This window comes from Serinus canaria, chromosome 8 (genome assembly GCF_022539315.1).
Source record: "Serinus canaria isolate serCan28SL12 chromosome 8, serCan2020, whole genome shotgun sequence".
Classification (NCBI taxonomy): domain Eukaryota; kingdom Metazoa; phylum Chordata; class Aves; order Passeriformes; family Fringillidae; genus Serinus; species Serinus canaria.
The window spans coordinates 18,739,568-19,027,925 of record NC_066322.1 but is presented as its reverse complement, the minus strand read 5'-3'; the positions used below and the strand labels follow the sequence as shown (position 1 = coordinate 19,027,925).

Genomic DNA, 288,358 nt, shown 5'->3' with positions numbered 1-288,358 from the left:
TCCTCCTAAAGCTGTGGCATTTCTCTATTCTGACCTTTATCTGGCATGTATGATGGATAGACACTGCATTGGCTGTACAACCATACATAAATTTGAACTGCCACAGCAGGAAGAAAAAACAATGTGTTAAGTCAAAAAAGACTGCTAAGTACTGTATCTATTCTTTTCCCTTCTTTGAAGTAGAAGAGCCTGTAGCTGAATACACTTAAAATACCTATTTTTCTTTAAAAGATGACATGGAAAATATCTGGAAAATCAAAGCATCATACATTTTTTTCACATTTGGAAAAACAAAAGGGAAATTTACAGTATCTGTATGAGTAGATACAGACACAAACTACTCTTCTTTCTTCCTCCAAGAAAAACTGAATATGATTGAAAAATGCATTATTTTGCTACATATTATATGGCAATAGACAACATCGATTGTTGAAATTGCAAAGAGAATTATTTAGCAGCGTTTCTATTAATTCCTTTTTATTTATCCAGTAGTTAGTGTTGTATGTCAAACAAAAAAAAGAAAGAAAAAAACCCCAGTAGAATAAATCCAGAACCAATTTTTCGTGTAACAAAACCCATTTCTAATTATTGAGACTTTCCTGCACTCTAGACTGCCAGAACTAATTTGGCTTTTTGCACCCTGCAGAGTGCCTTCCCTGCATTTCTGTGCTTTGATACAGAGTGGCAACAGAGTCTCAGGCAGTTCAAAATTCACGTCTGGAAAACAGCCAAGAGAAGAATGAATGTCTAGTTCAGCTGTGGAAGAAGGAGTGCTTTGCCATCGTGTCCTCACTCAGCAAAGGACATAGGAGACTTGCCCATTCTCTCCTCGTGGCCCTCAGGCCACTCCAGTGCTGTTGTTTTCCCCACAGCTGTGGTTAACCTCCCCAGAACAGGACTCCTCACACACACTGAGAGCAGAGTACACGTGTGGTGAGCATTGCACCCTGCAATTCCCATTGCAGAGAAACAAGGGATAAGAGGATGAAAAAAGGGAAAATAAATGCTGCCTTCAATTCCCATTTATACACAGAAGCTGAGGGGCAGAAAAGGCATCCCAGATTAGCTAAATGAATGAAAACCAGACACCACATACCTGTGCCCCACCATCCCTCCTCCCAGTGACGCTGCCTCTTGCTCCTTCAGTCCTGTGAGCACAGCAGGCCATACTCAGCTTCGTCTCACTAGCTCTCCACTTATTTCAGCAGATCAATAAAGCCACTAAAAGACTCTTTGTTCACTACTTCCCTGCAGCCAAACATCAGTTTACAGTCACTAGAGAAGTTCTGTCAGCCTCTGTGCATGTCTCTGGTTCTACATGATAAGAGCACTTTTTATAGATAGTGAAAGATTTAGTTATGCCTCATCTAACACCGTGGAGTTGCTGGTAGTCTCTGAAACACAGCACACTGTTAAGCACAGATTAAAAATTAACAAGTGGCAAAATTGGGAAATGCCTACCTGTTTTCCAGAGATTTTAACTGTATTTACATTTTATAGCTGTGCCTGTAGAGGATGTTTGTGATTGGTAACTTTTGGGATATACTGTAGAGATTATCTTTTGTCCACAGAAGCAGATCTGTGGAAATAGTCAGAGCTTAATGTAATTGTATATCACTAACATAAGTTTTCTTGCAGCAGATAGAAATTATTAAAGTTATATCTCACAGGTCAATGAAAATGTTGCCCCTGAGCAGACAGTGGCAAGAAAATTGCACTGTTATTTCTCTAATAAAATAAAAAACGAAACACATGATTTTCTGATTTCCTTATTGAGAAAGGAGAATAGATTTAATTCTTACTATCAATTTACCTGCCACATTTCACAAATTAACGTTTCATCTCACAGCATCCCAAATGCACATTTCAAATATGTAGGCACATGCTTATTGAGGCATAGACTGAAATTAATATGTAGGTTTTAAAAAAAAGTAATTAGGCATTACAAAAGCTTAATATTCACCCAGTCTATGTCTGAAAGACAACACAAAAGCAGTGCATGCCAAATTTACAGAAAATTCAATTCTGTCCCATCCCCATCAGCATTTAGGAAAAAAGGGAGTTCGAAATACTCTTTGGATATTCTTGCCTGATATCTATTGTCTACTTCCCAAGGCATTTGAAAATTTAAAGCCATTAACATCTGCAAGCCTGTTGGCAGACTGAGGCTGGATATTTGATGAAAGACCTGCACCACAGCAGCTCCCTGAACTCCTGCTTTGCCCTTTCAGCTAGCACTGCAGGCGTGTGCTGCAAAACCTGCATGCCAGCTCCAGCACAGCTCCAAGGGAAACAAGCCTTCTGCTATGCATCTGCAGGTGACCAAGGGGTGCTCTAATTAGACCATAAACTTCATCCTCAGGTGTGTCTGCTCAAGCTACAGCCTTTTAAGCAGTGCTAACAGTTCCACTGGTCAAAAGCTGCCCCATCTTGGAAGAGCAGAGATGCCCGAAGAAAAGTACTCCATGTCAAATCTCTTAAACCCCTGAAGTAAGAATCAGAGTTTTTTCTAATTGGCAAACCTTATTTCTGAAAATCAAATGCTATTAGAAGCCACAGTAAATTATGACTTCATAAAACAATTTTCAGATATGTATAGAAATAGTAGAGAACCCACTCCCTAAGGTGGGGTGGTTACCCTGAAAAGACATCTGAGCCATGAAAAACAGGTATAAAAAAACCCACTGCTTTGGTGTCTCTGGAAAAGTCCCTCTGCTGCTGCACACACCTGCACATATTCACCCTAATCTTCTCATTGTACAAATTAAAATCATGTGAAGCAACAACATTAATATTCCTACATTTAACATAAGAATTTTTGTAGAAGAAAAAATGCCATACATATAGACTTTTAAATAACACCAAGACATACCATTTTAGCAAGTAGCTCACAAGCTTACAATCCTTCAAGAATATCTCTCAAATAATATTTCAATAGAGTAAATACAAGGATCTAAGGAAAATGCCAAAGTGTTTTATAACAATAACACAGCTACTTGAAGAAACAAAACAGCCTAATTAATGTAAATAGTTTGATAGCTTTTCCATAGGGAGAAAAAAATCTCTTAGGACTAGGAATGTAAAGAACACTTAAGGGTAAGGGATGTCTGCCATCACACGGTTAGCAAACAGCTGAAACCTCTATTTAGGGCTTTCTCAATTTTCCCCATTTGTGCCTCAGCTATGCATGTATGCCAACAGCAATTATTCCAGCAACACACAGCGTCTCCTGTGTGCCTGATATAACACAAAATACCCATTCTCATTCTTAATCAATGTTTATTCATTTCCTCTCATTTGCATGGTTGAATGAATTGTTAGTTCTAAGCATAACAAGAACTTCCCCAAACCTCCAGACAAAAATCTTGCTGTAAGTACAAAGTAAAGGAGAAGCTTTAACAAGGTATTTCAGAGACATCTCATCTCCAGTGTATTGCCCAGAAAACTTCTGCCTCTCAGATCTGCTCATTTACCACATACAGAGGCACCTGTATTTTATTTCCCTGTTCCTGTTCTTTGTTCATCACACGGGTACTGAGCTTTAAAGAGACCAAACTGATTCTGAGCTCTTACACAGCTTTCCATCCACCCAAGCCCAGAAAGGAGTTTAGGCACACAGTACCTATGCCTATTGTGCCCAAGGAACAAAACCTCCCTAATGAAGACAAGGCTGTTTAGACGCCTCAGCTCTAACCTTATTTGCATTAAAAAATGCTTCTTCTATTCATGGAGGGGGAAGTATGGAATATAAGCAATATAGTGCAATAAATTTGAGGATTAAGAATTTTCAGTCTACTAGGAAAATGCAGGCTAGTGATGGCAGTTCTGAAAGAAGAAAGTCTAAAGCGTTATTCTACAAATGAAAAAGAAATATTAAAAAGCTCCCCTGCTGTGAAAAAAAATTAATCAACTGCACTAATGTGCATGTTGATACAAGTAGAGGTGTTAAACACATGAACCAAATCTTACCAACTCTGAGAACTCAGCACAAGGGCTCTATTGCTGAATCTAATTTGCAGCATCCTGTTCAAGGAAGATGAGAAATAACAGGGCAAAGTCCAGATCATCACATCATCTGAAATCTGGAAAATCTGACCTCTTCTTGAAAGAGTTTGGTTTCTTTGCTGTGTGGGAGAATAAAAACTTGAGGAATCAGATGGTGATAGGTGATTATGAGACTGCAGTGAAGAAGACAGAAGTAAACTCTGCTCCATGTTCATTGTGGGAAGAACAAGTAACAAGCTTAAATTGCAAAGGAAGAGTCAGGCTATGGAAAATATTCTCACTAAGCAGACCAGCTTCTTTAACTCCCAATCCTCATCCATCCTTATGTGATTTGAAGTAACTAAATATGGGTTCAACTTTCACATGTTTTTAAGTGAATGAGTTAATTAATTAATAGGCATGAAAAAGTTACATAGTTTACTAAAGGCAGCAGCAAAAAATTCCATCAACTTTCCCCTTAAGAAGATTCCATGCTGATATAGCTGCTTCCCATTTGATAATGTGCAAAAAGAGATAGAATAAAAAAATATTTTAGTGGGTTCATAATCTCCACAGCAGAAATAAATGTTTCTAAAAGTAGCTGCAGAATATATATATTTCCTTTTTTTATTATTTTTTGCCAATAGTATATCAAAAGTGATTCTGCTGTGCTTGGAACAAATATATTCATTTTTTGCTAAAATTAGAGCCACATGTGTGTTTTGAAACATATAAAAGGCAATTACTACACTGTTTAATAAGTTTCTCATTGATTATGCTACTTTTTCATATACCTCTTTTTCCTGATACTATAAAAAATTCAAATAGCAGAACCTTCATGAGACAGCAAGTGTTAAGCTGACAATTTATGGTTTTGAAGGCCGATAACCCTGTGCTGGTGGAGTGGTTTTTCTCTTTATGGTTCATCTTACATAAAATCCAATTTTATTCAGTTTTCTTAAGTGCCCAAAAAGCAATATCCTGGTAAAAACATTGTTGAAAGCAGTAATTGAGTGAAACAGCTATAAATCCTAGCCCTCCATTCATCTAGAAAATACAGGGCATTACAGAATAATTGTCTTCACTTTTCAGATACTCCAAAAGCAATATTTTAAAGATAAATACAAAAAACAGGGGGAAAAATACCTTTATTTTTCAACATTACTTGGACAAGAGCTCAAACAATGGTCTGTGAGCTTATTAAAATTTTGCTCCCAGTTTTATACATTTGCTTTCAGTTTCAAATCAAATCAGGCTGAAGGTTGGTACCTGGGCTATCAGCTCTAAAGTGGCAGGATTTTTGTTACAAAAGGTTTTCAATTACTTATCTTTCTGAATTTATAAGGAGAAAAGCTCCTCCATCTTGGGAGCAGATTTAGATGTGCGTTGCCAACAGTACTTTGATTTGATTTTTTTATAGATATGTATTTTATTTTGAAAGTATAAAGAATATTTGGATAATAAATTGACTAACACTCAGATGGGAGGATCTCAAAAAGCCAGTGACAAAAGGCAGGTAAAGATGAACATTAACAATTTATTATAGAATATGTCACAGCTAAATGTTTGATAAAGCACTCAAAAAGATCAGCAACATGCTGAAACATTGTGACTGTGTAAAGCAACTTGATAAGTGAAGCAATGGTTTCCATTTGCACCTACTTTATTATATTTGGGCTGAATTCAAATAGATTGAACTGACTGTATTTCTGCATTTAATCCACTGTTGTTATTCAAAAAGCAGACATATGGGTAAAATCAAGGCAGAATTGGACTCTGACCCATCCTTTCCTCCTAAAAGTTCCTAAGGCCACAGTGCTGTGGCAGCTGCTGAGGCAGTGGCCAATTCTGAAGGGGTGAATGGAGACAACATCCAGGAGTGTCCCTGGGTCTGCACTCAGAGCAAGTGCAGATTTCAGAGTTCAGGCACTTCTACAAGCCTCTGCAACACTGGGGTTGCAGTTTTAAGCTTGCCCCTCCACCCCAGTTATGATGTTCTTACACCACCTCCAGGTTATGCTGCTCTGTACTGGTATTGGACTGGTCAGTGCTGATTCTGGGTTATGTACAGGGATTACACAGAGCACATTCAAATGCTAAAAAAAGCACAAGAGAATGTTGCTTGCAGATGTTCTAAAAGCATACCAAACACATCTTAGATTCAATTTTAGATCTTCTGGATATCTTGACAATCACTGCTGAGAACTAGGCTTAATCAAATTTCAGATTAACATATGCTTCTGTCTGCTTCTATATAACAAAGCCTCCTGGATAAAAAGTGGTTTTAATTGAAAGTTAGATATTAAAATTCTTGTGGGTATTTTGTTCCCTCTGCCACCACTCTTTGTCTGTGAAATAGGACAATGCTCATTAGCACTTCCACTCTTTTGTAAAGCTTAGACTCTGCCTGTCTGAAATTATCTGAGTTTACAGAGTTTTACTGGACAGGCTTCTTAATTTTGAGAATGTAAACACTGCATCTTCAACATTTCTTCAGGAAACATCACCTCTCAATAATTTCAATATCGTATGCTGTACACTGATTACACTTGTTGATATATTCTGGCAAAGACAGGACCAAAGTTTTTCATTTAGAAGAGATATCCTCCTGAGAAAAACATTTTAATGAATGTTGCTAAAATATCCTAACCAGTCCCTTGAACTCAGGCAATAAAAATTGTTTACTATACTAAGCATTTCATTAGGTCTTCAGTGTAGATTGCCTGCTTCTTTAATCAATAAATTGCAGACACATGGGGCCAAGCTATTCAATTCATTTAAATTTAAGATCCTTTTGATTCAAATTTGTTTGAATTTCTATAGTTAAATATCATTTATCCAGTTTATATATATAGTCCGTAGACTATCTCCTTACTGAGGTGCAATTTTATTACTGTGGATTAGAAATAATTAGTGCTGCAATGATATTACAGCAACACACACATACTTGACACCAATAGATTTGTTTTCACTGCTCTTGGGTATCTCTCTACATGATGACAGTTTTATTCTTCAACTGAATCCAGACTAAGAATCAGTTCTAGTAGCAAGTACACAATTCACTTCTTTCTAATGAGGTGTTTAATCAAAATATATTTGATATCTTAGCTGTGGAAAGGAGTACTGAATATAATGCAAGCACAGAATCAATGAGCCAGAAAATATCCTTGCTCTTCCTCCTGAACTGTTTAGGAAGCAATAATTTCAGAGCATGAAAAGACATCTCTGACTCGCAATCCCAACCCTAGAACCTTAAAATAGCATTTAAATAAATAATAAATGAAATTATACCACAAATAAACTGAAGTACCAGTCAGGTTGTATTACACACCCAAACAATTTTGAGTCCTAAAATTGGAGGTTGTTGTAAGAATTTCAGAACTGCAGTAGCAACACAATATCCAAGACATTAGAGCTGTGTTTGTTATTCAAGAATATATTTTCTGACTTAGTATTATACTGGCACAATATTCTGCATGCTTATCTCCAGGGTCAAAGAGGACTCCATAAAGAGAAAGGTTATCTGTTTCTAAGGCAACAATGCCTCCCTCTGCAATGAAGTGGCCTGACAGGAGAGCACGAGGCTGTACCAGACCTGTGTGCACACCAGCTGTGAGCAGGGGATGGGCAGGAGCTGGATCAGGATGAGAAGCCTTAGAGTCATCTGGGCTCCCATTTGCATATTCCCTTGCAGGCAGGATGAGAATTGGCAGATAACTAGTAGGAGGGTACAATGCTGCTGTCTGGCTCCTCTCTGTTTTAATTTTGGACAAGTTGAAAGGGAGAAAGTTTGAAGGAAACACAAAACTTCCACCGCAGCCTACAGGGTTTATTTCAGTTCACCTTCACTGCACAAGCATGAAAGGAAAGGATTTTTACAAAGACAGATCTCAGACAAGAAACAGAGTAAGAAGGATGAGAAACTCCTAATTCTGCACTCAATTAAGTGGACAACACCATATCTACACATTTACTAAGAGAAGTTACAGATCTACACTAGGGGTAGGGGCTCCTTGGCCTTTTAGGTTCCTCCCAGCACAGCAGCTAGAGATATGAGTAGGTGTAAGAGACAGGTTCTGTGTGTTCTCCAGACCCTGGCTGCTGCAGCTGCCTTTAGCTTCAGCAACATTTGGCTGTTAACAATATTTCTCAATCAAATGTTGCAAAATGACACTAAAGTTTGATTTTAAATGCTCTACAATATACCCTCCAATTTCTTGACTTACGGTCCTTTTTAACACGATTGGTACAGCTGATCAAATAATGAGTTTACTTATAAAATGGTGTAAAAATATCATAAAAGTAGATGGTACATCAGACCTTGTTATAGCATATGTCAAAGAAAAGTTGATTCTGTTCTTCAGCATAACATATTGTGAATATTGTTTCCATTATACCATTATTTCCATTATAAAAAGCTGCCTGAGAGAGGTAGCCCAAAGTCACCCTAGACAGAGGAAGATGAGAGTATCTCTCATCTCTTCAACACACAAGTTTTTACAAGTTCTGCTGCTTTTTCTTTCTCCGGATGCCCTGCACAAGTGGAGTGAATGAAGACACCCCAGACTAATTGCTTGTTCAATAGTTAATTTTCCATGAATACTGCAGGCACAGAAATGGATGGAAAGGCAGGGGCAACTCGACATGACTAACAGCAGCCTAATGTTGATAAAAATACTTGTTTACAAGCAAATTAAAGAAGCTGGAAAACACTTTCACACAACATCAGCAGAAACATGTAAATAATGGGTTTCTAATGTGGTGTTTGACATTCTTCAGAATGATACAAAAATTACAGAATTTTAAAATGTGCTAAAAATATTATGCTGGCAAAAAGAGAAACCACTTGGCATGAAAACTCTGTAGATGTTTTCAGCTACAATGTTTCACAAGCAGATGAAAATAGGGATAGCAGATATGATCAGATATGTTGTCTGTTGGCTTTTTCTCCTTTCAGTAGTTCTCTTTGCTGAAACACAAAATCACCCAGCAGTCCATGTGCTTTATGGCATAATTTGTCCAATATTAATGGGGCTATAACCATCACTCAGACAGCTCTCCTTTGTTACTAAATCTTATCCAAGTATCTCAGCTGCTGAAGTCACAGGCACAACTAAAGCCATACTTTACCACAAATACATCTATGGTATAAGATGTCTTAGAGGTTAGAAAATCTTTAGCAATCCCATCTAGTCCAATATGGATGCTCAAAGTAAAAGAAATTCTGATGTGCTGAGTTCATTCAAAGACATTCCAAAAACTCACAGGGTATTGAAAACCAAAGTCTTTCCTTGGTATTATGGACACCATCAGAAAGCAAAAATGAACTGCCATTTGCACAGCAAAGGAAAACAATTTCAGGGACAGTCTCATCCCCGGTCATGCTTGCAGTGTGCACACAACCTGCAGAATGGAGGTCAGAGTCTCATCACCTCTCTGATGTGTTTGAAGGTACAAGCACAGAACCTGAAATGCAAACACAAAAACTGGGTTGGTCCCATCTGGCTCTTAAAGTAAGGGGGACCATGGTAATAAATCCATTTTCCAACTCTCCAACATACTCCATTCATGCAGAGACCTTGAAGTATTTGAATTGGAAAAAAAGGAAGTGAAAGAACAATATTTGAGGATGATGATTTTGGTTTTTGTAAAGAATTTTACCTTGCCTGGAATAGATTCATTATGATCAAGCCAAAAAGATTCAAATTATTGTGTTTTTAAAAAGGTTTTGCTCAGAGGTTGGGAAAAGAGGATTTTTTTTTTTACCTAACAAAAAGCTTGCAGGGACACACTGAACATACTAATTCTCTGTTGTAAATTAGAATAGCTTCAAAGCTATTCTAAATTCCACTTTTTCTGCAAAAGCTAGGGAAATTATCCCTGCCAAAGGCTGTTACAATCCAGTATACTCCAAGAAGGAAGAACAGTGCAGACAGCTAACCTACCTTTGCTCTGCGTAGGGATTTATTCTACCAACAGGCAACCTTACCTGTCCAATTAGACCAGTTGCTAGACTCTTGTTTTTAACACACCATATGGGTATAATTTAGCAGTCCTGGACATGCAGATTTGGTTTTGAAAAACAGCATGATAAAGGTTTAGATGGTTAGTGCTTTCTTACACTGATCTCTAGAACACACATGTGTTGTTTAAAATTGGCAGATCACAGTGAAAAGGCAGCACTTCACCCCAGAGCCAGCTGCTGCAATTTCTTTATGAAAACTCCAGCTGGGATTTGTGATTACGTGCAATGGCCCACAGTTTGTTGCAGACTCTAGAAGAGACACTGAAATAAACCAGAAGGAATGTTTCAAAAACATTCCCAGGTGGAAAAGCACCTGCACAGAGATTACCACTAGCATTTAGTTATACAGGTTTAGACCACTTCCACAGTGTTTAATAGCAGCTCCAGAAATTAGGGTTTCTCTTGGCAATCCTTTGTAGAGGATTGGATAATATTTTATGAAGACTGCAGCCTATGCTAGGTTACCCCTGGTTTACCAATTCAAAAGTAGTGACTGAGTAATGAATAGAGCACAGCCTCTGCTGGGCTGAATTCCCACAGCAGAGATTAGATTTCAAAGCTATGAAGAAGGATCTGGGAGCTTCATCTTTCTCATACATCCCAGTACAGCTTCAAGGAAGCTCAGGGGGGTGAGCCTCCAAGAGAGATGAAATGTGAGCACTATTAGGCCTATTGTTCCTTCTTAACTCAGGTGGGAAATATTCTTTTCCACACCCAGTCCAGTTCCCTTCATCATGCCTACCAGAGAACTGCAGTATTTCTAATCATGGTCAATAGAGAAAAAGCTGGAATTCATAAAAACATGCCAAGCCTGAGAACTTTTACAGAAAATTGGTTTTCTTTTCAAAATGCAATTTCTGAAGTGTCCAAACAGCACTTTTTACAGAATATTTCCAAGTGTTGTTTGCCACATCTCAGATGCCTAATTCTAAATTACACATGCTGAGCAGTATCTTACCCCTCATATTACTGTACTGAAATTGACATATTTGTGCAGTTTATATCCCCACCTACCTGTTACTTCACCTGGGCCATAAGTTGCTGCTAGGAAATTATAATTATAATTTCGGCCAAGCTTTTTTGCCATTAAAAAATACAATTTATCATATTGTCACGTTCTGACATCAGACTATGATAAGATGCCTAACTGCTGAGGGAGGGCTGTGCTGCAGCTGCTACTACTGGATATGACTGTCCAGATGTATTTCCTTTTGGCAAATTAAAGCCTTCAAAGTTTTCAAAGTTATTACCATTGTTTTGGAAGTTTGCTGAATTTCTAAGCACTAGATGTCACAAAACCCCTGCTGGTTATTTTCAAACTACACTCAGTGGCAAACCAGACTACTGTCCACCTTCAGCCCAGGTTTTCCTTGGGAAGGAAGAGGGAAAGCCCAGTGGCTGTCTCTGCCTTCAGAACAATGGCAGGAGCTCAGCTCAGTGGTCTGCTGTACATACCAAGAAATGTCATCTGCTGCTGCCATCACATCCTCCCATCCCCCCACTGCACAGGATTGCATTATCTCCTGCATGCTCTTTGACTTTTATTTCTCCTGGTGATTATCCCCTGGTATTTCTAACTTCCTTTTGCAATAACAATGAAGAAATAATGTAGTTGCCTTGGGGAAGACAGCATGGCAATCAGAGAGAGCAAGATGCTCAAGCACCCCATAACTTCCTCATTTTTATCTGCATTGTGCTATTACCTCGTGTTATTGACAGCTTCCCATGATGCAAAGCAATGGAGAAGGCACACACATAATTACTTCTAATGGATTATATTTACATTATTTCTGTCTCCAATAAATTAGGAAAGGTTTTGTGGAGGCCACCTTGTTAATGCAGTGACACGGGACAAGCTGCCACCCCCATTAATGCAGAGTGGAACCACAGCTAATGAAATTTGCAGTTCCTGGGTGAAGGGCTCACCCAGCAAGCTCTCATATTTCAGTGCATGTGTTTCTGCCAACAGCACCAACTGATACCTCATCAAGGATCAACTCAAGCCTCTAAGGAAGAGATTTGGCAAAGAACAAAAAATCACAAGTGTCTCTTCAAAAAAGCTTCTTTTTAAAAACGGTCTCTAAAAATTCTGATGGAAATTCCCACATGATGGCATTTCATTTTTCATATGATAACCATTAAGAAGTATCCAGATTTAATCTGGAAAATTTGGCCAAAGTTGTGGGTAAACAGAATTTAGGAAACAGGTTCTACTTTAAGAATCTGACCTTCAATCCTTAATGAAAAGCTCAGAAACTAAAAATTGAAAATACTTATCTTTACTTTCAGGAAAAACCACTTGAGAAAAATTTCCTCTTAATTGTTTTTAAAGCATATTTCTTAGTTGCTTTACACAGAGAAAATGGTTCATTTTCCCTGAAGTCTTTAAAATAACAGCTTAAGCTGCTCTGCAAGAAGTACCAAGTCAGTCAATTCTTAGAAGTTAACACTCATTATAAAAATAAATTAAAAATCAATTTTACAAAAAGAAATTTAAAACAATAAACAAAAAATGAATATAAAAGTGTCAGTGGAATTTTTTGCTTCCAGGTAGATCAACTGTTAATGCATACAACTGTGTGCTAATAAGAATTATTGCAGAGGATGTTATTTTATGTTGAATAATGTCTCTGATAATTTTAACATCTTCGGGGACACAATTTAAAGAGCTGTTATTCAAAATAGTATATTGATACACTACTGAGACAGAAATTTCAATCCACAGAACTCAGGGAACTTCCAAACCCAAGGCTTGTTCCCATGGCAACTGCAATTACACAGCTTCACTTATACATGATTGCCTTTTCTTATGAGCTGCCAGAGCAGAGCCTGACTGCTAAAACTCTTCCAGGACACTGCTTTCACTACATTTGCAACTCTAATCCAGAAGTGCTACTATACTCCAAAGTCTTATAGTTATTTTTGCACACTATTCTGAGTTACATTTGAACTTGAAAGTCAGGAATATTAGGACAAACCCAGACTGAAACAGCAAAACAGCAGCACTTCAAATCTCACTGAAACACAACCCAGAGAAGCACATAAAACTTGTCACATATGTTTTTTATGACAGTAAGCTGTTGCTACCCCGTGATGGACAACAGCCCCCCTTTCTTTGTTAATTCCTACTATTTCAAGAGTTCTTATTCTAGAAATATTAAATTTCTCAGAATCAATCTACACAAGGAAAACAGTATACTTCTGTTGGTAAAGGAAATTCTTAATAACAAGATAAACCAAACACTAAATGAATAAAAATATTTGACTTCAAGCTTTCAAAAACCTCTGCACTCCAGATTATAACAGAAACCAATGCTAAATATGTTGGAATTATTTTTTTTCTTTAAATTTATTCTGAAAGAGTATATTTCCCTTTGAATTAAGAATGGTTGAATTATGTGAGGATTTATTTCACTCATTCTCCTTTCAGTTTGGTTAGGCAATGTAAAATTGAGCCAATAGTTTAGTTCAGGACAAAGAGCAGTTGCAGCTGCTGCGATCTTGTTCAACTATAGCATAAAAACACACCAATAAAGGAAAATTAAGAAAATATATTAGGAGCCACCTAACATTCTGATAAATACCATTTAAGACATTTAAGCATAGCTGTTATGCCAAAATTTATATTTTGGCTTACTGAGTTAAAAAACAAATGTAGCACACTCATACAACATGAGCTTTCAGGGCATGTGAAGGTTCACAGCTCCCACTGGAACAGAACACACCAGAAATCGGAAAGCCTCTGAAAATCTGGGTTTGTTGATATCTATAAGGAAAATAATTGTAATGAATAATCTAGCAGGGTACTGTGTACATGAGCCCAGTGGTGTATAGAGCTCTCAGGCAGGATGCTCAGAGCTCTGGGTGATTCAGCTGCTGCTGACTGCTCTGTGGCCAACACTATCCTCACGTGCCCTGCAGTGCAGCTCTGAGAGCCTCCCCTCTGCACTGGGCACTCAGGACAGCCTCAGGGCAACCCTCACACCTCTGAGAAGGCTTTTCCAAACCTCAGCTAACCTCCAGTGAGGTCAAACACTCCCCAAAACAAGCAGGTAGGAAAGAGTCCCAGGTAGGCTTAGTTTTTCAGGAGGGAAAAGGGGAGGGAAGGATTGAGGGTTTGCCTTTTTGTTGTTACTGGTTTGGCTTAAGGAGAGATTTTGGGGTTTTTGTCTGGTTGGTTGGGATCTGGGGTTTTTTGGACAATTCCTTTTATTTAATAGTGTTTTTTAAAGAATTTGATGTATAGTAGGTTACCTTTTCAACGAAAAGAGTGAAAAAATATCAAGTTATCAGTAAGCTGTATGAAATAGCCTGCTGTCTTGCAGTTTCCTAGCTACTTGCTGATCACAGAACTACCCACTCTCCCATTCTCAGTTCCTTTCTTTGTGCATATGTCAAATGCTGGCATGCAGGCTGCCCAAAGGGAATAGAATATCATCTCCAGAAAGCTGTTAACATAAGGCTGTGCATGTACCGTGCCATTATTATGACAGTTTGCTTTAAAGCAAAAGAGACAAGCAGAACAGGGGAAAAGTGAACAGCTCCTCTTTCTAACTCATGTCTCCTGTTCATTCATTCCTTAATATTAACCTTACTGGGGTCTCACATGCAGGCAACTGCAAAGCACAGAGCACTTCACAAGCTCAGTTTGCTGTAGATGGATTTGCCCATTTTCCTTACTGACAATTAAGAACAATGTTCTCCAAAGGCTCCTTAATTGTTAACTTCCGACAAAACACACCTTAGGAGCACCTTGTGTGACAAGAATCACACAGCTCTTCCCTTCTCTGGACAGTGGGATGATCTGGGTATGAGCTGCAGGGATTTCCCAAGCTGCAACAAGCACTAACCTACAGCAAGAACCCGTTCATTTGATATGGCTTGAAGTGGCCAATCTGGATCAAACTCAATTAGCAAACTTGCTTCAGATATGTTATTGCTCCTCAATTCTTCTGCCTCATTATATTCCCATCTCATTGAAGTAGCCTGGAAATACTTAAAAAACCACATGACTTGCATAAATATCTTAAATAAAATATTAATGAATTACTGTTTCCATTAGCTTCTTGAGTATTTTCCCCAGAGTGAGCACTGCAGCCTTGAAATATTCAAGAACTGTTTCTGCTCTCATATTGCCAGTTGCTCTCAGAGCTATCCTCTGTTCCTTTCCCAACACTACAGCAATCTCATTAGCCTCTGGTATTCCCTGCCCTCTTTCTTTAATAGGCCCCAAAGAGATTGTTTTTAATTTCCATTCTACCTCTTGCATAATTAACCTGGAGAACCCTATCTTCCATTCTGTGATTTAAGGAAATCAAGAATGGTAAAAGCACAGTATTTCTCACCTCTCAATACTCAGAATTGCCTCCTCCATTTTTGTACCAATAGTGTTTTTAAAACTCAGTTGTGTGTACATAAATTTGAGCTGGTTGAGTCACTGAGGTCTTCTCCACCATTTGGCAATTTGCTAAAAAATAGCATTTTGTATCTTTTATAAATAACATCAAAGCAAGGATTCCTCTGTTTTGGCCAGGAAGGCAACGGCCAGAGAAAAATGGAGGATTTCAGTAATCAGCCAGTCACATTAGATACGGGAAAAACTGGTATATGATACAGCATTATTAGTAACAAGACTTCCTTTGGGGGATTAGAGATTGACTAATTATCTTCCCTGAGGATCAAGGAATTTACTTCACCTTACCTGAGTTTGCTGGTCCAAGATATCCTTATCTGTTTTTTCCCAAGCCCTCAGGAAATACAAATGTCACAGGTTTTTACTTCAATATTCACAAGCCATGCTGGTACAAACAGCAGTCCCTATTGTCTCCAAAAGCAAAGCTTTGTAAATATGAAGAGGTTTAAAGATTTCATGATCTGTATCTGGCAAAATTTAAATTTTTGTTATCAGGCATGTATCAATGACTTCTAAATATGTGGTGCAGCTCAAGTATCCCTTTACCCCCTGGCAAGGGACAGACAAAACAAAATTCTTCATTAAAATGCCTGCATGCAGAATGCCTAATCCAAAATCTGCTGCAGCAAATAGAAAGCTTCCCGATACCATCATTGACTTTTCCAGACTCTGTCTTGTGGAAAAACTTGAACTCCTTTCATGAACAGCTGAGTAAATAATGTTCAGTGAGTTCAACTGGAATTGGTTCTACAAGATGTTATTTTAGACCTTTGGCTAAAGTGACAAACTTTCTTGATATGCAATTAGAAAACATCAAGACTCACAACACACAGCCCTGAAAAGCACACAGAGAAATCTGTAGAAATTACAGGGGACACATTCTGAAGAAAATAATTGTTTTTTAACCCTGTATAACAATATTCTTTGTATTGATTTATCTGAGCAGCAGTGACTCATCATAACTGGGCTAATTAGAGGATGAGGGGCAGCTCTAGCTGGAGCCTAACCTTAAGTCATCAAATTTGAAGCTGCTCAATTTCTATAAATTTCTTATTTCTGGATGATTATACAAGAGAAATAGACCTAATACTAAGTGAAACACATTAGGGAAAGGTATTGCTATGAAAATTTGGGTATTCCTTACGCCAGTATTTCCTCAGCTGATCCATCTCCCCATCAGCCCAAGCGCTCTGTTGCAAAAATCCCCCAAAATTCAACTGAAAAATCACAGTGGGGAAGAGCAGCAGAAATTTATACTTTCAAGCTTCGAAAAGTTTGGAGGCATGAAGCAAGTCTGATATTTTTGTTAACTAAAAAATGCTACGCCATTCTCTTGTCTTCTCCAGGTGATTACAGGTAATTAACTTGCCTTTTCTCCTGTTGGCTCCTCAGGACTGATGCCTTTCTGGCACCTTGGTTTTTCCTGAAGAGGCACCTGACAAACACTAGAGAGTCACAGCCTGAGCACCTTTCTTACCACTGCTGCAGTTGTCAGCTTGGAGGGGATTATTTAAGCAATTTTGTGTCCATAGAAAAGAAACCAAAGAAATAATATAATTCTGCAATTTGGGGCAGTAGCTGCTTGCCTCGTGCTAATTGAAATCAGATGCTATGGGGAAGAAGCTGAAGGCAATAGCTGTTTAGCCACCATTTCTTCAATTTGATTTGTACAGTCTGCCATACAGAACACACACAACGGGGCTTTATGACATTTATGGACAAACTAATTACAGCAACAAGTTTTGTAAAACTGCTTCAAGCTTCTCTGCTTCATGATACAATAATCTCATTGTTTTCTTCATTTTATCACTGCAATCTTCTTGAGAATCTCTGACAGAAAGAAGTTCAGTCTCTTTCTGCTGATAAACAGGTGTCAAACCAAACTCATACCTTTTAATCTGAAGCTATTCAGATGCAACAGCCTAATTTGAAGTTTATATCAAACAACTTCCCAGGCAGCCTGGAATTCTCACCAGCTACATCCATGTTCTCTCTGTGAGTAAATAGAAAAGGGGCAGAAGCAACAATGACAATGAATTAGAAATAAACTATGGCAACTTATTTCTAAGGTAATTTTGAACATGTCCTGAAAGAATTTTCACCAGAATCCTGCCTTTTATGAGGCAAACTCCCATTCCACAGATGTTGCTGGTATGAAACATATTTTTAGCAAGTCTAAGAACACTGCATCCTTGTCTGCAGATTAAAAACTATTTTGAAAACAATTAAAAGAACAAATGAATTAATGTCTTTATGGGTAATTTTTAGGCTTAAAAGAGGAAAAATAAGCAGAATACATAGTGCCCCCTATGAAACACAACTGTCTCTACTTGTCAAATAATTCATAACCAGCAATAAAAAGGAATTTATCATTTTAACATCAACTCAAGTGTAACCTCCTCTTCCTGCAAAAAAAGCTAAGACAAAGAATTGCTATTCAACAAAAGAGAAAATATCAAAAGACAGCAAAACAAGTTTAATAAGACAGCTAGGTACCAGAATTTCTAGAGTCTACTATTTAATGTATGCAGCAATTCCTTCTGCAGATGTGTAAATAGCTTTTCTCCTCATTAGGACAAATTAAATTATGTTTTCATACTTATGAAAACACAGAACCAGCTTCAAAGGAAAACAAGGACTTCATACATTTCAAGTTTGTGAAACCGATAAGACTTCAGATTTCTAGAAAACTAATTAGAAGAGAATAACTTTTGGCAAATAAATGATAGGATGTGAAATTTATGAAACATGAAGGAAACCAAATGTTCAAATGTTTGTTCTGCTTCAACTGAATTATTCATTGCAAATCCTATTCTTGTGACTTTAGTCCCCTCTCTTATCACAAATTCTCTGGGAAATGACCATCATTTTATTCAAACACTCATTACCTGCAAGCATTTGCTGAATATTTTATGTCAACAATTTTGAGTCCTTGGGATGTTTGGAAAATCTTTACCTCAGTACCATACTACTCTTTTATATGTGTGGAATGTTTGGCCAACTTAATTAAAAAACAATGTTTCTAGCTCTCTTATTGAATGACTAAAATGGTTTAAACAAGACAAAAACAAACTATGAACACTGAATAGCAAATAATGAAGTACCAAAAAAAAGTTCAAGCAAATATTTAAGGCATAGGTATAAGAGTAGAACACTGATATGATTAATCACTGCCTTACTTGAAAGCAATTTTTTTTTCATGTCTGTTCACTTTCTCTACAAGTTCTTAATTGTCTCAAAGCTGCGTTTTAAATTTTCTTAATTGTAAGACTAATTCTACATGGAAATAGCATTTATGGTGTCTGTTTCTCCAATCCCATGACAGCTGGTCTAATAGGTATTTTTTCCAAATGAGGAATATATGCAAAATTAACATAAAATCCAGTACAAACATTTCAAGTTTACCCAAGACTTCACAACAACCTCTGCATTAACACATGTTCACATTTCTCTGAAGTTCTCTGAGCAGCAATTCCCTATGAACTCAACATTTTGCTTCATCTTGTTCAATATAGGTGATCTCTCTAATATTATATAAAGCCATTTGGAAGCCTCACTCACAAGCTCCCGAAAACCAGGCACAACGTCAAACTAACAGAATAAACACTTAAATCACAAACACATTTCTGGCCTTATACTGTAACATTCCATTATGAATCTCATAAACAACCATTACATTTTCCAGAAATATTTACATGCTGTAATTTCATTTTGGTTTGAATTAGAACTGGAAGTTTTTAAAATACACACTTTAATAATAATCAGTTTTGTCTAACATTGGGGCATTATACATCAATGACACTGAAAAACCTACTGAATTTCATATATTGAATATATCTACAATATCACACCCGTGGAAGGTGTAATGCATAGTGTATTAATGAAAGTTTTGGAATAGAAACAAAAGCAAAAAAAGGGATCGAGATGGACAAAAAAAAGATATTTCAGTGACATCAAAATTAAACCATTTTCAGCAGCTATTTTGACTTTTTTTACATAATCCTATAATTAGAGTTTAGTAAAACTGCATTTTCAGATGATTCTTCTTCAACCAGCACAGAATGCAAAATTTAGAATCAAACATTATTGAAACCTCCCTGCTGCCTTCTGTCAGACACCAATTCTAAGGAAATGCAGTACCAGTGTCTGTACTGCAGCCCAGTGCAGTTGGAGAATATCAGCATTTTGCAAGGATGGAAAAGGAACATCTGGAACTGAATTCTGGGAATATTTCCAATCCAAATACATCATTGCATTCAGGCAGTACATTGATGAGGTATTCTACAAAGAGTTCACAGAAGTAGCACACAAGACACAGACAGCAATTACAGTGGTACTTGGGAATAACCAGTAGCACCAGTGTAATGTAACTTCTGCTGACACTGACTTTCCAAATGAAATCAGTGTCACAAATTCAGAGAATCCAAATAATTTTGAACTAACATCTTATTGGAAACCAATAAAAGATCAACACAAAGGCACTTCTGATCATTAAAAGTATTCCTGTGTACCAGAGCTCAAAATTAAAAGGATCTGCTAGGGCAATACGAAACAACCACGATGGAAAGACATCAGTGGGATACAATGGTAAGGAAGAAAAAAATTCTATATTTTCTGTTATTGATCAAAGCTAAGGTAAGATACTTACATAATTAAAAAATCTGTTGACATATGAGTTAAAGAATAGAAATTAAGAGAACTGTCACCCAAGTGAGTAATGTGAAGAACATGGAGAATTTATGAGAAGATGCAGAAGGAAATAAACATGAACATCGTACAGATTGTAGAGAATAAACCAGCCTCAAAACACTGGGAAGAAAAAAAAGAAGAAACCTCTTCATTGTGATGAAAAACCATAACAAAGACCAACTTTTACACCAGAAAAATCACCACCACCAACTGAGAGTGCTAACTAGAGTAATCAGTGTTGGTTCAAATATATGTGCAAGAAACTGCAATGAATCAGACATTCCTTCTGCTTCCAGAACAGGCTGAACATGTCATTTCATTGCTTTTGAATGTTGTATTCTCTACAAACAAAAGGGGCTGCTTTTCCTTCTCTTCACAATGCACCACCCCTGCAGTTCCTGGGGTTACACAAATCACACACAGTACAAGTGATGGATGGATGGATACAGATCGATACAAGCTGACTGCACGACTTGTATGCTGTGTCCAGGGTTGTGTTGTTTACCTCAGCAGAGTTTGACCACAGGATCTTTTAAACAAGGAGAAGAAGAAATTCTAAATGTGCCATTTTCAATAGTGCCTGTATTTTTTTCCTCAGACATATTACAGGACCCTGTATATTTAGAGAAAAAGGAACCAGTAAAAAAACCATACAAAACTGTTGAAGAAATAAGGATATTACTAAAAACAAGACAATGGATTTTCCTTATTATACTTTCTTCTTTGTTTGCAGGATCCTGTAATAAATGGCTGTAAAAAGAATAGGACTTTTACATGCACACAGACAGAAGCAGCATTGGGAAGGAGAGCTAAGACCACTGTAAATATTATCCACTGTGGCTTCCTAAGAGCCATGTCATCCTGTCTGACTTTAGATAATTTTATTTTCAAAGTTGTGTGCTGCCATTTTTATCTAACAATTATTTCTTATAAGTTACTATCAGACAGATTGCACCTCCAGTGCTTAAGGGCATTTGATGCCAATTGACTCCACTTGTCTGAAAAAGGCAATCATGCTCTCCTATTTCTGCTTTGCATCAGTGTCTGGCTTAATGTATCACACGTTTCAAATTACTGTTCTTACTGCAATCTACTGGACTTAATCACAATATGCAGCAGGATTTATTCCTAACCTTTGGGTAAAAGTATCCATTTTCCCTTCCAGCATAACCGACTGTGCTCATCACACTGGTCCAAGCCCTCACTGGACAGTGTAAGGACAAACGCTGCCTTCTACTGTTCATTTTGTTATTCTCTCAGATACACCTCATTTTTGTACAGGCTAATCACTGAATAATGGAAATATTTATTTGCAAAGAAATTATTTGGTTTACAAAAGAAAATAATATTAACACTATCTGTAAAACATTACCCCTCACTCTACAATAGTAATTGCCTTTAAACATCAGATTCAGTCTAAATATTCTTGCAGACCTTTGTAACATCACAACTGCATCAACTATAGATAAGTTACTCATACTTACAAATTAGGATTTCAGCTAAACAAAACAGCATCAACACTTTTGTAAGGGGATTTTCTTGGGATAAAGAAAGGAGAATTATCCTTGACTGACACAGGGTGTTCAGCTTCATTATGGCATCAGAAGGAAGGTCCAGATGACTCCCCTTGATTAGATGCCTAATTTTGCAAAAGTGGGATAAACCCATTCTAAAACCTGCACTTATTAGCAGAAACTTCCATTTGTGGCCACCAAAATAATTGCCTTCTTTCAATATGTTATTACAGTTTCTTATTAAATTGCCTAAAAAACTTTTTTTTTTCAGGCATTGTTTTGTCCCAGGTGATCCTCATTAAACTCAGTAACAGATTTACTATTGACTCAAATGGGAGCAAACTGAGACCTATGCAGCATGGATATTATTTTCTTTGTCTAAAACTTCTTTACAGAATACACTAGAGAAAGGAAGGGAGTCTTCCCTTTCAGACAATGAAAATACATGGCTTTAATTCCTACTTGAAGTATATCCAGCACTATCCCCATGATATTCAGTAAGTTCCATAAACATGACTTAAGAATAAATATGGCCTCATACATCTGCAAAAAGCAATCCATTGAGACAAAAATCCGTACAGTTCACAGTTTCTACATTTTTATATTTTAATCCATTGACCTCAGTTATAACACTAGCACAAAGCAGATGGGACAAAGCTGGCATTAAAACTTGTTACCTATCAGAAGCCCAGACTAACACTGAGCTGTTAGACTTTTTCTTCACAAACTTCATCAGTTGCTTAAGCCAATGAACAGAATATTGCCTGAAATAAATCACTTAGCAGCAATTAATTCCTATAAACAAGTCCATTACTGATCACTCATATTAACATTAGGGTATTATTTTAAAAATATTAGCTAAAAGTAAACAGAAACTGTATTTTTCTAAATTTACATATAATTAATTGTTAGAACAAGCAAACAGATAAACAATACTCCCACTGCAACTTCACTCTGCCAGCATCCATCCAAATATAGGGATGACTCTGAAGTAACTCATTAACCAGTAGGAAAGATTTTGTTTCATTCTAATATTTCTTCCTCAGACTACTACACAGAGATATAAAAACTTGGTGCTAGTGTGGCCGGCCTGAGATAACAGAACAGACTTGAAAAACAAAAGGTAATAAACATATCTTTTTCAAATGCTATTTAAAGAAAAAGTCTTTAAACAGTCCCTAAGGATTTTTGAAGGTAAACATGCAATTTTAGAGATTATTGAATTCTGTTTCTCTGAAAAATATTTTAATGTGCTTTAATTTTAGACAGAATTAAACAAGGAAAATCTAACATTCACTAAGCTACACTCAGTCCAGTAATTTCAGTCATTAAGAGCTCAACAATTTATGAAACAAGTATATGAGGAATATTGAAACACAAAACTGATACAAACACACACATTAAGCATTTCACATGCCCCATCTCACCATACATATGGGGGAAGCAATTGCTCAGGTACCTTTTCAAGTTTTACACATATAAGAAACTTTATTCATTTCCTCTGCTGTTAGTTGTTCTTGAGCCTGGGTTTATTCACAGAAACATTGAGGCCAAAATTTTTCAAAGATGGCCCTCAAGGTTCACATGAAAACATGCTCTGTGTACATATTATAAACTTTCTGCTATTTACTCTCCTGCTTTTTAAAAGCCTGCTGCTGAAAAATGGAATAGAAGCAATAATGCATGAGTTAGGTCACTAGTCACACACCATGAAAATTCAAAATGAGCAGCTCCCAAACAACCTAATCAAGCAAATGTATTGGCTGAGCTGTCTGGCAAGTACTTCTAAATTACAAATAGATCCCTAGAAAACAACAGCTATTTCCAGACAAAAATATTTAAACTGAATTCATACTTAACATGAGAATTATTTATTCTGAGAAGATCAACTATTTCTAATAGTAAGAATAGAAATTAAAAATAAATACAAATCCTATGCAAAAAAATATCAAACCAGTAATGCCAACTTACACCTAAGTTTGGTTCTAATGCAAGAAGTGATCTGTCTCCTTTGATGTCATCTATTCTGCTGTAAGTTAACTTAACCCAAGACTTGAAAGTAGCAGTATGAAAAGATAAGTTTTTTTCTCATATATATTTGTTTCAGAATCTTTTTCTTTAGGTGCAAGGAATTATTAGCATGCTTTACTAGCAACATCCATAAACTCCAGATATATAGAACAAAGCACTTTAGGCAAAGAAGCCAGCTCCAGGTAGCCCAACGTTTCTGCTACCACAGGTGAACAGACTGCAGAGCATTACACAGGCAGCTGGGGAGGACAGAGCAGGGCTGCACGTGGTGCCTGGAGGATATGGCAGTCAACTGCATCATCACTGCAGCACCATAAAACAAGGAGCTGGAAAGGCTCTCTTGCTTATCTTGCTCAAATTTTTAAGACATTTGAGAAGTTATTTCTACTTGCTTTTCTTCTTCAATATGAGACTTCTTTTCCCCCTCATCTTTAGTAGCTTGTCCATTCTCACATAGAAGGAAAGAGAACCTCACTTGGGCTCTGCACCATCCTAAGGGAGATGACTCAAGCACAGCCATCACATTATCCAACACCACAATGTGCTCATATTATACAACAGAAAGTTAGATGTTCTTTTCTTCACAATTCTCTTTAAAAAACTCCTCACACTTCAGCAGTACCATGAAAAAGCATTTTAAGAGATATATCACAATTAGGTATAGTTTTCAGTAGAAGCCAAAACACAAGTGAAGGCCTTCAAAAAACTTTATTCCCAGATTCCATTTTTTGAGAGCCACAGACAGCCTTTAGTGTCCCCACAGAATTCAGTTTTCCTTTTACAAGTGTATTCAGCTATCCATCTTTGTGAGAAATAAATCTTTCACCTAAGAAATAGCTTTACAAAAAACCTGACATCTCATTTTCTTCCACTGTATTTGTAGGTACCTACTGCAGTAAAATACAAAAAAGCTCCACACAAATCACACTTCCTAAAAGCAAATATTATGATGCTTGGGAACTTTATTTGGACATTGTTACAAAGCAGAATTTATCAAAAGAGCTATGCCTGGGAAAAAAGAAAAATTACTCTAGAAACACAACAAACAAAAAGGAGAAATGTCACTTGCTGTGAAGGGAAAGCCAGTGGGTAAAGGGGGAGGCAGCAAGAAACAACCAGGACTCACACTAAGTCGCAGGGGAAAATCTGGGAAGAGATCCAGTGCAAGACCTGGTCCTTTGGTCTACAAATGACTCTGGAAGCCTCATGCTCAGACTATATAATCTACTATCTTGGTCTGTCCTGAGGATAAGCACTCATACGTGGTGACTTCCCTTTCTTCTGTTTTACTATTTTGCCTTTCACCTCAGAGGCTGATGTTGCACGCTGTTTCTATGTCTTCCCTAACAGATAATTGTTCATAAAAACTCCCCTGGGACACCAGGACCCTTGGCTAAGTGAAGTGTCAGACTAAGAGCTTCTCATTTCTATGCTTCAGTCTCAATTATCTGCAGAACATAATGACAGCATTTTCCTCCACACTCTTAAATTTGTTACTGGTGGGAAAAGGAGAAACTGCTATTCCCCAAGAGGAAGTTTGAAGCTTGATGGTGTTAAAGCAGCTGCCAAATACAGAGATATTATTTCTTCTCAGCATTTTCCTGCCCTGATAGCCTATGGCTGAGCTGAAGCAGAATCATCCAAGGATGATTTGGTTTTCCCCAGAAGATCATGGCATCACATAGTAAAGCTCCTCATTCTTTTATTTCCCACAGTGCCAGTGTTTGAATATGGGTCTGCATTACATTTATGTAATCTTAACAGGCTGCCAATAACACTCTGTACTGCAAACACTACTTTTCAGGCAGAATAGTAATTTTTTACAGGTACACCATTCTCCTCCTCAAAGTCACCTGCTGATACATTAAGTGCCAGTCACACATCATCAGCATAAGCATCATTAGGAGTGCTCTAGCTTAGGCTGATTTCATGTCCTTTACAATTTATTCTTATTCTATTATTTCCAATTTTTAAACTCTTTTTAATCAGTTTCTGTGATAGACAGTATACTTTGGGAATTAAATACTAAAAAACCCCACAAATCTAGACAAGAAAAAGGGAAAGATGTCATACTAATTTTTTTCCCATCTCAGTCACTACTTAATACTGACATAGTTTTACATGAAAAAAACCTGGGTGCTGAAGTCAGACAACACAGAACTTTTAAAGAAAATCATAATCTTAATTAAAATATTGAAGAAAGGATGTGATATCCTTCTTAAGACTTGGAAAATGAACACAGTAAAGAATTAGAACACAGAAAAGTTTAGGTTGCTAGGAACCCTAAAAATCTTCTACTTCTAAGTTGATCTAGCTTGGAAGACTTTTCCAACACAGACAAGCATAGCAGTTTGCTTCTTATATCATCTCTGTGGTTTCATTTCAAGATGCCCGAGATCACTGCCAAATACTTCTGAATTCTATAGAACCTTCAATCAAATCAAATTTACATTACAAAAAAGGCCTTGTGCCACATTCTAGGGAACTGAACATATTCGCTTCAAAAATAAATGCAATTGAACAGTAATAACTCAAGCTGAACAAGTAATTGTTTTATAGCTAGAACTTTGCCATTCTTCTCCAGTTCTCATACAATTAGGGATTGATTTTCACAACCCTAAGATTAAACTAAATTCATACACACAAAACCAAAAAGGTTTTTCTGTGAAAAGACTCCAAAACATTAAGAATTTCTGTCATTAGTCATCCCTAGAAGTATCATCTATTACAAAGTTTCCTGAATGAGCTATAAGAGACTTCACTAGACAAATAAAGGGAGGAAAGTCCCATGTAAACAATGACACCTGCAATTTACTATTTTTGCATGCACAAGAAACACTTCAAGATCTTGAGTTTATGATTTGTAGCTACAGTCCACCAGAATATTTAAACAGTTGCATAACACCACATATATGAGTAAGGCTGTCAACTTCAAAGGTGCTTCTTAGGCTTAATTCAAAGCAGGTCTTGAAGAACATGATTTTATACCAATTTTTTATTACTACAATTTAGAGATCATAAGAACAGAAGTCAACTGTTTAAGATTACCTAATGAATTTAATCATACATAGCATTCATAATCTACTTTACTTACCATCTCCTGAGATGACTTATGATTTGAAATTATTGACAGAGTTGATTATTTTTCCACTTCTCAGACTTTATTCTTTATTTTAACTGTCCTAAGTAATGCTATCATCAGGCATCTCATCAGCAATGAGTTGAAATCTCAGCACTGTTAATAGGAATATTACAGACATTACCTAATACTATTTTAAGCATAACTGATATGCTGAAAGAATAAGTATTAAACTTCTTAGTTTAGTGTAAAAAGACACATGTTTCTCTACTTTTTTGTTAACTTATAAACATAAATTTCCTGTCTGAGCAGTGCAGTGAACATGAAGAAAACCCCAGTGTTGCTCGGTAGAACTTCTAAGGAAATTTGCTTCTCAGCTTGCTGGAGATGGTAACCTTGTTCTCATTGTGTCTTAAAGCAAAGTAAACTCCACACTTATACAAGTGCCCCACACAACTTTCAGAGAGCGAGCATCAGGCATCCTGGTACTGTGGTTTTTCCCCTTATGACTGAGAATATATCCTAACTTCACAAGATTACTGCAGTCAGAGAAGAATGTACAAAAATGCATCCCTCTCTTGAGAATGAAGTCAGGGATAGCTGTGAAGTCTCTGGAGACGAGAAAAATCAACACAGCAGGAAATACTGCAGAATCTAACAAAATACCCTGGTTTGGCTCCCCTCATTTCCTGTAAGCTAAATGCTACTGAAAATGTTTAAAAAGATCAATCAACCCAGGTAATGAGCATATCCATGTGCACTGGTACAACTCCAAACAAATATGATGCAGTATAATTCAGCGCATGCATGTTAGACACAGGGTTTTTTTCATTCCACTATTCTAGCTTATATGTCTCAGCCCTCAGGAAGAGAGGCAGATAACCCATGTTTGGGTTAACACCTGAAAAGACACTTGGAGATTTTTACTAGAATGTGTGTGGAGGAGAAAAAAAACAGCCCCACTGAACCAGAAAAGAGGCTGTGGATTAGCCCTAACAGTCGAGCCTTAGAGAGGCTTCCCATCTTCTCCCCACACCACCTCAGATGGGAGCTTGCCAAACTCTCAGGATTAATACTCAGACTGTCCTGTGGAAAAGCCTAACTTGTCCCACTGCAAAAGCCCATCTCAGGTAAGAGCCACTGGGGAGAAACAAAGGTGCTGGACTGTAGGGTGCTAATTGGGTCATTAGGGATTGCAGCACAAGCAGGAGGTTGTTCCTTTGTCATGAATGTGGAGGTATATTTGTCTCATTTTTTCCACCTGTGTTTAATTAAAAATGTAAGACTCAAGAGGCCTAGAAAGCCACAAGCAAATCTCACCAAGGGCATATGTGTTTCCTTGTAGATAAAGCTCACCCTTGTGATAGCTGACTTCAGGGAATTCTGTTACTTCAGGGGGGAGGAAAAGCTGCTGAAAAGCAACAACAAACAAGATTTTACAGCAGGAACAACTTGGGATGAACACTGTGATTTGCAAAAAAACTCCCAAGATATTCCATAATGTATTAAAATTCTGTAGAAAAGAAAACAGACAGCAACATCTGTGCTATGGTGATGCCGGTGTTGGAGCCCACGAGAGGGATTTACAGCTCGTAATGTACTAAGAAGAGATTTTGTGAATCCATTTGTGTACACACACCATACTGAAGTCCTAGTGTTTTGTGTACTGAACATGCAACAGAGTTAAAAAACCTTTATTTCCAGCTAGCACTTGAAAAATTTAGACTGTCATTTGGTTAATACTCATTTGAAGTTACAAAACTACTGCCAGCAAAAGCAATTTATCAGAATACTTGCCAAGCTATGTTGCTGATTGTTTTTGGCACAGGGCTGTTGCAGCCTGAGTCATTCACATCAGTTAAAATGAAGACTCTCATTCACAAAACATTGCTCTATTGAAGCAAAGGAGTGTTCTGCTTTCTTTTTCATACTGTATTTCTGTGACATCTAGAATAACTGAAATTAGAGCCTTAGATCACAAACCTCCAGACATCTACGATTAGAGTGATGCAGCACAAATATTTCCAGAGTATACCTGATACTTATCCTTTCCATTCAATTCTGAAAGATGTGGCCTGATAATCTCAAGAGCATTAATGAAAAAATCAGAAGACGCATATAGCCAGAATCTCTGTATCATTCTGTTAGAAAAGAAGCTGCTCTGAATCTGAGACTGAACATTAAGTGACCTCCACATTCTCAGACAGTTCCATCAGATAAAGGAGGGGTTCTGTCAGCTTCAATTTGCATCAAACCCTCCCTCAGCAAAACTTTCTGTACTGACAAGAAAAGCAGAGCTCCTTAGGAACTTTAGGATCTCCAGAAAAATCTTACTTGGCTCACAGCGCTGTTGAAAGCATCCTTAGGTGTACAAATACAGATTTCATTAACAGAACGTGCTTATCAGATATGAAGGAAAGTGATTATGCCAGGTCATGAGCTATCCTGCACTCAGCTTCACTTCACTGCATTTTCCATAACAACTTTCTTGTATACTTGCAGCCATCTCAAATGTTCATGCAATTTTTGGTGGCTTTCATTTGAACATAAGATGCTTGATTCACTGCAGCTTAGGTCTTATAACCACTGAGATTATGAAAGTAACTTCTTGAATAGATGCTAGACTAAAATCCCAAAGTTTTAAGATTTAAAAAGCAAGTCTTGGCCTCTGTCCATTATGCCAGATTCTCCAGGAATACATAACACCAAGAGGTACTAGTTTAAGTCCACGCTCTCAGGGCTAATAGATTTTTCATATTGGACTTCACTGTCAATTCACTGCAAATTTTTGTGCTCTGGCACATGGTGACTCCCCCAGTTTTGCTCCATCTATCAAAGGTTAAGCATTGTCCACTGACTCCGCAGACTGATCCCCTTAAAGGTACAGCAGTTCTTGCCATGTAAATCCAGACTCTTTCACCTCTCTCAAGCCACAGCAAAGTCAGTTTGCCGATTTGAACGGCAGCCAGCAGGGGCCAGTAGTCATTTTCATCACGCTACAGCTCCACCAGCTACACAAAGACTGAGGCAGCATATCATCTAGTCTAAGACAGCAGAAAGGAGTTCAACTACCTAGTTGCTATTTGAAGGCTTAGAACTGAGAGGGATGATGGTTAGTCAGTTTTATGAAAGTGAGAAAAGTTTATCCACACAGCTTGTGCTATTCTAGCTAATGTCTTTTGAGATGTGTCTTCTGGTACTGACCCTAACCCAAAGGCTGTTGTACACGAAGGTGTTTGAGGCTCAGCTCACAGCTAACCTTGTGCTGTGTCACGTGTATATTTTGGTCAGGGCTAGGCTGACTGCAGGAGGAGCTCAGCCAGATAACTGTAGGAACAGGAGCCTGTAGGCAGCTCCCATTCAGCACTAGCAATTCCACCACTGCATGGCCTTGCATTTATCCAAAACTCCATTAACAACTTCATCTGAACATCAGTTTTCTTTGACAGTAGAAATAATTTCTTACATCACAGCCATTTTGAAAATTAGTTATTTCAATCATCTCAAGGAAAGCTAAAAAAATTTAGAAAACTTTATTTTTACCATACATATGAAGAATCTTGTCAGCTAATAGTATAGAATTTTTTTCTGTAAGTGAAAGCACAACATATTTCATGTGCAGCTCATTGGTTAGATGAGCTAAGAGCACAATCTTGGATTGGAGCCTTAAGAGCACCATCACCCATTTACTTCCTTTCTGAAAAGTCTTCAGATTTTGTCCTTTCAATAAAAGGAAAAGAGTTCTGCTATCCCAGAGCCTGCAGAAAGCCCTATTAACCCACACTCAGCACACAATGCAGAGGCACTTTCTACTCTTCATTCTGTTCAATAATGGCCAACGGAGGAGAACTGGTTTCACAATAAGCTTTCTGCCAAAGAACACAATTTTAAAATGCAGAATTTGATGTAAGAGCTGCTTGGAGGAAATATTAGTCATACAGCACCACTACAAATTTATTCTGTATGTATTTCCACAGAAATGATAAAGCTCTCTTGAAGCTTTGAATTTTATTCCAGTGTAATATTAGACTGTTTAAGATGGCACTACATAATTCAAAAGTAAAAGTGAATGTGCTGTAGAAAAGAAATTGTATAATAGAGGCTTAATAAATGAGAAGTCAGCATTATCTGGATCTTTCTAATCATAATTTCAGTTGTTGAAGCACCAGGGACTCCATCAGTCTAGACACTATATTCTGATTCAATTACATTATGCATTAAAAAGTGGTGGTTTACAGCATCCATTAGACTTGTTATTACCCTTGTGCCATACTCAATTGACCACAGGAAAAAAGCTTCCTCCTATGGGAGGTGAGACTAAAAAAGCATATTCAGTGAAATGCATTAATAAATACCCCCAAAAGAAGTTTCAGTTCATTTCTTTCAGAGATGAGTATTCCTGCAAAATGCAGAGTAAACATCATGCCTCATTAAACCTTTGTATTGTTCAGGCCCAACATACATATAGGTGTAACCCTGATTAATGGAAATAAACTACAATATTCTGTGACTCAGAATAAATGACTCCAAACCTTAGCAGGACTAATAGCAACAACAACTTGAATAAAGCACATTAGCAGAAGACTAACCAAAGCCTCATTCATAATATCTAGCATCTCATTTCTCTCTTTATCTTGAGCCTCAAAAATCATAAAAACACAGCACCTCTATTCTGAGCATTCCAGTTGATGACAAAAGCCATAAGAAAATGCTTAACTCTGGTCAGACTGATGAGAAACTTTGCTGTTATACTAAACATGAGACCCATTTTACAGCTCACAATTTAGCTGTCAATTTAACTTAGATCTACAATAAAATACTTTTCCATTTTCAAAAAGTGTCACCCAAGCTTGTTCTCAGGATCTGTATAGAATTTTCAGACATCTGCAATCTTTATTTACCAGTAACTGCAGTGTTAAAGTCCCTCTACTTATTATTCAGAGAATGATTGATCTCCAAATTTGATGTTTAAGAACTTCTACAGTAACTCAGTCACAGGGTTAATTTTTTTTTAGACAAAGGTCGGTCATGACTTTTCACATAAGTATATCTATTGCTAAATTAACACATTTATCAAGTAATTGCATTATTCTGGGTTTCAGATATAACTAAGAATGAGGAACAGTAAATTTCCCCATTCTTCCAAGAATTTGACATGTCAAATTCTCATTTGAAGACTAAAAAAATACTTTGTATATTAGTAAAAAAGAGATGTATTTGAATTTGAAAATCTTGTTAATGAGTAGGAAGAAATCATTAAATTATATCACAGAAGAATGTTTTATTTGAAAACTTACCTGAAGAAAAAGAAATTGCATTTCTGCTAAAAACTCATTCTCACTAACATAGCACCTTTTCGTGCCGCTTCCTTTTGGGTAATGAAATCTTTTCAGCCAATAATTCCCACTATTCTATGAATGCACAATAAATTTACTCACAATTCATGCCAATGGCATAATGCTTTTTACTCTTTTGCAGCAGCTGTGGATGCTTCAATTCCTTTACATTCCTATGCTTTAGAGCATAATTTCCTACAAAAGCCATTCTTGTTCATGAAATATGAGCAGTTTAATCCAGGAGCTGCACATGCTCCAGCTCCAATTGCTTGTCACTCCAAGGCAGCCAGGGCTTGCTGTCTCCCAGCTCTGTCCCATCCATCCCACTGGCGCTCCTGAGCTCCAGCCATCTGCTTCCCTGCTGCACTCAGTCCCCCTCATGCTTGTCAGGCAGCACATGAGATTTCCTCTCCAGTTTGCTCAAAAAAGAAAATGTCTGGCTAATAAATGCTGCCTGTTTGACAACACTGAACACTATTTACAAACTGTGGCTCCCTTTAATCAACTCATTTGTCCCCGATTCCAAGACGCTATCGTGGCTCATTTTAATCCTGAGACAAAATTCTTGTTGAGACAGATGGAACTGAGGGAAAGTGAGGGCCCCACTGTCACAGCAAGCTCCACTCAAAACAGGGTCCTCTGCCCATGACAGATCCCCACCATCACAGCTCTGTGCAAGTTTTTGGGGTATCTGGTATGATGCTCACACCAGAAACAGGACATCAGTGAATAATTCCTCAAAACTGACAGATAAGCTGAATCCCAGACAAACACATCTTTCTCTCTGCAGCTTATAGCAAGGCAAATACCTGCCAGATCATATGAAGAGGGAGTAAAGCAGCTATCCTCTTCTAGTGTCAGTGATGCTATGCTGGTTTGCAGTAACCATCTGATTGCTTACCTGCTAAGTTCATTTCCTCTATGAAATCTGATGAGGCACTCTATTTATCTGGTGATATAAATATTAAAAATATATTACTTTCAAGCACGGAGTTTGTGGGAGGGAGGTTTTCCTGGTTTTGGTGAGGCTGCTGGGGTGAAATGGTTGGTTTTCAAAGGTGGGGACAGGAGAGAGTTGAGTGAGGTACAACTTTGAAAAAGTAGTTTTCCCACAACATCCTTTAAGGATTCCGCATTGGCACTAGTCAGCAAAGGTTTGAGTTTTGTAACAAGTCACTGTTTGCCACCAACCTTTTCCTTTCCCAAATTTGCGTGACTTCCAACAGCCAATGCCAACTCACTAAGCTTTTATGTCATTAGTTAATTGCTAGAATAAAAAAGCCCAGAATCAAATTACAAGCAAAACAAGACTTGAAACAGGAAATCTGAAAATGACAAAGTAACCAAGCATTTATTTATTTCATCCTCACTGACACTAAAAGCATTTATTTATTTCATCCTCACCTGAGGATGGCACAGAGCCAATGGCTCAATAAAGGAATAATGAAGCATCAGGAACAATGCTAAAGGAATTCACTAAGGGCCGTGAACTCGCTGCCAGTGACCCAGAGCATCAAGTGACCACAACAAGACCAAGGTTTGGCAGCCCTTGGGTGTTTTTTCTCATTATGTGATTTATCAGTTTTTAAACACCATAGCCTCTGCCTTGCAATGTCAAGTAGCCAATCACAGGGTTTCCTGCTGGCTTTTAAAGCTATTATTCCCACAGTGTTGTGGTATCCTGCAGCAAAAAATCAAAAGCAACAAGCCCTTATTGCTCATTATCCTGATGGTATGTGCCAAATCTGCAGCTGGAATCATGGCTCTGCAGAGCCGGAACATGACCATGACAGCTCCTCTGACACTCCAAGTGCTCTCACTCAGGTACCTTAGACATCAAAAGTCATAAGCAGAGCAGATACATGTAAACCAAAGTCAATAGCAAAATTTAATTTCTCTTCAGACAAAAACACAAATAAAATGAGAAAGTTTACATTGACTGCAATACCAGATACATCTTCAGGCATTTGGGCTGTCCCATGCAAAGTAAATGAAATAAGATGAGATCACTAGAAAAGAGCACGTATAAAATTTCAGTTGCCTGTAGCATTTCTATTTTTTATCTTTCCCATTGGAAAGTTCTAAGTTCTAGTAACTTTGCTATTATTTCATGGCTCTAACATTGCATTTATTAGTCAGAACTTCAACATTACACCTTACTCAGAACGGATGCTGTTCTCCAGCAATATCCCTTTTTGTGGCAATGTCCAGTTGTGTGGGTGGAGGAGTGACTCCCTGGTGTGATGGATAAAGTTTTTTAGTTCTTTCAAACTCACCGGGATTCATGGAAATATGCAAACACATGGGGTACAATCCCAGTCCTAAATCTCTTGGCCTGAAAACAATCTTAGGTCAAACTGCCCCAGCACCTGAACAGGAAGCATGTGATCTGTATGAGTAGTGAAAACATGATTGATAAGACAAAAATAGAAAAACCAAACCTGTGAAACAAGAGAAAAGTAGACAGAGTCTGTGTTTTTTAAGATTTCATAGAACTTGAGATTTCTCTTTCATTCTCATTGTAGACTTGTGTTTATGTTAAAGATTTTTGGTAATTGGTATCCATATTGTCTTCCGAAAACAGTTCCCCATTTAAAATGCATTGGCCTGCACTGCTTTCACTTCCAGCAGTATATTGATTTAAAATCCAGGCCTTAGAAACTTGTGATAAGGAACTCTTATCTAATTGGAATTATACCACTTCATTATTCCACAATATGGAAATTGTGCTCAGCTTTCCATGCTCAGACTTAACTGTTCTAATGGAGAGAGCACTTATCTGTGAAATGGAGCTGGTCAGCAGAGGACCAAGAGCCTATAAAAGCCTTGTCACCACTTCAAAAAGGTATATGTTTATGACCTTCAAAATCCACCTTGCTGATTTGTTCAAATGCTTACTCAATTGTTCTCTGAAGCTACTGGATACCTTTGCATCCCCTTTAACAGGAATTCAATTGAGCCCATATACACAAAACCTAGACAAGACCAGGAATTCGACAGTAAAACATTTGCCTAGAAAATGTTGTTTACTGGAAAGTAAAGGACTTTTTATAATATATTTAAATGTTGGTGAAAAATCCACAGAAAAGCATTCTCCTGTCAAGAGATGGACTCTGTAATTGCTAAGAACTGTAGGAGATAAAAAATCCTATTATTCCTAAACTGTAAATTTTACTGTCTTAAATTCTCAGTTCATGCCAAAGCAGTGATGATGTTAGCATTCCTTCTACAAGGTTTGTTTCTGACCAGTCACAATAAAAAAATTACAGAATACTAGAAATGAAGCCCAGAAGGACAGTTAAAATTTATTGCTAAAATCAGTTTGATTCTTACGGCTTACTTTTCATAAGGCATAATAAAGATGGCTGACAGAGCAAAATCATCCATATGCCCTTCAATAAATTCCACAGATGCACATCGTCAGACATGACTTTTCATCTTTTATATCCTCCTTCCCAAGCATACATCACACTAATATATTCAAATAATAATTCTTACTGCCCAGCCACTACAATTTTATATGATAATTTATTGCTGCAGTTTCTATAACACAGCAATGATATTGGCATAACTAGAAGATCATTTGTAGCAAGGAGCTACCACAGCATTGTGTCTCTGTGCCTCTATTTATGTGTGTCTTCTAGTGGATCTCTTATTTTTAGAGTGAACTCTCAGTGACCCCAAGAACTGAAACACAAGATTTGCTTGTGCTCTCAGAACATCAGTTAACCTCAGCCTAAGAAAAACAGATGTGGTATCAGCCCAAAAATAGAGGGGGAAAATTAGAACAGAGACTTTGAAACAGCAACCACAGAACAACAACAGAGCCCACAGAACTACAAAAACAAATCACAGAAGATTGATTTACAGTCACTATACGCATGACAGTTTAGGAGCTGGGTAAAACCTGTTTTGGAGGACCAGAGAACAAACAGCCATCACGTGTAAAACATAACACATGTAACAGATCTTCAATACAGCATTACTTACATTCACTGGAGGAAAAGCAAGTGAGCAGAAAAGAACACAAAAAGAAGCTGAAGAAGGTGCAAAAATCACAGGGAAGAAACCATAATTGCATTTCCCTCAGCAAAGAGCTCATTGTGCTGACAATTCATTGTAAAACCCCCTTCTCTTCCTTTCAAGGGAAATTAACTCATGCAACCTAGGAGATAAAGCAGCATGGGAACAAAGGGCAATGCCAAAAATGGAGATGATAAATTTTGCACATATCTATTTATACCATCATCACAAGTAAGCTGTAATAACAAACTAATTTGGATATTGCTAGCACTGCGACTGGACTAGTAATAATCCTTTGACCAGATGGGTCAGCATCATACCTGAGAATAAATTCTTGCTTCAAGTACATTTCTTCACTCTGCACAGAGAGGGCATTTCACCTGGCATCCTGCCTTTGAAGGCTGGCTGTTAAATCAGGAGGTGACTTTATTGTCGCACTACTACAACTTAACTTTGTTAGCACTGATTTTGCTCATAATGAAGTGAAACAACTGAAGCATTCCACCTCAGTAAAAGTTGCATACTTATTTTACTTTCCTGGAGAAAATTTCTGCTTTTCTGAATGACAAAGCTTCTCCTCACTCCAGCCCTCCTTATTGCACACACATGCAAAATGCAACTCATTTGTATCAAGTTTCTCACAACAAATTTTTCCCTTAACATCTTCTGACAAGATAAAGCATCTGTTTGTGATCGACAAGCAGACCAACACATTTTCAAGTCTACAACATTTAGAGGATAGGAAAGCTATTTTCTCACCTTGTGCTATGAAAATAATCAAGAAATGCCATATTCCTCCAATGCAATACTCCAGTTAAATTGCTCTGCTGCCTTGGAGAGGAAACAAATTCAGCATAAGCATTTCAGCTAGATTACACTATTTTTGATGCTAGACAACAGTCAATTTTCATTTGAAGCATCTCAGCTGGAGCTGTTGCAACAGATCTTTAAAGAATACAAAGAACAATTTAAAGAAAATACCTCTACTATTTTCATTTCTTACCACTGTAATTTAACCTAAGAATGACACAGCATATCTACTTTAACAGTATTTTGAAGGGAACTGCACCCCAGGTGGCCCAAACTGAAATTAAACTACAAGGAAGGACTGACTCAGCAGGGGAGGGAAGGAAAATTGGGAGGGTGAACAAAGTAAAAATCATTCTTTTCCTCCTCCTGTTTCTAATATCATTTGTAGTTGCACTGTCTACAAAGAAATCCTACCTCCTTGCCACATCTTGTCTTTTTAAAATACACAATATATTATAGAAAAAACAGGTCTTGTACAAACCAACCATAAGCATCCTATGTGACTTCCTATGCTACTAGTGCTGCACAATACTCTGAACGCATGCACCAGCAGTTCAGGAACACAAATTCTTTTGTGGCTTATCACTTAATTGGCAATTATAATCCCATAATTAACTACAGAAAAAAGCCTCTGGCAAAAAAGCAGCTGAGTAATTCAAACATGAGTTACTTTATAACTCCTAAAACTAGTCAGCAGCAGCTTATCTGCAAATGCAGAAATACACCCCACTAGAGAGTTAGTACCATCAATTCCTGTGCCCACTCAATCCCCCAGCCACCCAGGGGCCACATCAGTTTAGAAGTGACAGGAAATGGTTTCAATGCAGCCATCAATCTGATTCTGGCTGGGACTGACTGTCAGTCTTCCTCATAAAAAGGGAGAAGGCTAAAAAAATCCTGACTCACCTTGCTGCTGTAAACAGCCTGATATATTCTCCTAGTTGACAATCACTTATAGAAGTAGTGGTGCAATAAATGAGCTAATGAAAGTGTCACTTACAATAAGATGCCAGCAAGCCAAAAAAGCCAAGCCTGACTGGCACCCGTCCTGCTGCACTTGACTGAATTCTTCAGATCACACTGCACTGTTAATTACAGCAACACAAGCATCTGCAGCAGCCAACCTATTCTTTTTATGAGAGCAGCAGATGGGCCACAACTGTGAGCAACAAAAAATAAAATCCAGTTGGATTCACCCCACCTTCCTTCTTGATACTCAGTGCTTCTTTCCCCTACCTGCTCATCATCTGAACCAATCACTAAAATACCACTCCAGCCAGATGATAGCACAGTGGATTTCACCATGTAAGACAGGTGCCTTCACACAACCTGAGCCCAACCAGCCTAGCAGACCATTCAGAATGCATTGAACATGAGATTCTTCAATCAAATTCTTACATGTTCATTTCACAATATCTGCAGTTCTAAGGATTGAGCAGCAAGTTCAGCAGGCCCTCAAGGAGACTCCAGCTACTGCAGCTAACTCCAGAAAGACATCAATACTTCTATACTAATTCCCACCTTCTTCAAAGATAAATTAAGCAAGCCACACAGCTCCTTCTCTGAATACTAGTTTGTGTTATTTGCTACCTTGTGTCTCTCTTTTTAAGTTAAGGACTGCACACAAAGAAACAACTCAAAGGAGTTCAGAGCTGCTCAGGGAGCAATTCAAACCCTTTGTGGTATGGCTTGGGAGCCCATACTGTAAAATTCTGACATAATTGCCAGATGCATAAGTCATTTTTCTCTGGACTGGAATGCAAGCACCTCTTTAATTAGAGCCCATGCTAAGAGCTCCAGGGTCATTCCTATGCCATCATTCTATTTCTCAAATATTAGAAAAAGCAGAAGCATCTCCAAATCCATTCTGGTGCTTCGAGCTCTTATATAGAATAAACAGTTTTAAACACTTGAACAATTAAAGCATCTGTGTCTTCCTGATCAGAGCAGCTGCTCACAGAAGTGCAGTGACAGGCTTGCAACACCTCCAACCAGCCCTTGGCTTCCTCCTTGAGTGTGTCTAAAATTAATCACATAATTTATCTCCACTTACAAACAGCCTCAATATTAAATAAATCAAAACATGCAGTTTCTGTATCACAGCCGAAAAAATACTTTGTTGAGTATTATTTGTCTCCTTTATTTTTCAAACACTAATTCAGGAAGGTGCTAAAGTAAGATTTGTTGCACTCAAAGAAACAAATTTATAATATGCTGAAAATATCGGTTTTTGATGATTAAGAGTTTGCTGAACTATACTGTTGGAATTCACTGCTAATGTTGTGTAGGATTCTGCCCACTCAGTTTCATACTGCTGGATGCATAAAGTTCAGTGAAAGACACAACAGGGAGCTCGACAGAACTGGAAAACAGACAAACAAAAATATCCCATGTACACAGCTCCAAAGAAAACTAATAGATGTGCTCCATCCACACCAAAATGAAGTCCTGTTCCTAAGACCAAGCCTGCAATTACAGTGAAAAATCTTTGAAAGCATGGGAGATTTGGATAAGATGAGAGGCTTTCAGATTCTGTCAGTGCAAAACTAACATGCTGGGAAGACTCAAAAGACAAGTGAGTTACTGCAACAGACAGCTGCAGTTGGGACAGGTTATTAAAAGTTTCTATCAAATCAGAGACTGAACAAAGTGGACCCAACTTTATGAGCCTCTGCCCTACAGAAAGATGATAGGTGTCCATTTATTGGCTACTGTGAGTCAAACATCTAGCTAAATTAGACAGAAGTGAGACAATTAGTCATAAATCAAAGTATCTCCTCATAACATTTTTCTTAATTCTCGAAGAAAATTAAAATTTTTCAACAGTGTTAGGCACCACTTAGAACCTGCTTGTGTAAAATTTGCCATATAAAAAGCACATTCTTAAGCTTACAAAGAAATAATTGTCTGATTTTTCTGAAAATTCAAGCTTTGAATCCATCTGAGAGATGCTTAAAACTTTTAAAACTTTTTTAATTACACATTTTAATTAAATGTGTTGTTTTCTTTTGAGATATACAACATGTCAAAAATACTCTCTACTTCCAACACAGCTCTATTATTTTCCCTGTGTTTAGGATGCATCACCTCACAGTCTCCTCACATGCCACTTCACTGATCAGCTAGGTTAGAGTGGACTCTCACTTTTTCAGAAGTCCAAAATACCACCTGTATAATCTCACCAGCTCCCAAAAGACAATTGTATGAAACTGCCAGTAAATTCATGAAAAAAAATCTAGTTCCCTGCAGTGGAAACACATGCATGGGAGCTCACACCTAACAAAATGTTGGGGTGTGTGCTTGAAAGTGGATTTTTTAATCCATAGCAACTTGGTGATAACCCTAACCCATCTCCACATCCAAAAGCTTGAATCCAATAAAAATTTTAAACACAGATCACCTAGATGTATTTGAAGCTCCCATAAATCAGTTCCTCCCAGTATAACTCTGTCAAGATTCTGTTTTGCACTGAATTAGCACATACATAGTGATACATTCATTTCACCAGTGCCCTGCCAGAATCACACAGGTATGACACAGGAGATGAGCTCTTCGTTGCCCTTCTTACAGCATTCCATTTTATGAAAAGAACATTCAGCTCTGTTCACCATGATGACCTTTGTGGCAGAAGTCATCTCTTATACTTCACTTTTCTCTTTACATTCAGACTGGTTGCTGTATTCAAAGACTGGAACTGCTTCATTTGTTTTGACATGTGGAGCTGCAAAGTGCACCTTTCAATCCATCACTCAGGAAGGATGCACTGGTAATGGCAGGAGAGGTCACTGAGCAGCCACCTCTCCAGCAACTGAAAAAGCAGCATCTGGAGTTAGAGCTAAGACACTTTTATTTCTCATACCATGATATGAAACTTAATCCATCTCAAATGCAGGGATTCTCATGGCTCACTCCAGGGGAATGAAGGGTTCTCACTGCTCTCAGTGCATAGGCAGAATTTTAAGAGGAGCTGAAAACAGAGGATTTTTCTCCAGGGCACTAGCACTCAGTCATGGCAGGAAAGGTGTGTATAGCTATAGAAAGACTGAGAACTTCTGATCCCACTGGACTACTACTTAGTTCCAAAGAGTAGGGACTTTTGGTATATAAGTCCTCCAACACCTGTCCAGCTCTGGTTACACACTTAGGACCAACTGCTTGATTTACATTTGGAAGCAGCAGGGTTGCCCTTCCCTGAAGTTTATAACAAGCTCCTTAGGATGCCAATAAATACATTACATATATTGATACACTGCATGGGAGTGATGCCTTTCTCAATAACAAATTAAGCTGAAAATCCCACCTCCTTTTTCTGGAGGACAAGTTAATCCAACTGCAATTAGGCAAGAGGGCCACAGCTCTCTACACCTGCAAGACAGTTTGTCCCACCTTGCCATCTCTTGCAACGTAAGACTCAGGGAGTTTGTGTGGATCCTTAAAAATCAGTGACCTTTCAGGACACCTCGAAAACAAAAATACCCCTCAGTGGAAGACCAGATGCCCAGTTGGAGAAGAGCAGAAGCAGAAAATGAACCTCCACACTCACAGACATCATTATTTGTCAGTAGCACCCAAGACCTATATTTTTTTATTTAGACTGGTAAGCAAATTAACAAAATCAGTCACTAAATCTGGCTTTCAGTTCTGTTTTGGTCATTAAAGAAAGTATTTATTTCCTTCCTAAAGAGCAAGGTAAACTATACCAGAGAACAATAGGATGCTTTTAGGTCTTGATTGAACCACTAATGTCATATAATTAAACAAAGGCTCAATGTATACCTCAGTACAAAAGGGCCTAACCAGAACCTTTTTTTCTCCTAGTGCTTTCTTCACAGCTATAGAAAAGCAAGCTCTGCTCCCTTCCTGCCCAGTAACCTTTTCCTTTATAGTTTCCCCCACCTGAGTAGTTCACAAAATGAAGTGTAATGACAACCACCTCGGCAGCAACCTGCAAGAGGCACCAAAACAAATCAAGTGTAGCTGTGCTCACTGGCTGACAGCTGTAATAAATTAAATTGCCTATCCCAATCCAATTCATTATGCCTTCCATGAAAAAAGGCCTAGATGTAAAATGAGCTATTCAAAACACATTCTGCATTTCTATTAATCTAACAGAGTGAATTGTTTTCTATGCAATAAAGCCAACAATGCTTGCCTCCACAGCACTGCATCGCAGCATAAAGCTGTAGCACCCACCCAGGGAGAAAATAGAGGTGATGCAGGGAGCAGGAAAATGTCACCTTCGAGGGCTGCCTTAGAAGCTACCAGTCGGTGAAAAATATGTTTCATTTGTTTAGATGTTTGCAGATATACCTGCCACATCTGTGTCATTTAGTTCCCAAATGAATCCAGTATCTTTTAAATTTCAGTGGTGGAAATTATTCTTCATTTTTGCAGCACTCTAATTTCTGACTGTTGCTCACTGCCACCTGCTGGAGTTCAGGGAATTTTATAGCTGGGAGAAAAGCTGTGGGCACAGCAGTGGGGTTTTATGCATGCTTTTATTTACCAGATCCACCAACATTATATTTTGCTACTGTTTCAAAAGTAGGACTATTTCCAGGCATGTTTTACCATTCACTTTAATGTGAAAGTTTTGAACTCTCTTGTCCCTGCAGAAGCTGGTTGAACATAGTAGAAGGCAGAATGTGGTAACCTTACCCATACTATAGCTGTGACCAGGTGCTCATAGATATGAAGGGAGAAGCAAATATCAAAAGTTAATTTCACACAATTTCTATTTTCTGAGATAAGCAGAAAAATCTAACACTACTTTTAATACAGCTGCCTATTTAGACAATCTAAGGATAGCTGCCCTTCAATACTGTGTCTGTTTAAGCCCAGTTTGCAGAGAGCAGTATGTTAGAAACTCAGTCCCCAAGCCTAAGCTCATTTACAGAAGTTAAATGGTTAATTAACACAGAAACTGCAGAGAGAAAAATATCCAGAAGTTTCATGATCAGCACATTCAACACAACATTACTTACCTGGTATCATCAAAACACAAGTAGGATAGTACATTATACCAAGAAAAAGCAGACCTCATGTTAGAAGCAGTATAGTTACCTGAGTGTGGACTCAGAGGTTTTTTAACCCTCTTGCCAACTCTGGAATCCAAAAAACACTTATAGCAGACCAAAGGGTCATGAAATTCATAATATTTAAAAGTGCATTGCTGCTTTCTTGGGAGACTTGAGGAACTGCTTCAGCTTCTCTTTTCCTTTGCTGAATAAAGTGTTATTTGGAGGTATCTGTTAAGATTTTTCCAGCACTTTGAGCATAGTTTCAAGGTATTATGGAAACATTCCTACTATGCACAATAGGGGATTGTGTCAGACTCAAGTTACAAATAGATGCTGAGCACTGCAGAGTTGCTGCAGAAGTGAAGTGCAAATGTTCCTGCATTACCTGCTTAGACATGTGTGCCTCAGTACACAATGGATGTTGAACGTTGTGGATGCTCACAATGGCCTGAAGGAAATGTACAAGATCTGAGAGCCAAAAACTCATCCAGAGAGAAAGTTCTATCTGCTTATGGAGAAGGCCAAGGCCTGAATCCATGGGGGATTTGGACTGTGAATGGATGAATCCTTATTGACTTCACAGCCAGATCCTGCTGCCAGGAGGCAGCTGAGCCAGTGAAAGGGCCTTTACTGCCTGCCAGCACAACAAAGCCTCAACCACAGTCTTGCAAGTCAGGTCAGCTTAATGCACAGCTATTTTAGCACATAGCCCAAGAACACACCAAGCATTCGGAGTCTGACCTCTTGCTTCCAGAGCAGTCTGTAAGTTTATGCATATTAAACTGTTGGAGGTCATGCCTTACATGCTTCCTTTTCTTCGATTTTCAACCTTCTCTCCCTATCTTACTGCACAGCATAACAGACACTGATCTTCTCTACTGCCCATCTCTCTTCTAAATTTTTAGCACACAACTATTAGCCAAGTGAGTACCACAACTGAAATGAGAGATGATAAATAATGAATGAGACATTTAATATATATTTTAAGGTAACTGCACAGTGCTGTGTCAGTGCCCAGAGATCAATGAAGAATGGTCTCGTGGTGCCTGAAACTGTACAAATATAAAATAAAGTGACAGCTACAGGCCTGACAAGCTCATAGGCTAAATAAAAAGCTTACAAGGTTAAAGAGATTCTTTCCATCGACTTCAGTAAGCTTTTAAGAGGGCTCTAGGGCATCTCTGATGAGACAGCCACAACAATCTCCCTGAGAACACACTCCAGTGGTTTCCTGTTCTTCCGCACTTCAAGATGGGAGCGGAACAGAGCTAAGTGGGCATTTAAAATTCTGTTTGTAAAGGCATTCAAAAACTTAAACCTGGATCATAGTTTTTAAAAGCTATTTGGGTGCACAAACACCACTGATAGAAATCAGTCCCATAGAAGCTCCTATATTCAAATAAATTATAAAAAAAACTCAGTTCAAAATAATAAAAAAAACCTTAAAATAAAAAAGACCAACCAAAACAACTACAAACTCCACGTTGAACAGTAATTGATGAAGCTGACGGCACTGCAAAATAAAGGTTCTTTCTTAGCTGCTTAAGAATGACAAGGGGTACAGTCCTCATAATAACTCACTTTGCTTTTGAAAGCATTCAGAATAAACACCTATCATCACACTACAGCTCTTCACACAGAAATGCAGACCATCCTATGCCAAGGTTAGCAACATTTTCCAAATACTTGTCAAAGATCTTTAAAAGAAAGCAGGAATTCTTGGTGCCCTATTAGACCAGTGGGCCACAAACACACACTGAAGAAGACTTTTACTTCTGGGATTTCAAACTATAGAAGGCAAAGTTGGGAAATCAATTCTTGCTGAATAAAGTTGTTGAATGCTGATTTTTTTGTCCTCTCGATGAATTAATAGTACTACTTTCAAAAGATGATTTGAGGGGATGGAGGGTTCCCTCCAAATAAGCACATATAATAATAGGCACAGCTTATAATTTCTTCCATTTTGGACTATAAATCAGGCAGTCTGCAGGTCATATGAATGTAAACAAGCATTTCCAGGTTATTGTCTTCAGAGTAGAAACTTACAAAGAAACTGCAGCACTGCATTCAATTTGAATAACATCAAGCATAAAGAGGGATTGAGTGACAGTTTCTGTGAGAAAAGAACTCTTCCAGAAGATATTATGCTTACGTATTTCCAGCACATGAGATTCCCAAAGTCACTGTTTGCATACACCATGTATGTGTAGAAGGTTAACCAGAACTAGAAGCAGATATTTAAATTTATGAAGCTTGACAGCTTCTTCCACATTAGTAATCTGCCTCTGTCTTCACATCACACTCTTCTCCTCCCACCCTCAGAACTACATACCACTTCTTTAAGCAGCAGTGCTGCTGGGAGAGTTAGCTGGGAAAACTGAAGTAAGAAATGTCTTCCAGCTGAGATTCTCAATTTCATTTTCCCAGTTGCTTTCCTTATTTATTTTGCACATCAGAAACCCAGCTCGGCTAAGACCCTGTTCACTGCTCTCTCCAACAATACCTCAGAACCAAAACTCCCTTGACTGCAGCTTTTTTCTCCTGTCATGTCCCCAGCCAGGTTTTCCAACAGCCCGGTGCCCCAGTAATTCCTCTGCAGCATCCCCAGCTGCAATAGAACATCTGAGTATGGTGTAGGTACTGACTGGAATATAAATATCATATACCACTGAAAATGCATTATAAAATGCATCCACACAGAATAAAAGTGATAAGAATACATAATGAAACCCTGAAGAAAATCTCTAAAGGAATAACATGATTTTTGTCTTATTTTATGGACAAGGGGCTGGTACAACCCAGACATGCTCCGTAAGTTCTGACTGTTATAAAATAAAAACTAAGAACTTCTCAGTAATTTCAACATGGTAGCAATCTGCTTCAGCTGTTACTCTCGCTAAAAGTAATTTAATGTCATGTCAGATACCAGTATATCCAATTGTGTGCAAAACTGCAAATACATTTAAAGCCCTGGCACTGGGTGGAGTGGGAATTCAGTTTTCTACGTGCCAATATAAATGTACACAGGTAAGCAAAGAGAGAATACAAAAGCCTCTCCCACACAGACTGAAAGTGTGTCTAAATGTTTGCTTAAAAAGGTTTACCAGCTCTTTATTTCCTTCCTTTTGCTGTTAGACTCAAAAAAAGCAGCCACTCACACTTCATTGCCTGGTGTCTGCGAGCATTTGAGTCTGGCTAAACAGAAGAGATTGTGCAGTGGCTGTTAGCATATGTTTAATAAGCTGCACCAAAGATTTAAATCTAAAGTTTGAATCATTAGAACAAATGCAGAAATACAGGATTGAAACTACTGCTTCATTTCATCTACTGAGTCTGACAACTTTTGCCTGAAGGTTCTAATCCTGCAACCTGTGATTACACCAATAACTTCTTTCTTGGAAAATGTCCCCTTAGACTTAGTGCTGAAGTTATTATTCAGATAAAATTCCCATTGAGCTGACCTGAATACATAGATTTTCTCCCAGGAATAAAACAATATTTAGTATTAGAATTATAGCATGTAGTTCAATATTTGTAAAAATATCTTAAAACATGCCCTTAGACTTCTCAATTTAACATAGATTATGTTGTATGCCCTAAACAGCAGGTGAAGTACTGTGCTTTAATATAAGCAGTTACAATGCAATGTGAGCTTTGAGGCTCCACCTGAAGTTATGGCTAATAACACTAGCTGTGTGTCCAAGTTCTCAATAAACAAACAAAGTGAGGACAGAAAGATGATGCACATTTTACAGACAAGAAACTGAGGCTTGGAATAATAAGTCTCCAAAGATAACATAGAGCTCACCCCTAATATCAGATCCCTTGGGATCAAAGTCTCTCTCTAAGGCTCAAAGATCCTTAATTTCCTGTTTTCCCTCATTTAATAACTTAATTAGTAATTAGATATGGCAAAATGTTACTGTTTAGTGAAGTGACAGAGTAACTCTAATATTGTCAAATTAAAATATTACAGGAGAGTTTTCATCTCTCTATTCCCATAGAACTTCAAATTATACTTCTGCTGCCATCAGTGTACACTGAGTAAGAACACAGCCTTGGTGGTCAGAACAGAAGCTCATTTAGTCTTATCTCCCCTACAACAGTAGCCAACAACAGCAAAAACATTAAAATGGAGTAAATGTGGAATGATGCCTCCCCTGAATAACCTCCCTTAACTCTCAAAAATCCATAGTTCTGAGACTGTAATACTGAATATCTTGCAATAGGCAGCTTTAACTGTTGAATGGTGACACTGATTATACTACATGGAAAAAACTGTAAACTCATTGCAGCTTAAAAAAGGCATCAAAGCCAACTCCAAAGAAGTAGCAGAATATTTCCCCTTTTTTGCCTCTTACAGCTTTCTTTTTACCGATTTTTCATCTGTTACTAGGAAAATCCAAAGCTAAAAGGTCCTGTAAACACTGAAAGGCATTATCAGCAAACTGTGCAGCTGTTTTAGAAAGCATATGTTTATGTGCTATTAAAAGTGTGTCACAAATACTGACGAGATGGAATAAACAACTTTCTAGCTATAAGAGAAAATAGATTCTGTGAATACTCTAATAACTGAGTAAAAAAAAACTATGGTATGGCCACAGTTTACAGGGCAACTGAATTCATTTCAGCAAGGGATGGAAAGGAGGTCTAATGTCAGGAGAAAGAAGTGTAACATGACAGAAAAGAGGACATTCAGAAAATGAGTCAAAGAACTTCAGCATTAACTGTATGTAATAATAATTAATTAATCATATATTTTGGCCACAATAACAGAATAACTGATCATGATGTTATAGTCTTTAATCCCATTATGTATTGACCAGATTTTGTATATTAACTCAGAAACACAAGCTTTGCATGACACACGATAAGGTATGACCACAGAGTTCAGAAAGACAAAACAAACAGCTGCAGGTAAGAATTCCAAATTATGTCATTATTAGAAGCATACTGCAATCTTATCTAAATGATTACTACATTGAGACACTGACGGTTAATCTTCTGGGTCATTCCATAAAGCTCTACCTCAAATCACCAAAGAGATCGAACCAAACCTGTGTTTGAATTCTGCTTTGAATTGCTAATAAGGTTTTTGCAGCATAAGTAACCAGTAAATTAGAATTCCCCAGAACAACCCTTTACACTTTTCCAAATCTTCCCAATCAGCAATTCACCAGAATGGCATCTAAACCTGAACAACCCAGAGTCAGTGCTGATCCTGCCAGTGCTGACCCCTCTCTACTCATTGTTCTGGTGTTACACATCTGCTGCACCCACCTGCTGCCTGTTTGTACACAGATTATAAAGTCTCTGGGACAGGGATCCTGCCTTTGTTCTGCGTTTTTACAACATCTGCCACCTAGTAGCTGACTACAAACTGATTACTTCTCACTGAAGAGAAAAAAATAGACATTATTGTCCAAAGAGAAGCAAGGCTTATTTCCTACTTTCTCTTTCATGGTCGGACATATTCTATGAAGTGTTTTTCAAGTAGATACATTATTCATTTCATTTTCCCAGCCACCACGAGGCAATTCAGAAAGCCATTGTTTCACATACTAAGACTCCACAAATTACTATAATTATTTTGCACTGCAACTCTTAGGATTCAAAGAGCTTATAATGAAAAATAGCATGAACAGGAGTACCATTTTAACACGAAAATGGTTCTTGCAGCAAAATGAGATTAATATTGACTGGTGTTTCAAAATCCAAATCCATCATACATTGCAAATTACAAAAATAAAAATATTTATATCTGCACTTGGCACCCCTGAAAATAAAAGCAATTTCATGTGTGTGATAATGGACAGTCAGAAGTCAAATCATCCATGCTTTTGAATCTCAGTCTTTGACACTAACTTCTTATAAAATTACCTACACTTACAGGGAAAATAATACCGAATTATTTTATTGTCAGTGTGTTATACTCCATCCATTCTGTTCAAGAACACACCATCCAGAAAAGCAGGGCAAATTTGGGTTAGAGCATAGAAATCTCAGGCAAATTATGCCTGCCTCTGCAAGAGTCCTTCATATTCACAGACTTCTGTTCCACTTTGTATTTTTACTTTGGTATAAGATGTTCCAGGAAGTCCCTAATAGGAGGATGTGAGTACTGCTTAGGAGTACATTACATTCCATACACCCTAAAGGTCTTTGCCTTTGGTGTGTGCAGGAAACACACCCTCTGGTAACAAATTTGTTGGACTCTACTTCAGACTGGAAAAGACAGATGGACTTCCTTGTACAGAACACATTGCCAGACATTTCCTTGCTTTCATATTTCAGGGAACCCAGACTCTGGAGATCTCAGCTGAGGTAGAATGAGGTCAGAGGAAAGAGATGTTTTCTTCAGTGGGCTTCTTTTGGGTTTAAGGCACACTGGTATGGGAAAAATGCTTTTTCTAACCTTGTTTAGATCTTCTAACAGGCACTACTAAATCAGATTTACCAAGTCCATTCTTTGTCTTAAAGATGTCTATAAGGATGCCTTTGAAGATATTTATTCCTTAAAGCACAAAATGGACCTGGCTCCCATGAGAGGCAATAATACCCTTCCATCAAAAGACAGGAATATAGCCATCCTATATTCCCCAAACTGCATCTCATCTACCTCACATTAAGGTGTATCTATACTTGGAGAAAAAGTCTCTCAGCAGCTAGATCAATTTCTTTATAGCAAAGAGTAAAGCTGAAGTGATTTCATATTTGATAGAGACTGAATGACACAGTACTATGGGGAATGCATTTTTTGTGGGGGGGTTTCATAGGAACACATATCTCCACATCCATAAGTCTGGTAGGTAATGCCTTGGCTGTGATGGATCCCAGCACTTTACACCCCACAGGTTTGCAGTGACCCTATAAAATTACTTTCCATCTTACTGAAGTTCCAGTGGCAAGAAATATTTCTGACAAATAACCAGGACCTGGCAGCAGGTCTAATAATGTAGTGCCAGGTTTAAAATGCTGCAGTTATCAGTCAGTCACACCACAGAGCAGGTCATGCATAGCAAAGAGCTCCTTTATTAGCTTGAAGGAATATGCAGCATGTAGAAAATGATAGAATGCAACTACTGAGCAGAAGCCAGAGCTGAAGCAAAATCCCCATCATGGCCCAGATAAAGCGTGCCATTCACAATCTTACTGGAGATCCATCCTAACTAGCACAGGTTAGTTAACAGCACAAGCTTGAGACAAAAATTAGGAAGCCATCCAGGCTCAAACCTGAATTTTGTGTTCTGTATCGAGGCGAAAAGAGTAAATAGACAAGGAGGAAATTGATACGCTTCCCTGAAACTGCAAATCATAAAAAACATAATATAAATAAAGAACTCTGAGGCAATTTTTCACACTAAGACAGTGACCCTTGTACTTTTACAAAATAGACCAAAGCACTTCTCCTGAAGTCCTAAAAGACATTTTATGCCTTTTATTATTCAAAAAGCAAAAAATGGTTATTAAGAAAGGAATGCAACCTTCAGGGATATACAAAGGAATAACTAGAGGTCAGAGGCCTCCTTTACTAACAAGCAAGGAACAACTGCAATTCACTATTGTTGGGCTACTTTGTGCAAACCAGATATTTTATTAAAATGCATTGTATATGGTGCTAAGCATTTATGAGGTGACCTGCCTCTATGGACAGTCCTGGGCCTTACTATGTCTCCCTAGCACTTTGTTATAAGATTCAGTAATTCTTTTAAAAGAATTGCTGAGCTGATGGCAAATGCTAGATATTAGGAGGGCTTTGTTACAATCTCTCATTTGTTGCAAGGAAAACAGTTTTCAAATAGCTGCGCAAGAAAAAACCAAAAAATTTGTTCTGTCTCACTTGATATAGCAATGGATACAGGAATGTCAAATTTGTCAGTCTTTATCTGTGACCCAAATGTTGGACAACAGCTATAAATATCAAGGTATTGATAGATATCAAAGAAATATTAAAAACTCATGACTTTCTACTTTCAGGATACACTACAGCCAAAGGTACTCACTTTCTTTTTCTGAGTTTGTTTATGCCACAAATTCACTTTCTTTCTGCTTAATTTAAAAATACTATTTCAAGTTCCAATATGATTGAGAAATCTTTTCACCAGAGGCAATACAAAGTGGTAATTTTTGTCCCCTGCTCCTCCCTTAATCAGCACTCCTGAATCCCAGGGCAGTGTGAATGTGGAACTAATACCACTGCAGCAGTACAGAGACTGGGAGAAATCTTCCAAGCCAAAACCAGACTCATCACAGAAGGGATGTTAACAGTAAATGGGAAATACATCAGAACCAAGGGTGGAACATTAGAACATTACCCAGAGCATCTGAGGAATTCTTTCTTTGTTGGCAGAAAAATATAGCTACATAATAGATCTGATTGCCTTGAAATTGATTGCAGCTACTACCCCACTCCTTGTTTCCCTCATCAGTCATTCCAGCACCCTGACACCTGCCTTGCTCAGTCTTTCCCACCACCTCTTGCTGTTCTCTCAGAGGTGCCAGCCTCAGTCTCACTGATACCCTGCTCTACCTCAGTGACACCAGCTGATGAGTGCCATACAAGTGACTCCACCAGAGCACTCAAGAGAGCTCTCACTGCTGAAGGCTTGTTCAACAGCTGTGTCACTTGTAATGCTGGCTGAGGAACATACCCACCCTCATGGGAAACAATGCCAGAGTAACAGCACAGAGCTGTAAAAAGGGTCTGTACTGACACTCATGCAGAAAGGTAATTTAGACCTTTTGTGGGCCATATTCTGCAAATAGATTAAAAATGGTATTTAAAGGGCAAGATCAGTATTCTCAAGTGTAGGCTATAAAGCTAGTAATCTCCATTTGACTGAGGACTTGAAGGAAGCAGCCTAAACTTCTGAAGTGCTGAGAACCATCTGCTCTTATTTATCTCAGTAGTTATGAAAAATAAACAGTTTAATTAGATTCTTTGGCATGGACCTGATTGGCTAACTTCTGACTGCATAAGTTAAAAAAAAAAAAGTGTCTGAAGTAGAATGATCTCATATTCAAAGAAAATATTGCTTCCACTCACCATTTGTCCTTCTCCATGTCCTTCACTCAGGTCCAGAGTAACTATAAAAAAAACACAGTCTTTTTTCCCCATCTAATTCTATAATATCAGTAAAAGTTTACATATTAAAATGACAGAAGTTTTTTCCCTCCAGGAAGAAGCAACACCAAAACACAAAATTTTACAGTGCTCATCGCTAGAACTATCTGTATCATGGACTGAAATATATGCAATCAAAATAATAGCTCAGACTATCATATTTTTCCAGGCATGCCTTTATCACAAAATGAAGGGCCATGTGGAGATATGTAAACTAGCAGAAGCACTAGTGGGACATAGATAATGTGCAGTGAAGCATCATAAAACCTTATATCACACTAGTGCACCCAGGCTGAGCTCTGCCATCAATCCAGGTTTCCTGGCTCTGATACTGTCTCGTTCTGCTGTGGCCACACCAATTATATTCTGCTTTATTGCTGTGAATACATGCCTTTGGTTCTTCAGGAGAGGACTAGCTCAGACTTGCAAAGAAACTAGTAAATTAAGAATAAAACTCTAAATGTAAGAAAGAGGACAGTTTTAAGCATGCAATACTGCTCTTAATACCTTGTGTAGAATTATACTTTTTAAGTGCACACAAGCACACACGACTAAGAAATAGGGTGGTTTTGGAGGGGGTGAGTTTTTTAACGCTACTAACAGTTCTGAAGGATCTTGAGCTTAGATTTGAAGCTGCTGCCTGGAAAGGTCAGTCTGAACCACTGACCATATATACCACCTTTAAAATTGTATTTCTTAAATATTTGAAGCCCTAATCCCCACCAACACATCTACAAGCTGCTTCAGCACTAACAGCTTATAGGGTGACAAAGATGTTTGAGAACCTACAAGGGTAATAAAATGCATTGACATGGTCTCAAGTGATAAGCTGTTTTTATTTCAGAAACCAGTAAAATTTGAGGTACGTCTGTCATTTCCCATCAACTTTTGGCTCAAATGCTTGGGTTCTTTTCCAAAGGAGAGGAGCCCTGGCTGGGAAACATGACACAGTCTGACAGGAATCAGGAGGGAACATCAGAAACAAGACAGAGCAGGGCACAGGAGTGAACAGCTGCCTCCAACAAGTCAGCCATTCCATTGATTGGCTGTGAATAAGTTAAAATCTCCCCCAGCTGGCAGATTTCAGTCAAGAAATTAGATTAGTACCTATGCCAATTAAGATAAAGATGATGAATATTTTAAAGAAGTTCTGATAATGTCAAAAGGTAGTAATTTTTACTCAAAATAATGTCAGTTACTCATGGATTCTTAGAAAGAAAGCATAGCATACAATAGCATAGCTTTGTGCTTGAATAAATTGTTAATTTAATGAGTCATACCAGCATACCTAGCTTTTAAACAGCATCATTTTCCAGTGAATCACAAAGTGATTAACAAGTCTTTATTGCTTGTTTTGCCCTTGAGAATACAGGCTCTCAAAGAGGCATAATGCATTATTACCTTTGGGTACTCTTTAGGCATGTGACAGCTCAGAATGAGACACGTTTTCCATAGATTTTCCATGTCCATATCCAGAGCTCTTAAAACAGACCTATCCTTCAGATAAATAGCAGCACTAACAGGAATATTTGCTTCTATAGTCTATATTAAAAAGCTGCCAAGTCAGAAGTAGAAACACTTAGTTGCACTGAAGCAGAGTATTCTGAGAACAGATACAAGAAAATAATTTCCTTTTTACTAAGTAAATGTACTTCAAAATTAATAAATAATTGCTATTTCAACTCAATACGTTGTTTAACTTGAACAAAATATGCAATCATACTCCACTGCAAACACTGAATACATTTTCTTCCTCAAAAAAATCCTATCTTTTTGTGGTAGTGCATCCTTTCCCCCCTTCCATGCTGCTCTGTGATCTCAGAAATACAAAATACCTACTTCTTCCAAAGTCTCATGTTTAGTGAAGTATAAGATTACAGACAAACAGGTTCCAAATCTCTACTCGCTAAACCTGCAGCAAGAAGTACACTCTGGACTGGAAAACACCTCACAGATATCGTTGCCATGGCAAAGCTTAATATGAGTTTAGAGACTGGGCATGCAGCCAAAAAGAAAATGAGGAGAGCTGACACATGACATTTCCCCCTTTTTTTTTTTCAGATAATTTGCTTTCTGCAGCTCATCTCAAAGAGCACAAGAAATGTTTCAGCTTCAATTATCTCCACAGGAGCTTCATTTCCCCCACCTTTTCTTTTCTCTAAGAAAACAATCAGAGCAATTGTGACTTTTTTGGATTTTTTTTCCCTTAAATTCCCAAAGAATTACATATGTTCATTGCAAATAATTCCTAAAAATATTGTTAGCATATGTTCTGTTGATTTCCTCTTTATTAAAATAAATTCAAATTTGAAGATGGGAACACAAACCTAATGGCTTCTCTTCAACTACAGTTTAATTTGAAAGTCAATAAGGACAACATTTTTGGGGAAAAAAACATACCAGTGTATTGTAAAATATATTTTTTTTAAATATCATTCTAAACTGAGCTTACAAACCCTGACACTTATTGTATCACTGTTTAAGTCCCATCATTTTTAGCCAGTGTTGGGCAAGGCTGATATAACCTGATTCAGCAATTGCATCCAGCTGACTTTAACATACACTGTAAAGTAAAATTCAAGTACCTTTAAATATGGAAACTCCAAGCCCTCTGATCCATTATGTTGTGAACTTGGCCAAGGCCATCACTTTACAGGGGGTTCTGGCTGGCCCAAGAAGTTGGTGGCCACTGCCAGCACAGTCCTGGAGCAGCCCTGGCCCAGGTGGGGCTGCCTTCCCTCAGTGCTGCTGAATGCCTGACACAGCCCTGCTCTGCTCTCTGCTGTGCTCTCCAGCTGAGGCCAGCTTCCTCTTCCCCTTTCTAGCCCCAAGGCGCCTCAGCAGAGCTTTTAGGAGTCACATGAGCACAGCCTACAGAATTTTGCACCTTCTGCAAGTCTGAGCCCTGTTAGCATTCTGCCACAATTCCAAAAACTTCTCTCCTTTGCATAGTAATCATGCTCAAGGTTGAACACATCTGAAATCAAAGCCCTGGTCCCCTACAACAGAGAGCAAATTGAACTTAGCATCTGGTACCTATAACCTGGCCATACAGGTTGTTGTTGTAAAACAAAAATATTGTTTTATTATTCCAAAACAAGCAATTCCAGAAAACTTTACCTTTCAAATATCTTGAGGTTTTAATTTTATTCAAATTCCAAACTAAAATTTAGAGTGTCTTTTACAGGAATGAAACTTCTTCTCCCAATTGATTTTAAGAAATCCATTGCAAAGCAAATAACTTCATGGCAAAAAGGAAAGGTTTGAACTGTTCCACTGTATTAAGATCAGATCTCTTTAATACTGAGCTGTATTCTGTACATCACAGTAATTAGTTGGAGATTTCTAAATTCTTTCATAAGATGTAGGCTGTCAGACATGCCTCTTAGCAGGATTGTAGCAAACAAGTAAACCCTTGGTGAAGCATTCTAAAACTCAGAAACACTTTAAACTCGCACCCTCAATGAAATCAAATTGTGAGGCAGGAAAGTAATCAGTAGGCTAGCACCTAGAATAAACTTGTACAGCAGGTGTAAGGTGCACAATCCTTTGAAATGCTGAAGCTCTCAGTGGCAATATTAAATTAGAAGTAAATAAAGTAGAAACATGAGGCATTTATTCATGATCTTGAACTTATACACAAGGGCTGGCAGTCACAATCCTTACAAGTACAGCCATTCTCCTGTCACATGGAAGCAATCACTTATTGGCAAAAGCACCTGTAGGGATGCTACAAAGCATAACTGCCACAGGCAGGCATTTCCAGCTACATCTGGAATTGTTTCATATGAATGGTGACAGTGTTCAGCTGAAATGACTGAACAAGGACTAGGTTGAAAAAGAGCACCCTATAACCTGATGGCTTTATGAACATAATGTAAAGACTGCCTGGCAGTACAGGAGGGTTCACAACTGCTGCAATCTATTTAGCCATCTGTCCAGCAAAAGGTCAGTGTAATTAACAGTTTAAAGACATACTGACATGGAAAAGTAGAGACCAGACTTCACATAAAAAGAGAATCTAAACCAAGAAAATAAATGCTTTCATTCCAGCAATAACACCAGTAATTTCTTCCAGAACACATATCCATTCCCATATAAAGTGCTGTAGAAAAAACTAAACTCAGTCCTTCACAAAAAGGCTTTAGCAACCCCATGAGGCAAGTAGAAATATGTGAAATTCTTATTGAGTGAGAAATACATGGGTATTTCCATGGGTATATCCATAACCTACAGATGTTAGTGATAATGAAATATCTGGCAGCTGCCATAATCAAAGACGTAGTAACTCAACTAGTTTAAATAGCACAGTTAAAGAATGACCACCTGCCAAAGCACATTTAACTTCAGGTAGCATCTCTGCAATTGACAAAATAGACACTCATTCCAAAGATAATCCTAAAATTATCATTTTCTCACTTAGTGGATTTATGTGATTTAACATGCAGTCATTTTCTCATTAAGACCTAAATATAAAGTACTTGAACAAGTGATTGCTGTATTCAAACCATTACAGAGCATTTCTTTAATGGTGTTCCTGCCTGTGGTACCCAGAACATGCAATGATTTGCTGTTAAAAGCCAACATGCTGTAGGTGTCAGGCATCCTCAAGCAGCTTCCCACATCCAACTGCTGTAGGAAGCAGCTGCCCACTGGGGAATGGATAGGTTCAAGATTAAAGCCAGTCAGCTTTTCTGCAGCCTCCTCCCCTGCAAGCAAGGTCACCCCACTGCAGAGACTCCATCTAAGCCTTTGAAAACCTTGACCTTCAATCCTTTGGACCTTCTCTTGTTCTCTTAGAGTTCTGGTTTATCAGATGACCCTGGAGCAATGACAACTACCCCCACAACTGCACACATCCTGAGCCAAGGACACAGTCACCGCCAGTGGCTTTGCAGCCTTTCCCAGGGCAGCTGGAAACAGCTGTATGGGCAATATACACATTTCCACAGCTGAAGAAAGGGAGCAGTGATTGCCAAAGCCTGATGATTAACTAACACCAGAAAAGTAACAAGTGATATCATTTACTGCAAAATAAATTTTAAAAAAAAATCTATTTTAAGAGCAAAGTGCTTTTCTTTACAGAAATGGTGATGCATTAAAAAACTGGATTTTCAGAGGTAGTAGATTCTCTCATGTAAATGGATCCTAAGTGCATCTGAGATATTAAAATAGAAATCAGAGACAGTCAAGATTTTTTAATTCATAGTTCATAGGCTGCATGATTTACTTGCTAAGGTATCAAACTGCCACAGGAATAACCATCTCTAAACACCACCTTCCCAACCTCAAAACAGCCCTTCTCAAAAGTCCCAAAACAGTGTAGCTGTCAATGAAAACTAGCAGAAAGATAATAGCCAGATCTCCTTAAATATAAGTGGATTCTTAATTTCCATTTGCTATAGTAAAGCATGACAGAGACAAGCTGGATGGTGAGGCTTGTGAAAATCAGAACACTCCCTGAATTCTTAAAGAGCTTTCAGGTGTGCCCAGATATTTCTGGCACACTGTGAACAAAGTTAGAGATATGACACAAACCTCATGTTGAAAGGCTTTCTTCCTCTCATTCACAGCAACATGAGATACGGTATTTCAGTGCTGTTCTCAATAGGCAGCCATAATAAATATGTACCAAATAAATGACATACTCTTCCACATACAGAGAAACGCCATTAGTGAACCAAACATTGAGGCACCTCTGGACACCAGTAACTAAGAATACAGCCATATTCTACAGCTTTCCATTTCTTTTTGACCTGTTTAATATTTGGGAAAAAGCCCTAAAATTTTCAATAAGAGTTTCTAAATGGACCAATGATTTAGGATTACACAGAGTAGAATGCTATATTATTCAGATATTTGTATCCCTTTAAGTAAAAGCTATGACTTCATAGCACAAGAAAAGTTTGTCCTTGAAGTAAGGTCACAGATACAACCTAGAAAACAAAGGCATATGCAGGTTATGTGAAATGCCAGGAACATTTTGAAGAGCATGCAATGGATGTTAGAAATAAAGCTGCTTGGGGTTTTCCTCTTCCCCCATAAAATTATTTCAATTACAAAAAAAATCCTGCTGTTGAGAATGAAAAACTAAGACATCAATAGTCACACAGTCAAAGCAACAAAAATCCTCAGGTTTAGAGAATTAGTATGGCCTTGGAAAGAGTCTACCCACAGCTGAGAACAGCTACCCACTGACTCAGCTGTGAACAAATCATTAAGTTGCGCTTATTGGTTTTCCCTGAATTTACTTAAGGCACTGCTGATTTTTTGTCTTTGCTTTAGACAACAAGAACTCCCTACACAAGGGACTGTTTCTTCTCAGAAATCACTCTCTACATAGAGGTTCCACAGAACTTTTTTTGAGCCACTTCACAAATAAGGTCTCCATACAAAATGCTTACTTTACCTTATGTGAACAATCCAAGCAAGCATAATATCCTCTGTGAGAAAGGCAGAAGAAATCTGCATGCTTTTCCTCCTCTGCAAATTATGCAAGCATCAGCACAATCCCCCTGGGACTGCTCCAACAGCAACAGTTACATTGAAGCAGCATCAAAAGCTAGAATAGATCTCTTTAAATCAGGCAGCACACACTCTATATGCTGTGCCCAGTTGCAGAAATACAGAAAAACAACGGGGCACTTTCTAGAGTCACAGCTGACTTAAGTATAATTCAAAGAGCTCACAGAGGTCAAAGGGGGGAAAGGGCTGGCATAAATCTCAATGTAATTCCACTGAGTTATGTGTGAACACAGCTCTTGAGGCAGATTATCTGCCACAACATGGCCTCAAGCTCCTCTTGGAGTACACAAAATTCCCTGCTTATAAAATTGCCATGACCTATCAGCTGTGATGGTTTAGACCCACATCTGCTCCCACCACAAGTGACTCAGAGTGCAGGTACCTCTAGGCTGGCTGCTGCTCCACAGCCACAGAGACCCAGGCAGGGGAAATCCATTTGCAATTGTTTATAGCCACAGTCCCAGCACTCCCACATTCAGCTGGAGTCAGGCTAAAGTAGTCTTCTTTATCCTGTGGGGTTGGAAAAAAGCAACCTTTCACAAAAATAACACAACAGGAGCCCATACCAGCTACTGCTGATTGGGTGGCTGAAAGGGTCACAAAAAAGTCCTCCAGATCAAAGAGCAGAATGACACTTCCAAGAGAGCCAAGAACAAATCAAAGCAAGACAAGGAGACTTCTGGCAACAATGAAGCTGCTGGTCAATATTAGAGAGCACAGATAGAACCCTCTCTCAGATGAGAGCCACAATACACAGGTCAACGAGGATAGGGACTCACAAACTGATGGGGGTGGGGAGGAAGGCTTCAACTTCTACTCTGGTTCTCAGATGAACACAAGAGCCAGAGGCAGCCTAAAACCTAGGAAGCATTGGTTTGTGCATCCTGGGACAGGTTCCACTGCACACTGGGGCTGGGGAGAACCATTTCATAGCACTGCACCCTTCCACAATATGAAACACATATCACAGCACCTTAATAAGTGTATTTCCTAGCATTCTAACAGGGTATTTCATGTTGCACAACACATTAATAGACAGAAGAGATTATTTTGGGAGAATATGATATAACAGTGATTTGCCTTCATATGAGAATTCACAAAAATAGAGAGATATGTGATAGGAACAAAAGGCAGACACTTAGTCCCTTCTGTTCAAACCATTTCTTATAAAACTGTATTTTACCATATTACCCCAAGACATAAAATTGAATTTTAAGAAGTAGTGTTATATAATGGTGATGAATTGCAAAGCAGAGCTGCCCTGCCACTTGCTCTAGACTAGACCACTGTGCTTTTTTTATGTACCTCAGGGGAAGTAGTCTGGTAAACTAGTTTATTCTGTGCTCTTTTTTACTTCTACACAACCAATCCTCTGATTTCCTTAGTACACAAAAAAAAAAAAATAATTCTTCAAAATAGATACCTGCATTGTTGCCAACCTCATTAATGCAAACTGAGCCCTTCCTAACTTCCCCTCACACTCAGCAAGCTCCCCCCCAGCCCTGCTGCCCTTCTTAGTGCTAAACTCTCCTGAACAGGCACACACAAGCATATGAATGCACCATATAAAGACAAAAGGAGTAAATTTTCTTTCAAATACAAGCTGTAAGAGAAGAGGTATTAAAAACAAAAATCTTTAGTCTCAATACTGGAAAAAGTCCAAAGGGGTGGTAGTTCAAATAAAAGATTTTTTCCTTAATCTGTGCTGGAAATTGGAAAGAATAACAACCATCTGCTACTTTCAGTTCTCTTGTGGACACTGTATTGAATGATGCAGTGCTTTAAAAACAGTGCAAGGATCTGCAGGGGAAGCTGAGAGGAGAGGAAAAATGAGACTAAAGATGGCCCCAATGTCTGAGGTCCAGACAGCTCAGCAAGGGAGCTCAGAGCTGCCAGGAAGGCAGTGAAGCAAAGCAGCAGGACCCACCAGAGCCACAGAGCCAACAGCCTGAGCGCTCAACAGCTCACTGCAGAGAGCCTTCCTCTGAGCCAGGGCTCGGTGGAAAATAACAGCAAGAAGGAGCTCTGGAGCAAAAAGAGCACTTGGCTTGAGACCATGCTGCAGGCAGAGGGACTGTGCTTCTCCAAGAGCAGCTTGCAGCAGCCCCTCAGTGCTGGAAGCAGCTGGCCCCAGCCAGTTCCTGTCCCCACCAGCCCCTGGCACTGCCCAGAGCCCTCCAGTGCCTCCAGCTATGCACTTGGTGCCCCTGCCACAGCTGGCCCACATTCCTGCAACAGGCCAAGCTGAAGGCAACTTGCACAGCAGAAATCTTTTTCTGCACCTTCTTTTTTCCAAGCACTGGCATATTCCTCTACTGACCACCTTAATGTGTACTCCCCTACTATTTATTTCCAACTTCCAGCATTTTCATTGCTGTTAAAACATTTGGGCATGTGCCCCAAAACAACTACAAAAGTTGCAATAATTCCATTCAATAAAACTAAACAAATACTAATAACTTTAGTGTACTTGTACAGGTACATATACATATGTATCTGTATTTGTGAAGAGGTGCCAGTATTTCATTCAAGCTCTACAACAGCCAGACCTACCAAAACCAGCTGAAATTATCAAACACAAAAAACCCCATGTAAGCTTATTAAACAATATTTATAAACTCCAAAGCATTATTCTTGACACTTCATAAACTAGTTCCAATAGTCTGTGGAAACACTGAAGAAATACGCCCAAATAAATATTAAAATTCACTTTTAAATACTACTAAACAAAGAAGTCTGTTTTATTTTAAAATTTCATTAGTTTTGCAAAAAATGTCCATTAAGAACTCACCAGACTACATTCCCATTATCTTTTCAACTTCAGTTATATTTTATTACAATATAAATGGAGCATAGAGTCAAAGGCAAAATTCTAGTAAACACACACAGAAGCTTGTCATAAAGAAGATGTTGTAGAAAATAGCTCACATACCAAACACAAAAATACAAATCTTAATCTGCAACAAAAGCAATTATGGTTTCATAAAAATACTCAAGAAATGTTACTCCAAAATGCTTTCATGAAACATTCCTGTTTACATCAGACAGCTTCATAAAGCACTAAAAATCACATACCATAGCCACAACTCCAGAAGTCACTAAAACCAGCTCCATACTCGTGGCAAGTGTCCTCAAGGCTTTCTCAACATCTTATAGAACCCCCACCTCTCCAGCACTTAAATCTTCTCACCAGTCAAAACCATCCCACACCCATCACACTACTCTTCTGCAGCTGTTCATATACCCACCCAGTTTATGTCTGTGATTAAAATCAGCTGCAAGCAATTAAGACTAATGATGATCAGAGTCTTCCAGAATAACAAGGGCCATGACAGACACTCTCACCCATGGCAACTGGGGCAAACAAACAAAAAAACCCCAAGACCATGCTGGACCCCAGCATCATGAGCCTTTCTTCACAAAGGACCCAGCTTTTGATCCTTGAGAACTTTACTTTTATTGCTCAGAAGTTGGAGCTTCACTGACTTTCAGAGGGCAGCATAGACTAGCTCACTGAACCGCAAAGAGTTGCCAACATTCCCCAGCCTGAAGCTGCATGAGACAGCAGGGCTCCTGCAGGACACTGACCCCAGGGGCAGCCAGCCGTGGGCTGGGCAGGTCCTGTGCTCCAGGGTGCCCTGTCAGACAAGGTGGATCACTGCTGGGCACGGGCAGTGGGGATGGCACTGTGAGTGGAGGCCGGGGCTGATTCCATCTGGCTCCACAACAGCCCCACAGCTGGGCACTGCAGAGCTCCCAGAGAAGCTGGTGATGCCTCTCTGAGGGTGAGGAAGCAGGGAAGGGAAGAAAAAAAATATTAAGAAAGGGTAAAACTCTGCCAGGCAGCAAGCAAAATGTGTAAGAAAAAGCCCTGCAACCACCAAGATCAGAGGAGGAGTGAAAGACCAGAAGGTTCTCCAGGCATCTGAAGGGCACAGAGCTCAGAGAGTAGCCCACACTGGAGAAGGTGGAGGTGCCCTGAAGGAAAGCACAGCCTGTAGAGAGCTCATGCAGGAGCAGGGAGGAGTGAGGAGGAAGAAGCAGCAGGTAGGAGCTGTTGTGAAATGACCACAACCCCCTATCTCCTCTACATCGCTCACTGTGTTATTTCCTGTTATTTAATTTCATTCATTTTTGTGACCATCCAAATTTAATTTAATTGGCAATAGATTAATTTCCCCCCACCTGAATCTATTTTTCCCCTTGATAGAAGTTGGTAGGTGATCTGTTTTTCATCTCAACCAACAAAATTTTCATTTTGCCCTCTCACCCTACCCTATTGACAAGGAGAGCTAGCGGACAGCTTGGTGGGCATTGGCTGCAATACACAATCAACCCACCACACATCTCCAGCCAGCAATCTTCATGCCCTGACCTTCCACAGCCACCACCAGCTCACAGTAGTTCTGCAGAGCTGAACATTTGCTGAAAATCCCTCTAATACCATGTGATGGCTATTTCATGGATCCAGGTGCAACACCATGGCAAGGAGGACAGATGGATTACACTGTCTCTTCCCCCCCGCCATCTGAACGTCCTGTGGGGGTGGTAGGGCACCTAGCAGGATTGCTGTCAAAACGTTTGTGTAGTGCTGTCAAAATGCGTGCCTTACAAAATCCTGGCCATCTCCCAGTGGAGTTTCAAGTACACATCCACGAGCCTCTGTATGTGCCTGCATTTGCCTCAGCCAGTCTTGCATCACATTGTTTCAGTCATGCAGAAAGCAGGACTGGTCAGTCAATAAAAATCCCAGAGCCAGCGTTCAAGGCATAACAAAGGAGAAGTAACATGAATTTGTGAGATTCCAGCATATGCAATGACAACAGCTTGCAGACGGTTTGGTGGTTTCTAGTGGATATGAGGAGGAGTAATATAATCCACAAATATCAGAAGAGTATGACACCAATTAAGAATACCAAACACTTACTATGGGAAGCCTTACAGTCTAAACAGAAATATTGACTCTAGTACGGCTGGGGTTTGTTTGTTTCTGTCCATACATATTGTCATCTGTCTCCACAAGCCACAGGAATTCAGCCCACAACAGACTGCCAATTTCCAGGAGTTCTGGAAACCCCCACGTCTCTTTCCTTTTGCATGGACAATGCATAGAGCTGTACTCAGGATGCTGAGCCAAATTCAGTGTGGCCGGGGGGCAACTGGTTGAAATGACTACTCAAATTCAAATGTTACTAAAGCTATCAAAACAAGGATTCTAAGGAAGTTATGTTGTCTTAGATAGCATGAGTTCTAACATCATTATAGTGCAAAGATTTCATATCACCAGAGCTTCATACCTCCCTGACTTTTCTTGCAGGCAGCCCCTCTAAGCGCTGACTGTTCCTGGTCCTTGCAGCAGCCATCTGACTCCCAATCCCACCAATCCACTCTTTTATACCACTTGATCTTATTGGCTACAGGTATGGCCTGTTAAGATCAGGCCTGCTTTTAATCTTTAGTATCTGGTCCAGCTGCAACTCATTGGGGGATAAGATTACCTTCTATACCACCTTCATTTACCCATACTGTATCCCCCTACAAAGTTATATATTTAATTTAAAAACATATCCATAACTCTAACTTCAAATGTATCTAGAATCAAAGTGGACATAAAGAAATACTCAACTATACATAAGTCATTCCTCACAAATACCTGTGTAATCCTAAAAATACTTTCAAGAAAGAAGTTACACCATCTTTTCCTGGGTGATAAGTTTCCTCTGTGCTTAGAAAGTAATGGTGTTCTGGATAGAAGTGTGAGTCAATTAGAAAATGATAAAAGACAAACAGTGAACACTGACACTCATTGTACAAGAAAATTATAATGGAGTGTTCACTGAAAACCCTACACAGGGGAAATCATCCTGACACAAAGATGCTTTACTACTTAGTTCAACTATGCCTTGAACCCAAATGATACTTACCCTTGCTCCTGTGGTATTTATTAATATTCTGCACACTGACCCTTTCCTGAACTTTAACCTTTCCTTGAAAGTACTAGTAGCTCTTATTCAACCCAGTTATCTCCATCTCAGCATGGGCAAAGACAGTTTGCTTCACTTGATGTCATCCTCATTTATCTTTGCATTCCCATCAGCCCTCAGAAAGGCTCATGGGGCAACCCCTGGCAAATTGCTCAATCCTTCCTCTTCCTTATGCCAGCATTTTAAAGGTTCCCTTTGATCTTAGCTGCAAGTCTAGGATGAATAAACCTCACCAGACCAGCAGAGGCTACAAAAACAAATCACAAGTTTTATCATTGCTCCATTGTCCTCAAGGACCCTTGACATTTTGTGGAGTCTACCTTCTCACAAGCACTATAAGCTCCAGTTGGTTTATATTTCTAACCTTGTTCAGTATAACCCTGAATTCTGGCAGAAAGTCACATAAAAGTAAGTACACTTGTTAAAAAATATATATATATATATTTATGCACACACAACTTGCTTTCATTCTTTAGTTATAAATAACATGTCATGTCTTCCCTGACTAAAGTAATACACCTTTCAGTATCTTTAAAACAAGCCAAATTACAGCCCTGACCCAAATACCCTCTTTTTTTATAGCTAAATTGCATTTCTGTTGTGAATGTTTTACTTAGGTGAAATTACCTTCAATTTAGCTTGCACTATACTTACAAAGTCATGCAGTGGTATTTTTGCCTTATGCTTCTCCAGATATTGAAGCAAGGAGATTAGATGGATAAAGGCATATTTCAGCCTCTAGTGATCTGATTTATACTTGGATACATTATTATTTTTAGCTATACAGACTCATAAGTATTCTGAAAAATCAAATTAGAAATAGATACTAGGGTTAGGAGAAACTAGAAGAAACTTAGTGCACCAATATGAGAAATAAAATACCGTAAATCCAGCAGAGCTACCAAAGGAGCATAGGCATTAAAGCTATTGGATATATAGAACTTCTTACTGCTAACATTTTACAGTTTCAAAATGTAAAAAAAAATCTTTTATCTTTGTCATCAATATTCTGCAACTGTCTTCTTCAATTTATACATGCTAAATTCTTGTGTTCCTAAGTTTAAAAGAGCTTAAGAACAATTTTTCTGAGATCTTGATTTCCAATAAATGTGGGGTTATATATAACAAAGCAGAAGAAGATACAAGGTCTGAATATAGAGGTGTGAGCCCAGACAAGGTGAAGAGGGGAGCTGGGGCGGCAGCAGGGCCCATCCCACAGCACCTGACACAGAGCAGGGCAGCTCTGCAGCTGGCAGCCAGCTTTAACCAGGACCTCCATCCATCAGGTGGGTTCAAGGTGATGGGGCAAGTCTGAGGCCAGGCTTGGGTCAGACACAGCCTGGAGATTTCCAGACAGACCTACAGGGACAGGACAGCTCCAGCACCAAGCCAGGAACCCCATGTGTGGGCCAGAGTCCACGGGCAAGGACAAGCTGTGCCTAAGGTGGAGAGCAGCTGGAAGCACTGCTTAAATCGACATTGGCAGCTCAGGGTTGAGTTTAAATCCTGCTCCTGGGGTGGGAGGCCCTGGTAAGGCTGGTCAGGGCTGTTGTCAGTGACCCAGGACACCTGACAGAAGCTTCTTTGAGATCAGTGAGATGCTGTCCTGTTGAAGCTCGCTGATGGCAGAAACATGTCACTCGCCCCAAAGAACTACAGCTGGTGATGAACTAATTTTAAGGTGTTGTCAGTGCTCTATTCATCATGGTATCATTACAGGGAAAGCAGAAAATTAATCTTTAGTGAACAATGAGCAAATTAAGTTGCTATATCTCTTAGTCTGTCTAAATCCTTTTTCCATGACAATTAAGTAGCTCCATTAGTATTTAGGATTCTCACCCACTCCCTCACCTATCACTGCCCCCCCTCCTAGTGCTTGTGTGGAAAGAATTTTGCTCAAAGGATAGCACAGCTCTCAGTAAAAAGTGAAAATGAAAGGACTTGGCTCTTTCTAATAGGACAAGTTTCCATTAAGCTCATTCTACACCACTAGTCAATGTGTCTTACAAATCAGGTGATTTTTTTTATATACAAGACTTTTGGAATGCAGCCTAGACTGTGCTCATATATAAATGGAAAAAAGAAGAAAACCCACAAGTCGTATCAGCCCAAGGAGAATCAACCCCCTCCAGAATCAATGAGGTCTCTATAAAGGCACTTGTATCACAGCAACCAGAGAACCAATAAAATTCTGAGAAAGTTCCTTCTGGCAGATGTGTCTAATAAACACATATGTTTAAATGGCTGAGGTTGTTTACATGACCTTCCACCTGACCAATTTCTCCATTACTGTTTTATCTTTTAGTTGTTTGGTTTGGCTGTCAGCAGGGCTTATTTTCAATTGGTTTAAATTTAAAAAAAATTTCAAATTCCAGAACAAAAAGACAAATGTAACACAGTCACTATTCAATCCATAGTAATTCCAGCAGAGTTTCTAGCAAAGCATGCATTTATAAGTGATCTAAGCTAACTCACTGGGAGCAGAGGAGAAAGGTCATCTTCTTATTGAGAGAGTTGCATATTTTCTGTATCATGATGTTGGAGCATTTTGAGAGACTGCAGATGGTGAGTTACAACAGCAAAGAAGAGAGGAATAATTCCAAAACCTATTTTAAAACTCTTTCAGCACAAAAAGCCTATTCCTCAATCCCTTGCATTGTTTGGCTTAATTTCATCATAACATGGTCTGACCTTTCAAATACATTTTTAAATTAATTTTCTTCCCATTTTCAACAGTTTAATTTCCGCAGTGCACAAACTTAGAGGGAGCAGTCCAATCAATACAAGAATTAGCATCAGCCAGCATTTTTAATCTGTGAAGTCTGGAACAATCAACTCAGTGTATCAGTTTGTTTTGCAGTAGTTTGGAAATGACACAGTGTGCAGAAAGTTTCACAGCTCATCAGTTTTAGAACATTTTCTAAACAAGTTCTTGTAATTTAAGATCAATTTTAATCTAACATGCATTTTCTAATGAAGTCAAATAGTGACATAATAATTTAAAATATATTATTAATTCCCAGTTAGGAAACCAGCAATATATTTCCAACAGTTCTTTCTTTAGTGCATTTGGCTTAACACCAAAGGTAGATTTTTATTTATCTTCAAACACGGTTGTGTCTGAAAGTGATGTGCCACAAATGGAAAAACTATAATTTTAGTTGGATATGTAAATCAGTTTGTTTTCTGCAAATTTATAGCCTTTGTAGAATATATTTGGAAGTCATGCATAGCACTTTTTAATAGACTTTATTTATTAGCAGCACACTTCTGAGTGAAATGGCATTTATTCTTGTTCCAATTTCAAACTTCTTTTTTGCCAGTTGTATTTTAGCCTGTCCATACTCATATCTTGAGTTAGCATGATACAAACAAATTGTCTGCATGCAAATTTCAGTGCAATGTTGTCCTAGTTTTAACACAGTTGGAGGACAGATATAACAAATTACTCAGAGATATTCTGAGTAGTGGAAAACAGAAGATAACTGCTAGTGCATGAACAAAGCCATTGTTCTCCAATAACTTAAAAATTTTAATTGGATAATTACTACATGAGTCTTTTGTCAATGTCATGAGACATGGTGTTAAAACAATAGCAGGTATTTCTCAAAAACCATGCTAAGACTATTTTTTTCTTGTCAGTTTATGTTCAAAACAACTATATGCTTGAGTTCTCAGTTGTGGAGTTTGTGAATGTCTATGGAATAGTGCTTGTTTCCATGGGTAAAGGGGCCACAAAGCCCATACCTCTGTCTTTTAGAGCATTCCCTGCAAAGTACTTATCCCATTTAACATCCACGAAGAGATATTGAGGGTTGGTGAACAATGCAGACCTGTGATATGCCTTAAACAGCCACATCTTTTGAAGGGATTAAAATCACCCTGCAGCAGCAGTCACACAATATTTAGCTGTGAAATGCTGAATAGTATCCTGAGAAAGTTTCTGAGATGTTGAAAAATGAAGTAGTGGTACTTGTGAGACACTGGGGTTGAGTTGCTGTGAGTGTTGCCCAGCCCTAAATAAGGAGCTGATACAACTTTCAAAAAGGAGTTATGGCCATATTCTCCTTTTATTCCCCAAGGCAAGGGTTCTGTTGGAACATTTAACTTGTGTATTGTCATAGCTCTGTGTCTGATATTCTAGCATGTCAAGTTGAGGAACAGATTCAAAAAAAAATAGGAAAACACTAAAAAGCAATTGTTAAATGATATAAGTTTAAAAAAATCTTACTGACCTGGATAAAAATGCAGTCTTTGCCCATTAGGCTTGTGCCTTCAGACTAACCTAACAGAGCTAGGGAAGCAAAGTTACAAGGGAGAGATGTGCTAATTGGCATGGCCCTACAAGAGTTTTGATGGATTAAATCCAGCAGGTCATTTTCCTGGTTTCAAGTTACCATGCAAATCCCAAGTGTGGAGGATTTCCCTGGGATATTATCTTGGGCTCACAAACTTTTCAAGAGGCTAGAGGCTCTGTTGCCATGGACTGTTACTTCAGCCCCCCAGAATTAACTAGCTGTGTGTAATTCTTCCTTTCAAACTGGGAATTACCTCTGCTATTTGGCTCTTTGCTGCTGCCAGAGCCCTAAAAAGCAAGAGTTGGCAACATGGAAGAGAAGAGCAGGTTTGGTACCTTTGTTTTCATCACTTTTTTTCTCTTGGTTGCTATGTTAGTGTGTAAGCATAACAGATTTTGACATGCAATCTCATGGAAAGAGAAGCTTAAAATTCAATTGTATTTAAAGTCTAGCTTGCATTCAGAACCCCTGAAATTTACATCAGTCTTAATCAATACTTGGAAAAGCACCTGATGAAGAAACGATGACATGTGTCCATTCTCATCAAAACTTAGAGATAAGGCAGGGAGAAGAAAGACTTTCCTACAAAACTCTACAAAGTAAAAGAGCATCTAAAATTTTATACAAGTCTTTTGTTTTTTCTGTAGCTAGTACTAACGCAAAATTATTCTGAGTCCTAGGAATGACCCAGATTGGCAATGTGATGTAGTCAGAAAGAGACCAGTCCACCAATCAAAAGAGAAAGCAGAGGTTTGCACAACTACTGAAACTTTCACTTTGTGGCAAATTCTTCCTACGTCTAAAGAATCGGTGCTCTGTTTATCTTCATCATAGCACATATTACAGGCCTTTACATTGGACAGAAGGCCCCCATCACTCATTCTTGCTGTGGCTGCAATTCTGTTTCAAAAGGCTCATTCCTTGACAGGGAGTTCATCTCAGGCTTACAGTGCAACCAAGGCTTGCTTTACTCTGTGTCATATCACAGCAGGCTCTGAGGGATCACTCCCCCAGCAACAGGCTGAATGAGTGGGATGCAGACTTCTCCATGCCTTTCCTCTTCTCTGATCAGAAGCTGAACTGCAAACTCCAAAGGTATTCCCAGAATACGGTGGTGACTTTGACAAACTGGCTCAAATCCTAAGAGGCCAGTGCAGATGTGAGTGGGTCATTATTAATTCATAGAGAATATGTCAAAAGTGTTGGTGGGTGCTGAAGCAGGGCTCTATGTCCTGCCGTTACTGTTGACACGCCGCCAGCAGTGAAACTCTGGCAGAAATTAGCAGCATTTGCCCTGTCCCCATTAGCCTGTTGAGTATTTGTGTCATGCATTACCATTAGGCATTAGCAGGAAATATTTTTAAAAGGAGAGTTAGATTACTTACATATTAAACAAGAACAACTCACATTTTCTCTAGTTGCTAGCAATTTTGATTAGGAAAAATAGCTGACCCTCTTACTCCTTGCATAATTAAAGAATCATGCTGTTCTTCCTGTGGTTTCTCTTGCTTATGATTTTCCATGGCAATTCATTAAGTGGTACAGTATTAACAGGACCTAAACCACCAAATTTAATCAACATTACTTCTCACATATGAACACTTGTGCTCAGCAAAGTGTACATTAAATGGTGGCTTTACTGAATTATCTGACCTTTCCCTCTCAAGTCTGCACTTCCTAATGGCAACTTTCCTTCTTTTGGTATAGAATATTGGCAAGGTCAAACCCTGCCATATCACCTGCAAATTTTCTCAAATGGCTTACAGAACTGGCCCATCTACTTGTAAAACCATGACTGCAAATGTGTTTGGACTATCTATATATCTGGTATTCATGAGGTTTACAGTTCTAGCTTGTAGATAAGAAAATTGCTTTGTTTTTGGTAAGTCTCAGAGCAGAAAGGAAATAAAAAATAAACTATGTTTACTACCACACACAGTTCATTAAACTCCTGCTACAATTCCCCTGACAATTCCTTTTCCATCAATCTTCCTGCTCCTGGATATCTCCCTGACATTTTCCGCCATGGCAGCAAAGGACATCTTCTGGTTGACATAATTTAAAATTCCACTAAAGAACCTTTTATTTCTTCTCTTACACTTAGAAGCAACTGGACTTTGTTCCTGAGTCTGAGAGAAACAGACAGCATTAATAAATCATCCTCATATTCAACACATAATTATTTTGTGGCACAATGGGTAGATGTGTCTAACTGGAATACCTCCAAGTGCCCATCCCATTCTGCAGTAATTAGAGAATATATATATAAGGTCTGTAAGATTGCTGGATTGCTCCTGGAATTTGAGCATAACTGAAGTCTTTGGAAACAATACCAGCCCTGCCAAGGGATCTGACCAGTCTTTGAGAGTGTAAACAACCACTGGCATCCTCAGCATGTATAAATGCTCTTTGTCTCCTTCTCTAAAAATTGTCTGAGAGGCAGAGTTAAAAAGCAAACTGCAGTCTCACTGACTGGTGCTGTACTCACTGCACCTGACATCTGTGTCATAGCCTGTCTTCATCTGCCTTGTGCATTCCCAGCCCATGGGGACACTTCTCTCCAGGAAAATAGCAAAATCTCACTGGAGGTTTTTCACGTTTTCCTTCTTACACTGCATTACGGGTTCTCATCTCATTTCCAGGTAGTTTGGTTTTGGCTGGACAATGGTTTTTCAAATATAAAGTCTACCACAGAAGCCTGGAATACTCTTTTTCTTCCTAAAAAAACCCCTGCATAGACTGTTTCATGTAGGGGAAGATTCATTTACTTTGATTAGGAATATTGAAATACCACTTTTTTTCCTCTCCTTCGTTTTCTGCCTTCATACCATATTTTAAATACCTGACTTGAATTTCAGTAGGATGCTGGCGTGACTCTGGGGCTCCCTGAGGAACAAGGGGGTATTTCAACCTGGCCCAGCACAGCTTCTGGAATACTAATATATTTTGCTGCATGTATTCCAGTCCATTTGATAATCAGATCCGCATTATGAGGTGAAAAATGCAGGACATAATGCAGAGTACAGCTGGCGCATCTGCACTTAAGAAAATATCCTTTATGCTAGAGTCAAACTCACGCCCTGCTGGAATTTTAGCAGCTTTTCCTTCATGAAAAGATTTTTAATAGGGTTTTTCTGTTGGTTCATTTTGTCTCTCTGGTACATATGAGTAAAGAAATCACGTTTGAATAAATGAGAGTGCTGGTTTAAAAGACAGTAGGGGAAAGCTGTTGTCTTGATTTAGTCTACAATTTGGAAAGTCTTCAACAAATACAGTACAGCAAATGCAGAAGCAAACAGATTAAAGAGGAGGCCTTTTCTCCACAGAGCACAGAATGGCATTTACAGATGTATGTTCACAGCACACAGTACCAACAACTGGTAAGGGTCTGTTCAGCACCATCTCTGATACAATTTGCTCTCTCTAAATTTCAAAATCTCAACAGGTGATACAGAAGAAAGATTGTCTCCTGTGGACAAGTACCGGTTATTTGGCCGGGTCAGGCAGCAAAGGAAGCTCCTCTGAAGCTGTAACAACAGATGGGTGAGAAGTGTGTTTGTGCAGGATGCAGAGTGAAAAGTGCAGGTAGATGTAGCTGAGTTCCCTGCTCTCACTGCCACCCGAGAAGGCAAGCTGAGAGCTGCCTGTGGTTTCTCCTCTAAACAGATTAAAGGAATCTGCATCAGAAAGAGTCCACAAAGGTCTGCTTCTCTGACAGCTCCACGAAGCAGACTCAGAGGACATGCCTGGAGGGCAGCAAGCCCATGCTATCAGCACTGCCCCTGTCAGGTGCAAAGGACAGCCAGGAGTTCCCCACAAACTGGCACAGCTTTGGTATTCTGAGCAGACGCAGCCAAAGATTCTGAGAAGCAGCCACCAGGGATAAGCTGTGTTTTGAAAGTCAAGGGAGAAAGAAATAGTGAGGATCAAGGGTAGGAGAAGCCATTGGAAGGACAAGACAACCTGGAACTTGACCACTAAATAAATAACTAATTGTTAAAAGTAGGGAGACTGCAAAAACCTCTTCAGTGAAGATTCAGGGAGAGCAGAGGAGGGCTGTAAAAAGCATTCCCAGAAACGTGGAAGCAAAAGCGTGGGAAGACCTGAGAAAAACTTGAAAATTTGTTCCTAGTCTGAAGTAATTTCTTTTAATGCTATGTGTGACACCATTGGATGCTGACAGGATGGAGACAATCAAACAGCTTTTCTTTAAGAATATCTCCCTTCTGTACTACAGCTTCCTTGCAGCGGGAAGCATTTGGACAAGACAAACCAACATGCACAAGCTACTTCTCAGCAGGGCAGTTGAACTCACAGTGCCCTGTGCACTGCAGACGGCTGTGTGCACCTGAGCTCCCCAGCCTGGAGCTCGCTCAGGCACCTCCCTGCTGCACTGCTTTTTGCTGCTGCAGCATCAGCATAACCCAGCTCTGAGGGATATGAGCCTTTAGAGGTCCCTGCGCACCTTCAAATCCAGAAGGTTTGTCATCTTCCCACTGATCTGTTATACAGGCTACTTACTGTACTTCGGAGAACCGATCTGGGGGAGCTGAAAAAGCCATTTGTTGTCATAGAAACAGCAGGACTTTGTTCTACTGTGCAGGCTGAGATGTGAAAATATTATTGTTTGGCCTTTTTCCAGGTAACCAGATTGAAAATTGCTAAAAAGCTTTAAAAAAGCTCCTGAAATTTTGCCAAATAATCAGACCTACAGTTCCCACACAAATATTCAAATATTTACTAATTGTTGTGGAAAAATCTGAAAATTCCTGGGTATGGCAAACACTGTTGAAAAAACTATGTTCTTGACCCCAGAAAACAAACAAGCAATGGTCATCTTATAAGGGTGCAGGGAAATGTCTAAAAAGTTGAAACCAGTTATGAAGAAGCAGTCAAAACTGCAGCCACTGTCTTCAGTCCCCCCTACTTGCTGAGGCTGATATTTTGGATATAGTTAGAGTGATAATTTAGGTCAATCCTGCAAAGGCAGCTATCCCAAGGGCTTAGCAGCTGCCAGAGAGCACGACTCACTGACCCCACTGACAGGGCAGGTAAGGGGTTTGTGACTTTTCCTTTATTTTCTGCTCTTTGCTGCTGGAGAGTAGCAGTGCTAAAATCACTGAACTGAATGCTGGGAGTGACCAAACCTCCTGGCACTGCAGGCAAACAGCTGTGTTCCCCTGGTGGCTCCAGAGAAGACAGGTTTACAGCCAAATTACAGCCACAGAAGCATTTAGGTTGGAAAAAACCTACAAGGCCACCAGATCCAACCCTTGACCAGCGACCACCTTGTCAGCTAAACCATAGCCTTAAGTGCCACATCCAGTGGTTTCTTGAATTCCTCTGGGGACAGTGACTTCCCCACCTCCCTGGGCTCCCTGTTCCAATAATTAAATCACCCTTCCCACAAATTCTTCCTAATTCACTGGCCACAGAAATACAAGGCATGTTTCTTAGATATCATTTACTTTAGACAAACAAAGTCCTTCAACCAGAATATCTTTTTATTGTTTGTTTTCTTGCATTTTTTTCTTAAAACATCTTTATCCTCCACTTGCAGAACAGTATTTCTTGGTTATGACTGAATGGAAAGATAAATATCAGGTGCAGCTAGTTCATAGAAAAGGTGGCATTTTTAACTATTTGGCTTGGCAAATGAGTGCATATGACTAGGATAAGTAATGTAAATATTTACCTGTATGCTGGGCACGGGTGGGAGATAAAAAAAGCAGTTTAGATTATAAAGGTCTAATCCATCTGCATAGAAACTTCCCATTTTTATCTCAACAGTCCAATGTTCTCTCCATCTGTTACAAATAGTTCAAAACCCTGTTCCATTTAGCACAGAAATCACCACCCCCTTGCCATAAAAAATGATCCAAATGGCCTTACATGTCCTGTGTGGAGGAAAAAAACAGCCCTGTGACTTGCAAACAGCCTGTCTCTGTCATGCAGGTATGACATCATCTGACATCTCTGAGCTAACATCCAGCTGGTCTATTGCCCCATAAAAATATTCTCCATTTTTCTTACTGAAGTAATCTGCTGCTATTACAGAATACATCTTACTCTTCTCCCATTGCCACAGAAACAGTCAGAATGCCTTAGGAATTACAAGTATGCAATTACTAAACTTTCAGCTCTCTCAGACTGTGAAAATGGATGGATGTGACACTAAATCGAGCCATGAAAAAAAATAAAGGAAAATGGCTGGAGAAGCAATTTGTGTGGGAGTGCTTGCCTTATATTTAATTTCTAATTTTTTGTTGGACAGCAGCCTAGGGCTGCAGCCAGCCAAACAGCCTCCTCCTATGCCAGATCCAGCATCCATCCTCTAGTCCAGCTTCCTTTTACAGGTTTAGTCCCTTTATATTCAACTCAGTTGCCAGCTACAGGAGTAATCTAACGTGATGCAGAAAGGCATAAGCCTTTGGGAACAGACAAGCACGTGAAAGACAAACTTGTCAGTAAAGGAGTATTAATTTACACTGTAAATACAAACAAAACAGCAAGGTAAATGTAAAAAAAACCTGCCATTTTCTAGATTCTCCTTACTTCACTGGCTATTCAGACTGTTGCCACTTCTTAGAGCTCAACAAAAGAGAGGGCTGAGAAGCCTGTGGTGATTCTATTTCTTATCTAACCATGGAAGAGAGAGGCTTTTAGCTCAGACTCTTCTTCAACAGCAACCTGTGTGACCATCAGCTGTGGAAAATCCAGCCCAAGTACTTTTCCTTTCCCTCCACATGCTGAATAAGTACTTGTTAAGGCAAAGTGAGTGTGACCAGATATGTCAGTTTTTTCCAAGAGAGGAGAGGTCATGACTCTCAAAGCCCACAAGTCTGGGTCATACATTTGATTACCAAAATAATCCCCTTGTTGCCAAAGCCTGGGATTATAAAGGCAGAGGAGTGTTGCTTTTTCTGCTGCATCTGTAGTTACACAGACTGCAGCCCTTCACTGGGTGGCACCACAACACAGGTGTCTGTCACTGGGATTTGTAGACATTCTGGTGCTATAAATAGTAAGTAATACCAGCATGCAGACAAACACAGCAAAGTCCACTTGGTTTTGCAATTTTCCCTCATTTAGCAATATTTATAACAACAGCCATTTACTGACATGATCCACTTTTGCTTGCAGAAAGTCACAAAAGTACTTTACTGTGATGAAATATATGTATCTGGAGTGCCTGAGATGACATCTCCTGGAGACATGGAATGCAATGAAAACACAACCATACTGCATAGAAGCATTTAAAGAGCTGTAAATCAAGTATCTTCTTTTTGTGATACACTTAGTTAGCTAAAACCTATCAGAAAATTCAAGTCTATTTCAAAAAATAGAAAATAATCACCTGGGCATTCTGATACTGACTTAGATCCCAGAAATTATAGGACATGTTTCCTGCAGGACATATGAAGCAAACTAGAATGACATAGTAAAAGTCCTAGTGTTCCCATTGTATGCATCTGTGCCTCACATGAATATGAGAAAATAGCAAATTTGTGCATAAAAACACTACTTCAGAATATTTTTTCAAGGCTAAAAGCAAACTCTTGGCATTTGCATGACAAGAAAATGAAGGTTGTCTGGATATGAGACATGGAGTCAGAGTGAGACATAAGCACCAGGTATCACTGGCTGAAGTGAACCTCTGAAATTTCTCTGCATGACAATTGCAGGCTTGTGAAATTCCTGCAGCTACAAATTTTCCTTCTGTCATGTCCTTTCCCTGGCTGGGGAATCAGTTTTCTGCAGGAAGCAAATTAATTTCACATCAAGAGTGACATCCTTTCACTCTCCCAGAAGGCACAGGTTCTGTGTGGGAAGACACCAGGGTCATTCTGGTGAGATGTTGAAAAGGCAGGTCAGGTAAGCTGCTTGTAACTCACCAAACTGAACTCTGCAGATCCAGAGATTGCTCAGATTGTGCTTCAGGAAAGAAGTAATGGGTGTCCAAGGGAGAAGCATATGCTGGGTCATGAGATGAGTGCTGCAGCACCAGCTGGGAGAAATCTGGCAGGAAATTTGAGGATAATCAGAATCTGCAGCTAAGGAAAAATAGAGTGGACGTTGCACAATAGAGAACACTGAGAGTAGATGTAATTTCCCCATCCTTATGTATCATTTATATAATGCTAGAAAATTACTAACCAAAGAGGGTAAACTGGAAAGAAAACAGCTGATGTCATGAGATTAATGTTAAAAAAGGTTAGAAAAATAATTATGCTAAAGCATCAACTGAAAAGCTGATATTGCAAAGTTTTTCTCCTTTGTCCTTAATTTTATATGGAAAGCTTGTTTTGATTTTATTTCATCTTCTTTTCACAGATTCATAGGCTATATCTGCAATATCTAAAACTTGCTGTTCCTGTTTTCAGGGTGGAACTTTCCTTTGCAAACATTAGAGAGGCTGGAAAAGGAGTGTCTATGTGCCCTCTGCTGGAAATACAGCACTGGCAGCACTGGCAAAAAAATGGTTCCCTTCCACATAGAGACCGGCTTCATCATGGATTCAGCAGGTACACACCACACAGGCTGGATTTTGTTTAATGAACCTTGTCAAAATGAACTTTGTCTTAGTTACTCAGCATTGACTTACTCTTCCATGTAAATGTTGGAATCTAAAAACTGAAGCAAATAAAAAGTACCTCTATGGAAATCAAGGAAACTGTGCTTTAGAAAACTGTTTAAGTGAAAGTTGAATTATACTGTTAGAAATGGAACTAGTGAAATTTGCATTGCTACATTCACAGACAGAGGCACTGTGTACACCAGCCACCCCCAGGAGAGTGAGGAAGCAAAGGACCTGCCAAAAACACTGAACATATCCGGCCTATTACTACACTTACCCTTCTTCTGAAGGCATTCCTCCCCATAATAGGAATGATCAGAAAATGTTACTTGTCCTTAAGAATTTACTTCTATCTGTTGACTGCAGTCCATAATTTCTGGGGGTTTTTTTGAGAGAAGACTCCCACAGGGATCCATTAATCTGACTGAAACATATATTTTTTTTCCAGCAGTTTTGCAATAACTTACTAGTTAAAATAATAGCAGTCATAAGAGAGAAGATTTTCTTGCAGTCTTGCAGTGCTACTACTTTTTTTAACCCAGGTCCAGCTGTGCTGTTAGGCCAGCATCATAACCCAGAATTCTAGCTAGCATAGGAAAAAGCATGATTAGTTAAAGCTGACAGAAACAACCTGCTAATTAACAAACAGATTGTATTCTAAAATCGTGCCACTTCTTTTGCCTGCTCTGCATTTAGCTTATCTCCTCCTATAAGCTGATTCAGACCAGCCAAGCCTCAAAGATCCCAGATGTTTTTCCAAAAACAACTTTTAGGATTATGAGGCATATATGCAGCATTGCTCTTTCTGCTGCACTCTGTAGGCATTGGACATTAATTCAGTTAGTCTGGTGGTAATGAATCTTCAGCATTCAGATGGTGTGGATTATCATCATGAAAAATGGAAAAACACTGCACTGGCCGCTGTGCAGCACTTCTGGGCTTGGCTTCACCTAGTGAGAGACTTCACTCTTCATGGGTTTTTTCTGACTAAATAAAAACTACATCATATTCAAAACTAACACAACTGTCTCCTAATTATCTTCTCTACATGATGCTTTGATCTTGCTAGTCTTATATCTATAAAAGAATTTTTTTTTTTACCATTTGCTTTCCTCAAAGTAAAATTTCACACCCACAACCCCAAGGAAGCTGTGACTGAATTGCATCCTATGTGCTTCACTTTCATAACAAAATTTACACTGCAGAAACATAGGTTGGTAAAGACATTTAAATAAAACATTAGCCTGTCCTCTTCTACCTTTCATGCTGTTATTGTAAATTAATTTTTAATCAGTTCCTTCCCCAGATACATCCCCCTTTAAACATACACTTATCACATACTGTAAAAAGCATTTCTAAAATGGCAATTTAAACAGTGTGCCAAAGCTGCCACTTAGCAACCCTCCAATTCACATTTATCTCTGGTATCAGCTTCAACCATGATGCTCTTCCTTTTTACAAGGTGCTAGAGGGGTATTTGAGCTGTGCTTTGGACTACAGTCCATCTCTGGCTTCTGAGCTTGCAGAAAGGGATTCTCTATTAAACAGGAAGCTTTCAGAGCTGCAAAGAGCAGTTGGGGATCCATCTACCACACATATATTAGTAAGTTTCTCCCAATATTTTATGTGTATCAAAACATACAAGTATTTTAATAAGCCAGCTTGCTACACTGCTACAAAGTTGGTTCCTGCTCTGTAAGACTGAAGCTCTCTCTTACAGAAATGGAGAGGAAGAGGTCAATGATTCCTAATACATAAAAAGGACAAAAGACACAGCTAACACTGCTTAGCAACTGTCTTTCCATTCTAAACTCTCCTGTTGCTTCTCATTGCCAGGTTTTAGACATTTTGCCTTCATTTAACACTGAGTTGTCTGCATCAGACTAAGGGTTTGGCTTTAGGTTTTTGTTGGGGTTTTTTGCGGGGGAGAGGGGAGAAGAAAAAAAAAGATAAACCTAATCAACCAAAAAGACAAAATAAAAAACAAAACCACAAGGGATCTCAAAATCACTTTCTCATCTCTGTCACTTTATCTCCTTCACTGGGAAGTTCTAACTTCTCTACCTTTGAAATGGGTCCAGCTGAGTAGTGTACTTTGTTGGACCTGGTCACCACCAAAACCTGACTAAATCCTTCCAAAACCTTCACCAGTGCTAATTAATAAAAAATGCAATGGACTGTAGTGGTTGAATTTTCTGAGGAGCCTCTCCCAGACAGCACATTTTAGCACTTCCTACCAGGCAATGAAACCATAAAAACACCAGCTGCAGACAAGGCTGCATCACTCAGGATGGGACTTCCCAGGAGTCACCTGTCAAAGTCAAGGCTCCCCTGGGGTGCAAGGAGTACTCAGGGCTTTCTGACTTCTGCAGTGTTTGGCTTTACAACTTTGACATTACATCCAGGTAGCCTTCATGAAGTGATTGCATGATAACAAAAATATATAAGTGCATTTTGTATTGTTATTATATTCTCTACCAGCCAACTTCCACTGCAAATCCTCAGAGTCTTACCATTAAAATGAACACTAACAAAATTAAATATTTCAGGTTAACAGCTGTTTCAAATCATCTATGGGGAGGCTCAGCAGAGGATGTTGGGTCCAGTGCAGATTTATTCTTTAGAACAAATATGTGAAATACTTACTGTTTACTATAGCAGTACATTTCTAAGCTACTGCCAAGAATGCCTGGACCAATGAAATTAAATAAACACATAGCAACAGGCATCCACCTTCTGACCTGATTATTTTTGGACCAAGGTGATCATATGGGTTTTTACATGCTGATTGTGTCCAGGAGGGGACACAAGAGAAATGTTAAGTAATTGCAGCTGAGGCAGACATTGTTCCCTTTCAATCCATGATCAGCTGACAAAAACTGATGGCACAGCACAGAACCAAGCATCATTAATCCCACCTAGTTACTTACCTCCAGTGTGTACCCTGTACTTTAACTGTTACTGCTGCTCTAAAAGGAAACAAAATAATCCCCAGAGGGACATGGATTTCTGTAATGACTTATACAGCTCCAGTTGACACAAGCTGTGTGCAGGCTATTTCTAGAGACTTAACATCTTACTGACAAAACCATAGAGGTTATGGATGGATGATATCTGCTAAGCCATCTGTTCTGTTTCACTGCCAAGGCAAAACTCTTCCTACTGCATATTTATTTGACTTATACAGTAGTTTTAAATACTCAAGTGAATGGAACTTCCCCTGTTCCCCAGGGGAGGTTGGGCTCACTACAGAATACTTTTCATTGGCAGGATTTTTTTCTGGCGTTAAGCCTAAGCTCCCCCTTTTTAATTGCATCCCAAGACCTTCCCTGATCTCCATGCATGTGCCAATCTCCACATTACAGCACACAGGGAAGAGAAGCCATGAACACTTGATTGATACATAAATTTTTTTAAAAGACTGCATATGCGGAGGGTCTCAGACAAATTATCATCTACTCTCCACCAGAGAATGTCAGGAGCCTCAAATTTCTCAGGAATGGGCTATAATTATTGCAATTTTATTCAACAGTTCTGGTAGGTAGAGACAGACTACAGCTTCAGGGCACCCTCCTTCATCCATATGAAGGCAGCAGTAGCTTATTTCTAGGCCAGAAGCTCTACAGAGGCACAGCAGGCAGGCAGCTCCCAGCCCTCCTGATTGTGGAGGGTGGAACAGGAGAGAATGCAGAGACAGAGGAGAGCTGGATGGAGTCTCCCAGCCATCAGCCTTGTCTCACCACAGACTGACAGCTGACCCAGTGCCACACTTTCCACGGGATTCTCAGACAGGTTAAAAATCACACCTCAAGTCCAGCATTATTGCCAGGCTATGTGAAACTCTTCAGGTAGCATTTTAGTGTATCCCTTGTGGTTTCAATTGTTACATGTCAACCATCCTCAAATCTGGAGTGCTGATAGAAGGATTTTGTAATGCTATACATCTGCAGGGACTACCTTTTGTTCTCCTCAAAACTGATTAAGATCTGACACCTTTAATGCTTTCCCTTTGCAACTTTGCCTGTGCATAGGTTGTTCTCCAATGTAAAACACTTTGCCCTGTAATAAGGTTAACAACAAGGGGGTTTTACCCTGAATCAGCCTCCTACATCCTTGCTAATTTGTAGATTCAGTAACTGAGATTAATCATTACAAGATTCAATGTCTGGTTTTGTCCTGGTTCTAATAAGAGTAGCAAAATTCTTATAGGTATTTAAATCTCACTGAACTTGTATACCTAAGTGACATCTAAACCCAAATTGTTGATAAATGACAACTTTTCTACATAGCCTAAGGTTGGCTTTTTTTTTTTTTTTTCTGTTTTGTTTCCTCCTAGCAAATGAAGCTGGCAAATGTAATTTCAGATAATTTCATTATAAATTTCTACCTTCACTATTTCTCACTGGTTTTGGGAGCACTGCTTGTTTTCAAGGAAGACAATGGCCCATAGCAATACTGAGAAATATTAACAGAGGCATAAATTTGATACATGTATTTTTAACAGTTTAGTGCTGTGTCTAAGCACTATATACAAAGCCTCCATACAAAAATTCTAGGAATCTGGGGAAATTACTGTCTCCAATGAGATTTCATAAGATTCAGTGGCACATTCTGGCTAATTCAGAAATAGATTTGCAGCCCCAGCCCCACAGGTAATTTGTAAAATCAATTGCCTCAACTTTTCTATTGCCTTACAAACAAAAATTTGGTAACAGCATCCTCTCTTCTGTTCACATCTCCATCTTTTTCTGACTAAAACAGAACAGTCAGAACAACAGAAATGTTAAATACCATTGAGTCTAAAAAGTTCTCCTATGAACAACGAAATTTTATGACCTACTTTAGATTATTTTAAATGCTTTCCCTGCATTCATCTGATTTTGTATCACACTTCGACCTTTACCAAAATATCGCGCGGGACCACGTCGTTGCGTACATAATTCCTTGCCTGCAGCGCGGGCAGCCCCGGATTCCAGGGACCGGGAGGAGGAGCAGCGTCCGTCCCGCCGCCAGGTGTCGGTCGTGCCGCGCCCGGGGAGCGATCGGCGGCCCCGGGATCCGTCCCGATCCATCCCAACCATGCACAGAGGGCGAGGGCCGCTGGGATGCATCCAGGGACACTTCAGCTTCCGCCCGGGGTCCCTGGACTCCCGCAGCGCGGCTGAAAGCCAAGCTCAGAGTCACGGCGAGAGTTTGTTTGAGCCGCTCTGACTAAAGCACCCAAGGCCTGGAAGCGATATTAGCTCGGAAGTGAACTAATTAATCACTTGCTACCTGATTACACATTACTCAATCACAGGCTCAACAGCTGACTCCTCTTTTTTGTCTGGGTGTGTAAGCTGGCATCTAAGTAAGGTCAAGGTAAACAATGCTTGTAGACAGAGCACAGGAGGAGTGGGAGGATAAACCAGGAATGCAAGAGAAATGCGGCAAGGTCTGCTGACAGCTGTTTCAGCTAATGGCAAAATTATCAGCTGGGGTAGGACCATTTCCCCCCCTCCAGGATAGCAAAACGCTTCCCTCTATTTTCCCCCAAATCAATGCTGTATGCATCCCCTCCTGCCAGCTCCCTTCTGCCCTGCAAAGTGAGTGGATTTTAATGGAAAAGGAGAAGCAGATCAGACTGAAAGAAGTAGGGGGTGAACATAGGCAGGTGGTGAAGGTGGGAGGAACAGGAAGATGCTGGAGCAATGGGATTTCCCGGGGCTGTCACTATTGCTGAATCCTGGAGAAGCCCTCTCAGAGCCAAGCTGCTGCTGGAATACTGAGACGTCAGAAGGCTGTAACAAAGATAAGGGTGGTAGAAAGGATTGCATTGGGCAGGCACAGAGCACACATCCATAGGAAAACACATTCCATTGCCCCCAGCAGTCACAGAGGAACCTGGGCTTAAATTAGATTTTGGGGCAGAAAAAAAATGAAAACAGTAAAAGCTCCTGTTTGCTAAGTTGTTGTAGGCTGAGTTGATTGAAGAAATTCTCCGTAATTTTTACAGGTGACAGGCTGCAAGCAAAGTACCAACAAGAAAGACAATTCATTCCTAGCAGCACAGAATTCCATCAGTTTTCACTACAAGTACCAAGAAGAACCAAGCAATGATTTCAGAGAGCATCTGTAGCCAAATCCAAATGCATGCAGGAACATTTCTCCTGCTTTTATTAGAAAACTGTCCCCATTAGTAGCCAGTCTTACTCATTCATCTGAGCTGACACTTACAATAGCTTTTGGTAGATGACACAATCTGCTTGCAGTTGAAACAGTCCTGTGTACTCACTTCCCTAGTGTTTGTTAAAAGGGAACATTTCTAAAACACATTTTTAAAACTAGAAATGTGATTAATTCACATAGACATGGTTATTTGCTGTGCATGATGCTTTCTGTTCAAAGCTCGAAGACCATTTAGTTTATTCTTAAAAAATGTATATACATGCTCACATCAAGTATTATTCAATTAAAGAGAGTCCAGAGGGAAAAAAATAAAAATCACTGGAGGTATGGAAAAAAAATTACCTTTGAGGAATGATTACCTTCATAAGTTGTTCTAAAGACTAACAGAATGAGGTGGCAGCCTGCCAGATTTTAAATACATAGAAATTTTCACAGCTGCAAATGGAAGAGTAACTTCTATTGGCAAAGTAGATGGAATAAGTTGGGCTTAAACTGTAAAAAGAGAATTATAGGAATTTTAGTGGTAATGATAGCAAAGTTCTAAGATAGATGGCCTAAAGAACTCGCAAATCTTCACCCATAAAGATAATTTATACAAGTTAAAAATGTCTCTAGGATGACCTTCTATACTTATTATGGTTAAAGGTATAACAACATATTAGATTATTTTTTATCATCCTTTCTGTTACATGAATTTATGCAACACTAAGATTTTTGTGATATTGCAAGTTTTATAACTTACAAGTTTGTATATCAGGTTGACTGATCTCTAATGGAACATACACCAGTGTTTTCTCTGTGTTCAGTCATACTATAAATCCATGGGAACACTCATTTTTCAAAGACTTTTGCTATTTCTCCTTCCATGCCTGGCAGAATCAGGAAAGGCAGAGGCAGGTTACAAAACCTGAAAGAAAAATAGAAGCCAGGTTCCAGGAATCACCTAAGTCTAAGAATGAGCAAAATCACAACAGACTCAGAAGGGGTTCATCTTCCTCACAACCTGAGTTTCAAACAAAGATGCACATTCTGAGAGATTAAAGAAAAATAAAATGTATTTAAGTGGACAATCCTATCGTTCTTATGATGTGTGAAGGCTTGAGACAGAAAAGCTCTATCTGGCACAGATGGGTGCTGATATCCTTGGCCCACAAGAAAACCAATAGTTTAGGAGGTGAAGTTGAAGGTTAGCTGTTTAATCTCCCACAGGGTGGGTGTTGTGAGCAACCTGGACTTACCATTTTTTTCTTTTGTGGTTTTTTGATTTAGTGCAAGTTAAATGAGCCAGCAGAGACTGAGTTAGCTCTCAACTCAATTGTTAAGTACCAGCCTTTCAGAGAAAGGACCCCACCACCTGCAGTGCTTGTTCTGTACCTTAAATTGGGACAAACATTATTCCACAAAATACTTCTGTGCCTATGCTGTGAATCCCATTTCATGCAAAGAAACAGACCCTCACACAGCTGCCATTCACTTGTTTTGCTCTACTATGGATTCTCAAGAATGAGTAAAAAACTGCTTATTTTCTTGCTGTGCTGAGTTTGCTTAACCACATCTCAACTGTGCCTGGCAGGGTGGGGCTGAAGTTTGGTTTTTCTAAACATCTCACACTATCGTTCTGAAACTCACAGGCGTGATCAACTTTCCGGATTTCCCTTTCATGCTGGAGAGCAAAAATGCAGATGGCATTTTTGCAAGGAGCAGGAGAGGGAAAAGTAATAACTGCAACAATCATTGATTTCTCACAACAGTTTCAACACCACTTCCATCCAAACTCACGGTAAATCTTTCACTGACATCAAGAGTTCAAAGTCTGACCCAGAGCCAGTGCCAATGCAGTCTTGCCAGATGCAGGTCGTGTTTAAGTGGCCTGAACTTTAATCAGCTTTGGTGGAACTTACACAACTTCCATTTGTTCCAATAACAAAATCAATCTGAGTTTAGGATCTACATTAAATTAGTATTGTTCTTGCACTACTTGTGCAGTCTCCTTTTTGCTTTATGATGCTTTCCATTCATAGTCCCATTGCTAATTAACTGTTAAATAATGACAAAGACTAAGCAAAAGTGCCTTTTGGAGACCAATCAGCAGAGTCTTGTGACAGACCACTGAAGAAGGTGGGGTGACACCTGAACTGTTTTAAAAAACCAAACCAACAAAATAAAACCATTATGAAAAGCAAGACAAAAAATACAAACTTTCATCCTTCTCCAGAAAACACAAGTAAACACTCTAATTTCAACTTCCCTTGAACTTTACATATAAAAGCTTGCTTTTGAAACTCACAGAGAAACCACAAACGGAACTGTAGTAATGCCTCTGCAATCAAAACAGCTTTGGGTACATCTGTACGCCTGGAGGCAGATAAATTAGAATATCTAGGGCTGGAGGGATGAAAGAGAAATCAAGTCCAGACAGCACTGTTAGCGCTGCTGAAACTTGTAAGCCACACAAAATATGGTACATTAGTTTAGGTTGCCTTGTGGTTCTCAGCTTTACAGCGTTCAGGCTCAGCTGACCAGGTCAAAGCACAGGGAAGACATGTCTGCACTTGATGTACCTTCCATGTGAAAGGTAAATTAAATTCAAACACAAACCTCCAGAAACGTGTAGCTACAAATGGAAAGAAGAAGGGCAGCCTGTTCTTCTGGTCTTCTTTTGCTTTTCATCTAACTTATTCTTCAAACATCACCTTTACAAGCTAATAAATTCACCAGATACTGCAGCAGCGTTTTAAAGATTGCTGGGACCAAGGCAGACAAAAGTCCAAGCCTCTTTCCTAAATCACTCTCCAGATCAAGCTCGTTGAACAGAAATGCAAAGACACACACAGCCACTCAGAACAAGGAGCCAAAGGCAAATGACAGTGTTTACACTCTCCTCTCATATATCATCAGCGACAGAAACTGCTGTACTTCAACCACAACTAGTCAAACAGGCCAGACATTTCTTTGTAATGGACACAGCAGTAACACACACTCTGTGTGAGAGTGGCTGCACCCCTGAGTATCATCCTGACAGCATGGGAATTAATGAACCCCTTATGAATTACGTTTGTGACCACCTCTGTCAGACCAAAATTTTATTTAATTTGCAGGACTTATTTATCTTCCACAACCTGCTCTTTTTTCTAAAATTCCAAGTATAACAGCAGGGCTAATGGCAGAGAAATAACCTCCAGAGGCAGTCAATTTACATAGTATTTCCAGGTCAGCATGCCAGAGCATGCAAAAGGGTCACAATCAGAACCAAAGCCAGCTCAGCAGCCAGCCACACTAGAAGAGAACTGAGCAGAAACCTAAGACATGTTTGCTCCTCTCTTCTCGTAAGGAGTTCATTTTTTGACAACCTTTCCACACTTACAATCCAACAAAATGTAAGGATTACAGTGTTGCCTGAATGTGCAAGTTTTTCAAGATTTAAAGGCCATAAAGACTCACAATGTGTTAAAGACATAATTATATTACGTCCAAAACCCTGGCACACCCTGGGCCAGCTTGATGTACCCAAGCAATGCTCACAGGGGACAAGCTTTTTCAGTTTCCTGATTCCAAATAGAAGGTCTCATGCATGCAATTATATCAGTGAAAATCCTACTTCTGATTTGTGGGAACTCTTCCACTTTCAGTTTCATTAAATTATTGCCAGATTCTGATCACAATGAGGAAACTCAGTTAAGGCTTTCCAGCTGATTGATGGAAGGAGGGGGAACTCATGCTGGTGAGTTCTGACTGCCATTATTTTGAAGTTAATATTGTTTCTTTCCTGACTCATTGTATTATAACAATGACATTCACTTAGAAGGGAAGGAGCAGTTTCATTATGTTGATTTCCCATAACAGAAAGAGAGCAGAGGCCACACAAAAGGCTGAGGCTGAAAGAGGCACAAATCAAAATGCCTTTAAATACAGCTAAAAATCCTTTGCTACTTGTTCAACTTTGCTCTGAAGGCAAGTGTGGATCAGAGCCATATGAGCTTCATTTCATGCAGGGACACAGTCAAACAGGACAGAAAATATGACCTCTAGGAATCCTTACACTTTCTCCAGTGTACCTGCGTGACTCTGTTTGAAGTCCCTTCTATCCCTACAAATAAATGCTTTGATTAAAGGAACTAGTCCCAAGGAAACTTCTTCAAGAAGGAAGATCAAAACAATGGTTATTTTATCAAGAAACTATCTGCATAAATGCACACAAGATCAACAAAGGCTAGCGTGAAGGCTGCTTGATAACCTTCGTGAGAAATCTGGGTCTTCTCCCCAAGCAAGCATTAATTTGTGTCATAATTCCCAAGGTGTCAGGCTGGGGTGGTGCCAGCCTGTTCCGTGTCTTGTGTCTTCAGTAACCTGTTCCCAGAAGGCTGCCCACAGGTGGATTAGAGATAACACTCAGATAAGTTTGAAGGGCCACAGTAAAGGCAAGACTGAAATAAACACGTTGTCTATGAACTGTGCCTCAGCTTTCGCACGTGTGCTCAATGAATTTTGTAATTAAACTCCAGCTACCACGACTTCATTACTCTGGGCTTTAATTTCAAATAGCAGCATCTACTCTGCCTGCACTTCAGCAGGGGCACTCTCTTGTAGCCACAAATACACGAGAACACAAACACACCACTACTGCTGTAAAGCTACACCGGTCCTATACAAACACCACAGACCCTCACAGTGTGAGGGGACAAATCAAGCTAGACCAGAGGTCTTCCTTCCTCCTCTGGGACACAACTCCCGTGAGACCCTTCCCTGCCTCACCCAGGCTCCCTGCGCTGGGCCTCAGCCCCAGCCGCCCCCGGGCTTCCCCCGGCCGCCCCGGCGGGGGAGGGAGCAGCGCCCACGCTGAGCTGCACCCGAGCTGCCGGGGCTGGGGGCCTCGGGGGCACGGCCTCGGACCTACCGCCTCCTACAGCCGGCGGCTGAGCGGCTGCTGCTTCAGCCAAGTGAAAACAAAAACCGAGCTCTCAACAACCAGCCCTAGACCTGCAAGGCACTTCGGAGGGCGGGGGGAAGAAAAAACAAAAAGAAGAAAAAGACCACTCGAGCCTTCTGGTTGTTTTCACACTGCCAGCAGGAGAGGCTGCCCGTGTCCGGGGCAGGGGCTGCCTCGCTCCGCCTGAGGGGCGCGGGCTGAGCCCGGCCGATCACCGCGCCTCCAAGGCTGCTCTGGAAGGGGTGATTTGGTGCTCCGGTGAAACACTCTGCAATAAACAGCCTTCTTTAAGTAACTTAACACGAAGGAAAACCTTTTCTGTGAAAGCGTGGCCAGCTTTGCAGTTGCCACTCTTGGCTTCTCACCTTTTGGGCTCGGGCTTAACACCCGCTGCCTGAGCCGGCCCTGGCGGAGCCGGGCGGCGTTTCACGCCCTCTGGGAGCTGAGAGCTTTCGGGGGCTGAGAGGCGCGGGGGCTGCAGCTGCAGCAGCGCCGCAGCCCGGGACTGCATTTAACTCCTGCCAGACCCTTTGAACTTCTCCCCGGCACAGCACACGCTTTTTTTTTATGTGCTTATCACCAAGAGAAAAGCTATTTCCAGCGCTTTCTCTGTCAGTTCGGGTTGGTTTGTCCTCTCGGTTCGGGGGCGCGCTGTGTCTCGGGGCTGGCCGCGGCCCCAGAGAGGGCTGGGAAGCGCCGGGAAGGGAAAGGCGGCGCAGGAAGCGCCGGGCCGGGCCGGGCCGGCAGGAAAACCGTGGGGAGCGCAGGAGCGGCACGCAGGAAGGGGCCCGGGGGGCAGGGAGGCGGGAGCCGTCTCGGTGACCTCCCAAAGGCTCGCAGAGGAAGGGAAGGTCGTGCTCTCCTCCGAGCGTGCCCCTGAAGCCGCTGCTGGCCCTTCTGAGGGCTGGGAGCCGCCGTTCCCGGCCCGGGCCGTGCGTTCGGAGCCGGGGCCGGCGGGCTGGGACTGCGGGTGCCGCAGGAAAGAGCCCGTGCACAAGTGCAGGAGTCGTGCTTCTTAAAAGAAATAAAATAACAATAAAAAACAACCACGCTTAATTATATTCTGAAATACTAAGGTACTTTGAATCTTCAAACATCAAAATACTTTGAAAATACTCTGGAATACTTTGCATGTTTTAACTGGTTCTGGTTTATACAGACAGACTCTGCCTTTTGTCTGGAGCTTTAAAACGTTTTCTTTCTGTACCACCCAGCATACTTCCATAGCGTAGCTCCTGGGCTGAGTATTGTGTTTCGCCACTCTCGCCGATGTGGTGGGAAAAGGCTTTGCTCACTGAGCCTTTTATGTTAGTTCATCCTATTAAAGCGCCTTGCTTTGTTGTCCTCTGAACCCTCTTTAATGCCTCTGAGTTTTTCAGCAAGTTTGGTGAAAAGAAAAACTTCACCGTATATCATTAGAGTCCTGACTAGAGCCACATTCACCGATGAACTATTTCAAGTTGAAAGATTCACTGCTCCTTCCCTACCACCTTAAGTTGTGCGGACAAGTTCTCTCCCTCACACTGACGTTATTTATTGGAAGAATAAAATTCAAATATTTTTGCTTGGGAAATGGACAGTCTCTGAGATGAAGGTTAATCTGGAAGATTTCCTCAAACAACATTTGTGATATAACATATAAAGACAGTAAGAGAGCTAATAAAATGCAAAATGTATTGAATTTCAGAACAGCAGGGAAAAAAGCTGTTACACCTTTTGGAATAGAGTTGTAGGCTGCTTTGAAGTAATGTCTCTGTGCCAACATAGAGGATTTGTTCAAAGGTGCATGGATCATGAAACGCAGATGAGAAAGAAACACACACTAGCTACAAACAATTTCTTATCTTGTGCCTAAACCAGCAGTAGAAGTGGGAGTTGTGATGGAAATAAAAAACATGCAAAAGTGCCCGGTGTTTGGGACATGGCTCACATGGATTCCTTGTGCAACAGGCATCGAAGTGGTCACCAGATTAGGAGAAATCGTTAGACCATAGTTGTGTCTTGCCTGAAAGCAAGAAAGATAACAATGCAGGCTGTGGTGAGTTGTTTTTCAGCACTTCATCAGAACGTGTTTTCCAGCTTGATCCTTCTTCCAAACATGAGGATAGGGTTGCACATGTTGATAGAATTTTTTTTTTCCTTCCACCTTAGAGTAACTGATACAGCAGCTCATCAAAGCACAAGGAAATACTGCAAGTAGCTGGGTAATAATCGACCTGGCAGACTCTCCTCCTTATTCAAAATGACACAGATACCAGCTCTTTGAATAGTACCACAAAATTCAAAGTATTCACTTGTAAACATCCCTGTGTGTTTATTACACATATCTCTGTGTGGGAGGGTTCATGAGACCTTGCCCAGAGCTGCTCAGGAAAGAATTACAGATCTAAGGATAGAGTTCACAAGTGAAAATTCTCAAAATCCTCAGCTTTGTGTCTGCATTACCACAGAAGATTCCTTCGTTTCAAGTGGAAAATATTATGGTGTAGTCCAACTCCCTCCACCAGCAATCCAAAATTATCCCTGAAACCTGTTCTCCCATATACTCTCAATCACAATCTTGTGCCAAATACAATTTTTTACATCGTGAAAGTCGTTATTACACATGCTGTGTCACCGTATAAATTCTATTTCTGTTGCTTAAAGTAATTCACACCCTCACCTTCACATTATTCAGCTCTGGCTGCTCAGTATGGGCAAGAATTTGTCTGAGACAATATTCCAGCAATTTACCCCACTATCCTACTAAGTCAAGAAGTCTTGGCTTATATCAAGTGTTTCTGTGTTTAAGAGAGCAAAACTACCTTTAGCAGACAGCTCAGGACCTATAAATGTCGGCTGTCAGCTGTGGTTCACACCAGATTTTCCCCAGGTAGCAAAACAGTTTTCATCCATGATTTCACAAAGCCCAGCAGATAATTTTAACCCAGTATTTATTTGGTGATTTCCCTCTAGCCTGCGTTTTCCAAATGTCCATTTGTTTTCAAAGCTGTGCATTTGGTATTTTAATCTCACTTTTAGCTGAGTAGAGTGATTCTGAATAAACACTGCAATTGCTACAGACAGATCTTAATATTTAATGGGGTTTGGGTCACACACGTTTCTGACAGGCTGTTTTTATGTACCATGCACCTAAAAATGGGTCTTCTCCAAGTGATCATTCACAAAAGCTCAAAATAAATACTGCCCTTTGTATCAGGTTTGCATGATGCGGCTGCTACCCCAGGCTCGGTGGAAGGTTCACAGAGGGTTGACAGAGCTTTGTGAGCTCTGCTTTATTAGGACTTTTCCAAGCCGGAGCATTCCTGGGTGTGGCTGATGGGATTTCCTGCCTTTTTGTCTTGTGGAGGTAGCACGGAAACTCCAAGTGCAAGGAAACACTTCCCGCTCAGCTGCCGTGCGGGGTTTTTCAGCAGAGGAAGGGCTCGGGCAGCACCGAGAGCTTGGGGAGCTCCCATACAATGTTGCATTGTAGATGCACAACTGGCTGCTGCCCTGCTGCTTTGACACGTTTCAAACTGTGACACACAAGGATTGAGTCATCCTGGTGCTGCAGGGGACGTGATCCTTTAACATTGTCATTCTCTTCAGTGGATCACCTAAGTCTACACTAATTATGTTCCAGACTTACAAAAAAACTCAAACCAAACCAACCAACCAAACAAACAAACCAACAAAACCCCCAAACACGCCCAAACAATCTTTTGAATAATGCTGTAATTTATACTGGCTGCTTGGCTTTCAGATTTCTCTAAATTCTTATTTAATCAGAAAACTTGTACAAGTTACTGTGCCACATGCTCTTATAGATCATGTGTGCAGAGTAGATTTAATAACTGTTAATTACCATGGAAAATCCTCTGCGTAGAGTAATAGTTGAAGGGAGATTTTGTGACCCTATGCAATTCTTGCTGACTGTGTAAAATGAAATAAGGTTCTATCAGAATAAATCAGATGACAGCTAATAAGCAAATTCTTCCCATCTATAAATAGAAAGATTGTATTAGAAAAGTGTGTAAAAGCAAATTATAGGAACTTAATTAAGGTGGATTTTGTTTAGGGTTTCTTTGTTTTTTTCTTAAATCTTGACATTTGTTCTATTGAATTAATCTCATTTTCAAAAGGAAAAAACCCCAACTTAACATATGGGGAATTATTGAAATACAATAGATGTTTTCTGGCAAACTTCAGAAGCCTGGGGAATTTCCAGCATTTCAGAACTGAGCAGGTTACATAGCTGTAGTTTGCGTACCCATGTTTTTGAATGCTTTGTCAGTTTGACCCTTTTTACAACATCTGATAATGCCTCATGCCATACAAAATGCAATCAGTATTGAGATCTTCTGGGACAGATTAGGAATTAGGGAATGCTACAGTTGGGCAATCCCTGTATTTCTTAGGTGACAGGATAAAATATGGATGAATAACAGTATTTTTACACATTTCTGTTCCCTATTTTAGTCCTGGCAGCCTGTGGTGTGCAGCAAGCCCAAGGTTAGTTCCAGCTGAGTGGTCCATGGGGCATTCCAGCTGCAGCTCCTTTCTTGTTCAACATGCACCCTGCTATACCTGGCTCTCACTCAGGAATACCTGGGCAGGGAGTTGCCAGGGAAGTAAAAGACAGATTTTATGATAATTTTCTATCCCTGTTCTATTCCTTGCACTAGAAGAACAGCTAGGAAAAAGAATAAACATCAAAGGACCAGGTTGCTCTGAATAATTCAGGCTATTCTATTTCATGTAGACGTTGGGTATAATGTACCTTTTCAGCTCTGAGTTAATTTTCTCTGCCTGTTTGTCACATGGCCATCACCAGGACAAAGCTGCATGCCCTTTCCAGGCACACAGAAGGCAGGCCAGGGCTGGGAAGGGTGCTTTCTACACTGCAGCCTCAAAACTGTGTGGTACCTCTGGCCTAACCTGCTGGTGTATGGGAATGCATGGCCATGGCTGAGGAGCTGCAGGACAAAATGGCCTTTTCATTTTTTTCACCTTACTGTTATTAATGCTATTATTTTATTATAGCTATTATTGCCTGTCCAAATCTTGTCTACTTGCATGTGGAGTGTCTGTGGAGGAAGCAGATTTCAGTCACCATGACCAGGAGTGTAGGAAATGCTTCCCATGGCCCAGTGCCACACTCTAGGGTGTGCACATCTTTTACTGCGTGAATTACGTAGGGCTTTGAGCTCCCTCCCAGAACTGGGCTCCTATCACACAGTCACCTCCATAGGGGAAACTGTCATTTTCCACAAAGGCCCACAGTGCTTAGATGAGATAAGCCAGGGATACAGAAACACCAGGAAGGGAAGGGAAATGACTCACCTGTGGCTATCAGCTCCGAGAACAGAAATGGGGTGGTAGTCACAAGGGGTCGGTGGCACCGTGCTGTGATGACACAGCTCAGCCCTTGTCACAGGATCTCAGATGCGTGGGACAAACAACCTTAATGCCTGCAAGGCTTCAGGAGCAGAAGGGTCCCAGTCCTTCAGATAAAAACACCCCTACAAATTTAGATGTCCGTGTGCATTGCCTCATCCCTGTACATGACATTTATTTACTCATTAGTAGCACAAGGGTTTAACTTGGACTTCCATGGTTTATACATTTTTGGTGCTCTGCACAGAAGTGACTTTATACCTGGGACAAAGCAGTGCTTTCCCTCATGACTGTCAGCACCCAGGGTAAAGCATCCCTGCCCAAATGAAGACCTGAGCCAAGAGACACTTTATCTTGTGCACAAATACAGATTTGACTTTTTTTCAGCCCTGCTCAGGTCACTATTTAAAAGGCTAGGAAGTGAGCACACATGAAATCATTCCTTCCATACAGGCAGACAGATGGAGAGAAATTCCAGCCTGCTTCCACTCTTTTGTCTTCAGGGCATTTTTGGAATTTCCTTCAGGAAGTGAGGTTATGACCCAGAGCCTTCCTCGGTGAGTAGGCTCTCATTTCCCACAGTAAACCCTGCACAGCGATGACATACAGTACGAGAAGGTGAGGTTTATCTTCACTCTCCAACTGCATCCGGTATGGGCTCCATGGAACTTAAAAGTAATTCTGAGAGGGAATGGCCACGAGAAAGGAAATGGAAGTCAAACCTTTGGGAGAAGTAACGCAGTATCTGTTCAACAACACTGCCACGGTCCTCGCTGGCAGACCCAACGGAGCTGCAGCGCTCGCGCAGCTGAGCCACCATCCTGTGTTTCATAAACTTCCTTGACGTTTGCAATAAGCTAAGAATTGAACTTATGAATTATATTGGTGATACAAGTGAATTACTTCACTTTTCTACTCTAGGCAGTCTTGGTAAAACTAGCAACCGTCTGGTTTTCCTTCTGTTTGTACTTCATTGGCTGTCAAAGAATTGCTCTTGTAGAGAGTCTTCTAGTGGCATTTTAGCCATACAGAACATGCTGACAAGAAAGTTATAGTTTAAAATTAATTTTGTATTTTACATGATTCTGTGACATTACATGTTATGTCCCCACAGAATGGACTAAATCCCAGCATGTACTAAAATCAAGGAATTCTTTCACTGACTTCTGTGGAAACCACACACGGCATGAAACCACCACAATAGTACAAAACTGCTAGTAATCTGATAATAGACTCATTTAAAAAATCAGTTTATTAATGTTTAGAAGTCAATAAAGCTATGTGCAAATTGAACAATAAAAGTCAGAAACATTTTAAATACTATTTTTTAAACCAGAAAAAAAACCCCAACAATTTAATTGCACTGGAAATTTTACTACAAAGGCAATACATTTTCTTTACAAAATACCAGTCCTAGGAGTTGCTGATGACTGTAGGTAAGTCAATTGCTCTCAGCTATCCCAGATATACCACATTTGTTACAGTAATACTCTAGGCCCATGAAGACTCCTGTATCTTATTTACATTGTACACATTCAACCCCATTAGCACAGGTTAGAAAAATAGAGAAGTAAAAATGATGCTGTAAAACAAATACATTCAATTTAACGACAGGTACTTCTTCCATGATAAAATACAGACATCTTTGCTGAAATTATAAACATTAATAAAATGTGCCAAAATGTATTGCATTTTGTTATGGAAGTGCATTTATCTATAGTCATTTCACTTCAGCTTTCTTTTTATTTTTTCTGAAACCCGACGTACTCTTTTCTGATTTTCCAACTGATCCTTACTTTTGGAAAGACTGTGAACCTGACACTGAAATACCCCTTCAGTTTTTAGCTCTTCTTACTTAGGCAAAAATCCCGCTGTCATCAATAGTATTTTTTACTATTTTGTAGACTTTCAAGTCATCTTGAAGAGAAATGATATTTAGTTCTTTCTTGCATTTTTCATGATAATGCAGTTTATTTAATGCTATAGAATAAAAGGCAATCAAAATATGGGGCCAAATGCCCTTCTGAGCTACTCCATTAAACTGACGCAGCCAATGGAATTGTACAGGCGAAAGTAACTGCAGAATCTAGCTCATGGTCTTCAAATGTAATACAGACTGACAGCAAAAATTCACAGCTATGATCTTGCTAAGTAAAACCCCAAGAGCTTTGGACTCTGCAAACAAAACCTTATGACTTAACTAAAAGCTCTGCAAAATTATGCCAATTATGGTTGTATGTGGTCTAAGTTATATTTGTGTGATCTCCTTCCATGTTATGTACTAAACAAACACACTTCTTACCAACGATACCAGAGCCACCACTAAATTCAGTACAGAAAGATCTTTGTGTCAGTGGTTTGCTGTGAAGAGAAAAAACTTCACATTCTTCTCACAGGGAAAAAAAAAAAAAAGATTCATTCTCCCTTTCCCTCCTCCCCCTCTCTCTTTCTCTCACACACACCAGGCATCATTTCACCAAGGCATCAGTCTTTCAGAGTTACTAAGGAGATTTCAGGATATGAATGCGCCTGACAATCCTGAGCTGCCTCAGCGCAAAGACAAAACATGCTCCAGGGAAAAAGATTTTCAAGCCAGAACAGTGTGTCCCATTTCTTGAACTCCAGCCTCGCAAGTGCACCGTTTGCCTCATTAGAACTAATGCTACTTGCTCACTCAGCCCAACGCTGCTGCTGTGAGCAGGAGGCGTCCCAGCTCCCTGATTTCAGAGGAAGACTCTGAAATACACCCCCATGGTTACTCCTAAGAAGATGAGGTAACATTGCCCGAAGACATGATGGTTTCAGGATGGTCACCGTCCTCCTTCTGTGGGTGTGAGGAGTTGTCAGACTTACTCCGGCTGAACTCCATGCCCCCAATGATCGGCCGTTTGAATTTGGTCCCAGAATCTGCTGGGGGACATGTGCAGCAGCACAAAATCTTGATGAAAGCCCTCCGCATCTCTTTGTTTGTCAAGGTGTAGATGATAGGGTTCGTGGCTGAATTGAGCACGGCCAGTACTAAGAAATACTCTGCTTTATAGAGGATTGGGCAGGCCTTCACTTTGCACCCCACATCCAGTAAAAGGAGGATGAAGAGAGGAGCCCAGCAGGCAATGAAGACACTCAGGACTATGATCACTGTCTTGAGCAAGGCTAGTGACTTCTCTGAGCTCCTGGTAGCTTTGGTAATGTTTTTCCGAAATGTCAGCCTGCGGCTCCTAGTCCTCACCATGGAGTAGATCCTGCAGTAGAGGACCACAATAGATAACAAAAGGCCAGTGAATACAGTTGTGCAAAAGAGAATATAGTGCTTGTGGTAGAGAGGCAGCACGGTGGAGCAGTTGGACAAGAGGTTCTTGCAGTTCCAGCCCATGATCGGGAGCCCCCCAAGGATCGCAGAGATGACCCAGCATGCACTGATCAGCAAGAAGGAGCGGAAGCTGTTGCTGCCATTGTGGAGTTTCATCTTCAGCATGGTGATGTATCTCTCAATGGCAATGGCTAACAAGCTGAACACAGAAGCTGACAAGGCAACAAACATGCTGCCTTCTCTTACAAACCACTGGTTGGGGGTCAGGCTGTAGGTTTTGTGTCCAGATAACAGGAGGTTGGCAGTGTAAGCCACACCAGCCAGCAAGTCTGAAAGAGCCAAGTTCCCAATGAAATAGTACATGGGTCTGTGAAACTTCTTGGTTTTCCAGATGGTAAGCAAGACAAAAATGTTTTCTAAGATTATAAAGCAGCAAATGATGATAAAAACCACCGACGTCACTTTAATTCCAGTGTCCACACTCTCATTTAGCTTTCCCGTGTAATTATAATGCTCTTTGATGACATAGTTGACATCAGTGTTGGTGGGGTTGCTGGTGACCTTCTGCGGGGCAGTGGTGCCGGAGTTCATGGTGCCTGGCTGGGGACTGCTCCCCCAGCGGCCACCGGATGGTGACGCCAACCACAAACCCGGGGGCTGCCCCGCAACTCCTTGGCCCCACAGCCTGCCCGGCACTGCTGCACGGCCTCACAAACTGCAGCCCTGAGAACAAGAAGCACAAAACCCAGACTTAAAAGAAGGAAGACAAACAGTGTAGCAAATGCTAGAGGGTTTAAGATAATCTGCTGTTTTAACTGTGCATCAGAGTCATAAATGTATTCACACGTGAATCAATTTCATTCAGCTGGTAAAATATGTTTAAAAAGTGGTTAGGCATATTCAATAGGTAAAACTAATACAACAAAAAAAGTCCTGTCATGCAGAACTGAACAAGTTGGAGTCAGCAAGGACTGTATTACTGGACTTCTTCCAACACAAAAGACCTCAAAGCTCCCCAGCAGTTAAGTTCTAGTCTTTTTTCTTCAGTGGGAAATACAAAAGCAGAGATTAAAAAAAGGAAAGGGCTTGCTTGATTAGATTTAACTTTAAATGTATGAAAGTCTGCACAGAAATTACTTGATAGAAGACCTGAATTCTCCTCCATTAATAAAGTCTGAATACACTTCGGAAGGGGATAGTTATGCAATTTACTGATGCCATCTGAAACAGTGGTAAATTCACTGATGTAAATATAAACAAGAGATCATCGCAAAGCTGTAAACAGGTAAGGGGTGCCCTTGCTAAATACAAGAATATACTTTACAAAGCCCACAGCAATAAAAAGTTTAGAAAAACAAGAAAAATATGGAATTAAGCTAGAGAGCAAGCCCATTCCATGGGTCTGAAACAAAGAACGTCAAAAAAAACCCCTTGCATTTAAGTAACTAGTATCGCAAGCTTTTGAAATGGGCATAATTAAGGAATACGCATATAGAGGAAACCCCCTTTACATATAAAGGTTTTGTAGTGGACATTTAAACAGAATTAAACACATAATATCACGCAAGGAAAGAAGAACAAGCAGATTTGCTAAATTACAGCCTAAGCGGGGCAAGGCAGTGGGTTCGGCTCCCTGAACTATTCCCGGGCTTCAGTCCCCATCGCTCCCGGGCATAAAACTCCCACCCCTCCTGTTCCGCACCGCTCCTGTCCCGCACGGCTCTGGGGCTCAGACTCGCAGCGCTCCGGCTCCGCTTCGGTCTCTAGCGCGCGTAGCTCCCGTCCCGTCCCGTACCGCCTCCGCTGCCCGCGGCACGCAGCCGGGCACGCCGGCGTCCAGGTAGCCTCCTCCCCACCCCTTCTGTTTTGTTTCGTGGCCCCGGGGGTCGCGCCGAGCGGGGACCGCAGCGCTGGGACTGGAGGCGTCCCCGCGGTGCGCGGAGTGCGCGGCCGCAGCTCCCCGAGCCTTACCTCGCTCAAGCCCAGCTCGGCCCCGCACATCTTGCGTGCCCGCGGAGCAACTCCGGTGGGCGGGCTGGGGGATTCGGTGGTTTTAATGTTTCTGCAGCTGCTGCTCTCCACCCCGTTTCCGATTCCCTGTCTCCTGACTGCACGCCCAGCCCGGCCCGGCCCAGCCACCGGCGGCGGGACACTCCCGCCCGCCGTCCCGGCCCTGCCCCGTCCCGCCCGCCGGGGCGTGAGCAGCCGCGGGCGCTGCCGTGCCCGGCCGGTGCAGACCCCGCGGGACTGCTGCGGGCGGCACAGGAAGGCGTGAGGCAAAGAACTCCCCCGCGGGATCCCCTCGCCCTGCCGGCCGGGGGACGCGAGGAGGGAACGCCGCGGCTGGGCCCCAGCCGTCCCTGACCTGGGAGCCGCCGCCTCCCGGCACCGGGCGCACCCGGCATTCCGGGGAAGGAGGTGTTGGCACGGCCCGGCCTGCTCGAGCACGGCTCCTGCGCCTCGCGGGACACCGGGGGCAGCTTCCCGCCCGCCCGGCTTCCTTGCCCCCCCAAGTAGGCACAGAAAGGCAATGGCCAAAGGCAGCATCCCGTATGCTACCCCCGTTCTCCCTCTTAGAGGACTGTGTAAGTCATGTTTAAGTAAACACCTGGAAGACGCTCTTCCATTTTTTCTCACTACAACCAAGGTGTGTTTTTGCCGTGGCAGGCCCGGTGGCTGCTACCCGATCTCGTGGCCTTCAGAGTGACTCACCAGCAGCTCCCCCCGGGGACGCAGCAGCCCGATGGGGCGAGAGTGGTGTCCGGCTGCGCTCTGTGGGGCAGAAGCCAGAACTGGCCCATGGGGGACAAACTCAGTTCCTGCCACTGTCAAACAGCACCAAGTGTTGGTGTTTACACGTTAAAAAACCCCAAAACAACAACAACAACAACAAACAAACAAAAAGAAAAACAAAAAAAACCAAACCAAAACCCCCCGAAAACAAACCCCCCAAAACTAACCTCTGTGTGTTCAGAGGATGCTGTAAAACAACTGTGTTTGAAAGTATAAAGAAAACTTTTTAATGCATTTTTTTCAGAAACAAAATTGGCAATGACAGCTACTTAACACTGTTACCACTGTATTGTATCATATATTCTTTTTAAAAGAAAAACCAAAAACCACCTTTTGCCTATGTGAAATGCCAGCTCTGGTGTATTCTACTGTTGCACTTACTGCAGAAATTTTCCTCATCCTTCCTTGCTCTGTTCTGGTTAACTGCAAATTGAAACATAAAAGAATATCACAATAGACCAAAGAACAATATATTGGGTCTTTCAGTTTAAAGCATTTTGCCTCTCAATTAGCTGTAGCAGTTGTTATGGGGAAGCAGCTTTCCTCTGAAAGACACTACAGTATTCTACCCTCAGCAAGAGGGTCCCTCTCTTATTTATGCTAATAGTCATGCTTCAATTGCTCCACACCTCTCCCAGAATGACTCAGATAAATTACACTGGCAAACAGACATTTACTCTTCTACCACAAAGCTAGAAACTTGAAAAGCTATTTAGCCTCCTGAGAGCCTGGAGGAACATGCAGCCGTTAAGTCACAACTGTCAGAAAAGGCACATGAGATAAATCATGCTTGAGGTTGACATATGTATCCCCTGCAACTGCCTGACATGCCCCAGATATTTTAGGCTTTCCCCCTTATTTATCTAATATATAGAAAATACTAAATAAAAATGAATTCATTAGACATTTTCTTCTAGGAAATAATTCTCACATAATTTTAAGTAAGGGCAACATATTAAAAGAACATGCTTTAATTAAAGGATAGAATGATTCAGGGTTTCATTAGTCAGATGTGCAGGCTTTCATGTCCAGGCTATTGGTTACCAGCTGAGAGGATACGAGCTCAGAGATGTAATATCCAACAAATTAATTGTCAGAGGCTGTGTAAAATCACAGAACCATAGAATGGTTTGGGTTGGAATGGACCTTAATGATTACCCAGTTCCTATTCCATTGCCATGGGCAGGGGCACCTTCCACCACACCAGGATGCTCAAAGCCCCATCCAACTTAGCTTTGAACACTTCCACGGATGGGCACATCCACCCTTTCTTTGGGCAACCTGTTTCAGGGCCTCACCACCCTCACAGCAGACATTCTTACCAATTTTGAAACTAAGCCCACTGTCTTTCAGTTTTAAGCCATTCTCTTGTCCTGATATTACATGCTCTTGTAAAAAGTCCTTTTCCAGCTTTCCTGTAGGGCTCCCTTTATATACTTAGCACCACAAGAAAGTAACCCCAAAGCCTTCTCCAGACAGAACAAACCCAGCTCTCTCAGCCTTTCCTCATAAGAGGTGCTCCTCTCCTGCAATCATTATTTACATCTTTCCTCCAGACCTGCTCTGGCCATGTTTGGTCCATGTCCTTCCTGTGCTGAGAACCCCAGAGCTGGACACAGCACTGCAGGTGGGGTGTGGCCAGAGCAGAGGGACAGAATCCCCTCCCTTGACCTGCTGCCCACTCTCCTTATGGTGGAGCCTAGGATACAATTGGCTTTCTGGGCTGCAAGCTCACATTGCAGGGTCATGCCCAGCCTCTTATCTCCCAGCACCCCTAAGTCCTTCACCTCTGCCTCTCTCAGCCTTATAGCGATACAAGGAGTTGTCCCAATCCAGGTGCAGCACTGGGCAAAATATGCAGGCAATTTCAGTTCCATTCCAAAAGGTGGGTACTTGTATCACAAAAAACATCATTAAACTTAGACAACCACACACATTTACAGCCTTCTTGACATCTTGGCGGTGAGGAAACTGAAATATAGCTTCACTCTTCATAGGCAAATGGAGCTAGATCAGCTGGATTTGCACTGCAGGCTGTCTAAACCCTCAGAGAAGATAGGCTAACATAGCTCAACTGCACAGGTTCTAACCTGCTTACAAGGGCTGAAACACAAACACAGGACTCAGGCTGGTCCAGCCATCTCTACCAAAAGTGTAGTTGCTGGTAAGTGTTTAGCAAGGGGGTTTACACCAGGGTTACACTCCAGCCTCACATGGAGAACATGCCACCAACAGAATCAGAATTCTTTCTCAGTACCTCTCCAACTGCTTCGTCTACTGATAAGGAAGTTTGCACTCCTACTACAGAAATCCAATGTCTACATGGCTCCTTTGAGAACTCAATTCTGGAATTGCCTATGGTCAGAAAAAGCAGAAAGAACAACACAGTGTTATTCATGCATTTCAGAAATAAGCAGAATGGAGGTCTCTGTCAAATGCCAGCAGGAAGGCCGCACACATCAGCACACCAAACTGACACACAACAGACACCTCACCTGGCTAAACTGGTTTAAAAAAATGTTCTGCAACATGTCTACTAGCATAAAGAGACAGACACATTTTTCACAGGGATCCTGAGTATGTAAATGCTCTTCGGTGGTTTTCAGGATGAGCAGAAACTCACATTTTAGGGAATGTCATGAACAAACTAATACTGACTGTGTGTGACAGCCAAAGTTCTTGCGGAACTTCCAGTGAGAGCTTAGTGTGGTAGGGATTGCAGAAACCTGGCTAGTCACAGAGCAATTTCCTTGCAGGAAAATGCTTTGATCTTGTCAGAAAAGCTGTAAGCTGGGGTCCACCCAAAGCCCGCATATCAAAAGACTGGTGGCCTCTGACACCACCAGACCGAACTCTCCCAGCGCATCTGGACAACTCACAATTGCATCAGAGCAGTGTCTGAACACTCTCCATCTTGAAAAGATAGTGACAATCCCTGCAAGAGAGATTAGCAGAGGATTTTTCTCCAACATGTCATTCTTCTGCACTTTTCAAAAGACTTGTCCATATAAGTAAAAACTACTTTTATTCATCCTGATGCAACTTAGGTCACAAAGGGAGCCATTCCTCTCTGAAGTGCTGGGTCATGACAGGAGATCTGTGAAACAGTACCAGAGTGCAGGTTTGGTCACCAAGAAAATACCAAGAATGGCCTGCAGAATCCCCCAAAATTCTCATGACTAGAAGAATAAAAAAGTTGGAGTCATTCTGCTGCGATCCCTGAACAAATATTCCATATTTTGAATAATTTGTCAAAATTTATACGCATTTTAGCATGCTTTTATGTGCCTTCAAGTAATTGACACTTTTCAAAATCTGTAGGGAAGAAAATACACCTAATTAATGTGTTCAAATGAGTTCAAATGACACCTCAAATGAAGTAAATGTAGGCAGAAGAAAATGATAATATTGTGAGATAACTCAACCTATACTGGGAGACTGTACCAAAAAGTTCAAGAGAGCAGAGAAGATGCTAAAAAGTATTTCTCTATCTTTAAGAAAATTACAAAGCGTAAATTAAATTATTTTATTGATTCAATAACGTAAGAATAACTACATTCATACTGATTCCTGAGTATACTGAGTACCTCAGAGAACAATTCAGATTTATTGTTCAAGTTTAAAATTAATCAATGTTTCAGTTACATCACTTTTGCCGTTTAGAACAATGTGGTTTTAAATTATTCTTTCCACAGGGAATAGGTTAGATGAATTAATTTTCTGTTGATATTCAGTGTTCAAAAATTCCATATCTTCTTTCCTGAGATTAGAATCAAAAACCTGGTTTGGAGAAAAAAAAAGTCAAGAGAACATTGCAAAGATTGAAGCACACATTTTTTCAGTATTAGTATCCTATAACTTAGATGGTCTGGTTTTAAGTTCTTGATATTGATAAATAATATTAATTAAATGGCCTTTTCTTTAAAAAGGAAATTGTAAAAAGTTTACTATATTAATTTTTGTGAGAGTCTGCACTTCATTTTTAGCCCAGTAAGCTGAATATATTATTAGGAAAAGCTCAAGTCTGAAGGGAAAGAATTGAAGTAGTTGAGAAAGTGGCATGCAATAGTTTGCATGGATATCATTGCATACCCAAAAGTCTAACACTTCAATATATGGAGCAATCATTAACAGGATGATAAAACTGCTAATATACTCTTGAACTTCCTACTAGTAGTTCAACTACAGACTGCTTCTCAAAGGGCACTGGCTGGCCAAGCCACTCTCAGGATCACACACATCCCCCCTGGGCACAGCGATGGAGCTCCGCTGCCATCGGTCCCTGCCGGGCTCCTTTGAGCAGCACATCCCGCAGCTCCCGCCTCACCTACAGCGCCCTACAGAGGGACAGGCTGCAGCACCGGGAAACAGGGCAGGCACCCAACACTTTCTCTCGAGTGCATACACATCTTACTGGAGGCTGCAAAAAGTTTAAAAACTAGGTAGAAAAAAAGTCTCCCAACACAGCAACACAAAAAATTTTTAGAAGGTTGGCTTATCTGTTATTTTTACCCAATGCATAACAGTGAGAGGTGAGCTTCAAAGCTTTGGGAGGGGTGTGGCAATGTGGAAAGAGTTAACTGCCCTGGATTCAATCAGGAGCAGCAAGAGCTACACCACCTTTACCCCCATTTTCAAAAGCATGGGTTAACCACACAGAGGTGTGAATATGCAGTTGGCTTGGCCTAGTAGATTTGTGAACTTATCAGTATTACAGTTTATTTTCTACACAAGCTACTCAAAAAGTAATGACTTGGAAGTCATGTTGGGGGGACAGGTGTGACAGAAACACTTCTGCAGCCTGATGAAAAAAAATTCCTGAATATTCACTTTAAAAACCCATTTCCATTATTTTCCTAGGAAACATTCTCAGGTACCTTCATCTCCAGTAATATAAGAGAAGAAAACCAAAAAGAAACAAGAAAAATAGGAGAGGGAGCTACTCAGAGTCAGGCTGGAAGCTACTTGGCTGCACAGAAAATGGCCTCACCCTTTCCACTGACTTTCAGTTTATATTTTTCTTTTCCTTATTTGTTTCAAGAGTTTCCTTCCATTAGGAGTCACAGGGCTTTTGCAAAGGCAGCTGACTGCATTTAGGCAGACAGCACTGATAAATTGCATCTTATTTTAAGTAATGGTTTATCTCAACTGAAAAGGAGTGTCCCAATCAGTCACTGCCATAAATGACATAATGATAGGGAAGAAAAAGTGCCTTCAGTTTTCTGGTGTATTCCCTGATCCTATTGGCAAGGTGATGGGTTACAAAGATGAAACAGATGCATTAATGCATCCTGAAAAGGGTCACTGTAGAAAGATGAACAAATTTTCTCTCTAGGGGAAGTTTGTTTTACAGAAATAAGAACAAGAGGAAGAATTTCAGCCCTGGGGAAGAATACGCATATAATTCCAAGAAGTCACTTAAGGGATAAATCCCGAGTTTAAAGCAAAATCTTTAAAAAAAGCACCTCTAGGCTAACTGACCAAAGAAGAAATAAAAAACAGAAATAAACTTTCTGGTTTTGTATGCCCACCACTTTCATACCCTTTTGGTCTTCTGTGTTCTGTGTCTCTTACCATAAACTACTCCTCCCTGCTATTCTTAGATCACGCTAGTGTTCACTTGTCAATTCTCATTAGTTGTCCCATTTCTTTGACCAACGTTGGGAGTACTTTAGAAAGGTTCATTTAGATGAGGTGATGTGGACTGACTCTTCAGCAGCCTTTGCTCAAGAAGAAAATTATTACTGCCAGAGTAATCCCAATGTAGTTGCAGATAGGGGCATAAAATATGAATCCGAGTCTGTCTTTCCTTCTGCAACCTCACCAAAAGTAAAAGAGGACTTGCTTAATGATTCTAAATTAATAAACATGATGTAAAACTTGTGAATACCACAGTCAAAGGAAGAGGCTTCAATGATCTATCCCAAGGCCACAGGAGATAACAGGGTTTCAGTCTCCTGGGCAATTATAGCTTCTAACAGAAAACAATGGCTATTAGTGAGGCACAATGTGCAAAACTGCTCATCACACCTGGGAGAAAGATAGCTTGGGTCAGCTGAGTCCCAGCACTTAAAAAATTGTGTCCTCTCAAATTACACCTCACTTAGTACATAGCTAAAATGAAACTCTTCTGTAGTTCTAAAAGCATTACTTGGCAGCAATGGAAATTCTAGGAAAGATTACAAAATAATAATGAAAAAAATCCCACCACAGAAAAAAGTCCTGAACCATCAAAAATTTGCCCTGAATGTAATTAGAAAAGTATCAGATTAAAACTGTAACTTGCCACAGCTTAAGAAGAATGCTTTTTTAGTAATACTATTCCTGATTATTCCTCTTATTACTCACTGAACTGCTTAAGATACCATGACCTAGCCTGAGAAAACGGTGACTTACCTTCCTTGCAAAAGCAGGTGCAGCCACCAACAACACTGTAAAATCTCTTTGGCAGAAGAACACTGAAATACATTACTGAACTCACAGCCATTCTCACACTAGCCTAAGGTCACCTATGTGGGGCATTGGCAAGAAAATCTGGTTTGATTCCAGTTAGCTCAGAACAGGGAGGTGATCAGTCAGCATCAAGTGCAAAAACCCAGAAGTGTAATGAGCATGGAGCTCTAGCCATGTAGTCCTAGCTGCCACTGTTCGGCTTACACTGCAGCTAGAATTTGCTAACCTACATAAAGATTTGGTTCCTTTGACACATCCCTTATGTTTGAAGCAGTATGTTGATGTAATGTCTGTTTCTGTAGAGAGAACTAGAGGTGAAACTCCAACCTGTGTATTGTAAATTCTTAGAAAGTCATCACTGCCAAAAGCCTTATTTAGGAAATATCAGGCACATGACTCACTTCTAGTTCTGGTTTCATAAATTCAGATAACCTGTGAAGGAAGGAGTCCCTCAACAGCACAATTAATTTTTTTTCATACTGCTAAGGCATTGTTCTTTTCAAAAGCAGTATTAGCTGATAGCCACTGGTAGAAAGGTTTATTTCTGGGCAATTTTTCCAACCTTCACTTACTCATTGCCACAGTTTTATGCAAAAGCTAAAAAAAAGTGTGAAAATTACATTTGTTTATAAATGAGCTTTACTGTCTGTAACTATTGAACCCCTCATGACACAGCTGAGCCAGATACAGAGCAGTTTTTAGACACCTAGAGTGGCATTCCCAGGTACTGGAACCCCCCCACACTGCAGGCCATGCTTGAAACTAGAAAATAAGCTTGCTCAGGAGATCGTGTATATTCCTCAGAATACCAAACTGCACATGTATTAGTGACAGCATTTCATAAAATGTGTTTTTCACAGAAATTATTCTAGAGGCAAATCTAGAAAAATTTTTGTGGACAAGTTTACCAGAAAAAGATAGACAACAATTCTGAGGAGCTGTTATCTAAAAGGTAAATTTGTCTGGATTTTAGCCAAGCTGTATAGAAGCTCTACACTTTGAGGACAAACAATGCAGGCCAGAATATGTGATTGCTGTAAGCCACTTCTTGATAAAAAGCTAAGGAGCTTTGTTTCACAATATGACTAAAGCAGAACAGCACTGGGAAAACTGCTTCAGGAAGTCCACACACAATATAAATCATAATCAGATTTTCCATACCTTTCTAGACACAGGAACTCCTAAAATATCAAACCAATGCAACTACAAGTTGAATACTAAGCCAATAGATTCTGCAGGCATATTCCTCAAAACAGATCTGTGAGCTACATTTATCCATATTCATCTCTCTATAGAGATACCTATTTTATAAGAAAATTGGAAGAACAGTATAGTCTCTTAATGGGATTTCCTGAACAAACCCAAAATGAAATCTAAACTAATTCTCACAAAAAGCTACAAAAAACTCACCCCAATTTCCCATAAGTAATAATAAAGATGTCTTTTTGGCTCTTGAAGCTTGCTGCTCACCTCTCAGCCCTGCGAATAGTTTATTTGTACCTGGACTCGTCTGGAAAGATTTCTACTTTGGTTTATGTACAGGCTAGTAAGTAATATGCATACAACTCTCTGAGTCAATGCCATAGTAATGCTGTGATATGCATAAAACTTTTTTGGTGATCCTCAAATATTGTGTATTACAATGAAATTCTATTTTTCATGGAGATTTGCAGGACTTTGTACAACATAAATACTGTTATGATAATGGCATTAACTTTTTTTTTGTCCACTTTTTTCTTCTTCATATATTGTATCTCTCGAACGAAGTACTTGAAAAATTATTTCATACCCAACACCTCTATGGCACACTAACAGGCAGCACTTTTGCCCTTATATTTTTCAAGGAGTATTTCCTCATTTGAATTAAACAGCCGGATGCTGTTTAATATGGAAAGGGTCTGTGGTATTAATAGGAGTTTTTGCATGGACTTCAATGGACTGAAGAACAGCATTTGAGATGGAAATCTAAAATCTCTTTGAGAGTTGTACAAAAGTGTTACCCTCAAAAATATCTTTTGTCTGTTGCCAACGTTAAGGATTTCAAATCAGTGATCATTATTAGTACACATAACTATCTTGATTAGATTCTTACTGTAACCTTCTCAGAATTAAAATTACATGGTGTGACTCACTGATCCCTGAGAAAGCAAGGAAAAGCTCAAACCTTGGTTCACACAATAAAACTTGGATCCCAGGAAACATGTCTCCCATCATGCATTCCATTCAGAATTTCAACATCATCTTCTGCTATTGTAAAATCAAACACCTGTGGGAATGCATATACAGTTAACATCATGAACACTGACAGAATCAACAACCTCAGATACATTCTAGTATTTAACTGACCAAGATTCATTTAAATGTGAGGCCAAATTTTTATGTATTTTTTCATCAGAAAATTCTTATATTTTGTCATAGAAAATACTCCATCAATCTGGCAGGCTCCATTGAGTCCTTTGCTCCTTTAGTGACTCATGTTTATTTGCAGACTATGTTAAGATGGTTTTTGTAGCACTCTGGCCTCAGGCAAGGATCCAAGACAAGGGTAGTATCAAAGCTGTTTTTGACAGCACTCTCTATTTTCACTGCCAGAGGTAGGTATGGGAACACCCTAACAGTAATCTCTTTGGAAGAATGAGTTCAGTATTTCACTTACATCCCAATGTTCAGTTTAGAGTGTTACAGTTCTCTTTTTTAGAACTTTAGACAAAGAGAATTTTTAGAAGGTATCATTCACAAAGCTAACAAGCCAAAGGCTGTGTCTGTATTTTCTGTGACTCTGACAAAATTCTCACAAATTAGCTAAATACAGAAAAAGTGCTACAGTGCCTCATTACTAACTCAAATTTGAAAGCAATTGCCTGTCTTCAAACATAGGTTCTTACAGCCACTGCCTTCTCCTGTGGCCACACCTGCAATGTGACCGATGGTGTCAGTGCTTTCTTAGCAGGGCTCCTATTGAGACATTATCATCAGGCAGTTGCTTCTGTTCTCTTTGTCAGAGCTCCTCTGTGCCCAATAAAAATATTCTGTGGAGCCTGAACTGTAGCCAAATGAGCTCCTCCCATCCTGCATTATCCAGCAACCACTGTTTTCTGGAATGATCCTTGTAGTCAAATCTCAGTGCTCTTTCAAGCCTTTTAAGCTTAAACCAGGGACCAGTCCCAGAACTAGAAACCCTATGCATTATATACTAAGGGTTTAATGAGGACCAACTTGACCAGAAGTGGTAGAGTCTCAGGCCAATACAGCAACATGAGGGAAAGAAAAAGAAGGGAGGTGTGATAAACAACACACAATGACTGTGCCAGTTCTTTCCCCATCTTAAGTGTTTTAAGTTTTGATTGTAACACATTCCCTGAGTTGTGTGAAATGAATTGGTGGTGCCATAGCATAAACTCTGTAAAAAATGAAATTAATCTGGATTTCAAATATTGTTGGGGAAAATAAAAGTATAAGGAAGGGTTTCCAAACTGGTTTTGTTCTCTGATCTGGTTCCCAGTACAGTACCACAAGCAGCTGTGCTTGTACCACAGAAGGCAGTGTAAATGTCAGAATAAACAGTCAAGGCAGGAGATGTATAAACAGGCATGGCCACCTGCAGAAATTCTCATTACATGTATATTGATTCACACCTCCACACTCACACAGAAGGATAAAAACAGCAGATGGAAGATTCCTGTCTTCTTGCAAAGTTTCTTCCAGATTTGCCACAGCAGTTCATACCCCTATGATAGTTTTAGAAATAAGTTGCGGTTTTGCCTACCCCAAAGAAAGAATACTTTCAGATTAGAGAAATAGAGACACAAAGCAAGTAATGAATTAAAACTATTTGGTATGAAAGGAGAATTTTGAAAAAGTGTGGGGGAGGAATCATACTGCTAATTCTCATTCATTTCCGCTTTTCTTTATCCAGCCCCTTCATGCTGGGACCTTTTCTGCACATTGAGTAGAAGGAGAAGGTAAGGGAAGAGTCAGGGCAGGAAGGACTGTGATTTCCTTGGAAGGTCTTTATGTTGGAGCTATCCCCAGGTGAGTTTTAAAGCTTTCATAAACTGCATAGCATTTCATTTATGCATAGCACCCAAACTCCTTCCATTTAACCTATGTGCCTATCACAAAAATCATGTAACCATAACCAGATTACGATGTTCTACAACCAGACAGGTAATAACTAGATCTATTAATTACAAAAATCAACTACAAAAGGTCTTCTATGGATTGTTCTTTATACACAGTGATTAGCTCTCCAGATCTTTTCTGATATTTGTGAGTTATAGTTTCTCTCTGACATTGTGATCATTTCATGGTACCCATTTGCCAATTTTGACTGAGTTACCCCAGTATAAAACTGGGAAGGAAAATGAGAAGGCAGCCCAAACTATTAAAAACTCTTACTTGGATGTTAGCCAGGCTTGAGTGCATAACCAAATCTTACCTTGCAGTTTTCCTCTATCCGTTCTGCCTTTGTTGACTTTGGAATAGTGACAATCCCATTCTGAAAAGAATTATACTTCTCATCAGTAAAATTTGCAGATTTTAAGAAAATTATCTATCTTCAAGCCATTACAACAAATTCCTCACATCTTCTGAGGTTCTAATTTCATTTTCTGGGGGACACTGACATTTTTCCATGTCATTTGCAACTGCAGTTATATGCACTGTGTTGATTTCCAACACACTACATGGTTTATATCAACTTAATACATTATTTCACTGCTTAATGCTTTATATTCAGTGACAGAAATGGAATGATGAGGAACACTGCTTGTAACATTTATTTTGGAAACATTTCTTAGTGGTGGCTCTTATTCTCTACAACCAGATTAATTATAATAATATTTGAAATACTGGCATGACTTGTGTACTACATTCTAAATTTCCAGTACAGCCACCAGCTCACACAATGTCAACATACTGAAAGCAGAAATGCCTTCTGTATAAATTCTGGTTTGATGCACGAACCTCAAACTATTTGCATGTTTTTTCTGAGAAAGGAGAAACATTTTTATTACCACCCTCCATTACCTGTATGCTCCAGCGTATGCAAATCTGTGCTGGAGTTCTTCCATACTTCTTTGCCAGCTGAATGACAGTAGGATGGGTGAGTGCTTCACCTTTGGCTAAAGGACAGTAGCCTTCAAAAACAATACCTCTGCTCCTACAGTAATCAACCAACTCCTGAGGTCTTTGGAAAGGGTGGTATTCAACCTTAGATAAATAGAAATAAGCTTTTAGTAAATGCTCTGAAAATAAATTTAGTAGAAACATCAATGAAAATTAAAATTATTTCTTTCCTATTTTATAAATAGACCATGAGCAAAGTCATTGCTTCTGGGAAGTAGATGTAAGGTATTAGTATTAGGAGATTCATGAAGGATATTAATCACATATTTTACCAGTAATTGGCACAACAAGTTAACTGCATTTTATGTTCCCCTCAGATACAAGGTGCAGTTGTCTGCCTGGCTGCAGCTGGACTTTCACTATTGCTCTACTGTTAAGAAATATATACAAATGAACAGTGGAAGTCAGTATCAGGTCACTTTTATTGGTACTTGGAGACTACTTTCTCTCTCCAAATCTATGTCCTTTCCTGCTTCTTTACTAATGATTCTTTCTAGTGATCTTTGACTTGCCCAGACACGGCGAGGGGGCTGAGCAGGGGCCGGGTTTGCAAGCGACCAACCAGAACAATTTGCTTAGGGTGAGGACCTGACCTTGGAAGCAAAGCCTGTTGGCATGGACTGCACATGGCAAATCCTGTACTATGAGTGTGGTGTCACCATCAGCTTGTGCAGGGAAGCAATCACACTGTGGAACTGATGTGTGAAGGAGACCCTTAGAAGGAAGGAAGATCACAAATTGCCAAGAACCAGTTAAAAGAGGAAAAGTAACAAGCTACAGAGACAGTTGGTTGGGAGCAAAAGGAAAAAGAAGTTATTGGACAGTAATCTCAGAGGAGAGACATATTCTGGCATGTAGCTAAAACCACAACAGAAACTCTGTGATGTTCCTTAAGTTATTTCAATAAGTATTTCACAGTCTATTCATTGTAAGAAGCATACATTACTCTGCATTTAGATGAAAGTGGTTAGTATTTTCTCTAACAAAATACAAAATCATGTGATGCATGTTTGTGACTGGTCATCAGCATTGTTCCAGGGACTGAACTCTTACGCATTTTGAAGAAAAATACTCTTCTGAGCAATCACCTCAATACGTGGAATCTGGAAAATTTCTTCTGCTACAAAGAGGACAAATGAACATTTCCTGTTTCTCATCTTTAGTACATGTTGTCTTTTCAGACAACAATAGTCAGGAACAATAGGCTGGCAGTCATTCAACATGAGCTAAGAAAAAACTGTGCCCCTGGAAGGCTGGGCTGAGTCAGCCTAAAGCTGCTATGATCTAAATTACTAGGTGGACTCGGGAACAAGGTTCAAGCAGCAGACATCCATGTCTTCAGCCTTTGATGTTTCTTGACCTTTGAGTACCCTTTGTATTTCATGTTTGTATGTGTAAGAGCAATGCTTAGGTCATACAGTTATTCCCTTGTTTGCACCTGAGCTGGATATGAAATATTGTATCTATGCAAAACCATGAGGGGAGAAGTAAAAGAGCAAACCAGGTGTATTACTGGATTAGTAAAAGAGTAATAAGCAGTTCTAACAGAAGTTCTTTACAGCAAGTATAGAAAATAATGTAGTTCAGAAAATATTAAATAAAAAAATATGTATTTAGGACCAAATGCTGAAACATCTGCAGTGTCTCTATGGCAACATGTGATTTATTCTGCATTTATTACTAATTAAACTGCAAGTAGAATTTACCTGCTGGTCTCATAAGACTCCACGCAGCACAGTTTTGGGTTACTGCTCTTGATTTAAGCATTACTGGTGTGTGCTGAGATATCACCTGCATGCTTCATAAGCAGAATACACAGCAACAACTACTTCCCACCTGAAAAGATCATACTTTGTGCCTTTCACTGAAACCAGAGACTCCCAAATTTTGTGAATTGAATTTCTGACATTTTGATACATGTAGTTTTGTGTTGGTAGAAGCAAGTATTTTTCTTCTTAAGTATATTACTGAAATAATCAAATGCATCAAATAAAATAGGCAATTTTGAATTTATTTTTTTATTATTAAAACATTCTGTAAGGTTCTAGCAGCATCTGCAAGGCACTAGGGTCCTGAGATACAAGAGTCATAAGGTGAGTGGTCAACAAATGCTTCCCCTCAAAATAACAATTCTTGCTTCCTGTCTTGCCCCACCCTTGCTATTTTTGTCACCAGACTTTTTTCAGGCAAGGGCTGTCCGTCACGTGATGGCAGAGGAAGATCTTGAGCTTTTCTGGCACCTTACCCTGATTGACTGGCATGTAAAAATAGGCATCTGTTTAATAGAACAGTTTGCAGTTCACATTACAGAACTTCACAGCTGCTACATGCCCAGCCACAGGGGACCTCCAACTAAAGCACTGTTTTGTTACAACAGTCAGAGCAAATGGGGAAAAGCTGAGCCTAGTTACAACCCTGGCACATGGCCCTGGAAAGTCATACCTCAGATGATGATGATGTACAGAGGCTTTACTCTTTCCACTGTGCTGTGGTGCTTTTCACATGATAAAGTTTCTACACATCTGGAAATCAGTAATTTTCTCAATGGGAATGCTGTCTTAAAATTTTTTCTGTTTATGAAACTGAAATACCAGTCTATAAGTATTTTCTATAGAGAAGAACAGTTTAGGTGAGTTTATGTACAAAGGGGTTGTTTTCTAATGCCTCATATGCATTTCTACATTGTACAAATTTACACAAGAAAGCTTTATATTAATGGCAATATCAACAATGTAACCAAATCTCTCTGAGATCATTAACAGCAATTCACACTTCCCCAGGACTGGAAAAATACTGATGAACATTCCTACATGGAATTCATAGAGGAACAGCTTATATTTGGGTTCAGTGCATCACATTAGTAAATGAAACATATATATTTATTAGGTACTTAAAAAATATTTTTTCCCCATAATGAGTGACAAGGCAATGAGCCTTCAGAGAGAATTCAAAGATTTCTTTGAGCATAAATCCAAACTTCCTACTGCCAAATCAATTACAAAACTCTGACACACAAACCTGGAACTTCTAGGTTGCAAGTTTCACTCCACATGATGCTAGAATAAAGAACCATCATTTTACAGTGTTTACCAGTACTTTTAATAGTATATTGAAATTTTAAAAGGTGCTTTTTTATTAATAAATAACTTAGCAATACCATATTCTTGAAAAGACAAGAATAAAAGACAAAAGAAAAGCCTTGCCTGCTTCTTTAAAAGACATGACAATACTGTTTTTTTCCCAAGAACTGAGAAGGAAGGCACTACTTAAAGCTTTGTAAAACAGAAGTATTGCTTATTTCTCCTGCCTTCCTACATTCTCCCCTTCATAGAAAAAAATGCCAACATTCAATTTTAACATCATAAGGGGACTGTTGTAATTGCAAGAACACCCTTAACTGTAGAAGGGAAGCATTTTTCCTCGACTTGTTTCTTCAATATTTAGACTTTTTGTCCAATGACAATTTGCATATGTTTAATATTTAGTAAATCCATTGAAACATTACGCTATTTTATGCATAAATATAGTGGAAAAACTGTATTATAAATTGTGGACAGTGAAATAAAAAAACTCAGTACAGCATTCCAATTTTGAATTTAGAAATTCATTATTTATTTGATGGTACTTAAGTAATCTTACCATCAGACTCAGTAACTCTCCAACACTAAGCAAGAAACAGAATACATACTTTTTTGAGGATAAGCTTAAAGAAATTTTATAAACCATACCTAACGCCAAAAAAAATATAAATTAAAGCTATAACAAAACTGTTTTAGGTGGAGCACTTGACAATGGTATGGGTAATTCATTGCTGGTTTTTGCTTTCAATTCACAATGCTGTGTAGCACCTCAAAGAAATTACTAACAGGGGCCCTATCCCACCCCTCAGTATCACAACCTCCTCAACTTTTTGAATCCTCTTTTCAGCCTCAGAAAAAGAGTTTTGTCAAATAGCACCAAGAAACAGCTTGTCTCCACGAACACAACTGAAAAAGTAAGACTAGTAACATTTTGACACTGGGTAAGAGGAAATTTCAAAACAAAATCACTATCTTGCAGTGATTTAGTAGAAAACTGAAAAGCTACTATTATTTAACAGGCATTAACAATTCATGCCAAACTCTAGTAAGTCTCTGTAGATGTGTATTTCTTGAACCTTGGTAAATTCACCAATTATTAAACAGTCATCAACCTGCCCACTTTAACATATATTTCAATGGTTTATTTTGAATAACCAGATTTAAATATTTTATATGAGTTTATGCTTATTTAACGTTAATTAATTGCCCTTTAGTAACCTTTAGTATAGTGGACAGCTAAAATCAGAGTTGTTTGGTTCCGACAGTCACACTTCTATGGCTGTTAATGACATTAAATGATAAACAGCTGCCAGAAATTCTGACCACCTGTACAAAGGGGAAAAACATGTGCCTGCACTCCATCCATTCCAGTTCCCACATCCATGTCAGCATACACACACACACTATCTGGCAGGAGGTGAAAGGAATGGGAGCATGAACTTCCAGCACAGCTGTAGGCAGAAACCTGCAACAAGGGAACATTTGTCGAGTGTCCTGGCAGCCTGCCGGTACGTAGGTGGCCATCCTACATCTGCCTGGGGCAGCAAAAAAAATTCTGCCAGGGCTGTCACAGCACCTGCCTAAACCAGGAGTTCACTGAATTTATGTGAACTAGGAAATGAGGGGGGAGCAAAGGAAGGGCACCCTTACATGGGCATGTAATTAACTGACTCTTTCAGTGTTGCTTACAGGAAGCACAAAAGTATTCGAACACAGGCTTTCCAAACACTGGTTCACTCTGAAGATGCTAAATGTTCTGTGATTCTTCAATTTTATTTCCAAAGTGTTTTATCACCAAAAAACTGTCACAGGAATCATTTGTTTCTGTCTGTGTACCCAGACACAAACAAGTAGCCTGGGAGAAATTAGGTAGGGGAAATGTGAGGAAGAACTTCCCTACCTTTTGGGTCGTCTTCCTGAATGGTTTTCAGTATGCAAATAGAAATGTTAAAAGAAATCTTATGACTAAGGCAATAGTCTGGGTGTAGCCTTTCATGCATAGGAGTGGGAAGGAGGTTGCTAACCAAAAAAACCAAAGTAAAAATTCAAACCCAGATACTTTAAATACATGGATCCACTCACCTGATTAACATGCGGAGTAATCACACAGTCCTCCTTTAGTTGCTCAAGATGGCTGATAAGAAAATTGCTTACGCCAATTGATTTACACAAACCTAAAGAAAAACAGAATAGGAAAAAAAAATTAGGACTATCCTATTTGGGTGGATGATTTGAAAAAAAAACCACTTTCAAGAGACAAAATTATTTTTTACACCATTTCTGTAGAGCAAAATACCACAAAGGAACACAGAAAAACGGCACTGAAATCTAGTTTGACAGTGTTATCTGAAAACATGGTTCTGTCTCAGTCACACTAGGAAATCATTTTATAATCTAAACACACTGGAAACTCCCCGGTGTATAAAACCTCCAGGCTAAATTCTGGGAAAGGCTAATGTAGTATAAGCAAAGAACAATTGGACTCCACCAGAATGAAAAGAAGGAAATGGTGTTCCAAGCAGCTTGCCAAAACTAAAGCAAAGTGGAACATTTGCTGAAGACTAGTAAGGTGTGAACAATACAACCCAAGGACATGCAGCCCAGATGAACCATGTCACACTGCCTATTTTCTATTAGATCATTACAAGAGGCTACATAAAACTCAGTGTAAAATCTTCAAGATAATAAGCAGTGCCTAGCAAGAACCATGAAGGTTAAAAATGTAGCTGGATTTCTCAGCTCCTATTGACAAGCAAATGAAGTCAAATGGGACCTAGGTGATATGAAAGCTACATTTTAAACAAACCTCAAGTGTGCATGCACGTGTACAAACTAAGAGCTGACAGGCCAGAAATCAGGTGTCTTCCTTCAAACCTCAAATATGATAAAAGCCAACTCCCAGTCCTGGCCTGCCACCACCCCTCAGCCCTGACCTGTCTGGGATAGTTTGGTCCTTTTGCTTGGCTAAGCACAGCTGGCAAGGAAGGCAGCTGGGGCTAGGCTAGGAGGGGCCTCTTTAGGCTGTGCACTCTGTGGACCATGGCTCAGGCTAACTTCTTCAGTATGTGAACTTTGTCTGCATTGACTTGAGCTGCATTTCAGTTTGTAATGCTACAGGTGGAAAGTCTGTCTCTGTGCAAACACAGAAGTCTGATCACTGTTGTTAATCCAGTATTTATTTCAGTAGACCAATTGTATAAAATGCATAGACGTGTGTATCTATATACAAAAAAGAAATCACATTTTTCTAGTCCTCTGTGAAATTCTCTAAGTGAAGTTACAGCTTACTGCTAATTTATATAAACAGATTGTTGAAGTTCTAAAAAAAAAATAAAATCAGCTTTCACATATTTTAGCATCATAAGCTAAAGCATAATAAGCTGTAGCAAAAAAACCTGCACACATACTATTACTTTTTGATGTTCTTCTTTTGTGGAATACCAAAAGAAGTAAAAATATATTAACAACTAAAATTCTAGAAATCTTTCCCCTATAGAAATTACCATTGTTCAAGATGTATAGCCTAATTAGGTTAAAAACCAGCACTATAGTGATTTACATAATTTGCATGTAATCTGCCAGAAGGAGCAAAAGCTGAGCTTTTGACAAACAACCCTAGAGTGTCAACACTAATAAATCATTATGCCACAGCAGTCAGAAAAACACAGTTTTAACACAATGGTAAACCAAAATATTATACACTATTGTTGAAGCTAAGGCATTACAAAAACATGCCATTATTGCCCTTGAAAAATAAAGCTTTCATTTCAGGTTGAAATACAACAAAATTAAGTCACAGACATTTCCACAAAAAGCTTTAATTTTTTTCCCCTACAGTATACTCAAAGATGTTTTGCTTCTAGCATATTTCTCACAGGAGACTTGGAAGTCTGCTCCATCATGTTAGATTTCCCATCAAGAAATTTCAGATTATTTATGTTTTGCATTAAAAGTCATCTGAGTCATTCCTACTAAAATGAGTACTATAGCATTCTGGTGTTCAGAGTGATGTCCCACAGAAAAAGCTTAACTCAAAACTGCCAAGAAAGTAAACATTCTCCCAGAAAACAGAGAAATAATTAGAATTTCAATGTTTTTATAAAACCAGTATTTTCTCAAGGGAATTATTTTTTAAGGGAATACACTTAAAACATTTCACTTTCATTAAATACACATATTTGTTTGGGTGAAGCCAGAACCCTTCATTTCAACTCCATTGCTTTGGTGTTAGTTACAGTTTACTATATGACAGTTAAAGTGTTTTGACTTTTGCATTAAATTACAATATAAAATACAAAGAGTAATTAAACAATTGCTCAGTCTAACCGTATTAAAAATCTTATTTCAATGCATGATGGAAACATGAATTCAAAACACTGGAAAGTAGAGCTTAAAATTGAACAATCAGTCAATGGATTCTACTCTAGAGAATTGCTTCCATTTGCCTAATTGAAGATTAACACAGATGCTCTGCATTGTCCAAATCTCAGACTGCCTTTAAGAAGAGGATTATACAGAATTATTTCCATATTTACATCTTCTGGATTAATTCAGAAGAATGAAGATTTAAGAAAAGATGGATAAGAAACAGAAGGTCTGGTTAGCTCCTGGGCTTTACCCAACAGACAGTTGTGACTACGTCTATCAAACAAGATCCGTGGAATTATATCAACAGTAGAAATAAAAACCATGCATATTGAGAAACTTGTGAAAAATGGTCCTGACTCATTGCCTTGAAACAACCTGGGAGATGCAGGGGACACATTTCCTTTTATTTCCTCTCTCATGGGGGGCACCAACAGAGGTAAACTCCCCAGCTCTCCTGCCATAGGTCTCAAAAACACCAGAATGCTCTTGAAAATGGAGGCAGGATTTATTTTTTTTCCCAATTTAATGCCTGTTTAGAAGGCTTAAAAATCTCATTTCAGACAATTCAGGCACAATACATATTGTTGTGATTGCAGGTGTTTCGAAGTCTATACTTCTTGTTAACTTAAACATTTTAACTAGTCCTGAAGTTTTTTTGAGATAAAAGTTTGCAATATATTAGCTATAATCCCTCTAGAAAGTACTCTTAAAATATACAATTTTATTGTCTTATTTACAAACTTACAGAGCTTTGACTCAGAGAGAGAAAGCATCCTCCTTATCTGCTTGAGGAAATGACTGGTCTGGCCCCTATGAAGCAGATTTTGAGAAAGTGCCAGGTGCAATAAACAAAGAGCTTGCAATTCCCCATTAGCTCCCAAAGGCTCCTGTTATATCTTCTGAGGCTTTGTTTTATTCCTTGAGACTCTGACTTCACAGACTCAAAGAAAAACGTAGGAACACTGGTCCCTTTATGCATGCTAAAAACTGACTGACCACTATGCTGGAACAGAAAATTTCATCCAGCTTTGAAAGCCTATCATGAAACTCTGCAAGACACATCAGAAAACATATGGGTAAAATAACAGTAGACTATAATGGGGAAAAAAGTAAGGATTTTTTTATTCTCCACAAAAAAAATCTTAGCCCCCACCACACTGGTAATTTCACCACACTGTATTTCTCCCAGCTACTGTGAAGCACTATATCATGCTAATAGACTGGTCTGCAATATAGTTGAGTATTAAGCTTAAAGTATTTTGTATTGCAACTTAGAGAACAATTGGGTATTTTTATCTTTATTCTGCATAATACCAAATTATACAAAGATTGATGGGCACTGTTAGTCTTGCAACAGAAAAGCAAAAATATACTGTCTTGGCACCACAACCCTGTTTTAGTACAATAGTGAGCCTTATCTTTCTCTAGCACTACTACAGACTTTTATCAAACTTCTAAATACCCTCCGGAATATTAAATGTACAAAGTTCAGATCAAAAAGATTTTGTAAATTACAAAACTGGATACCAGGTTTGTGGAGCCCATTTTCCTCCCCCTCCCTGCTGCTCTACATGAGTCAGAGCAAGGGAGAATTCCCACGTCGAGTGAACAGTGCCCATTCTGTTATATCTTCTATTCAGGCCACGGAATAAAAACACAAATGGATCTACTTTGCACAAGAGGTCAACTGCAGTCACTGTATCTTTATTAGTGAAGGGTGCACAGGTTGGAAAGGTCCACATTGCCTCTGATATGCACACTGGGTGTAAATTGCACTACTCATAGAAACCCTACAAGATTTCATTTCAGCATAACTTGCTAAATCTAAGATGTAGGCTTAGCATGCCCAACATGCAGACTAAAAGCCAAAGCCTCGATAAATAAAGCAGACTACTCTTAGACAGAATCAATGAGGAATTAACTTCTAAATCTGTGAAATAACACAGGCTAAAGGACACAACACAGGCTAAAGCACACAGACACCAGAAAGCTATGTGCCCCTCTGAGACACACAGGAAGGCTGTGGCAAAACTGCAAATACAGAAATCATACTTCCTCCTCCAAAGGATTTCTTTTTAGCCTATTCACTGCCACAGTACAGGTGCTTGTCTGCAATTCTGTGACCATCACTCCTGCTACACATCACCTGTGAACCATGAGAAACTATGAGGCCAACAGGAGAGCAACAGGCATGAGTAGAAGTCCAATTGTTAACTTCCTGACTGAAAACTCATTACAAGTAGTCAGTTTCCACAATTGTTAAATGGCTAACTAAACAGCATAATGCAGCATACTACTGGCTTAATGCACATTGTCTCTGGCCCTGACTGCTCATTCTAACTCCTTCAATGCAATGTTATTTTAGTTATGTTGACATATTTTTATCCTTACAGTTGACATTACAAGCCAGACCAGATAAAAAAAACCCCAACCCACTACATGGGACAAAATCAATCCCACTACACCTTGTTTAAGACTGCTACCACACACTGACTTGAAAATATGATCAAAATTATCAGCAACTCAGATGTAATAGAATAGAATATGTACCCCTAAAAGAAGCTCTTTGGAGGTATTACAGGCAGCACATAGGTAAGATATATTAGGATATATATTCTAATTAGTTTGTTCCCCCTATAAATATGATGGCATGGTTTCCTGAACTGGAATACTTTTTTGACTTCTGTATCTGAGAGGATAATGATTCCCTAGTGCTATGAATAACAGCAACCTAAATGATGTTAATAAATCAATACTGATTTTAAATAGTTAAGAATCTAAGGTTTTCTTCAACATATGCAAAGCAGATAAATTATGCCTTTTCCACAATCACGTAGTTTATTGAGAAAAAAAGTTAGTTTGGAGAAGGCCTTTCCTTTGAAAGACATTTCAACATTGCCTTCTTCACAAGAGTTCCTGCATTCACACTGGGACATCTTGGCACATCTGTATGGGAACACAACTCTGAACATTTGCTTTAAATCTTTTTGCTTAGCTTGCTTATTTACAGTTTTGACAAAAAGGAGTCACTTGCTAGCAGGAAAGGCATAAACCATACACTACAATATGTCATGAAACAGTCTTCTGAAGGTTTATTTTTACTCTTAGAATTATCCATTAAGTTCTTGACATTAAGAATGAAAAATGAGCAAAACATGAGCACAGATGTTAATTCAAGTTTAGATTCATTCTCACTTTTCGATTTGCACCAAAAGAACTTTTTCTATGGTAATTTCTTATTTTTAAATAAGATGCTAAAATTATGAAGGTTTCTTTATGATCTTTAACATAAATAAGTGTAACATTTTTTTTCCGTGTCTTTATTGCTGTCTTATCTGATGAAGAGGGTGTGGTGCAAAACCAAAATCCTCACCAATCTGAACCACCTCCCCATGAAAACACACTTCTGAACTGTGCCTCTCACAAAAACAACCCACAAGAGATCATCGTGCAGACAGAATATTATCAACATGAAAAAGAACTGTTTCTAGGCAAGTCAGCTGCTTTTGCTTATTAAAACGTCAGTGCAACTTCTGAACACACATTCACATATGACTTTTACCACCATAAACACACTTGAGGCAAATGTTTTATGGAGCTGTAACACAACAGCTTGAATTGTCAGGTGTTCATCACACAGACTTAAATCAGATTGTGTCACCTAGCAAAGGATGTGCTAGAAATTTGTGCCATGCACTGAACATTTTCCCTCCCACTTTTAAGAGCCGACTGAAAATGGAGGAAGAAAATAGGATGACTGGACTGGTCTACACACAGCAATGAAGATGGTAAGAATATTAAGGTTGACTAGATATCTTCTCTCACTTGGAATTAAAAACAAAACAAACTTTTTTCCAAGAACAAAGTTACATGGCTTTAATTATTGGGCTAAACAATTTCTGTTACTTTATAAGACTCTCTTCAAATCACACACATAATCATAACAAAAACATACATCAAGACATATCAAGGAATTTCTGATGTAAGAAAGAATATTTCATGTCAGCAGAAGCTGCACTGCTAAACATTAAAAAGATAAGCAAACCATTTTAGTAAAATGGCAGCAAGTTCCAGTAGGATCTGAACCCACAACAACCACCACAGTACTACTCTTGCCAAGTTCAGGCAAAAGCCCTGGCTGGAAGCCCTCGTTCTTCCCAGCAATTGTAGACAGAGGGACGAGTAATGATGCGCATGTGTGTTGGAAAAGCTTGCTGAGATGATGGGCTAGCCACAATGCCAAAATCAAGGTCATCAGAGAGACTGCTTATGGAAAGGGTCACTTTGCTAGGAACAGCCCAATTACCAGTGAGCACATGCAGTGACTATTTCCCATGTCAGAGCAGTTTGCCATCCTGCTTTCATCTGCCAGCTGACAAATGCCTACACAGGAATGTTGCAGCTGTCAAGGGAATATATGACTCAATGTATGTATCTTGGAATGGATTCTGTAGGCAGCCTGGCTTCTGTTCTGACGTACTGGAGAAGATAATTCCACAAAAGGACAATTTTGAGACCACAAAAATTTAAACCATAGCCTTGATATTACAAGTACTCTAGCTGATTTCAGCTGTTACAACAGAAATAACCAGTTATTATGCAAAAATGTCTCACTGACCAAGTTTTAGAATTTTTTTCCTCCCTTTTCCCTCAGCAGTGTTTATCCCATATTTAAAGGAAAACACAAATGCAGGCTATTGAACAAAGACCCAGGTCTAGAATTTTCTGCCTCTCAGCACTGCAGCACAGATAGAGTCTTCTTCACTCTGACTGCCATCTCAGTCATCTGGCTCCTGTGAAACAGCTCCACTCAAACTGCAACAGATTAACAAGTCAGAAAAGACAATAATAATAAAAAAAAGATTTTAACAGCATTTAAATAAACTAATTATTAAAACTAGGTTTCCCTGAGCTAGTACAAGTCAGTTTAGCAACAAGATATTTTCTGCTATGAATAGAGAGCTATCAGAAGTCACACAGGACTTTTTAATGGCAGTTTTTAGTGTAGGTAAACACTATCCTAAATTCCATTCCAAATCCTTTATTTTATACTTTCAAGTACCTACTAAAATTCTAAAACCAGTAAAGAAAATAATTCTCCTTTGACATTCAATTGTTTTGAACTCAACATTAAGAAGTTGCAACGGCTTATCAGTAGAAGCTCCTCAGGAGGTTGTTCATTAAAAAAAATCTTCTGATCACTGGGGCTGAATACCAAGACCAGGTGCAGAATTCTGATCCCCAAGCTACAGGACTACTTTAAGAGTTGGCACAATTCCCTCTGGAAGCAAGGTCAGGCCTACGTGCATGCAAATCCCAGGTCTGAAGACATGGAAGACACAAACTGTAAGACAAAACAGAAATCTCTGAACTGAATTCTTTCTTCATCAGCACACAAAGGTCTCATGAATAAAGCAGTGTTGTAATTCACCACTATGAGAAGGAAACATTCCAATACTTTCTGTAAGATTTGGGGAAATATACACAAAATTTGTTTGTTCGATTCATGAATGATACAACTGCCATAGGTTTAGATACCACCATAAATATCTATCTTTGCTGACTAGAACTCTATCACATTTTTCCTTAGAAAGATATTAATGAAAATCAGCAACTTCAATTACTTGGCTCTGTCTATACAATAGGAATACTACAAAAACAAACTAAAAGTATAATCTTGCCTCTGTAGCAAAGAGAAGATAGAGGGTATATGTTGTCTTAGATAGCATGAGTTCAAACACCATTACAGTGCAAGGATTTCATATCACCAGAGCTTCATACTGCCTCAATGTTTCTCACAGGCTGCTCCTCTAAGCGCCGACTGCTCCTGGTCCTTGCAGCAGCCATCTGACTCCTCATCCTACCAATGCACTCTTTTATACCACTTGTTCTTATTGGCTACAGGTGTGGCCTGTTAAGATAAGGCCTGCTTCTAATCTTTAGTCACTGGTCCAGCTGCAATTCATTGGGGAATAAGATTACCTTCTATACCACCTTCATTTACCCATACTGTATCCCCCTACAGGTATAGATATAGAAATTTCAGGTTAAAGAGGGAAAGATGCTAGTAGAACATTTAATGGACTATAAGAAACTACTGAAGGATTTAGCCAGGAGACAAGATAAGCATATTTAGCCAAAGACTCTCTAGCTCAAGGGCAAACAAGAAAGACACAGGACCATGTTCCTGATGCAATTCAGAGGGATTAAAACAACTGAAGAAGGTATAACTTCCAGGGTGTGTTATTTCAACACAGATAATTAATGTAGTATGTCATACTGTTACAGTAAAAGACAACAATTGCTTTAGAATCCCTAGGAGTATTTTTGGGCATGCTCTGTCTCAGATTTGTATGAATCTGTCATGGTACCCCTCAGGATTCTGGGAAATTGTTTTTAACCTGAAGTGTGATCTTGAGATGGCTGCTCAGTTGCCTGAGGCAGCTGAACCGGGGATTCAAGCACAGGGAAGAGTACTAAAACATGAAACCTTCTTTCACGTGTTCCTGAGACTCCAGCCTTGGGGCAGTAACCACATTCCCTTCAGTTTCCAAAGCACGTTGGATCCAAGCAGTGCAGCCCAAAACTTCAGTATGATGAGCAATCAACTGGAGAGGGGAACCAGATCCCCAACAAACACTACTCAGATTCTCATTTTAAATTGTTCATAATTCCAGTTCACATCATATCAGGACAAAAGAGTCTTTCATAAAATGCTAACCTCAAATCCCTTTTGATGAAATATAAAACCAGTGGTAAACCAGAGAGGGGATTATTCAGTGATAGCAGAGGATCTCTCTCATCACTTGAATCTACTACTTCTATTTATGATAATATTCTGATGTTACAGCTCAACTCCAAACCTGCATTAGCAGTACATAGATGAAGCATTACTAAGCAACTACAGATTAAATTGAAGAATGAGATTTACAAATACCTGCATTCAAACCATATGTGAATACAGAGAAATTATTAAAGACATTCTTGGTAACTTCAGACAGATCAAAGACTTAGGTCAATACTGACAACTTTTAACCATCTTTCACGACACTGACAGACAGTTCCACAACACCAATTTGCTTTCTACAGAGGACAGTGGATATTGCCTCTCCACTTTCAGATGCACTTCAGGATGGACACAGCTAGCTACTAAACCCACTTCCAAGTTGAATAATTTCAATAATACCTTTGTGAATTGACTCCAGAAGTAAATTATTTGTTTAAAATGTCAATCTTTGAATGTGAAGCATTTAGTTTATAATTTTTTTCCAGAATAAATATTAAAAAAAAAAAAAAGAAGAAACAGAATTCCAAACATGAACCAATGACTATCTGAACTAGTGTCAAGCTCAGAGAAGACAAAGTACCTTTGTTCATAGAACTTTCAATTTCTTCCCCTAATCAATGAAGATTTTATTATTTTCCTCCAGTAAGGATTCTGACCAAATCCCACATTCAATTCAAACCATGTTGCTCACATAACACATAGCAAGTCACAAAGACATGTAGCAAGTGTTTAATCTTCAGTGGAAAATCTAGTGGTTAACCATGCAAACAAATTATTTAACTTTCTGCTCAGGAATCATTGCATTTCCAACTCCAGAGTGGTTAACATCTACGTGTCATTTCAGGAACACATAGTTATGGTCAGGACATCCAGAGTCTGTATCCCCTAAAGCAAAAGTGTGGAAGTTGAGGTTATAAGGCACTTGACTCAACCAGACCATTAAATTTTCCTTCCCCTGTAAATGATCTGAGGTAATTTTGACAACCAGAGCTGGAAAATTTATCCTCAGCTAAATGATTCATGAGTCTATAGAATGCTTAAATTCAGAAAAAGACTGAAAGAAGCAACAGGGAAATGAAAAAAAATTGAAGAAATGCAACCACTGGTCAAAAAATCTAGCATGAGATGTCTTTAAATAGGTATCATGCATAGGGACAAAGACAAAGAGCAATTTTCCCCTCTGTTTGTGAAAAGAGCAGTATTTCCAGTGAATTTTATTAAAAGACCACTGAATTGCTCAGTCTTTTCCAGTAGGAAGATACAGACAAAGAAAGATCCTGTAAGACAGAAGAGATCACAAAGATGCATGCAAAAGCAGAATAAATCCCATAGGATAGGAATAATAATAGAATGTGTAATATACAACCTGTTTGCAGCAAATTAGGATGGCATATCTAGGCACAAATGGCATGCAGTAATTTAAATACTCATCAGAAAAAACCTTCACAGTGGAAAAGATGAAATGCATTGTGGAATAATCCATCTTTGGATGTGAGTGCTACTCATACTTTGAAATACTAGGTCAGTGAAGCACTTCTTTGAAAACTGAATATTGTAATGTCTTACATGACAGAAAACACTTTTAGCAACTTCCCTTATGCTCAATATAAAAAGAAGAAAAAATATATCAAAGACCATTTACTTCTGTGTTTGCAGAAGCACAGCAAATTAAAAGAAGGACTGAAGTGTAAGAGGCTCTGGTAAAGCTGGTAGTGACACACAGCCTGAAACTTCCTTTGTACAACTCCCCTGCTGCAATCACTATTTCAGCAGCTCTGGGTCAGTGGATAGATTACTTCATTCAAGAAGTCTCCTCCACACCTGTGGAACTTCTCTGAAGCTGTAAACAGGGTGGTCCACATGGCCCAAGAACGGCATGACAGGATCTTCTCTCACATAATTTCTAATAATTCTGCATACTTAAGGAGCAAAATCTCTTAAATCTACAGTCTACTCTTCCTGTAGCTATGAACATAAACAGAAGTTTGTTGTGTACTGAAAATCAAAGTGAATTATCCCAACCCGAGAGAATAGCTCCATTCTTTGAAAATTCTTCCCAAAAGTTAGTACCAAAGAATATGCAGTTGAGTATTTCTTTCTCACCTAGACATTTTATTTTGTTAGCTTTCAAAACACAAATGCAGTTATAAAATACCACAACATATGATACATGGCATCATACAGTTACAAAAGAAAAAACCTAAAGGAGACAAAACTTGGCATGATTTATACTTAAAAAGGAGGTGCTACAAAGACATTCTGTAGTGTTCAATGGTGTTCTGAGGTGGCATAGAGATTTCAATGAATCAGTATATTTCCTCAAAAAAGTATGCACACCATTATTAATCTCATGAACAGAATCTGACAACATATTATTTACAAGCAGGACCAAACTGCTAATGCTGCAATTTTCAAAGAGATTTTCGAAACTTACACACCCAAATTCTACCGAAATATGAGCATCCAGTTCAAATTAAGTTTTTGAATATCTCTCACTATGAGTTTCCCAACCCCAAAGCACACTATAATTCCTTTTTCTAAGGTAGATTTGTATTAGATCACCTCTCTCATAGAGCTCTTCCATCGCTCTCCAGGTTTCAGCTCGGACCTCTCGACTGCTTTTACCTGGAACCTGTGCAGCAGGCCAGTGAATCAAATAAAGATCTAAAAAAGAAACAGAACCAGACTGCTTATTAAAGTGTTCAAAAATAAACAATCAAACCACATGAGACAGCATTTTCCCTCCAGAGGCCCCTAACACATTATCATGGTAATAGTTCCAATCACTACTCAGTGATCATTACTGGATGTATCCAGTTAGTTGTAATAAATGAATTCTATAACATCACATTAACAGCTAAGGGTAGCAGAACTTGCACATGTTCTTCATGCTTAGGTCACTGTAATCAGAATTTCATGGTCACATATGCACTTTAATAAAGTTTCCACACATAACAAGCCCTATTTAAATTAAAAGAATTTTGGTCACTGGAATGATGAGTGGACTACTACTTATTAAGTGCTGCAAGTCTTCCATTTCACGGAAAATAAATATATTTGACAGTTCTGCCGATATTTTCTATAAACTCAGCAGTGGGTCTTTTTCCTTTCTAAAGAATACTTCCACTTCTGAATTTCTGTTGGAAACTATAGCACATTCTTTATGCAGATTTTTTGTCTAAGTTTTTTTGTCTAAGGTTCATGTCAGCCTTTGTGATTTTTTAAAAGAAATTTAAAAAAATAATATTTTAAGGGAACAAAACTATGCTTTATTAGATTTTTTTTTGGAATGTTAGCACAATTTCAAACACAATTAAGATTTACTGCTGATGAAATTATCACAGAACCTTTTCCTAAGATCCAACCTAAACCTTCCCTGACATTGCTCCATGCCATCCCTTGGGTCCCTGGTCAGCAGAGAGAAGGGACCAGTGCTGCCCCTCCACTGCCCCTTGTGAGGAGGCTCTTTGTGTGCTGTCTTCCTGCAAGAGAAGACTGTGCTTGAACGGGAAAAGGAAGCACTTCCAACATACACTGAGAAATGTACATGTACTGGACTCAGTTCCAAATCAGACTGAAATTTAAACAATTACAGATCTATAACTCTTTTACAAGTTTGGAGACACTGCTAGACATTCTGAAGAAGAAATGTAGAGATACTTGGAAAACAATTACATTTCTAATCAAATTCCAACTGCAGATTAAACAGGTAACTGCAGGTATCCCAGTCAAACAGGTTTTGGCCTTTGCTGCATATATTAGTCTGATGAAAAACAGGAAAAGAAAATAAATAGATGACTGAGATGTGAACCATTTTCTTTGTGCTGCATAATATTCCTTTTCTGGCAGTTAAAATAGAGTTAAGAAACAAAAAAAAACCTGACTTGTTTTCAATGAGAAGAGTGTTTTGTTCTTTGGATACATCAATTCATTCATTTACAGTACTTCTTTGTGAAAATACAGATCCTCTGCTTTGGGAATCATGAAAAAAAGGGGAAAAAAAGAAAAAAAATGCCTTTTATTCCCAATTTAAGGGCTACACTAACAATTACTGTATCAGTGGGCTGATATATTAGCTTTCCCCCTCTAAAAATACAAATTCAACCTTGATTTAAGATGAAAATGTGCCATGAAATTTGCTACAACACACCGGCTCCAATTTTGGCACATCATTGCAACGAGTAAGTGCTTTACTTACCTTAAAAATCTAATCAGAACAGTATAGAATTATGTACAGCAAAATACATTAGAGATGTAGGAAGAAAAACATTATTTTGGATGTGTCACAAAATCCACAAGCTACATTTGCACTTCCTGATATCAATAATCCATTTAAATACAATTTTAAACTCTTCGACTTTTTAAATACAATAGCTCAGACAAGCCAATAATCACTCATCTATAATCATCTGCAGTGTCTGGTTTTGTATCACATTTAAGGAGAAAGTTGCTTGCTCTTTGCCCTTTTATCCATAAAATCCACTTCCAATTCCACATGCAGTCTTATTGATCACCAATCTATCAATAATTACTTCTTCACTAATTGCTCTGAGAAAAGAAGTTGTATTTATTAAAAGTACTTACCAATACATGGTATTGGAATAAATATCAATTTTGTGACTTTTAACTGAAAACTTGTATTGGGATATTGATTTGGTGAGGTTACATGCAAAACTCAGGACTACTCACATTCTGTTGCCAATAAAATTTCCACTGATTTGTATCAGACATAAACCCAAAGGATTAGCATTAGGAATTGCTAATGTCAAGTGTTGATTTTGATCCAAAATTGTATATGCTATTGGGGCTACTTACTGCATAGATACTGACACATTTGTATTGAAAACTTTTTGCTTATATAAAGCAGGTGTCATATAGAATAGGTGTAAGTTACTGAGATCGATGCCTACCTCCCAGAAAAATGGAAGAATTATATATTTTTAATTGCTGCTTGCTATGTTCTCCAAACCAGACTAATAAGAACTGCTTAACTATGCAAAATAATGCCATTTAGCAAAAATAATCAAACTTCAGCAGAATTTCACCAGTTACTTCTCCAAAAGCCTGACTGTTTAGTTAGACACCACAGTGTGGAAATGCTCGCAGAAGTAGTTACATCATGGATTTCCACAGACACAGATGCATTGTACTCTGCTCAGGAAACTGAAACATTCTCCAAAGAAAGACTTATAAGAGATTTGATAACTGAAAGATCTCTGGCCTCAGACATCCAAAAAAAATGCAACACATCCCCCTTCCTTGTAGTAGTGTCTGAGGCCTCTGATGCAAACAAGATTAGCTGTTGTCCTTTATTTTAGAAAGGTTTTGTTACCAGGTACACCACGACCATATCCTCCCATTATGTTTCTTTCAATTTAGGCTTTTTCATTGAAATAAAAATTACTTCAAATTCCAAAATATCAGCATTTAGAGCTAGAAAGCATCTACTGGATCACCAAGTACAATCTTCCTGACTGCAAGAAGTGTTCATGAAAGATGTGGGGCAAAGGTTTCTTATCTCATAGACAAAGAGTAGAATAGTCCTGCCAGTCATGTGTGAAGCACCCCACACAGCCAGGACCTTACTTCTACTGCAGCTGTTAGAAAACTTTCCATCATATCTGCAGGCCAATAAAAACAATAAGCACTTCACAAACTAAGGTCTGTGATTTCATTATTATTTGTACACACATTCACACCCTACACCCACACACACATTTTCTTTTGCTTAAAATGTTTTCCCTCCTGGGGTACTGTGAGAACACAAACACTCTTAAATTCCTTTTGGAGGCAAGAAATTAACTTTAAATCATTGACTGAAACAGATTAAAGTTCTAGTAATCAAGAAATATATAACTTTATCACTGGAGATTTTTAGGAACAGACTACATTTTTAATGAGAACATGAGGCTGTGCCTTGTACCATGGGAAAAATTATTATCTTGAGATACCTTCCAACAATGTATTTTTAAAAATTAATCTTAAATCAAAAAATCCACCTTGATTCCTAGTATCAGGATGCACTTGAGAAAGAAGGGAAAAAACCTCCAAACATTCACAATCTGGTTTCATATTCAACAGCTTTTTAAAACATCTTTTGCACACAGGCTGTAATGGTGCAGCAGTGAGCAGAGGCCTGAAGGTCATTAAATGTCAATGCACAGTGGTGCAGGAAAACTAAAACTAACACCTGAGCTGCTTTCACACATTCATTTAAAATATAATGGCTTATGGCTTTTTAGTGGTTGCAGCACCTACAATCAACACACTTCCTCTTAACTGAACAGTACAGGCCATTTTACACATTTAAAAGCCAACATGATGTTTTATTTTGGAAATAAAAGTTTTCCTTTCTATGCAAAATCCCCAATACAATATTTTTTAAAAAGTTAGATTTGACTAAAACAAGCCTAGTAATATGAAAAACAAACCCAGCCTGCTATTAGCCCTAAAAGCAGAAGTATATTCTGCAATGTTTCCCAGCTGTCTTAATGCTGGGAATCATATTTCCTTGTTTTTCTCAACAGTCACTTAATATTGATAGGATGTATTTTTCTTTCTCACTCCATCCTTTTTTGCTCTTTCTGTGTTTCCTTCTGTTGAACAAGGATCAATGTGAAACAATCTACAAAGTGTTTTGAAGCAATACAGAAGATCAATTATGATAATACACCAATTTCATGTGGTTCATCTATTACAGTGAAGCTGCTGATTGAGCATTTGTCCAGCTCCAGTTGGGGATTTGTGATAGGCCAGATTTGCCTGAATGGGACAAACTCAGAACAGTCAAAAGGAAAACAAAATTGTTTATGAATTTGGTAACCCACAAATCAGCATTCAAGAAGTTACTTTAGAGGTTGGATCTAAATCCCAAGGAATGTATTCTGCTACTGCCAAACCTGTAAAATCTGCTGCCATTTCAGATTGGTTTACTGTTACTGCTAGTTGAGGATCACATTTAGAAAATGCAAGGAGGAGAGTATCTGTTACAACCACTGCCCACAAATAATACAAATTTCCATCATGTCATGGATATATAATCTACCAGCTCAAAAAAAAAAAAAAAAAAATCCTGGAACACTGCTCTCCTAGTACCACTTGTCTGAAAAGTGTTCATTGAAAAGGCTTCAAAACAAGTATTTTACATGGAGTATTTTACATTTTCTCTTAACAAGCCAAGCTCTTTCAACAGCTCACACTCATTTTACTGATAATACAGACTTATTAATTCCTGTTAGATTATTTCTCAGGTTTATAATTCAGGCTTTATGGATGGACTGGGTAACTCCTAAGGACCCTCCAGAAAATAAACATGAACAAAGACCTTAGCTGCACATTTAGCAAGGGCTCCTCTAGCTTTTTCTTTTTGCACACTTCTTAATTACTAACTTTCCCTCCAACATAAAGAGCTAACATCACAGATATATTATTTAGGAACTTTCAGTTTTCTTTATAAACTATGTATCTTTATAGAACATGTGAACCCCCACATACTTGGTTAATACCATAGAATGAAATCAGGGAATTCTGATTTATTCTGGTCACCATGGCAGACTAAGTGGTTTAGGAACAGCTGTGTGAATTTTTGAGACATCTCCACATCAGTGGAAGAAAGGTGAAGAAGGAGGGAATATAGCTGAGGGTATTAAAGACCCAAAACAAAAATATAAAGAATGAGGACAAATCTAGTATGGAGACTAATTGTGCAGGCAGCTGTAACTTTCCTAAATTGGTTTTAGTAATATGTGCACAAGAAGTTTCAGCTCTTCACACATCTGGCAAACAAGTTCTGTTTATGCCATTCCAAGGATTCACTCACATACTGACAGCATCAGCTTATATCTTGCTCTCAGATATTCTTTTTCTTCTTTTAGACATTTCTTCTTAGGAGAAACTCAGTATTTGTGTGAGCATCTACTCTAACCTACTACCTGTGATAAAAAGAACAACTTACAGTTAGAAGGAATCACTGCAAATGACTTCTTGGAAGTGAGTCAAGTTTTCCTCTCATCAACATTCAGCACCAGTGCAAGAGGAAGCAGAAGAAAAAAGAAAGCAAACAAAATATAACAAGCAGAAAACAGAGAGGAGGAATAATGTTATTTCTCAGTTTAAAGGAGAAAGTCAGGGCTCAAAACTTTGTTTATTGAAGTCTCATTGCAGTGACCTGCATTTACACAGGACAAACAAAAAGGAATTTTCATTCATTTTGTATTATTCTGTACCTGTGGAGAAGTTAAGGGACACATTTCTAGAAGGTATGGAGCCAAAGATGTGCATGTAAGTATCTTGATCTTTAACAGATACAGGTTTTTCCCTGTTCACCTTGTAAAGTACTCAAGCAAAAAAAGGCAGTGAATACTGCACACAGCTGCCATTAATATTATACATTATTAATTCGGCAAAATTCACTTCCTCATTGAAGTCTGTTTATTGCTAAAATATGCAAATATCATGTTTATTTACAGGTGCCTGCACTCCTATGACCTGTTGCAAAGAACTAATTGGCATCATTATTGCAACTCTGCCTGTCTAGTAAGGAAGTAACAATATCACATCTTTGACAACAAGTAGTTTATGATCAGGGTAAATTTACAAACACAGTGTTAGTTAAGCTTTAATTTTAGTTTTCTAAATTCTTTTAGATACCTCTAACATTTTCTCCAAAAAATATTCCATCAAACAGACCAAACCAAAGGCAGTAGTCAGGATTTTAAAAAGTTAAAAGGCCTGCAAAGTAAGTTTTAGAAAGGACCCCCATTCCTTGAGAAAAAGAAAACAGATCACAGAAGAAACCAGGCACCTTTGTCACCCTGTTGCCAATATATTATTGTAAAGTTTATGAATCCTCGTTTCGTAGATTTTGGGTGATTTTAGCAAAATATAAAAAACTGATGTAGTTTTTCCTCAAGTAATTTAATAATAAAAAATACCTTTACAAAGCATTTGCAACAAACTCTGTACTCCTAATTGTACACATGTGAACTTCTTAGAAAACAAAGAGAACAAGAAACCTGCAAATGTGTAAATAAAGACAGAATTTGGTTTCTGTGACTCATCTGTACTGCATAAATTTTTTTCACAATTCATTCATCTTTGCAAGTACTCCCATGGAAAGCACAACAAATGAGCTATATGTAAAGATTCATACCAAGATATTCAACACCAAGTCTTTCACATGACTCCAAGCAGGCCTTTTTTGTGTTTTCATAGCCATAATCACTGTGCCACAGCTTGGTAGTTATCCAGAGGTCCTCTCTCTTCACACCACTCTCTCTGATGGCCCTTTGGAGGAGGGGTTCACAGCCGTATCTCTTTGCTGTGTCTATATGACGAATGCCACATTTCTGCAGGGCATGGACCACTGCAGCATGGGAATAGCCACCCTGGTGGGAAGTACCTAAACACACAAAAGCAGAAGTGAATTGTCAGCAGTGAATTATGAGGGGCATATTTTATAATTGTTTTCAATTTTTTCAATTTTTTTTTAATATTGTCACAAAACCTTCATATTTAATTTTCATTTCCTCATAGTAAAGAAATGGGAACTGACTGATCTTTAGGCTTGGAAAATACATGAAGTAGGAGAAGTTGGTGCTGATCAGAAGCAACTTCATCAAAATCAAATATCAACAGCGATTAATTGTAAAGAAGTGATTCAAGGAGCTAGGCTGAAAATCATCAAAGAGAAAACACAAATTTTATGGGAAATAAATATATGTCACTTAATTTTCATACAGAGGCATAACATTTACAGATTAAAATATTTTTAAATACCCCAAAACCTGAGCAACTTTCAAAACCATTTACTTTGCAAAAAGCATATCCTGAAACCTTTACTTTATTGAACTCCTGGTAGCTTGAGATCATTATTGCATTGTACAATCCAGGCTGGGCCACAGTGCAGGTGCCAGTCACATAATGTCACATTCAGCAGTAACCAAAACAATGGAATCCTACAGAAGAGTTACAGAATGGGCATGCAGGGAGTTTCAGTAACAAAATCCTAATACTGTTATTGTGTGGAGATTCACTGGATCTCTATTTTGCATGTCAAGGGGACGGAAGGAGGAGGAGACTCAGCAGGAAAAGCAACTACCAGGAGGACTTCAGATAAAGAACTGGTTGAGAGCAAGGAGGATGATGTTTCTACTTACCCTTTCCTGTTAGTTGCTTTTCCTGCCATGAGCCCCTCACCCATTCACCCTCAGTCCACACACTTCCCACAAACAGTATTTTCTACAGTTTGTTGGAGGAAATGCTCAGTCAGTTATAGTCAGTTCCCAAAGTCACCTCCTTCCAAGCTGATGATTAGTACTTAAAGGCCCTCATGCTGTAAACAACAGGCAGCATAAAACTTCTCCACCACCAACTTGAGACACAGCCCTGCACAGTCCTGAACAGCTGCAGAGCTTCAGCCACCGCTAAATCTAAAAAAATGAATAAAGGACTCCAAAGTATTATTTAAAGTGATATTTGTACCTGCTCTTACCCTTCTCTTTCCACCCCAAACACTACCTGCACATTATGGAAGTAGCCCTGCCAATGGCCACCCAGGCTGGCAGGAAGAGGCCACCACTGAAAGCACCACAGGTGCTCCTCTGCAGAGCCCCTGACACCAGCGGAGCAGCAACACCCAGGGGAGGCTGCAGCACATTCTCACACACTTTAACAACCAGCATCAATGAGGACGACTTAGAAAAGCCCAACTTGAGTGGAAGGTGAACCAGGTTTTCCTAAATGCTTATCATTTGTGCTTATTCCTGATCTTAGCAGGAAAGCCAGTGAGTCTTGCTCAACACTCAAAGTCATTTAAACTAAGATATAATATGGTCTGATCTCCCACCCATACACATCAGGATCATGACATCCTGCTAAACACAAAAGGACAATTTCCACTTTACATTTGAGGCCAACAAAATGTGGAGTCAAGAACAAAACTCATGACTTCATGGATTTGATGAAACAATAATACTACATGCCTACGATTTTGACATGCATTCATAAGTAATTTACTTTCCAAACAAAAACGAAGTTTCAATGTTCTAAAAGACAAAACTTTTTTTTTCATAGCCACTAATTATGATTACTAATTGGCTTAATTTCTGAGCCAACTAGAAATAAATGTCTCTACAACTTGTTTTACATCAAAATAAGCTAAGTCAAGCTACATTCAGCTAAGTCAAGTTGGTTTTCAAAACAGCTATTTCAAAATCCTCATGAATGTTTAAGAATTTTAGATGACTACAATGCTACTACATTATACTTATGGGCAAAGAATATATATGGAATTTTACAGTATTGAAATCCTAAAGGAATTTTATTACAAAATTATATAACTAGCACAGAAAAATTACTATATTTCTTCACAACAAACCCTTCACTTTTAATATGCTGGTACTGGTGCAAAATAAATGAGGTTGTAACTATTGTGTCTGTTTCTGGCTGAATGGACATTTCTAAGCACAGAATGAATGGAGTTCATTTAGAGGTCTTGTAAATGGACTCAGACTCTTTTCATGCATAATGGGTTTCAGTAAGAACATTTAGGACAAACAACTTTTTTTTAATTTAACCCTTTAATTTAAAGGGAGAGAGTGGTTAAGAAGGAAAAATCAGAATAATTTTGTTATTGTTCCCCATTCAGTGATGGCATGCACTCTCGTTACACAAGAAATAAAGACAGCAAGATCAATCTGGAGGAAATTATCTCAATTTCTATGCCTAAAAACGAACTACGACAGTCCTGGTGCACTGCACAGTAATCAAAAAGAAATCAACAACTACTTAATATTACCACTTTGCAAGCCAACTTAATCATGAACAATAGGTTGATAAGTTAATTATGCTATGAATATAACACTTCTAGACTTTAGAAACCACAGTTTTCTTGTGTTTACACATGTAATTAAAGAAGTTACAAGTCACAGATGCAGAAGGATAACAAAAGTGAAGGGATTGAACTTTCTAATTCTTTTTCCATTAGAAATTTAAACAATGCTATTTGAACACATTGAATCATGCATTTAAAACTACTATGAACCTGCACCCTTTCAATCCCCTCCCAGTTTCTAAATATATTTAATACATTTTTCTCTAGAATTTGCTGATAAGAAATATGGGCTCCTTTCAAGAAACTATGTCAAATATCAGGAAGTTTGGAAAAGCTTCCTATTTTTTAGCTAATATTTTAACCTCTTGCCTAGGGAAATAGCACTAACTGAACTAAGCCAAATTTGACAGATTGCAAGACATGCAAGACAATTACATTCCTACAGATTTTGTGAAAAACTGGTGGTTGTAAGGGACAAGGATACTGCAGTGAAAATATGGATAGGTCAGAGGACACAAATCCAGGGAAAGCAGGCTCAACTGGTTACATTGTTATTTTGCCACAGTTACTCATCACTTTCTCGGTACCCTGAAGAACACTGGCATCAAAACTGGATTGAGAAAATGCTCTGACAACCCGTAAAATAATACAAGATTATTAGAAAGGCAGACTCCTGCTCACAATGCAGTTGTTACAGGAGAAAAAGCCTCAACATGCCAATCAGCAACACCACCCCCAACCCCTCAAAACCAGAAAATCAGCAACATCTCCACCCCTGACCCCACTAAATATGTAAAGCAAGTAACAAACCACCCACTATCCCCCCTCCCAGATTTATGCACAATCTCAGCTCTCAGCCTCATTAAACTTTCTGTTCTCCCTTACAAAGCTGTAGAACTACAGAGAGAGATCCAAAGCACCAACAGTTATTCAAAACAAAACCAGGATCTGCTTTCTCTCCCCACTTTCTCCCTCCCTTTGTGGTGAAGCGTCATGTGATTTGTGAATTGTGAAACAATTATTCATTTGAATATATAAAAATGACCAGTGATATGAATAACTTTGGCTACTTGAATTCAGTGGAACAACATTAGGAAAGTTTAGAGATCACATCAGAGACTATCATCTTCTGACAAAGAGTTGACAAAGAAAACTTCTGTAAAAATACCATTCCTTGCTGATTTTTTTATCTCCAAGTAATCACTTAAAAACTCTCAAAAGCAAAAGCTCAAACATTCTTTTCTCAACTTTCAGACACTCATCGTGTATCTATGGTATTTTATACCATACCAATCAGGCTTGAAATACCTGATTCTATTGGTTTTAGTTCTACTGTTTCAATATTACATCAATATAACTCATCTTATTAATATATTGAATTTTTTTGGTGTTCATACAGTTTGATTTCCTAATTACCTAGTGAGCAAATGTGATGATAAAAACATGAAATGGCCATACATAATGCAAATGAACATATAACATGTTTCCAGGTTAACTGCTCAGTCATTCACAAAACCACATGCCTCTTCTTTGGAAAGGCTCAAAGACAGACAATCCTTACTTGCTGTCCTTGCTGTCTGTCTTACATCCTTCTTCTGAGTTTGTATTCATATGATCCTCTGACAAGCTGACTCAGACTGTTAAATGGCCAAAAAAAGAGAGTACAGTTTCAGAATTATTCATGAACCAGAATAATTCCTCAGAGAGGAAAACCCACTAAATTTTGTGCAAGGGATGGAGCAAAACAAGTCCCCCTTTAGCAGCAGCAGTTAAATAATTTGATTTCATAAATGATTTTATTTAAATTTTAAAAAAAAGCACAGTTGTGTCCTAGCCAACCAACAAAAGATCAGAACGACCTTCTCCATGAACTCTTCTCCTGAAGCCCTCCTTTCTATTATATTCCCCAATACCATCCCTACAGCTGCTCTCAGACAAGCCAATAATGTCACAATAACTTTCTACTACCACAGCACTAGAAACCAAGTAAACCTGGCATAGTAAACTATTTGGCATAGTTTTATCTTAACAGTGTCAGTTACTCTGAAAATCCTATGCATCATCTGATAACAAAATATTCAAGGATCCTCTCTCTAGATTTCTAGAGTGTAGGGCTTCCTTCTACAGCAGGTGAAACCAAAGTCAACCTTGCTGTGAAGTTACTGCACTCTACAATTTTCATGAGGCTACTAGAGACTATTTCAAGGTAAGAGATCCAAATTTAATAAAAAATTACTTTTACAAAATAACTGGGATATTTTATTCAGAATACAAGACTAGCACCCAATGTGTATATAAAATAGGGCAGCTACTCCTGAGGGAATGAAGCCTATGGAGACAATGGGCTTCTGGAAAAACTGGTAGGACACCATCAACAATAACTGAAAGACACTGAGCAGACTCCCATTATATAATCAATGGTTTATAATTGGTCAGAACAACAGCAGCGCACAGGTTTATCTAAAACTCAGTCATTTAAGGCAAGTTTCTTTTGCCTCTGTAAACGTTATTTGGATTATGAATGATTTAAGTTTTTTACTATGTAAGTTTTACTTTGCTTCTCATTCTTTTGTTTGCTTGTTTGTCTGCTAAATACAATCTATTGCTTAATAGGGGACTGTTTTTCCCCTGTGCAACTCAGAACACACTAACAGAATTCACTAACATGAGCAAAAAAAGTAAGCAAGCATGATTTAAAACTCTGCAATTCTACTCAGGCAAGTCTACACAGGCAAGGAAACAAAATGCAGGAATACAGCCTTGCCTCAAGGCAAGAGGGTAGGAGAGAGCCATTACATGTTTATTATGTATCCAGGGAAAGGGAAGCCAGAATTGCTGGTTTTCTCTCTTCCTGAGAGGAAGGAAGAAATGGCAATGAGCCATTGTTGACAGAAGCACTCTATTCCCTCCATCCCAAAGAAGCTCTGACAGTAGAGGATATTCAGATCATCTACTGTAAAATGTCCACACATTTCTGTTCACTGACCCACTATTTATCTCCTTAGACAGAGAGTAGGTGAAAGAGTAATGTTGTACTGCACTGAGTAACTCCTCAGAATGTGTCTCACAGCAATCCCAGGAAGTCTGCAAGTGGTGTCTGATATCAGTAGGATGCTATTGCTCTGATATGGCACCAATTCACTCACTGATGGATTTTCAGCAGAAATAACTATCACCTCAAAAATGCAAATTTTTCTTTCAGCAATAGTAAAGAGATTTCCACTGGAAAAGTGCCAGCTATTTAAATTATTCATCTGTAGTAGTCAAATATTTTAATCATGCAGAATCTATCAATAAAATCTGGAAGGAGACCTGTACATTTGGAAGGCAATTATGAATGTGTAAGTCATGTAAAAATTTCATAAGCAGAGCAGCAGCACACATTTATTTAAATGCCTTTACAGACAGACTGCCAAATCTTAAAGCTTTTCTTTCACTCCACACTTTCCCACCACCGTGAGAACTATTTCTCATTAACAACCAAATTGGTTTCAGATGCTCTGCTATAAGATGTTACCTTAGAAACCATTTGGTAAAAGACTGTGGCTTCCTTCCATAGAAATCTCAAGCAGTGAAAAGGCAGATTTTCTGGCATAAATCAAATCCAATTTCTAGGGTTCACTAAACCTTTTCTCCTCAGAATAATGTTTTGTGACTAGATCTTAGCAGTTAATAGTGCAAGAAGAATTGCTGGTGTGAACCAATTTTAAATTATTTTCATTCTATTCCCTTCTTAACTCAATTGAAATTACTTTCAATACTTTCCATAACTTGATAGAATCTTTAACTTCATAACTATAAGGATATTTACTATGTGCAGCAAATAAACAGACTGAACAAAAATATTATTTTCCTTCCTTTTTAAAACATGTCCTTAAACTACTCTATCTGATAAGGATGACATTAATTAATTAACATTAGACATTTGGAAATACTTTACAAATGAGACAAATACTACAAATGAGACAAAGCCATGACAAATTTTTTCATCCCTATAAAACCTCCAAAAAAAAAAGAATTATCAAAAGAAAATAAAATACTAAGCCCATATTCTGTACTTAAATAGAACATTATCAAAATCATTTCTGCTGTGAAAGGTTGACTTAAAAATAAATTATATAAATAATTTATGATAATGCATAGCCAACATCCAATTATGTAAAGGGACAGCAAATTTAAGATGTAGTTGAATGTGAGACCAATAATTCAAAGCTACTAAAAATACTGTAAAGATAATATTATAGGAAAAATTATAAAGAGAACTGTGATTTGTAGTGACTCATAGCTTTACACAATGAAAAGCTACATACAGTAATTACCACTGTGACATCCTAATTCAAGCTGATGGGTAATTTCTGACATCATACCCGTGCTCTTTATTTGCAAAGTGCAATTGTGAATGATGACAGATACTCCTCCTGGAGGATCACACGTGACACTACGAGGGCTGAGACTGTGTCCCGCTGGTAACTAATTGTGTTCGTGAGCTCCAAGGATAGCAACAACCCAGCTCCGCTCAGTGCAAACTTAACTGAACAATAAACACTTCTGATTAAATGTTTCTTTCCCCCCACATCATCTTAAGAATTTAAAATGCATTTTCTAAAAGCTTCTGAGACAAATAACATCTCCTCTAACCCCTCCTCTCACACTGCATATTCAGCCTTAGAACTGTACGCATTAGAATGCAAAGCACCTCCATTGAGGCACTAAGAATGACAAACAGACCTTCAAGTTATGAAACTGCTGCAAAGCCACAAAGAGAGCTTTCCCCTTTCTCTCCCTCCTTCCCCTTTAACAAGGATTTTGTATCGCTCTCTGTGCAGTACTTTACATAAACATTAGAACTGAAGAGAGGTCAGGAATTAGTACCTCCCTTCTCATCTGGTGGCATGAGGAACTACTGCAATTCAGGTTACAGCAGCATGTGACATCACCTTCCAATGCTGCCAAAACTATGTTAGCAAGCTCTGGCAAAGTATGATGACTAAAATCTGCTGGATGAAGGTTGAAAGATAAAGCTTAGCTTTCTTGCCCGCCCCCCACCTCCTCCCCCCTCCAAAGTTTGGAATATTTTTTTTACACTAAAGAAATGCACTGAAATACAAAAATTATACATACTGGAGCTTGCTTCTCTCTTAATTTCAAACTGCTTACAAATCATTTGTTCTTCTCTTGGGCAATTAGGCTTCTAACATTTAAAAGTCTAAATGGAAAACTTAAAAGCATACACATGAAGTTTCTCTGCTTACACTGGTATAAGTTTTAATTATTAAACAATGGTAGAAACCTAAAGAGATTTTTTACTTAAACCTAGTGAAGGCTATCTAAAATTCACCTGTATCACATCAGCAATACAGTGATTACCAAAAGAATCCAGTGTGAGAAAGGAAGCTATTTTTCTGCTATTAAATCCCAGTTCACATGCCATAAGGTAAAATCCCCAGCAAACATATAAAAAGCTGACCTCATAGATTTGTAGGTGTACAAGAGAGCAGAGACAAAGCAGCAACTTCCCTCAGAAAAAAAGGAGAATATTTCTGTACTGTGTAGACTCTGATATAAGCAAAAGCTGGCCCAGCATTTTACCCCAGATGCATTTATTAGTACCCCTTAACACAACACTTGTATAGGGTTCAGTCCTTTTTAAGGAGTAAAACAGCACCAGGCTGGAAGGAGGTGGAGCTGGAAGAAAGCAAGGAAGGCAGGAGCTCACGAGCTTCAGTCAGGTTGGGAGAGGACACTGCTCTGTTCCACTGCCTACAAGCACCCAGCTGCCTGGGATATGGCCACAGTCCATACATACAGGAGAGAAGTAAATATCTGGAGTCCCTCAAAGATCAAGTACAACTTCTCAAGGTCAGATCCACTGAAACAGTGGATGAATTGAGACAGAAAGATTTATAGAGGTGGCATTTTGTTCATCACAAGAGGCTATTAAGGCAACTTGGTAACCATGGGTGAGAAGCAGAGCCTCAAGAGAATAAAAAAAATGGTTGAGACATCAAAAAAAAGGGAAGAAATAAACAGCCAATTCTTATTACAGGATAAGATTAATAGCAGGGAGTGCCATAGGTCTTGGTATCAGGATCACGTTCCATAAATTTCCTTAAGAACCAAAGCCATGAAGAAACAGGAGCCATGAATTAAAAAAAAAAAGGCAGTAACAGTAGAAAATGAAAAAAAGTGAAAGCTTGACTCTACTGCCATTGAATTGAAAAGCAAAATCTCATTTTATTCCAGTCCAGCAGGACTGGCTCTTTTTTTGACCACAGCTAAGCTTAAGAATGAGAATAAGCAACTCTAGGATAATAATTAAGTAGGTATCTGGATTACTAATGCATAATGGAACGTTAAAATATTTCCATGCTGAATGGAAATATTTAAATTTATGTAGCATTTTGATGAAAAAATCCCAACACAACCTGATGCAATGAAAGTGGAGCAATCTAATTCTGTGCTTTTTGCCAGGAGGTCTATTTGTTGTGAAAAGAACTGGGAACAACACAACAAGTACTGAGTGGTTGCAATGCAAATGATGCAATGTCTTAATGCAATCAGTAAAAATCAGTCAAAACTTACTTTTATGATTTATTTATTTAGACATGGGTACAGCAGAGTATCAGGAATGTTATCTATGAAAGACCCTGAAATGAGGACAGAGATATTTTAATGGTTTCCCTTAAGTCTGGAAGGATTGTGTGGGTATTACTTTCCTGCAAGCTTTGGCTGTTTGACCAGAAGCTGCTCAGAGTAGTACCTGACAGCACAGCACCTACAATAATGATGCTGGGCAGTCTTGAATGACCTTCTTTAAAGAACATTATTACTACTGATAAAATTCTCACTCTGTATGACCTCAGTAAGGCACAATGAGTATAAGGACTTGATTATTTTGTTTAGTAATTGTGTGTCCCGATGCCCCTTCCGAAACAAATATGCAATTCATTTTATTCTTTAATAAGAGGGTATCATTAGAGATTCTTTTATCTCATCAAGATGTTATTAATTCTAGCTGCCCCAAGGATTACATAGAAAACAACAAAAAGATTCTATGTACTTTTGGTATCACCAGCCCATCTTTTCAAGAAATCACTGGCTACTTGACCAAGCCACCAGAATTTAATTATTATCATCCCTTAAAAAGCCCAAACAAAACAACAAACACAAATTAAAAAAAAAAAAAAAAACCACAGAGAAACCCCTGTTCTAATGGGAATATAACTACCATATCAAGGGGATCAAGAGAATTTCAACAGAAAGTACCAAAACGATTCTGAAGAGATGCCAACCATTCTCATGTGACCTTGAAAAAAGTCCTAATATTTCAGATATAGGAAGAAAATCCCTTGTGCTACTGAATTATAATCAAATGCTATAGTAGTGACATTTTCACTCCTCAAACTTAAAGGAAGTGAGAACTGTCTAAGTGAGAGCTTCCTACTGAAGAGAAGTAAACATGAACAGTTCAAATTATTTTTCTTCCAAAACCTGATGAGGATGATATTGTGTATACCATTTTGATAAGTGATAATTTTATGAGGATGCTGCTTTAGGGAAGCACAAAGTATTCTGTAGCTAAGAAACTATAAGAATATAATTTTCTACCATAGTACAAAGTGTCACCAACAGATTCTCAGGCACATGTAGCTCCTATGTAAAAGAACAACTACATCTGTAACTTCTAAACAGTGTCAGGTTTTATATCAGTTATTTGCCATGCAATTCTAAAACTAATCTTATGAGCAAGATAGCGCATGTATCCGTTTTCTAATGCAATCTACAGCCACTGTGAGGTAATGTACTCTCTGGGGCACAGATTTACACTTGAGACATGTATCAGGGCCAAAATGCCAGTTCATTTTAGACTTAAGCCTACTCCAGTAGAAAGCAGCCTTTGTAATGAAAATTGAGCATAAACACGCCTGACCCTCAGCACGTGAATAGTGTTGGCTAACACAACAGTTAGCATTAAACCATCTGAAACAAAGTCACCAGCAGTTTTCATAATCATACAATAAACAAGGTGCAGATTATTTTAATCTATAATTATAACTTTAGCCATACAACATATTTCTAACATAAAGGTGAGCTGCCTTAGAATATAATTGCTTGGTGTCTCAGGCAAGTCATCTTGTTTTACCATTGCTAGTAGACTGGTCTTCTTGCCAGACACAAGACACTAAGAATATCCTATCTACTTTCCTACGCAGATAGGAAATTTTGGATGTACACAATTTGGAATGTCATTCCAAGTAAGCCTTCACACTGAACACAAATTTTGCATACTCCATGGCCCTCTCTGGTGTAAAAATTCATCTTTCTCACAAGAGATTTTAATGGAAATGGATCCTTCTCAGTAAGAACAGTCTATACAAGAGCACAAAGCCCCAGAAAGTGAATTACCCATCTCCTAATTCAGCTCTCAGATACTACAAAAGGGGTTTCATCACCTCAAAATAACTTGCAAAGCTATCTGAGCTGCCTTCCAGGTGGCACAACTGGACAGCTGAAACCATCTTTATGCATATTTATCCCTCTGAAGCTTTTAGAAAGATTATCTAGCAATGGATGCAACATCCATATCTATTAAAGTTGTCTTTGAGGCACCAGACAACAATTAGGTCTGCATGTTTAGAGGGATAAAAAAGGTAAACAAATATTAAATCCTACAGAAAATGGCCTTGCAGAAAATGCATTCCCATTTAAGAAAGCCTGCCTCTACTTCATAGCCAAGTAAATTTTTTTGCACTGCAAATATTAGTTAATGCTGTAAGACTGAAACAAAAATAAGCCAATAAAGTGGAAAAAAGAAGTTAAGTGAGAACAGCTACCATAAAGATCCCGTTGTGTTGGGCTGCATATTGTGGTATTTATAGCTTGACCACAAATGCAAGCGTGGCAAGTCTTCACCTTTTTTTTTTTTCCTCCCTTCTTTTCTTAAATTCTCGGCATTTTGCAGCGTATATCAACAATTTCTTAAAATTACTTGACTGGTTCCTATCTATTACACAATCCTCAAAGATCTGCAGACTGTATAAAGCAGTATGTGAAGTGTTACTCTAGCAAGTAAGTGAAATCAAAGAACCAAATCCTGCTGATGACAACACCACTGCTCTAAGTCAAGAGAAGTTCCTTGAAAGTCAAGAGAAGCTCCTGGAAAGCCATACCTGGCAGAAGTTACCCGGGCCAGAAAAATTCAAACTTGATTTTCTTGTATGCCACTATCCATTTACTGTGGTATGAGTTCAGGCATAACAATAAACTACTCAGAACTTTCCAACACAGCAAAAGGACAGGGAACAGCTATTGGGTGGAGAGTACAAAGGAGTCTTTCTGCATGTCTGCTTTCTAGTCAGTTTATTCTACCCATAACCCAAGAAATGGACTACAGCCTGCAATAAAAAGGTGGTTCTGCAGACTGAAGCACAGTTCAGCATATCCTGAAACAATGGATATAAGACAATCAAGTCCATTCTCTAAAAAAGGCTATTTACATTACTTTTTCCTTAATTTTATAAAAATATCTCCAAGAAAAGTAAATTGGCAATAAATGTTACAGGTTAAAATAATCAACCAAAAAACCAGCAAAATGAAAAAAAAACAGTAATTTTTGATGAAGATATGCCATTTTGCTCAACATGCAGTGACTGTGTAAGAGACAGCTGCGTCAAATATTCATCATTATCATCAACCACCATTCCCTTGTGCCTCACAGATTCTGAGATTCCGACACAGGATCTCAGTTCAATAGGTGCAGTAAAGTTCATTCTATCAGGAGAGTCTGCTCTAAACAGAAGTCTGCTCCCAAGCTTCCGAAGAAGACACACCCGAGCCACCAGAACACCGCACATGGCTGCGGGTCAGGTGGGAGGGGAGCGGAGCTGCTGTCCTGCGAGCACAGCGCTCCCCAGCAGGCCTAGCTGGTCGCATGTGGCAGGAGCACGAAGCCTCACCCGGCAGCACAGGGGCGGGCTCCCGGAGGAGCACAGGGCCTGTCCGGCTCAGCGCGGGCAGCTCGGCAGGAGGCTCCGGTCCGGGCTGCCCTGAGGCGAGTCCGGCTGCGGGCCAAGGGCAGCGCCGAACCTGCCGAGCCGGCCAGGCCGGGCCGCGGGCTGACCCCCGCCCTCTCCCAACGCCTCTGGCAGGGAGGCGGGCTCTGGGCGGGCCCTCCGCCACTTACCGAGCCCCAGCATCGGGATGCTGTGGCCGCTGGCGACCGGCACCGCGGGGACACCGCCCGGACCGGGCTTGCCCGCCGCTGCCATGACCCGGCTGCGGCCGGGGACTACAACTCCCGGCGGCCCCTGCGCCCCAACGGCGCCGCGGGCAGCCGGGAGCCGGGCGAGAGGAGCCGGGAAACGGAGAGCTAGGAGCCGGGAAACGAGCGGCCGGGAACCGGGAGACGAGCGGCTGGGAGCAGGGAAACGAGCAGCCGGGGAGCCAGGCTGTCCCCGGACCTGGGGCCGGGTCCCGGCGAGCGGTGGGGTGTGCGGCACCCCGGCTGAGGCCGCTTCCGTTTCTCTCGTGAGGCCGGTGGCGGCTGGGCGCGCTCCCCGAGCATGCTGTACCTGGTGGGGCTGGGCCTGGGCGATGCCAAGGACATCACGGTGAAGGGGCTGGAGGCGGTGCGGCGCTGCCGCAGGGTGTACCTGGAGGCCTACACGTCCGTGCTCACCGTGGGCAAGGAAGCGCTGGTAGGTCCGGCCCCAGGGCTCGAGGCCTCTGGTGCCACGGAGCCGGGGGTGTGCTGGGGCTGGTGGGTCCGTGGGAGAAGCGAGCGGTGCCCGCTCTCGGGAGAAATATGTACGTGACCTTCACATACCGTGTTTTCTAGGAGAAATTGTTTTGCTACCTTGCAAGGAGACTGCAGCAAAAATAAAGTTTTCCTACAACCGTTGGCATTAGTTTTCATCTCAAAACCTACCAATACGTGCGAACCCTGAGATACTGGAGGACTTGGTTAGAAAGCGTCTAATCTGTTTAAAAACAACAACAAAAAAACCCCCACCCAAAAGTCATACCAGAAAAGCACATGTTTTGAAGCCTTGCATCTCTGTATCAGCCTGAGGTGTTATGGCATGCCTGCTTGGAATAGCAATTTAATTGTGTCACATTTCCACGTGGGCCAAGCTGCCTCACCATGTTAGGATTCCCAGAACAGGCACAGTTCAGTCAGAGATGGGCTGTTGGACAATGTGGAGATGAAGTTTTTGTTAGTGAACACACCTCATGGAAGACAAGGGTAGTAAAAATGTGCAAAGTGTAACTCTGAGGAGGTCACAGATGGTCATTGAAAGATGAAGTTTAATGCAGAAATAATACCGAAAAATAGCATAGCTGCCCACAGACCAGAGACCTTGCCTCTGAATAAGCTGATGCTGCCTGGGCCTTGGTGCTATATGGCCATAATGTACCTGTATGGAGAGCTGCAGATACATAGAGCATGTGAGACCTATAGCTTGTAATCAGCATTACATGGTTTCCATATACAAGGTAGGCTAGAATATTTGGAGCATCTCTTGTTTATCTGCTGTATGAAGATATGCTCTGTGGTTTATGTTTCTTTTCAGTACACTGAAGCAGTCTAAATTGTAGTCAGCCCATCCAAAACAAAATGTTCTTCTTTGTGGTTGTTTGATAGGAAAACTGCTAAATGGAAAGGATTATTTGGAGATTTTTACTTTTCAAAATGAGCATTTGCTATCAATAGAAAAATTATTGGATTCCTATCCATCTGAAAATAAAACACTGAATAGTAGGAAAATGCTGACTGTTTTTGATGTGGTTATTTTGGGTTTTCTTGTCATATATTTCTTAGTGGTTTAAGTCTTTTGCAAACCTTGAAATACCAAAGATGAGATAAAAAGATCAATAAAACAAAGTAAAAATGTTGTCTTACCTATAACATCTAAGAGGGAATATAGGAGTTAATATCCAAGTGTTTATAATACAGCCTGGTTTACATACAAGTGACAATGCTGAATAGTTTATTTACTAATTTGATGCTCATTCTTTCCTAAGCAGCATGAAAAGTTAGAGGAAAACTCTCAAGAAGTAAAGAGCAGATTTTTGCCTGCAGAGACTTCCCAGAAATCCTTCTCTGTTGATAGTATTAAAATGAGGTCATAAAATTCAAATGACAAGACTAGCTTGTTTATTGGGATGGCCTAAAATGTATATTAAAAGTTATTTGATGTTGACCATCCAACTTGGCCCTGAGTTTGGCAAAAGAACTGTTTGGACCCAGTGACCTCCCAGTGAGTCTACATTTTACTTTTTATATATTCTCTACTTAGCATGCTTTGATTAGCATTGTGGAGCAGTCTCAAAGCATGCAAATAGATTCCCTTGGATGAAGCCAAACTGAAAGGTGTGTTCCTGGGACTGACCCAATCTGTTCTGGCGCATGCATTTGCTCACAGTGTTGGGCCCAAGCCAGGCTGGTGCAGTGGCAGCCCACGGGAAGGGATCTGTGTGTTATGAAGTGCTCTGCTTTACTGCCCAGCTCCCCTTGTCCTGATGTGCATCTGGGCTGATGAAAACCAATGGGGTGTCAGAATTTGCTGCAGTTGGTTCAATACAGATCTCAGCATTACTCTAGGGGGACTTTCAATGGCTCGGAATCACAGATGCAAGATTTGCTTACACGTTTATTTAGTCCCCTTTCTGTTGAATCTGTACAGGTTGCAGTCTGTTTCACGAGGAAAATAATATCCTGATTTTATACAGTTAGGAAACCTACTCAAAAGTGGGCAGGAACTCGTATTCAGGGAAGGGCATGTAGCCTGGTAGCAGAGGTCCCATACCTATTGCTGTCACTATGGGATGGATTTTTTAATGGAAGCATCACTCCACTTCTGTACAGGTGTTACAGTTCTCTCATCAATTCACTGTTCTTTATGGGCAAAGAAGTCACAGAAGTCAGAGGAAAACCTTTCTGGATGATAACTGACTTCAATGGTTTTTTTCAATTTATTAGTATTTGTAATACCACACAAATTTGCTGACTACTACTTAGAACAAAAACACCTTGCTTGGTTTTTGCACTGGAAAAAAACTTTATTCATGTAAAGAGCATGTAAAATGCATGGTGACACAACATGACAGATGTTTTCAGTATGATGAGAAAACATGTTCTAGAACTAACTGAAGTTTCATTTACCTGTGTGAAGTTGATTCTGGAAATAAAGGCATTTAAAATGTACAAAGAGACACAATGATTACTGAGCTGCTGAAGAAAAATTAAGGACAGGATCAAATACATGTTTACCTGTATATTTGGTAAAGTACTTCTTAAAGAGAACTCAAGATGAAGGATTAGTATGAAGTCATTCCTTAGATGTGGTTAGTTAAAATGTACTAAGGAAAAATCCGAGAGAACAGGTTGTGGTGTAGCTAGCGTGGTATTTGTACCTGGTTTGGTGCCAGTATTGTAAGTAGCCTAAGAGTTAGGTTCAGGCTGGGAGACGGGGTGCCTTATAGCAGCAAGTTAAATTAACTCTGCCTGGAGTCCACCCAGGTACCCTCAGTGCAGGTGGGACTGAGCTGCTTTAGGTGCAGCTGCTCAACTGACACAGAAACCATGGAACACCAAGTCAGAGTCAGGATAAAGGTCACATTCACTAATTTTTGTCAGCTCAGAAGCTGCTCTATGGAAAGCTCAGGTGTTCTTGCAAGCAGAGGTGAGGTTCTCCAAGACATGGGGCAGGCTGCTGGGGAGAATAATGAAGATACCTATTCTAGTGTCCATTGGCTGCGTTCCTGAGTGAGCACCCAGAGACATACAAAAACGTTCCTAAGTGTCTTATTTTGATGCTTATTATTAATTTCAATTTCTAGGAAGAGTTTTATGGAAAAGAATTGATTTTGGCTGACCGAGAAATGGTGGAACAAGAAGCAGATAGCCTTTTAAAAGAAGCTGATGTTTGTGATGTCGCATTTCTTGTGGTTGGTGATCCTTTTGGGTAAGATAGAGCAACATTTTAATTATAGCTTCATCACTCTTTTTTTTCAATAGGAAAAAGCCAACTCTTTAACTGTAGTTATTTTTGAGGGAACTGATTTTCAGACCAGAAACACTTCTATGTCTGTATATTCCTTAAATAGAGGTACACTTTTCTACCCTTTATCTTGCTTTGGAGTTTCCTTGCCCACATGTCCATTATAGATAGGAATGTGGACCCTCTAGGATGTATGAATCTTTCCTTCAGCAGATATCATTCTTTCTTTATCATTTTATTCATTTGTTATCATTTTATTCTCTGTGCTACCTTTTATAACAAATGCTTTGCCTCATGATTTGTCTGCTAACAGAAGAAATTCTATGTTATAACGTAAATTAGGAATGTGCTGTTTTGGAGGAATATTCTTTTAGTTGCTATTTGCACTTATAAAATGCAGCTTTTATAGTCAGTTTTTTTAGAATCAATACAGATTATTGGTTGTATAATCTGCTTTAATATATGCTAATTTTTAAAATCACTTATGTCATTATAAATGTCTTCTCCTGTTGGTTTATTAGGCCTTTTGTTTCCACTTTTATTCCTGCTGGAAAGTATAGGCTTTTTCTATGACCAGAAGGATCTCCTTCTGTCTCTTTGGTCAGGCATCATCAATCTGTAATGTCAAGCCATGCAGAAGTGCTTTTCATCTCCAGCTGGTGATGCAAGATTTATACCACAGTGTTAAGGGGCACAAGAGAAATGAAATCTGAGAACCCTATTTGTGAGGGAAAAAATGGAGTTTATGAAAAAAGGAGCAAAGTGCGCATTTGTCAAAAGCTGATAATTTATGTAAGTACAGGCTGAAGGCAATTGGCAAGAGAATATTGTATTAAACTAATTATGGGCAGATGACTCTGTATTTCAGAAATATTGATTATACTTGCAGTCCATGTTTGCATTCAAACTAGGATTTGTGCAGAGTGTAGCACCCTGTTACCTGTACACTTGTGCTCTGATCCAGTGACTGATACAAGTACATAAACTACACGGATTGAAATGTAGCTGCTACTTGTAAGCAGTATTCTGGTCTGCCTCAGTTATCATAAGTTTCAGTGTCAAAATACTTCAGGTTTGGTTAACATACTAGGTTATTGTTAAAAATTACCCTTTTTTTGAATGAGTTGTTTCTCTCTAAATGTTTATGTTCTTATCTCTTATCTAGTAGTACAATGGAAAGTCCACCACTCTAGGCTGTTGTTAACATCCATATTATTACTACACTACCCATAAAACTTAACCTCTGTATCAGTGATAGAAAATACTGCTGTAGTTTTGGCTGTGGAGGGATGACTCCATGAAACTTTTCCTGGTATTAGCTGATTGCCCATAAGGGCACTTCTGCCTTTAGCTACAGTCATTATAGACAGATCTATTGGGAGAAAAAAATACTGGCTGGAGCAAATTTCCATGAATAAAACCAGCTGATGCCTTGGTCAGTATTAGCATAACCACAAAATCTTCCAGTGCTCCTTGTCCTTTGTATGTGCAGAGAATAACACAAGGCTGTAAAACCAGTCTCCTCTTCTCTTAGAGCAGACATTCTTAAATCCTCTTTGCTTCTGGAAGTCAGGAGCAATGTTTGTATAGTAACTAAAGTACTGGTTCAGATCACTTTACTGCCTTCTCCTGGGTCTGGGAGCCTGTTTGTATAAGGGTGTCAGATTTCCCAGATTCTCATTCCTCATTTTTTTTCTGCCATTGAAATTAATTTCTTTTTTAAAATATTGATCTTTATAGATTTGCCAGCTGCTGCCACATTTGTGTTCCAGTCTGAAGCACCTGATCTGCTGACTGGGTGCTGGTCAGACACACAGCACTGAAATTATCAGGCTAGAACCAGGGGAATTCTGTTAGGGTAACTGAACAAGGCCAGGGTGAAAGCAATTTTCCTAGTTCATTGTTCTGATGGCCATATGTTATTTCTTTCCTTCCTTCTTTGGAATGGCTACACAGAAGTGTGTGGTCTCATCTTGGGAATGAGATGTCTCAGGTCCTTGATCAGCTCTGACAAATTTAGACAAGGGGTAGGTGCATTTTCATTTTTCACAGGCATATAAGCATACATACAAGCAAAATGCATATATAAACAGTGTTGCAGTTCAAAAATTTGCTTAATCTGTACGTACTGACCATTTTAGAAAGGCTCTAATCTCAACTGCTTTACTGCAAACCCAGTAATTCTTGCAGCAGTCAGTCGCTGCAATGTGTTTATTCAGCCTTAGACCTGGAGCTGAACTTAACTCTGTTTGAAACTTCAATATTCTTATCTCTTTCAGAATAAACTTTATCACTCAGATTTAGGCATTATTAATTTGAGTAATCTGGATTAAATATTAGAAAAATTGATTCAGTCTAAGGATGTTTTTTCTAAGTAAACATGCAGTTCATCTCTGTCTATTCAGAGTTCTTGTCTGAGCATGGGGCTTTCCTGGCACACACTGGTGCAGATGGGAGAGGGCCTGGCTGTGCAGCCAGTAACAAAATCCTGGAGTTTTGTGGAAGTTTGTGCCAAACAGAGTTGACCTTTACAGTTCAATGCACGTTCAACAGACACCTGCAGAAGACAAAGGATTCATGGAACACCTTTTCAAGTACTTGCCAAGGCTACTTTATAAAATAACATTGTAATAGTGTTACTGTTCTAATGATGTCAGAAAGCTGCAAAGGGCTGTACCATACTGAGGATGCCAGGCATTTCAGCTGGGGAAGATAACATATGGAAGCCTTACTGGAGTTTTTATTTTCCTGTAACCACTAGGATATTGTTGCCATTTTTCTGCCTCTGCATTGTCCTTGTTGTGAAGGATTTAATTTTATTCTAAAACAAACTATAGTGATAGTAACACTTGGTAACACTGTGTTTTCAATGTTTAATTCCTTCCTTTTCTTACCACAGGGCCACAACACACAGTGATTTAGTGCTACGTGCAGTAAAATTGGGGATTCCTTACAAGGTCATTCATAATGCTTCAATAATGAATGCAGTGGGCTGCTGTGGTTTACAGGTAATATTTTTGTGTATGCATATATGTTGTTTCACAACTGCTAAGCTTAGAATTGGTGAGCTCTTCTGCTGCTGTGGCAGTGCATGTTGCAATCCCAACTTTGAAGAAGTGTACCAACTGTACACATAATCTTAGAATTTTTTAACACTTCCTTTTAGCATGCCACATGTCAGCAAAAGCCCCTTTTGATGAACTCATATGAAAATGAATAGTAACACTTCTGTTCTTTTCTGCTTTCTAACTTCCTTCTGCCCCAGGAGCCTTTGGTATTTAAAGTTATTTTACCAATGAAGCTTTGCTCATATTGGCTTCCTTCTACTACTGATGGTAAAATCAGGTATCAGGTAATACCTGATAGGTTTATGCTTAAATTAGGTTGTTATCCTGTAGAGAACTATGCTGATCTTGTCATATAAGAAGTACATGCAGAAGCCTGTATATATGTCCAACTCAGATTATAATTCTAAAGTCTTGAATATGATGCACTCTTTCCCTTATAAATTTGATTTGTCTCCACTTTCTGCCAATCTGATGAGGGAGGAGGGATTTGCTTAGCCAAGGACTAGTAAAACAAATGACAGGTTTTGTGCATCTTGAATGGCTAAAGTAGAAAAGGTCTAATGTTCCCCAAGAAAACATTTCCTTTTACACATATATAGGTTCATGAAAGATACTGTGGCAGTGTATAAATCACAACTAATCACATACAAATTAGATGAAGCTTCCCCCTCTTGTTTTCATTCATCACTTTAACATAGAACCTGCCCTCTGAAGGTTCAGAATGGTTCCCTGTGTAGGGGGACCCTGAAACCAAGTTCCCACTTTACAAAAGACAAAAGCAAGCCCAGGAGTGTAAATGTACTACAGACAAGTTGGGGGTTTGAACAATAACTTTCCATCACTGAAGGAGAAATTCCTTCCTAGCAGTACCACAAAAAAATATACTTTTTTAAAAATTTCAGCAAACACTTGGTACATTCAAATTTCCACTGGCTAATTCCAATACTCCAAACTCCATTCAAATAGTAATGCTGGCCAACAGCAGAAAATCTGTTGCAATGAGTTTGGGTTATCTTTGGTTTTGATTAGAAATCTGAACACCCTGTCTGACCTGGCTCAAAACCAGGCTCAATGCAGTGACACCTGTCCGGTTAGCTAAAGGGAATACTGCACAGCACTCTTTATAATAAATTCTCTTGTGAGCACTTTCTTAGTGATACCTGCCTATTGCTGCAAGAGTTGGGCAAAATTCTTTTTCAGAAAGGAAATAGGCTTCTTGGTGTCTAAAATCTACATGTACAAATAGCAGCTGTTGCATGACTGCACTTACCGGGGTGGGTAAAACAAGAGTTGTGTCTGGGGCTCACCCTTCCCCTTTTGGCTTGATGGTGGTGCCAAGTTTGCTTCTGCTGTCAGGTTGTTGACAAGTAGTTTGTACTACTTGCTCTCTTTTTTACTGTTCTCTTACATTCATTAGCAAGTAAGATGCAAGGCCCAAAGAGATTTGCTTCCCCCATGGTTCAGCCAGGCATAGGAAGTATACAGCTTTTAGGTTAATTGAAAAAAAGGGCCAGCAACCTAACGTGAGTATACTATAAACAGTCCATAAGGTTATTCCCATATGCAGAGTTTTGGGGATTAGATTGCTATTTCCTTATCCCTTGCTGGAGGGAGCAGACCATAAAGGAAATGTGATGTTATTCACTCTGGCATTAGTCCCCTTTTCCATTCTGGCTTGGGAGGGGCTGCCTTCTCCTAAATCCACATTCCTGTTGTCGTATAAGGCATTTTAGGAAATACTAAATGCATTACCAGGCTGAATAGAACCAGTTGTATGTTTAAGTCTTGATTACTCCTTACTGGCATAAACAGCAAGTGAGGTGTATCTTACAAAAAAGCAGCCTTTGATTAACTAGAGTTGTGTTGGAAGTTTATAATTTCATTCAAAAGCCTTTACATTCCATGGCTGTCTCCTGCCATCAATTTAATTTTGAAGTTATTGTGTCTCAAATTGTAAAGTTCCTGTCAAGCATAGGAGGGATTCCTCTTTTGCTTCACCACAGAAAAGGCTTTGCTTTTTTTCTTGTTTTAATCTGATTGTGATACAAACTCTCTCTCTTTCTTAGTAGAGGAAAACAGGAAACACCTTTATACGCTGTTCAGAGAGCCATGTGTGTAGCGAGCTGTAACTGCTGATTAGGCTGTCAGTGAAATGCAGCTACAGCACAGTCTGGTCACAAAAGAATGTCTGGTCATCAGAGCAATGTTTCTGTGCAGCCAACAACATTCTGGTACTGTGCAGTTTTCCTGTACAGATTTAGTGAAGTTGGTACAGCATCAGTGATGGCTTGTTACCTTCATTCGATAGTTGTAGTTCTTGCCAAATAATGAGTGGTGCATATCTATTTTCAAATACTTTTTATTTGTCCTCCTCATGTAACAGAATTAGTGAAGCTGTTTTGGAATACTGAAAAAAAGAGGGGGGTTTTAATTTTGAAAATTAAACTTCTTGGAAGCTCTCACAGTCTGATAAGCTGTGCTGGGATAGCATAACTTAGCAAAGTGGTAGTCTGACTGTGCATAAGGCTCTGTGATTTACTGTGCCTCTCTCTTTTACACTGTTTTTGCTGTGCTTCACTGTAACAGATTTTTTCTTTCCAAGGCTGAAGAAGCTGTTTTCCCTTAAAAACAAATGAATACAGGTATGGGAGAAAAGCCAATAAACGTTTTCCTGTGTCAGTGCCTCTTAGCATGTTCTCTGCAGATTCACCTCCCTTGTCTGGAGTCTGCCACATGGGTGTGTTTGTCACTCTAACTCTTGTTGTAGTGGAGAGCAACCATAAGTGAGGACAGCCAGGCACTTTGGTATCTGCAGACACTGCCAGGGAAGCACAGGCTGTACCTGTGCCCACTCTCAGTTTTTTAGAATAGGGCTGACTGCTAAGGCTTTTAGCCCTAGAATAAAGAGGCAGGAAAATGAAGGTCTCTAATTTGCATATTTCTCCTTCATTTCTAATATGCTTGACATCTGTGTTGGTTTGGGAAAGTCACTGGCCAGAGTGGTACTCTCAGGACAGAATTCTCTCTAACCCAGTGCTGGTAATGTGTCCTTGAGGTAGAACTGCCGGTGGTCAAACACGTCTGGAAGATCCTGCATCATGCTGGCCTGTGGTGCATGTGAAGGAATGATACAACTTGAAATGGCTTGAGATCATGGCATTAACATAAAGAAAGAGGATTGAGAACTGAAGTGCAAAGCTGGAGGCAAGTCACAGGATGAGATAAAAGGCTGAAATGAGATGCTCATTTCTGAATGGTGTTGCTCGTTTTGAAAGCATTTGGTTGGGTAGCTAGCAAAAAAACATGTTACAGCCAAGAACTGCCTTTCTTTTGAGATGTACCCACTTTCCAGCTGAATAGCTTCAGAACAAACATCTGCATGTGCCCTTGTTTCTTTCAGTGACACAGCTCGGGTTTTTTGTTTGTAGTCCAATTCTTAATTCTTGTAACACAATTACAGTTAAAAAATAGAAAACAGCCTTTTTGCTAGCAGCTGGTCACTTAAATGCAAAAGTAATGATTACTGTGTTATGTTTGAGTTTTTGCTGAACAGGTGAGTACGTTTCCAGTGTCAAAGATGAAGAAGCTGGAGGATGCTATCATTAATTACTGTGCTCATAGTCAAATAGAAACCCTGTAGTAGCTGCAGGAGTGGAGCCTCTGAGTCCTACCCTCTCTGTGTGCCCTAATTTTCAAAAACACTCTGCTGTAATAGGAGGGACTTTACACAAAATTACTGACTGTTAAACTGTTTTCCATCACTGTTTTTTCAGTTACTAACAGCTTCTGGGTCTTTAAGAAGTTATTTGTTTCTCAAGCCAATTAAAGGTTAAATCAGTGCTAGTCACACTATTTCATTATTCACAATTGCTGTCCAACTTAGTGCTATTTGTCACCAGCAAAAATGACCCAGAAACATCTATTTAATCAAGTTTGGTTTTTTTTTTTTCTTTTACATATCTTCATTTCATATTAGTAACCCAAGTCACCTTCAGGGCAGGAAGGAAACATTGCTTGATATTGACGGAAAGAATCTTAGAAGGTTTTTAAAGATAAGGTGACATTACCTTGAGGGCGAATCCTCTCCTATGCAAGTTTGCTTTCTCAGTATTTTGATAGCTGAATTTTGTTCTGCTTGTGGAGTGGCTATTTCCTAAGCAGATCCAAGAGGCAGCCAAAGCAAAATGTGCTCATCCCTTCAACTGATTTTATGTGAGTTGTCTCAGCTGCCTTCTGAAGACTGCAGTTATATGGAGTGGGTTTCCCTCAGCCAAATGTGTTTTCTTCACAGTTCCTTCCTCTCTGGCATGTACTAAAGGGACTGGAAGTTTTTGGGACAGCTAAGGTGATCTCTTAGCTTGCAGTACAAAAAGGAGTCAAAGCCACATATAGATGAATGGTAAAACATTTCAGTTTCGTGTGAAGGTTCTCATGAGAGGCATTTGAAGTTGCTAAAGGTCTGTGATACTAAATAAGGTAGTGTAAAGGGCTAGAGCTAGGCTTGTGGTTGTTTCATATGGCCAATTCCAAGCAAAAACAAAGATTGAGTGATTCTTGCTGCCTCTTTGTTGATAATTGCACTGCTTCTTAAGCTGCTATCAAGCAACAATATATAGCACAACAGCAGGAGCCCTTTAATTTGATGTATGTGATCTGAAGGGTTGCTAACAGGTTAGGGAGAATAAAGGGAAAAACCTAGCTCAGGTTCCTTATCTTTGAGGATGAACATTGCATAGCATCACATTGCATTGTATCTCAGAACCCCTATGACAAAGACAAAGAAAATATATCTTAGCTTTTCTGGGTGTGCTCATTGGGATCGATCAGGAAGTAACCTGGGAACATGCAAGGTGCTCTGCAGTCTCTAAATTTATTGAAGAATAGTCTTGGGAGAAAAAGCCTCTTAGTTCCTACCAGTGGGTTGTGGTTAGGCTGAGAAGTCTGAATTTCCATAATTCACTTTGCTGTGAGAACTATCTGCAGTGTAACCTGTGACCAGAACACGGCTCTGTAGCATTTCAGCCCTACGAGGTCTCAGGTATTTGGTTGTGTATGGTGGCAGGTCTGAAGAATGCAGTAACTCCTTTTATTGGGAAGAACCAGACATGTGACTAGTTCTGAAGCTATTTGAAATGTTAGGAAAGGAGATAGGTTCATAAGTGAAAAATTGCTGTGTCACCATTGAAGCTGATACAGCAATAATTCTGGGAAAGATGCTGTAAAAATAGATGTCTGTGTTTTGAAATGTTTACTTCTTAGTTTCTCTGCAGCTGTTGGCCAACTGACCTTTAATATTATTTTGCATCTTCTCTCCTGCTTGCTTTAGTACTTTTTAGAGGGGATGATGGATCTTCCTTTTTTAATTTCCCTATTTAGTCTCAGCTTGTTCCGTCTTTTATGCCCTAAATTTTTGTGGTGATTGACCACACCATGATTTCAAGTGAGGACAATTGATCAGGACAGTTTCAGATATCTGATGTCAGACTGGTCTTTAACAAAGTGGTTCAGCAGTTTCATTGAAATTCCACTTGCATGAAGACTTTCCAAGGTGAGATCATGGTACTTTCACAGTTCATTCTAGCCTCTCAATTTTCAATCAATTCTGCTTTTATAAACAAGGAGTAAAATAAGAAATAGCATTAATAGAAAGGTTAAAATACTAACAGAAAACAAACACCAAAAGTTGTCAATCATTCTTTCATACCATGTGTGTAAATAAAATAGGAAGTTATATCTTCTTCTGATGTGATGTAACTGTGAGTTGAAGAACAGCTTTCTGCAGTATTTTGTGAGGCAGAAAACTCTAGCAGCAGGGCATTGCCTCAGAGTAGAGTGCTGGCTTCCTTTGCTGACCTGAGCTATTGCATTGCAAAATTTGAGTGCAGAGTTTTGCTTAAGCCAGTTACTACATGGGGGGAGGGTGCGGAGAAAGGGGTATTTCCAAAGACTGAGGTCTTTCAAAAGGACCTTTTGAAACTTTTCTGTGATGTTTTTGAGCATTGAGGAGAAGGTAAGAAGTTTGGTTTCCAAGCTGAAAACACGAAATGTCTGTCCAACCATTTCACTGCACCCCTTTGAAATTCTGGCACTTTTGTGCCTGAGCAGAATGTGGGCACTCTAACAAATCTGCTCATCAGTGTAAGTGTGATGCCTGAGATGTTGGGGCTGGTGCAGACCACAGGTTGCCCACTCCTAAACCCCACATGCTCCATGTAGAGTGCAGCACACACAAGTTGGCTGTGAAATGTCATTTGCTGCTGCCTCCCTTTAGAGCTGTGCCCGCCACTGAACAGCTGGTCCCTGGTCTCTGCAAATACACACAGCTCAGCATCTTACTGAACTCCTGAACGGTCTCAAAGCCTGGCAGTAATCCTTAGTTGTGTTGTAACACTCCTTAGTTAACAAACATGTCAGACAGCTCTATTTCAGTGAGAAGCATGATTCCTGGAATTCTGGGACCCTCTGCAGCCTTTTATGGTTGGGGGAAAGAATGCACTTTAATTTCAGTGGGTTTTGTCTTTAGTGAACCTGCTGTCTTCTGTAACTCCTGAATCCTTAGGATAGTACTGCAATTGTTGGCATTTACTGCTCTCTCTGCTGCAAGGCTTTTCTTGTAAGACAGATACTTCATTCACAAGTTCAAAAGGTAGAAATTGGAGCAGAGCAGAGGAAATTAATTTGGAACAAATTGAATTCTGCATGAGGTACAGGGAGAGCATTTAAAGTGTAAGTTCTGATGTCCTTCTTAATGTTGCTTGCCCTGGTGAAGAGCAGTTTCTATATTTGCTTAAATGTCACATATCTGCAGAGATAAGATACTGGATGAGAAAGAAATATTGCTTTGTGTCTGTAGAAGTGTTTGTAAGGTAATTGGTTATAAGTATTCAAGCACAATAGAGGGATTCCACTTACTACTTTAGTTTCTCAGCATTCAGATTGATGGTGTACCAGGGACTTCCCAAAGTAGTATTCCTTTCTCTGTAATTTAAAGTAAGAATATGTGCACATTAATCCTAGGATGTCTGTTCTTCACAAGTTTAGTTAGCAGAGGGGTATAAACTGCAAAAGCATTTCCAGGAGGTTAATAAAATATGTCCTACTCTATCTTATTGGTGTAAAAACTACTTCTGTACTTTCCAGCTGCTGAAAAAACAGGTGTATTTTTTCTGAGACTAAGTACAATTTTCTGTGGTATCAATTCTTCATGAAGGTGCTCTGAAGGTATTTCTGCTGAATAGATAGGCAATTTCTGACAAAAAAGTTTTACTCTTTTTTGACATCCAGGCTTCAGTATTAATGCAAAACCCTGTAAACAAAGGACAGATTAGTGAATGATTGGCAGGGATAAGGATAACTTGCTTAACTTCTTGTTGGCAAAGAGGATGGAGAATTTTTGTAATGAGTAATGGAAAAGAGAATGATAGCAATCAGAATTAGCACTGTATGGTATAAAGTTGAATGTCCAACTCATTCTTAACGTGTGGCAGAGTGGTTTAGGAGTTCTGATTCCCAACAAAATACCTCACAGATAATAACATTTTTCCCATTTCTGCATATCCTTTCCTTTCCTAAAGGGTGAAGGTGGAAATTTTTCTTCCTTGGTTTATAAAAATGCCAAAGGGCCAAGGTAAGATTTAAGGTTAATTGAGGCCCCTTTCTGTCCTGAGCAAGGACTGCTGCTTTGGGGAAGTGGCTGCAGGTGGTTTCGGATGCTGATGGGGTGCACTTAGGTTGGTATCAGACATTGCAGCACTTCTGGAAGATTGCAGGAATGCTACCAGGGAGATTGAAGGTATCTTGCTCCCAGATGTTCCAACAGTGAAAGGGAGACAGAGAAACTTCTTGTACTAATAGTTTTTCTACAGATTTGGTACAAAATGGGAATGACTTCTAGGCAGCCACATAAAAAATAGGCAAAGCATAGTTTGATTTTTCTTTCCATTTTCTAGAACACAGCCTTGAAATAGCTAACATCAGGAAAGTTACATCAGGAGCAACTTATTTGGTTCAACCTGTATTTACTTTACTGGAAGAGCCTTCAGGTTGTGAAATGTACCCAGTATGTTCTTGTCCTTGTGCTAGAATTAAATACTTTAAAGAGGAAATGTTTTCAGTTATCTTCCAGGAATCTTTGAATAAATTCTATCAGCATGAATGGTTAAAATTAAAGCTTTTGAAAATAAGCTCAAATAAGTTTGAAAATAAACATGTTTCTGCTGTGATTCAAGTTCTGCTCTACCACCATAAAAGAGTTAAAGCCACAGCCTAATGTCACAGTAACAGAACTATGTATAGGGGAATCCCCTCATGGCACAGGGATGCCAGAGCTGACTCTATACAGGGTCCTCTGCCAAAGCACACACAGTGTCTTTGTCTCCTTTAATGGGCTTGGAAAAGCAGCTTTTCTTTCCAGGAGTACAGAGAAAGTGAGAAGGGTAGTTCATGTAGCTGTTGTTTCTCTGGTGGGCTTGAGCAGACAGGATATTGGCAAGCTGTAAAATCCATCTGGGGCAGCCCCAGTCCAGAGCTAAACAGACCAAAATTGATGCATGGTATTCTCCTATTTCAGGGCAAAAACGACTTCCAAGCCAAATACTGCCTTAAGTTACATATGACTTTCACTTTTGCATCACCAGAGATGATTGGCAAGACTATTGCTTTAAATGTCTTCACCAAGATGAGGGACTTACAGTAATAAATGTGTTAAGGCTGAGAATAGAATCAGTGAGTATGCTTGACACAGAATCTGCTAGCAATATTCTTTCCATATGTGCATAAACAATGTTGTACCTCTCTGCTTCTTGTACAATGTCTTCAGATCTTCATATCCACTATCTCCTTAGACTGTAACTCCTTTTGCCTGCTAGAGCTTCCATCTGCAGCAAAATGCCATTTAATTCAGTAGAATCAAAACATTAAATTACAACATTATTCCAAGCTGTCTAACCTCAACCAAAATAAGAAATAAAATCTCTTAGCCAAAGTAAGAAATAACGAATAATAATTTTGGTGCTCATCTTACAAAGTTTTTGCCTTTAAAAGGACTTCAGAATTGAGTTAACAATAGAAAGTAGAAATAGTTACTAATTATGCACTGGAAAGGTGAATGCAGAAAAAACTTTACAGGTAGTTCATTACTTGGCCTTTAACATTATTGTATGCTCTTATTTTTTCTTATTGCTGATGTGTGTTACTGCATTTGCTCTGTTTTACAGTTGTACAATTTTGGAGAAACCGTTTCCATAGTGTTCTGGACAGATACATGGAAGCCAGAGAGCTTCTTTGACAAGATTGAGAAGAACAGGCAGAATGGAATGCACACCCTGTGCTTACTTGGTGAGCAGCAGCCACTCTCCTGCCTTTTAGTTTATGTATTGAATGTTTACCCAACTGACTAGATCACCAGATAAGCAAATGTGGCATTAAAAAGGTTAGTGCTGATAAACTTTTGAACTGAAAGTGACTTCATGGATGTAGAAGCAATTTGGTAAACTGGGCACTTACAATCTTGGAGTTTTGCATTTTAACCCCTTTCATCTGAGTCACTTTGGTTTAGAAGTTGATTTTGTAACAAGGAATACTTATTCAAGGTTAAAAAAGTATCCAGCTTTCTCTATGACAGGTTGTGGGGGGAGGAGGGGTGTTTGAGTACAGGTAACATTTGGATTCCTCTTGGAAAGTTTATGGTCAGTTTCATAAAATTGCAGCTGTGCAGAGTCTTACTTACCTGACCCCTTCTCTATTTCAGTTTTGCCCAAATCCTTTTATTTTCCCATAAGAGAAGCTTGTTCTAAATTTTGATTGGGACAGGAAGGAAGTGCTAATGAAAGTCAGGTTCCTGCATGGCAGTGATGTAATCACTGTCGAGCAGTCAGACTGCTTTACATTCTGTGACATTATGTGCTCATAATTTGAGAGTAGTCCCAATTGACTGGTGTGCTCAAATGTGCTAGTATTTAACTATCTTATGGTAAATATGCCTAATATAAATATAAATATTTGTATATTTACCAGGATTGTTGCTCTGAAATCTGTGAAATTTGCCCTATTGTTGGGTAAAATCACATGCATAAAGTCACAGGATTTTAACTAACAGATGAAACAGTACAGTGTGATCCATATTCTAATAGCTAAATATAATATTATAATATTAGTAATAGCTAAAATGTTAAAGCTTCACCTACATAGAAAACTAAATGAGAAGCTTGTAGGAAAGCTGTGTTTTAATGTGTTTTTTTCTACAGATATTAAAGTGAAGGAGCAGTCTCTGGAAAATCTCATGAAGTGAGTTACCATTTTTAAAATACATAGAAACATACAGTGCCCCTACAAAGGGTTTTTTTTTCAAGGAACAAAGGTTCTTTGCCCATAGTCTAATACTGAACTTACCTGCCTTCTTCTCTCCTGCTTTTTGGTGGGCACTGTCTTTTGTGTCTTACAAGGAGTGAAACTCTTTTGTTCCTCGCAATAGGGCCTGGCTTTATTTACAGTAACTGAAAGGAGTTGCAGCAGGACGTGTAACTGTTCCTGTGAGAAGCACTAAGTCAGAAAGGGATAGGCTTTCCTCCTGGTGAATGAAGTATTATTTCTCTACTGTTCTGTCACCTCCTGAAACAGATTAATATCTGAAAGAGTGTTCTAATTTTATTCTTTGTACACTGGCTGGAACAGTGCAAAGTGCAGAATACATAACACCCTTCTTAAAGAGTTAAATGAGCAATATACAGAAAATGCTCTTATGCTCGTTTAACTGTAGTCAAAAAGCTTTTGCCACATCTTGCCCATCTCTGCAATCTGTATGTTTTCACAGTGGTGAATATAAATGGCTCCTCTATACATGCTGTAACTGGTCTAAATCAACATTTGTGAAGTCTCACAGTATCATTAAGGTTTGTTTATTCTGGAGTTTCAAAATAAAATCTGTTTGAGTGAATCCACAGTTGGCAAAGAAAGCAGCATTTCATTTAAGAATATATTTCTAGTCTGTAATCATCTGTCTACAGGGCATTTAACAGAAAAGCAGTTGTATGCCCTTGTATTTAAGTCTAATGCATCCTTCAAGAGTAGCTGCAAAACCTGCATCTTGCTTCTAGCAGTTGAATTTATTTTTAGGATCTAAATGATCTGGCAGCTGGAGCCCAGCTGTTTCACAGGTGTGGTGAGAGCACAACAGATTTCTGTATTCTTTAAAAATTCCACTCTTGTCTAAAAGACCCAGCCTGAGAGCCTGGGCCTGTTTAAGTTCAACCTGCTGGTCTAGAGGTCTCTTGAAATAAGCTGGAAGATTGCTGGGGTTAACAAAACGGGTTATATGTAAAATTTCTCTGCTTTTCCTTCCCTGCAGAGGAAGAAAGATTTATGAGCCACCACGTTACATGAGTGTGAATCAAGCTGCAGAACAGCTTCTTGCCATTATTCAAAACAGAAGGCTCCAAGGAGAAAATACAGGTATGACTGGACTGCTTCTGGCTGCTACCACCCCTCACCAGTCACCCCTCTTGATGAGCCTCTGGACTCCACTCCCCTCCCCTGACTCCCAGAATTCTGCTCTGCAGTGGATTTGGGCTGCCTTAAATCCTAGTCACAAGATGGATTTAGCTAAGCTTGAGCCCAGCACAGTTTAGTGAGCATCAGTGAAGCTGCACTGGTGGCTCCTGGAGCTACAGTCAAAGCCTCAGTCTGGAAACCCTGCACTGTTTCTATCCATGTGGAACTGTGAGCTCTTTGAGCCTTTAGAGTTGCAGGAGGCAGAAGGATTCTGAGCATTTCAGATCAGTTAAGCTTCAAAAAAAAATCTCAGCTCTCTTTTACTTAGACCTGTCACACTGCTCTATGTGAACACCAGCAGGAATCTAGGTTAACCCAAAGATGCAGAACTGTGATTTTCACCTTGAATTTTTAATATTAGTCAGGAGCAAACTGTGAAATGTTTATTGAGACCAAGGGTAAAAGCACAGCAGCTAATAAAGATGATGCAGTTGTGTCACAGAATTTTTTTCTAACAAATTCATCTAGGTCTACTCCTCATTTAAAAAGTTTATTCCTCCAATACTGTTAAAATGAAAATCCCTTAATTTTATCTTTAACATAGAATGAATCAGAAGCAGCAGTTTCCTCAAAGTGAACACAATTCCTGAATGAATTCTTCCTTAACAACATCCTTAAGTTTTGTTTTCTTTGAAGAGCAAGTTTCTTTCTAGGCCACTCAAATAATTTAATAATTGGAGATTTAGGAAAGGAATGTGAAGGTTTAAGCATTTTGAGTACTTTTTCCCTTATTATAGGATCATTAGTCAATAAATTAAACATTTCATCTTCTTTCTTACAGAAATTACTGAAAACACAATTTGTGTTGCCCTTGCTCGTGTTGGTGCTCTGGATGAGAAGATTGCTTCAGGCACTCTACAGCAGATGTCCACTGTGGAACTGGGTGCTCCTCTACATTCCTTAATTGTTACAGGCACTATGCATCCTCTGGAACTGGAAATGCTTAAACTGTTCTCTGTAGATAGTTCCAGTTTTGAAAATAATGCATGTCAAAGGACTACTTAAATAAAAACCAGGCATTTACATTTTTATTCCATCTTTAATTGCATAACAGCATCAAGATATTGCTGTGACTATTTAAGACTTGTCTAACTGTAGTTAGACACTATATTGCTTCAGAGGACACACTGCAGGAACATGGGACTGCTTTTACCTGAGGCTGCAAACTGCACCTGCTGGTATCAGCTTCTACCCCACAGACACCTACAGGAACCCCTAAACCTTTGATTCAGATCACTGACATCCACACCAGTCTTGGGCTGCGACTAGGATAAGAAGAGTGCCAGGTATCTGTGTGGCATCACTTGCTGTATTGCATTAACCAAACCTCCTGCATACGTTGTTTTAAGTGCGTTAGATGTTAAATTTTGTCTTTCAGCTTTGCAGAAAATTAGGAGTTCTCTTACCAATACAAAACATTAGTGTGCAAAACCTGTTAGGTCTGTGTCCAACTTTGCCTCGGGAGGGTAAATACAGGCAGGTGAGAATGCTCTAAAGAAAACCAAGAACTTTCCCTTCAGAGAGCTGGTGAAAGAGTGGGAGAAGCTGCACAGAATTTCTTAGTGCAGAAGACTGCAACTAAAAATTGAACTGGATTTCTTATGTTAATGCTAGCTTTAATGAAGGGCTAGACTCAACTGCAGCAATTAACCTCAAGCCAAATCTCAGCACACAGACTGCAAAAATTCGCTTTAAAATTAGCTTGTAGATGATGGTGGTTGCTATTTCAACTATTCTTCATAGTATGATGAAAACAAAGCAGACCTGTATGCATATTTTTTTTTAAACTGAAGATTTATTGGAAAGAAATTTGATCCCATATCTTTTCAGCAATATAGGATATTTAACATTTTATATAGACTGTATTCAAGTAGAAAAGATTACATTAAAAATTTCTTTATATTGCACTTGGGACAAGCCGTGGCTAAGCTACTAGCATTAGCATTCCAGAACAAAATCATACATAGTCTTCAGAATTTTAGTGAGCTGCCTTGTGTTACCTGCCAGATTTCTTCACAGGTAATTCGACACAGTTTGCTATTGAACTGAAGCTCACTGCTAAGAGTAATTCCTGTAATTTAAAGGTAAAGGCAAGCAATATGTTGTATGCTACCAGGAATGATTTTGGCAATTGCTTCATTCACATTATTTCACACTTCAGCCAAGATAGTGTAGTGATTCATTTAACTCTTGTACAAGATCCCAGCATACATGTGAGAGGCTCCAATGCACATGGGAAGTAAAATACCCAGCTCTTTTTACACATCATTTCAGCCAAATTACCACATAGGCAGGAACCTTTTGTGGCTCACTGAAACAGACAAGTAGGTTGAGCAGTATTTGCACACAGCAAGACTCAGTCTTCGCGTGCCAGGCCCAGCATGGCTGGCATCTCTTCACATTATAGCAGTGTCTGGCCAAGGAAGTGCCCACAGGGATAGGCTTTGCAACAAAGCCTAACAGGGGACAAATCCAAAAGGGAGCCCCAGCAACCTGCAGGTAAGGATTTTCACAGAAGTGTAAAGGAGGATTTAACTACAGAGTCAGTATTGAGGATCAGAGAAATTGTTTAAAAAAAACCCAAAAATCCAATCCTGCTTAAAGGAGTGGGATAATCAAGAATCATAGCAATCTAATGGCTGCTGGAGAAAACAGGACAGGGTTTAATTATTAACTAAAATTGTTGCTCTGAACTGGTATTTAAGACTTTGTGTCATGAAGAAACAGTCCCATAAGAGTTTGCATTTTATAAAAGTATGCAACTGAAAATCTGCACTGTGCAGCTGCAATCTGCACTGTGAAAGAAAAGCCATGGACTTTACAATTTGTTTGCACACTATGTGCAGAAGATGGAAAATTGCAGTTCACCAGCAGATTCTCTCCTCTCGTATCTTGTTTACATTCCCAGAACAGGTTCACTTACATCAGTTAAAAAGAGAAACCATTAATTATCCTTCACCTTTAAAACCAGTTTTACATCTTAAAAAAAAGTAAATTATGAATGGTGTAAAAATAGTGTCAACAGTTTTTACTAATGATGCAACTGAAATTTTTGCTTTAGTAGGAATTATTACATAAAAAGCAAAGTCATTTATTTACTTTCCATCCTAGCTTGGCAAATCACACGAGTAACTCAGCTCTCTGTAGGGGCCCTCCTGATGAAAGCAGCCAGTCTATCCAGAGCTGTGTACTTACCAGATTAGCCTATAAAGGACCAGTCCTTACTGTGCATATTCATAGGAGAAGTTTTCTTCCACTGTTATTTGGCCCAAAAAACAGTGAGGCATTTTAATACAGACACTAATATTTGTTTTATCTTCTTATTTTGCTGTAGGTGTGGTAAAAATCATGCAGTTTGCAGGCTTGGTCTTTGGAACAATAGGGTTTTAAGTTGCTGGTTTCAGTCGCAGAAAAAAATAACCCACGAAGACAGACCAGTAACCCCGTAGTAAATATCAGCTACATGAAAACGTGAGAAAACCACACTTTGAAAACTTGATTCAAAATTCAGAAGTGGATACCAGGAGGCTGAGTTTTAGCACATTATCTGCAGCCATTCACCCATCTCTGGATGTCAGTCACACAAGACTTTGTTTAAATCCCACCTTGTACCCTCCAGTAAAGTGTCAATAGCAAAGTGCTACATAAGCAACCAGTGTTAAGTAATTAGCAAAACACAAATAATGGTGCTTTGGCTCTCAGGGTAAAGAAAGCTTCGCTTTTGCTTTCAACTGCATGGTTTGTACTCCTCTAAAACCTGAGCAAGTATCCCCTTAGGTGAAAAAAATATCAGATGTCCCTTGTTTACTGACATACTAAATATGACTGCAGTTACTGACTGAACATGTCATACACTGTGTGTGTAGAATTTTGTGATGCTTATCCTTTTTCAGAAAGCCTAAAAAGGCTAAAATCTGTTTTGAATCTGACTTCCCTAGGCTATCCCCAATTACATTTGACAAACAAATGATATATTTCTTACTATAAATGCTTAAACATAATGAAGTACTATCTTGCTTGGCTAGAAAATTCAGGTTTGAACATATGCTTCCAACAATCAGCTAAATCATAACAAGCATAAACAATTCTTAAAAGTTATTAAAATTGTTGAGTAATTGTAACAGGCTTATAGGCTTTTTCCTCCATTTCCCACATTAGAAATTTGGTAGCTGTACATTTAAGAGAACACCATCACCACTATCAAACAAACAGCCACTCTGCCAGGTTCTCACTTGGAAACAAATAGTTGTCTTTTCATTAAGAAGCTAAAATAGAGGCCAAGCTCAGCAACTTGGGCAGCACTACAGCATTTCAACAAGTCCAGGAACACTCAGTCCTGAAACATGCTGGTGTAAAGACGACTTAAACCAAAGCCTGTTCTTGGGTCATGACACAGTTGCAATGAACCTGTCTGGTGCTTGCATTTAAAGTGATAGCAGTTGGTCTTCTCTAGCCTCAAATAGCAGTAATAGTAACTCTTAAAAAATGAGGAAGTCCTGCAGGCAGCCAGCAAGCAGCAGCCTATATGCACCACACTACAAAACAGTACCTCCACCCTATAATCACAACTGGATTTTCACCACCTTGTCTGTGAACATACATGCACAGAGGATCTTAAACTGCAGCACTCCAACCTGCTCAACAGATTCCTGCACCCTACCCTGTGCTGTGTAACTTCCACCTTCCAGTCAGGAACTCTGGGCCAGGCACAGCATCTGCCAGGTGGGATAGGGAGAGAGCCTGACAGTGCCAGGTGGAGGCCAGGAAAGAGATGTGGAACATGCAGCCTGCCGGGAGGGCACTCTGCGCCTGCGTGCCCAGGGAGAGCAAACAGCATTGCAAATGGCAGTGGAAGGATCTGAAGACTGGAAGAGACAGCAAAGATTAAAACCAATATAATGGGTGGCTTTGTACTGCCATTTTTTTTTTGTACTGCCAACACCCAGTTCCCAGTTCTAGGCACAAGAGTACACCCCCAAGATCTGGGCAAAGTCAACATTCATGTTTCAATATCTCAACTGGAAAATTCAGGAACCACCATCAAATTTGGCAAGTGTTGTGTTTTCACGTAAAAAGAAATCAGGTGGTATATAGAAGCAACAGAATGAATGCAAGAAACTCTTCATATCTGTAATGGATTCAACAGTATCAGTGGCAAACAAACCATTTCTGCAAGTCAATCTTCAGTAATTTCATAGTACCTATCACTTACTACACAGACATTGTAAGCTTCTCAGGGCCTTGATTTTAGTATTACCTCTGACAGGTACCACAATAAAATGCATACCAATCAGTGGCAGCTATGATTTCTCAGAAAAATGCCTGTATTGCTTTTTACTTCACCATGTTCTGTTTGTAAAATGTCCTCTTAAAAAGTCTTCGATTATTAAGTGAACTACTACAGCACAGTGGAACTATCATCTGTAATACCAAACATAGCAGATGGCTTTTGAAAGTGACACTCAGATATCTGAGTAGAAAATGAGAAAATATATGATGGAAGAATGTTTTTTGGAAAGAAAAACCCAATCTAACAACCCTTACTGCACTGAGAATTTTCTTCCCTATGAAAACACACAAGGCTGCAGTAAAATAGCTGAAGATGTAAGATTTGTCAGCCTGGGAAAAGCATAAGCTAAAACAGCATGAAAAGTGGTCCTTATTTCCATTTTGGGTATAACTGCCAGAAACAACTATTTTCAATATTTGGAAAGGCAAAATTTGAACTTCATCACTTTAATTATAACAACCTATTAAAATCAAGGAGACTTAAGCTCCCACAATTTCAGGATTTAGTTTTTTTCCATCACATGATTTGGAAAATAAAAAACTTCAAGCATTGCTTCCATCACCAGCATCTTCCTTCAACTGCCCATTGTTTAAGTGACTGAACATGAGCAACATCATATAATGTCTCATTACTCTCAACAGCATGAAGAGACTAAGAATTGGAGTTAAATCTAACATTTGGCCTAAAATAATTTTCACAAGACGTGCAACAAAATACCCAGCTTGTCTCAGAAGCAAGTCTCTTCACAACAGCTTTGTCTTTTACACTTAGAATTTTTCTGTCTGGTAAGATGCAAATATAATGGAAGTCTAACATCTACAGTTAGGTAAGTACACAACCCCCCCCGCATACATCACTAGTAAATAATCAGACTGCATACAAGATTATTTGTAAAAGTAGTAAAACCCTTTGATGCTCCATATTTATGCTGGCAAGTAGCTCTCCTGATATAAAAGGCACTTTGAAAACCCAATATGGTTTGGTTCATTAAGTTTGCAAAGTACAAACAATTGTACAAACATACAATTATACTGAAGCATGTCAGCCATTGTGACATTGTCTACAAAACAAGTTTCCAATTGCCGATAACACTGGTTTTATGGGAATGAGCAGTGGTTTCAGCAGCTTTACTGAAGACATGACAGGGTTTCCAGTACCACAATCTTATTAAGTAAAAAAACCCTCAAAAACTTATGAGTTTAGGGGCCCCAAAAAAAACAAGACCCAAAGTCCATAACATTCATTCAATATTTACTCCTTAGAAGTTGAACTTCCTCCGTAGCCCAAGGGCAGAAATCTATTCAGTCAATTGCAGACGTGATGGAGGCAGGCTCTGTCTCAAGAAGTGTTGCTACACCAGTACAGTACTGAAAACTTTGGTCCAACAGCACCATTCCAGAAACTGACTACATGGCTGCAACATCAATCTGTATGTAAAGCTGCCTTACTCCTGCCTGTGGAAAAGGAAAGGAGGGTTAAAAATGCTGTGAAGCCAAAGCAGTTTCCTGTCCTGAACATCAGCCCACATCAGTAAGTGATGAAGCAAAAAAACTAAACAACTTATTTTTCTGTAATTCATCTCCACATTTAGCACATCACTCACAGAACACCAGCTGAGTAAGGAGTTCTTCCCACAGTCAAGTGCACACACATAATGATGTATTAACATTAGCTTTGCTGCATTACCTCTTCTGATTCATCCTAAATAACTGCCACATGTGAAGCTGCACAAAAGCAATTCTTGCTATCTTATGTGCCAGTTTAACTTCCTGAAAAGCAAACTGCTTGAAGAAGTGTCAGTTTAAAATGGAGCACAAGAGCATAACATGGAACTTTTTGTTCAAACCAGTTCTACATTATGAAGCTATCCAGAAAGCCATCACATGTGCAAGCTGCCAATGCAGTGAAAAGCCTGTGAGTAGGCCCAGTCTGTGGTGAGAAACTCTATCCTAAGGGAAGCCTCATCTGTTTTCTTAGTTCCTTATAGGTCAATATAGATCAACCCCATTTGATACACCTGAGACAATTATATCTGTTATTTCCATAAAGTGGCATGAAAAACTAATGCAGAGCGGTACACAAATTCTATCTACACAAGTGAGTATTTTGAAATTGTTCTATACAGCTGGAGCAGGAAGGCTTTTCAAAACAGATACCAGACTCAGAAATATTTAACCTTTCTTGATGAGAATTACATTGTCACATCAAGCTAGTTACACTTTGAGGTGTGATTTCCACTGATAAGACATACCTGAGTAAAAATATTGTGAGTCTGGCTAAGAATCCACCTCCCATCAGCATCAGGAGCTACTAGTAACTTCAAAGTCCCTATGTAAACATCAGTACAGAGGGTCCAGAAATGTGGATCATGTAAACTGTAGACTCCTTGCAACTGCTGCACCTAAAACAAGAGGCAAATTTTAGAAAGTGTATTTCAGAAAATATTTTCTATACTATGGTTTTTTACAGAAAGTATTATAAAAGCTAATGCATTCCTTTAGTTTGAGTTCACTGTGCATTTTGTCATCTTTTACCAAAATTTTTTATTACTATCTCAATTATTGTAAGGAAGCTGAAACATATGGATTTGTGTCTGTGTCATGATTTTCTGTATGTGTTGTGATTTTGTACCCTGCTGCATTTACATTCTACATGTATACATACTGAAACTATTTCTGAATATAGAGGTGTTCAGGAGAGAAAAGTCAGTTACTGGATTTGAGATGGCATCCAGTTAAAACTGCCCTTTTTGCAAATGTGGAAATTTTTCCATGAAACAATTTGTGAGATTCTAACTCTAACAGAAATATATTAATATATTATTTACAATTTTGTGAGGGCTTAGATGTGTTCTGCCAATGCCTTTGTTTTTTCCTCTTTGCACTTTCAGCAAACCCTCCATGTGATGATTACAGCCTGTAACTCCCGAGGAAAGGCAGCACTCCTTAAGTGCTTTGTATTAACTTTGCAAAGGCACTTCATGGTATACTAATAGAAAAGTTAAGTAGGAGAACAGGTCAAATTCAGAGTAATCTTTATATTCTTATAAATACATTTCCAATGTTATGTATAAGCACAAAGTACTTTGGGAAAGAATAGCTTCAGGATCTGTTTTTCTAACGTAGGAAATTTTTAAAACAAACTCAGGTGAAGCTACATGCAATTTAGGACTCTGGGAAACTATTAATTAAACTGGTACCTCCATTTGTGTATTCTAGGGTACATTTGACTCTGGCAAAACATCATAAAATCATTCCTTTTACTGGAAAAAAATCATAAAATATCCTCATACACACAGCTGAGGCTCAGTCAGTCAGCAGCTTGATCAGTCAGAGCAAAAACAGCTTAAGAGCTCACCCTCTGGTAGCACTGAGGCAGGGCATTTTCCAGGGAAGGAGGAGTTCGCTGCATCAAAATCCCAATGGACTCTTTTAAAAGTGGAACAATACTAGAAAGAAAAAATGAAATTAGCTATTATTGCATTTTCAAAAGGTGCAAGGAGAAACCTAAGATTGCTTAATGCTGAGAAATTTTTCGCTAGTTCTTCCATCAGAAGCTGAGGAAGTCGCCATGAAAACCCGGTACAGAAAAAAAGGGACTGACAAAATTGCTATGGTGTCCAATCAAAGGTAAGATTATTTCTCCCCCACAGTTTCCAGAGTCAACTGGTGGTCAGTCACAAAAGATTAATGGTTTAATCATGGGATTTGAGATGAAATCTCTTGGTGTCTTGGAAGTTATACAACAAAGCAGCTGTATAGCTGAAAACCAACTTCAAGGGCAAATCATTCACAAGCAACCATAAAAATACTCAACTGAAATTGGGTTTGCTTTTGTGTTTGGTTTAGGGCATATTTTTCTTATGAACTAAGATAATAATGGGGTAATCATGAACAAAATTAGTGTGGAACAGTCCAGCTACACCAGAGTTATTTTGTCAGAAACAGACAACTTGGCATATTCATGAAGTGAACTAAGTGTAGGGTCCCATCCAAGCTCAAGGGTTAAACATTTGGAAGCAATTAGAGGTTCCCTCCTGGCCAAATGGTCTTTAATCAGCAAACCAGGAAGACATTTAATACCCTTTTTTAATATTATTACTTTTTGTTTTTTAATAAAACCAGGAGAGCAGTAAGCCTATGCCCTGAAGCTACCACTAATAGCTTATACTCTTACTAAGTATTCAGCATGGTGATTTTTTTGTTTAGGAGTAGTGCATCATGTCTGGTTCAGTAGATCATTCTAACATTTTCAAGTAGATGACAAATATCTATAGCCCAACAGTAAAACTTAAAGAGCAATTTAATTTCAAGAGCATGCAAGTCACCTAACATTGGACTGAAAGTGATTATATATTGCAGAAACAGTAAGCTTCATTTCAGAGTGCAGCACTGGCATCACAGCTACAGTACATGGAGTTATGGGATTAAAGGCACACCTGAAACATTTGTAAGAGATTAACTGGACCAGTTGTTAAAGGACACTGCAGAACCTTTGTTTAAAATCTCATGAAGTGATGTGGAATGCATGGCACAGACCAGCTGTGTATTTGCAGATGTGAACAGATGACCTAATCATTTTTATGAGTGTTTCCATTTGAACATGGGGCAGTGCTGGCTGATGGACTTCTCAGCTCACTCCCTGGCTAAACCCTGGCCAGGGTGGGAGGCAGCAAGAGGCTGCCTGACTCTTGTCTAATGAATCCCTGGAAAAACACCACCCTAAAATGAAGCCTTCTTGCAGGCACAGTGGTTGTTCCAGCCGAATTCACTGCCTGGTGCCCTCCAGCACATGGCCTCCCACATTTGCACTGCCACCAAGGCACCGGTTCAGAAATAGGAAGAAGCAATTAGGGGCAAGCGGGAGTTGCCTAAACTAGACCTGTCACCAAGACAAACATTTAGCAATGCAATAACTGTCAGTCTGTCTAAAGGAAGCTTTATTGGAGTGTCACATTCTACAGTGGATTACAGAAGTTTAGGGGAAAAGGGTTCTCTTATTAATGGACCCATCTCACTAAATAATGTCCATGTCACAAGCATTACATCAAAGGGAGCTGGAGCTGCCAACACACTCCACTGATGAATTGATTTCAGTTTAACTCCCTATTTAAAATGCAGGTCTGTTTCTTAATAAAAACCTTGAAAGACCAATACACAAGTTCAGGATGCAAAGTGAATGCAAGTGAACACGATTCCATTCCCATAAATTTAACAAGGCCTGTCTAGCATATGCATCCAAAGGTTTCAAAAACCACACACATACAGGCTGAATATTTTTTCCCACGGAAACAACTAAAAGAATAGAGAATATAGTAGTCTACATTTTAATTGAAACATACCATTAAGTGTAGGAATAGCCATGAAAGAAAGCTAACAAAAATGTCTAATTTGTACAACTTATTTACAATAATAAAACTGATGTACATTATCTGATGGAAGAGAAATTAACTGTAAAGTAGATTTGAAGTGGCTATGAAACAAGAACATCTTAAAACTCCAAAGAATAGAGTAAATCAGGATGTGGCTTGATACTGTTAGTGAAAGTTGAGGCATATCCCGGGTCACACCTTCTTCCTGTACCTTAGAGCCACTGTTCAGATACAAAGTTTCTCTTTTGCAAAGCTGAAAAGCCAAAAGAGAGCTGCAGAGATGTGACAGGCCCTCACAAATGCTGTTCAGAGCACAGGCAGCCTGTGGATGCCTTGCATCTGCCTCCAAAGGGGTACTAGCTCCAACGATATCTTACTGGAAACCCAACTAACACAACAAACAACAGAATCCAGTTTTATGATGCCTGATGTTTTCCATTGTTTCATGCATACTACTGAAGTACAAAACCTTTAATTTAAAAACCAAAACTCCACAGAATGTGCTCTTTTCTCAAACATTAACTAAAACCAGTATTACTTAATCACTAGGAGGCCCTAGAAATATCATTTCCACTTCATGTGACTGGAGAAAACACAAGGGAAGATGACAAAACCAAGCTGGCTGAAAATACAGTTAGAGATTTTGACCAAGCTTTCTCTTTTTTTTGGCTTAGTCATTAGTGGAAAAAAAAAAAAACACCTATGTGGCTGCCTCCACAGCAACTATTACACTGTGCTTCCCACCATGTTTGGTTTAATCTACAAGATTATTGAAAAAAACAAATAATGCTGAATTCTCACCAAGTGGAAAGTATTCTCATGCATTAGCAGTCTGTAAGCTTTGCTATTAAAGCAGACACAATTCCATGGCTTTCTGATTACCAAGCCTTAAAAGTAAAATATCACACTCTTTTATAAGACAATAAAATTTGAAAGACGAACTAACCCACAGCAAGATTTGGAATAAAAACATATCCTCTAAAAAAGCCAGAAAAGCAAAGGCAGCTATTGTTACAGCTGCCATATCACATTTGCACACACAGTTACAGAAGTGAAAGGTGTTCAAATAATCAAAATGAACTATTGACATGAATCTGATAAATACAGCCTGCCACTACTACACATGGATTGATTAAAAATTAAGAGTGAAAGCACCAGACTCATTTAACCTGCATCACATTCAGATAACGCTCAGGCCCATTCCAGTGCCATCCTGTTTACGCCACTGTTTCTGTAGGCACAGCCTGCATGACCTCAGCATTGTCATGACCTTGGACTACAAAGCTGAAAACAGCTCCAGGTAAAGAACCCTTTAGACAGACACTGCACTCAGAGCACAGCAGGAAATCCATTCAGTGCTCTCAGCATTACAGAAAATAGGGGGTATTTGTGACAGGTTTTGTGGAAGGTCACAAACATTGCTAAGGATCAAGACCAGCTAGGCTCAAAATCTACAGCCACTTTTCCAAATTCTGGGTTTTTTTTCCCAGCCACCTTCCATATCTGCAGTGTGAAGACTGTTGGCCTGTTTCAGAACTTTAATGAATTTTTTTTTTATTAGGCAATGGCAATTCTAATCAGACTGCAAGCTTTGCTCAAGACAAGGACCACAGGTTTAACATTTGCTTCACAGATTTTGAATTCTTTGTTCTCATAACAATGTAGTAGCTTGATTCTCAAGCAAGGTTGGCAGGCACCATTACCCTGTAAATAAAGGTAGTGCTTGACATTTAGCAATAATGGCTTAAAATAACACTAACAACAAACATGCTAGTTTGGAGGAGTTTTCCTATAGAAAATTCCTTCTGAATATTAAGGAATGCAGCACTTCATTAAAAAAAGGTAATTTTTTTATACTGCTATGCCCCAAACATGAAAGGCCCTAAATGTTACTGGCACACCCTCCCCCAAAGCTCTTTCATATTATATCCTGTTCAAGCAGCTCAAGATTTTATGCAAAAAATTATGTAACCCATGGAAACAACTTCACTAAATGACTGAAGTAAATTGCCTCATTTCTTTGACCACTTAATATGCAGTTTGCATGCTCTGTGCAATCTAGTATAATATTTAGTCTACTGTGCCTTTCTAGAAACATGTGGGTCTAATAGTGGTTTAGGACAAACTTGATTTATACCAGAGTTGTGGCTTTTGCGTGGTGACTAGTTTCACACAGCTGACTGAAACACTAAAATTGCTTCAGCATTTCAGAATAAGGCTTAGAATACTAATGTTAAAACTAAATGAGTACTTAGTTTTAAATATTAAAAGCAGTTCAGAGACTTGGGAAATTGTTTATTGATTCAATGCACATATAATTATGCAGACAATACTTTGGAAAAAAACTTGAACAATGTCAGCCTAAACTACAGCGAAATAGTCAAACTTTTGTTAAAAAAAAAATTAAAACGCTGGTAAAACAGACTCATCTATTTTAAGCGTGTCCCATTTATGCTTTACTTGCATGAGATAGTGCAGAGTAATCGAAGAAAGAGTCATCAGATATTAGTAGTTGCATCCAGGAAAATTCAGCTCCCATAGGATTTTTGCTGTGCAGGCAGAATGGTCTGAGCTAACGCACGAGGAGTTAGGCAGAGAATGTCACCCTAGAGCACCCTTAGCAAAGGATCACAGGAGCAACTGAGCAACTGTGTCAGCAGCTAACAATTTGCACTAATTGGAGATGTTGTCTACAAGAAGGCTCAACCATATGATTTAAAAGCACTGCCTGACTTCTCTGAAGAAGCATTGCTTAACCCTTCTGCACGTGCACAAGGCAAAACAGGTTATCAGGGGGAGTCTGTACACACCAGTGAGATTTTCAGTCATCTTATGATGGTATATTTTTGTGATTTCTTTGCAAGTGTGGTCATCTTCAGAAGCCTGAAGAGAGAAAACTCACTAATAGCAGCAAGCAAGGCTCGATTAAACCAGAGAGCTGCCCAACACTGAAGCAAGTGAACACTCAATATAAAACCAATGAACAGTTATTTCACAAAGACACAAGCAATCCTGGATTAAGAGCAATGATTTTCCTCTGCATCCTCATGCAATAGCTTTGATATTCTACTGGCTCACCAGACATAGTTCCATAAAAGGCAATAAGGATTTCTCTTCTGCCTTTATTCCTTCTTTGTATACAAAAGTATCACAGAAAGAATACAGATTAAAAAAAAACAAAAACAAAACCCCAAATTGAATCATACTAAAACAAAATTTAAAAAAACCCACAACAACAAAACACCCTAACAAAACAACAGAGAAACAGAAGTCCTGGATCCAATCTACTCCCTACTCATATCCTGCAGACACTCTAAGTCAAACTCAGACCATTAAGCAATAACTTGGAGCATACAGTTCCAATCAGGGCAAATTCCCTAAACACCATTAAAATTTTTGAATGACTTTTGAAAACTTTATCAGAATGGCTGTTACATCTCTGGCTCTAAACTATGTTTCTTTTATTACAGTCACAAAGATTCTGATTACAAAACAGATCCTGATTTTTAAACACATATGAATGGGGTCTGCTTGTTGGGGCACACACATACTCTTACTCCACTTTACCTTATCAAAGTTGGTTTAACAGTAAAAGGAACACAAACAAAATTTTAAAATATTCATTTGAAACAGAATGCAATTATTTAATCTGAAGCCAAATTTACCCCAAAAATTATTTATTAAGGTTTCAAATAGGCCCACAGAAATCGACAGCAACTCCTGTACTACAAATTGAACATCCCAGTCCTTCCCACCTCAAACCCACAAGTAACCCATGAGGACACAGACAATTAAAAAAACCCAAACAAATCCCAAACCCCAAACATCCCTCCCCCTACACCCCAAAGTAGACATAGCTCTTGTCATTACCAATTTAAAGTATTTTTGCAATGTTATTCCCCTCAAATTGTAAATTTCACAGAACTTCAGTAGTTTTTCTCCTCTGGGTTAGATTAAGGTGACTTTAAAAGATTAAGTACAAAACTATTATAATATTCTAGCAAGCATGACCTGGGCTCACATATTACTGTAACAAAAGACCACTTTATGGGAAAATCTGAAAACCCTTTTGCACTCATTCTTAAAGGACACTTCAAACACAAGTGAAGAATAAAGCAAAATTAACAGTGGTTTCATGTCCAGAACTGTCAATGAAGACTACTAAAATCAAAACACAACAAAAAGGGACTGAAGTTCTCAACAACCATCTGACACTGATAATAATCTTATTTATGATCCTAAAGTGCATTTCAAGCAAAACCATCAATAGTTCAGTCAGTTGGACTGCTTAGAAAACAAAATAAAATACCATCACAAAATCACCCAACCCTGCAATTAGTGTTTGCTCCACTGATGTGCCAAGATGTGTCAGATGGCAAGAAATGCAGGCTTGCTTCTATCAGCTATGATGCAGCTGACTGCACTGATAGCAGAATTATTCTACTGATACTTTATAACATTGGGGACCCACAAAATAATGTCACAGGCTGAAGTCTGGCCTAAGATCAAAAGACACGTCAAATAGTGAACTTTTCCAGCATTTTCAGCATAGAACATGGGTCTCAAACGTTCCTTCTATCTGTGCTAGAAAACCTATAAGCACGATTATATAACAAATCTATTATGGAATTCAGTGTAATTTTAACTACTGTATGAATGGAAGAAAAAAATTGAATTGTTATTCATGTGGTATTTCCAGCTGTACACAAAGCTGGACCCTTAAAAAACAAAGTGTATGGAAACCTTTTACTCAGCTATTACCTCTACCTCGGCAATAGTTTCTTCCCCCTTGGAAACTTGCACATTTTCTTTCCCATTTTTTGAGATTTCAGTACTAGAAGTAGTTTGTAATAATTTGTCATTTACAGAAAGTTGAAGTCAAAATCTCTGAAGTTCCTATTTAAGTGGTGATTTAATAGTGATTTCTAGCACAAACATCTCTGTGGGCGTTGTGTCTGAAGCCTGCTGCCCTACTTTGACTAGCAGGGAGATTCACATCAATAACCCTGTGAATGCTGCCATGCACAAGCCATAAACATGCCATACATGGTATGAGCAGAAGTAGCTGCAGCTCATCAGATGACACTCACCACTGCTGAACAGACAAAGATGTTGAGTTATTAGGTTGTAACTGGAGTTGTGGCACACTGCCCTATGGCACCATTGAAACTGCGGCCAAAAAAGCTTCATAACATCACTCAATGAAATATTTGCTTGACCAGTCTAATCCCAATAGCTTCACAGTCACAGTGATCTTGGTAAGAAACAACTGTGCAATCCAGAAGTCTGTGAAGCATTTCCATCAGATCTTAAAAGAAATAAGGATATCTCAGAGTGCAAATGCAAAGTAAAAGACAGTTCTTGTCAATATAAGGAAAGAAAACTAAAACCTAGCAGACTTGATTTGGAAAGGACAAGGGCACATCCTGTGCCAGCAGTCTCAACTCTGCTGCCCTGAAACCATTCTGCTCCATTTACTGGAGTACATTGGTTTATATAAGCATGTACTAAATACAGAGATGAAGCTTTCTACAGTTTGAAGCTGAAAGACATTTTTGTAGTATTATGCAAAGAAGGACAAAAAATGCAGATTTAAGAGGGAAAGCTGTAGCTGTAGAAAAAGGAAAAGAAAGATAGCACCAGAATGGCTGTACAGAACAGAGGTAACACACCACTCCTGGAAGAAAAGCAAATGTTGCAAGCCATTAGCATAACAAAACCCCTTTCTCTTCTGAGCTGCAATTTCTGCTGTAACTAGCATCAAAAATCCTACCAAACACTAGTGATAACAACACTTACCTTACACCTATAAGTAGTGCTATCAGCATTGAACAAATAGGATCTGCTATCATTAGCCCATAGTTCTGCATCAGTATAGCAGATATGATTACACCAATACTTCCCAGCGTGTCTGCCACAATGTGCAGAAATACACCTGTAAGAGACCAAGTGATACCATTACAACTTGCTATTCTTAAAGCTAATGGAGCATTTCAGAGATGTTTTACAAAAAGAAGTTTCAAGACCTAGGTAATATGATCTATACTTTTTAATTTGTGGTCAGTTTTGGGTCAAATACACAAAGACTTTAATGTATTTGTAGAATATGGGCCATTTGAAGAATTTACATTCTGTTATGCACTTAACAGTATTGGGCATTTCTTAGCAAGGCTATTAACTTGAACAGTGATTAAGAGCTGCAGCTAGATTTTCTTCATTCAGTACTCACTCTTATTATAGTACAGAAACTCATGTTCCCTGATGCCTACAGTAGTGAGGTCTGTATAAGATGGACAGACTTAACAGAAACAGTTCTGCAAAGCTTTGACATGTGCTAATGTTTAATTGACAACACCTTCTAGAAGTTATTTGGCAAAGAAATCCAAGACAAATAGCTTTGAAAATTAAACAATACCGCAGACATGAGATGCCTTACTCATATTCTGAAGAATAACACTTCCTTCAAGTACAAAGAGACACATACTTTGCAGCTAGTCAAAGTTTAGCCTTTGGAGCTCTCTGCTGGCAGTGACTGGAAGTTATTCAGAAACAGCTTTTTGAATGCAATTCTCCAGACAGGTAATCCCCTCTTGTAAAAACAACACACCACTATAAACCAGCTCTTTGGGGATTTCTGCAAGTGTGCATTTGTACTGGCTCTGGTTGGGACAGAGCTGTGTTTCTCCACAGCAGCCTGCATCAGGGCCTTCTGTTTCTCATGACCCCACAGCAGGAAGGCTGGGTGGGCAAGATGCTGGGAGGGCACACAGCCAGGCCAGCTGATCCAAATGGACCAGAGGCACTTTTCATACCATCCACCACCATGCTCCCCAGTAACACCAGTGTTCTCTTTCCCAAACAGCTGCTGCTCAGACTTCCCTAGGCACTGATCTGCTGGTGGGATGTGATTGCTTGTGAGTGATTGTCCTGATAGTGACTGTCTTTGCATCACTTGGTGGGGTTTTTCCCTCACTATTGAAAAACTAAAATAAAATCAGGTCTTTTTAATATGCTTCAATTAAAATCACAATCACAAAAAGGGATCTCCTGAGGATTAGTTATGGATAAATCAGATCAATACTACTTAAAGAAATTTAGATGCATTACCATCTGCTCTAAACCAACTCTAAGAGCTTGATGAAATGCAAGTCTCAAGCTTAGGTACTCTTTAACAATTACAGCAATCTGCATCTTCATGTTACAGAACATATACTGCAATTAGGCTCCTTAGGTTTCTGCTTTTAACCACTCTTTCCTAGTTTTTCAATGATTTTTCAGCATCAATAACAGAAGCTGAATCCCAGCATTTGGGATGTATCTTTTAAACTGTGCTGACAGTGCATTACATTTAGACTTCTGTCAATGTCTCAACACCTAGTCATGCACAGGACACAGCAGAGCTGTTTACAGGGGAAATGGAACCTCATGAAATAGCTCCTTTAAGAAAAACATGGCATTTATCCAGAGGAACCCTCTAAGACAGAGGTGGGACAGACCAAGGCAGGCAGACTGTGATAAAACCAATAAAACATCATACTTATTCTCATCATACCTTGTAAAATCTGTTTGCTGGATCCAGCCATTACTTCAAGGGAATGGTCATCTGTGGAGGCAATTATTGACACATTAACCAAGGCTCAAAGAGTCTCTCCAGTAGCCCTTCTGTTACACTCTCCCTTTCAGAAATGTCTTGGACAGACAGACTGCTCCCAATGACCAGCTTTTACTCAAGCTATTGTTTTTTAATGCAGCAATTAAGTCTTAAAATACATTTTTTAAAATACAACATCCCTTTATATATATATATATATATATATATATATATATATATGAAAAAAAAAGTCTACATTTGTTCTTAATTAAAACAAATGGAGAGGTAAGACCTTGATAGTATATAGCAAAGAACAAGAACACAAGAACATGAACAGAAGTGAGAAGAGTAGGTTTAAATAAATTTGCTAACCAGAAATACTTCACTTAAGCAAGCATTTACACCTAATGTTAAAAAAACCAGAATAAGACTTGGAGAAGGAACAAGTAAGTAAAAAACCTTCTCATCCAAGCAGATTAATGTCTCTGTAGCATTAATCTGAGAGATAATTTAAGAAAAACTTGTTGAAGGATAGTAAAAGGCTTCTAGTGAAGATACACAATAATTTACACAACAGCTGATTTGAATATCAAGCTGCACAAGACAGGTAGCTACATTCACTGATCTGCAAGGGTGGGGGCCAGGTGGAAGGCAAGGAAGAGGCAGAAGCAGGGAGCTCCTGCTTTCCGACAAAATTCCAGGAGAACTACTGGGAGACAAACGCCGATTTTCTAAGAATAGCAAGGAAGGGATAAGTAAATATTTTTATACTCTTTGTCACCTCCTGTCTGCCAGATCCCACACTATTCCCTGCTCTGAATGTGCATATTTTGAGTCACGTCAGATCTAATTTTATTGCTTAGGCAGGAAGGACTGACAACCCTGCATTACCACAAGGCTTTCATTTCCATTGTTTCAAATTGGTGCTACCTACACAACCTCTTCTCCCATAGTGAAGGCTACTGACCATATTTAACATGAATGTCTCTTCTCAGATTGCTTGCCTTCAGAGAAGAGATTTCAGCATAGCTAGCATAAGAAGTATCTTCTCCATAACCATCTTAAAACAGATTACAACGACACAAAATGGGGAAAGTCTTATTTGAGATCACGAACAAGTAAAACTAACAATCCCTAAGTACCCAAAGTTCACTGGTTGATTTTTCCTAATACCTTGAGCTGCAAAATTATAAAAATGGAGAACAGTAGCAAAACAGCTCAACTTTGTCAATTGATTTTAATGAAAAAACTGAAACAGAGCACCTGAAAACTAATTTCACTATATTGCAATAGCATACAGCTGTCCATCTTTTGCCAACACACAACATTACAGCACACACTCAGAAACCAGAGGTAAAGCAAAATCTTTAAAAACTAACATTGAAATTCCTGCAAGTGAAACACAAAATGAGTCAAAACATGATGGTGGAAGAGCATACTAGACATTTAATGAAGCTACTTCCATGTATGATCACAACAAGCTGACAACACGCTCCTTTTATTTTTCAGTAAGTTATTAATAGCAGATTTAGATTGAGTCAGGATGGTCTATGATATCAACTCAGTACTTACCATGACAATATTCCTGACCATGAGAGTGGCCATGGCCATGACCATGACTGTGTCCATGGGAATGTTTATGTTCATGGCTGTGTCCATGATCTCTGTGACTGTGCCCATGGCTGAGACCACCGTTAAACAGAGAATGGCTGTGCTCATGCCCTATAAACAAATATCACCATCAGAGTGAATTTAGGAACACATAAACGATGAGTACTCTTATATTTGTTTTTTAGCTACTCAAAACCTATTAATCTTTTAGGTCATCTTAAGGTATGGCTTTAAATAAGAAACTTTACACAAAGTGTTTGTCATCTACGGCTCTGCTGCGCAGACATATTTTTTATTATATATATAAATACACAAAATATACCAGGTTTGAGAAGTCAAGTGCTTTTATACATTCCCACTTCTGAGGCTTGTTGTGCTAGACTTCTAGTACTATTTGAAAAATGTACACTTCATTAGATACAAGAACTTTAAAAATGGCTGTTTTAAGAAAGCAGAAATTGATTGTCATTTGCAGATTAAAAATTCAAGCTTAGATTGCTGCTTAAAGACCAAAGACTATGTTCTCCCACCAATCTATGTAAGTTTATATGTTAAGCTCAAAGGGAGGCCCACAGGCTTTGCAGAAAAAAACCCAGAGTGTTTACCATGTGTATTTAGACAAATAAATTCTGCATTTCAACTCAAAAGGCTAAGCTGAGAAACATCTGAAGTGGAATCATCTCATGCTTAAAATTTGGTTCAAATACTGTTTCTAAATTTTCCAGCCAAACCTTGCTCAAGCCCAACTTAAATTTGTCCAAAAAGATGCTCTGCAAATCCCTTTCAATAAAGTGCAGGAGAGTACATGAACTCCAGAAAGCAGTTTCTGGACTCCTAGGTGTTCCAGTTAATGGATATTAACATGAGAAGTACAACAGTGGCATGCCAGGGCTGGTAATAAAACACCAAAGTCAACATAGCAATAGGTCACATACAGATTTTGCTAGGATTGCCATTAAGAAGACATCAAATGTAATATTGGGGTTCTCACTGGGGCACAATAAGGCCCTGGAACACAGGCTGCCAAGAAAGGAAACAGTACTGAAGTTACATCCTACCAGAGCTGTGTGAATGCCCGTGACCTCCATGCTGAAAAACAAATATTCCTATCAGATTTACAATGAATCCTAGTATAGAAACAGGAAGAAGTCTCTCATGATGCACATCAGGAGGCTCAAGGGCTCTCTAAAAAAAATGAAACAAACCAAAAGCAAATGTAGAGTTTTACAATCCCTTTACATTATTAAAAGGCACCACAAAACTACTTAGATACAGGAGCATTCTCATACATAACATGTATATAGACATAACTAAAAATTACTCAGGACTTCCAGCTTTTGGGATGATACACAGACCAACTCTCAGTGTCTGAAAATAAAGTTCTATTATTAAAGCTGTGAAAGTACAGTAGAATATTCTGAGAGTCTAGCTCAGTTTTGTCAAAAGATTGGGTTATGCTGTGGGATGTGGCTCAACACCATCTGAAAACATTCAGGTTTGTTGCAGTATGTAGATTGCTTAAGTCACCTATAAGATTTCTAAGACTCTAGAATGCCATTTCTTCCTTTCTCCTTAGAGAGGCAAGGCAATGAGGGGAATGAAATGAAGACTCAGAACAAATTATGACATTTTCTTAGAAATTCTCAAATCTAGATTGATTTTTTTCAATTTTTTTTTACCCTACCTCCTCTGGAATATTTTTCTACACGAGACATTATAGACCTAATACAATTTGCATCTGAAGCTAAGTGTTGATGAGTGCAAATTACTACTGACAGAGGAGAAAAACATTCACCATCTCTCCTCAAGGATGAAAGGTACAGGCAGTAAATAGCAAGACAATAAAACATTTAGCACAGTAAAATTTTGAAGTAACTCAGAGAGAGTGACCACCACAAGCAAAGGAAAATACTTAGCATGGGATCTCAGATCAGCAGGAAGAGGATGATGTTTCGGTATCATCCTGTCACAGTTTTTAATTTTTCTAGTAAGTTTTCCTCCTGTTTCTAGAGTTGAAATTTTTCCAGGCTTATAGACAATTTCAGCCCAGTTTTAACTGGTTTTGAAGCATTTACAAGCCTATCAATGTAGAAAAAACTCTTTCCTGTTAGTAAAAGAAAAAACTCTTCCTCTGTTAGTAAAAGAAAAACTCGATAGACTTACTCTGAACTAGAAGTCTAAACAAATTTATAGTGTATTTTCCATTAAAAAGTAGAAGCATTAATTTAAGCTGATTAAAAATAGTTATCAGTTTTACTCTTAATCCTTGATGTTGTCCTTCATGTCTAAATTTCAGTATTGAAATTATTACCTGAACTATAATGTAAAAAAAAATGCAAGAAAAGAGCCCTTGTAAATTTTGAAGCTATTACTACTTGCCATTTACGTCAGATTTCAAGACCTAGAGAACAGTGTTCTTTTTTTAACAAGCTGGTCCAACTTCTCAGCATGTTACTTATGACTAACTTCTTTCCTCTGAATTACTAGTTTGGGCCTTTCTTTCTTGGCCTCATTTTTTCTTTAACAATGAGAGGCGAAGATCTAAGACATCCTTAACTGCATGAAAAAAAAAGGACAGGCTCCACCTCACAGAATCTTTACACATAAATAAAATACACTATTTAAGAAGCTAGTACAGAAACTGAAAAAGCTGGGTTTCTCTGTCATTAAACAGCAATTTCAGATGGCCCTATTCTCTGTTCAAATCAGATTTCTAATCAATTATGAACATAATTTAAATTTTCAGTTCGTTAATTTCAACAATTTATTTCTATTAAAACCAGAAATGCTTATCTATATTAATTGTAGAATGTAACGATGCAATTGATTTCATCCCATACCTCAACACCTTCAGAGAAAATGAAGAATGCTGTAAAGATGAGGAATAAGCCATTTACAAAACCAGCAAGTACTTCTGCTCGAACATAACTGCAAACAAACAAAAAAAGTAACAGCAGAAATTACCACTTTCATTTAAATGCTGAAAATTAGAACTTAAGAGATTGGAGTGCAATCTTCTAGTTCTCAAACAGTTATATTACACAAATTTCCTAAATGGAAGATGGCATATAAATTACAGATTAGTATATAAAACTGACCATGTTGTACTTTGACAGAAACTGCCTGATCCAGATCAGCCATTCTGTGATCTAGATGAAAGAAATCTTTCAGTATGTCAAAATCTTTCTATTTGAGATTATGTCTACTCAAAGTTATGGTATAAATGTAATTCAGAAGCCACAAACTAGGATAAGCACATGAAACCTAATCACAATTTTCTGGTGTTATGTGCAGTATCAAACAGACATGTATTAATTTGCTTCCCCTCTAGAAGGTGGATTTTCAGTAAAAGTTTCAAGCAGAAATTAATTATTTCAAACATCAAATTTTGACAATAACAAACTGCCAGATTAGAATAATAAGTAACTTCAATGTAGCAAACATCAGACTTAATAAATTGTGGCTGTTCTCTGATAAAGGGAACACCAGCTGTTTAAATGCTCAGCAGTAATTAATACAGAACGTGCTTTCACTGCAATTAGTTCATGGTATGATTCTCTCCAAACTGATTTCTATGCACACTGGAGCTTCCACCTAAATTAAACTGTGCTGTAAGTTTCAAACTATATGATTCACACTTAAGCAAGGCAGCTGAAGCTATATGCTGACAGGTCAATAATGCCATGGGGAATGCCCATGTTACCAATAATTAGCTGTTAATCAGTATTACAATTAATAACATGGTACCACCAGTATTGTTTTATAGGGCACAGCTGCCACGTTCAGTGGAACCAAGTGCCTGCCAAATGCCAGCTGTAGCAGATAAATCCACCAAGAGCAGTATGGGATGACACACCTCGTCCTTGAGGACCTGTGTAAATGGCAGTCACAGCTCCTGAATCCTGCTGCTTCCAAGAGTCATGGCTTGTAATCTCCAATGCAGCATCACTGAGACTTGGCTCCTGTCAGTTGCAAAGGAGGAGTGGGACACCAGCAGTCTGGGAATCCCTGTAACACTCCTCACTGCACTGTGAGGACAAACCCAGGATGTGGCTGCTTGTTCTTCACTGGTGTCATTAATACATGGCAATGCAGGGCAACTTTCTGCTCTCTTTTTTCCTCTAGTATGATCAGAGAGATCTTGGAAGTGATAAACCCTTTCTCCCCAAAAGCAATGCCTTCATATTTTTATTATTTCTATTAACTTAGATGTTTACATAGCTCACCTTAAAAAAAACCTCACTTTCAACATAGTTTTTCCACGTTCAGCAAAAAGCTTTTGTTTGTAAGTGAAAAATAACTGCCTGAGCATTTACTATAATACATTAAGGTAACAGCATGAAGTTTCTTACCCATATGAGAAAGCATCATTTGACCTCCATTTTGAAATAACTGAAGCTGCTAATCCAGCCAATAGAGCAGTACAGTCAAAAAACATATGAAAAGAATCTGATATCAGACCTAAACTGAAAGAGAAGAGGAAAAAAGAGTTATGTTTCATATGCTACGTGTTGAGTATGAAAAAAACCCCACAGACATTAATCTTTTACACACTAGCAGAATACACTGTGTTTCTAAGCTTCAGGCATGGTTTTGCTAGCACAGAGGAGAAATCCATGCTTTATCACAGAAATATGATGCCAAAACTGCTTTTTTCAGCTTTAGAGAAGGCACTTTATAAAAGTACTTGGCAAAAAAATCCTCCTAGCTATGATTTTGGTGATAGTGAAAGGTGGTTTGCACAGACACAAACCAAAATCCCTGGAGTAGATGTACCCACAGCCACATCTCTCATCAACACAATTCAACTTTAAATCTTTGCCTTAGCAGTGGCAAGGCACTGACTAGGAGATACACACCTCTCAGATCTAGAGGCTGAAGGAATCAGAGGCTGAGACACCACATCTTCAATGGCTAATTTCAAAGACCAATGCACAACTGTTTGTCAGTCTTGATTGAGAAACACAGTTAATGTGAACCAGCATGCTAAGAGGTTCAAAGCTAAATTTGTTTATGAGTAAGCCAGTCAGTAGAACTTGTATCAGTTTGTAGGCTATATGTAAACTGGGGTTAACACCACACACAAGTGCTGCCAAAGTTTACCAAATTACTCATGAACAGGTTCTGTAAGTCTGCAGGGAACTGCGTGCATTGAAACAAAAAAACAATGCTTCATATTTTAAAAGACATTTGATAGAGGTATTGTTGAGCAATTGTTAATCAACAGTCCAAAAAAGTTCCATTTTCCCAGTTCTTTGGTTATCTAAGAATAATTACATCGCAACTCAGTTCTTGGAAACTGAAGCACAAGAAGCAATTACTTGTTTAACAAGTTCTAGAAGATAGACACATACTTACATTGAAGTCAAATACAAAGTTTCATTTGCCAAAGTTCCAACCACTTCACATTACAAAGCTAAACTATTTCAGCCTTACTGAAAACAGTTACAAGATTAAGTGTTTCAGATGAAACACTTAACAGTGGAAGAAGTGGGTTTGAAAGAGAGGAAAGACCAAGTGTCTTGCTCTATGTATTTATATATATACTTTATGGGGACACACAGAGTTATACATACACACAGCTATAACATTTAAGGCAGAGGGATGACGGCATGGCATATTTTACTCAGGTGCTGTAGCCACGAAAGGAGAGATGAAGCTGTTCTGAACAAACTTTAAAACAAAACTCATAGGCTGGATGCCTATGAAGCAGGAAATGGAATTTCGCCATCGAATTCTTGAAGAGTTTTGGCAACATCTTCCTCCTCCCCAAAATCAGGCGACATCTTTATGGAAACAGCTCATTTTAGGTTTGGTTCTGAGCAGCTAGGAAGATCCAGTGAGGCAAAAAAACCCACGATAAAGCACATCAAATATTGAGGTGGAAGGTAATTAGTGACAGTAACCCTAAGTTGTACTGATCATGAAGTGGAAGGAATAAGCATTGCTACGCAGAGAGAGCTACTGCTTTCTGAGGTGATTGGGTTTTGGTGTTTTTTTGTTCTTTTGTTTTTCTATAGAACCTTCAGAGAAAGAGAATTGTATAATGATTACTACTCTAACAAAATCCCATACAAGTTCTAGAACCAGAAATAATGCAGCAAGTTACCATGGCATTGTGCTCACACCTGCAAATCTCACTAAGGCAAGACACGTTAAGTGCAACACCAATACAGCTGTGTTGCTTTCAAGACCTAAGCTAACAATTCCAGGTGGCCAGAGGCTCATGGATTTATCAGCAGGGGTCAGACTGCATCTGCCACGCAATTCACCTCATAGCATAACCACGCTCTGTGTCACAGGTACAGCTACAAGTCATTGAGCTGCACAAATAGCAGGAATCCTGGTAAGAGACCAATCTCATTTCATCTGAGGCTTTTTTAAACTGACCTGTAAAGTAACAAGACCTTAGAAAAAATAGGTGCAAAGCAATTACTAAAGTGATTGAGTGATTCAGTCAATGACCACCAATACAGTGAACCACCAGCAACATGGCATGCATGCAAGAACTCCTGTAGACTCAAACACATCATCCAGAATAAAAACTAGTAGAAACCCTGTACTCAAACACACTGTGTCTAAATAAAGACACTTCCACAGCTGATTTAGTTTAACATCAAATTAAACAAATGTGCACATGTAGCAAATTTCAACCTTAAACAAGCAAACAAGCTCTCAGCCAGCAAACTCGTGACCAGTGACAGAACTCCAGGAAACGGCATGAAGCTGAGTCGGGAGGTTTAGATTAGACATTAGGAAAAGGTGTTTCACCCAGAGGGTGGCTGAGCACTGGAACAGGCTCCCCAGGGAAGTAGTCATATCACCAAGCCTGCGAGTTCAAGAAGAATTTGGACAACACTCTTTTCTGAGTTCAGAAAACAATCTATTTGGCAAAAAGAAGCTCAGGAGAATTTCTCATGTGAGGAGTAAAGGAACTGTGTCTTCAAAATTACAAAATGTCATTTAGGGTTCCTTTTTTGCTTGTTACATGTTCATTTTTCCAAGGCATGACCTGTCTGCTTTGACTGAAGATATTCCTCATCACATTCTCTGCTACCCCCCTCTACTAAAGAAGTAATTGCTAAGACCCTGGTTTGCTCTAGGCCAAAATCTAGACTTAGAGATACACAAAACTACTTGAAATAAAACCAAAAGAATTTAATGGCTGGGCAGTAAAATCCTAGTTCTTAATCTCAAGTATGAACAAAAATAAGCGTCTTCTGAATTCCAATATGCCATATTCTTCAGTGACAAAGTTTTGTGAGTGTCATTAAAGTTTCTCAGTTTAGTTATCTCACATACAGGACTTCTTAAGGTCACACTACCAAGAAAAACTGTTATGTTTAAAAGGCAGACATCAGAACAAAGTCACATGAACACAAAGCTCTTTATATCAGAACAGCTAAGAAAAATATTTACATCTGCTGAGTTATTAGAAAAAAAAATCCATACTCAAATAGACAGACTATGCATTCAATAACCCTCAAACAATTGCAAAGTGAATCAACATCAAAGCCAAAACCAAACACATTCAAAATGGTCTGGGTGCTGCCAAGATAGTCTGTGCTCATGACAGCACTGCGTGATCTCTGGTGCCACGGGAGCAATTACTGTAATCAAAGCTGAGGATTTTAGAGTGTCATTTGAGAGATTCAGAACAACATTGCAAATGTTAGGATGCAACCATTTCCGAATCCACACCACTGCATTCACACAGGACTTTTAAGAGTTCCAGTAATTTATGCTCATATTACAGCTTTGGTGAGGAGGACACTGCTGGACTAAATGACATTTCCATGCCAGCCCACTCTGAACTGAACTATTAACAGAGACTGAAAAATCATCATAAAACAACTGCTCTATCACCAATGAAGCATGACAGCAATGCTAGCACCATTGCCTGTTCTCTACCTTTATACTGTACACCAGTACTGAAGTTATTCTGCATTTCTTATATTTCACTACAGATTTTTCAGTAGCAGTTTAATCAAGTCTCTTCCATTTTTTTCATTCTTGTGAATTTTTGTGCTATGTAAAGTACCACTCAGATACACAAGAATGTGTCAAATCCTGTTTCTCCCTCGAGACAAGGATGTTTGAGGCAGCGATATCCAGGTTATCAACCTACGGATGAAGCCACACTCCCCAACAGACGACTTCTTTGGCAAGCAGCAGCTACAGACCCCGAGTCCCGTAAATCGGGCCAAGGCCAAGCTTCCTCTTCAGCGAAGCACCAAGCGTAAATCTCCAAGCAGCATTCCGCCGCAAACGCGCCGAGTCGCGCCTCCACCGCGTCGCCGGGACCCGGCAGAGGGGACTGCGGCGCCGCTCGCTGCCCACGAGAGCGGTCCCGGTCAGGGGAAGCTCTCCAACGGCCCCCAAGGCTCTGCCGAGCGGCCCCTCCAGACGGCGGGCCAGGAGGGCCGGCCCCGCCGAACGGAGACGTGGCACTGGCCGGGCGGGACGCGCCGCTTCCTGCGCGTTGCAGCTGCGCTCGCCCCGCCGCGCCCCGGTTACCTGTTACTCCAGATGCCGTAGAGCAGCTCCACGAAGGCGAAGGAGAGGTTGAGGCAAAGGAAGGAGAAGAGGTTGCGGGAAGTCTTGTCGGCCAGGATAGACCTGCGCACGGAGCACACCGCGGGTCACCGGCCGCCAGTACAGTGCCAGGAGGCCGGACCCGCTCGCCGGGCGGCCCGGGCGCCTCGGCACCAGCCAGCAGAGCCCCTCCACGGGGCCTCGGCCGCGGCGCCGGCAGCGCCCGGCCTGGCCGGCCCTGGGCTACTCACCTGAACCAGCCCGACACCTTCCTGAGCAGGTTGAGCCTGGGCGGCTTGTACTCATCGTCTTTGATGGAGAGGGGCAGCATCTTTCCGGCGGCGGGGCCGCGGCGCGCCGGGCCGGCAGGACGGGCAGGCGGAGCGGGAGCGCTGCCCGGCCGGCCCACACGCCGCTTCCGGCCGCCACCGCGCCTGCGCCGCCGGCCACAGGAGCTGAGGGGGCGCGCCGGGGGCCGGGCCGGGGCTGCGGGGGCTGCCCTGGCTAGGGGCTGCACCGCCCGCTAATGAAACACAGCACGCCCCAAACGTGAACTCTACTCCGTCCCGTGCCCGCCGCTCGCTCGCGTCCCGCTTACGATGCCGGCTGCTCCTGGCGCAGCTGTTGTGGCAGCACTCGGCGCGGGGTGGGGGCGGCGGAGCAGCGCGCTCGGTGTGTGACAGCCAGAGCCGCTGGAGCGCTCCGCCCGCCGCAGGACCCTGGACTACAACCCGGAGCCTGCCGGGAGGAAGCGCAGGGACGCACCGCAGGAAGCGGGAACGGCGCCGCCGCCGCAACGCTGCCGCGGTCCCGCACGGCCGCCCCTGAGTCACCGGAGCGGCTTGTGCGGGGCCGAGCGGCGGGGCTGGGCCGGTACCTCCTCCGCCCTACCCTGCCGTGCTGCCGGTGACCCCTGGGAAGCACAACCCGGCCGGAGGAAGCGGCGATAGCGGCGCCTGCGGAACGCGAGCGAAGCTGTGAGCAAGGGGCGACGAGCGGGACGTGCGGTGCCAGGCGGTGCTGCGCGGTGCCGGGCGCGGGCAGTGCCGGGCGATGCTGCGCGGTGCTGCTGTCTGGCTACACCCATCTACTACGGGGTGCTGTTAAGAGATGTTGCCCTCCAAGGGAGGGGACCCTGTTCGAGAGCTCTTTTTCTTGGAACGAGGATTAAAATACTGGTCTTTGATGTAGCGATTTTATTTTTGTCAATTTTGTGTTCTCTGCAGGTAGTATTGTATGATTTTCAAAAAGACATCAATCTGGCATTGAAATTTCCTAACTTAATTGGCAAAACTTAACTGCATTTGCTTGTTGGAAGGTGCCGTGATGCTAATTTTAAAACACCTAAATAGGCGTTTATTTTGAGAATACATGGTAATAGCATCATTGCCTATCACTACACCTATTGTAAGCACTAGAAGGTATGGCAAGCAAAGTCTCATAAACAGCCAGCAGTATTTATGTTTTCGTTTTAAGTATGCTTTTAAAGTTTAATTAATCATTACGATAGCACTGGTAAGTGTTGCAACAAGGTTGCAAACTGCTGAAAGAGGATCTGAGGTTCTCTTCTTCAAAAGCATATTTGATGGGAATATAGTGGACCTCATAAATGCTGTGTTGCCACTGCTGCTAATAATTTTTAGAAATCAGGCATGATTGTTTGTTCCCTATAAAATGAAGCAACCAGAACAAGCAGTTAGCTTCTGGAAATAGTTTCAGTGACCTCTTGTCGCAAAGTAATAGTAAGATTTGATCTCTGATTTGGGGAGACCTGTATATGTGGATGTATTCAGACTGGTGTACACACAAATAACAAATCTATAGTTTTAAGAAGCAAATTTATATAGACCAAAAAAATTACTCTCATGGAATTTCATAGAGGTTCAATTATTCAACAAATTCAACAAATTATTGTGCTCTAAGCTTTCATAGTACCATTCTCAAATCAAATTAATGACTCTTTGGTTGTTCGGCGAGTTTTAAAGGAACAAAAATCTCTCCAACAACCTAGGAGCACGGCTTTCTTGCTGTCCTGAGTCCTGTATATCCTTCTTTTATGTGCTTGCACTCATATTTTTCCTGTTGCCAAACCTCATGTGGAGACCAAAATGCTGTATCTTAAACCTCTGATACAACTGATAATCTTAGTGAGAATGTGAAGGGGATGACCCAGAAAATAAAATATTATTGGGATAAAATTTAGTTTGCCTGACTATGGTAGCCAAATATTTTTAGTGGTGCCTGGTGAGCACAGGAACACCTGTCATGTTCTGAAGACCTACTTGCATCTCCATAGCTGAACTTAGGGATGGAACACACAGACGTTGCACTGGCACAAAGCAGCAATTTTACAAGCAGAGAAACAGACTGTTCTTTTCTTTTTAACCATCTGGTGTAATGACTGCTTTCAGGAGTGTTCATTGAAAGGCAGAGAGAATTATTTAACTGAGCATTAGGAAAAGGAATGGGATAATTGCCACAAATGCATATATCAGTCAATAACTGGAGGACCTTTTACTTGTAAAAGAATGCTGGGTAGCCTGTGGATAACTGTTGTTCTCCAGTTATGGAGTCCCTTTAATTTCCAGCAGATTCAAAGATCACAAACTGCCCTGTAAAAACAAGCCAGGAAAACAATCCTGCGTGGCAACAATGAGGTAAGTTCCAAGGCATTTTAGACTTAAATTATTTTACTTTCATTTTTTCAAGCAGGTTATTTGCACTTTGGAAAGAAATTATTCAAAATTCTGGGGAAAAAAAACACACAGATATTCTCTCAAAAATTGTACTTGTTTGGCTGTCGTGGATCACTGAATTTGATGAGAATTCCCTGCTGAAAACCTAGAAATTAGTCACAGAGTAAAATGAATAATATGCATACATGAGTAATGGTATTAAAATAATAATAATATTAAAATAATAGATGAGTTAGTAGCAAGCTTAGAATGTTCATCTTCTATTCAGTTTGCACAAATCTTGCAAGTAAAGAAGGAGAAAAGGAAAACCGTAGGAAGTGCAACAAAGACAAGGGCCAAACTCTGCACCTGGGATGGGACAACCCTGAATGTACAGACAGACTGGGGAACAAGAGGCTGGGAGCAGTGCCACAGAAAGGGACCTGGGGGTCCTGGTCAATGGCAAGTTGAACATGAGTCAGCAGTGCCCTGGCAGCCAGGAGGGACATCCCTGTCCTGGGGGCATCAGGGACAGCACAGCCAGCCGGGCAAGGGAGGGGATTGTCCTGCTGTGCGCTGATGCAGCCTTAGGTTGTTCTGTGCACTTTTATAAGAATACAGCATAAGGATGTAAAGCTGTTAGAGAGTGTCCCAAGAAAAGCTACAAAGATAGTCAAGGGCCTTGAGGGGAAACAGTCTGAGGTCACTTGCTCTGTTCAGCCTGGAGAAGGAGCACCTGTGAGGTCTCCCAGCTGTCCACAGCTTCCTAGCTAGGGGAAGTGGAGAGGCAAAGCACTGATCTCTTGGCTCTGGTGACCAGTGAGAGGACTCAAAGGAATGGCATGAAGCTGTGGCAGTGGGTTTAGGCTGGGTAGTAGGAAATATCTAGCTATCTTAGCCAGAGGGTGGTTGGGCACTGGTACAGGCTCCCCAGGGAAACTGTCACAGCACCAAGCCTGATGTGTTTGGACAATGCCCTCAGGCACATGGTGAAATTTTGGGGCCTTTCCTGTGCAGAATCAGGAGCTGGACTTCAGTGATCCTCATGAGTCCCTTCCAACTCAGGATATCCTATCACTGTGTGAAGAACATTTGAGGGGCTATCTTTCTAGAAGCTGCTTTTTAAGAGCTTCTGTTTAGTCCCAAGATCATGATCCAGAAACCTCTGCCTTAAACTAAATCTACACTCACAGTTAGCTGATAGGTAGCACCTAGCATCTGACCATTGCCATTTTCTCACAACTTCTAGATCTATCAGCTCAGCTGTTGCTGAGATTGTTGCATTCCTGTATTACTCCATTTGGCATGTTTCTTTTGCTCCACCTGTGTGTTATAACCTTAGTATGATCAGCATCACATTTTCTGTACTGATTACCATTATCAAGCAGATATACAAACTATTGACAAAATGTCCAGCAAATCAGTTATAAAAATTGTTCCTTCTGTGTGGTGCTTGAGCAACAGAAAAAGCGAGCATTTTATTTCCCCCTTCCTGACAGAGCTTTTTAGAAGGCACCTTTTTGCTTCCCAATTAAGGTAGAGCTCCTGCAATGCTGAAAACACTGAATCTCTGTACAAATTTGCTTTCTACTTTCAGCTGGGTAGACTTGGTGAGGTATGAAAATGTTCAATCAAAAATGTAGTACTGAGGAAATAGGAAACAATGAACACTCTAAAGAACTACTCTAGATTTATTTCACAAAATAATGAAATCCAAAGTTAACCAAAAAGAGTGAAAAGCAAGTAAACACAGAAACTAGATAACAGAAACACCTGTCTTGATAGCTGAAAGTAATTTGCCAAACTGCAAATTTACTTATATGAAAATGTACTTAATATTATGGGAGTTTTGATCGAGAGAGAAAACTGTGCATGGGTTTAATGACTTCCTTTCCTGTTACTTGTTTTAAAGGTGTTTTCACTTCTGTAAGCTTCCAGGAAGAGTTATGGGAATCCGCCTACTGCGCTTCACCTCTGTGGTGATCATCGTCTTGCTTCTTGTGGCAGGTGCTTTAACAGCTTTGCTTCCCACTATCAAAGATGACAAATTGCCCAACTCGAGAAGAGAGCCAAAAACCCAGACTCAGTCTGCCCTAGATTCATTCACTCTTATTATGCAGACATACAACAGAACTGACTTACTGCTAAAGCTTTTAAATCATTATCAAGCAATCCCCCACCTACATAAAGTAATTGTTGTGTGGAACAACATTGGTGAGAAGACACCAGAGGAAATGTGGAATTCCTTGGGGCCTCATCCAGTCCCTGTTGTCTTTAAAGTTCAAACTGTAAATCGTATGAGAAACAGACTGCAGAATTTCCCTGACCTGGAAACAAAAGGTAATCAGCAGTTCATATCACTATTACACTAATAGTATTTTCATGCTTGAAATCTGAATGCTGAAAGAGAGATGGTTGAGTTACACTGTGTAATAAATCAATGGATCTTTTTGACCACTTCATAGAGTGTGGTTAGTATAGAGGAACCCTGTGTTATGATACCAGGTGCACACCACCACCAGGCTGAGAGTAAAGGAAAGAAAAGAGGAATGTCAAATGCATTTCAAGGTCTTTTGCAACAGTTCTCCATTTCCTTTGTGAAGCAGATATAGGTAGTTCACTTGCTCTTCCTTCTGTACCATAAACTGAAATTCAAAATGCATGTTATTTGTTGAGTGTCTGTACTAATCTGGACTTAAGTCACCTGGTAAAGACTTGATTTAGTCCATTCCTCTTAAGACTAAATTTTCAAGCATGTTCTGCTCTTCTGAGAAACTTCCCTCCTGTCTGGCTTTCTATCTCAAATTACACACCCTTTTATTTAAGAGTACTTTCCCCAGTCTCCTGGGTATTCATCTAAATATTCTTCCTAAGCTCTTTCTAGGACGTGTACAACAATAAATCCTGTTTGTTTCAAGTGGAAAAACCCCCCATATGTTGCATTACAGACCTGACCTTACTCATGATTAGTAAAGGTAATTGTATTTATTGCCCCCTTCCTATCATGCCTGCTACTCCAAACACATGATTTCTAGGAAGACACTGGAAACTTCAACTTCCCAAGTGTTTTACCTACTGTCGTAAGATCTGTGCTAACTGTAAACTTTAAAAGTTTTAATGCATCTGCAGTTCAGATCTAAGAATATCCTTCCTTTTCCACTTCCTGGTAGTAGTCTTTTGTCTAAAACTTAAGGCAAGGAGTCTTCCTTCTCTTAAGAATACTGAATGTTGCCTGGGCAATTTAACTTGCTTACATAGTGTATATGCCAAAGAAAAGTATCTAACTGTATTCTAGTTGTATCTTTACACGAGATTAGTCGAATTTTAAGTTGCTTTGCCAAACACTCCCAGGTTTTCTAACACATATTTCTCCAGCTGTACTACAGATGATCAAAGTTTGCTGAGTTTTGTAACAGCCTGGCAAATAATCTAGAATTTAGGTTTGCTTCCAGTTACTGCAAAGCTGTAACCTTGCTTTAGCTTTGAAATCTGATTATGTTTTTTCAATCTACTTTTAAGGAATTGCAATTCAGCTTAATAGTTGTAGAAATTTTGTATTTCATTTATCAAATATTGTGCTGCATACTTTGCTCATGTGTTTAATCTTTTGATCAATTAAAAGTTTTTCTCTCATTTTCCTCCCTTCAGCTGTTTTAATGATGGATGATGACACACTAGTCAGCGCTCATGACCTTGCGTTTGCCTTTTCCGTTTGGCAGGTAATCTTTTGCATCTTGGCAGGATGTATTTGTGGGTTGCACTTGAGATTAATAGTTTCAGTTAGAGAAATACTGTATCATACTGTTTTATCATTGGTTTTCTAGCTTTAAAGTTAGATTTTAGGAAGTTTGAAGTGTTGAATAGTAGAAATTGCAAAATTTCTAAAATTTGTTTTTTAGTAGTATCTGTAACTTTAAAATTTTAACTCTTACTTTACAAAACCATGAAGTTGTTAACTGCTGAATTTATTTAACTGCGTAGTACTCTATGTATTTTGTTTTGCAAAACACGAGAAATTGGCTGTAAAGTTATTTTCAGTGCCAAATACACAGCTGCCAATTGTGGGTAGATGTTTTGTTGGCGCTATGTGATGTGGAATGAGGCAGACTATCAGTTTTGTGAAACTTTATTTAATTGCAGCATTTATGCAGATCAAAGGACCATATGCCAACAATTTAATTCTTTCCTTGAATAATGTTGTCCTCCTTTCCTTTATAAAAATCCATAAATCTCTCTTATGAACGCACTTAAGTAAACCCCACACTGTGAAATATGTGTTGAGCTTCTTTCTTTCTTTCAGCAATTTCCAGAGCATATAGTGGGATTTGTTCCTAGAAAGCACATTTCTACTCCGTCAGGCGTGTACAGCTATGGCAGCTTTGAACTGCAGAACCCTGGATTTGGGAATGGAGATCAGTATTCCATGGTGCTGATCGGTGCAGCGTTTTTTCACAGTGGCTATTTAGAAGATTTTCAACAGCAGCCAGAAGCAGTTTATGCCTTAATAGATGAAACTCAAAACTGTGATGATATTGCCATGAATTTTCTGGTAGCCAAGCATACTGGAAAGCCTTCAGGAGTGTTTGTGAAGCCTGTTGACATAAGAAATTTAGAAAAAGACACTAACAGTGGCTATTCTGGAATGTGGCACCGAGCAGAGCATTTGTTACAGAGATCCTACTGTGTAAATAAACTTGTTAATATTTATGATGGCATGCCCTTAAAATATTCTAATATCATGATTTCTCAGTTTGGTTTTCCTAATTATGCCAATCACAAAAATAAAATGTAAGCCAATGAATTTAAAGTGTTAAATGTTAAACAATACTCAGTGAATTGTACTGAGTTCAAGGAGAGAAGAAGGTGTAATTACTGCATCTTGGCCATCCCTCTTTGTAGCCTCTGATTTTGTCTCCACTAAGCCTTTTATGTATTTTCTTTCCTTTCCAATTCATAAAGGTAAGTTCTGAGAAAACCTAAAGAATATATAATCATGCTTAGCTGTGATAAAATCATCCTCTTTCCTTAAAACCTGAAAAGCTACTCTAATTAGGTCAGTTCTTCAGAAACATGCAGACAAAAATGAACTCCTGCACTCCTATTCTTCAGATCTTAACTTTTGGAATTTTTTTTCCCCTTGAATATACATATCCAGTCAAATGAGGTCTAGGCATATTTGTGACAGTTATATTTTGAGATGCTTCCTTGCCTTCCCACTCCTCACCTGCTCCTACCCAGTTTCCAGTGAAGCTGTAGAAGAGCTACAGTGAACTGCTGGTCAGGCTTCTGGCCTCCTGTACAAACCCTCTTGAAGTTTGTATATAAGCTACTCGGTGTTCTGAGATTTCTTGAAGCTGCTATGAAAGCCAGAAGAGTACCTCACCTTAATCTGAGATAGTCCTTAAACCATTGCCTACAATATCTACTCCTGCTCAGTTAATGGAAAATGATCTCTGATGTGGCTTTTTTTTCTATTATTGATTTGTCTGGAGTTGCTGAAACACTGCAAGCAGCTGAAAGGAAAATCCTATAGGTTGGAAATATAAGAAACATGAATACATGGAATATGAAACTTATATAAGCAGCCAGAAGAAGAGGATGTATTGTTACTAATTAATATTCTCTTTAGCACTTAGTTTTATTTTGATATTTTGCATATATGTTGTTACAAACACGCACCCAGGAAAATTCTCAATTAGTTAAAAATTTCTTATTTACAGTTCCTAGTAAGAGCAGGGTGTTTAACATTTATTACAGTGTACATTTTGTAACTTTACAGGTCTACTGGTTTTTAGCTACTCTTTCAATGAGTATTTACTGTTTAGTTCCTTTTTTCCTCGGTTTTTGGTGGCTATGATAACAGAGTCAAAATGTACAATAAATGGGTAAAGCATTATGAAAAAAACTATTTTAAGGTACAGTGATATTTGACAGGGATGGACTATTATCAGTCTCTGAATTCCCTGACTTTATTTCTAGCAAGAAACACAGCTGCTGTAAATGGCTTTTGTTGGATTTGGACTTTGTAATTCTGGAAACCTTCTATTGACATAGGCAGGGCAAACCTTTTCCCATGAAGTTGCAGAAAGGTTGGGCTTTTTTTTTTTTTTTTTTTTTTTCCTGTGTACGGAGAGACTAAAAGACAGTGAGTTTCCTGGGTCACAAAAACAGATTTGGCATCCAAAGCAGATTTAGTTTCATCTGCATCAGCTTTTAATTGATTCTTAGAATCAGTTCAAAGGTAGCTGTGGGCAACCAGTCACAGCTAATACCTAGTATAATTCCATCCCTTTTTTGTAATAAGTTAGCTGTAAAAGAGTGAAAATACGACAAGTTCTTTACAGCAGGATGTGAGTCTTTGGGGGGAATGAAGGAATCTTTTGCCTTGTTCTACCAGTATTAAAGGATTTGATTTTGTTCAGTGAAGTCTTCCTAGTACTTTTGTAAGATTTAAAGGGCAGAATCTTAACATGGCAATGTCAACTCTGCTTAATTTTGTTGTAATAGTGAAAAGTAGTTTTTCATTATTGTGCTGTAGTGCTAAGTAGTATACAAACAGGTCTATGATCTTTCCAGAAGTGCAAATTTCCATGATTTCTGTTCTGTGCAGTATCAACTAGAGTTGTGAAGACTCACAGTTGTTGTTAACCTTATTTCTGAAATGTGAAATGAACTGTCAACTCAGCCAAACCTTAGTATCGGGCTCTTTGTTGGAGTGAAGGAGTTGTTTCTTCTGTATCAGTGAAAGAATTAATAGAACAAGCTTTTAATGATACTGTTAAATTTAATTTGCACCATTGTAAAATAAAATACAGAAAGCAGACTTGTGATGTATTTACTTTCAGATTATTGACCAAAATTTTTAGTGTTAAGATGTCTAAAGTAAGCTCACAGTTTGCATACTCATGAGAAGCACCAAGATTTCTTTTTTTAAAAAAAAGTGTAGTTGTTGGCACATACATTCATTTAATTTAAGTAAGGCCTACTTATGAGGGAAGAAAAGGCATAAAATAACCAAAAGCCTTAATCATTTAGTCTTAGCAAATGATCATTTGTTTTAGCAAAGAAAATACAAAGAAAAGACTTAAGCTCTAGCCATAATTCACTGTACTTTGGAACCAAAAGGGGTTGTTTGCTTATTTTTTAAAAGTGCATTTTTATCCTTAGGTAGTTTTAAAAATGTCTTAAGATTCTTTACTGAAAATACATTACAAAAAAATTATATTTTAAACAAAATAATATGTATGTGATTTTCTTTGAGAGATTATTTATGTCATTTGGTAATATGTTGGAGTCTAAACAGAATCATCACCACCTCTGAATGGTCTTTTGAAACTACAGTTCATGCAACACAGGATTTTAAACATGGTATCGAAAATAGATATTAAAGAAAATCTGTGATAAAAAATCAGGATGTAGTGCTAAAATGCACAAGAAAATTACTTCTTTACAAAAAATGCCACAAGATGTCACTGCAGCCTTGAAATTTGATCTCAAATGTTAAAATGAGTACATAGTATTAATTAGAATAACTAAGTTGTACAAGTTTAAACTATTCTTAAAGCTAGCATTTCACAACGTGAAATTCATGAAATAATCATAGCTATGACACACTGCTGGAATTGAAAAAGCAGAGGTTATTTTGCACATATTTTTACAGAGAAGAAAAGAAATGCTTATTTCTGATGCTTACAAAGGCTGCAGCCAATTGCCACAAATGAGAACTTTTCTACAATGAAAACTGTATTTTTAACTTTGAAGAATTATAAGCAGTATACAAGAATTTGGCAGCTAGGTTTCAGGATCTAGTAATATTTGCCTCCTACATTCACCAGTCTAGCTGGATGGGTTTACATATCTTAGGCTTTATCACAAACTGTTTCTATAGATTCTAGACAGTGGATAGTGGGCTGCAGTCTGCTCCATCTTTCCTTCTGTTGCCCAAGAGTGTTGCTGAAGCTATTTCAGGTATGCTCATTTAAACTCCCCTTAAGCAGAGTGCAGCACTGACTTAGAAATGTGCTACACTGAACTGTAGTGGAAGTCTGAGTAAAAAAAGGCATAAAAACCCCTGTGGTTCTGAACAATATACCTTAATACCTGTCTCTTACACAGGATATAGTAACCCTCAGAGAATTGCTTTTAAATAAAAAACCACTAATGAAATACTTGATTTTGTTAACAGTTACACACAAGCGAAAGTTGTAAAGAACAATCTAAAGAAAAATAAAGACTGGTTTCCATGGAAAGGAACAACCCTCCAACAACCTTTATTTAATTTGCTGGTATATAAGGCTGCAGTCTCATTCTTGTGAACATCTTGTATGGAACAGTAGTTACAACTCAAAATGAGGTTTTCTCAGGTTTTTTCTCAGGTTAATTGTATGCACTGGTGGTTACAGTAAGTTATTTATAGTGCTAGGGAAAGCTGGTGATACAAATGTGAACCTCAGGGCTGCATTTGGCTTCATATTACAGCATCTTTTAAAGGTGTTTCAAGAGTGGATTTTTTTGCTTGTTCGGGGGAAGAGTGACTTTTTAACCCCCTTTTTTTATCTCCTCAAGGAACCTCTCCATTGCAGCCTTTGCTTTAGTTGTAAAACTGAGACGGACAATCTGCCCTGTTTGGCACTTACCAACTCCTTCTAAAGGGGATTGGCGGAAGAACGCGCCCAGAGCTCGAACCAGCGCTTTAGGAGAGCTCCGCGCCTCAGGCGTTCGCGGCTTCTGCCTCCGCTCGCAAGCGGCTCCCGGCCCCTCCTGCCGCAGACGCTGGGGGCCTGGGGCGGGGCGCTCCCAGCGGCGCCGCCAGCTCATTGGCTGCAGGCGTGGCAGGGCAACCTCTGATTCGTCAACCGACCTGTCTGTCACGACAAAGGGTGTCCCAGGTAGTGCAATGGGCGCTCCGCCGGGTACCCCGCGCCTGAGGCGGCCCCGCCGCTCCGCCTGTCCCCGTCCGGAGCCCGCTCGCTCTGCTGAGGCAGCGCTCCGGCTCAGCCCCGCTCCGATTTGTACGCGACACCCGGCCAGCGCCCGTAGGGCGCTCTGCCATGGGCCGCCCCCGGGCGGGGAAATGCAGCCCCAGCTCAGCGGGGCGCGGCGGCGCTGCCCGGGCAGGCGGGGCGGAGGGCGGGGCGGTGCTGGGCTCAGGGCCGCTGCCTGCTGGAGCAGGGACGCTGCCGGGCCGGGGAGCGGGGGGGGCGCGGTGGGCCGGTCACTCGTAGCGTCAGCCCTGGGCCGGGCGACACAAAGGCTCCGTAAAGCGGTTGCCAGAGCGCCGCCGGTCGCCTGGTAACCGCCCGCTGCCGCTTTATCCGGGGGCGTCTCCTGGCTGGGGGCGGGGTGGAGCTGGAGTCTCTGCGGGTGCTTGCCCGTCGTGTCCCGGGGCTCTTCTCGGCTCCGCTCCCGCTCCTATGCGGGCTGCGGCCGCTGCGCTCGCAGCACCCTGGGCCCTGGCGGGCGGCCCCTCCGGCCGGTGGGTCGCGTCCCTGCGAGCACGCCCCGGGCCCGCCGGCGCTCCCCCGGAGCGCCATGAGCTCGGAGCCGCCCCGCGCCTCGATACTCCGGGCCCTCTTTAAGATGGAGCCGGCGGCGGCCGCCTCCGAAGTGCTGTTGGGAGCCTCGGAGTTCGTGAAAGGTGAGAGCGGGGCGGGAGCCGCCCCATCCCCTGCCCGCGGGGTCCCGGAGCCTCCCCCATAGAGGAAACTCGCTGGCTTCTCTACCGCCCTCCCCCGGCTTTGATGCCTGCCCGGCTCGGCCCCGGCCCGTTTGCCCGGCGGGTTTCGCGGGCTGCCCGCCCCGGCTGCCGCGAGCACCCCGGCGCTTTTTTCCCCGCGCTCCCGGGCGAGGCGCGGGGCCGGCACCTGTTGCTGCGCGCTCCTCGCTGGGTCGGAGCTGCTGCCGAGGGGCTCCCGGCAGCGCGGGGGGCCCGGCTGGGGCAGGGCCCGCGGGCGGAGCGCTCCGGGCGCTCCCGCCGCCGCTCACGCAGCAGAAAAAGGAGCGGCGGAGCCTCTTCCGCCCCGCGGTGACAGGCGTGCCCCGAGGCGGCGGCCGGCCGCCTTCGCTGTCCGACACTGTTCCTCTAATCTGTCTTTCAGATCGGTTGTACTTCGCTACTTTACGAGCTAAACCGAAAACTACCGTAAATACCCACTACTTCTGTACCGATGAGGAACTAGTCTATGAAAAGTAAGTGTTGTGGTTTGCGTATTCAGAGTGATCACCTGAGAGTCTCCCCAACACGCTTCGATATAGTCTCTACAATATTTTTACCCCGTTGGGTTACTTGCGTAGAATATGAGCATGAAGTTAGTCCAAATGTATTTATTTATTAGCTGAAATTAGTTTAACAAGGTGGTGCTTTAAAAAAAACCCATAAAAACAACTGCAAGGCCAGTTAAGTGGCTTAAATCGTGGTTGAGCTCGAAGAAGGATATCTGAGCCTTGTAAGACTTGTTTAGAGCATGAAGGTCTGTTTGGACTAATCACACTTTATTGAATGGTGTCTTAAATAGAAGACTTATTTGGCATGAATAGATAAACAGTAGTTTGTTTTATATTTCCTGTAGTTTCCTGTATAGAGAGTATGAAGTTTGCAGAATCATAAGAATGCAATGTTTAGATGTGCTCTTGAAGAGCATCTGCAACTTCTTTTATAACTCTGCTTTTATTAGAGGATTTTGAGATAGCACTTCTTGAAGGCTTTTGTATCTTAGAACAGCAGAAAAAATATTTTCTGTGTAGTAAAAGGTTCATGCTTGTAAGACACTGACTTCACATAGAAGGTAAAAAATAAAACTGATTATAGTTGTGAATACCATTTAAGAACATAAAAAACATCAAACAAATAAAGTAATCACTCTGTGCTCTGGCTTAAAAGTTGGTGCTTTGGACTGCATTTCAAGACCAGCTGTTGTGATGATATATCCCTACCTGCTTGACATGGAGTTGGCTGCAGCAGAAGTGAAACAAAAAGTGTGCTCCTACTTCAAGCATAACTTGCTTTCCAAATGATTTGAAGCAATTGTGAACATCAACCATTCTTCCCTCCCTTCTCCAGTGACCAGTACTGCTTCTGTGAAGATGTAAACAAATATTCCTTGGTTTTTAGCTTATTTTTTTTTGCACAGCTTGTAATTTCAGGGCATCTTTTCTAGAGTTTTCTTAGCTTAAGCTGTGTGTCTTCTACTGGAGTTCCCAATGGTTCATTCTGAAAGCTGGCTTTTGTAATGGGCTGCTTGGGTTGGGAGTAAGTTCTTTAATGAACATTAAGGAATTTTGATTGGAAGGGAGCTTTGGAGTATCCCAAGGGAGGGTTGACCTAATATTGAAAGCAGAACTCAATTGGGGAAGGTCCTGAGCAATTTGTGTGGTATGAAAGTGTTACATTTGCTTTAAGAAAGGAAGCTTGTATCTCTTCCAGACTTCAGTATTATGTTTTATTTCTTAACGTGCTTTTAGGAAGTGTGAAGGACTCTTATGTGGCATTTGATCTTGTGGGTAACAGTACAGAACTGATGGCTGTACTAAACAAGGCCTGTAACTGAGGTATTTGTATAAGGACAGTGCCATATTTTTAAAAAAAAAAGTACTGAGAAATTTGAGAGGGTGTGGGGGAGAAAGTAATTTTCTTTAACATGTAGATGAAATTCTGTAGGTATATTCCTTACACAGTGTTAACTACCTATGAAGGTGTAGCCTGATACCAGCTATAATTACTGGGTAATGGAAGGAAGCAAAGTTTCCTTTGTCTTCTAGGGCACAGCTAAAGACTTTGAACATGTAACTCCTGGTGTATGTTCTGAATTGATGGTTCCTAATCATTTTGGCCCATTTTAAAGTTGTTGTCCTGTATCTGATACCATAAAGGTATTCTCCCTTTTGTGCTCATAAAATGCTGAAATGTGATATGAAAGTAATTTACCAGGTAAGACAGTTACCAGGTGGTACCTAGGAATTGTGTAATGACCTTTTGCATATCATTGCTAAACTTTCCCCTGGTATTTGAATTGCAGCACCCATCCTATCAGTGTCTGCAATATTTGGTAATGGCTGATCTTAATTTTTTTTTTTTTTGCCCTCCCATATCTAAGGAGATTTATATGGTTTCAGGGAAGGAAAAGCAAGTTGGTAGGGTTACCACGTTATGTATATTTTATAGTATCTTTCTGTGTTTGGAAGGTTGAGGTAAGCTGAGGAATAGAATGCAAGACTCATTTCTTGGGGAAGTGTTAATTTTACTGTAGCTTCCCTTATGCTCATCAACAAGCTCGACATCAGTCCCTTGTGTTTCCTAGGCTGCACACAAAGAGGGGGGCCCTGACAGGACTTGTCTGCAAGTAGTACTGGAGTGTAACTTAACAGATCAGAGGGTCTCCTCATTTCCTCAAAAATGCAGTCTTCTTTCTGAGAAAGTGATTAGAAGTATTTGTTGCATGATAGCAAAGTAAATATTTGGAAGTGAGTTTCGAAATGCTGTAGCTCAGAACAGTGGTTTGCAGAATCTTCATGGAAATGGCCTCCTTGGGTGGTTCTTGTGGTCAGAATTCCACAGCCACTTATCCTTTTCAATCAAATGACTTATTCAGAGAGTTCTCAGGAGGGGGATAGAAGATGTCTGCTCAGGCATGAAATCCTCAGCACCTGTGAGGTGTGTAAGTAATTACATTAATAAAATTGTTTCTTGATTTAACTTTGCTTAGATGCATGATTGTAATAACAAGATAAAGATACTTCATTGTACTTGGAAGTAAACTGCTTTTCTTTCAGCTCTTTTTCTGTTTAAATTGCTTTCTTTGGGTTCTTATTCTATTAGCTTGTTACAGAATTTTATTTGGCTGACTTTACAGAGGTGTCAGTTAGCTTCACTGGAGCAGTATCTGATCTGAAAACCTCATGAATATGTGGGGTTGGAGTTGCCTGATTACAGAAAGCCTGTTACTGGATCACATAGTACTTAAAAACTCACTATCTTGCTTCCCTTTTTTTTCCAACTCTTGAAGAGACATAAGGAAGTAATTTTTATATTAGTACTGTACCCCATTTATTAAACAAAAGAGCTGGAATGCTAGATCTGATGGTTTGGAAAGTTTGGTGTTGACTTGCTCCTGTACCTTGTCACATGATTTATCACTAAATTATACACAAGGTGGGGTTATGTAATCTTGAGCACTTTAGAATTCAGTTCTCACTTAAAATTTTCAGCTGTTCTAATGACTTCATAATACTGTCTTAAGTTAAACATCCACACTAAAAAGATAATAAAGATAGGCTTAAATGGTTTTAATAACATCTTAAATGCTAGCAGACTAGGAACTTGCTACTAGAACTGTCACTATTGTAGTTAAATGTGCTGCAATTTAACCTTGAACCTATTATGCCAGAGAAATTATATACAAATGCCTCAGTTAAGAGAACAAGAAACCTGAATGGAACGATGCAATTCTGAAATCTCTTCTTTGATAGTTCTGTTTCTTTAAGATTTTCTCAGAGCTTTTCTGAAACTTTCTGAGGATTTTCTTGAGAAAGTCTGCAGTACTTCTTATAAGGGAACACAGTCTTTCAGGATAGTGTAGTACAGGTAACTATTGCTTCAGAAAAATGGAGTTAATGAGAAACAATCCATCTTGATGAAGATTGTCATTTGGCAAATAGACAAACCTTGCCTTGGCAAGACCTCAGTTAATGAGTTAGGCACTAGTAAGAAGCTTTTTATTCCCTAAGAATAGCATCTTTTACGTTTCACCTTCCAGTAAACAGATCTGGGTTGAGAATACTACACTTGACTGGTTCACTTGGCTTTCACATAGTTTTATCAAAGCAACTTTTAATGTCCTTTTAATTTCTGAGTAGTTTTCTCAAACAAAGTCAATTTAAATACTGTGAAACAGGAATCTCCTACTGATAATTTATAATGGCCTTCATAAATCATAATGGTTTTGTTCAGTCATTTGTTCTGACTTTGGATCTCTTGTATAAACAGTGTTTGCAGCTTTAATCTCTGACATGGTATAAGCAGCAATAGAAGTAGTAAATATGATAGTCTCTGTGAATCATGCTTTACACTTAGGCATTCTTTCACGGTGTGGTATGTTACTTGCCCATTTCACAGCAGTCTTCATGAGAGCTACTTCAGTTATGTAGCAATAGAGCAAGACTCTCAGGTGCCTAGCTACAACAATATTAAATGAGTGCTGGTTCTTCTACTGCAGGTGTCTATGCAAAGAAACAGTTTGCCTCTCCTGTGACAAGAATAAGGGTTAGCCTATCTGCTTTGGCTTTGGTTAAATGCTGCTTTTCTGTGGCTCTCCAGTAACAGTACTTGCATAGGAAACCTGAACTTCTCCATTTTTCTGTGGCTTAAATCATTGGAAAGGAAAAAGAAAACTTAAACTTAGCCTTGTTACAATGATCAGAGCTGTCAGTTCACACAGAAAGCCATTCACATCAGTAATTTTGAAAACTCAACCTTGACTATTGGATGACCAAGACAACTTAGTAAGATTAAGTCCAAAATTAAAACAAGGAAATTTCCCAGCTTAGTTTTATACATTACTTTACCATATCTGTCTTTGTTTTTTCATAAGTACAAGATAAAAGCATTTGCCAGTAGTACTGAGATTTTTCTTTTGTTTGCAGTAAAAGGGTACCAGAACAAAACAGCAGCTTTCTAAGCTCCAGTTTTGTGTTGGATGGAAATTTAGCTTGTCTAGGAAATCCCTTATGTGCATGTTGGCCTCTGTCAAGATGACTTTTTTTCCAAAGGGACTAGGCTTCTGATATGATCTAAAGGTTCTACAGGGCAACTTTTTATGGGAGAACCTCTTCATTGTTAATTAATTCTTGATATCAAGGAGCACTGGGTTTAAAAATCATGTATCTGGAATAGTTATTTTTATCATCTATTACTTAGATCTGTGAGTTGTTGGATTTTAAAGAATCAGGATCTTGAGGAGGATTTGGAACTTCCAAGACAAAATGGACTTAATGCCATGGGGGTTTTGCATAATCCAGGGCCTCTGCACTATTCCTGCCTTCAGCTATTTCCAGGGTTATTTTTGCTGTATCACCCTTGGTCTGTTCAGAAGCACTCAATCCCTAAGCAGCATTAAGCGTTAGGAATTTTGTCTTGGCCCAATTAAGGAAGCTCCTAACAATCCACGTGTTACTGGCATCAGTGGATGAGAGGACAAAAACAGTGCTCACCTTTTTTCATGTGCTTGAGAAGTGGGGAGGAGAAACACACTTCAGGAAAGCGGAGTTGGAGAGAAAAGCCTGAATAGGTAAGATTTCCCAAGCAGCAGTTAGGTTGTAATGAATGTGCAGACTGATCCTCTCTCATCCAGAGTTTGTTGCATGCATGAAGTGTTCAGCTTATGATTTGAAGGAAGTAGCTGAATAATCAGGTGGCCACTTCTGCTGCACCTGGGCCTTGTGCTGCTAAATAGCCAGGCTCAGAACAGATGCAGTAGGGTCATAACCTGAATGTTCCTGCATAGGAAAGAGGGAGGAGCAGGAGAAGAATGAATCACAATAAGAGAAATAGTCTCATTGCTCAATTTTAATAGAAGCTGGACATTTGTAAAATGCTGAAAAATTAGCCAAGTTTTGCAGTTAAGGGAGCTGTATTTTTGTTATTTCACCAGGTTCTTGGGTTTTATCGTTTGACTTAAGCTTGGGGGGGGGGGCTCCTGTTTTGGCAAGAAAGTGGCTTTATACGATTGCAAGTCTTCAAGAAGGCAAACTTCATACTTTAGTGAGTATACTTTTACTTTGTGCTCCAGTTCTGGGATAGGGACTCCAGAAAATGATTGCAGTTATTAAATGGTGCCCCTGTTTTCATGTTACTAAACCAATGACTGAATAAGGTGACAAACAAGAAACATCATGCCCTGATGGGAAGTGAGTGGCAGTATAAAAGTACTGCTCTGTAGGGAAAAAGTATCAGGCATCTGGAGTAAAGTATAAGTAATACACTTTATTTTTGAAAGATTATATCCTGGCCTGATAAATTGACAGAGGTTAATATGGATCCTAACAAATTAGGGGGATGGGCAATCACCAACTGTATGAAATTCAGCAAGGGCAGGTGCCAGATTCTGCACCTGGAGTGGGACAACCCTGCATATAGGGGCAGACTGGGGAATGAGAGGCCAGAGAGCAACGCCACAGAAAGGGACCTCAGCATACTTTATGATTCTGTGGAGGTTATCAATTCAGTTAAAAAGCTGCTAGGCTATAATATTCCTTCAGTGAATGGCACCATTTTCTCCAGCACAAGGGTCAGAGATATCCAAATACTTGGTAAAAAGTGGTGTTTGCTTTCAGAAGTGCTGCTTCAGACTTGAACTGACTCGTGGCACCTTCATGTGGCATCCCATGGAACTGCAGTTGGAAACGGCTTCTTACTAAAGGGATGTGTGTGGGCTGCATTTCCTTCACCATTAAATTCCCTGGAAGAATTTACAGTAGCTGTTAGAGTGACAGAGTAGAGCAACGGGCTGGCCTTTCTAGGGGGATGGCCATTCCTATGATACAGTACAGCAAACTCCTCAGATATAATACTGCAACAAATTACAGGTAGGAAGAAATAGTTCTAGGAGTTTACTCTAAGGAGAAAACAGATAACAGAAACTTACGCTACTGCTTCCAAGTGGCAGTAGCGTAAGTTTCTGGTATCTGTTTAGTAATCTACCTCAAAAATCTGATAGTATTCTTGAGGTAGATTATTTAAATGTTCAGCTAGTATATTCTGGGGTTTTGCTACTTGGTTTGAGAAGCATTAGGATAGCAGCTCCCCATGGGATAAGGGGGGAGACTAACTTAACCTATCATCTAGGTATTGATTAAAACAACATATATTTAAATGTAATTAATACCATACCTGCCTTTCTGTTCCTCTGGTTTCCACCTCTGTTGTAAATACCTGTCTCTCTTAACTAGCTGAAGCTTCAGAGGCATTCCAATTTCTCTTGCTGTTTTTCAATGCTTTGTTAAAACATCTAGATGTAAAAGAGATGGAAGTAAAATAATATTGGATGAATTGTTATCAGTGACTATTTGTCTTTTCTTATGTTGATCTTCAGATTTTGCCCAATGAAATTCTTTATTCAGCTGGTGACTTGGTGTGTCATTTCATCCCCATTCTCTATACCCTGCCCATTTCCCATGTTCCACTTACATTTATGTAAGATTCTGGTCTTGAGATGAAAATCCTTTGGGTGAAGCAGGATCAAGTGTCACTAATTCAAGTATAAAAATGTCCTTTTATAGAAAAAGTAATGAGGGTGCCTAGGATTAAATCCTTCTGCTTAAACATGTCAGAAACTGTATTTAGGCCTAGGGATGTAAATTGAAGAAAGATTCTGTAGACCAGAGTTCATTGACTTCAGTACAGAGCCTTGTGTTATCTTCCAAAGAACTCTTTTGATTTGAAGATTTGTAAAGCACTTGTTTCACTTAGTCCCATCAAAGAAAGGATAATTACCTTACTCCAATTTAGAGGTACAAAATGGAGAAAGGTTATGTTACAAGCATTATTTTAACTTTGTGCCTCACATTTCAACCACAATGTTTTATCAGCAAAGGCAAGAGCTGGTTTATACTGCCTCTATGGTAGTAGGGAAATAACTTGGGAATTGACAGTGGTTTTGTGTATGGGTGGTAATGCTAATGCAGCAGGGACTGAAAGTACATTTTCTTTGATTGTGTTTGTATTCTGAGAAATATTTTGTTTCTGCAGCATAGACAAGCAGGGATAGTACCAGAGTCTTAAACACAGATACTTATACCCCCTTCTCCACTGTGTTAAGTGAAGCACAGGATTCTTAATGGTAGATCAGTGGTGGAGAAATAGTCAAAGATTGTGACATCTTTAACTTCAGGGTTGAGAAATGGCTTCATTTTGTAGAAAGACAATTGCTTCCTGGACAGACTCAAATGTATTTTATCCTTATACACTCCAAAATAATAATTTGTCTTGTAGATAAATTTCTAAATTTGTTTTCATGTACTTTTTCTACACTACTGTTCAAATTTAATCTTGTGAAAAAGTAGAAGTGGATATAATTCTTCATATTGATGTACTTCTAGCAAATGAATTGTAATAAATCTTATCAAAAGCATGGCTATACTTCTTCAGTTCTTTAGATGAACTGTGTATTCAGTTATAGCTTTCAGGTACTTTGCTCTCAATTTTTTTTTTTAGTATTCTGTGTTATAGTAACTATCCAAGTCCATATTTTTCCACAATACCTTAAAAAGAATTTTTCCAAAATAATTTTAATATCATAAGTTTTACTCTTCCATCTTATATTTAAGTGAAAGAATGATCTAAAATTGTGGAGTAAGATAGGGTGGGGGTGTTTGATTCATGTGTTAGTGCAGCTGTATGGGAGATGTTAGGAAGCCTTCTATATGACTTTCCTAGTAGCTACATTCACTCCAGTGTTGTTAGAGCTCCAGTTTTAACTTCTTGTCTTAACTCATACTTGTCCTTAGAACATTTTTATTTCATCTCTATGAAAAACTGTATGGAAGATTTTGTTTTAAAAAGAACTATTGACCATATTTGGCAGACTTATCTAAGAGAAAATGATGAATTCTGAAGTTAAACCCTGCTTTCCTAGGGCTGCAGTTTTCTCTTGGTTTAGTTCTGTCCTACCTAAAAATTAAGTTCTAGTAGTTGGACAGCTTGGTCAGCTAGTTTTTCCCAGCTAATTAGCTTCTGTAATTACATCATAATGTTTTGTGCTGAACTGAATCTTAACCAACACCTGCGTTGTTATTTGATATTGTGAAGTAGATGATACTGAAATAGCATTGGTGTGGCAGGAAGGCTCCTTGTTTCTTGTCTTAGAGAGTGATCAAACAAACATGACTGTCTCTTTTTGCACTGGTCTTGGCTTTGTTGTTGAGAGAATGTGGGGAGGAGGAGATCAATGATGTCACAGAAAGATGGAGCACTCCTAATTTGTTTTTGTGTCTGTGCAGAATGGATGAAGCAGAAGGCATCTCTGCAGCTACATTAATGCACCATGGGCTCAGAGCAAGGTTGACAAGAGCAGGTTGTTCAGATCCTTGTACAATTTGGTTGTGACTTTACAACCTCTCTGTGCAATTGCTTCCCAGCCTTTGATTGCTCTCAAAGTTCTCTCTTTATGTTCAACTGAAATGTAATTTGTTTTCCTGAAAAATAAACCCTTTATCAGGGAGGAAAAAGCTTGATAGGTACTGCCATCTATTCTATTGTGTAATTTCAGTACCTTTTTACTCCTTCAAAGACTGTAAGTCCAGAACAGCTTTATCCTCTGTGCTTCCCCAAATAGAATGTATTCAGGTGCCCACGGCTTGTTTTGTTTGTCAGTAGGCAAGAAGCTTCCTGTCTCTTCTATCAAAAAGGCTTAAGGTAGATCAGATTAAAGCAGTTTAAGTAGTAGTTAGTTCTCACTGCAATTCATAATGTGTGCTTCAACAAATTTGCATAGACCATCAAGATTAAGGTTTTTATACACAACAGGAGAATTCCCAGAGGAAGTCTGCAGGTTAAATTTGGACCAGTTTTGCACAATTGTTGGAGAGGGTGCTCTAGAAGAGGTTGCTGTAAGTTGCTTGCATGAAGGCTGCTGTTATTTGTATAGGTGCCTGTATAGAGAGTTTGCTAGGAAGAGCTCTGAGAATCACTACAAGGAACTCCTGGTGTGCAATAATTTTCCTGTACAGATTACTGCTGCTAGCTCTTACCTTAAGGCCAGAGATTGTTGTTCAAAGGTAACACAGTTTAAAAACATAGAATAGAGAAACAAGAACAATGAGAAGTTGATATTTAGAACATAAAATAGATAATAAATTGGAAGAGCAGCCTAGAGGCAAGAGGATTTGCAGGACAAAAAGAAACTTCATTATATGTAAACTATGTATGTAATGCCTAATCTCTGAAATAGTGAAGAAAGGGATATAAGGAAATGAGCTTAAACTTCAGACAGAGATCAAGACTAGATGTTATTAAATTAATTTAATCACCCATAAGAAATTCTGTTTAACTTATTCTTGATAGTAGGTAATGATCTATTCTCATCTTAAGCAGTTGTAGAATCTTTAGGATGACATCAACATGGTTTTAATGTATATCATGTCTTCAAGTCTTCACTCTGGGGTTTTGGCCAAAACCAGACTGGATATCACAGGATAAAGAAAAAAATTCTGTAGTTAGCATGTGTATATAATGGGAAAAGTAGTTACTGGACTATCTTAAACTGAAGCTACAAATAAGTTTAAATTAATTGTTACTATTGTCCTCTTAAATTAATCCATAAAGGACTTATCTGTTGCTCCATTTGTATTGGCTACTCAGTATCCTTGATTTTCGGCTTTGTCAACAATGTGCATATTGAAATTTGCTTAGCTCTTTTGTATAAATAATACTGTTTTGTGGTTTTTTTTCCAGTTTCTATGGAGATTTTGGACCATTAAATTTGGCAATGTTATACAGATACTGCTGTAAACTAAATAAGAAATTAAAGGTAAGCTTAGTTTAAAAACAATGTTCCTATATTTTTCTATTTTCAAAATGAAATAAAATTAACCAGTTTGAAAGTGGTTGTTAGATGCTCACTAGCTAGGTGGTTATTGCTAAGCTTTAAGGATATTTTGTTTTGAGTTTTTTCCCTCTGGAAGAGTGAAAGAAACTAATATGCCCTCATTTTGGCTTAGGAGATGTGGCAGATGACTGAAGGCTGTGTTCATCTTTTGCATAACCTTAACACTTTCAAGACAATAGTAACAAAAGCTCCTGGTTGTGTCACCACAAATTTGGGTTTGCAGGCAATGAAGTGTGTATGCTGGCCTGAATAACTGAAAAAACAGGTACTCAAGGAACAAAACATGGGTCCTAAAATCCCACTGCTTAAAGTAAGTCTCAGTGGAAGAGGGGTCTGGGCAGAGAGAAAAACAGAAGGCCTTGGGACTATGAGAGCACTGCTTGGCAGCAGATAAAACATGGGTGTGCTATCAACACAGTTTTGATGACAAATCTAAATCTCAGCATCACACTGGCTGCTGTGCCTAAATCCCAACTCCATCCCAGCCAGACCCTCTGAGCATATGTACAGCTGCAAACATCACTTTCTCTTAATACCTGTGAAGAAGTGATTTTCAGCATGTATAGAAAATCTGTCAACTGCAAGAAATGAAACAGATGTTTTAATTCCAAAATGCTGATGAATATAACTTCTGGGCACATAATGAGGTGACCCTTCACTAAATATTAAAGATTTAAAATCTTTTATCATATAAAATATTCTACCTGTAACTGACAGAAGGAAATGGGACAGCAGATGTGATTGCTTTGGCCGCTTTCAAGAGGGTCCCTGTATTAAAAATGACATTATTTCTAGAGTCACAAATGAAACCTTTAGTTAAGTAGATTCATGCTACCTGCTGCTTTCAGGGGTATCCTGAATTCCATGAATTCTTATGTGGAGGTTCTGCAAATGGAAGGGCTTGTAGAGTTGCTGCAAATTTCTTGAAAAAAGAAGTGCTTCTAGTGAAAATTTACATTGCTTCTTACTTTAAAAAGATACTTATAAAAATTAATCTCTACTGTTTGTAATTTTGAATGCCTGTGCTCCTATTGGGGAAATGTTTGATTTGCCAGTTGATAACACCAGCGCCTTATAAATACCTTATCATCCCAATTTGCAGTGCCACTGCCCCATTCAATCACATGACCAATGGTTCTTACTCAGTAGGAATCTATTTTTCACCTTAGTTCTGCTGTTTGTGACCTTAAAAACTGGCGTGTACTTGCTCTGTGAAGCAGTCACTCCAAAGAAGAGCCAGTAATCAACCTACTGTTCTAACCTCACTGTGCCCATGGGAACTAGAGAGATCAGTTCTGTTTTTTCCAGATTCAGATTGTGACTGTGACCAGTTTGGGACTGTAATACAGTCTCATATATTACTGTATGCCTTCAATCTTGAGCCTAGGTACCAGGAGTTTCACCCAGAAAATAAATAAGCAACTAATAAATATCTCAGGGGTTTTTTTAATGGTTCAGTATTAAACAGGAATGTGTCTGCAGTCTTTATTCTTGTTCTAAGTCCATCATCTTGCTCATTGAATGAGGCGAGTGAATCATCAGAAGTACCTTGTAAGCATGGTGATGGAGATTGGATGTTATGATGAGAAAAAAACAAAGGAGCTAAATTAACTCTTTTAATATGAACTATTAACCCTGATATTTGCAGGGTTGGTTTAGCAAACTGTAATGTCAATCTTAATGTAACTTTTCTGGTTTTGAAAAGAGTGAGTGTGCTTGCACTGCAGGGTGAAGGGTACAGCTGGCCAGGACCTGAAGAGAGGTCTCTACTGGGAGGAAGTGCAGTTTGTTGCTTCTGGCTTGCCAGAGGCTAATTCCAAATAGGTTAAATTAAACTCCTAGTGCCTAAGAAAGAAGGGTTGTCACCTTGATTTTTTAAGATTTTCTAAGCCTTCTGATGTTGACCTTCTCGTAGAGAACTTTCTCACACACTTTCTGTAAATAAGACATAGTTTTGCATTCTTTTATGGAAAAGAGAAATTTGATGAACTGTTAGTTTGTCCAGTGTCATTGGAGAGGTGGCACTGTCATCCTCCAATCCACTGTCACTTTTAACAAACTATAAATGTTAGAGTCAGAAAATAAAGTTCCCTTTTTGCTCTTCACCTTGAGAGCAGCAGTGTGTGCCTGTGTTCTTTCGTGTTCCACAGCGACAAAGGGTAACCTGATAATGCAACCACTTGAAAGTAATACCTGGTATCAAACTGCTAAAGCTTGGAGTACTGCCAGTGTGGTATAGAAACTTACATATGAATGGACTCCAGTCTGGCTGATTGGCACTGCCCCTGGGACAGACCAGTACTGGTAATGCAAGCTTTGCTCTTCTAGCAGTTAAAATTTGTGCCACACTCTTGTAATTTAGATGCCATCTGCAGTGGGTGAGTAGGCTTGTAAGACAGACCTAGGGCTGAAGCCTGCCCTCTGCATGTGTATTTACGTGCCTCAGAGGAGTGCATCTGCTGGGGACTGTAGGCCTAGCTACAGTGACTGCTGCTCAGTTTCCCCAGGCAAGAATTAGTTACTATTTGTATACCTCATTTTCTTGTGTCTGTCCTTCACACTTGTCCTCAGGAGGAGTTCTGGGGCCTGAACTAGGGTTCGTGACCTGTGACTTACCTGCCCTACAGGAGCAAAAGTATGGTAATTCTCATGTGGCACCAGGTGATGTGTGAGGAGCCTGGGATGAGTGTTTCAGAGATAGGAAGTGCAGATTGGACTAAGGACAGAGAGAGAGCCCTGTTGGGAAGCTGCTGCTCACACACCCTTGCCTTAAGGGTGCCCTGTGACCAGCTGCAGGAGTTGTTTGATCATGGGAAGTAAAAGAGTGTGCAGATTATCATAGGATGGTTGCTACTGCCATACTGCAACACTTTTGGGACCCTGAAACAATCACAGTGCTTAAGCCCAGATGATTTGGTGTGCTTGGCTGGGTAAGCAATTAATATACTTTTCTTAAGAAAAGAGTCTTCAAGTATGGCACAAAAAGAAATTATTTGCAAACATGAGAGGTTTGGTATGGATATGGTGTCTCAAATTTAAAACTTAGGCTTCTTTAATTTTAAAACTTCTATGGCTAGGAACATGAGAAATGAAAGTATAAGATCTCATTAAAACTAGAAAGCCCTACAAGCTTCCCTTTGAAATCTTTCAGCTATATTTCTTTCTCTTTTGGGGGAGAAGTTCAGCATGAGGCAGTATTCTGCTTTCCCCTGTTCTTTTGTGGGGGACTGCTGAGGAAGAAGGATATTGGATTGAAATGTGCTAATGGCAGATCAACATTTTTAAGTAAACTGTTGTAACTTTCTGCTGACTGATTTTTAATTTTTTTTTTAAACAGTAAGTACCTCTTTTCAGAAGAGGTAAAGAATTTATTCAGGTATCCATTTGCTGAGAAAATTTGAGACAAAGTCTTGGCTGTGCCTTACAGGAAATCTTTTTTAACCTTGTTGTGTTTGTAATTTTTCAACTGTTGATTGCTGTGAAGATGATTTTCACTAAGTCAGCAGCAAGGAAGAACTTGTCTGTGCTGTCTTCCTTCTTGGTATTTGAATTCTGGTCATGGCAGAAAACACTTGACTAAGGAATTTGCCTTCCTTTATGAATGAAATTTTATTTTCTTGTTTTTAAGTAAGTCTGATTTCATGAAGGCTGCTTTTCATGAAAACGGTTGTGTTTTATCTGTGCATAGCCTTACACATTCTCAATAAATTAAGGAGCAGAAGTAATCAGGGAGTGTTGCTGGTATTGAAGGTCAAAGGCAGGGGATGAAATGTATTGGCAGGCTTATAAACTATGGGGTTAACTTTTTGTATAGTAACTGTATTGCTGCTGAATCATAGTGGGATTTGGCTTATTTTTTTGTTTTGCTGTAAATAAACTGCTGGGCATACACAGGAAACTACAGTAATTGCAAAGCATCTCATTTAGGACAGCCTAGATTTTGAGGCAGGGTTGCATGCACATGTTTATATGAATTGTTTTGTATTAAGTTTGCCAGTCTTGTATTTGTGTCTATTTACAAGTACGTTACCTATGTGTACACCTGTATATCTATATATATGTAGAATTTGCATAGATCTAGGCTTATTAAACACATGGAAGTAATTTCTTGCTTGAGCAGTGCAGCTGTGTTAACCTTATGCATTAGATAAAATACTGTCAAATAATATGTTCATTTTACACAGCTATCTGGTAATTGTCTACCACAACACTTTTTAATCCTGTCATTAATTCTCTGCAAGTAAATTTCTCTTGAGGTCTACAGGGAACTTTTAAAAGAGAAAAAATGTAACCCTAGAGTGAAAGTAAATAATTTCATACACCTTATGAATTAGTTTTATTACCTAAAGCAAAAACTGCTACACTGTCTGTGTAACCTCTGCATTTATTTCACAAGATTGTCTTTCGGTTTGTTCCTCTGGGATGTATCTTGACAGACACTGTTACATTATTCTGTTTAAATTTATCTTTTATGATGTGTGAAACTGATAAAATTTTCTCACTGGTAAATAGCAGTTTTAGTGCTTCATAGTGTGTGCACCTAAGTTGTGCTGTGGGAAAAAAAAAAGACTATTGGCAACTATGTTATCTGCAACCATAGTTATTGCCTAGATGATCTTTATTGGAGAAGTCCTTGTTGAAACCTTCCTGTTCTTCAGAGTTGTGCAGTGTCTAAGGGAACTAGAGCCCTAATCCATTCAGGTGGAGCTCTGGAGCTGTAAAAACAGTAACCTCCCAGAGCTGTTGTGAAAGCTCATCATTGAACCTGGCCACAGTGGTAGATGTAGCTTATTAAATATGGTCATAAAATCAGTATTTTTTTTTTAAATAGATCATATAGCTTAGTTTTGATGATGAAAGTGCACTGAGTTGACAAATTGCACATCAGTGTTAAGAGATGCATTGCATTGACACTTCAGCAAGCAATGAAAAACTTACTGTTAAAACTTACTTTTCTGTAACCAGTGTGCAAATAAAAACAGTAATTTGTTTTATAGGCTTCTGAAAACTTAAATTGTGCTGCTTGCTGTGCTTTAAGGCATTAATGTCAGTTTTCAATTTTGTGTGAAAGCTTTAGTCAGGATTCAAAACACATTGAAATATTTCATATAACAAGGATTAAACCCTTTTGAAAACATTTTGAAAATTATGCAGTAAAACTGTTTTCGTCTAAATATTCTGGAAATTTCAGGTTATGGCTACTTTGGGTACAAAAGTGTCTCAAAATTGGAATGACTTGATATACCCATATGATTAAAAAATCCGTTCTATAAAATAAAGCAAGGAATATGGTCTTATTACATGGAACTTCTCACTAGCTAGCTTTGCAGTTTAAAATAGTGTTTTAGGTGAACTGTAAACTGCTGCAAAGAACTTTGCTTTAAAATAAGTAGTAGTCAATAAGTTATAATTGAAGTTCTGTCACTGTTGCATAACTACTGTAATCTTATCCCACCTACACATCATGGGTGGAATTGCAGTTAGAGAACACTAAAATTAAAAAATTGAGGAGGGGGAAGAAAGGAGGAATCTTAAAGTACTGGGACTCATTTTGTCAAGTTTTAATAAAAATTGAATGCTTCACTAATTAAATAATGACTTATGCTTTGTATGTTTGCATATACACTGAGAGAAATGTTGCTGTTGGCCTTAAGATACAACCTCTTCCAATCAACAGCAAGCAGCTGTTTCAGGAGTCACAGTCCTATTTACACTCACTTGCATTTGTTCTCACTCCTTCCACCTCTGGAAGTTGTGCCTTGTAGGAGCAGACTGGAAGGCACAATTAGAGCTGTGAGTAAAGGTGCTCTTTCTGTGGGGTTGGGAGTGACAAACTCACTGTGGTGCCTGCATCAGCCTTCTCCTGAGCTGATCAGATATTTGATTTTTTTTTGGAAAATTGGCTTCTGTGGTTAAAAGTGTTCTCAAATTTGCAATAGGTTTGAGATGAGATTTGCAATAAGTTTTGAAGACTCGACATGGACAGGTTTCTTGAAGTGAAGTACAGCTGGCACTACAAATGAAACCCTGCTCTGCAGCAGTTACCTTATCTCCCCTTCCCAAGTGTCAGCAGTGTCAAGAGTTAAACCTGAAGATGGCTAACAACAGCACTGGTATTTGGGCATTTTATAGAACATGCAACTTTTAAAAATAGAAAAATGCTTCAAATAATTAGCAATAGAATCTAGTGTATCTGTTGATGACTTCCTCAAAACTGTAGGAGTGCTGTAAAAATCGGTCTGCAAAAACATCCAGGCGTGTAGCAGAGTGTAATGAAGTGTGGCAATTAATGAAGTTTTTAAAATTACTAATGCAGTAAATTGTTCAGCTTGCCAATTTTAAGTGACAATATTGTCTCTCTCTGGCTTTAAACAGTTCTGCTGCAGCTTGTCATTATTGGTTTTTTCTGGTGCTTGTTGATTTTGTTTACAATGGGAGGTTTGTCCACAGGATTCTGACACAGGCTTCTTTTCTTCATAAAGAAACAGATTTGTGAGTGTTACTAGTTTTGTCTTTGTCTACCCTTTCCTTCAGGCTTTTCTCTTATACAATCTTTTTTTTTTTCATTTTAAGTAAATTCTTGCTGTTGAAGGTTTCTAAATATCTCTGTCACCCCATTTTAAAATAGCATAGATGGAAGTGTTTGACTTAAAAAAAATGACTGTAAGGTTGATTGCTTGACTTTTTCTTCTGTCTTCTCCACAGAATTATGTGCTAAAAAGGTTTAGCATAGAGGATGATGTTTTAGTTTGAAAATTTCAATGTCTTTAATCAGTTTGCATAAGCAAGTGTTTCAAATATTTAAACTTGGGGAGGAAAAAGAATCCAGATTTTTTTATTGAAGATTTTGGTTCAGCTCCACTTTTTAGCATGCTTTTGTACGGCTAACTTAGAGATCTGCCCAGACACAGTGGCTATTTGTCTGCACTCTTATTTGTCTCTGATATAAGATTGTTCAGAGTATCAGTAATTTTTGCTCCTTTAATTTTAAGAACCTCTTGATAAGAATTTTCTCTAACAGGTTTTGCAGCTTTGAAAAAGTGATTTTGCTAAATATTCTTCAAGCATATTCTTTTCTTAGTAAATATGCTGTTTTGTTTGCTTATTTTCTTTTAAACAGTATTTCAGTCTCTCAAGGAAAAAGATTGTGTACTACACCAGCCATGACCAGCGGAAGCGAGCGAATGCAGCGTTTTTAATAGGTTCATATGCTGTGAGTATTTTTGATCACATGGATACTTTACCCTTCCTAAAGAGACTTCTGTGTTTAAAATGGCTTCTCAAGGGGTGCTCCTTTAGGGGGAGGTGGGCAGATGGTCATTTCATTTGTCTATAAACTGTCTTTGAAAACTCTGGATGAGTTTTAGAGAAACTCGGTTGTTATCCCTGAACTCCATTTATTTTATTACATAGAGAATGGCTTTGGCAGATCCCCTGCATGTTTTTCCATAGGATACCATTTTTCTTGAATGTTGAAAATCCAAATTGCTTACCTCTAATTGACCATGTTAGGATGAACTGCTTGTCATGTCAGTAGTGAGATTCAGATTGGAAAGGAGAAAATATTTCCCCACAGCCATCTTAAAGTTACTAAGCCCAGAGGCATAGTGATTATTGAATTTATTTATTTTCTCATTTAACTTTCATAGCCTACCCAGAGTAATAGACAGTGTGCCACAGCTCTACTGGTGTTTGAAAGTTAATTGAAGAGGTTTGGTTGATTTGTCCTGGTTCCTTTTCCTTATAGGTAGCAGATGGACCAGAAATATTTCTCATGATTCCTCTGAGTGTGTATTTTGGTAGCAATATCTTTTATTAGATTTCTGTAATGGCAGTGAGAGAAAAAGCTCCTAAGTTCTTAAGTTTGCAGTTTTTATGCAGCAAATGACCAGGTAATAGTAAACTACTATGGCATGTCCAGTTATTTCCTTGCAGGAGTGTTTTATCCTAATTTAAAAATTTAAATTAGACATCTCAGCCCTACCTGAAACACGAAGGGTTTGTTTGCTGGTAATCTAAGCAGCTCTAGAGGGTATCTATTCTGTATACTTCTAATTTGTAAATGGCAGGTGCAGGTGGAAAAAACACAAATCCAAATTGCATTTGAAATACTGTGGATAACTGTTAAGATGGACTTGAAAAATACTGGTTTCCTTTTTGTTCTGTAAGCTTTTTAGGGAATATGACATGAGTTTTCTTGACAGTGGGTACATGGGACCAGTATTGCTACATGTCATGTGCCTGTGTAATGGCGTAACTATGGGGAATTTCAGCCTCATCATGGCTCAGAAGGTTGAGAACATCAAAAGAAAAATGTCAGAGAAAAAAAAAAGTTCAGTATTTATTGAATCTGGGTTTTACAAGTAGCAGCACCACATAGTGAGTTACAGTAGTGACAGTGGGGAAAGGGAAAAAAACCTTGTCCCTTATAGAAAAAACTGCTCTAAGAAGAATAGTTAATATCTCTAAAGTAATTTTTTTAAGCTTTAACATTGCTTTTTACATATAAAAAAAGCTTCAGCTTATCCAAGCTATTCATACTGGGCTTTTTGTGTTGTTAGGGGTTTTTTTGTTTGTGTATGTGGCAGAAGGAAAGCACTCTGAAGATTCATCATATTAGATTAAAAATGAAGCTACATTTTGGTTTTCTGACTTTTCATTGATACAGATGAGTCAGAAAAAGTCGCCTTGATTTTTAATGGAATTCATTACTTTTTAGGTGCTGGAGACATACTGTAATGTTTTCCTCTTCATTTCAATATCTTTCCTCCTCCAATTATTGCATTGCTCTTGACATCCAAGATCCTTTTGATTCTTTTCAGGAGTTCAGTGTTTCTTTCCCTTTCCTCTTTCCTTTTGTGTTCTTAATATCTTTTTTCTGTTTCCTCCTGGTGTCTTTATTACAAGCATTTATGAGCTGTGTGGACAGACAATGACCAGTGTTTTGTTCAAAGTGTCATTAGTGAATGTCTTTGAGCAGAGACAGCTTTGAAGGGCCAGAACTTCTGTCTAATAAAACCTGCAGTATTGGGAGAACATGTGGTACAAATTTGCCCCTAATTCCTTGATAAAATGGAACCTCATGTTTTTCCTGAGGTTCTCTGAACTACCCTCTAAGGATCTTTTGTCTACAAGCAAGACTTTAGGCTTTAAATGTAAGCTGTTTTACAGTAACTCGTGCAACAATAAAGTCTCTTAGTTGCAGCAGTATGTGACTATTTTTTTCTAATTTTCTTTTTCTAAAGTATGGGATTGACACGTAACAAATGTTTTGTTGACTTCTGTTGATAGCTGAATCTTTTCTTTGTGTAGGCATGTCTTTTCTGATCTGTATATGTCACAGGAATTGGTCATGAAGGAGTATAACATGCTTTCTTACGAGTTTAGTGTGCTGGAGGAAGTTCCTGTCAGGTTAAAGACTTTTCAGGCTCAGGGCTGATATTTTTTCCTCTCTTGCCCCATCCCTTTTAGGTTATATACTTGAAGAAAACACCAGAAGAAGCTTACAGGCTGCTTTTATCTGGATCTAATCCACCATATCTTCCATTTAGGTATGTGAACACAAGAAATGAGCCTACTTCTCTGTTTTGAAGTTTGCTAAAAATTTTGGGGTTTATATTGCCTCCCAAAAAGGTGTTCCATGTCTGATACAGGTATTGTATGAAAATGACTGATCTCCAGAAAAAAAAAAATTACATCTCATGTAATTACTTGCTGCTTGTGGGAATAATAAATAATTTAGATTGATACAAGTATTAAGTAAGACTCAGTCTAGCAAACTGTCAGGTTTTGAAAATAGTTCTTAGCATGTTTGTGATTTAGCACTTTAACCTTTTCTTCATAATGCATTGTTTTACTCTTTGGAATTAATTCAAATATTTGAAATTACCTAATCCCTAGCTAGTGAGACTTACAGGATTGAAGGGGGTTTTAGGCTGTTATATTTCTCTATTTTACAGAACAGGTACTGATATTAAGGTTACAGAATGTTTTCAGTGAATCATAGATAGTTTCTATCAATCTGTCTTTAAACTCTGTACTAAGGTCACATTGAGGCTTGAATCTAAGGAATTTTAGCTCTCATGCCTATCTAATAGAGAGATTTCCAAATATTTTTCATGGTGTGGACTGTGAAATGCCCTTATGCTTTATGAATGAGAATACCTCATGGTATTCTTATGCAAACACTGGCAATAGAATGCAACTGCCAGAAGGTCAATATCCTCCCTTTTAGGGGAATCAGCATTTTGCAAGTAGTGTTCACTGGCAGCCAATGCATTTGCAAATGTAGACCTACCTTGTCTATATCAAATTCCTCTGATTCTTCAGCCACTCAGCAAAGGAAGATCAGATTGTCTCTTCTCATACTTTGCACAGAAGCCAGATGCAGTATAAACTGCTGGGGTGGTAGATTTTTTTTTTTTTTTAATGTCAAGGCCAGTTTGACTACGAAATCTTAAACCATCAGCTACATTTAAAGAAAAGGTATTAAATCAGTGATAGCTTTTATTGACAGAGAATTTATACACTGATCTGATCACTGATAGCTCTCCAGAACCTAAGAAGTTTACTGAATTACTGGTATCCATATTGTTTTTCAGCTAATCATAAAATATACTTGGTACAATGCATTAAAAAAAAAATCAGTTATTCTAAACATGTTAGTGTGTTTTAACATCTCCAGGTTCTGTATAAGATACAGGGTCATGATCTACCTTAAACAATGTCTTGTATGTGCCTTAGCATTGCTTCCATGAGGATCTGCTTCATGATCTTCCCAGGCACAGGTAGTGCTCACCAGCCTGAAGTTCTTTGGCTCTCCCTTTCTACCCTTTTTAAAAATAGGAGTGATGTTTTCCTTTTTCCAGTCACTGGGGACTGGGCCTGTCTGCCATGACTTTTCAAATATTGTGGAGAGAGGCTTTACAACACCAGCCAGTTCCCTCAAGGCCCTGAGGATGAATACATCTCATCAGGCCCTATATCTGAATAGCTGTATCTTGTTGACCAACTAAAGAAATTTACTGTTTGGAATTGTAGTAAATTGATTTGATTGATTTGTCTTTAGGATTTTCTCACCCCTTCCAAAGTGAAAATTAAGGTGTGTAGAAAAGAGGTTTTGTCAGAGTGAAGAAACTTACTTGTCAGGGACCAAAATGGTAAGACAGAAAACTTGGGAGGAATAGTGTGTTTGCAGAACAGTCTCACAGGACTCTGTTTGCTCCAATCAAAGGCTATAGATTCTTGCCTTGCAACTAATTCCTTATACTGATTGTAGCAGCAATGATAAGAAAATGCTGTTTCTGCTTGACTGGTAAGGACTAATGAAAGTAATTGTCTCTGATTTCTTGTGAGGCTGATTGGAACCACGGTAACAAATTTAATGACACAAAACAATTTCCTGTTAAGTGTTAATTGATTTATTCATAGGCAATCCTTGTGAGTTTGAATTAATGAAATTTTATTTCAAAATAGAATAGTTAGCTACTCTAGAATCATTAAAGGAGGGATCAAAAAAACCAGAAGTCACAGCAAGATTTGCTGGGGATAATTTTATGTTATATATAAAAGAGCTTTTTGTGTTTCCCTGGGAAGAGTATACTATCCAAAAACATTGAAGAAGGCGAAGTCCAGCAAAGAGAATACTCAGATTTTTCTCTCTGGGTTGGCATAATGATTACAAAAGATGAATTGTTTAATTCCATTTGTCAGCTTCAGGAGAAAACAGCAATAAATTTGTGGAGTAGGATATTCTGAAACATAACTGCTTTGCAGTCTTTTTCCAAGTGTTTCAAGCCCTAGGTTGCTCTGAGAGAAATTATTGTCTAAAGCTAGAGCTTTTGACAGTTATGGGGCTTTAGTGGTGGGTTTTGTCTGGTGTGGGTGGGATCTGGTATGTGTTTGGGCTTTTGTTGCTCTGTTTGGGTTTTTTAAGACAAAGCTTTGGTAATGTTAGAGGGAGACATTCTTCTTGAGCCTTGCTGTCTCTAGAAGGAATATAGTGTTGGGAGCTTTTGCTAGAATGAATAAACATCCTGATTTCTTGAGCATTCTTTCTTGCATGGTGTGGGGCTGGAAAGCACTTATGTTTCTTTTGGATCTGCCTTGGACTATGTCAGCTCTTGTCTCTGGCTTACAGCCTGAACAGATTCTGTTACCTGCAGTGTAGTTGGTCCTGCTGGGGAAGATGGCTGTGTAATCTGGCTGTCTTGGAGGGGAGACAAAGAGAGGGAGGAAATAAAATGAAGGATGGTGATTAAAATAAGAAGCTAGATGAGAAATGGGAAGTCTGACAGGGAGAGGCTATTTGTCTATGGAGTTCACAGGTGGAGGTTGATATATGCAAGGATCTTAAGAATTACTGGTGCTGGGAGAAGGGCAGGTAGATCTGATGAGGGTCTGCAGTGGGACAGTCTGGATTAGCTGGGAATGGGAAAGAAATAATTTAATCCTCCTCCCTGATGTTTCAAAGCCTTTGAGACATTTCCCCCTGCCCCCCATTCCAAGCCATTTGGACCATTACTGTTGCAAAATGTAGCGCAGTACAGAGGTTCAAGCAATTGAACCTGTGCTGGAAGCAGTAGCCTTAGGTGGTGTCTGCTTGGCAGAAATAAAGTGGTGCTGTGAGGAAATTTGCACACTTTCCTCACCCTAAGTGTCTTGAAAAGGACTAGAATAACTCTTACTCAAAACATACCCAAATGTCTTACCTCTTTACTCATGTTCTAAGATCAATAAAGGAAATAATTTGGAGATCCTAATCATTGCTATTCAATATTTACTGACTTGAATTCTTGCAGCCTGGAACTTAGATATTATATAACTTCTGTGTTATAGGTCATGTCTGTTTGAATAAGAGTTTGTTAGTGAGCAATGATCAGTTAAGTGTTACAACTGGACTATTTAACAAGTTTGTGAATTTGATACCTGAAGTGTCCTCTATTTGAAAAAAAAAAAAAAAAATAGACAGCTCTAAATAGGGAGAAGCTGCAGCATTGTTAGATTCTTTGTGGAATACTGAGGTAGGTTTACATGAAGTGAGCACTGAGAAACTGATCTACTCTCATGCAGCTGAGTGACCTCAAAAAGCCCTAATCGGCTTAGGTCTTCATCTGGTATTTCATTTAAAGCCAGCCTCACCAAATATGGTTCTGGGGTGGAAAAAAATCAGATTGCTCCTCTTACAAAATTCTTGGAAATTTGTTTTGTTTTGTTTTGTTTTTATAATAGAAAAGCTAAAGATAACTTGGCAGGATAAGGCACTGCTGTCTTTGAGACACTTTTGTCTTATTTTTGGCTGATTCACTGTCACTTGGTGACGCTCTAGTCTCTTGAAGATCTTATACTGTATCTTCTCACTTCCATTTAAAAAAACCTGCTAACACCACTTAAAATTGTCATGAATACCAGTTGCCTACTGAGAAGCAGAGTTTCAGATTTTTACCTCAAACTACTTAGTATTGATGAAAAAGAAATATGTTTTAATATTATTATGTTCAGTCTCTAAATAATGGCATGAATTTCTGAGACGGATTTTATTTCAGAGCTTCTGGGGTTTGTTTCTTTATTGGCAAGTACTGGGGAAACTAATTGTTTTGTTATTGACAGTGTTTAGAGGTTTGGTGAAAGGGAAAGCATTATGCAGTATTGAGGTCAGCTACAACTGTGAAATCGGACGTGGGATACGCAGCTCTGTAATGCCAGCTCGGGTTCATACTGAGTCTGCATCCCCTAGAAATACTCACATCTTTTCTCATTTTCAAAGTGGAAAGAGTTCTGTCACTGTTTGAAAAGTAAGGTGGCTATTCATTTGGGCATAAAAGGCACTCCAAGGATACTGTAGTGAAACATGTGATCAGTACCTACTTTAATGGTGCATATCAGGAGAAATGGGACATTTGAGACATGGATGCTGGAGGCAGTCCATGTTAGCTACCAGCATCAGTGTGCAGGTCGCTGGTAACAGCTGGCTGTGGGAACTGCAGCTGAGGATACTGTGCACCTGGGATTGTACATCTAGGTCAGCTTCACCATCCTCCCTCCCTCTTTTGTAGTGTTTCTTATTAATGGATTAGGGATTATGTGGGGTTTTTTCCCCCAGCATAGTTTTCACGTACAGCACTATCAGATGCCTTATCAAAGAAGTAAGTATATACATACAGATAAAATAAAAGCTTTATTCTTGTTACAACAAAGCAACATATAAAGTAGAACCTGTTTGCTACAACCATGTCTTCTATTCATGTTTCTCTAAATATTTAATTTTGTGATTTGCATTTGTTGATTTTATTTCTGTCAGCCCCTCCAGAAAAGTGGTGCAGCTTTTAAACCCATTATGCTATGTATGTGTGCCCATTAGGGACCTCACAAGACTTTTTTGTTTGCTAAAAAAATTTTGTGCTAAAATGATCTGTTACCATGTGATATTCAAAATAATAATGTTAATCCATTATCTGTCAAAAATGTATTGTCTGTAAAATTCAGTATATTAAGTTTTGATTTGTTCTGCTTATTCAATATAATGAAAATACTTTATGGCCTCTCATTCTCTGTTGGATTTGGATATGGAAGATTCATACACACTTCAATGTTCCCATTCCAGAACATAATGGTTAAGTGTGTTTTAGTAATCTAATAATTGGAAAGCATTTTTAGATTGGCCTGCCTGCAATATAACACTACCAAAATAGTAGCTTTTAATTTTCTTAAAACCATTTTCTATGAACACTGCTTGCTCAAAACTGCTAAATTACTCTGCTCTTAAAGAATAGGAGAGAATTTTCTACTCTTAAAGTAGTTGAGATTTAAGGAGCATATCAAAAACTTTATACTACTTATAACAAGTTTTATCAAAAAGGAAAGTTTTCAATGAAAGATTGAAATTTTGAATCAAATATAGATTAAATATGTATCTGTCTGAACCTAAAATTTTACTATTCTGATAAACTGTAGTTCTTAGGACTCTGTCTAAGATAGCAAAGTGAAACTGTAAAAGATTCCCTTAATGAGTGATAAGGAAATAATCTGCTCGGGCAGAGTTTTGTTAAAATCAAAGTGGTTTGAAGCACACTCCGCAAAATACATTTTTATTTTTCCACAATGCTTTTTTTGGTGGTGTGTGTTTGATGGTGAGTCTTACTTTATATTTTACTGACAAGTTGTGATTTTCATGTGGTATACTGAGGTTAAGTAATTTTAATTATATCAGGATAACTTTAATCACATCTGTAATGAGGCATCAAAATGGAAGCCTGTAAATTAGTTCCAAGCTATTAGTCTTAGTTGCCTGCCCCTGTTAGTGTAAGTGTAACTCAATTAAGATTTGAATATTGGTAAAAGCAAGCTGTGCTTTATTTGCTTCTATCTTTACACAATCCAGAGGGGATGCAAACCTTCCTGTTTCAGGATAGCATAAATAATTTTGTAAAGAGCATGTAGTTATGTAAAATATGCACTTATAGTAGCTTGCAGTATCTAACTGCATTTAGTCTGAGCTACATCTTGGGTAGGGGAGTACTTTAGCCTGAACAAGCTTCTAAAAAGATATCTTTGGACTTCAATTTAGAGTTCTCCAAGGGTATTGCATAGATTGAATGTATTCTGTTGTTTTCTGCCTTTGCCCTAGTTATTAAAAGAAGTCTGTGTATATTAAATTCATTTGTATTAAATCTATAGGGATGCTTCATTTGGGAACACCACATACAATCTTACGATCTTGGACTGTTTACAGGGAGTAAATAAGGTAATAACATTTTTTCTTAGCAAAACAGGTTTAAATTGATTTTTAAAACAGGAATAAAAATACTGTTTAAATAGATTATAAAACTTGGTTTCAGAGCACATTTGTGAATGAGTAGTGATGAAACCTAAGTTACTGAGGAGTGTGAGTACTGATGGTGGAGCAAGGTTGCACTTTGACTGCCTGGCCTGGCCTTTGACAGCTTTTTGAACTTCTCCTTGAAAAGTGGAACATGAAAATGCATCATGCCTGGCTGGGGACAGTTCTTCATGCAAAACACTGTGCTGGGTCTGCTGATAGATCATTTATAACCACTGGTGGGAGGGAATGACAGGTTGATGAGGTCAGTGACACAGATACCTAGGTATCTTAAATCTGTGATTTAATCAGAACAGGTTTTGCACATACTTGGCCCCTGCTTTCCCCAAAACACTTGGTTCAGTGTTTGACACTGATCTTTTCAAAGTTTTTTAAAACCAGTGAAAACTAATGTATCTTACTAGTGGTTTGATGTGTCACTTGAAGTAGTCCTGAGCTGTTAAGCTCCAGTATTGTTCTCTTAAAAAATTTTACATCAGTTCTTAAATGGAGACCTTTAAATTTTGTTGGTAATTTCTCATTGTTCTTGGTGGAGGGAACAGGCTATAGGAACAGTGCTGTACAGATACTTTATAGACCACTTGTAATTCTTAAAAGTGGCAAAACAAGTGTTTTTTAAAAATTGGAAAAAGAGAGATCAAGCTTAATATTTTTAGTTCTGTGGGGGTGGGAAAGGAGCTGTCAGTTACCAGCAAGACTGTAATTTGTGAGGCATTCTACAGATCTGAAGATCTGAAGTAGTCAGTGCAATCACTGTAATTTATCTGCAGCTAATACATCAAAAGGACGGTGAGAATCAGTTTTTCCTCCTTTGTTCTCATAAAATTTATTATTTAATTTTTGTCTAGTTCACCTACAGAGGTAAAAACACTTTGGGCATAAAACATATGCCTTAATTGAAAGTAGTCTTAGTTTACCTGGCTAAATTTGGTGTTTGTATGTGTGTATGTCATATACATGTAATTCTGGGGGCCTGCAAGTTGTGAAGTGCAGCCAGCCAGCCATGCTTCAATGAAATACATTTTTCAAAATCAGCTGTTCATACAACCTCTCAGTATCTTAGGTTTCATGTCAGGTCCAGTCACTGAGCCTATCTTGTCTATAACAAAGCTGTTTTTCATTTGGCCTAAAAAGATGGTCTGTATGTAGCAAACAATGGCAGTATGATTATTGGCTTTAAATCACAGATCTGTGATGTGTTCTTATTACACCTTAATTCCAGAATTTTGTGCAATATGTATGTTTTTCAAACTGCAATTGGTTCAGTATAAATATATGCTGCAGAAATGTCTTCCATAAATTTGGAATAAATATTGGCTATGCATTTCATATTCATAGAATTGTTTTTAATATGCAAATATTTAGTACAAAAGTGGCATAATTAATAATAATACAAATAACCCAATACAAAACTTCTTTCAGTCCTGTAATAAATACTGTCTAATGTAGGCTAGTGGACTTTATTGTACCTGTGAAATGTGTATTAAAACAAATAAAACAATACATATTGTACATGGCACTGCATTCTGTATATGCCATTTTGCCTCGGTATTGTAGTGGTAAAGCCAGAGTATCATACTAAGTGCAGAAGATCAATAAACTCTGTGTTCAATGTTTTGTTATGTCCAACTGCATGAAAATACATTTGGCATAGGAATCATTAAATGAGTGTGTGACAAAAAGGGAATTGCTTTTTAACTTGTCATCTGCCTTACAGAAAAATCCCCACAAGGTGGGGTGTGTAGAATCAGTGTTACGATTTAAGTGATATGCAACAGCCTTGTGTCCCATCCTCATGTCTTTGGAGGGGAAATAATGAGCCTGACATGTTTCAGTGACATTGTTGGAGTTTTTGTTGTCTGTGTTGTTAATCTGTGCAAAATGCCATGTTGTCTTAATGTAAAAGCTTCAATAAGCCACAACCACAAACATTTAAGGATTCAGTTTTGCTCCAAAAAGTATTGTAAAATGAGATTATATATTGTATTTCAGTGTAAACTGACACCTTGTTGCCTTTTAGGCTTTGCAGCATGGATTTTTTGACTTTAAGACATTTGATGTGGATGAATATGAACACTATGAGGTTTGTACATTTAATAATGCATTGAATGTGTTTGAGTTACCTAAAATAAGAGTATTCAGTATCCCTCAACTTGAAACATACTGGAAACACACTTTGAGTAAAACCCAGTGTTCATATGTAAGGTATGTACATGGAAACCTATATGCTCTTTTTGAAGAACATGCAGGATTACTGTCCTTGCAATTTCAATGCATCATGTCATAAATCTACTGTTTCTTGTAGCCTTTCTGCCCTTTGGGACCTCTCTCATGCTTTCCCAGCCTTCTCCCAGGATACATCCCAGGGTTTCTCAGCTGACCCACAGAATGTTTTCTTTCAGTACTTGTTAGCTCCTTCTTTCATTCCTGTTAGTCCCAAATCTATGACAAATTTTTTCTAGCCACATAGATTAAGTAGATTTTGTGGGATTTTTTAGTAAGGATGCATTATGTGGAATTCTAGTCAAGGAAATACATCCAAAGTATTTCCCTAATGAAGTCCCAGAAAGCTAACAGATATATTTCACTGTTCTGCCAACTTTTCTACAACCTAGATATAGGTACTCTGGTTAGCTCTAGATGCTTCTAGGACTTTGTAACATGCACACTTTATCTGCTGGTATTAAAAAGTTATCTCAAGCTACATTGCTTTAGAGAAGCTTCAAAATATGCCATGCTGTACCTGTGGACTGGGCTGTGTGCAGAGGAAATCTCAGGCACAGAAGGTCTATGTACATCTGGTCCAAAAGAGTTGCGTGGTCTTTGTCTACCATGTCTCACGCCAAGGAAGGGAAAAGGTTTTTACTGAAGTCATTGACAATCATTTAGTTTGTTGGACATTGCCTTTGGAACACCTATAAATTCCTGGAGCTTCCCTCATTCTTCCACTCTATTGCAATTTTCCCTCATTCTTCCACTCTATTGCAATTTTCCCACATTCTTCCACTCTATTGCAATTTTCAGAAAACTTGGAAGTAATGAGAATAAAGTTGCTAAGTTTGAAAATCCCCATTTTAAAAGCATTTCCTGTACCTGTATTTCAGGTACATACTGAAATGATTCATAAATCTTCAAGAAAGTGAAGAAGAGGAATAAACAGTGGAAAAAGTTACTTGACAGCACATCTATACGGTAGATGTCTGCAGTAGGCAGTCTTTAACAGAAATCTGCCTATTTCACTAAACTTGAAAGCATTTGTAGAAAGGATTTCTGTATCCTGCAATGTTTCATAGTGATTAGGTTCAAAAATTGGTACAGCTTTTGCAGAATTGCCAAAATTAAATGAACAGGAACTAAAATGTAAAAAATGAAATTGCTGCTTTTTGCTTACTCCATGTACAAAAAGAAAAACTTGTTCTAAAAACAAATGGTAATTTGGAGTTCTGTATGTATAGTAGGTGTTGGTCTGCTTGAAAAAGAGTCTTAAAATAATTGACTAAAGCTATCCCATTATCTTGTTTAAGGCTTAACATTATTTTAGCGTGTGAAAAGTACATACATGTGAATGATGTTTATAGTATGCTGTTTGCTGAGTTTAAGAAGCAAGAATTTGGAATCATCTTTAATTTTTTTGTCCATTTTTTGGTACGTCTTTTTTTTTCACACATCATGGTCAGCTTTATGTTTAGTTATGTCCCATGCTATATTTCAAAACCTTTAAATGTTACAGGTTTTTTGCTATGTTAGGTCTTCAAATGTGTGGTTTTGTAGACAAAAGTTGCATACGACTTAAATGGAGCAGGCTAAAAGGAAATTTTGTTTCATGTTTATAGTTCTTTCATCTTACTAACTTATTAAGGCAGCTAATTCCCCTTTTGTTGGACTGGAACTAAATTACTGATTGTGTTTTTTAGTAATAATGATGTTTGCATGTACTGTCAAGCATATACATACACACATATACAGAGATACCTGTAGTTCATATTGATAAAAATTGAAATTATTCGCCATGACCCCTGTAACTCTAAGGAACTTAATCCACAAATAAAACTGGTGATACAAATACAAAAATATTGTTAGTTTGGTAAACAGGACTTCTTCCCTAAAGGGAGCAGGGGTGCTGCAGTGCCGAGATGTCAGTCTGTAATCCCGGTGGGGGGCAGGGGTCTTGCCTTGGCACTGAGGTTGGTTCTCTAGTCCTTATGCAACCTGGGTCATTTCCAGGAGTTCCCATTGTGGAGGGACATTGGGAGCAAGCCTAATGCTCAGCTAAGCAAACAGTTGCTGAATTGATTACAGTGCTGTCCATTATCAGAACCTTTCACTCATTAGGATGCTCTGATGAGCTGAGAGCTAAAAACACCAGCTTAATAATGCAGCTGAACCGAGTGCCATGTCCTTAAAAGTCATGCTGAGAATAACTGCATTGCCAAACAAGGAATTAGCAGTCTTCAATTAAAGAAAGAAAAGGAGGCAGTTTGGAGCTACAGTTCATGTTACGTATTTCCAAAGAAGCTTTCATTTTCAGCAGTGACAGAATTTGAAGAGCCTTTTTAGGTTTTCATTTAAAAGTGAGCAAGAAATGCAAAATGTCATCGTTTGAAAGTTTGTTAAAATCTACTCTTTGTTTAATTTACAGTTTTCTTCTGTGATTACTGGCTCATCAGAGCTTATGCCAATATGTAAATTTCAGTTTCTACAGGGAGAGATTAATTGTTTTGAAGGCTAATTGGTTTTTAATTTGTTTTCTGTGAAGTGGATTTTTTAGCTAGTCCCTCAGAAGGAAGCACTTTTCCATAATTTTTGTATAAAACATAGAAGAATGGTGGTGTTTGTCAGTGTTATTAATAGGTGTCCTAAAACACTGAACTCTCTCAAGGAGAAATATCTTACATAAAGGATCTTTCTGCTTTTATTGGAAAACTTACGCAAGTTTTGTTTACATTTAATTTTATTAAGATCTGAGAAGCAGTTTATGTTTAATTTGTCCCATACAGTTAAGCTAGCTAATTACATTTGAAGTGTTTCATTTTAATGCCACAAGAGCACAGTAAAGAGTAAAATAAAATCTTGAGTAATTTTTTTTACCTTGTATACACGGGTATTAAAATGTTTTTCTCTTCTGAAATTTTTGTAGCGAGTGGAAAATGGTGACTTCAACTGGATTATTCCAGGAAAATTTTTGGCTTTTAGTGGACCACACCCGAAAAGCAAACTTGAAAATGGTATGGTGTATGTTTTAATGCTGCGCTATGATCTTATTTTTCCAGTATGTAAAACCATCACAGCAAAAAAGCAGAAGGTAATAGAGGATTTTAGATCAGTTTTAATCTTCAGAAATAATCATCCAGTGAGCATTGTATATATGCTCATAGAATTTAATTCAAAAAGTTCTGGAATTCTTCTTTGCCAGAAGAATTTGAATTGTTTTATCAGTCAGTAAATTTTTCATCCTGTGACAAAGTTCCTGAGAGACTCAGGTCACTTACTGTCCTCCTGGAACCTGACACTCGATACAGTAAGTGTGCAGAACTAAAGGTGAGTTGCATTAAACACAGAAGACTGTGTTAAGAGTTTTGTGGCACACTCCAGGAAAGACTGTTAGAAGAAGCTTGCCTTTCCTACTGAATATACTTGGGGTAATGTGAAGAACCTTGGGGATGTGATTCTAGTGGAATAAAAAAAAGGAAAAATTTGACTGCTTCACTGACAGAGGGAAAGTAGAGATTCGGTCCAGCTAAAAGGAAAATCAGTCACTTAAATCCTACCATCAGGGTTTTTTTTAATTTGACTATATTATTTGTGCCATGTCGTGTTGTTTAGGTGAGCGTATTTTCTGAATATCTGCCTGTCCTCCCCATTCCCTTCTTCTGCTCTCTCATGTTTCTTTTATGACTGAAATGCTGCCAGTTACAAAGTGTCCACTGAAAATCTAAGCAAAATCCAGAAAGAAAATATTTTGATTGGTTTGGGCTTCTTCCGCAATCATTGGTGCAGCCCTTTCTTGTAGGATTTTTTTCTAAATTTACTTAAATTGTTCCATGGAATTTGGAAAACCTGTGTTTTATTTGTAACATATATAACTGAAAATTAAACTAACACTTAAAATCCAGTTATGGAACTAGAAATAATCCTCTCCCAGGTGATTGCAGGTACGCATTACAAAGCTACATTTGCCTCGTTATCTTGTGACTCGAATTGCATTTGCTAATGCTTGTATGACTTGAGCAGCTGTCTTGTGGTTGGTCATTGACCTCCCTCCCTGTCCCCCCATCTTCATCTAGAGGATCCTTTTGTCTCTTAACTGAGAATCAAGGCAATAAAGCTCTCTTACTTCCCAGTCAGACGGGAATATTTTTGGTACTGCAGTTTATCCTTTGACTGTTTCTCTTGTCCATAATATAGATGAGCAATCTATTTTCCATAAAAACAGTGTTTCCTCTTCAATCATGCTTTTATTCTTTGATCTGCAGCTTGACTCTAGATAAACAACTGTTCTGAAATGCTGAATTCATATATGTCCCCAGCTTGATGTATAAATCTCCTTGCAGAGAATAATAGGGGCTTAATGTGAGACAGAATCTGTGTGAAACACTGCACTCTTTGAACTTTGTCTCCTAATAATTTTTATAATAAAAGTGGTCTTAATGAGCATTTTTGGACAATTTTTTTAAATCACTTAACGTGTCTATTCTGAATAAAGAATTAAAGCGTTTTTAGTATTAGTATGTTTATTATTCAAGAACTTTTCAGGGGCTATTTTGATTAGAGGGATTTTGAACTTCATAAACCTAGGACATTAAATGATTGTTGCCTTATTTTTTGAATAGGTTATCCTCTTCATGCACCTGAAGCCTACTTTCCTTATTTCAAGAAGCATAACATCACAACAATCATAAGACTAAACAAAAAGATTTATGAGGCAAAACGCTTTACTGATGCTGGTTTTGAGCATTATGATCTGTTCTTCATTGATGGTAGCACACCAAGTGACAGTATAGTGCAGAGGTTCCTGAACATCTGTGAAAATGCTGGTGGTGCCATTGCTGTACATTGCAAAGGTATGTGCACCTGTTCATTTCTGACTGAAGTTCAGAATAAGTATAAATCCATAGAGTGTATCCCAGAAATACAGCGTTTAAGAACACTTTCAGATTGTGAGTAATAATGCTTTATGGTGCCTGACTAAATATATGCTAAATATTTGTTATTTTCCTGTGTATGTGTAGTCCTTACATCCTACAGTGTTATTTGCAGGAACTGACAATCTGTTGTTCATTGTTCTGTGGATTTTTTTTTTATTATGACTTGAAGACTTGAGATTTAGTTGATGCAGGTTTCTTTTTTGCATTATGCTTTCACAGCGTTATGGTAATTGGCTAGGAAATGCAAAACACTAAAAGGTTTTCTTTGTGCTTTTTGACTGTTCTACATTTTTCTGTGGAGTATGAATTCCACATTTCAAGTTGATGTGAGTTATTGTGATGCCAGCATTTCAAACCAGCCTAATTCAGCAAACCAGCCAGAAAATGCACAAAACATGCTTAGTCAAGAGGGATTAACAAAGGCTCTTAAGGGTTCAGCTTGATTTGTGTTTTAGAGTTGTGTAAGAACATTGTGGAGACAAGTGTCTTGCCTGATCAGAAGCAAGAATAGTATTATTCATATTTTTTTCATGAACAATAAATATGCATATCAAAGAAAAACAGATTTATTTTTCAACAAGTTGTTACTGTTGCTAGAAGCCAGAAGTTCTGGCATTGATAAAGCTGGGCATCTGCTAATTGGCTAAATAAGAGTATAAACCATTGATTAGCAGGAGGTTGTTAGTAAGTTATTGTCCAGACTTAGCTGCTAAAGGAATATAACATACTTGGTAGTGAGTTAGAGATGTGCTTTCTACACTGAAGTATTTTTGGTCTTTTGTCTGACCATTTAGTAAGCAAATCAACCATCTTGTTCTTTTTAGTTTTTATACCACCATAAATAATCCTCTACAGTGTTAAATCAACAGTTAATTCAGGCCTAACTCAGTCAGAGTTATATTGCAGAGATGTTCTGAGCACAGTTATTACTCTAGAAACTGTTTGTCTCAGATGAGATAGAACAGCCAATTGCAAAGGATTGTAATGGGAAGTTTGTACATTAGCAGAACATTGGAGGAAAGAAATGAAATCAATACTTCGCCTTTTAAATGAGTCTCCAGAGCTTGTCTTCCAAGCTACAGTTATGGACCCTCACTAGGTGTGAACATCTACCTTCACCCTGCCTAAATCATGTTCACTTTCAAAAAAGTCAGAGTTAGTGGTTAGATATAAAGAGCTGGTAGTTGTGTATAGAATTGGCAGCAGAGATGTCTGGCTGCTTGGGGAGTTTCCATTTGAATAGTTGTTGGTGCTTAAACAATAGTAAAAGCTAATTTCTCTGTGTCTGTTGTCCTCTTAAAAACAGGACTAGTTTGGGATTTTTAGGCAATGGTTAAAATTTTTTTAAGCTATTGATATCTAAAATTATACACTGGTCAACAGTCATTGCTGTTTATACAGATAGCAGTGAATAGTTTTATGTGCTGGTTTCAAAACAAAACTGATGCAAAAAGAAAAACCCACTGAGTTGCTCTCTGTTGAGATGTGACATGTTTGCACCATAGGTTTTAGGTGCTTGTGCTGGCCTCTCAAAAATGCTTTGATTATGGTTTTTTACTGGTATCATAAATGTGAAATTGGTATCCAGCTTGATCACGGCTTTTTAAAAAATATTAGCCTTTGTTTAAAAAAAGTTTGGAGTAGAATTTTTCAAGTGCTGTGAGTGATCACTGTTACAAGTGTTCTTTTAAACCTTAACTTTTCCAAAGTATGAAAGATTTGTCTCTATATCTACAACATTGAAATTAAATTATGTGATAAATGGGACGTTGAATCAGAAATTATTTCTTCAAATACTGATATGGTGAATAACATTGCATGGAAGTTTTCTTATATCCCATACTTTTACTTGATAATTCTGGAGTGCTCATCCCTTCATATGTGGCTGTTGATTCTTGTGTTTCTGTAGCTGGCCTGGGGAGAACAGGAACACTGATTGCCTGTTACATCATGAAGCACTACAAGTTCACACATGGTGAAGCCATTGCTTGGATAAGAATATGTCGCCCAGGCTCCATTATAGGACCCCAGCAACACTTCTTGGAAGAGTATGTGTGTGTTTGTGTGTGTGTGTGTACATATATATATATATATATATATATATATATATATATATATATATATATATATATATATAAAATATATATATATACCTTCTTTGCTCCTCTCCATCTCTGTCCATCTTGCACGGGTTATAGGATCTAATTTGTCTACTGACATTTGTAAGTTATTGTCTGTTCAAAAGATTTAAGGTTACTTAATAGGGGATTGAAATCTGAGTTACTCAGAAGCAGTCAGCTTCTCTGGAGTTCTGTGTATTTTGTTCCCTTGGAGGGGCACAGGGCCTCAAGACTGAATGTTTCTGTTCTGGGGAATTTAGAAGTTAGTCCAATGTGTTTGAAGTGGACAGATGTGGACAAATGATGAAATCAACAAATAGAATTTATTAAATATTAACATCGAAAGAAGAGTCTTTAAATAATTTATATATCATCTATGGCTCTTAAAATTAATCTTGAAATGGTACCATTTGTGTCGTTTTTCTTTATTGTAACTAAAGATTAAATAAGTACTTGATAGAAAGCTTATGATCTCCATCAGGTTCCTCAGCATGATGTATGAAACATTACTCATTTTTAGCTAGTAGTTGTAGGCAAACAAATGTATGGTTTTAGTACAGCTTCAGATTTGATCCTGCCTGGAAATGAATGACAGTGATGTAGGCAGTAAGTTGAATGTCATAGTGGTTTCTGTGTTGTGCATTTACAGTTGTGGTTTTGCTGGTATATTTGAGTTGATGGCATGGTGATATTTACTTGGAGGCATTTTCACTTTTATGGGACAAAACATTTTAAGAAATTCCACTACAAATAGGAAAAAGAATTCATCAGCTGCTCTAGATAGTGTGTAAATACTGTAAAAGATGCACCAGCCTTGCATCTTAAAATCCATAGGATATTGGAGAGAAAGAGGTATTACTGTAATTCAAGAGAAATAGAGCATGAATGAGGGCTTTTATTTATTTTCCAGTGCAACTAAATGGACATGCCTCTATTTGAGAGGTAGCTTGTTATTATTCAAAATACTGCAGATCACAATCTACGGGTGTTCACTGGAGCCAGATTAGTCTTCTTCAGACAGTGTTGATGACTGGATGATACACTCTTAAAAATGGCTTGCACAATAGAGCAAAATGACAAGAAAGCTAGTAGTTAATGTGAATAGGAAGTACTATTACTTAAAAGATGGGAAAATCAAGGCCCATGTCCTTTCTTGGTTTGACTGAAGGAATACTTGGCTTGGTTTTCGAGATAGGCAAAGATCCTTCAGATCTACCTACATTTGTTACAGCTGAGTGCTGTAGTGTTGTTCAGTAAGAATTTTCTAGTCTCCTAAGGGTAGTAGACACCTGTTTCAAAAATCAGAGAAAAGTCAAGCACTGTCACCAGTGCTGTCAAAATGGGGTTGGAAAAGAATGTCAGTTACATTTCTAATATAAAATGTCTTGCTCTCAGGGCTGCAAAGTTGTATCTTGCAATTTCCATCTCCCAAGCCTCAAAGGTGTCAAAGCCTAATCTCCTAGGTTCTTTTGGTGTTTGATAAGGGAGGTTTGACTAATTTAGGGGTTTTTTAATAGAAACTCTTCCACTTAAATGTGTTTCATTGTTCTGCCTTTTTGTGATGTTTACTAGGGATGTAGTGAATTTTTCTTAAGTGCTTACCTTTTGCATTTCTTATTGAGCAAGCTTAGGCAGTTGGCTCAGAAGGTTTGCCATAATATTTTGTTTCCAAACAAAAGTTTCCAGTGAAAGTGTATTCTGATGTAATTCCTAGCTATTTCTTCTCTGTTTAGTGTAGGAATTGTTATTTCAATAGTATGTGATAGGGTCTCAGTTCTTGGATGGAGCTAGCATGACTGGTACCTACCCAGCAAACTTCCTTATTGAGGAATAATGCAGACTCATCGAAAAAAGTCTGCTCTGCCCGTGCACATTGTAGCAAAGAAATTGTTATTATTTTCATCACCTGTGTGAAGGATATATCCTTTCTGATTCTTAAAGTCAATATCAAAGTCCTGGTGAACTTTGCATGACTACATCCACTGCACAGTTCAGCTGTAGTTTCACTGCACAACATCTGTACCCAGAAAACTCACACTAGTAAGTTGCAAAGTTCTGTATAATCAGTTATGCTACACATGGTGTATATAAAAACACTGGTTTATATTATTTTTTAAGTTGTGTTTTAAGAGCCTTTAAAATATGTTTGCAAAAACCTGTTTAGTTAACCTCTTTCCCCAGAAGGATTTGAGAAAATGAAGTTTTAGTACTGTTATGACTTTAGACTAATATGGTGATTCTGAAGGGGTTTTTGTTGTTTTTAAGTTTTGAGGTTTTAAATTTTTTTGTGATAGACGTGTAAATTTTTTTCCAGTTGATGATGTGCAGAAGATTCAAATGTTGGCAGTCTGTAAGCGTGGCATGTTTTCATATGGTTTTTTATATGTATGCAAATGTGCTGATGTGAATGGCTTTGGTTTTGTATCCTGAAGGAAGCAAGCAATGTTATGGCAGGAGGGAGATCTCATCCGATCAAAGCAGAAACAGCAAGGAGTCGATGGAAACATTAACAGAGTTCTTAGTGGCTTAAATGACATTTCCATCAGTGACAGCCTGAACAAAGCACCAGACTCGGATCAGTTCAAGGAGGTCAGTGTTCTTAGGAAAAATTTCAAACAGACTGAAGCTGAGCTTTTAATAACTAGCTATCTATAGCTATAGATAACTTCTAAATATTTTTAGGACATAATTAGAACAAATCTCCACTTAATAAAAAAGATCAAGTAATATTTAAAACTGTTACAGGTAAATTTTCAAGCTTCCAAAAGTTTACATTATTTCAAGTTATTGTCTCAGGATTTTCAGTTGTTTTCTTGAGCATGAAGGAAAAGAAAAAGTCAGCTTTCCTCCTGGAAACCAAAAATCTGCTTATTCCAAGTTTTTAACTAATAATAATGCAGGTGTGCATAAATGTCCAACAGATTCTTGAAGTAAATAAATGCTGGCATTGGGCTTGAGCATCATGAACTTTGAGGTCAGGTTCTGCAGAAATGTGAGTGTGTTTGTACAGAGTCACATTTCTTGTACCAGCACTATGCAAAGAGTAGTGCCATATCTGCAGAAGACACTAGAGCAGCCTTCTGGGTTCTGATCTTTGTGAAGGGAGATGCTCAGTGCTTTCAAACTACACTGCTCCTAGGATTTGATAGATTCCCTTGCTTGCATGCTTTTATTTCCCAGAATGATTCTGAAGACAAAAATGTGGAAGCTCAGGATGGGATAACACAGGGAGATAAGCTGAACGCCTTAAAAAGTCGCAGACAGCCTTGTTCTGCTACAGCTGGAGCTCTGAGGTAATTATACCAGAATTTTAAATTCTGTCCATGCTATCAGATCCCTGTGGCAAGTACCCGATCTTGTTTAAGGCAGTGGTACTACCTGTCCAACTTTCTGTGGTGGAAACTTCTCCAGGTATGTATCTATTAGTTGCAGATTTGGTTTGTTAATCTTTTTCTTCTCTCATTTTTTGCCCTCTGCCTCCCTATTAGGGATGCCTTTTTACTGTGTAGCAGTAAAAAGATAATGTAAAAAAACACTTCAAAATTTTCAAATTTATATCTGGTATTTTAGAACTTATGACTTGAACAAAATATTCTTAATCAGACTTTGTTGTCTTTCTATAATTACTTTTCTGTACTCTTTATAGAAATTTAGAATTTTTCAGAACCAATAAAAATGTGAACTTTGAAATTAAACCTGAAGTAACTTTCTGTTCTTTTACTGTAAATTAAAACATTTGTTGTCAATAATTCTAATTCTTATTTTTATATTTTAAGCCAACCTGAGACACACAGACATGATTTGGCAGATGGGAAAGTTTTTTTATCCTTGGATAAAGATTGCTGCTTTTGTTTCTTTAGGCTGCAAGACATGAAACTGAACACCTGGTCAATATCACAACCCTTCAGGTACTGACTTAAATTCTAGTTCTAAATGTATGTGACTTGACTAGGATCTTGATTTTCAGTGGTTTAGATCATTGCAAATCAATTGATGCAATCGCTGTTTCAAACTTTTGAGCATAGACAGGTCACAAACCTTTTTAAACAGCTGCAAATTGCTTGCCTTACCCCAGTGAATCTAAAATACAATATGTAAGACAAAATTTCTATCATTATCAAGCATTAATACTGAAAAAGACACATTTTTTTCAGTTTTGTGACTGAATTTTTGAGTTGGATTTTTCCAGATGGCTAGCATTGCAAATGATTGTTTTACCCTTTCTTGGTGTGTAATTAAAGCTGCTCAATGTAATTTTCCCTCTGTGCTTGTAGTTGGAGATCTGCACCCAAGTTTTTTCATTCTTTAAGGTCTGATTGTTGTATTCCCCTGATCTAGGGCTAGAGAAAATAAATTTTTAAAATTAATTAATGTGGACAGCTGTAATAGTAACAATTTTGAGTAGTCCAGTGTAACATACAGCTCATCAACACATGAAGGATTTTGTCATTAAGAATCCATCCCTAGAAAGAACTGCATGTTCTGTACAACTTGGTGAAAGTTTTCATTTGGAAATGATGCTGACCTGAAAAAGCTACAGTTTTGGGTTTTTCTACTCATACTTGCTCTATAGGCTCAAAAAGTACTCTTAATGAAGTTTACATTTAGAGTTGTAAAATTTATGATAAAACTTACAATAAATCTATAAAAAATGGACACTTGGCCTTCATAAATTATCAAGGTGAAAAGTAGCTTGTAACTTTTTGATAAGGTTCAGCAGGGGAAATACTTGGAGTGGATATCTGGAAATTTTTTTTTAAAATATGTTTTAGCAGGCAAACTTGAGTTTTGATGTTGAGTTCTGAGACTTGGGAATTCACACTTTTTAAAATAGCAATCTATGTATTGATAGATTGTATGTGTTGGAGATGTATATTTTAATTATAAAATCTTGCTTCTCACTGGAACTCTGTACTCTTTTTAGACTGACCTCTTCAGGTAGTGCAGAAGGATCCATATCTCCTCTGAAGGCCTCCAGAGTGATGGCTGTCACTTCACCATCTGCAGAAAGAATAAGCAGACTTTCCACATCCTCAGGCTCTACCCTTAAAAGGTTTTTTTCTTCTTCTCATTTTTGTACAAATGCTTGCAGTATCCCACAGTGGTTGTCAGCACATCTGCAGCCTATGAAGTGCTTGCTCTTTTTGGCTCTAAGAAGACTTGGATTTCCTTATAGTGATTTGCTGTTTCACTAGCCAAACTTTAGTTGCCTACAGATTTAAAAAACAATCAAAACCCTAAATCTGTCTTACTGGTCTGAGAGTTTTATATAGATTGTGTCATCAGAAACAGTACTGTCTTGTTCAAGTGGGTTGTCAAGGTTTCCTTCATTTATCTCAGTTTATAGATATTTTGTAGATATTCCCACTAGTCTATATACTATTACTCTCAGAATATGGAGTGGTAATTAATTTTTTTATGAACCCTTGATTTATTACTATTTAGCTCCATTATAACTATTTTCCTAAGTAATTCTATATATTAAATTACACTCAGAATGATTGATGCATTTTTAATAAATATGTGCACAAATATTTGCTTGAGCAGAGTAACCAGCTTGAGGTATCTCAGGACACCCTATTTCTAGTCTCAAATTTTGTCATATTACTCCTTGGTTACTTGAAGGCTTGAATCACAAAACTGATAGCAAGAAACAGAGGAGGAGTTCTTAAACTGTTCCATGTACACAAACTACTTCAGTGTAAAGCAGATACTACCTAAGCCTTTTAACACCATCTCCTGCATGCATGTGTGGTTTGACAGAGGTGAAAGCTGGTCATGGTGTAGTGCTTGAATAGGCAAAACTTGGAAAGTCCTTACAAAGAATTCTGCTTTTTGTTAATTAGGAGCTAGAAATGAACCGGTGTGCAAACACAGATTATTTCAAAATAGTGTGTGTTATTCACCTATGTCTTCTGAATTGTGTGTTACATTTTTGTATTTATCTCTACATACCTTGTGAATATCTTTTTCCCTGCATGTGTTTCCCATTCAGCGTTTCCATAAACTCCAGACTAGCCAGTTCTCTAGGGAACCTGTATGATTCTTCAGATGGTGATGAGAGCAATATGACATCATCGTCCTCTAGGACAGGTTTTTCTGTAAGCCCTATCTCCAGTCACCTGAATGGCAGCTTGCAGCTGCCACACAGAAAAAGCCATGAACTGAACAACAACTTATACAACAGAAACAGCTGTAGTGGCAACAACCTGAGCAGCCCAAGCAATTTTCACAGCGACGTGACAGATGAGTATGCACCAGCCTTCCTTTATGGGCCATACAGCTCCTCCAGCAGCATACCAGAGGCCATTCCTGTAAGTCCTAGTCACAACAGCACTTTCAGGCAGCTCACTGATGCTTTTCTTCCTTGCTTCTGTGAGCAAAACTGTTGCAAAAAAAAATCTTAACTCAGCATAATTCTCCAGCTTCCTCTAATGTTTCTGAACAGCACCTTTGTCTGTAACCTATCATTTCAGCTGCTTTTTTCTCCATCTTTTCTAAGCATCTGTTACATGGAAGCTTCATGAACATAAATTGTGCCTGAACTTTACATCTTTTCTGATAACTTTTTCTATGGACCTTCTTACCCTTTGGATTGTATTTCAAATTATCCATAACACAGTCTATAAGTTAATGATGTGTCTTCATGTCTGTGCAGTAAAAGATTTTAAGAAGCCCTTGTATGTACCTTAGTAAACAGAAGATAGAACATCCTTAAAGATAGGGCTTATTTGAGCAATTAATGCTCTTGACTTGAAACCTGCTCCTTTTCTAACACTAAATGTGGCAAGTAATATAAGCAAGATTTTTCTGATGGTCTCACATTGAAGCTTTGATTCCTTAACAACTCTGGTGCCTTGGGCTTTTGTGCTCTTTTGCTGTGTAAAAGAGTCTGTATAAAGAGGGATGTACTGATAAACAAATGCAATTTGAAAGTGTTTCTATACCAAACGTAGAGAAGAGAGACTAGAGGAGCTTCAGTTATGAAATCAGAAACAGCTTCATCTATTCTAGGGAAAACAAAATCATATCTACTACTATAAATCTAAAACCAATTTAAAATACCTGATTTCCAAGGATTTGATAGCCTACTAATTATAAAAAATAGCACACTGTTTTTAATAGATTTTGCTTATGATTAAGGGAGCCTGTCAGCCTGTCTCGACTAGTTCTGACACTTAGGATTTTTATTTTTTTTTACTTAGTGGAAATAAAATTGTGTTTGTGCAAAATTAACTTCAGAGTATAGCACATCACTGTTCTGTTTCCTTAGCACTGATAAATTGTTTCATATAAAAAAGTTCTAGTGTTATACCTGCTGGTGCTTTTGGGTGTGGTGAGTCTGCTTTAAAACAGCTAATATCATTCATAGCATGTACCTGGGATATCCTGCCAAAGGTCATTCACGGGCTGTGTTCTTTTCTTCTTGCAGAAGTTGAGGACCTACCCTCTTGTTAGCAGCTCGGTTGTGGCACCACTCACAGTTCAGAACCCCCATCTCTGTAGCTTGGGAGTATGAATTGCTATTTCTGAGGATAGATGACAATAGGAAATAAAATCTCATTATTCCATTGTGGAATTAAATTGCATGTGTGAGTGAAATGTAATCTGTATAAACAGAGCATTGAAGTTAGTTGAGGGAATGTGATTCTGTATTCTCTAACTCAGTGAGTTCTTCCTACTGTGGTAGAATCTGCTTGACTAAAGCAGCTCTTCAAAATACTTGATGCTTTCAGACTCCTTCTTTAAAAAAAAAATAAATTTAGCTTCTTATCCACTACAGTTTATTTGGAAATAAATGCTGATATTCCATGATCTTAGAATCACTGTTCTGCACTGTGTTTAAAATTGAGTTTAAACTTTACTTTGAACAGCAGCAGTAACTTTTTGCAAGGGAGTTCTTAAATGTTGCCACATCCTCACCTCTTTAATTTGACTCTGGTTTTTTTTCTGCTACATGGGATTGTAATCAGCTATATATAATTGAGATTTTTCAAGTGAGATAAAAAGTGAGATGAAACAAGAAGACTGTTCTTGTTTGACTAATTTGGTTTAATTTCTTCAGGCATAGAGATGAAGAGAGAGGTGAAAAGCTGTATATCAAGCCAGGAAGGAATGTTTGTTTGAGATATATTGATGAGTCTTCCATTTGTTCATGCATTCTGTTTGCTCTGGAAAGTCATTCTTTTTAGGGGTTTCCAGTTTTCAATCCAATATACTGACAAAAATTCAGTCCTCAGAAGTTCAGTCCTCTGCTCCTGTTGAGTATACTGGAACTAAAAGTCACCACCAGTGGGTGAGAGCAATCACTCATCTGAATAATAAGTGGTAAATTGGCTGATTTTTTTTTCTTCTTTTTTTAATGTCTCACTTTCAATACTGTCTCATATTTAATGTATTGAACAATAATTCTTTAGAGAGTCAGTCCATTCCCATTCTTTTCAGTTGTTTCTTTTGTGAATTATATGCTGCCAACTGCATTTTTAGAAGTTTTTTTCATATTTTACTTACAGCTACATATTATGCATAAAGAATAGGCATGTAAACTTACATGCAGCATCCTAAGGGAAGAAACTCCTTGTAATTGCAATATGACTTAGTCATGAAATTAAGCTGACATCATTCACAATAGGCCAGAATTCAGGAGGGTACTGACAATGTAAAGCATTACAGAAACAAAGCCTGTTTTCCTCAAGCAGCTTTAAAGGTTGAATGTAAATATAACATCTTAAAAGCTAAGAACTATCACTTCCTTTGGAGAGGTAGTTGCAGTAACTTAATGCTACAAATGATTTTTTACAGTGAAAGCCAGGTTAGAGGGTCTGTTCCATAGGCAGAGGACATGAAATTAAGTGTTGGTGACACTTCAGGTTTCTTTTGTATCTAGATAGTTACAAAATTGTAGGGTAGTGCTGTGTTTCTCCTGCATCTCATAAACCCTTGAGGTGCAACATAGTTGGCTTTGACACAAAAATTCCCCAAATCTATGTCGGAAGAAGGGGGTGAGTTACAATATAACTTCCAGAATTGTAGCCTGCCTTTCTTTATTAGACAAGGATGATTCAGGAAAAGGGAATAAAACAAGGAATGTTGGTGTGGTTTAAGGAAGAAGAAAGGAGCAATTCATGAACAGGTGGAATAGGTGAAATAGCCATGTTGACAGCAGAGAGGTGTTTACAGCTCTGTGCATTGCAGTGAAGGAAATTAATTGTTGTCTCTCTGCAGTAGAACTGTTAAGTGACTTAAACCGTTAATTTAAATTAAATACCTTAGGCAGAGTGTAAAGTTCTAGGTTGAATGGAAAGCATTTTTAAAGGAAAAAAACCTTTCTAAAATGCACTATTCTCCTGTTATAAGAACATCTTTCATTTTCTTCCTACCTCTCTTAATGACTTAATAATGCTTGGAAGGCTATAAGGGATATAAAGGATATAGCCTTTGAATAATTCTTGGCTTGATATTGCTTGCTCTTGAGGAGTAGAGGTTATACACAGTCAAATGCAGCAAGGTCTTTAAACAAGATTCTATCTCCAGTCTTTGAAGAGGGAGGTGAGCTAAAAATACTCTATTTTATATATTATATGCTGTGACGTGAGAAGCAGCATTTCTTAGAGTCATGCCATGCAGAGTCTACATGGCAAAGTGCAGGTTTCTGATTTACCTGGGAAATAATATTCTTTCATTATAATAATGGCTAAAAAGTGTTCCTGTTTGCAATGTGTTTCCGATATGAAAACATATATTTTCTGATTAATGCATTTAGCCTGATTAAGGCTAAATATACCCTGTAGCCCTGTGCATCTCTCTGTCACAGAGGAGTGCATTAAATTGTTACCTGCTTTTTGCACAATTGACTGAATGCAGTCACTGTGATGTCCTGAGGTTTAAGACAAGAGTAGGTTTTTCAATCATTTAATCTCTGAATGCTTTCTGTCTGGTAGTGAGCAGCTCACTGGCAAATATACAGATGGGCAATATTTTGAGGGCAACATAATTTTTCTGAAAGATTAGTCCCACTGATTGAACAGAGTCATGCTTTAAACTATTTCACTTTAACCTGAAACTTCCTGTATCTCTTTATTATGTCACTGTTATAGCCCTTTGTTGTCTTATTTTCTTATTGTGGAGTTATCTCATGCTTCTCATCTCAACTTGATTTTCTTTTGATAAGCTAAGTTAACTCAAAAATCCTTTTGGAAAGTGTTCAAATTATTTAGGTTTTTAAATAATTCTGGTCAGGAAAGCTGCTATGCAGTGCTACCCTGCCTATAACTACATAGCTTCTTTTTAATTTCTTTGACTGTTATGCACTGGGAGCTGAGGGGGAGGGGGGAAAGAAGATGACTTCTTACCATTGACGATAATGACTTCTGTTTATTTTATTTGAGTTCCATGTCCTGCATTCCTGGAGGGATTTTTGCTTTGATTTGGGATTTTTTTCCACATGGAATTCTGTGGAAAAGCATCATCTTTTTTCTTTTTAGTTGGTTGGTTGCGGTTTTTTTTCTCCTTCCCCTCCCCTCCTCTTCTGGGACCAATTAACCCATCAAGGAAAATTGGTTTTTCCTTACCACCTCAGCCCCTTACATGAAACTGTTTTGCTTTTGGTGGCACTTACCAGTGGTCTAAAGCTCATCAGCAAAATATGGAGCAGTATCAAGCTACCAGTTCTGGCAGAATTCTTTTAAAAACAGGATTCTGTTTCATCATTTCCACTTCACTGCCTTAGATGCTGAAATTGCTTGAAGTCGTGACAGCCCAGCCAAGGCTTGTTGCAGTGTTTGTGTTCTTTCTAATTGGAACACATCAGGTGATGTACCTGACAGAAGTCTTTACATGTCCTGGTGCTCTGTTTATGCATTTAGCCCATCAAAGGGCTCTTGAATGATACTGATTAATTCCTTTTCTCTTAATTGCCAAAATCTCCCTTCCCTGAGTTAGATATCAAGCTAACCAACTGTAATCATGCAGTGCTTTTATTTCAAAAAATCACCTTATCACTCTTACTTATTTATCTTTGTTAACATGAGTGATTCAGGAGCATTTTGAAATGGCTAGCACAGCAGTTTTTCAGTTTTAGTTTATGTTCACTAAACTCATTAGTGAGTTTTTCTTGCGGTATGGAGAGAAGGTTATTCACTGATCTTTTTTTCCCAGTGTTTTGTAATGAAACAGCATTTATACAGCTGTTCCACATTCCACTTAACAAAAAGAAAAAATAAAAAATAAGCATGACTGTAACTATTGTCTGACATGTATTTTTCTCTAATGGTATTTGTCCTTCATCACTGCAAGCTTATAATCCACTTTATTGTGTTTATGCTGATGAACTAGAAGAAAAGCTTAATTTTTAAAAGAAAAAAAAAGAAAATTTGCTGTTCCAGTAAATAGAATAAATATTTTATTTTACAAAGTGTGTGTTTTGATTAAACAGAACATCCCACAATAACATTTGCAGAATTACTCTCTTCAACTATAATTACACTTAAGGTACTGCTATACGATTTTTCCTTTGTTCTTACAATAATTCTAAATCCAAATATCGCTCTTTAAAATGTATTTTTATTGGAGAATATGTAACTGGGTAGTCTTAAGATGAGTCACCTTTTGCTTCTATAGCTGTCATGGAAACTGGCAAGATGGAAACATTGCCAAAAAATTGAGACGTGTTGGCAGTGTTTTAAATTCATATGCATCATCTTTACCTGTAACATGGTTTTTCTTGATAAGAATTACCATTAATGAAGATAGGATAGGCTTTGCAAAAACCAAGCACTAGTGCATCTTGCTGATGTGCAAATTGATCAGACCCACAGATTTCATGTGTGTGTACATTTTCTCTAATGCACCCTGAGTTAGTTAGTGGCTCTTGTATATTCACAGTGGTTCTTGTTGCCTGCAGCAACACTCCTATTGCAGCAGTGTTTTAGGAGAGTTGATGCACGATTCCAAAAACTTAAGTTACGTTTTTGCAATTATCTGGGGAGAAGGCATGTTCCAATCCTAACAAATAGGCCTGAATGCTGTGGGGTTATTCTGTCTTGAAACAGTTCAAATTCAGGCTGGCTTGGTCCTGCAGTCCCATATCAGCAAATACAGTTCTAGTGCCTCAGTGCATTTGGTGCTGATTTTCTTTCCCATGAAGCTTTCTGTGCCTCCTCTTGAAGAAAGATGAAAGTAATCTAAGCAGTTGTTTCACCATAAACTTCATTAGATATCCTTAACTGTAGTGAAACCATCTAATTCTTAGTTCTTTGTTTAAATGTGTGTTACTTGGGTATTAAATGGCAAGCCTGACATGGCATGGGACCACATTGAGATTTCTTCTCCATCAACTGATTTTATACTCTCATCTTGGCAGTTCAGCAGTCAATTTTGTTTGGGTTTTTTTGTTCTTCTATTTTTAACTCTATTTTAAATAAGATTTTATTAAATCCAGCAAATTACTTGTACAAATGGATTGGTGGGTTTTTTTTGTTTTTAATGAAACTTTTGGAAGCATAGGCCATGCTTTTATTCATGGCAAATGTTAATTTTAAAATAGAAAACTCCTCAAAAGATTTAAAAGAAAAGCAGGGAAAAAAGCACAATTACAGGCTTTGAAACTTTACAGTCAATCTCTTCAGACATGTGAAGAGATTTGAACATGAATGACTTTTCTGAAAATGCAAAAAAAAAAAATCAAAACAACAAGCCTCTCCTGCTATGTTTAAATTTTTCAAACTCAAATGTGAGGCTGTATACTTTACAATAGCTCAGTTGTTACAGGTATGACCATGTTTTTAGAGATAGAAATTTATGTGAAGTCACATAGATTAATCTGAAGAAAAAGGCTCTTTAGATTTAATAATTTCCCTGTATTTGGAAAAGATTTTGATGAGAAGACATTAGGAAAAAATTACGAGGGTGGGAACACACTGAAAATCATATTTCTCCATTTGAAAGTAAATAAACTGTGCCTACCCATCTGTAATGAAAATTACCAAAACTTGCTATCCTATTTCCAAACAATATATGCTGCTGGATATTTGGGGGTTTTTAATGTGTTTTCTTGATGGTTTTTTCCCACATTTTTTGTAACTTGGATGGCTAACAATTTTAAGAACTGCACAAATTTTAAACAATTTTTAACACTGAACTGCACAATTTTAAACTTCATAATCTTTAATTTATTGTTTGCTTCTTCCATTGAAATTATGATGTAGAATTCCTGATTACTGCTGTCTGCTGAGTGTGAAAGGCTGATGTTCTCAGTTCTTTGTAACTAACACTTGCTGGTTTTAAGAGTATAAAGTGCTTTCTGGTCACCTTTCATCTGTCCAAGCTTAAAGTAATCTATTACTGTACAACATATGAGAGTATATAACCACACTTCGTGCCTTTTAAAATGTTTGTTAATCAGCTTTTCTTGGGATTCTCTCTTGATGGATCCATTTCAAATGCTGCACTAATTAAGTGTAGCCATCTTTCCAGTTGTTAAAATGCACTTCTGAAAATGAGAAGCTTTTGATGATCATTAAGAGAGGAGAAGTTTCAAGTGCTCATTAAGGAAGGCTATTCCTTCTGCCTTGCTCTTACTAAAACCAGACCTTAAGTCAGTGGTATTCAAATCTATATGCTGACAGCACTTCTTCTACCTAGGAAAATATCCAAATGGTCTCAAATCTTGAAGATGTGAAAATGCATTTAAAAGACAACTTTGAAAATATACACTGAGACTTAAAATATAGGGGGAAAGTAGTTGTGTGATACTAGCTAGAGCTATAAAGCTCTATATAAATGTATTGTGCACTTGTACTAATGTGTTTCATTACAGGTGCCAAAGAGCATTTTCTGTAATGACTAGTTAGGAATAGTAGGAAAATGGAAGGGAAGACTGTGAGGGTCTAGTCTGTCTTAGGAGTCATGTTGGTCTCCAGTAGTTCTCTCTAATACTGAAGAATTGATGCTGTTTTAAAATACATTTGGGGGTTTTACTTGCTCTTTATTTATAACCATACTAATCTGGGACAGCTCATCAGTGTACAAGACTTATATTCATCAGAATGACTTCTTAAACACATCTGTATAGGAGCTAATAAAATGACTGGATACTGTCTAAGCTGATTAACTTTTTAATAAAACTTTAGACTTCGGTAGAAACAGAAACTTTATTTATGTAAATAAATAAAGTAGAGCAGGGTATGATTTTCTCTTAATTATACTGACTTCTTACTAATCCAGATGAACCATTTGCAGTGCTTCATTTTCATCTGGTTTTGATAGTCATACATAAACTTATGCATCTGTGTAATTACTGATGTAGCTTTTTTCCTCAATAATGAACTACATCATGTGTTTCCTGTATCATTATCTGAATCAACATCTTAAGTAAGCTGACTTTTACAGTAGCAGTTGGCTTCTCATTCAGGATAAATGGAAACAATTCAATTGCAGTAGGAGTGGTATTTTAAAGGACTTGTAACACTTTTGTTAAGATTCTTAAGAAACTGGTTTGGAAAAGTTAGTGTAGATACAGCAAAGTTGATGGACTTTACTCAGATTTTAATTTCTTTTTTTTTTATTCATCTTTACCTATGTAGAGATTCAGGTGTCCCCCATCTGTCCTGTTCCCCCCCAACTCTATTCATTTATTTTTCTCCCTTCTGTCCTTCCTCTACCCCTTAAGTGAATATATGTTTTATATATATAAATACAACCTCTCCAGTAAATTTTAATCAGTTTTTCTTCTCTGCACAGTCCCTTCAGTCTGGGTATGTTCAGTACTAAAGCCTTGCTGCTTTGGTGAAACCTGCTGAGCTCTTCAAATCGGTGTCCTTCATGATGGAGAAGAACTGAAGAAGCTGCTAAGCTGCTCATTAAACGGAGGAACCTGCAATACAAGATGTATTAATTCCTTAACACCAAGAGGAGACTTCTTAACAGGCAGAAATTTATTGTTAATGACTACTGCAGATGCACTGAAGTTGAATTTATGGAAATTACTACTCCTTGTTATATACAAATTTAATTTTTTATGTTGAGACAGCTTGAATATATTTCTAATGAGTTTCATTAAGACATTTATTAACTTGTGTACAGTGTTAAAATATGTTTTAAGAGAATATTTTGGTAAACTATATATAAAAATTATGTAAAAACTAGAATATATTTTAATTTAGGGTCTACTTTGCTACAAAAATGTGTATTTTAAAGAATTTGTACATGTTTATCAAAGATATAATTTTTTTATGAACAAGAGATTTTTCTTGTTTTATGGGTCCATCATTATTGCTTAGAGCCTAATGTAATTTATTTTTTTAGTAATTGGTCTTCTGGTAATTTGATGGAAGTCTAACTAGTGAGAGATTTGTTATTACAATATCAGCTAAAAGCACTTGATACATAATCTGCTTTCCACTTCTGGCTGCTAACGTTTCTTAAGGAAACACAATGAAAGAAAAATAAAGGGAAAATATTTGTTGAGATGTGATGTAATTACATCATCTACTGCAACAAAGAAATAATTTATGTGATAACTCAATTGTACAATTAATGCTCTTTCAGTTTCTTAAAGGATTTATGTTTTGGTTTCAATGTGGACTGTTGATTTTGCTATGCAATATATGCTGCAAAAATGAAGGCAGACCAGACTGAAGTTGGCAAAAATGTACAATGAATTAGGTAGCACTGCATACTTGCATGCTTTTAACCTGCATTTGGCAGTATGTGTGCAATTTCCTTAGCAACACACAGTATATGTTGGTCATATATTAAATTTTTATCTATCAATTGGATGCTTTGTAAACCCGCACATTTGTTATTCAGCATATGGCTGAGGTAGCCTCCTGGAAGGCTTTTGTCATAGTAAAGATGCTCTTTACTCTGTGGAACATACAGGTCAGTCAGATGTGATTAGGAACGAGGCTTAAGTTGAAATGGTGTTACAAGGAGGTACTAAAGATCATGTGTAAAATTTTCACAAATGCATGATAAGGAAAAGAATATAAGCAATTGTGAGGATTTTATTTGCCCCTCATGTACAAGACAGAAACAAAACAGATTTGTTACCTTTTTATTTTTTTTTCCAATAGCTGCAGAAACTTGAAAATAAAACTTAGTTGAGTTGTCAGTCTTTGTTCCTGAAGACCTGTGAATACCCTGCATTTGCTTTATATCTGAAGTTAAGTGCTACATCATTTTTTAAAAGATGAGATCACAAATTGCTATGGAAAGTTGTACTGAAAGTGTTCAAAAGCAATACTGAGAGCAGCTATAAAAATCAAAATCACTGAATAAAATTTACATGCAATACTGTACATTTTTGCAACTGTGTATATGTAACATATACACACAAAGTAGCATATGTGTGTGTATATATATATATACAATATCCTGTATATGAATTATAGATTAATAAGGTAATTCTACCTCTTATAAAGAATTTTCTCATTTACTTTGTTATTAATATTTTTCTTAATAAAATACTGATTAATTTTGAAATGTAGATATATATATATATATATATATATATACAGCTAATTGATAATAAAATGCCTGTATAAGCCAGTTTCCTTGTTTCTTGGTTTTTTCTTAGATCTTTTGATGATTTGATCTCTAACTGAAGATAACTTTTTCAAAGTCACCTTTTTTCCTGTAAACCATGTAATGTACTTAAAAGTAGGATAACATTGCAAAAGGCCACTAGCAAGATAGGTACCTCTTCTAACAATCTCTCTAAACCTTCTTGTTTATGCTTTGTATAATGCCAGGTATTTAATCAACGTGTTGATATTATGATGATGGCATTATATTTCAAAATACCCTGACTTCAAAGCTGTGTCTGAACTGGGGAATCCTTTCTGGGTGAGGCCCCTTGTTACAGCTGTAATATACCGTGACTTTTTTTGCATTTGCAACAGGTCTCGTAATCTCACCAACAGCAGGTTTTTCGTGTATAAGAATCTAAACAATATAGCTTTCTTCTTCAATTTAAAACTAATCACAAATGGTTTGAACATTTGTTTAACCGTGTTGCTGATTTTCAGCAAATTTGTTGCATTGCATGATTATTTATTAGCCTGTCAGCCTCTCCTGCAATAGATGTGGACAGTGTGTAACTGTTACACAGCCACTCTAAAGGAATGGGAAAGCTGGGAATAGAGTGGATGCTTTCCAAGTTGCCCAAATTCTGGTGACAGTCTGATCTAAAAGACAACAAAAGCTTCTGCAACTGCATTTGGATGAATAATGGTTGGTGATTTGGATGTGCAGAGTAAATAATATACAGGAAGAACAGCTAATTAAGTGGGTTCTCCTACATAGGAATCAAGCTCTCCCTTGGCCTTTTTCTAGACTTTTATTGGTTTATTAGATGAAATACATAAATACCAGTTTATGTACAACTTTTTTTTATTCATAAATAAATCAGTATTCTGCAACAATCAGCTTCTTAACAACAACAAAAAAAATTTGGAACAGTGAAAGGTCAGAAAGGTCTTTTAGAATGTTGTAGCTTTTAAGAAATTAGCCTGAAATTTATTTATATATCCTATGATCACTTTTCCTTGAACTTTTCCATTTCTGTTCCTTCAAATATGAATATATCTGGTTCTGGGAGAACAAGTTGTAGTGCACTAGATCTCTAAAAACATGAAAGGATGGATCAAATAAATCTAAAGGTCTCTATGGGGCATAATATTGTGTGGCTAACATCTTATGAAACAGTTAGTCATCATAATCTCTTTTTAAAGTATGCTTCATGTCGCCTTCCAGTTAGGGAGGTATTTCTTGTTACAAATTCAGAGACTATTTTTCAATTGCAGTACTGCAGAAAGAGGAGGATTTTAGTTTCTATAATAACTGTTCTTTACTGACAACTAAACAATGAAAGGCCTCAAAAGGTTTGACACTTGATTAGATCTACGCTGTAAAGTGCAGCAGGCAAAAAATATGGTAATTAAGGGCCTGATGAAGTAAATCACTGAGGCATGTCTTTAACCTTAAGCACATGAGCCATCTAATTAATTAAAAGTGAACATAGATATTCATGTTTGTAACGAATCTACCTTTGGATCGATATTTCTGTCAATTGTTAATATGAGCCTTTTTTATCAAATAAAATATATGCTGTATTGCAACATCCATTAACCCACACAATTTAACTTTTTAACTTGAAAAAATGTATATTGCAACTATAACTACCTTCTAATACATTCTTTTGGTATTGCTATTTGTTAGCATTAGGATTTAATATCTAAAATTGCCTTATGAAGGTCTCTGGTACATATAATACCTTACAAGCTGTGATTGCTTGCTTTTGTAGCATATACCTAACCTACCTGCAAAAGCAGTTTTTTCTTAAGCTCATCACAAAATTAACCAGCATTCCGTATCAGGAAAACTTTTCAAAGTAAATGTAAGTTCTCTTACTGAGTTTCTTATTAGGTCTTGTCCAGGTTAAGGACAGTTACCATTTCATCCCTGCTTTAGTAAAGCAGGGTAGGGTTCCTGGGAGAATCCCATGACTAATTATTCTCCATTGGGGAATGGACTGTTAATGCCTACTCTTCAATCAGTTTTTAGTCCACCTCAGAGGCTGTTATTCACCTCTCCTAGAACTAATTTTGGAGCAAGACCATTTCAAATACTACACAGATCCTGTGTTATCTGTGTGCTCGCCAACACCAGTGTTCACCTGTCAGGGTGGCAGTGCAGGATTTCCTGTGGGTTGAGACAGGCTGAGGTTTATGAAGAGATGTAAAATGTTCAGATTGGGAACCAGCTTCCTCAAATAAGTACTATCTTACAAGGATTGGTCTATTTATTTTGTTTGAAAGATTTCATTTGGAAAGTATATTGTTATAGACCAGTTCTAAAATCAACTAAAATTGCAGAAGCATACTGAGCCTTACTCTTAACCAAAAAAAGATCAGAAAAAAATCTGTTAAAAAGTGAGTATCAGGCAGAAAAATTTCTACAGTTTATGGACTGTATTTCAGACAGAAGTGACTGATACTGATTTAAAACCTTGCTTCAAATGAAAGTTGTGTAAATGGGTTAGACCCAGAATACTGGTAAGGCAGAGAGAAAAGAGTCAGACTGTGTAGTTGGAGTATTTCTGGAGCATGATAGGGTTTGGCTTTCTTTTTTTTTTTTCCTTCTTGATTTAACAAGTTGAAAATCTGCTGAATAATTCATGAAGAGTGGAAGGGCTGAATCTTCCTGGAATGATATACACTGTACGTACTGTGGCACAGGAGAAACTGCAAAGCTTTGTATCAGTTGCTGCCGTTTCTGCTGCCGATTGCAAGGTGCTGCTGCTTTTGCTGTTTTCACAGCTACAGAAACCTCAGTCGTGCTCTGGTCTGCCAACAGCCATTTGCCTCCCTATGGACCCACCTTCACCAGCTACAATCTGTGGACTCTCTTGCTGCCTACCTGCCTTGGACACTGCTGGTTTTTGGATCCTTACTGCAAACAGCATTTTCTGGACCTTAAAGCTTGTATGACTGAAACCTGCCTTAGAGTCCTTCAGCTGTGCAGCCTCCCGTGTGTTTGGTGAGGACTCCTGCAGCAGAACTTCTGACCCAGACAAGGATGGGATTTACAGGGCAAAGCCAAAACTGAGCTGCATTCAGCGAGATGCCCAACGCCTCTTCCTGGAGTGCTAGCTCGCCTCTGCTGCTGCTCTGGGAGGACTCCTCCGGGACTCGCATCTTTCTGTCGCTGCTCTACGCAGTCTTAGCTATCTCAGGGACTTTATCCAATGTGATGGTCATCTATTTAGTCTTCTCCTTCAAGAAGCTGCAGACAACCAGCAATGCCTTCATCGTGAACGGCTGTGCGGCAGACCTGAGCGTGTGCGCCCTGTGGATGCCCCAGGAGGCTGTGCTGGGGCTGCTGCCCCCCAATTCCTCCTCCCTTCGCTCGGCGGAGTACCGGCTGCTCCGAGGGGGGCTCCTTGGCCTCGGCCTCACCGTCTCCCTGGCCTCGCACCTGCTGGTGGCTTTCAACAGGTACGTGCTCATCACCAAGCTGCCCAGCGTGTACCAGGCCCTCTACCAGCGGAGACACACGGGCTGCATGATTGGGCTCTCCTGGGCCCTCGCCCTGCTCCCGGTCCCGCTGCTGCCCGGGCTCTGGACCCTGGGCTCAGCCCAGTCGGACGGCAGCTCTCGCTACACCGCCCTGCTCCTCGCCCTGGCCGTGCTGGGCCAGACCGCGCTGCTGCTCCACTGCTACCTCGGCATCGTGCGGCGGGTGCGGGGCAGCGCCAAGCGGGTCAGCGTCCTCAACTTCCACCTGCTGCACCAGCTGCCCTTCCCCGCCGCGCCACCGCCGCCTCGCCGCGCCCAGCGCCGCCTCAGCAGCGTCTCCGTCCTGCTGCTCTGCTGCGTGTTCCTGCTCGGCACCCAGCCCCTGGTCTGGGTGAGCCTCCTGGGCTTCTTCCTGCGCCCGGCGCCGCCGGCGCTGCAGGCCGCCAGCTGGCTGCTGCTCTGCTCGCTCTCGGCCCTCAACCCGCTGCTCTACACGTGGCGCAGCGAGGAGTTCCGCCGGGCGGCCCGCTCTGTCCTGCCCCGCGGTGAGGGCCCGGCCGCCGCCCCACGCCCCTCGGCCGCCGCCGCGGGCCCCGCCGGTGCCCCGCCCTGCCCGCAGCTGCCGCGGCGCCGGGGCACGGGGAGCAGCGCCGCGGCCGCGGCCGCGCCGCGCTGAGGGCCCGGGGCAGCGCCCGGACCCCGGCGGCCGCGCGCCCCTCAGGCCGCTCCGCCACCCCCGCCGGCGGCCACCGCCCGCCGGGCAGCCGAGCCGCCCCGGCCCCCGCCCCGGTAGCGCTCCTTCCTCTCCTGTTGCTCCTCTGTGACCCCACGCACATCTTGCCCACTCCCCTTTCCACCGCACGGCCCGGCAGAGCCGGGTGCCTTCCCGAGGCACCGGGACGGATTCTGGGGCGGGATCTCCCGCCCGCCCCCTCAGCCCCGCTCCCTGCCCGGAGCTGTCCGCCCCCCGGAGCCGGCCAGGACTCCAGCCAAAGCAGTGGATTTAGGAATCTGGGATAACCGGTAAATATGGCACCGCACGTAACTCTTGTTATGCTCTAAAGATTTCAGTATGAGACAGGCACTTAGACAGCTCTTTCTGAGACATATGCAAGTTTGTTTTTATAAAATCTATGTAATTCTTTCAGCATTTAAAGTAGTTCTTTGAAGTGAGCTCCCTGAACACAAGGTTGGTTTGTGAAGAACTGGCAGGTGTCTCATTACACACACGCACACAGGCACCGGGAGCTGCTTCCTTTCCCTCAGCATACCTGACCTGTGCTCCATGCAAGACCCTCCTTCAGCTTTCTCTGGGAAACTTCAGGATGATACTGTCCGTGGAAACTGTTAAAAACAAAAACGTATGCACCTTTGTGGTGATCTGGTTTGGATATTTTGTTTTGAAAGGTTTTTAAGGCCTGTTTTAACAAAGGTCCCTGCCCATGGGCACTCGATAAAATACAATGCAATATGAAGGCTGGTGGTGTCCGTCTAACCTTGTCACCTGTTCAGCTACAAGTTTGTTGTATTTCTCTTAAATATATCATGGCAGAAGTATGATTTCACAGCCTCTGCCAGATACAAAATAACAGATTCTGTGTGGCACTCGGAAAGGAGACAGGTCCTCGCACGGAAACTGTGGTGAGTGCTGAAGGCCCATTCCTTCCAGAAATGGTCTTAAAATCCTTGTATTTCTTTCTCTGTTGCTTGACTTCCTCCTTCCTCTTTTCCAACGCAGTTGTTTTTGTTCTCATGGTGATAATACTTAGTGCTGTGTTTGCCTTCTGGCACTAACGTCTGCAAGAAGGTAGTTTTGTTCTGAATCTGTGGGCATCCACAAGCTGTATCACCTAGGCTGTGCGTCTGGAGAAGAATGGACCCATGGGAACCTAGGAAACTTTGTCACAAATATTTGTTCCATTGGGTGACACAAACTTAGAGCTCTCATGAGGGTAGTTTACCGATGGGATAATAACGAGGAAAAGACACGCATGATAGGTAATAATATAAAAGGCCCTTTGGCCATATTTTATAATGCCCCACACACTTTGCTTGCTTTACCTGCTGAGTTTGAGTTTCCACAGAAAATGCTTTAAGAGAAAGGGAATAATTTAATTTTTTTCCCCAAGACTAAGACCTGTTAGGTATCTGTGATAGAATGATGTATCTGAAAAACCCATACCAATATTTTGTTTCCTGGCATAAAAAATCTCCATAATCACAGAAGAGATACTTGTTAAGGTCAGGATTTGAAAAACACAAAGAATTAAGGCCTCAAAAGGATGCTTTTTTTAAAATTGACATCTAGAAAATGAACATGTTGAAAACAGCTTTAGCCACTTGCAAGCACCTGTGGGAAAGTAAAATAAGTTTCCTTGAGTCTGAGTTTTACAGAAAGCTTCTTCCTTCATATTGGAGACAGTGTTCCTCTGAGCGATGGCACCAAAAAGATGAAGAGGGCCAGCAAGGAAATACTGAACGTATAAGATATGCAAGATTGATTTTATTTACACCGTGCACATATCTTGGAGAGTGAAGGAGCTACTATATCCTTTTTGTAATAGCTCATCCTAATCACAGTGGCTGTGCTTTAGCTGTCTTTGTGTGGCAAGTTGAGAAGGAGAACACTTCGACCTCATCTATCCCAATACTGGAAAATATGCTGGTTCACTTCCAAGATAAAGTTCAACCGAGGGCCACCTGAGGGTAAGACCCTGTTCAACTAACTACAAAATAATCCTCAGGCTGGAACCCACAGAAGAATGTATATTGCATCTCCCACCATGCTAAAGGAACTCAAGACACTTGGTAAAGCTCATTCCTGGGCCCATAAGCAAAAAAATCAAACTCTAAAATAAAAAATTAGAAAATGCCTCTCCCCTGTTTTTGGCTATGGAACACATTAGTCTGGAATGAAAGCAATAACATTTTTCCAAATTCAATGTCCAAACCATCAGATAACTGGAACTTCGGGCTTCTTCCCTAGTAAAATAGCATGCAAGTTAAATCTGAAATGCCTGTATTTTATATAGACAACCTTTAAAATGCAAACATGTATAAAAATGCCATGATGTACAAAACTCTAGACAGCTATCCTTATGCTATGCATCAGTTCCAGAAAACACCTGGAAATCCCTTGGAAAGTTTGATGTAATTACATCTGACTGTAAATCTTTGACTGTTTTAGTATACTCAGGTGACCTAAATAACATTGCGCAGAAAAAAAAAAGAATTTAAAGTAATTAAGAAAGAGTATTTATCTCAAGATCAGTTTCTCTGAGAAATTACTGCTCTGGAAAGTCCTTTATACCTTGTTCTACAGCCATAATCTTTGTATTTCCACCTTGTAAATACTCCATGGTAAATTGCAATGGAAGCTCGGCTTGGCTCAAGTTCTCCTGGCTCTGTGGCACTGCTTCTTGGTTAAGGAAATTTATTTCATTCTCAGTTTCTGTCATTCTATGCTTTAATTTACAGATGATTTATATGTGTCCTCTGCTAGTTTAACGGTGACTTTTCTTCAACGTGAATTTCTGTCATGCTCAAACAACTAATTTACAGACACAAGGGATATGTTGCCAATTGTTTTTTAAAATGTCTCAACCAAACACTCTTTCAAGAGGTCTAAATGAAGATGATGGAAAATCCTGTCAGTAATTCAAATGAGGTTGCCTTGAACTGAGTTGCTCCTTTCCTCTGGTGTTGTGCCAAGCAAGTTGTCTGAGCACATCCTGAAGCTGCCCTTCCTAGACTGGCTGGCATTGACATGTATTAGCTGGCTTCATGTGCTTTAGATGGGAGGTGAGAGCTTGTTAAATCATTGAATTTATGATGCAATAGTGATACAGTAGTGCTGATCAGCCACGATGTTCATGTGCAATAGTTGCCTATTCCTTTGCTATTTTCTCAGGGCTTCTGGAAACAAGAGCTGGTAGGAGTTAGTAATAGCCTGGATGAATTGTGGTCAGTTGCACTGATGTGCTTGAAAAGTGCCATTTGGTGTATTATAAACCAATTAAATCTGCCTCTCAGTTTGTGAATTGCCCATGCAGAAATACATGTGGGACCTGCTTTTTGAAAATTGTGATGCCTCAAAATAACACCCTGAGGCATGGGTTATTTGTGAAAATTGCTTGCAGAGGGTGTTCCTGAAGTCAGAGTTTGGATTCAATCTTTTGATGCCAACCTTAATTCAAAAAAGTTATAAAAAGCCGTAGAGCTGCTTTGTGGAATTAGGTACCTACAGCAATATGAGTCTCCACCAAAACTGGGCAATCATTGTCCTCAAAATAGCTGTGTAAAAAAGTACAGGCAGCAAGGTGAAGCTGGGAAAGTATGACAAGGGGAGGTAAAGAAGGCAGGACAGGGGCACGAACAGTTTGATCCTGAGAAACAACACCAAAAAAAATCTGAAAGCCAGAAGAGGCCTGGGATTATGATAAAAGTAACCATCTCAGATTCTTTGATTCTTTGTATGTGAGGAAATAAAATTCTATGCTTTTCTTAATAAATAAAAACATGCACTTGTATTCTCAATTTCTTCCTTTAACAAAGCATTCCATACATCAGCAAATTTTCTTTAAACTCTGAAATCAAAAAAGGTATGAGTTGCATCAGGAGTCTTGTGGAGACTGCATTCAACAGCAGTGCTGGACTGACAAGCAGAGATAACATCTTAGCTAACCTCCAGATTCAGTCAGCCATAAGCACATTGTGAACCTTTTTTTCCTAACTACCAAGTTGATGCTATTTTTAAAAAAACCCACATACAGATTATTTTCAAATGAAGACATTTAAGTGTAGCATTTCATTAAAGAAAAAAGTGACAACATATACTTTAGCTTTCTATTTAATCTTAAATCACATAACTAGATTATTGCAATATTCTTTAAATTCAGAAGTCCCTTTCTCAAATGGCAGCGAAAATAGCTTTTCTCGTGACTGTTTAACTTCTAAGAAAGCTACTTTTTTTTGCTCTTTTATGTCAATCCTTCCCATGCACTGTCATCATTTTACCAGGGTAATAGTCTATTTTCTTTCCTTCTCTTTCCCTTTCTTCAGTATCTTCTATAATTTTCTTCACTAAGGGAAAAGTTCTTGATTCAGCTGATCAGGGCACAACTCCTTGAACTGGGTAAGTGTTGGGAGACAGTTGTAAACTAAGACTAAAGAAGTGATGGAAAAATCCCATATACTTAAATTTCTATTTAGAGTGAGTAGGTATAGAAGTTGGGCTTTTGCTGTGCAGAGCAGTGGACAATTTTTTTGTCTATATTTACAAATATTTGCATTTGAGTAAGGTTGTGTACAAAAAGGATAATATGAAAGAAAAATTTAAAAATAGTTTAAAGGCTGGAGAAAAACCTTTTTGGCTGAAGAGTTTAATCATAGTAACTTAAAAGTGACATCATGACAGAATAAGCACATTTATGCAGGTATTCAAACCAATCTGCTACCGTACATGGTGATCTAATGATCTCTTCTGGTGTGGAAAACACGACCTTACAGGAAAATAACTCTGCTTGAAGAGCGTGGGCCACCTTGCCTTTTTGTTGTCAAGGAGTTCAATATGGTAAGGGTCCCTGTGCAGTCTGCCCTACAACCAGTCTGGATGGATATTCATGAAAATAAAGAACTGGAAACAATCCCAAGAAAAAAACATTTGTGGCTGCTTACTTGCCTGAAGCTTTGGGTCTCTGAAGAGGCATAATAACCACTCCAGGAAGGTTAGCTGTTTGAGTTCAGGGAAAACTCTAGCATGTCTAACCTGCAACCCCAGATATCAGGCTTGTCATCGGTTTAGAGCCAAGCTTTTGAGTTGTTCAGAAGGAAAGCAAACTGCCAGGAAAGGAAGGGGAGTCCAAGCCAATCAAGGGAGCTGTGTAGCACCTTAGACTTCACCATGCTGAACTTTTCCTCTTGTAGGACAATGGGTTGAAATAATGAATAATAAAAATGTGCCTCTGCCAAAATTTTTCAGCATCCATTAAATGTCTCTCTTTTCTGTACTTCTGTGAGATTGATTCCTGCTTCCAAAGTTTTCCTGCTGTTATAGAATTGAAAGCTGATGAAAAGCATAATTAGTGTTAATTACTAAAGAAACACAAAGGAAGGAAAAATAAATCTCATCCTTGCTGGACAGAATCAGCTCTGGTGGTTCAAGAGCCAAGGCATACAGAATGAGAATGGAGCTGCTGTTATTGAAAAGCTTCACTTAAGACCAAAGATGCTTTGTGTTCCTGCTGTCTTCACCTGCTCTGTGGCACTCTGAGGGCAGAATTAAAAACACAGCTATGCTTCAGGCAAGAGCTGCATCCCTCCTGATCTGTTCTGAAGCTCATGATGTGATGGAGGTGTAATGTTAATCACAAAGCAGCAAAGTGAGCATTAGCAACGGAGGAAAACTGTGAAAGGGAGAGCTTGAGAGACAAAGATGATGAATTGAAAAATAGTTTTATAAAATGTTATGCAAACTTTGCTTCATGTGTGTTCCATATCCTTTATGTTTTCTTCTGACCCCTTTGTCTGCCTTGCCTCTGTGCACCATGGTGCTGAGATAGCCAGTTTCTTCTCAGCCTGGAACCTCTGACACTGAGTTAGATGTAATTTCATTAAACACTGCTCCTGTGATTCTCCATAAACTTTGCATCTTCCATTCTAAGGTTCAGTGAGATGGCTCTAGCAATGTTGTCGCTGTGGAGACAGGAGCACCAAGGTTTGAACACAGTTAGTAACCAGAAATATTGTGAAGATATGTGAGTAGTGCTGCTTCATATCTATGTTTGAGTAGTACTCCTTTGTCTTCTGTTGCATTTCACACATGGCCATGTACACATACTGGAATAGCTTCATTTCAGGAGTGTCCTTTTCCACAAAAATATCTCTTTCAATTAATCCTGTTTTATAAAGGTAGTGATAAAATCTTGCAGGATTTGAAATGTTCAGCCATATTAGCTCCTCCAGTGAGCATAATTGTCCCTCTTTCATTCAAGAGAGCATCTCCTCTTACTCTAGATTAGTTTTTCTCAGTTTGTGGCATTATTTCTTTAGGACAGATTAAATGAAAGAGTTGGTAGGTTGCAACATGGGAAAAAAATAGCCAGCCTCACTACTGCTTGTATCTGATTTCAACAAAGACATTTTTATACCTTTCACTGGTAGCTAGTGGCTACTAGCTTTTTTTTTTTTTTCTTTTTTTGTATGCTAATTAAATCAAGGTAGTAGAACTCTATTGTGTTAAAAATAGAGATAAACAGAAACATAAAAAATTATTCATTGTATAGAAATAGTAAATATAAGCTCTCTGAATTCCACAGCAGATACCTTGCTCAGCTCTTTGTTTTTTAATGTAACTGTTATGTACATATGAATAGGATTAGGACAGTCACATGCAGATTTAACAAATGATGGCTCTGAACTGAATTAAAGGCATGAATTAATTTTCTTTTATCTCATGCATCATTAAATATTGCTGTCTACTGATTATCTATATAATACCTGTCACCTGATAGCAACCACGGTCGTTATGGTAATGTCAAGATTATAATTATAGTCCCTTCTGCAATGTAGTCATACTATGCTAAAAAAATCCTTGAGATGATAGTGTCCCATGCTTGGTATCAGCCCAAACACATTTTGGGACTGTTAAGGGAAGATATTTTGTTACTAAGTTATTAGCATGCAAGACTTATGTACTTACATGTACATACATGTGTATTTAATTACAAAATATGTAGGCTTTTGTACTATGGCTTTATTTCATTTGAGATAGACAAAGCTTGTCAGAACTTCATATCCCTTGATGAGCATCCCTTTGGCTGAGTTTGGGAATTTAGGAATATTTAAAAAATGCTCAGAGAAATCTCCTTTGTTTGGCAGCATGTGTCAGAGTGGTAGATGACCCCATACCCTTTTGTAGTAGAGCATGTGATGCCCCAGTGTTCTGGCTGCACCTCCCAAGGTCTCTGTCACGTCAGGAGCTGGTGAGCCCTAAATGCCCAGAAGCTGATCTGGAGATCAGGACTCCTGGGAAACACATGCTTACAAGACTCCACAAGGTTGTGGGTGGCAGAGGATAAAATAGGTCTGATTTCTGTAGAATGTAGGGCACAACTCTGAGAAAAAAAATTAAGTCATTATCTGGTAGGTTATGCAAATTTTATTAATTCAGTTTGCCTATTTTCTTTTAGATTTCAGAGGCAATTTTCATTTAATTATAAAGAAAAAGTATTGTCTCATACGTATACAAATGTCTCAACAATCTCTTCCCAAATGTAACAACAGGTTCTAGGAAAAGCATATTGAGGAATCTGTGTGAACGCAACTTGTAGAGCAAATAGTTCAGAATAAAACCCCACTACATGTAAAACTAAGAGTATTGTAGCCATTATCTCATTTAGTGCCATCTAACACTAAAAATATGATGTTAACCTAATGAATAAAGTAGCTGAATATATGATATTCTTATCAATAATCTGAAATCAATTGTGATCAGCTTAATCAGGGTTGAATGGCCCATAAAAGTTTACATCTGTAAATGAGATACCTATAGAAATACTGAAGGTTTCTTTTATTCTTATTTTCATCACTTACACAGTACTATATTGAAATAATATTTTCTATTAATTGATTTTAGGAACAAGGTTATATAAATATATAAATATTTGGTAATATTTTTACATCAATATTTGATTTCAAACAGAAGTGTACAAAGCTGTTTATGTGCCAGCCCTTCTTGGGCTGGCATAGGTACCTATTGTATAAATAGTTTTATTCAGATAGTCTATGGACAGGCTTTTGGCAAGAATGCCCATAAAACATTCAGTGATGCCAAGATTGTCTGTAGCTGTTAACCAAGGGTGTCTGATGCTGGTGGGAGCTGTCACAGTGCAGACAGCTGTGTCTGTCAGCTCTTTGGGAACAAGAAGGCAGCTGAGCTACAGCTGCTCTTTTACAGGGGCCAGCCAACGATCTGAGTTGTTCTCCCTCATACGAGGCCATTGCAAAAGGCCCCAACTCCTGCATCTCTCTGAGCTGCACATTTATGCCGCCTTTACACTCAGTAGCTCATTTATCCTCATCTCTCCGCAAACTTGAGGTGGTTTATGTGGAAAGGAATAAGACCAGTGGAATCTCAATTAATTTGTTAATTATTTAGGGATTAAGTCCTTAATATACCCTGATCATTTAAGAAGTTTAGTTGATTAGTAGGATTTCATGTAAAATCTTTATCTTGACATTCATTCTGAAATTAATGTTTGAAGATTCAGCTGTTTTCTTATTAGGTATTAACAGCATTAAACACTCGGCATTCCAGTAGTAAGAAGTTCATGTAATGGTGCCACTGGAGGAGCAAACCATGCTCAGGGGACACAGCAGGAAATATCTATCCCTCCTCATAATAATGAGCACAGCAGTGAATTAGAAAGAAAGATTAAGCAAACTAGATTGGATCTTGTGTAGTCCAGCAGAAACTGCCGAGGATATGAGTCAGACCCAGACCTAGAAGAGACTTTTTCTGTTCTACTACTGCAGCTCTTGTTCTGAAGTTATACCCTTATTAAAGGGACTGGATTTGTTTTATGCTTGCATAGAGTTAGGTCCTACATATATTTTAAAGGCAAATGAAACCCAGGCATCTTTGAGTGGATCTCAGATTCCATGTGTATGCAAGGAAATCCATTATCCTCCCACCACATCATGTGAAGGGAAAGATACTTTTTCTAGCCTTTTTCTTTTCTAGGCATCTCAAGGAATGTTCCAAATCTCTCCAAATTTTGCTCCTTTGAAAGCTGAGATTTTTCTGTAAGAAACAAATGCCTTCAGCAATGTGTGAGGATTTAGCCACATTGTCTTTTGCTGTCCTGTGAAGTGTGCATTAGTATTGGTATGGTGCCAGAGCTTTACCAAAGGCATTGGTAGCTTGCCTAGAGCATCAGTAAGGATCTTGATTTTCCCATTTTGAAGGGAAGCAATAAGACCTATTCCAAAGGAAAACACATACTTTTGTCTCACTTTTGGATTATCAAAGAGGGATTTATTATCAGGTTCCCATAATTCAGCTGTATGTCTAGATAAATAGCCAACTAACTTGACAATTCTATTAATGATTTCTCCCTGGCCCTTCTTTTGCTTCATCTCTCAACTGTGTTCCACACATGGAATTACTGAGGTCAGAAAAAGAGAAGCTAGATGGCACTCTGGTCCAAAGGGATCATGTGCTGCTGGTGAACAGGGTGAAGCTGTGTGAGTTATCTGGTCTAAAAAGCCTCTAGAATTCAATAAATATCAGCAAAAACAGGGTCAGAATTCTTGTAGAGGAATTAGGAAGAGAACAGGCTCATACAATTACTTACCTTTTGTGTTTTATTACACAAACAGACTTAAGTATAAACATGAAAAAGAAAGCAGATGTAAGATGGCTTTAAGATTGCCTACACAGATAAAACTGTGAGAAATAGTTTATGTATTATTGCCTTAACATAACTTACACATATTTGTGATTTTTAAACATATGCTCAGATATTTCTGTTTATGTAGATTATTGTTTATGGAAGTAGATAAGCTATGTTCCACGTGTGCAATTACAGAAAATCAACACACTCATCTGATTTGGTCTGAGGGGCCTACACTACAAAAGTATTCATTTAATTCAAACAAATATCTGGGGTAGTTGTTGTAAGACACCATTAAGTTGTCTTTACATACATTTATTTTCACTATGATATGTCAGTTTCTATAATCTCTACTTTTTACTATTTTTTAGTTAAAAAATATATGTAATTCAGCCATTTGAAATGGAAGTCAGACAAGAATACATTGATATAGTTTTTATTAAAATTGTAAGGCAAACTAAAGCCTTTACCTAACCAGTAATTACTGTTTAAGAGCACGAGTAGGCAGTTAAAGCTGAAGAATTCCTTAGAAAAATGTCAAAGTTATTAAAGCACAAAACAAATAAACAAAAACATCTGGAAGCTCTGGAAGTCTACACAAGTAGACCGTTCAAGCTCAAGAATTGCTTAGGAGAATGTCAAAGTCATTAAAACACAAAACAAATGAACAAAAACATCTGGGACCTTTGGAAGTCTGGGGAGGTCTTCACTTGTAATTACATTAAAGTCTCAACATTTGAAAGTAAATAGAACCCTGTGAGAGAAACAACTTTGCATTTGCAGTAAAGCCAGCCTCTAGGCTTTTTCATTTGTATCTTTTGCTTGTGCAGTGAAGGGGTCTGCACTGCAGCATGCCATGTTTGAACCAAGATCTTTTGCTAAAGAAATAGTCCCTTTTTTTAAGAGGAGTTCAATAGTTTAGGTGAGGTAGTGCTGTACAAATTACACAAATGTGCATCTGTCACGAAAGAGATGCAAAAAATAACTGATTTGGTAGGATTTTTTCATGGCAGAAGGTAGCAAAAAATACCATATTGTTCCTTCAGAGTTCAGTATATCATTAATGTGACAGGAAGAGGTATGGATGAGCATGAAAATAATTTGGAAATGCTAGGAAAGCTTCAAGGTTAGTAGTTGCTAGGAAAAAACATGCAGAACTTCTGCAAATCCAGCAAAAAAGGATGAGCAAGATGACTTTAAAAGCTTAATATAATTCCGGAATTTTAATGCCCACGAATTTGCCAGACAGTATGTGAAGGTCAGTGAAGCAAATTCATAGAACTGCAAGCCAACAAGGACAGTGTTAAGGAGCAAGCAAGAAAACAGAGAAAAAAACTTGGAAAAAGAGGAGAAAATGGAATCGGAAGGAATGGGAGAGCAAGACACCTTCTTGGAAGTGAAAATGAGATAATGGACACAGTCAACACTGTCAAGAAAACAGGAAGTTTGTTGAAAAAGCTTCAGGAGAGGCTAGAAGAGAAGGAATCATCTGTGGACTGATGGCACAGTGGAGGGAGTTCAAAAGTTTGTAGGAAGTGTGCAGAGAGGTAAGTGCGTATTAATTTGGGAAGTGGGATTGCAAATTTGAAGAACCTAGTAGAAGGCTATTTTAACAACTCATAGTAGCAAAACAAATGTCCTTTAGGTTAGCAAATAGCAAAAAATCAGTTACTTTAAACACGGCAATCTGTTTAAAAATAAGAAAAAAAAGAAATTAATTTCACAGAAATTTTTTTTACATCTTCCTCCCATTTCAAGATACACTGAATTTGCCAGCTTCTGCTTTATTGTGTATTCGGTGATTCCAGAGTCCTTTTTAACTCCTGCAGTTAGTAGCAGTATACTGGAAGGGCGTATTTGAAGTTTAAATGGGAAAAATGATGCTTCCCAAGAGATGGAAAACATAAAGGGCCTCCATCAACAAAATGGTAAAGAGGTGGGATTTAGGAATAAAATTCAAGTCTTTCCCTTCTATCAGCAACATGTGAAAAATTATTTTTGTAACACCTTTTAAAGACAACACCTACTTGCTGCTCTGCCCATTTGCATTGAAAAGAGATGGTGTAGATTACCTAGGAAGGGGAACACCATCCAATGAGTTCCAACTTGTATTCGGACATGGCAGATCATGAGCCTTGTCCTTAGTTAACCATAGATTTCTGCTGCTTCATTTAAAACTGACCTTAATTTATAATGTCTTTAGGAATCACACCTTTTTTCCTTAGTGGGGACTGTACCATGCAGTTTGCCACTTGGTTCTGGACTTTGGAGAACTGACTGCAGGTCTCAACATTCAAAAAACCTGTGAAATACAGGAGGGCTGATACAGTACTTGTACAGCTGGGAGTTTTGTGCTGCTTCAGCAACAAGAAGCAGGACTGTCTGACCTGGCAATGTTTCTGTCCTTTTTTTTCTTTTTGCCATTCAAGTGCTTTCCCCCTAGAATTCAAGGAAACTCATATTTTGTGTTTTCTGATGATGTGTCAAATCCTTTTAAAGTAGTGTGGATGTTGGCTGAACCTTCTGCAGGTTCAGTCTATAGTGGCTAAACTGAATGGAAGCCAAGGAGTTCTCTGATGTCTATTATAAGTCAAGGGTCATGTTGTATATGGAGCAAAATACATCTATAGTGACAGGAAGCAGAGTTTTCCCTATGTTTTAAATAAACAATAGCAGGTCCAAATTCTAGTTATTGGTGATAGGAAGATCTTTTTGTTCTGTGAGATTTCTGTTTCCTGTGACACTCTATAAGGTACATCTCCTTCATGTTTGCTGGCATTATTTGTGTTTTCTAAATGTGTGACACAGCACATTCTTAAAAATAACTGTCAACTTTGTATTTGTTTTCCAGAAAATGCTGATACTAAATAAAGTACTAATTTTGGATTGCAGCAACAGCCATTAAATAGGCACACTCAGCAAGAAATCCAGCATGACTGGTTTTGAATTTAGTGTCATAGGTTAACTGAAGATAGCATGAGTTGATAAATTTAATGTACTCTGAATCTGTGAATGTGTTTTAAAAGATGTTCTAAAAATTAATATTTTTGAGCTGCTTATCACACATTGAAACTGCTTATTTTACTTCATTATCTTTGCATTAATTAATTCACAAGATGGTTCACCAAAGCAGTGTATTTTAAGGGCCGCATGTTTATAAAATACTAAAAGTAACTGGATAGTTAAATTTTGGCTTGTGACTGTTCACAGGAAGTCCAAACAGGCTCTATGAAATAGGCCTAGAGCCTTGTGAGTCTTCTAGCAGAAGACAGTACAAGAAAGCATTAACATTTCTTGAGGTTGTTATTTGCTCTGAATAAATCAACAATTATTTATTAAAATAAAGATAATTTCTTGTAAATATCAGGAGTGCGTTAGAAATATACAACATTTTAATGGGATGTTGAATAGGATCTTCATTTAAATGGCATTTTACAATTCTGATTTGAAGAACAGATCAGAATTTCAGATGATTAGTATGAATACATTTATACTGCAGTAGTCACTTGAAAATCACTCTTCTGCCATAAAAATTAGTTTCTGATATATTAATTTTTTAACATCTTTGGAAGGTGTCAAATTAGTTATGTTTATTTCAATCATCTGCAAATATATGCTGCTGTATTGCATTGCAAATTACATGAGATATTCCCAGTGCTGGCTCAGTGTTTCCAGAGATGCCCGAAGTTAGTTGCCCTGATTCAGGTACACGGTGTATCAGGCTGCCTGCTGAGGAAGGCAGCTGGAGCACAGAGTAAGAGCTGAGCCTGAAAGACCATTTCTCTGCTTCCCTCAGTTTGGGATTCAAACCCAAACCTGTGACTGCATTTGCAGTTGAGGGACAGCTTGTGAAAAGACACACATCCTCCTTTTCATCTCCTGTTGCAACTGTTAATATTGCTGTAATAGTTTGTGTGGGGTGACCCCATCTGCCTGCCCAAGGACTGAATGCAGCTTTCCCAAAGTTCCTCACCCACGAGCTGCAGCCTTCCTTCTGGGACCCACTGGGTGGGGGAAGGACAGAGATTCCCGCTTGCCCCTCACTCTTTCTTTTGCTTTCCTTCTCTCTGTTTTCTCTCTGAGCGTAAGGTTTGACTGGTACTGAAGTTCTAAGCTGTAGTATTTTTGTTAGCAGCAGGAATGTCTAAAAGCCACTTGATCCAGGATAGTAGATATTTTTGCTCCCAACAAAGGAGAGGAATGATGAGGAGGACTCCATATTATCAGAAGGCAAATTAATTACTTTATTATACTATATTATTCTATACTATATTACACTACATTACATTTCATCTAAACTAATCTACCAAGCACTCAACTGCACCGAAGTGCACAGAATCTGGTGACTGTCAGCCAACAGTCCCAACACACACACACGCTTGGCCCTGATAGGCCAAGGAAACAAAACACCGTCTCTTTGGGTAAAAATCTCCATATTGCATTCTACTTTGGCACAACACAGGCACAGCAAATGAGATAAGAATTGTTTTTCCTTTCTCTGAGGTTCAGAGAATGTGAATCTCAGAAATATTCTTGGGAAGTCATGCCTTGCTTTTCTCTGTGAAGAGAAATGTGCCTACACTCCAGCACAGGTGAGAACTAAAGATGAGAATGTTCATAACCGGTGTAACAAGCCAAAGGAAAGAGCCTCGCTTCCCTGTGCCTAGTCTGGTGGCAGCATTTGCTTGAAGCAGGAGTTGTTTGACCACATACATTCCTTTTCTTTTTCCTTCAGTTCTAGTCTAGTCTTGCAAAATACAAGAGTTATTCCAACATAAATTAAAGAAGGGACTAATATCTAACAGAGATTAAGGTTTTGCTGGGAAAGAATAGTTGTAAGCAGGAAATTCTGGAACCATAAGGGCCCCTACAGATCCTCACAAAATATCCAGAATGCAAGAAGATTTTTCCATGTTCATAAACATTGAACTCCATCCATGACTATGATATTAATTTTATATAAAATATTTTGAAGTAATAATGGATGTGAAGGGGATTTCCATTTCCTCCTTTTTACAAGGGTATTTCCACAGATTTCAAACCCTCCTTAAACAGTGCCTGCTCTAGTACATATGTACAGTGCATGTTCAGATGTGATTTCTGAACAGATGTGATTGCTGTAGTAAAAGTTTTTTAGAGATTTTTTTACACAAAACCTGTGAGCCTCTGGGTGCATTGCTGAATGATCTGCCAACTACAAGGATGATTTCTTGCATTTTTATACCTTCATTTGCAATTATTATTTAATGACAGGAAGGATTCTTTTAGCAAAGCATTTAAGCATATATGAGGCTTCTATTACATAGTTAACTGGAACTAATACCCTCTACTGATGTTATGTATATATTTCAGTATTTTGCACAACTAATAATCAGAAATACATACCTATGAAGTAACATCTAAATCTAATTTTTTTTCAGTTTTGAGATTGTGTGATGTTCTGAAAGCCTGCACTGAACTTAGTATCAAGAGTATTAAATCCTATCTTGTTTTGTTTCGTTTCACAAATACTACATTTTGTCCATTTTTTTCTTTTTTTTTTTTTTCTTTATTCTCCTGGAGTAGGTTTCAGTTTCGATATATCAGAGCATTTTTTCTGAGTACTAAGTAGGTGGGGGCATTCCAACAGAAAACTGAAAGAAAGAATAGTAGGAAATCTTAATTAATTGTACTGATTTTGTACAAATGAAGTAACTGACTGACACAGCAGGAACTAGGTGGGAAAAGAACAATAGTGTGAGCACACAATACGAAGTATTTGGAAGCAAGGAGTTTGAGATTTAGCTAGTATTGGAAGTCATAGGACATTCCAAGAGGTTAAATGCCTGCAAATGTGCCTGCTATAAAACATCTTACAGTTCTGATAGTTTTAATTATCAGGGCAACTGCAGCCTACATTCAGTAGTGCCTGGAAGCATTAATGGCTTGTGAAAATGTAGTCACCTGAGTGATCTTGCTAACTTTTTCCAGGTGCTGGTGAGGAAATGTTTGCAAGAGAGGTGTTCAGCATACTGAATGAGAGGTTGGCTGTAATTCAAAGTATAAGAAACTGACTTTTGGAAAGGCATATTGGAAAGGAAATGAGAACATTTATCATGTGATTTTGAGAGGACTGGAAAAAGTCCCAAGAGCAATTATAGTGATAGAAAATGTGAGACCTGTCAGTGTAGAAGAGAGTCTTTACAGAAAATAAAAGCAGTTTTAAAGTTACCCTCTGACTGACTGGGAAGACAAAATAAATATGCAAAGGAAAAGTGGATGTGCTGAAACTAGTATATAAAGGTGCAGGTGATTTCATAACTAAGAAGAAAGATAGTCAAATTGAACTACTGAAAATAAAATGAAAAACTAATTAAAAGAAAGAAGAAATTCAAAATAAATCCTAATTTACGATAGCTGAAAAGAAATGGAAAGAGGAGAATGCAGGTACTTAAGAGATGATACTGCAAGAAAGGTTCAGAAGTTTTACATACCTTCTGTGACTTTAAAAGCTTGCACTTGTAATTGTTCTACCATAGGAGAATAGTCAGTGTTTTGTATTTTATATAGTTGTAAAGACAAAATGTCAGAACAAGTTACCTTGTTCAGCACATTGTCTTCACCATTCTAGGTTATTGTTGTTTGCATGGACAAAAGTGCCCAACAGTTGTAGAGAACCAGAGGATGCTGGGCCCATAATAACCAAGAAGGAAGTATAGACATGTGATAGTGAAGGAGAAAATATTTTAAGTTTCTTTGAGTCTGAGAAAAATTTTTTCTATCTGGAGACCTAGAGCATTGTGCAGATACTTTTCAAAGAGTAGCATGCAAATTGTTTCAGTGTTTGCACAGCTGTGCTTCCCCAGTTTGACCTCACCAAAGTAACTCGGGGCATTTGCCACTGCAGTACTGCAAAACTTCTTGGCAGAGAGGGAGCTTCCCAAGGGTGCATTTCTCTTTGTAGCTATCTTCTCATAAGGTACAGGGTTTTTACATGTTTGTGCTCATTAGATATTTATACTGTGACTTCCTATTCTCCACTGCATCAGTGGAGACCACTGCCATACTTGGAAGGCATTTGCAGAACATCAGACTGTCCAAAAGGAGAAGAAAAAAAGGAAATTATTGTATATAAAATCATGTATGTTGTAAACATGTTAAAAGGCAGGTTCTTATTTTTGTCATTGTATAACATAGCCTATTGTTCATGGGATGTCTAGCTGGCAATCACTGGTACCACAACTAGTTGCAGCAGAAGAGTCTAATGTGAGTAAAATTTTGCCTTATAGTATGGGTTCATCTGAGTTTGAACATGGAGATATTAGTAGTCACAGAATCATTAAGGTTGGAAAGTATCTCCAAGATGAAATCTAACCTTTGAATATTCTGAAGCTTTTGAAACCTCCAGAGCATAAACTTTTGTATATTTATTGTAATCCTTTAATGGTAAAAAATATAGTGTTATCTGATATTAAACATGCCAAATTTCAGTACGTTTTCCCTGTTGAAACTCCATACTACAAGTGTTACATCACACCAAATCCCCCACAGCTAGGAATCGCTGTTAAATCTAAATTTTGCGCAAGGTTTTTCTCTCCATAGTCCAGTTGTTGGAGTCCAGAAGAGCCTGTGCTATGGAGGGGCTCACAGCAGGCACTGCTTGCTACTTGGGTTCAGGCACCTTGGTTCTCCACAGGTGCTGGGCTGTTATCTGTGAGTCCCTCCTCATCCAATCTTCATTAATCTCAGATTTATTGTTTTATAAGATGGCCTGTTACAGAAGAGTTCTTTATCAGGCCCATTTCTAAAAAATAAGTACTTTCCTTGTGTAGCTGAAGGACTGCACAGGAGCTGTTCCAGTCACAGTCTCTGCTCAGGCGTGTCATTTCCCTTGAGCTGTCTGGAATTTAGGTTCGCTTAGTATAGCAAAACATGGGAACTGCTGTCAAGGGAAATTGCTGTGAGGGTCTTGGTCTTGCTTGGTCTTCTTCCCTTGTAGAAGTGGTTGTGGATGTAGGAAATGAGACAAAATGGGTGTTACTTCTCATGTAAAAATGTTTCAGAGCTGGATATGGCCTAAAGCTGTTTTTTTCTGTAGCTCCGTTATTATGTCTTCTTTTTTTAGTCTGTAATCTCAAAGCATTTCCTCACAATCATGAGGATATTACAGCAATTCCTATTAGTAACAGGATTTAAAAACCTCCTCCCTTGCAGCTTATTCAGAAGATAATAGATGTGCTGAATTAAATGCTTGTGTTTATATTGTACCTAGGCCAACTTACTTGATGTAGATCACCAAAACATGAAAGACAGCTGCCACTGATTAATTTATTGATGTTTTCTACCCACTTCTCTGGAGCACCTCAACTCTATTAACTTTGATTGCCTAAGTCAAGCACCTGAATTTTCAGAGTAATGAGCATTCCTTACTACTTTAATTAGGCAAATGACAGAGTTCAGTAACTTTAATTGTGGTTAAATGAGACAAAGTGCAGGTACAAAGAGTCTCCTTTATAGTCCAACCCCTCACTTGTTACCACAATCAATTTATCTCTTCTAGTATAGAAACAGGTTTCCTGGGGGAAAAAAACGTATGTGGAAACATACAAACATACAAACTTCAACTATCTTCTTTCCTATTTTATAGCATGTGAATTTGCAACCTTAATAGCTATTTAAAATAAAATAACTTATTGCAAAAATTCCTTCTTAGCATGTCATGCTGCCAGAGCCCATGGGAATGCAGCTCCAGCAGACCAGCTGTGCTGCTGAGCTGCAGTGCAGGTGCATTTAGGACGATCCTGGGCACCTGCAAGAGCCGAGGCAGGTTTATTTGCTCTGAAGGATTCATGTGGGGTGTGTATGGTATACACACCATACTTGGATAATAATTCCATTCCAAAATAACTGAAGTTTTTGGTAAAAAAAAAAAAAAGTAAAAATTTACAGAGTTGTGAGTGCTTTAAGGAACATCTTAAAATAAGGAATGTCAACTATATGTTTTTGGATGCAGGATATTAAAAATTGTTTTGTAAGGGTAGCATTTATACTATGACATCTACTGGGGACATTACTATGACCAGTCTGTTTTTCATGAGATTTACTAAAATACTGGTGAAATAATTTTAAACTTCAATATGGTTGAATGAGCAAGAACTGTAAAACACATTTTCTGCTGTATTTGTAAAATATGGATGTACATAGGTATTAATGTGTGTAGTAAATGATCATGATTCAAAGCTTAACAGATTGAAAAAAAAATTAAACATATCAAAAGGGACATCAAGTATTTTCAGATTTTATCTAGGACATGATTCTGTAGTGATTTTTAAGGATGTTGGTTGTATGGAAAATTTACACAATCAAGTAGAGTTAAGAGTGCAGACAATTTCAAAATAATCTAAATTGCCAGAAGTTATCTCAAAGCCAAAAAGACTTTATAGGAAAAATACAGTAATTCCCATCAATGTGTTTTATCTCATGAACTGTAAAGATAATGAGTGAGGACTAGTAAGGCTTTGTATTTTCTGATCAATTTTTAATTTTTTTTTTTTCCAGGAAGTGTGGAGGTTTCATAAAAGTCTGAAAATCAGATCAGTGCAGTATTACAGGAGTGGAGGTCTAAGTGGATTTCTTGCTGTTGCAGCCTGGACTTTGAAAACTATTTCTAAAGATGTCAGGGAAAAACAATATGCTAAGCAAATCAAGAGATTCTTGAGAAATTCTTATTTTTACATCTTTATTTAGAGAATTCATATTTTACAAGAAAAAAAAATCTGAGGTGATTTGAAAGTCCTCTAAGATCTTTGGCATGACCTGGAAGGGCAGTACTTCCTAAATATCCATTCTCCAGGTTTCTTAGAAACCCGATTCAATCTCTTTTTATCCAAGAGAGAAAATGGGCTAGAACAGAGATGTGCCTTGGAAGGGACCCTGAGAAGAATTTTGTTTAATCAAATGATGTCAATACAGATTTGACTATGTAATTTTTTTTTGTTTCTACATATAGCTATTGATGTGGGAGTTTCTAAGAAAGTGTTTTGATCAATAGTCATCTTCACTAGAACAGGTTTGGAAGTACAAAGCACTTCCATTTTATTAACAGTATTTGATCCATGACTAATTGCTTTTATCCTGTGAAACTGTTTCTGTAAATGTACTTTATTGGTTTTAATGAGTGTTTTTAAGTCTATAACTAACCCTATAGCTGTACGAACAAATTCTTCAAGAACTAGAAGATGAGTTTAGTTCAGTGGTTCAATTTTCCTTTTTTTGTGTGTACTTTTAAGGCTTTTAATTATTCCTGTAAGATCTCAGAAACATGAGGTATCCCACAGTGAAAATGAGAAGACAGGCTCTTATCTCAAGAAAGTTGACACCAAGTTCTAGTTTGGCATGTAACAGCGGTCAGTTTGGACAGACTTCACAGCCGGATGAAAGCTTATTTCAGTGACAGATTTACAAACAGGATGTAGGGGCTGTAATGAGATGAGCTGCATTAAAGAAAATCTTTTCATATTTAGCATCAGTAGCTAGGTTTTAAAAAACAGGAAACTACTTCAGGGTGGAGACTGCAGAAGCACCTAATGTTCTTTAACATAATTGTATGAATGCCTGTGTTTCTGTAACCATAGGTTTCTGTAACATAGTTGGGGTTTATTATTTCAGATAGAAGGCCCTCCCTCCCTTTGCACCCTAAAAGGCTGCATGTAAAAAAATGTAGAGGGGAACTTCCACTGACTTACTGCATTGTATTTTTTCTTCCTAGCAAAGGCTGCTTTTCTCGGCAGTCATTCATAATTTTGAAGTCCTTCCAAAGGAACACAAGGCTCTTTGAATTGGTCCAAAAAAATCAAAATTCAATGGCTAGTGCTAATCCTTGACAATAACTTTCTGAAGTTATTGCAAATTATGAACTTTCAATACTTGATTAGTGGCACAATTACAGGGTCCTCATTAGGAAAGACTCATGGATGTTTGTATGGACAAATCATTCAGGTCACATATTCTTCATAGAGAAGCAAATAAGAAATTTTAGTGCCTCTCAACTGCCTTGATTTTTGCCCCAAATACTGCTGCTACTACTACTACTACTACTACTACTGTTATTTTTTTTTCTGATGCTTTACTACATGACAATGGTGCTAGACATTTATAAAAACATGATTAGAATATAAACTAAAAGACCCCAACTATAAAAATATGATAAAAAATATGTTTTACACCATTATAGGAAAAAAGTCAGCCAGGATATTCTGTGTTCTGTTGAAGAACACACATGACAGTTATGTCAAAATCAAAAGAAGAGATGGGTGAATATTTATTGGTTTTCAATTGAAAATATTTTTCAACCATTTTTTAAAGAGAACTGAAATGGAGAATGACTTCCCTAATTGCTTGTATATGGATTTTATGTGCCCTGAAGGGAATACAGTGCTTTTGAAGATTGATGTAATTCAGCATATAGATACATTGGTTGAACATTTGAGTTGCCTAGAAGGATTCCAATAGAACTTGGAATACAGAGGCATTTTCTCTCCTTTTGCTACTACAGATAAGTCTTAAACTTTCCTGTGCAGGTCATTCACAGTGTTTTCCATTTCCTTTGAGCTTATTAGACAAGTCAAATGACAGTTTCCATCAGAAAGAGTAGTCCTTGGCCTCTACTTGTATGCATACAAACAACTTGGTGATATTGGCATTCGCCTGCAAATTGAGAAAAACATTTTTAAATTAACTGAGATTTAAATATATCTGAGATGATTTAAACTATAAATTCCCTATTGTGTGGAGAAGAGGACTAATAAATTCATTGTTAAAATGAGTCTTAATCCTGACAAAATAGATGCAGATATAGGATTTTTGTGGCACCAGAAAACAAATTTGTGTTTATGTACCTTTAATAAAGGTAGTGTACAGAAGACATTTTCATGAGTAATCTGCATTAAATAGGTAAATTGCTAAATAAACCTTAAATTCCTTTTTTTAAAAAATGGGGTTTTATCTGCCTTTCTATAACTTCTTTCAATTAAAGGTCAAATGTAAAGGTCACAGAATAATATATAGGCGGTTTGAATGTTATAAATACCACAGCATGGATGAAACGAGGAAGATTACTTTTTTAATCTGAAGATTAGCATCACATGTGATTTAATAAGAGAGAATTCTTCTCATTTCCAGTCAATGTTTTGTGTTTCCTTGATTTAAGTATGTTGAGATTCCTGAAACTGATATGATCTAATTATATGATAATTTGTAGGTGGGAAACTTTTGGGAAGTTTCTTCCTGTCTTCAGAGATAAAATGTTCAAGTCAGACAAATTTGTATGCAACAGTATTTACCAGTGTTTGTATGCATTGTTCGTTCTGAATGGGTTTTGACTTTTAAGACAATTTTGTGGTTTTTTGCTGTTGAAGGAATAATTGCAGTAAAGTGAGATAAGCTAAAGAAGGAAGACACAACTCAAATAAGGAGACATGATCTCAGCAAATAAGGACATTATTTAAAGAACTGTGCAGTGATCTTTGCCAGGTATGAGCAGTCCTCATCTTCTGCTGAAGCCACTGCTGTTGATTATTGCTGTAAGTTAGACATTGGACCTACAGTCAAGGCAAATGTGGGAAATGATCTGTTCCTCAGGCAGATTTTGCCAGAGCACATTCTAGCATTTTTGCTTTTCTGTTCTGAGAATGATGAGTGTCTGTCCAGGTGGCCAGCTTTGGCAGCATAATAAATCGATGTTCTTTCTTCTGTGTACCAGAGGAAGCGTGGAGGAGGGAAAATGTCTTCCTTCCAGAGGATATTTGCCTTTGCCATAGTGGTAGAAAAAGCTGATGAATAAACCAGCCAGAAAAAAAAACCCCAAAACAAAACAACAGAAGGGTCAGTAAACTTATGGCAAAGGAAAAAACAGTGAGAATACTGTATATGTCAGGACTCTGGTTGCCATTTCATAAACAACCTTCTTCCTATTTTTGTGTAATTTACTTTAACATCCTGTTTCTTTCTTTATCCTATGTGTTACTTTGGGATTTTGAAAAGGGCTGAAGCCTTAGAAAGGTTTTGTTTATTGTGTATAGGGAGAAGGTGGAGTTTTCTCTGCTAAAATTGGGAAAGGTTTAAAGAGAGAGAATAGATGCTACTATAATGAAAACTGCCAACTTCTTCCCAAGAGGAGAATGGAAAGAAACACCACAGAAAGAAAAGTGATTTTGATTATATATATTAGAGATTTACTATTTAAAATATTTCATTTGAAACAACTTTGCATTTTTAGATCAGTTTTGACTTCATTTTCAAGCTGTTGAACAAAGCCAACTTCCACTCTTCAAGTCAAGATATGTATTCTTATAATAAAATTTGCAAATTTTTGTGCTGTGGCAAAGACAGCCTTCTGAGCTATATCCATACTTTGCCCTTGAGCCCTGGGCTGACTGGCCCAGCATAGCAGGAGCTCTATAAATTGTCATGTTCCTTGTGACTTCAGTTACACCAATCTGTGCTTGCAAAGAAGCAAGCAAAGCAGCTCCCTGGCCTTTCAGTCATTCCAGTTTGCAGTGTTAGTAAATGTGGTGCTTTCAGGGTTAAAAAATCATTTAGTAAGTCATTACACAGCTGAAGAGGACAATGCAAAGTCTAAAAGTATATCTTGAAGATTCTCTGTTTGAGTCCCTTGGGCTTCAGACCAGGCCAGAATGGAAACCTAAGTAAGAAGGTAATATGGTTAATTTGGGAAAATCTTATATTTACAGGTGAGTGCCAACAGGCAGCTCTGTGACACTTGTAGTGCAAGGTCAGCAGATGGTGACACAGCCAAACTGTTGTACAGGACTGAGATAGCCTCAGAGCAGTGCACTGGCAGGCAGCAACAGCTGGGAGACAGCTCAAAACTTTGACAGAGGCTCTGTGCAATGCTGGGATGTTAAGAAGGGCTCAGTTGATAAAGTTCAGTGGCATTCTAGATTCAGAAATGATAGAGATTATTTTGAAGTTGCAGGAGAAAAAGGTTTTGCAGTAGTAGTGCAAGAGGAGAGTAAAACAGCAGAGCTGGTTTAAGAGTGGCAGAACAGAGCAGGTAATTCCTTGTTCTAACTGCAATAGTGTTAGTTAATACAAATAATTGTTATTTTTCTATGCTGTTTAGGATAGGTTTTAAAAGGCTGCAAACTTTAGAAATACATCTGTAAACTTGTATTGCCAAATCTCTTAGATATTTCTCAAATGTCATTTGCTCATAGAATTTTTCTTGTATTGAATTTTGCTCCCAAAACCACAGACTCAGTGCAGAGACCATTTCTCTCTGAGTCCATGTGTAAGCAACTGTATCATTTGTGCTTCTACCAGTCTCTTTTAATCTGCTTTTGGCCTGTGTCAGGGATGGGATTCTGCCTTGAAAAAATTCTGTCACATCCACTGTAGGTATATTCTGTCCATCTCCATCTCCTTGTAACAACTATGCTCATGAGCATATCCAAACAGGATTTCAGTCCCAAAAGACTGGAAATGGGGGAATAGGAGTTAGATCTCAGGTACTAGCCAGCTTTTGGACTACTTTCCATGATTATTACGGAGGTTTAGACCAATGTTGAATTAAATAGAAAAACAGTATTTCTCCTGCAAAAGCAGACCTGTCAAGTGCTTTGGTGTACAGTTGTGTTTCTTTTAGTATATGCTAGAAAAGATAATCAACAAATAGTTCTAAATGTGAGGGAGAAACAGCAGCAGCACTTAATTATGAAAAAGTTTCCTTTTGTCAGAAGAAGTTAGAAAGTATAACCTCCAATGCAAAATGTGTAATGTGTTTTGTAATATGTGGAAATAATAATCATAAGAGAATAGGAATATTGTCTGTAGTATTTCTTATCTTAACTCTATGTGCTAGCACCATTAATCCTTTCATTTGAGCTACTTCATAAAAA

The 288,358-nt window shown here is 38.8% G+C and overlaps 7 protein-coding genes across 14 annotated transcripts; 4 read left to right on the top strand and 3 right to left on the bottom strand.

Annotated features, from left to right (window-relative positions):
* Nucleotides 1-95,141: 95,141 nt before the first annotated feature.
* S1PR1 (sphingosine-1-phosphate receptor 1) lies at nucleotides 95,142-99,336 on the bottom strand. Of its 2 annotated transcripts, none has more exons than XM_009088492.4 (2): nucleotides 99,189-99,336; nucleotides 95,142-97,940 (listed from the first exon to the last, which is right to left on the bottom strand). In XM_009088492.4, the coding sequence occupies exon 2, from the start codon at nucleotides 97,806-97,808 to the stop codon at nucleotides 96,669-96,671; it is 1,140 nt and encodes a 379-aa protein (XP_009086740.1). In that variant the 5' UTR covers nucleotides 97,809-97,940; nucleotides 99,189-99,336; the 3' UTR covers nucleotides 95,142-96,668. The 2 variants fall into 2 exon arrangements, with proteins under 2 accessions (XP_009086740.1, XP_050833447.1); XM_050977490.1 differs by lacking the exon at nucleotides 99,189-99,336 and adding an exon at nucleotides 98,920-99,027.
* A 4,185-nt stretch (nucleotides 99,337-103,521) lies between these two features.
* Nucleotides 103,522-149,286, bottom strand: LOC103814857 (uncharacterized oxidoreductase ZK1290.5-like). The gene is made up of 8 exons (XM_030226284.2): nucleotides 148,683-149,286; nucleotides 134,977-135,225; nucleotides 128,388-128,489; nucleotides 116,753-116,844; nucleotides 111,492-111,674; nucleotides 110,902-110,961; nucleotides 108,628-108,729; nucleotides 103,522-103,790 (listed from the first exon to the last, which is right to left on the bottom strand). Exons 1-7 carry the CDS (start codon nucleotides 148,693-148,695, stop codon nucleotides 108,634-108,636), a joined length of 795 nt encoding a protein of 264 aa, XP_030082144.2. The 5' UTR covers nucleotides 148,696-149,286; the 3' UTR covers nucleotides 103,522-103,790; nucleotides 108,628-108,633.
* Nucleotides 147,845-167,299, top strand: DPH5 (diphthamide biosynthesis 5). Its single transcript, XM_009088494.4, is given in 8 exon segments — nucleotides 147,845-148,201; nucleotides 148,204-148,355; nucleotides 151,501-151,625; nucleotides 154,561-154,669; nucleotides 163,945-164,065; nucleotides 164,974-165,013; nucleotides 166,074-166,177; nucleotides 167,058-167,299. Coding segments are annotated over 8 exon segments (1,218 nt in total). The 5' UTR covers nucleotides 147,845-147,858; the 3' UTR covers nucleotides 167,282-167,299.
* A 750-nt stretch (nucleotides 167,300-168,049) lies between these two features.
* Nucleotides 168,050-206,128, bottom strand: SLC30A7 (solute carrier family 30 member 7). 3 transcript variants are annotated; one of them, XM_050977491.1, is made up of 11 exons: nucleotides 194,926-195,098; nucleotides 194,657-194,758; nucleotides 190,492-190,600; nucleotides 188,980-189,067; nucleotides 187,198-187,324; nucleotides 186,101-186,250; nucleotides 184,490-184,540; nucleotides 182,737-182,872; nucleotides 174,924-175,014; nucleotides 173,818-173,967; nucleotides 168,050-173,020 (listed from the first exon to the last, which is right to left on the bottom strand). In XM_050977491.1, exons 1-11 carry the CDS (start codon nucleotides 194,978-194,980, stop codon nucleotides 172,973-172,975), a joined length of 1,107 nt encoding a protein of 368 aa, XP_050833448.1. In that variant the 5' UTR covers nucleotides 194,981-195,098; the 3' UTR covers nucleotides 168,050-172,972. The 3 variants fall into 3 exon arrangements, with proteins under 3 accessions (XP_050833448.1, XP_030082143.1, XP_050833449.1); XM_030226283.2 differs by having other exon boundaries at nucleotides 190,492-190,605; nucleotides 194,926-195,095; XM_050977492.1 differs by lacking the exons at nucleotides 194,657-194,758; nucleotides 194,926-195,098 and adding an exon at nucleotides 205,986-206,128 and having other exon boundaries at nucleotides 190,492-190,605.
* Nucleotides 195,167-204,172, top strand: EXTL2 (exostosin like glycosyltransferase 2). 4 transcript variants are annotated; one of them, XR_003944621.2, is made up of 6 exons: nucleotides 195,167-195,651; nucleotides 197,266-197,331; nucleotides 199,262-199,689; nucleotides 200,224-200,324; nucleotides 200,998-201,068; nucleotides 201,650-201,720. XR_003944621.2 is itself a non-coding variant. In XM_018912125.3 (5 exons), the coding sequence occupies exons 2-5, from the start codon at nucleotides 197,327-197,329 to the stop codon at nucleotides 202,139-202,141; spliced, it is 996 nt and encodes a 331-aa protein (XP_018767670.1). In that variant the 5' UTR covers nucleotides 195,242-195,651; nucleotides 197,266-197,326; the 3' UTR covers nucleotides 202,142-204,172. The 4 variants fall into 4 exon arrangements, 3 of the variants coding, with proteins under 3 accessions (XP_018767670.1, XP_018767671.1, XP_050833451.1); XM_018912125.3 differs by lacking the exon at nucleotides 200,224-200,324 and having other exon boundaries at nucleotides 195,242-195,651; nucleotides 201,650-204,172; XM_018912126.3 differs by lacking the exon at nucleotides 200,224-200,324 and having other exon boundaries at nucleotides 195,242-195,651; nucleotides 197,263-197,331; nucleotides 201,650-204,172.
* Nucleotides 206,129-206,618: 490 nt separating the features above from the next.
* CDC14A (cell division cycle 14A) lies at nucleotides 206,619-261,170 on the top strand. 2 transcript variants are annotated; one of them, XM_050977488.1, is made up of 17 exons: nucleotides 206,619-206,986; nucleotides 207,447-207,537; nucleotides 217,793-217,868; nucleotides 225,067-225,159; nucleotides 227,418-227,497; nucleotides 233,622-233,688; nucleotides 235,805-235,867; nucleotides 238,922-239,009; nucleotides 240,615-240,845; nucleotides 242,839-242,977; nucleotides 245,482-245,638; nucleotides 246,230-246,342; nucleotides 246,910-246,957; nucleotides 247,974-248,102; nucleotides 249,045-249,363; nucleotides 251,229-251,377; nucleotides 257,789-261,170. In XM_050977488.1, exons 1-17 carry the CDS (start codon nucleotides 206,881-206,883, stop codon nucleotides 257,835-257,837), a joined length of 1,998 nt encoding a protein of 665 aa, XP_050833445.1. In that variant the 5' UTR covers nucleotides 206,619-206,880; the 3' UTR covers nucleotides 257,838-261,170. The 2 variants fall into 2 exon arrangements, with proteins under 2 accessions (XP_050833445.1, XP_050833446.1); XM_050977489.1 differs by lacking the exon at nucleotides 251,229-251,377.
* A 984-nt stretch (nucleotides 261,171-262,154) lies between these two features.
* Nucleotides 262,155-263,743, top strand: GPR88 (G protein-coupled receptor 88). Its single transcript, XM_018912593.3, has one exon. It carries the CDS (start codon nucleotides 262,673-262,675, stop codon nucleotides 263,741-263,743), a length of 1,071 nt encoding a protein of 356 aa, XP_018768138.2. The 5' UTR covers nucleotides 262,155-262,672.
* The last annotated feature ends 24,615 nt before the right edge of the window (nucleotides 263,744-288,358 follow it).

What these genes read in the sequence shown, in the direction of transcription:
- CDC14A (XM_050977488.1), top strand. Translation starts at nt 206,881, where the DNA reads ATGAGCTCGGAGCCGCCCCGCGCCTCGATACTCCGGGCCCTCTTTAAG. An exon ending in AGCCTCGGAGTTCGTGAAAG is followed by an intron (nt 206,987 to 207,446) that starts GTGAGAGCGGGG and finishes TCTGTCTTTCAG; the next exon opens with ATCGGTTGTACTTCGCTACT. An exon ending in GTTTACAGGGAGTAAATAAG is followed by an intron (nt 233,689 to 235,804) that starts GTAATAACATTT and finishes GTTGCCTTTTAG; the next exon opens with GCTTTGCAGCATGGATTTTT.
- SLC30A7 (XM_030226283.2), bottom strand. Translation starts at nt 195,005, where the DNA reads ATGCTGCCCCTCTCCATCAAAGACGATGAGTACAAGCCGCCCAGGCTC. An exon ending in TGGTCAGGAATATTGTCATG is followed by an intron (nt 184,541 to 186,100) that starts GTAAGTACTGAG and finishes TTGCCTCCACAG; the next exon opens with ATGACCATTCCCTTGAAGTA. An exon ending in CTCACAATATTTTTACTCAG is followed by an intron (nt 173,021 to 173,817) that starts GTATGTCTTATC and finishes CCTTTTCCACAG; the next exon opens with GCAGGAGTAAGGCAGCTTTA.
- GPR88 (XM_018912593.3), top strand. Translation starts at nt 262,673, where the DNA reads ATGCCCAACGCCTCTTCCTGGAGTGCTAGCTCGCCTCTGCTGCTGCTC.
- S1PR1 (XM_009088492.4), bottom strand. Translation starts at nt 97,808, where the DNA reads ATGAACTCCGGCACCACTGCCCCGCAGAAGGTCACCAGCAACCCCACC.
- EXTL2 (XM_018912125.3), top strand. An exon ending in CCCTGACCTGGAAACAAAAG is followed by an intron (nt 199,690 to 200,997) that starts GTAATCAGCAGT and finishes TCCTCCCTTCAG; the next exon opens with CTGTTTTAATGATGGATGAT. An exon ending in TTGCCTTTTCCGTTTGGCAG is followed by an intron (nt 201,069 to 201,649) that starts GTAATCTTTTGC and finishes TCTTTCTTTCAG; the next exon opens with CAATTTCCAGAGCATATAGT.
- LOC103814857 (XM_030226284.2), bottom strand. An exon ending in GCATACGCTGGAGCATACAG is followed by an intron (nt 110,962 to 111,491) that starts GTAATGGAGGGT and finishes AATTCTTTTCAG; the next exon opens with AATGGGATTGTCACTATTCC. An exon ending in GGATAGAGGAAAACTGCAAG is followed by an intron (nt 108,730 to 110,901) that starts GTAAGATTTGGT and finishes GCATTCCCACAG; the next exon opens with GTGTTTGATTTTACAATAGC.